This window comes from Boleophthalmus pectinirostris, unplaced genomic scaffold (genome assembly GCF_026225935.1).
Source record: "Boleophthalmus pectinirostris isolate CB_2022bp ecotype Guang Dong unplaced genomic scaffold, ASM2622593v1 HiC_scaffold_12, whole genome shotgun sequence".
Taxonomy (NCBI): domain Eukaryota; kingdom Metazoa; phylum Chordata; class Actinopteri; order Gobiiformes; family Gobiidae; genus Boleophthalmus; species Boleophthalmus pectinirostris.
Genome location: NW_026571018.1, coordinates 2,217 through 290,574, shown reverse-complemented (window position 1 = coordinate 290,574; position 288,358 = coordinate 2,217). Strand labels below are relative to the sequence as shown.

The 288,358-nt window shown below is 40.4% G+C and overlaps 4 protein-coding genes across 12 annotated transcripts; 1 reads left to right on the top strand and 3 right to left on the bottom strand.

Annotated features, from left to right (window-relative positions):
• Nucleotides 1–102,771: 102,771 nt before the first annotated feature.
• Nucleotides 102,772–134,820, bottom strand: LOC110163960 (core histone macro-H2A.1). 5 transcript variants are annotated; one of them, XM_055148311.1, is made up of 9 exons: nucleotides 134,701–134,820; nucleotides 123,625–123,823; nucleotides 123,092–123,198; nucleotides 121,689–121,871; nucleotides 118,874–118,984; nucleotides 114,960–115,059; nucleotides 109,862–109,951; nucleotides 106,991–107,165; nucleotides 102,772–104,713 (listed from the first exon to the last, which is right to left on the bottom strand). In XM_055148311.1, the coding sequence occupies exons 2-9, from the start codon at nucleotides 123,794–123,796 to the stop codon at nucleotides 104,548–104,550; spliced, it is 1,104 nt and encodes a 367-aa protein (XP_055004286.1). In that variant the 5' UTR covers nucleotides 123,797–123,823; nucleotides 134,701–134,820; the 3' UTR covers nucleotides 102,772–104,547. The 5 variants fall into 5 exon arrangements, with proteins under 5 accessions (XP_055004286.1, XP_055004285.1, XP_055004288.1 ...); XM_055148310.1 differs by lacking the exon at nucleotides 134,701–134,820 and adding an exon at nucleotides 128,878–129,794; XM_055148313.1 differs by lacking the exons at nucleotides 114,960–115,059; nucleotides 134,701–134,820 and adding exons at nucleotides 111,607–111,697; nucleotides 128,878–129,786.
• Nucleotides 134,821–134,853: 33 nt separating this feature from the next.
• faxdc2 (fatty acid hydroxylase domain containing 2) lies at nucleotides 134,854–156,597 on the top strand. The gene is made up of 10 exons (XM_055148315.1): nucleotides 134,854–134,939; nucleotides 142,436–142,461; nucleotides 143,137–143,237; nucleotides 143,488–143,590; nucleotide 144,572; nucleotides 145,441–145,562; nucleotides 153,700–153,905; nucleotides 154,119–154,224; nucleotides 154,879–155,045; nucleotides 155,534–156,597. The coding sequence occupies exons 1-10, from the start codon at nucleotides 134,915–134,917 to the stop codon at nucleotides 155,688–155,690; spliced, it is 1,014 nt and encodes a 337-aa protein (XP_055004290.1). The 5' UTR covers nucleotides 134,854–134,914; the 3' UTR covers nucleotides 155,691–156,597.
• Nucleotides 156,598–165,223: 8,626 nt separating this feature from the next.
• larp1 (La ribonucleoprotein 1, translational regulator) lies at nucleotides 165,224–256,506 on the bottom strand. Of its 5 annotated transcripts, none has more exons than XM_055148850.1 (20): nucleotides 255,901–256,506; nucleotides 217,844–217,908; nucleotides 207,472–207,537; nucleotides 200,624–200,683; nucleotides 195,206–195,356; nucleotides 194,002–194,160; nucleotides 191,596–191,748; nucleotides 191,069–191,231; nucleotides 186,367–186,511; nucleotides 185,083–185,257; nucleotides 179,146–179,309; nucleotides 176,008–176,100; nucleotides 174,551–174,877; nucleotides 170,422–170,545; nucleotides 169,518–169,723; nucleotides 168,169–168,433; nucleotides 167,919–168,063; nucleotides 167,534–167,643; nucleotides 166,056–166,186; nucleotides 165,224–165,690 (listed from the first exon to the last, which is right to left on the bottom strand). In XM_055148850.1, the coding sequence occupies exons 1-20, from the start codon at nucleotides 256,244–256,246 to the stop codon at nucleotides 165,460–165,462; spliced, it is 3,279 nt and encodes a 1,092-aa protein (XP_055004825.1). In that variant the 5' UTR covers nucleotides 256,247–256,506; the 3' UTR covers nucleotides 165,224–165,459. The 5 variants fall into 5 exon arrangements, with proteins under 5 accessions (XP_055004825.1, XP_055004826.1, XP_020784639.1 ...); XM_055148851.1 differs by having other exon boundaries at nucleotides 176,008–176,085; XM_020928980.2 differs by having other exon boundaries at nucleotides 194,026–194,160.
• Nucleotides 256,507–271,095: 14,589 nt separating this feature from the next.
• LOC129407423 (uncharacterized) lies at nucleotides 271,096–285,625 on the bottom strand. Its single transcript, XM_055148372.1, has 5 exons — nucleotides 285,479–285,625; nucleotides 285,239–285,305; nucleotides 284,551–284,583; nucleotides 284,385–284,472; nucleotides 271,096–272,195 (listed from the first exon to the last, which is right to left on the bottom strand). The coding sequence occupies exons 1-5, from the start codon at nucleotides 285,623–285,625 to the stop codon at nucleotides 272,057–272,059; spliced, it is 474 nt and encodes a 157-aa protein (XP_055004347.1). The 3' UTR covers nucleotides 271,096–272,056.
• Between the last annotated feature and the right edge of the window lie 2,733 nt (nucleotides 285,626–288,358).

Here is a 288,358-nt window from a genome sequence, read left to right as displayed (position 1 = left end):
CTGACCCTGCACGTGGCCTGGAGGTTTTTCCTGATGATTTTGATGATTTATGCCATACTGTGGAATATTCAAGACTAAAAACTAACATCTCCATGGAAACAAGTAGGTGTTGGACCCTCCATCTGAAAAGCTACATAATGCACTATTGTTGTCATGATACTAACATTTTGATTTCAATACGAAGGACTCAGTATTCAATATAAATTCCTATACCATGATGAGAACTAAAAACACTCTTTCTTTAGACAATAAAAAGTGATTTTCATTACTAAATAATAGTACTTTTTTCTATTCCCATGTGTCTTATATGTGTGTAATTCCTCAGTGGTCCAGGTAGGTTCCATAGTGGTCATTGGTTTCAGGGGTATTCAAGCTTTAGATCTCAAGGCCCAACTTTTCCCGTAGAAAGTAACCCAGCTCCCAATCTCATTTTAATTGCATTATACTGTTCTAATCTTGGGGCCCTCACAAAGATGGTTGCAGCCCTATTTTGAGCCCCAACCTTATGATTAAGGATCACTGGTTTTATACTCGTCCTGATACAGTTCTGATATGTTTTAGTTAGTTCAATACTAGTTTTAATACTGATTTTTGCCATCTTGATAAGTGCTTAAATGCCAAAGGTAAATATGGCGACATTCTACAGTCTATCGGTCTCTGTCTGACACCTGTAACGGCTGAATGCATTTGGCCTCTCCTCTGTCTCCACAAATGGTTTTCTCTGACACAAACTTTTCACGTACTCCTCTGTGGTACGAGGAACCACAACCGTCTACATCTCAAGTGTCAAAAAGGTTAGAGACAAACTTGTTGATCTAATCTTCCAAACAGACGAAGCGTACAGCCAGAAGTCATCCCCGAGGAGGCAGTGACAATGATTGGCAGGAGCCTTAACAAAGCACCTGTCTGTAGAGATGGATCCGCGCAAACATGCAAATAAACACAAAACAGCCCATTGTTTCTTAGAGCACGAAGGAGGATGGCCAAATTGGTGCAAACCGCATAACAAACCCTGGAATTATGCGTCTGAAAAGGTTCGGTGACACACAATCTAAATCCAGGAGCGATCGCAGCTTGTTAGCACGAAGCACCTCTCTATTGTCCTCTCCTTCACCCCAGCTCCTAAATTGGTAGCTCCACCTGCAGGCTCAGCTCATACATATGCAATCTCAAATCCCCCACAGACCCAAGCGGATGGGCAGCCTCGCGTACGCTATACACCTCACAAAAGCAATTTCATATAGGTCGAGACTAGACCCAGCGTGTTCCTGTTCAATTGTTTTAATCAGGTTTGGAGCTATGCCGGGCTCCGAGGTTCCTGAAGGCGGTGAGGTCTCTAGCCATTATCCTCAAGAGGGTGGGGTTGTTAGAGGAAAGAAATGGTGCGGCAGACAGAAGGAAGGGTGGATGGGTCAATTAGTCGAAGCAAAGTTGAGTAAAAGCTACGTGAATACAGAGGCGAGGAGGGCATGTCCACAGGCGAAAACACTTGTTAAAAGGAGAGGCTTGTCAAAAAGTCTGTCAAAATGTCCGACCGCCGTCTGGAAAATGACAAGTTGGATTCATTTAGTGCGTCTCCTGTGGAAATGGTTGAACTATTTGGTGTGGAACTTAACACTGGGGTCTTATTTTAGTGTCAGTGTTTACAGATGTGGAGAAAGTTATCAAAATTGGCGTCCGAGTAAAAGTTTTGGGCAAAATTGTTACTTAAAGGGCCCATATTATGCTGTTTTCTGTTCTGTTCTAATGTTGTTTCCTCGTCAAAAACATATGCAAATCCTTCATATTTAGGCCAAGTTCTTCCAAACTGAAGATGCTCAGTCAGTTCCACACTAATGTCATGTGGTGAAACAAGAAGTGCTCCACTATGTTTTTAAACTCCACACACTTTCACTAGAATCATTAGGAAAATTTCAGCTCAGGAATTTCCCATCTCTCTCTTCCCAGCCCATCTTTACTGAGCAAAAGGTAAAAGGAGCTGTTTGTTTCTACTTCATGACATCACAAGGTGGAGCAGAGCATTTTGGACTTTGGAGATGTAGAGAGGCTAAAAGTAAAGGATTACTCATGTGTGAATGTGTGAATGAAAACAAACAAACAAACAAAAAACCTCCAAGTCTGTTTTTGAGGAGGTAACAACATTCCAGTAGGGCTTAAATCTCACAAGAGTAAATTTTGTGTAACATCAGACCTTCAAATTTAACAAATTGAATAAGCACTAAAAAAAGGCCATGTATCTGAGCAAAGCGTGTTTTGCCACAGTACAGATATATTGTATAAGCAGCTCTTGAGGCAAATATATGTCCAGTGTGTACTGTCTGCATGTAATTATTAAGTCTGATAATCAGGAAGTGTGTGTTAGCATGCACGCTGTTATTAGCTTTATCGTCATGGCAAAGCTGGCCTCTGAAAGTTGTGAAAAGTGCTTATAAACTCGTTGCGGTGAATTATTAGGATGCTCTGAATGTATAAAGTAAGTGAGGAACTTTGGACCACCGCAAACTGACAACAACTAGCATGCTTACAGCACACTTCCTGGTTCTTAGAGGATAAAATGCAGACAGTACAGAGTGTTCGTGAACTAAGGCAAAGCAGTTATGCAAACCTACAATTAATAACAACTAACAAATAGTTAGCATGCTAGTTGAAAGCAACACCGTGATGGCAAAACTCACAAAAAAAAACTGACAAAAAAATGTTTTAAAGTTTTAAAAAGCACCAGAAACTCATCTCCGTGAATAATTAGGATGCTCGAAATGCATAAGGTAACTGAGGAATAATTTGGCCCTTATGAGCTGTAATCAGAAACATGTCTGGAGTTTCATTCACACATGCATTATCAGTCAGTCTACATCTCCAAAACACACAATGTTCTGTTGCAACTTGTGATGTCATGAGACGGTAGTTTTCAAGTTAACAGAGACTTTTGACCTTTAGTTCAGTAGAGATTGACAGTTCCAGAGCTGAAAGTGTTTTCTGTGTGGAGAAGAACTGGCTAGTGAATGTGGCGTGTGTAAGTATCAGGAGTTGTTTCTCTCCTTGTTTTTTAGAATTTACCTTAATGCGATGTTTCTGGTTACTACGTTTTAAAGGTGTTGTCTGGAGCGGCGGTGGTGACTGCAGCTGCTCTTAATGTGCTTTAGGGTGCTTTTAGGGTACTCTCCATCTAGAATCCAGGTAGAGGCTCTTGGTGATGTATATTTGGGGTGGTGGCATTTGTTAGCGTTTTTGTGGTAATCAGTGTATTTTATGTGGCACATTATGCTGCTGTGTTTTTCTGCTCTCAAATTCTCTCGATTCCCTTAAATCCTCATGAATTCTCTCGCAAAGTCTGATCTCAGAGTTTGCCCATAAATTCCTTGATCTGTAGAGTTAGTGTAGTTGCTATAGTGTGTACATGTATCAGCTGGGGGGGTATGTGCAATAGAGAATAGTGCAGCGCGGTAGCACCTTGCACTTTAAAACATCTAAATTCTCAGAGCACTTTAAGAGCACACACCTAGCACTTCATATCTAAAAAGAAAAAAAATACTACAGCACCTTTTTGTATTTGCACCGCACTAGCACTTTGGGTACTGAAATCTGGGATTCAACTGGTTGTTTTGGTTTGATTAATCTTTGGTTTTTGCATTAATATTACATACTACTACTACTACTATTACAAATTGTTGCTTTAAATGTGTACTTTTTAAATGTGTAAAATGAACTATTTTTAATATTATTGTTAACCAAATAAAGAATTGTATTTTTTCTACTATTTACTGCATTTGTCTTATGTTTTGGCCAGACTTTCCTGTTATAAATCAATAAATTAATTATTAAATATATATTAGTGGGGATCCCGTACTAACCTCCCCTCTCTGCTACAAATGAAACAAAGCACAACTCAGGTATGTTTGTGATGAGAAAACAACATTCCAACAAAGATTAGAAAACAAAGTAAAATGGGCTCTTTCAAGATATTTATTAAAGTCTTGAATTCATGTGTATAATTGTTCTTATCCTGATTACAAGCCAAAACACATCACACGTTGTTACGCAGGCTAATCACTACATGGAGACGATAAATCAAGTCATTCATATTCAGTGTCTTGAGTGTCATGTTCCTGTCGCTGCCCTAGTTTCACGATTCCAGTGCTGTATGAAAAGATATCATTTAGCTGAGCGTTCCTCAGTAGCAGGTTCACCCGCCCTAATTCCACAGTGGAACATTGTGCCTCGTTAAAATGTGTAGTCTAATTTACAACCTATTTTGACAGTGACTCAGAAACAACAAGACTCTTTTAAATTAAACCACTTCACTAACCTGTCGGAGCACCTGTCATCTCACCTGTCATCTCACCCTTTTATATGTACACCAAAGCCTGTGTGTGATAATATCGGAACAGATACTAAGCCTAATTAATATCTTGGATTATTTCTTCCCACTTTTAAAATAATTAGTTTATAAAGGTTAGACTTTAATTGCTGTGGGTTTAGCAAACATGTCATCTATCTGGCATACACTCTGCAGGTTTTATAGCCAAATAAAAACCTTTAAAAACATCAGGTTTGTGTGGACTAAAAACATGTGCTGCCGATCGATTGGCCATCTAAAAAAGGGGCATTGCAAAAGTTCTCTAAATTATCATTTATTAGTGGTTCCCACTGCGCAAGGCACTAATGATAACATAAAAATTATGACACTATTAATTGAAAAAAGAAACTTTTAGTCAAATCGGGTCATTACTGTTGTCATTTCACTTTTGCAGTGGGGTCCAGAGTCAATTACATGATCATTTGGCATCCTGGTTTGAAAACGTAGTACCTTTGTATATACGTATGACCCAAACTGCACCTGCAGCAAACTATTATTTATGTAAAAAAAAAAAAAAAAGTACTAGGAAACTTTGTATTTATATAAAGACAGGCTCAACTTGTAAATCCTGAGGCTAATTAGACTTTACATAAATATCCAAAAGTTTTCCTTTCTGAATATATAAAAAATCTAAATAATGTCAGTTAACTGCACTGACCACAACAGGAGAGCCCCGCAGCCCCGCCGAGTGAACACATATACACCACCCGCCTCACCCGCATATACACCACCCGCCTCACCCGCATATACACCACCCGCCTCACCCGCATATACACCACCCGCCTCACCCGCATATACACCACCCGCCTCACCCGCATATACACCACCCGCCTCACCTGCATATACATATACACCACCCGCCTCACCCACATATACACCACCCGCCTCACCCACAAAACCATCACAACTGTGATGCAAGTCATCCCGCACACAATCTGTTCAGCTTGGCGCCCTCTGGGAGAAGGTACAGGAGCCTCCTTTCCTGCACCACCAGACTCACTAACAGCTTCATCCACCAGGCTGTTAGGATGCTGCCTTAAAGACATGCAAATAGATGTATAGATATGTAGATTTAATTGGAGTATCTTGCCCAAAAGCACACTGGCAGTATACAAAGATAGATGATAGATTTGCTGACAGGCCTATAGACAGGTGGAGGTGAAGAGGAGGAGGTGGAGAGGCTGAGGAGGCTAACGCACTCAGACTGCTCTGGTCCAGATGTGCCTGCTCTGGTCCAGATGTGCCTGCTCTGGTCCAGATGTGTGGGAGCAGTGTTGTTGTGGTAAGAGTCACACAACGACCTGAGCTCTGCTGCTGCTGTGTCAGTGCCTTTGAAGCTGTGGCATCAGACCATGTGTTCATGTCACAGGTTTGAGTGCCATTTAAAAGGAGAAATGCAAACGCCTGGTCCAAGTCCACCAGCATCTCCTCGCTCTCCTCCAATGCCCTGGATGCAAACAAAACGGGTCCAGTGCACAACACACACAATTCTCTTCACTTTGAGGCATTCACATGAATGAGCACCACTCCATACTCATACACTCCAAACACTCCATACATACAGGTAAGGCAGGGTGTTCCCATGCTCTTGGTGTTGTGGGGGTTGTGGTTCTGTGGTGCTTGTGGAGGTGCTGTTCTCTCAGCCGCACATACTGTGTCTTCAGATACTCACAGCCCTGTCTCCAGGGCTAGAACCATCCACGACCCAACCTGCAGCCCTCATCACTGCTTCTTCAACTGTGAGCGCGCCTCCTCTTAGGTGACTAGTTCGCCCAGGGCCTGTTCATCTCCTTCACTCCATCCTCTGCATCATCGAGCTGTTCAAAACCTCAGATGTACACATAGTTCTTCAGCAGGGTTTGGACTGAGGTCACAAGGTTTGACAGCAGGAGAGGAAGGTGCACAGCACAGCAAAACCATGAAACATTTGATGAATAAAGCCAAAATGCAAACAAGAAAATGTACAAAATACAAAAACACCATCCCATCCAGGTGCCACCAGACATTCACACCAGAACTATACATTTATTATAGGAAAGTGTTCACACTAGAACTATACATTCACTGAGGAAAAATGTTGTGGTGGCTCAGAAGACTCCCAACAGAATGAATCCAGAGCTCCTCCTCTGCCGGTCCCTCCTCACTGCCCTTGTGCTCTGAGCTCCTCTGACACTTGTGTCGCACAGAACACACAGAGCTGCTCCATGTGCAGTCTGAGAGGGTCAGGGTTCTGCTGCTGCGGTGAGAGAGCAGAAGAGAGGCAGGAGAAACAGTGTGTTTATATGAATGTGTCAGACATGTCTCATGAAGGATTCAGGCTTGGTAACTTCACTGAGAGGTCAGGGTTAGGAGATTATACGATTTAGATTTTAAATTTGTAAACTTGAACTGTGTCCCCAGATATGCAGAAAACATCTTCAGATTAAATACAGATAACAATTGTAGCGCTGATTTATTCTTAAATACAAAAACATTGGACTTGATGGTCCATTTATTTATGTTATTATTTGATGTTTTGTTTCAAGACGATTATCTAGTGAAAACGCAGAATGTGCCTCATGTTTCAGCACTAGATTTCAGAGAAATCGAGTGTGTTTAAACCTAAAATGTCTCTCTCTGATCTGAATGGTCACTAAATCCCAGCACCTGCACCAGTCATGAGTCAGTGCTAGTGCAACCTCTGCAGCTCAGGGAAGTTCTGAGCTTTTACATGAGCCATGGTCTGTCCATATACTGAGAATGAGACAAAGGCAAGATGTGTTACAAAGGCCATATTATTCTTAATAAACAGTTTGTTCACTGTGAATGAACTCTTTCTTCTTGCTTTATGAATGTGTGACATGACTCTTCTTACAATCGTTCCATATACTGCAGAAAGCACACAGGTGGTCTAATCAAGGACACATCTTTGACTTTTGACGATTAAAAACATTGGCTCATCCACAATAGCAACAGCGGACCACATTTACAATTACAATTATTCCTTTAGAGCACAATTCAAGCATCATTTGTGATTGTAGTGATTCTCGGCTGTGTTTACTGTCTCTTAGCAACAATATACCTGCAGTCCGCACTCCAGTGCTATGCTAACATGTTGTTTTTGCATCATTCATTTTCAGTGCAGTGTGCAGACCTCCCACTGGGCTCATTTCAAACATGACACTGAGTTTAAACAGGAGAAACTACCTGACACTCAAAGTAGGTGGGTATAGCTAGAGTAGTAGTGTGAGAAATTATGTAAGTGAGAGTAACTTAAAGGGACGTAAAATCTGATTCATAATTTGAAGATAATGTATTTGAAAGAACAAACCTTTAAAGAATGGAAAGGACATAAAACACTGTGACGGAGCAGGCTCGTCCCTAAGAACGCCGTCCTGGGGGAGAGCACGTGAAGATGCGCGCGCCCGTTTCCGTAGTTATTGCGCACCGCTCGCCGTACCAGTTCCTACCAAAATCACTGTTTTACAATAAAATTCTCCCAACATCTCCTGCGTGTCTTTCCGCGACTAAGGGTGCACACTTGGAAGCGCTTATTCAATTAATCTAAAGCACGCCAATCCAGACATTCACTTACCCTCGCGCCGCCGCCTTCGCCCTCCTTCCGTGGTGTGTACTGGCAAACCCGGACTCATCCGCGCTGGGAGTTTAAATCCGGTCGTTGCGTGGGTTCCGGGAATCAGGTGGGCAACAACTAATTTGCATGGGCAATTAAATGTATTGTCTGTCTCTCAGACGTTGTATTTAAGACCTGTTCATTCTGGGCGCAAGCTATTACGGGTATATAACCATCGTGCTATAGAACATAGGCCGTTTGATTGTAGAAACGGCGAAATCATGATTATTGGGGGGAATTATATAATGTGGGAGGGGCAAACCGGGAATATAAAGGTGCGCTCTCCAGCTCTGTGGGCAGTTGCGACCAGGTTGCAGTGGAGGTAACTTGGGTGGAGTGAGCCAGAGCGAACGAGCGACCGAGAGCGTGAGTGAGAGAGCGAGAGGAAAACTTTGCCGGACTTAAAGGGGAAGTCCACCAAAAAACTTTTGTCATTTTTGTTTTTCACACCACCACTGTAAATATTTATCCACTCACGTTTGGCACCTTTTGCACTGTTGGAGAGCACAATAAATCACCGAAAAGCATTTCCTGCCTAAGCCTGAGTTTTTTTTTGGAAGAACCCCACCACAAACACAAATATTTAAATCATTTCATACTGTGAAACATAAAACTTTTGTCACTTGTAGACTTACAGTGGGAAGATGAGCCACAACTCAAGTAAGAATAATTTTACATGAATAAAAATATTACTCAAATAGGAGTAAAAGTATGCCTCTCGAAAAGTACACTGACCTGAGCTAACCCCATTTGTCATATACATAGTGACAGGGCATGTTTTTGTGTGGAGACGTCTTTGGGAACTGCTCCAGAGATGTTAACAGAGCAGAAATAGCAGCAGTGTTGTTTATTTAGTGTTTTTAGTGTGACGCTCAGGCTGAACGGACCGGTTTGATCCAATCTCACACACACATGAGAGAAGAACCAAGAATGACTGACGGCGTTTTATCTGATCATCGAAAGTGACACAGACATTTGTTTTGAATATAATTACCACTTTTACCTCCTCAAAAACATAGCTGTAGTTGTGTCTTGTTTCAGTCACTCATATTTCGTGGTTTATGAGTCTGTCTACATCTTTCCACCTTATGATGTCATGTAGTGGTAGTTTTTAAGTGAACAGCTCCTTTTACCTTTAGTTTAATAGAGATTGGTAATTCAAGGGCTGAAATTATCCAAATTATTCTAATGAAAGTTCATGGAGTTTAAAAACACAGTGGAGCATTTCCTGAACTAACACATGACATCACAAGGTGGAAGAGTGTTTTACATTTCAGAGAAGAACTCAGTCTAAATATGCTGGATCTGTGTGTTAAACATGTGTGATTGAAACAAAACACAACTCCAGGTAAGTTTATGATGAGGAAACAGATTAGAAAATAGAGTAATATAGGACCATTTAAAGGAGTAAAAGAAAAAAAAAAAAAAACATATATTGTCATCTAGGTAAATGTTTTGTGGTAGTTAAACAGGCTAGCACACTTCACTAGCTGACAGTTATAGCAGCAAATTTGGAGCAATTCCATTTTTGGAATTCCGACAGCAGGAGTTATAGCAACCAAAGAACCATGTTTGTATCTTGATTCATGGACAAAGTGAAATAAAAACTGCAGAATCATGTAGAGTGGATTAATCTGAACATTTTAAGATCAAAATAAGAAGCCTGCAGCAGCAGTTACAGAAACAGTTTACACAGATTACACAGAATGTTTTTTCAATAGAAAGTCACTTGGAGCCATAATTAATGGAGCCGGAAGCTCTCCTATTCTCACTTCCTGTTTGAAACACGACGGCTAGCAGCTTTACTAAGTCCATTTATACATCCAGTCTATGAAAGGACACAGTTGAGAAAGTAGTAGTTTAAACTTTCATGTGCTCTTAAAAGTTGATTTTGTATAATGTTTTCTTTAATACAGAAATGAATTGGTCAGATAGGCCTATTATTCAAACCAAATCAAACTTTTGCTGTCTTTTTGTACTTGTAATTACCAAAACAAACCCATTTTTTAACAGCTCTAAGCAGCTTTGTCCATATTCTACTGTATTAAAACTGTTTTGGAAATCCCCAAAGTTTAAACCCAAAGTAAACAGCCCTCTCTTCTCTGTCTCACCTTCGTCACCTGGTTTCCGTGACAACCAGGTAATTGCCTCAGTCACTCACCTACGTTTCCATGGCGACCAGGTAATGAGTGTTTTGGCTGCGCAGGTGAACAATAAGGATGATTTTGAATATAATGACGGGGTGTTAGTGCTAACCACTTTGAAATGTGTGTGTTTTTGTGAAGTAAATCCTGAAAACAGCCAAAAAATGCACCGCAAATGACGACAAAAACTGAACTGAATCATGCGAAAATCAGCCAAACCATAGCCCGGTTTAAAACTGCTCCGTGAGGGAATCTGAAATAACTGTTCTCTTTTTACTAGTACACAAGTGATATCTCTTTAGGCCTATTTCTTTTTCTATATAACAGCTTGTGATCTGCATTTATTACAGTACTGTATTGTATTGATTAATGTTTTTTTTGTTAAGTAAAGGTAACAGAGTGGAGGGAAAAGGTTGGTTTTGTTGGTTTGAATGGCCTGTGTTCAAACATGTGTTCTTCTGCATGACTCCCTGAACACCCAACGCCGTCCACTGTGTGACGTCAGAAACCTGCAGCAGGTGATGAAGGTGAGAAGTGAACTGAAGGAGTGTGACGTCAAACACAGCGTTCGCCTCCAGCTGAAAGAAGTTTATTGAGTTTAGCAGTTATAATGGCTTATTTGCAATCAGGGATCATATTTGGAAGTACGAAAAAAAAAGAGATAATCTGGAGTGAGACTGTTGAAGGTACACGCCCCCTCTGCACTAAGCGACACTGTCAGTCAGACCTACTGTTATCACTAGCGGGGGACTATTATGTTTATGTGTTTATTTATGGACAAAAAAGTGAGAGTAGAGTAGAGTGTGTTAATATGAACGTTTTAAGGTCAGGGAAGGGGTAAAGATTTTTCTATAGACGTCATTTGCAACCAGAGCTCAAAGGAACCACTTTGTGCCCATGCACCTTAGTGAAAACTGTGTATGCCCTTTCAGAACACGGACACTTTGAATTCACAATTGTGTTCTATTTGGGGTCAGAGGAGGCATTTCCTACAGTCCTACAACAAACTGAGTTTATAAAAAGTGGAAAATAGGCACGTGATTGGTCTGTTGTTAATGTTCATATCTTAATTTGGAGACAGAATAGTGGAATAATCACATAGAGTGGGTTAATACAAACATTTTAATACCAAAATGTGGAGGCTCACAGCAGCAGTTACAGAGAGAGGGGCAAAGATTTTTCTGTTCAAGTCAGTTGCAACCAGAGCTTGAAGGAACCACTTTGTACCCATGTCCATGTATGTACTCAGTCTATGGCTTCTACACAGTGTCCAGATCACCACTGTGGAAACTTTCCTTACTTTAATTCTCAATACATTTTTGTGAAAAACAACTAATCACTAACTAAAAATAAAACCTCAGTTGGGAACATTATTTCACAAAGACATTACAATTTACCTGTGTAGTCCTCAGCCTCTTTCTTCCAGTGAGCCCCATTTTACCAGAGGATACAGTTATAGCCTTGACTCCTTGAGCTTCTGCAGTGACACAAAATGGCCACCCCATCTTTCATATGTTGAAATGTTTCTTTAGAATATGGGATAAAAAATAGAGTTAATTGAACCAAGGTCCATTGAAATGAGTTTGTTTATCCCACACAGCTGCAGTTGTAGTCTGAGTTCAAGATGGTGGTTGAGTTGCAGGTCTGTGCCGTGTCTTGGGCCTGGGCTGTTACTGCGTATGACATGTTTAACTCTGAGTCTGTGCGATGTGTTTACTGTCCTCATCCCCGCGGGAAAACTCAGCGCTCTTGTTTTTAAAACTTCAATCCACTTTGATCCACGTTATGTGATTATGAACCAACACAAGATTAGGGCAATTCAAAACATGTGACCTGCGATTCCAATGACCACTTCCACGTTAAGCTTTTTAGGTCAACCACAATTCTATTAAAAATAAACCACGATATGATTTTAAGTCAAATATTTAGATTAAAGGTCCTGCATGTGATTTCCTTCTGCATGTATTTGAGTAAAATGTGTCTTGGCCCAGTACAGATATAGTGTATAAACAGCTCTTGAGGTCAAAATAAGTCTGCTGTAGTGTCTGCATTGAATTATAAAGTGTTATATTGTCAGATGATGTCAGGAGGTGCATGTTAGCATCAAAGTTGCTGTTAGCTCTTTGCTCTGGCCTCTTAAAGTTGTGAAAAGTGCTCATAATCTCACTACTGTGGCTGTAATTGGATGCTCGAAATGCATAAAGTACAGTCCCTGACAAAAGTCTTGTCGCTTATCCATTTTGTAGAAACAAAAGCTTATAACCTGACTTTAAATTAATCGATTGGTTTTAGAAATGTCTCATATGAAGCTAAAACCCTCCCAAATTATGCTCAATATACTAAAATAAATTTGCTTCACTGAAGAAAGATTGATCATTTAATGAACACAGAAAGGTCAGATTTTGGCAAGACAAAAGTTTTGTCGCCTACAGAAAATTGAACAAATAATTTACTTCAAATACAAAAATATGTTGCATAACGTCAGTGAATGAAGTAGTGGTGCTGTGTGATCCATATTTAATATCTTGTATGACTTCCATGAGCTTGAAGGACTGCATCCATGCGGTTCGACAATGATTCATACAATTTGTTGATGAAGTCATGAGGAATAGCAAAGAAAGCGTCTTACATGCCTCCCAGAGTTCATCAAGATTCTTTGGTTTTGCCTTCCATGCTTCCTCTTTCATTCTACCCCAGACCTGCTCAATGATGTTCATGTCTGGTGACTGGGCTGGCCAGTCCTGGAGCACCTTGATCTTCTTCGCCTTGAGAAACTTTGATGTAGAGATAGAAGTTTGCGATGGAGCACCATCCTGCTGCAAAATTTGACCCCTTTTATGGTTGGGAATGTAAGAGGAGCTAATACTTCTTGATATTTTAAGTTATTGATATTGCCTTCCACCCTGCAAATGTCTCACACACCCCCAGACTGGATGTAACCCCAGACCGTGATTTTTGCGCCACCAAACTTAACTGTTTTCTGGGTGAATCTTGGATCCATGCGGGCTCCAGTAGGTCTCCTGCAATATTTGCGGCGGCTGTGATGTAATTCAACCGAGGATTCATCTGAGAAATCCACCTTCTGCCACTTTTCCAGTGTCCATCCTTTTAGCAGGCTGTGGGCCTTGGCAAATGCCACATGATTTTTTAATTGCCTTTTGTTTAGTGCTGGTTTCTGTGCACTGATTCGACCATGGAGGCCATTTCGAGACAGAATTCTACAAACTGTTGTGGTTGACACAGGGACTTGAGGTGACCAGGCCTGGTGGAGTCTGCTGCAGTGGAAAAGGGGCTGGCCTTGGATTTTCGAATCAACAAATGGTCCTCCTGAGCAGTTGTCTTGCGGGGTCTGCCGGACCTGGGCTTGTCAAAAACATCTCCAGTCATTTCAGATCTTTTTCTTATTCTTTGTACTTGACGCTGAGACACATTGAAGGTGTCACCACCTCAGCAGTGGATCTGGTCTTCAGCCTCTTGATAATTAACGCTTTGGTCTCAGGGTGGATCTTAGGCATGTTGTCAGAGGTCAAGTTGCAGTTGATGTGAAGGTCTGGTGTGCTGGGGTTCTTTTTATATACACCCACTAATTGATTGATCAGTAACTGATCACAGGTGAGGCTGTAATCTAGGATTGGGTGCATCATGTGACAAGGCGACAAGACTTTTGTCTTGCCAAAATCTGACCTTTCTGTGTTCATTAAATGATCAATCTTTCTTCAGTGAAGCAAATTTATTTTAGTATATTGAACATAATTTGGGAGGGTTTTAGCTTTCATATGAGACATTTCTAAAACCAGTCGATTAATTTAAAGTCAGGTTATAAGCTTTTGTTTCTACAAAATGGATAAGCGACAAGACTTTTGTGAGGGACTGTATGTGAGGAATAAGGACATCTAACTTCTGGTAAAGGACCCACCTTTACCAAAGGAGTCACTGCATTGCCTGAAATATTCCACAGTATGGCATTCATTTGTACTATTTCAATGGGGGCAAGCAGGTGACCCCACATGCCAAGTTAGAGGTCAGCTCTGTGGAGAGGAGAGCCTGCTTTCTTGCCTGGGATTCACACTTCACCAGTATTTAAGAAATAGGTCAAATATGTCTTTCTTTGTTAAATTTGTGGTGTCACCTGCCGAGGGACAACAGATGGAAATGAGCATTCTTACTATAAACTGTCATATTTACACTGCAGTGTTGTAGATGTTCATTAATATGTACTGTCCCTATGAAATAAATAATTAAATAAATATGTGAGTCGGGTCACTGGTGAAAGCCCTTGAGTTGATTGACAGGTGGATTAGCCAATCAGGGGCACACATTGTTCGTCCATATCAAAACTAATATGGCTGCTTACAGGGAAAAAGAAAGAAAAAATATATCACAGAAGACAGAAAAAACTTGGAGGATTTTTGCAAAATCAAAGTGAAGCACTAAACTCTGTTTGAGTTGATGAATGACCAATGAGCTCTTTTATTTCACATGTGTCACTGAAATAAGCTAATCTGATTGGACGATTGCATGGAGGCTGGAGACTTGACACACTCATCTCCCTCTGTCAGTGTAGATTTGCCAGGAAACATGTTCACAATAGAAATGATGAATCATGAATGATTATGGTCCCACAGCAATGAAAGAGTAGAACCTCCTCTTGTAGCTAACTTGGTGCAATGCAACATTTTTCTCTGCTTTCTACAAAAAATGTAGGGGGTAGGTGAAATCTAAAATTTTCTGGGCACTCATACCTCAAATGAGAAAAAACATTACAGCACGCTTAAGTCTCACCGAGGTTGTATATGTATCTTCACATAGTGGTACAAAGCTGCTTTGGGTGGTCTTAGTCCCACTTTGATACTCCCTGGATTACATTATCAGATGAGAGTAAATGGCTTGTGAAGGCCTGTTAAGCCTGACGTGTTGAGTTTGAGCCTGACTCTGCTCTGTTGTGCTGCAGTTCACTTGATCCCGTCTGTCAAAGCTTCATGCACCATAACCTCTCACTCAGCAGCACTCCCAAACTCCAACTGTCTGACACCAGCCACTTACTACACCCACACAGAACCACACAGAACCACAAAGAACCACGCAGAACCACACAGAACCACACACAACCACAAAGAACCACACAGAACCACAAAGAACCACACACAACCACAAGGAACCACACACAACCACAAAGAACTACACACAACCACAAAGAACCACACAGAATCACAAAGAACCACACAGAATCACACACAACCACTCATTACACCCACACACAACCACACAGAACCACAAAGAACCACGCAGAACCAGAAAGAACCACGCAGAACCACACACAACCACTTACTACACCCACACAGAACTAGAGCCCGACCGATATATTGGTTGGCCAATATAATCGGCTGATATGGGCACCTGGAGACATATCGGCTATCGACCAATATGTTTGTTGATATGGGCCGATATTTCACGTGGGCATGTGGTACGTCATTATAAATCTTAGACTCTCTACATTATGTTTAATCCAATTTACAGACAGATAATTGTCCTAATATGTGGCTTCACATCAGTATTTATCTGCTGAGTCATTTGTGTGTGTGTGTGTCCGTACTGTCCCTGAACACACGTCACTCACATGTGTTTGTTTACACTCGCAGACATAGATCCAAACACTTAGATTATATTCTTTTTACGGACAATCGGTTTGAGTCTGGATTAAAAGGACATTTATTAGTGCAGATTTGTGATATGAGTAGGAGCCTATGTGAATGTGAGTGTTGAAAATATGTCGACTTTGAAGCTAGTTTTGGTTGTTAGCGATTAGCTGCTGTAGCTCCCGCACATAAACAGACTGTTTTCTATTGGCCTATGGTAAAGTGACGTATATTTGTTACTGGACCTGCACTGATATGTAAATGAGCTGTGAATAGACGTGTGAATGATCTACATTTATGCATATAATGAATTATCACGGCACGCAGCATTTACGGGTAAAGACTAATAGCAGTAGTTTCTTTACTAGCTAGTAGTTATGGGTCGGTCGCAAATGAAGCGGCTCTTAGAGCCGGCTCTTTGAAGCGGGAGCCGTGTTTTCTCGTTCTCTCACTTTTTTTCTCTTCATGTTGCGTGCAAACTTGTGGTAGTTTAACAGCGGCAGCGGCTCAAAACTAAACTTTCAGAAATATGCGTGTGCATAGGATAGAAAAATTTGCATGTTTGGCTGTAGTTCAGCATAAAATAAATAAACCAGGACTAATCTTGAGCTCGAGAGACGGAGAGAGATAGAAACTGAGTCCTGACACTCAGTTCTGGTTCAGTTCTGGTTTAGTGTTGCTTTAGACCTGCTTTAGTCCTGCTTGCAACAAAACAATCTGAAGAGCCGCTTGGAGCCGAAAGAGCCAGCTGCTTTTAGTGACTCAAGCCAAAAGAGCTGAGTCTCTAAAAAGAACTGGAATACCCATCACTAGTAGCTAGAATGTGATGCAAGAATGCCATTAGGCTGACCTACTGTCTGTAAATATGATGTAAAGAGGCAGAATAACAATAAATGTTGCCTAAATAAACCCAATTCAAAATCCACCAGAGCCAAAAAGTTTTTTCAAGATTTATAGTGAATTTTTACATCACTAAATATATCGGTGATTATATCGGCTATTGGCAGCTCCATTTTATCAGTTTCATATCGGCCACAACTACAACCACGCCGACCCACTAAGAACCACACAGAACCACACAATCACTCACTACACTCACACAGAACCACGCAGAACCACGCCAACCCACACAGAACCACACACAACCACACCGAAGCCCAATAGGAGCAATGTAAACATCCCTCACAGTGTTCATGTCAGGTTTTACATGATGTTACTGTGAGCCAAAAACAACACTTTGATCAATCAATAGGATTTTTACTTTTCCCAAAAAAGTGTTTGCAATCCAACTACACAGATCTTAAAGGAGGTATATTTAACAGCAAGGTTTGACCACCTGAGTCATCTCTCAGTGTCCTGCTTGTGGAGGAGTAATTACTGCTCAGAACAAGTTTTGTCATTGTGTCCTTAGGCAAGACACTTCACACACATTGCCTATGTGGCAGAGGAGCAGATGGTGCAGATTGGAGTCTTGCTCCGATCAGTGTGTCCCAGGGCAGCTGTGGCTACAACAGTATCATACCTCCACTGAGTGGAGTGTATGGACAGTGACCACATGGAGCCTTGAGAGGCTTTGTTGAGCCTATAAATCACATTGCTATTATTAGCTATGCTAATGCTAACGCTGTGGGGAATAATAAATACACATCCTGAAGTGTGTGTCTTTTCTGCTGATCTGTGTCCAGATTTAATCACACCAGAAAAGCAGACAGGAGCACAGTGCCAAAGCCTCACGTGGCTCACAGAGGAGTCACTGGTGCTTTATCTCCACACTTTGCATACACTTTGAAGCATAAATAGCCATATAGATGTGAAGTTCACAGACTGTTGCTTTTGCACAAATCCACATCATTAATCACAGTTTGTTTGTCGAGACGTTTGAGGCGTGTGTCGTCTGGTTGTGTTTCCGCTCCATTGTATCCTCGTTCTCCAGGTCTATGGGAACAAACTCCTGTCTGAAGCTAGCGGCTAAAGCTAGCTCTCGTCCAGTAGGTTTGTATGGGGCTAGTCGCTGCCTGCGCCTCCTCCAGGTCACGTACTGCTCTATTATGGGTTTAGAAATGGCAAAAGAAAAAAATCAAACATGGACCTTTGAGATGTGGCAAGAGCACTCCAACATGTCGCTGTAACTATGAGAATATAGTTTAACTCTGGACTCCCTCTGGGCTCAGCACCTTTGGGTTTTTGAAGTTCATAATTAGTACTGATGATAATAATGATAAACAACCTCTTTTGGTGGATGAGAGAAGTTACATTTTACATAGATGCATACAGAATCTGCTGTATATGTGTCTGTCAAATAGTCTTTTATGTGAGACACTGGTTTGGCATACAGGCTGCTCTGGAGTTTGGTCAGTGTGGCTCCTGACTCTTGTGCTGTCCACTGTGTCCGACTCTTGTGCTGTCCACTGTGTCCGACTCTTGTGCTGTCCACTGTGTCCGACTCTTGTGCTGTCCACTGTGTCCGACTCTTGTGCTGTCCACTGTGTCTGAGCAGGAGCCATTAGCACAGCATAATTAGCGGCTGCTGTTTTGAGATAATCCTCCATTACCTTATGAGAGGAGATCAGCCTGGAGTCATTGTGAGTTTGGAAAGGTTTGAAGACACACACACACACACACACGTGTGTAATGAAAAATGCACATTAAAGACTTTGTGAGGCCCCTCCCTGCACTGCACCGGGCCTGAGGAAATACCACCCCGCTCTCTATCTCTCCCCCCTCACTTTCTCTTCAAAATGATTCCATCTCTCACTTATTGAGAGATAAGTTGTAATTACTGTGTACAGGCCTCTCCTTCCTCTTTCCTTCCTCTATCTCCTCCCTCTCCTCCACTCCCTTTCCCTCTCTTTCTTTCCCCCTCAGGGTTAATCCAGAGCCACCTTCTCTTCCTCATCTTTCCTCTTCACCTGTGTCCCCTCTGTCTTTTTCAGCCTTGTGGAGCTGCTCCCTGTGTCCCTCAGGCTGTTTGTGCTACTCCCACCAGCACAGTATGTTCTTGGTGCAGTTTTGTGTCGATTGAAGGAGCTCAGATTCAGAAACACTGTCAATATGAGCTTTGAAATGTATTCATTATTGGGTGAACATGTTTACTGTCTGTCCAGGGACTATTAGGATCAGGGATCATTGCGCTGAAAAATGAGGATGCTCGGAATGCATAAGGTAAGTGAGGAATAACTATAGACTGAATAAAGAAGTGCACTGAGGGAATGCGACATCACTCACAGTGTTCAGCTCCAGTGAAATGAAGCTCATTAACGCTACAGTTACAGTGCCGAATTTGAAGTCGAGTTCCATATTTGGATTTCCGACTGCAAGTATCATAGCAACTAAAGAGGCAATCAGGAGCGAGGCCATCAATTAAATCTGTTGCTATTGCTAACACTATTATGAGTGTCCATGGCGAAAGCCGGTGCCTGATTTGTAATTAATGTTTCTATCTTTATTTACGGACAAAATAGTGAAATGAAAACATCAGGTTACCATACCCATCACAGAGAGAGAGGGTTGACTGTTTTTCAGTACAAAATGAATTGGAGCCAGAGTTGATGGAGCCAGAAGCGCACCCGCGTTCACTTCCTATATGGCAGATAGCAGATTAGCTATGCACCTTTACATATACAGTCTATGGGAATAACTTTTACCATTGCAAACTCTTTAAAATGAACCAGTTCTATTTTTCATGTTTTTAAGACAACGGGTGCCTTCAGAAGTTGTGTCAAATATCTTCATATGTCCATCTCCCAGTGTCCACTCTGCTGACCCCCTGTATCTCACCCCAAATCTCTGTTCTATGGATAATGAGCCCCTGCAGGCGGAGAGGGAGACCCCGAGGGAGGGATTCAAGATGGCCAGTCCTTTAGAGAATGTGGGGATTAAAGGGGACCCTCTTCACACATGGACAAGCCTCTGATTTCACTGCAGGAGGAGGGACACTGAAGAACTGACACGAGCAGCGCGTGAGGAGCATATGTGATCATAATGGAGTCAGACCAAAGATAAGACTTAAGAGAGCCCTGAGAGGAGACTGTTGCTGGGAGCAAGAAATGAACTCCACTTTACCTTACACTAGAACATTTTTTTATACATTAATTCAGAGCAACATCTCATCTACTTTTTCAGTTGCCAGTATTCAGAATACAGTTACTTAAACTGAGGGGTATACATTACATCATCATGTAATTTTGGCTTTGTACTTCAAGATAGTAGTGGGGGAAATGTGTACATTTTCTCCATCTCTAATTAAATGTAAGTTAAGGCATTACAAAATACAGAGGAAACAGAAATAAAGCCATTTGTAATACTATGTAGTATATTTTAGTAATCAGAACACTGAAATATAATGCAACTGTGTGTACAAATATCCTAAGTTTTATAATGCAGGAGTGCGGACACTATCCTTGCTTGCTCCTGCTGTTTTTGCTTTTTAATCAGTTTACCTCCTCCAAAAATGGATAATGTGTCTATTTTTGATTTCCTTTTAAGTAAATTAATACTTTTAAACATTTTTACTTTTTTTTTTTTTTTTTTTTTTAACAAATTATCTGATGAGCCAGCAACATGTCAGGGAGAAGAAACCAAGGGAAATCTATCTGTGAGCGCTGTCGGAACTATCAACAAGAAATTTATGAGCTACAACCTCGGATATTTGCTTTAGAAACTGAAAAAGGACTTCATCAGACGCTACCAGTGACTTCCAGTGGTGAGCAACCTACAGTTACTTCCAGAAAAGAGGGTGAAAATTCTTTCAACTTAAACCTGAGTGATACTGTGTCTTTTCCAAAACTTGGTACAGACCAAAATGCTAAGCCAGCGCAGCGAGTGATAAAAGACAATGCTAATATCGTTATATCACCCACAATAAAGCTAACAAACAGATTTTCACCACTGTCACAGACTGATGTTAACGTACAAATGGATAATGTACTGTCATCACAAAACAAGAACAATAAAGTTGGCAAAAGAGTGCAGGCATACCGGGAATCTGTGCCAAACATCAAGGTCAGAGATACGTTGCTGCTAGGAGATGGGGCTATCAGTGGTGTGAGTCACAGAGAAATCCTAACATGCTGCTACCTGACCTACACTGTTTCTGAGATAACAAAACTCCTGCCAAAAGTTTTGTCAACACACCAAGGGGTTAAACAGCTGATTGCGCATGTGGGTGCAGTGGACATCAGAATGGAACAGAGTGAAGTCTTGAAAAGGGATTTCACAAAATTATTCGAGGAGCTTAATAAAGTGGAGGTTAAGACATTTATCAGTGGACCTCTTCCCAACATAGACCTAAGGAACAGGAACAAATTTACCCGACTGTTTCAGCTGAACACGTGGCTGCTGAACGTGTGTGCGGCCAGAGGATTGCACTACATTGAGAACTTTGATCTTTTTTGGAAAAGGGAGGACCTGTTTGAGGGAAATGGCCCACACCTAAGCAGAGGTGGAGTGAGAGTGTTGACGGAAAACCTCCTCCACGCTCTGAGGCACCGGCCTGGACAGAGTCCTGTGCATCCAGTGAGAGAAAAGAGAAATGGGAGAAGCATCCCTACTGCACCAAACAGAGAACCAGCCAACACGTCAGCACTATTGACAGCACCACCACTGCCACAACCACTTCCCCCTCCCCCAGACAACAACTCAGCAGCATCACCACCTCCCCCTCCCCCAGAGAACAAGTCAGCAGAACCACCTCCCCCAGAGAACAAGTCAGCAGAACCACCCCCCCGAGAACAAGTCAGCAGAACCACCTCCCCCAGAGAACAAGTCAGCAGAACCACCTCCCCCTCCCCAGAGAGAACAAGTCAGCAGAACCACCTTCCCCTCCCCCAGAGAACAAGTTAGCAGAACCACCTCCCCCTCCCCCCAGAGAACAAGTCAGCATCACCACCTTCCCCTCCCCCAGAGAACAAGTCAGCACCACCTCCCCCAGAGAATGAGACAGCAACACCACCACCACCTCCCCCAGTGCCACCAGCACACCCATCACCTCCGCTGCCCACAGACCAGCCTGGAGTCAACTTTGCTACATCTACTCCATCAATGGACTCTTCACTCTCCTTCTCCTCCCCACCTTCACCCATGGCACTGCCCAACCATTTAGAAAGCCTCATCAGATCGGGAACCAAGATGGTTCCTCTCACACCTAACATAGCACGGTCAAGGGTTCTGACATCAACTATGTTGAACTCTCCCCCATACAAAACTGTGCCTGTTTCACCACCAGAGACTCTCTCAGCTCTCCCCTCTAATTTTTCATCCAAACCTCCCCCCTAGTCCACCTCCTCGGGCCTTACCTGGTCCCTCACCCAAACCTCCCCGTATTCCACCTCCTCGGCCACCTCCTCGGCCCTCCTCACCTGGTCACTCACCCAAACTCTCCCCTGCTCGCCCTCCCCCGCCTTTCCCCAGAGCTGTTATCACCAAGAGCTAGGACGCACAGGGCCTCTGCTGTCCCAGCAGTCATGATAAAGGTAATATCAGGCTGGGGCCCTGCGATGGAGCTATATCTCCAGTTACAACACATAGACGGATTAAAAGAAGGACAGTTAGACTGTGTAATCAGAGAAATTTAGTTCACATTCCCTGTAAGAAGATAACATCCAGTCCTACTGAAACTAATCAGAAACTTGCTGTGCTCAATGTCAGATCTTTATGTAACAAATCATTTCTAATTCATGATTTTATTTCTTCTTTTAATCTTGACTTTATGTTTTTAACTGAAACATGGCTTGACAAAAACACAGGTCATGCAGTACTAGCGGAATCAACCCCTCCCAACTTCAAATTTTAATCTGAAACACGAGCAAATAAAAATGGTGGAGGAGTGTGTGCATTTTTTAGAGATCATTTGGTTACACACAGGTTGTCATTTGGGGTGTTTTCATCATTTGAGTATGTTTCCTTCAAAATGGAGCTAAAACAATCACCGTCCAGACTCTACATCGTCATATACAAACCTCCTCAGCACTGTCAAAGTTTTATTGATGATTTTACTGAGATGCTTTCAGTTTGCACAGACTTGTTTAGTCATTACAGGTGATTTTAATGTACATGTGGATAATGTGTGTGACAAAAATGGCAAAGAGCTTAGTGTTGTCCTTGAAACTTTTGGTCTGACTCAGTATGTCAGTGAGCCCACTCACAACAGAGGGCACACTCTGGACCTGCTCATTACAAAGGGTGTAAATATTTCAAATGTCAATGTGGTTGATGTTGCTCTGTCTGATCATTTCTGTGTCTTCTTTGACCGTCTGTTATTCCCAAACCACCGGCTGCTCCTACAGTTGTTCGAAGAAGACACATAAATGATAACACAGGTGCACTGTTCATGGAAATGATAAATTTTGAAATTGCCTCATGTTCTAATGTTGATGATGTGTTGAACTCTGTGACTTTGAGTGTTTTGAATGTTCTGGATGCCATCGCCCCGATAAAGGTTAAAATGGTTAAAGATAGGCAAAAAGCTCCGTGGAGGAATGATGACTCAGTCAGATCACAGAAAAGGGAGTGATGGAAGGCTGAGCGGAAATGGCGCAAGTCAAACCTCCAGGTTCATTATGAGATTTACAGAGGAACAATGCATATGTACAACTACACTCTGAGTAAAACAAGAGAGTAGTATTTTTCGGACATTATTGGTAACAACTCTCGTGTCCTGTTTGCAACAGTGAACAGATTAACAAACCCTCCAGCTCCACTGCCACTAGAACTAATTTCCACATCTAAATGTAATGAGTTTGCAGTTTTCTTTAATGACAAAGTTCAAGGCATCAAAAATGCCATCAATTCCACAACACAAATAACAAGCATGCAGCCACAGAGACACTTAGAGCTGAATCACTTTGCACCTGTAACTGACAAAACTGTTTTAGAGATCGTTACCAGTCTGAGTTCATCTACTTGCTGCCTGGACATGTTACCCACTAGATTTCTAAAGTCCGTCCTCAACAGTTTACTTTCACCACTCACTCACATAGTGAACATGTCACTTCAATCTGGAACATTCCCAAATGCGTTGAAAACTGCGGTCATTAAGCCTCTTCTAAAGAAGAGCAGTCTTGATGCCACAGTACTGAACAATTTCCGACCCATCTCAAATCTGCCGTTTTTTGGCAAAGTCCTTGAAAAAGCAGTTTACCAACAGCTTACGAACTTTCTCCAAATGAACAACTCCTTTGATGTTTTCCAGTCAGGTTTTAGAGCCCACCACAGCACTGCGACTGCTCTTATCAAGGTGACAAATGACATCCGCCTGAACACTGATGCAGGCAAAGTCTCAGTCTTGATCCTGTTAGATCTGAGTGCTGCTTTTGACACTGTCGATCATGGGTTCCTCTTACAGAGACTAGAGGACTGGGTGGGCATCTCTGGTACTGTACTAAACTGGTTCAAGTCCTATCTAGAAGACAGGAAATATTTTGTTGAAATTGGAAACTGTATCTCAGATCACATCCCCCTGACCTGTGGGGTGCCTCAGGGGTCAATCCTGGGCCCCCTGTTGTTCAATCTCTACATGCCGCCATTAGGCCAGTTAATAAGCAGCAATAACGTGTCCTACCACAATCATGCAGATGACACTCAGATCTACGTCTCTCTGGCAGCAGGAGACTATGGACCAGTGGACTCACTTGGTCACTGCATCCAACAGATCAGTGTGTGGATGCAAAACAACTTTCTCCAGCTAAACTCTGACAAGACTGAAGTCATAGTGTTTGATCCACAGAAACAAAGGGACAGTGTCAGCATCACCTCCAGTCTCTCTCTCTAAAACCTTCAAATCAGGCAAGAAATCTCAGGGTAATAATGGACTCAGACTTGAACTTTAACAGCCACATCAAATCAATAACATCTGCAGCCTTTTACCATCTAAAAAACATAGCAAAAATCAAAGGTTTACTGTCTAAATCAGACTTGGAGAAACTTATCCATGCGTTTGTCTCCAGTAGGTTAGATACTGTAATGGTCTGCTCACTGGTCTCTCCAAACGAGCTGTGAGACGCTGCAGAACATCCAGAACGCTGCAGCTCGGGTCCTTACTCGAACTAGGAAGTACGAGCACATAAGTCCTGTGCTCAGGTCTCTGCACTGGCTTCCTGTGTCTCAGAGAATAGACTTTAAAGCAGCTCTGCTTGTGTACAAGTCTCTCCATGGCCGAGCACCAAAGTACATCTGTGACATGTTAGTGTCATATGAACCATCTCGCACTCTGAGGACCTCAGGGACCGGCCTCCTGCTGGTGCCCAGAGTCACGACTAAACAAGGGGAGTCAGCGTTTCAGGTTCATGCAGCTAAAACCTGGAACAGTCTTCCTGAACATGTGAGACAGACTCTTCTGTGACGCTATTTAAATCCAGGCTCAAAATATTTCTGTTTAACTGTGCATATAACTGAAAGGTTTTCATTCCGCTCTCTTCTCTCCAATTTATGTCTCTCTTTTTTAATTTTAATCTTCATGATTATTTATGTTTTGATTTGTTTTTATTATGATTTTAATGTATTTCTTATTCTGTAAAGCACTTTGAATTACTTTGTGTACGAATTGTGCTGTACAAATAAACTTGCCTTGCCTTGCCTTGCTTTGCCTACTCTGATTGGCCATGTAATGTACTGTAATATGTAATGTAATATTACAAAGTATTTCTAAGTATTCTCCCCTTCACTGATTAAAACACTATACCTATAATTCCTGGTGCCAGAGACCAAACCATACAGTTTGATTTTGATAGACCTGTAGACAAGAAGCCAATGGAGCCGGTCCATAGCAACATGTGATTCAGGTTTTAGATAAATATTGTGCATTTACTGTGTATACGTGGGTTTCAATGTTGGGCCTATGCCCCACATTAAAGCACATATCTGAGCCTCACTGTGGAGCTCCCAGTCTCTTATTGTTGGCACGTCTCACAGGGCTCACAGCTCACAGTAGAATTGCACACGGGTTGTTAGTCTTTGGCTGAATTGGGCGAGAGGGGGAGGGAGGGTCGGGAGGCGGGGTGCCTGATCTCCCGGGTGGCACCTAAATTACCCTGGTATGCCCCATCGACCAATCAGAACACGGCGCGCTGATCCGGAGGGGGCGGGGCCAGTGTTTAGCCATGATGATGTTAATGCGGCCAATTAGAGGCAGTCTGCGCTCCATGTTCAGCATTTATCCTCCAATAAAAGGCCTGATCCGGAGCCAGCCGCTCCACAGATCTAACCTGATTGTGTCTGTTGTGCAGAAGTGATTACTCAGATAGTGTTTCATTTGAAAGCAGGAAGAGACAGAAGAGAAGAACTTTCTGGAGATGGCACATTACAGGCATGATTCTGTAGAAATAGAAAGTTAAAACCATACTTCAGAACATTCTCCATGGGGATAGATCATTTTTATGCCATACTGTATAGGACAAAGTAACCTGGAATTTACACCAGGAGGGTCAGCAACATGTCATGTAGGCACAGCTGCTTACATGCATACTTTTAAATACTTCAATTTACAGCAGAGACAACAGAGCTGCTCCTGTGATGCCAGCCTCTGTGTATTTCTCACATTTAAACACAAAACCTTTTACATCGCTTATGTATTCATTGCTGATTGGATGAATTATGTTTTAAATCACAAAAAAAGTTCACACCAAAAAAAAATGTTTTGCAACGATAATGAGCCATATCTGTGGTGCTCACGTTAATTAAGCTACTCATCATTTCATGTTGGTTGTCTGCTCCAGCTGTCTTTTCCTCCACAGAAGTTGTTCTTGTAAAGTTGCTGTCTGATGTGTTTAATATTTATCCTCCACAGTTGTAAATTTTCCATCACGAGTCATTCCCTGAGCTCCTCTATGTGAAGTGACTGTAGTGGTTTTAAAGAGCATATTTTGAAAGGGCATCAGAAGTTTATTTGATACAGTGTGCTTATTTCCTTCTTGTCTCTGCTAAAAAGCCTGGAGACATTCTATTGACACTGAAAATTTAGAACTCCAACCTAATCTGAGCGGTGCATAGCATAATGACTGTTACTGTCTTGGTGTAAATTGGGGGTAAGAGTCAGTAAGTTTGTGGAGATGCAAGCCTGCTCACAGTAAGGTTGCATGTAGATCACAAAGTTATGCTTTGTTCATTGTAAATCTCAATATGGATCTAAAACAAGTTTAAAACCATACTGTGTTTCTGAAGAGCATCAAGAGCAAGTTGTAACTGTCAGCACTGTTAATGTAAAGAATGAACAAAAGTGGGCTCTAAATAGAACCGTAGGGCACACCTTTGGACTCTTCAACAGATTCAATGACAGTCCCTCAACCTGCACACTAGGGCTGCACAGGTTATCTTTTTTTCTGACACACCCCACGGGACCCGAGTTAAAAACCAATCCAACCTACCCAACTCGAACAAATGAGTTCAAATGCTGGGACCCCATCCACCCAACTCGGCGTACATTAAAATGAATGTATGACTGCAGCTGGCCATGCGAACATATGGTTTTGTGTGTGTAATGTGTTAAAATCAAATGACCCTTTGTTTTGTTATTTACACTCAAGAGCACTGTATAGGACCTGTTTGAAATGGCATACACACTCACACAGGATATAGTGCACATAAAGGCTTTTAGTGGAGTTTGGGACTAAAGCACCTGGATCAGGGATGTAGGTGCTTTAGGTGAGGAGCCTTATTTTTGTTCAGTATAAGTGTGTATGATTCATTCATGCTGGTGCATAGTTTGTGTGTTCCAGTGTGTAGCTATAAAACTAAAAGTCCTGTGCCCTCATTTGTTCATCCGAGCTACAGAACATGCTTTAGGCGAGGCTATGATGGGACTCAACCCACCTGGACCCGCTTTATATATTTTCATTTAGCTATCCGACCCACCCAAACCTGTGGGTTATGGGTTGACCCATGCATCACTCCTGCACACACTGCTACAGGGACTGACACTGGGAGAACATGCAAACTCTAACATAAAGGTTGAATGATCAAGTCAGATTGTATGCATCCCCCACAAAATACACAAATCCTACACATTTAGGCTGAGTTCTTCCCTCAAACAGAAAACACTGGAAGTGTTCCACTGTGTTTTTAAACTCCATACACTTACACTAGATTCATATGGATCATCCAGCCCTGGAATTACTTATTTCTACTAAACAGAAGGTAAAAAATTAACTGTTAATACAAAAACTAGCGCTTCATGACATCATAAGGTGGAACAGAGCATTTTTAGCTTTAGAGATGTTGACAAAAAATAAAGAGTTACTCAAATATGTATGAATGAAACAAAACACCGCTCCAGGTATGTTTTTGATGAGATAACAACAAAAGAGTCAATTTTGCTAATGCAATTCCTAGTTTTTGCCGTGGACACTGTGGTCCTTGCAGTTGGAACAGCGCTGGGTAATGGAGGGACAAAGCAAATATTAAACCTGATTTGAATCTTACTTCTATTCTCTTTCTGCTGATCACATTCAGATCCTTAATCCACTTTTAACTTGTTTATTTTATCTAGCTCTGCACTGGCTTAAACCCTGACACAACAGTTTAGACTAAACTAAGCCTGGTTTTATCACTTCTTCAATCTCCATAAGGCAACAATTACACACGGCCAACTTCCTAATGCAAGCTAATTGTGCTAATAGCAGCTAGCACATTCTTATCTGTTACGCTAATGGGCTGTTTGCAATTTTTGTTTGCACAGAGGAATAGTTTTAGATTATCTCAATGCTGAATCTGAAATGCACAGTACAAGAGACTAATAGACAACAGACAATAGTGAGTCAAGAGTTAAAGTAGAGCAGGATTTATGTGTTTGTAATGAAGGTTAATGAGGTGATTAGTAGATACCAACATTATTTAGACACATTTACATGAAAATAAGCGTGGACTGAAAATGCCTACTCCTTATCCCCACTCGTGACAGATGATCCATTTTGTTTCTATCTGATATCAAGAAATACTATGGCAAGTATAGGTGTATTGATCCAATACCGATACTGAGTTTTTATTACAATCCATCAAAACTCCTCGTATAGAGTTTGACCTTGTTGTATAATCCACTCCATATTTAAAAATATATATGTAAAAACTATCTAAATTGTAACTGTCTCAAAAAGGCCCTTTTTCAAACATTTTTAAATATATTGTTTGTATTTTTGCATAACTACATTTTAACTGTAATATCAGGTACAATTTACTTGTTTTACTTTGCTTTACTTTTTTTAAGTTAGAAGTCATATTCACGCAAATAAACTAAGTAAAATATAGAAAATATTGTCATAATTAATGACATTGTTGTGATGAAATAATATAAAAATATTATATGTATAATATTTACTGATGTATAATAAATGGTAATTTTTTATAAAGTGCTTTTCCACCTTCAAGGCTCAAAGTGCTTTACAACAAAGAAGCACTCACCCATTCATACTCACATTCATTCATTCATCTGTGGGAGCTAGAATCACACCACCAACCTGTGGGTCAATGGATCTGACCGTTCAACTAATGATGTTTATGCCGAGAGCGGGATCCAAACCCCAAACCTTCATATCAGTGGACAGACGCTCAAGTCCTTTCACCAGCGAGGGAAAGGACTTATCTAGGACTTTGATATTCCTTAGTATTTGTGAAAACCTTTAAACATGTTGGTGATTCTATAGTAGAACTGACTCATTAAACACAATACTCCGACAACATGAGTAAAAGAAGTACATTTTGTCCATTGCTATTAAATACGTTGTAGTTCTCACAGAATTATAGTATTTCAGTGTAAAATTTACCCCAGTTGATTTAATATATTTTACTACCCCAGAAGTTTCTTTTTTTCAGTGTACCACTACATGATATAACAAGGTGGAACAGAGCAGCCGAGCTTTGGAGATGTAGACATACTCATAAACCAAAGTTACTCAAATGAGTTTGAATGAAACAATGTGTTTTTGAGGAGGTAACAACATTATAACATGACTTAAAGCTCACAAGAGTCACTTTTGTGTAATAATTGTTAACAATGTACTGATTGGATGAAAGAGGTGACCCTGTCAGGAGCTTGTGTGTTAGTTATTACCTGAGAAAATGTTGTAAATGAATAGATAATATTTTACAGTTTATTATTATTATTATTATTATTAGTAGTAGTAGTAGTAGTAGTAGTAGTAGTAGTAGTAGTATTATTAAACACCTTTTGTGTCTATCCTGTCAAGAACACATTCAAATCAGGTACAGGCCCCTTAAGCTTCTGTCTTGCTTTGGCTAAACTCTAACAACACGTCCCCGTTAGCCGCGCACTAGCCCAGATGTCCACGCGGCGCTCCTGTTCCTGTGGGCAGGTTTAGGGGCAAAGGCCTGTGTACAGCCATGGCTAACACATGCTAAACTACAACAAGGTGCTAATAAAGGCAGCGGCTAGCAGCTCACGGTGCGGCTAACGCTAAAGCCGGCCTGCATTAGCGCCGGGCTGCAGGTCTGGAGCTGGCCTTGTTGTGGTCAGTGCAGCGCTACGCAGACTATAGCAAACCAGTCAAACCTAAGCACGGGACTTTAGCGCTGTCAAGATAAAAACATGTTTGAGTTATAACAGAGATTTGAAAAGTTTAGGCTCCAAAATGTTCCATCTGAACAGTGAGCCACACTGTTTCACTGTTTTTATTTAGATATAAGTAGGACTGTTGTTAAAGCCATACGTTGTGAGCTTTAAGTCATGTTATAATGTGATTACCTCCTCAAAAACACACCTGGAGTTGTGTTTTGTTTCATTCACATATTTGAGTAATACTTTATTATTAGTCTGTCTACATCTCCAAAGCTCAAAATGCTCTGTTCCACCTTGTGATGTCATGAATCCAGTCCAACTTTATTTGTGTAGCACATTTTATAAACAAGACAGTTTCCAAAGTGCTTCACATAGCAGTGTAAAACATGTAACTCTAAAAAGTTAGTAGAATTATGTTCTAGACAAAAAGTAATAGAAACATTAGATAAAAGAATACTAATAAAATCAGTGAAGTGGTAGTTTTCAAGTTAACAGCTACATTTCACCTTTTATCCCTGGCAATTCCAGGGCCGAAATGATCCAAATGATTCTAGTGAATGTGTATGGAGTTTAAAACCACAGTGGAGCACTTCCTGTATCACCACATGACATCATAAGGTGAGAGAGGAACTCCTATATATGTGCCTAAATATGCAGGGTTTGTGTGTTAAACATGTTTGTGATGAGGAAACATTATAACAGATCATAAATAGTGTACTACGGGCTTATGACGCTTCATTTCACCAAAATATAATCAAGAGAACATTTTTCTTTTCCTTTTTTTTTTTTCCTTTTACACAGACAACAGATATGACATAACTGTTACCTGGCAACCATAATGTTAACAAGAACCAAATATTGTCTCAATTACGCAATAGTTATGATTAGGCTAATACAAATACATGACACCATCGTTATATATATTGTTAAAATAAAGGTTTAATCTATGAGAAAAATACCTTGCTTGTGCGTAAATTGTTTCTGATTGATTTCTGTACTTATGAACTCAGCTTTTTTCCCACAAACTGCCACTTAACGGATGTAGAACTATCCCACAAAACCAAGACAGAATTAGAAGAAAAACATGAAAACCTGTCACATGTACTTCTGTCACATGCAATCCACTTTGACGAACTTCACAAAGGAAGAGACTTGGACATAGTAGTTCACTCTTTACAATAGAATAACAGCAATACAATCCAAAAAGGGGACAATAATACAAAGTGTTTATGTACTAGAAGGATTTGACTAAATATAAAACATATTTTCATAAAGGGCCCATATTACACTATTTTCTGATCTATGTTCTAAGAGGGAAAGACAGATACTTTATTGATCCTGAGGGAAATTTAAATATTGCTGCAGCAAACTGTTGCAGTTGCTGTTGCTGCAACATTTCCACTGCGCGTCTCAGTGGCCTTGTTGTTTAGTAATGCTGTTTCCTCATAACAAACCTGGAGCTGAGCACACAAACCCTGTATATTTAGGCCGAGCACTTCTCTCAAACAGAAAACACACTGTTCCACCTTGTGATGTCATGAGCTAATACAGGAAGTTAGTCTTCACTAGAATTGCTTGGACAATTTCAGCCCTGAAATTGCCTATCTCTACTGAACAAAAGGTAAAATGTGTTTTAACTACCACTTCATGACATCACAAGGTGGAACAGAGCATTTTGAGCTTTGGAGAAGTTGAAGAGTTACTCAAACGTGTAAATGAAACAAAACACAACTCCAGGTCTGTTTTTGAGGAGGTGACAACATTTTAACATGGCTTAAAGTTCACAAGAATCACTTTTTTTGTAATATTGGACCTTTAACTCATAACAAACAAAAAGTCAACAATTCCAGTTTAGTAACTACTTAATTAAGGAGTCAGGGTTAGGAGTTAAGGTGAGGGGATTAATTAGAGTTTAGTTACCAGATATGTTATCCCACACAAGACTAGGAAAAAAAGAGGAAGATAACTTTACAAAAATAAAACCATAAAAACACACATAAGGTACCAAGACATATTTTAAATCTTAAACAGCGGTATGTTTTTAAAAAAAATAAATAAATAAAAAATATTGAGATTTACAGTAAAATCCTGTGTTAATTACCATGATATGCTTAAAAAAATCTATGGAAAGCAAAGATAATATTACAAAAATAAAATGATAAAAACACCTGATGGAAAAAGGCATATAGAAAGAAAGACATGTCTAAAATCATAAACAGGAGTGTGGTTTTTGTTTTGTTTTTTCACCGTAAAAGAGACAGATTTACAGTAGAATCCAGCGTTTTTTTACTGCAGTGATTTATCCACTAGCCCTTAACCATGTCCGTGCCTCTGCTCCTCTGCTTTCGTGATAACACTAAGACCCCTAAAGCCCTCCCCTCCCTGACCTTTGACCCTGGGGTATTTCTGCTCCTGCGCCGGGTAGGGGGCAGTCTCCAGAGGGTTGGGGGGCTCCGGGGGGAACACAAGCCCAGGATTAGGGCCTCTGTTTGGGCAGCGGTGACTTCTGTGGGCCCCTGTTTGGCTTGGCCTGCAGCGTGGAGCCGGAGCCGTGTGGTTCTGATTGAAGAGTGTGAGAGAGAGGAGAGCAAAAAGACCTGGTTTAAAAATGTTTGAGCAAGATTTGAAAGGATTCGACCTCTCACACGACTCATGAGAATTGTACAATAGATACAGGCTAAATTCAGAATGCTGCTCTTACTGATCCTGATTCTTAAAGGGCCCATATTACTGTGCACTATTTTTAAAATCTGTTTGTTGTTTCCTCATCACAAACACACCTGCAGTTGGGTTTTGTTTCGGTCACACACAAACCCTGCATATTTAGGCTCTCAACTCTTCTTCTCTTAACCTGAAAACACTCTGTTCCACCTTGTGATGTCATGTGGTGATACAGGAAGTGGTTCACTGTGTTTTTAAAGGTGCAATTTCTGATGGGAGGGTCCGTCAAATGCTTTTCTCCATGGGATGCTTTATCTGGAATGTTCCACAGTATGGTATTAAATAATTTTATTATCATGGAGATCAAACCACACCAAGTTAAGGTCTGATCTGTGGAGAGGTGACCCCACTCACAGTCAGAATGCCTGTTTTCTAGCTATAAGCTTAAAAAAAACATAAAAATTTAAATTAAAAAAAAAGTTTAATCTATGTGGATTTTATGGCCATTTAAAAATGAGGACCTTCGAGGGCTCCCATAGTGACAAACGTGAGGTTTTTACATAATCCACAGTAATGCACCACATTTTTTTCCACCGTGAATTACTGACATATATTGGGCTCTAATAAATGCAGATAAAGTTTTCAACTTCACTCTGACAATATGTTTTGTTTTGTTTGTTTTTTTACTTTTTATTGTTTACTCTGTGTACTTTTTAAGGAAAAAATTATTTAAAATGTAAAAAATATACAATGTATATAGAAAGTTTGCAAATGTATGAGTAGATTAGAGGTAGATGAAGAGATCGTAGTTTTGAAAGTAGAAAAAAATATTTAGTTATGTGGATTTTATGGCCATTTAAAAATGGAGACCTCAAGGTGAAGAACGTAACCTTTTGTTCTAGCCTTTGAACTGAACATGTCACATCAAAAATCATGGTGGAATTTTAAAATTTTATTTGGTCCATGACATTCTGAAAAGTTTCACGTGACCTTTCGCGAGTTCTTAACACAGACAGAAAGAATTATGTTTTAAAAAGGTTACTCAAAAGGACCCTCGATGGTCCCCAAGTGACCAGAGGGTTAATGTCCTGTGATACTGATGAGAATTTGCTAATTGCAGGCACTGCCAAAAATTGGACAAACTCAAATATTTGAATCCAAGGTTTGAAAAGACATAAGAATTACAAAATGAAAAATGACTTAAAATATTATATTACACAGTCTTCAATTTGATGTCATTTCTGAGCTAGTGGAACCAGTCTTCTGACATTAACTTCAAAAATTCAGTCTCTCCAAAACTCTTTTAGAAACACAGATGACCTCCCCAGTGAAAAGCCCCAAACAGATTTGATTTGATTGAAGTTTGATCTCAGTTCAAATATTCAATTAAAGGCCCTATATACTGTTTTTCCTCATGTATTTGAGCCCAAGCTCTTACCCCACTAAGGTATAAACAGTTCTTGAGGTCAAAATAAATCCACTTTCTACTGTCTGCATCTGATTATAAAGCGTTTTACTGTCCACCAACCAGAAAGTACTAGCTGTCACGTCAAAACTTCTCTCTGGTCTTTCAAGTTGTGAAAAGTGCTTATAAACTCATCCTGATGAATAGGATGCTCTGAACGCATGAGAAGTGGGGAATAACATTGGACCACTGCAAACATTTTAAAACAAACTACTGTTTTTGATGTTTTTAAGGTGGTAAAAATCCAGTAGAGCGTCTTTAATTGCCTACAGTATTTACATTATTACAAATTTACAACATGAATATAACAAATGATTGCTCCTTTTGTTTGTGGTTTCTGATCCGGTCTGATTTCATGGGCGAGTCGTGCCATTCCCAGACGGTGGTTGTGTCATAGTAATAATACCTCATAACGAACAATGATTAATAATGATAAATGAGCCCTATTCAATGTATTGTGCTGTTTCCTGTCACTGTTCCACCTCAGCGGAGTGCTCAACCAGGCGCCACTACTGCCCCCTACTGACCGCAAACACACACCACATTCACGACATTATGCAGCACAGGTTTTCAGTGGAGAGCTTTATGTTTTATTATTATATATCATGATTTTATACTGGATAAAAGGCACTTGGGTATAAGAGAATAAGAATTTAATATGTAATATGAAAAAGGAAAGTTTATTCATTTGTTTATTTACTTTAAAAAACAACAACATTCATTTATGGGAACAGTGCTTATTAATTAACATTTAGGTATATGCCATAATTAGCTAGAAGACTATTTTTATCTGTTAGTCCCGTGACTGATTTTAATGTCGGCATAGCAACCGGCCCTGTACTTACTTCATAACAATAATTATGGGTTATTACACTCATGGGCTGGACCCACTTCATTGTACAGTGTGCCACAAACTCATTTGTGAAACTGTATATGTTATTTCAGACTGTATTTATTTAAACGTATAAGCAAACACAATGGAGTCGTTTCTGTAAAAATCCTGGCCTGTAATCAGCACCGTTCAAGCATTTATTTATTTATTCATGTATTTACTTGTTATATTTTGAGTTATGTGACACTTAAAGGTGCACTGTGTAACTTGTTTCTATGGAAATGTCATTGCTCTGTCTGAAATGTTCCACAGTATGACATTAAACAGCTCTACTTTACATGTATTCAATTACAGGTGGTTTTAGCTCAAAAATACCTAGAAAAACACATTCTGACTGTGAGCGGGGTTGCCTCTCCGCAGATCTGACTTGTAATTTGGTCTGGCCTCCATGAAGATAGAAAGGTTTAATACCATACTATGAGGCATTCCAGACAAAGCAATAACATCTACATGGAGAAAAGCATCTGACGGACCCTCCCCAATAAGAGTGTGTTTTGGTTCAGCGACTAGAAGCTTTGTGAGAAATGATTGTGCATGTGATTTAAAGTTGGGGTCAGAGGTCAAAGAGGAATGTTTGAGAGCTCCACTCACAGACAACTTCTGATCGCAAGGACTTTTGGGTATACCCTTAAAAACCTCACACAGTAACATGGATTCTCAGGATATTTGTTTCTATATAGTTCACAAACTCACGAGAATCCATCCTGGTCCCCGCTGGTGCGACAGGGCCCGACAGGTGCAGGGTGGCCAATCACAGAGCAGCACTGAGGTTAATGAGGAAAGATGAAGTACTCACTCCATCCTCAACTCAATTCAGAGTGACTCACACATCACTCTGCTGTGCTGGTTATACACTTAACGGTGCATTATGTAACTCAAGGGTCTCCAACCTGTAGCTCTTGACCTCCTTCCAAGTAGCTCACCAAGAGATTTCTGAATTCTATGTATTGTGGATAATAAGTCAAATTTGGTTAATTACCATTGTAAATCTATCATTTTGAAGGCCAACTTGGTGCACTGATAAATGGACAGTGGTTTATGTTTTATAAGCATCTAACTGTGTGTCCAATCCCTCAGTCGTTCAGGTAGAATCCATGACAAAAGGAGAAATTCAGTTTGTCAACTGGACAAATGTTAATTTGGTCGAATGTGTTTCACAGCTCTACTTTACATTTATTCAGTCACTGGTGGTTTTATAGTTCAAAAATACCTAGAAAAAAAATATATATAATTATGAGCAGGGTCGCCTCTCCACAGATCTGACCTGTAACTCGGTCTGGTTTGGTCTCCATTAAGATAAAAAAGATAAAAAAGGTTTCCGGACAAAGCAATAACACCTAATATAATATAATATAATTAATATAATTTTACATATATATATATATATATATATATATATATATATATATATATATATATATATATATATATATATATATATATATATATATATATATATATATATATATATATATATATATATATATATATATATATATATATATATATATATATATATATGTATATATATATATATATATATATATATATATATATATATATATATATATATATATATATATATATATATATATATATATATCCATCCATCCATTTTCGTCCGCTTATCCGGGGCCGGGTCGCGGGGGCAGCAGTCTAAGCAGGGACTCCCAGACTTCCTTTACCCCAGACACGTCCTCCAGCTCCTCCGGGGGGACCCTGAGGCCTTCCCAGGCCAGCCGAGAGACATAGTCCCTCCAGCGTGTCCTGGGTCTTCCCCGGGGCCTCCTCCCGGTGGGACATGCCCGGAACACCTCCCGAGGGAGGCGCCCAGGAGGCATCCGAAACAGATGCCCGAGCCACCTCAGCTGGCTCCTCTCGACGTGGAGGAGCAGCGGCTCTACTCTGAGCTCCTCCCGTGTGACTGAGCTCCTCACCCTATCTCTAAGGGAGCGCCCAGCTACCCTGCGAAGGAAACTCATTTCAAGCGCTTGTATCCGCGATCTCGTCCTTTCAGTCACTATCCAGAGCTCATGACCATAGGTGAGAGTAGGAACGAAGACTGACCGGTAAATCGAGAGCTTCGCCTTTCGACTCAGCTCCCTCTTCACCACAACGGTCCGATACAGCGACCACATCACTGCCGAAGCTGCACCGATCCGCCTGTCAATCTCATGTTCCGTCCTTCCCTCACTCGTGAACAAGACCCCGAGATACTTGAACTCCTCCACTTGAGGCAAAGACTCCCCACCCACCCGGAGAGGACAAGCCACCTTTTTCCGGTCGAGAACCATGGCCTCAGACTTAGAAGAGCTGATCTTCATCCCAGCCGCTTCACACTCGGCTGCAAACCGCCCCAGTGCACATTGCAGGTCCTGGTTCGATGAAGCCAACAGGACAACATCATTTGCAAACAGCAGGGATGAAATCCTGTGGTCCCCAAACCGGACCCCCTCCAGCCCCTGGCTGCGCCTAGAAATTCTGTCCATAAACACAATGAACAGAACCGGTGACAAGGGGCAGCCCTGGGGAGTCCAACATGCACCGGGAACAGGTCTGACTTACTGCCGGCAATGCGAACACAGCTCCTGCTCCGGTCATACAGGGACCGGACAGCCCTTAGCAAAGGGCCCTGGACCCCATACTCCCAGAGCACCCCCCACAGGACACCACGAGGGACACGGTCGAATGCCAAGTCCACAAAGCACATGTGGACTGGTTGGGCAAACTCCCATGAACCCTCGAGCACCCGATGGAGAGTGTAGAGCTGGTCCAGCGTTCCACGGCCAGGACGAAAACCACACTGCTCCTCCTTGATCCGAGGTTCGACTATCGGCCGGATTCTCCTCTCCAGTACCCTGGCATAGACCTTACCGGGAAGGCTGAGGAGTGTGATCCCCCTATAGTTGGAACACGCCCTCCGGTCCCCCTTCTTATACAGAGGGACCACCACCCCGGTCTGCCAGTCCAGAGGTACTGTTCCCGACCGCCACGCGATGTTGAAGAGGCGTGTCAGCCAAGACAGCCCCACAACATCCAGAGACTTAAGGTACTCAGGACAGATCTCCTCCAACCCCGGAGCCTTGCCACCAAGGAGCTTTCCAACCACCTCAGTGACTTCAGCCAGGGTGATGGATGAGTCCGTCTCCAAGTCCCCAGCCTCGGCTTCCTCCTCGGAAGACGTGACGGTGGGATTGAGGAGATCCTCAAAGTATTCCTTCCACCGCCGGACAACGTCCCCAGTCGAGGTCAACAGCTCTCCCCCCGCACTGTAAACAGTGTTGGCGAAGAACTGCTTCCCCCTCCTGAGGCGCTGGACGGTTTGCCAGAATCTCTTTGAGGCCGTCCGATAGTCCTCCTCCATGGCCTCCCCGAACTCCTCCCAGCTCCGAGTTTTTGCCTCCGCGACCACACGGGCTGCAGCACGCTTGGCCCGCCGGTACCCGTCAGCTGCTTCAGGAGTCCCCCGAGCCAGCAAGGCCCGATAGGACTCCTTCTTCAGCTTGACAGCATCCCTTACTTCCGGTGTCCACCACCGGGTTCGGGGATTGCCGCCGCGACAGGCACCACAGACCTTACGCCCACAGCTCCGAGCAGCTGCATTGACAATAGAGGCCGAGAATGAAGCCCACTCGGACTCCATATCTCCAGCCTCCCCCGAAATCCGGGAGAAGTCCTCCCAGAGGTGCGAGTTGAAAGTCCCTCTGACAGAGGGCTCCGCCAGACGTTCCCAACAGACCCTCACTACACGCTTGGGCCTGCCAGGTCTTTCCGGCTTCCTCCTCCGCCAGCGAACCCAACTCACAACCAGGTGGTGATCAGTTGACAGCTCAGCCCCTCTCTTCACCCGAGTGTCCAAGACACGCGGCCGGAGGTCAGATGACACGACTACAAAGTCGATCATCGACCTCCGGCCTAGGGTGTCCTGGTGCCACGTGCACTTATGGACACCCTTGTGCTCGAACACGGTGTTCGTTATGGACAAACCTTGACTAGCACAGAAGTCCAATAACAAAACACCGCTCGGGTTCAGATCGGGGAGGCCGTTCCTCCCAATCACCCCTCTCCAAGTGTCACTGTCATTGCCCACGTGGGCGTTGAAGTCCCCCAGGAGAACAACGGAGTCCCCGGTCGGTGCACTGTCTAGTACCCCTCCCAAGGACTTCAAGAAGGCCGGGTACTCAACACTGCTGTTCGGCCCATAGGCCGACACCACAGTGAGAGACCTGTCCCCGACCCGAAGGCACAGGGACACGACCCTCTCGTTCACCGGGGTGAACTCCAACACACAGCGGCTGAGCTGTGGGGCAATGAGCAGGCCCACACCAGCCCGCCGCCGCTCCCCGCGGCCAATGCCAGAGAAATGGAGAGTCCAGCCCCTCTCAAGGAGTTGGGTTCCAGAGCCCAAACTGTGCATGGAGGTGAGGCCGACTATATCTAGTCATTAACGCTCAACCTCCCGCACAAGCTCAGGCTCCTTCCCCCCCAGCGAGGTGACATTCCATGTCCCCAGAGCTAGTCTCCATGTCCGGAGATCCGGCCCCCGCCGTCGACTGCCGCCCAGATCTCTCTGCACCGGCCCCATATGGCTCCTCCCGCGGGTGGTAGGCCCACGTGAGGACGGCCCCACGTCGCTCCTTCGGGCTAAGCCCGGCCGGGCCCCGTGGGAGAAGGCCTGGCCACCAGGCGCTCGCTGACGAGTACCCACCCCAGGCCTGGCTCCAGGGTGAGGCCCCGGTGACGCCAATCCGGGCGACGTAACTGGCCTCTGCGTGTTGCTCATCATAAGGGGCTTCTGAACCGTTCTTCGTCTGACCCATCCCCCCGGACCTGTTTACCTTGGGTGACCCTACCAGGGGCATGAAGCCCCCGACAACATAGCTCCTGGGATCATTGGGGCACTCAAACCCCTCCACCACGATAAGGTGACGGTTCAAGGAGGGGTATATATATATATATATATATATATATATATATATATATATATATATATATATATATATATATATATATATATTAGGGGTGTCAAATTATCGCATTAATTGCGATTAATTAATTACAGTCATATTTAGCGCGTTATGTTTTTTAATCGCGTTAATCTCATTTTTAATCTCTAACTTTACTGTTTCTGTATGCGAGTTGCTTTATTATAAAACCTGTTTTTATGTGTTGTTGGGACAACAACACACACACACACACACACACACAAAAAAAAAACACATTTATAATTTTTTTTATTTCGGTAATTCCACTCATTGCCGGAAACCCCCACAAAACGCGCGCAGTAAGAGCGATGTAAACGTCTGTCGCACAATGGATGAGGTCGTAGAGCCAGTAGATCAGAACCAGCAGTGCACAGGTAAAAACACATTCGTGTCTTGGAAATTATTCTCCTGACGTGAAATATAAAAGAAAATAACAAATATAAAATCGCCTACAACTTAAATGTCACTGGTGAAAACAACCTGCATAGGCTCATGATGTCTGCACTACTGTCCTATAGTGACCTGCCACATGAGGGGACACGCACACAAACACACACAAACACAAACACACACAAACACACACAAACAAACACACACCTTCATCATCGTCATTAACCTGAGAACGCGCGGACCACGTTTCCTTCCGTAGTTACTGCGTGGACACCGACGTGCTCCCGTGAGCCGCGTGTGGATCGTGTTTTCTCGCGTACGCGGCGTAAACCGCGCTTCCTCCTGTGAGCCTCTAAACTAAAACAACAGAACTAACACCAAGACTAAAACCAGGACTTATCCAACCAGGACTAAACCAGTCCAGGACTAAACCAGAACTAAAACCAGGTCTAAACCAGGACTAAACCAGGACTAAACCAGAACTAAAACCAGAACTAAAACCAGGTCTAAACCAGGTCTAAACCAGGACTAAACCAGAACTAACACCAAGACTAAAACCAGGACTAATCCAGTCCAGGACTAAACCAGGACTAAACCAGTCCAGGACTAAACCAGAACTAAAACCAGGTCTAAACCAGGACTAAACCAGGACTAAACCAGGACTAAACCAGAACTAAAACCAGAACTAAAACCAGGTCTAAACCAGGTCTAAACCAGGACTAAACCAGAACTAACACCAGGACTAAAACAGGATTAATCCATTCCAGGACTAAACTAGGACTAAAGCAGGTCTAAACCAGGACTAAAACAAGGACTAAAACCAGTGATCTCATATATAAAGCATTTCTCTATCAATAATATTTTTAATATGGTTAAGGAAAGACTGGACTTTTTATTGTCTTTAAGTAGACAAAAGTTATTATGTTCAGATTTCCTCGTCTTTGCTGCTTTACAGCAAACAGTTTCTTATTCATGGAGACTTGGGCTCAACAGACAATTTGGAGAGATTTGTTAAACAATAAATGACTTTATAAAGTCACTTTTTAAAATCTATATCAGTCTTTTGATCTGCCACAATAATGTAATAATGAATTTAAATGAAAATACCTCAAATTGAAGGCTTTTCTCAGCAATTTTTAGGTGAGATTAAAATGAGATTAATTAGATTAATTAATTACAGATCATAATTAATTAATCTCTCAATTTTTTTAATCGCATGACAGCACTAATATCTATATCTATATATATATATAGATATAGATAGCTAGATAGATAGATAGATAGATAGATACATATATAGATATAGATATATATATAGATATATATATAGATATATATAGATATATATTTATATACACAAGTTTGAATCTGATGCTGGTGAATATTTAGGATTAGGATGCTCTGACTGCATGAGATACAGTACGTGAGGAAGAACTTTGGATCACTGCAAACTGTTTCAAATGATCTAGTTCTGGTACAGCACCTTTAAGTGATTTCCTGTGCCTGGTGCATGTGTCTGGGGTCAGGATAGTGTCAGGGTGGGGTCAGGATAGTGTCAGGGCGGGGTCAGGGTGGGGTCACGACGAGTGTGTCTGCTCTCTTGACTGTTCTGAAGCGGCTCTTTACAGATCCTCTGTATAACTCTGTCTAATGCATCGGTTTGACCCCAGAGCCGTGAATCATACGGGGCCCCTGATGTCACACAGCCTGCTTCCTCCACCTCTCCTCCAACCACCTCTACTATACACCCTCTCTCCTCCAACCACCTCCACTATACTCTCTCTCTCCTCCAACCACCTCGCGTCCCAGGGCAGCTCTAATAACAATAACAATAGTCATTTACCTCCACTGAGTGTGGAGGTAAATGACATAATAATGATGCTTTGTAAAACGTCTTTGAGTGTCCACAAAAACACTATACACAAAATCGACTCTTGTAAGCTTTAAGTCATGTTCTAATGAAGTGGCCATAAATCTCAGAAGCTCAGCAGGGCCAGGCCTGGATGGCAGACTGGTGGGAGAATCAGGTGCCACAGGGGGTCACAAAAACTATTTTTATGTCCTTGGGCAAGGCATTTCATTCACATTGCCTAGTATGAAAGTGGTGTGTGTGTGAGTGATGGTCTGCCCCAGGGCAGCTGTGGCTACAATAGTAGTAAATCTCAAAATGCTCTGTTTCATCTTTTGATGTCATGTAGTAGTAATTTTCAAGTAAACATCTACATTTTACATTTAGTTCAGTAAAGAATCACACTCTTCAGCCTACTCGGTAAGGTCTATGTCAGGGTACGGGAGAGGAGAATTGGGTCGATAGTCGAATCTCGGATCCAGGAGGAGCAGTGTGGTTTTCGTCCCGGTCGTGGATCACTGGACCAGCTCTACACTCTCCATTGGGCACAAGGGATCATGGGAGTTTGCCCAACCAGTCCACATGTGCTTTGTGGATCAGGAGAAGGCATTCAACTCGTGGTGTCCAGTAAGTCAGACCTGTTCCCAGTGCATGTTGGACTCCTTTGTCACCGATGCTGGTCATTGTATTTATGAACAAAATTTCTAGGCGCAGTCAGGGGCCGAAGGGGGCTGGTTTGGGGATCTCATCTCTGCGGTTTGCAGATGATGTCCTGTTGCCTTCATCAAGTCAGAACCTGCAACATGCACAGCTGCGTTTTTTGCAGCTGGGATGAAGATCAGCTCCTCCAAATCTGAGGTCATGGTTCTCAACCAGAAAAAGGTGTCTTGTCCTCTCTGGATGGGTGGAGAGGCCCTGCCTCAAGTGGAGGAGTTCAAGTATCTCGAGGTCACAAGTGAGGGGAGGATGGAGTGTGAGATTGATAGGTGGATAGGTGGATAGGTGGTAGAAAGGCAAGGCTCTCGATCTACCGGTCAAGCTTCATTCCTTCCCTCACCTATGGTCATGAGCTCTGGGTAATGACCGAGAGGACAAGAGCGCAAATACAAGCAGAGGAAGTGAGTTTCCTCTGCAGGGTGGCTGGGCACTCCCTTAGAGATAGGGTGAGGAGCTCAGTCAAACAGGAGAAGCTCAGATTAGAGCCGCTGCCCCTCCACGTTAAGAGGAGAAGCTGCATTGGCTCTGGAAGGAGGCCCTGGGGAAGACCCAGGACACGCTGGAGGGACTATGTCTCTCGGGTTGCCTGGAAACGCCTCGGGGTCCCCCCGGAGGAGCTGGAGGACGTGTCTGGGGTGAAGGAAGTGTGGGAGTCCCTGCCTAGACTGCTGCCCCCGCGATCCGGCCCCAGATATGCGGAAGAAAATGAATGGATGGATAGATTGGCAGTTCAAGATTTGAAATGATCCAAATGATTCTTGTGAAGGTGTATGGAGTTTGCAAACACAGTGGAGCACTTCCTGTATTGCCACATTACATCACAAAGTGGAACAGAGTGTTTTCTGTTTGAGAGAAGAGCATGTGTGAATGAAACAAAACACAACTCCAGGTCTGTTTGTAATAAGGAAATTATAACATAGATCAGAAAACAGCGTGGGCCCTTTCAAAGTTATGTCAAAAGTCTCTAGGATTTCCATGTGTTAGTTTGGATCATGATGTATTTAAAGTCTTGAAATTCCTCAGTGCCAGCTCTGATTGGCTGAGAGCAGAGGGGACAGAGACAGATTTGATTGGCTGAGAGCAGAGGGGTGCTTATCTGAAGGACTGTTGGTCGTAATATGTTTATCTGTGTTTGAGCAGATTACACAGTGAAAGGCCCAGTCCTTATCAGTCTATATATTAACTATGACAAACAATATACAAACACATGGCACCTTAGTCCTGGTTTAAACCAGGTTAAAGGAAACATATCGTGCATGTCTGCTCTATAGTTGTAATATATAACACCCGTGGATTATAATCTGCACATTTTATTTTATACATTTGATTTACGTGTTAGAAAACAAAGGTGGCCAGTGGGATCTGATGTCACCATAAATGTCATCACAACAAAGAGACAGCTCCTCCTGTGGACAGCAACAGATTACACTAGAGAACAGAGGATTTTTAATAATTAGTACCAACATGACTACATGACACTGCAGAATCCTACGTGTGTCACTGATTAAGAAAATAAAATTGGAGAACGAAGTAAGGAGCAGTAAGCATGTACCGGTGGAGGTGAAAATGGGCTGATCGGCAAAATAGCGTCTTGAAAATAAGCAATTAAATACAAATACAACTTCAGGTGAGTAAATGGTGAAAGGAAACAACTATAACATGGTTAAAAGCCCTGAAAATTCATGATGTAGACAAGGTTTAGTCTGATTAGTATGTGTGTCATTCTGAGAGGTCAGATGAAAAATCAAACTTGAGTTAAATCCAGATAAGAGAAAAGCACAGACATCTTCCTTGTCCATAAATGCACAAAGCTCTGACTTTCTGTAAATTTTTCACAAAGTAAATAGTCCGTATTGATGCTAAAATAGACTGGAGTACTTCTGTTGGCATTGCCATGTTTGTTTAGGTTTGTTTGGGCACTTCACCTTTTGGCTTGGCCTCAGTGCCACGACGTGATTTGTCCATCGACCCAATTGACAGTACAGCGGGATGGATTCTCGTGAGCTTGTATACTCACAAATATCATAAGAACCCTGCTGTGCTAGGTTAGGTTTATTCCTGAACAGTGACAATGTGACAGTGCTCATAGAGTCATGGGTTGGAGGTGAGTTCAGTCTGATTCATGATGAACTTAAAAACAACTGCACATCTGAGTTTACTGATCTGTAAGGAGAAGGAAAAATGGAGTGATACCTGAGCGCTTAGAAAAAAACAACTTTACAAAATAACTTTGCTACATACCAAAGATAACATCGCAACATGGGGCTTCTAAAAAGAATCTCGTTCAAATACAGATTTGTGTTGTAATGCAGTGAGTTCTTGGGTCTAGTTAATAATAGAAATGATCAGGTTCAACATTTGTGAATGTACTTTTTAGATATTCCAGAATAGAATTTTATAGGGCAAAGGACAATGTAATCAATTGATAATTTGCAGTGACATCACTCTGGGGGTGTTCTACATGTATCTCTATGGTGGAATGTTCAGCAGTTACCATGGAGACACAATGCACAGATTAGCAAACACTGACAAAAAAGTTTGAAGATTTGAAAATTCACGGAAAAAAAAAAAGGTTTAAACAGCACATTTGCAGGAGCCTGTGATCAAGACGAGCGTTCATGGTCCTGTTTAGAAGTTTGATTTTCCACAGAGAGTGACTAACTGAAAAAACTTGGCTAACATTAACTTGCTTGTGACTGTAATGTTATCTGTGAGAGACTTGTTTATCAGCTCACCTGTTGTACTAAATCAACTTTTTATGCTCAGATTGTGATCACATAAAACTCTAAATCTAATTTAATAACAGAGCTTCAGATAGCACAGAGCCTACAGTTAGCTTCACAGTCCTAGGGAATGTTGACAACATCAGTTGCAAAGTATCAATAGAAAAAACTGTCATACATACAAAAACTGTCTACGTGGAATTATAACATCATCACATTGTAGAATCTGAAAAACAACAATATTGTTGTCCATTCCAAGTATTACTGTATATTGTCCATGAACAACAAAAGCCCCTGTGTACCTGACCTATCTGCTTCCCATGCCAACTGTGTCAAAGAGCCCTGTACTTGAGCACTTTTTAGCCCGTCCTGCAGCTAATCTCCGCTGAAAAGCTCTTCAAAGCCTCGCGCTCAACCTATCTTAGCCGCCGTTAGCTTTGGCCGCTGTTAGCTTAGCGAGCTTCACGGCTCACTTGTCTCCAGTTGCATGCACAGTCATCTCGAAACAGCAAGCGCATGTGTCACTGAAAAAGCCATACGTCAAAGAGCTGTGCCACTGTAGCCATGGGAGTGCCACAATAAATAATACCAGGCCGGTCCTTTTTACAAAGAGGGTTGACAAAACGCGCCAATCCGTCTTTTTGACATGAGCGAAGTCGTTTGATTTACTGCAGTAGGTTTAGTGCTCGGAGGCCCTGCTGGAGCTCTTTGTTAAGTATTTAGCTGAAGATACAATAGTGCAAAGTATACATGGTTTAAAGGACTCAACTTTGAGGTCATTGGAAAACGATTAATAGGCTCCCGTTGACATGAAATGGGCCTAAGTGGTTAAAGCTGTCTGGTTTTAGTAATTTATTTAATGTGCAGTTATTTTAAAAGAACTGTTAAAACACATTCCAAATTACGAGTCCCAAAACTTAAACTTGTAAATTGGAAAACAGAATTTAAAAAATGAAAATAATAGAGAATATGAACTGGAAAAAGAGGAGACAAGCACATATACAGTAGACCAAGTCTAAAACATGTTTAATCCAGGTCTAAACAAGATTTAAGACATTTAAATTACGTCTATAACAGCTTTAAGACAGGTCTAAATGAGGTCTAAACCAGAACTAAATCAAGACTAAAACAGGTCTAAACAAGGTCTAAACAAGGTCTAAACCAGGTCTAAATTAGGTCTGAACCACGACTTAACCAGGATTTAACCTAATCCAGAATTAAACCAGGATTACACTGAACAAACAGGCTGTATATGTGATAAGGTCTAACCCTAAGGACTCCAATAGATGATAGATGCTTTCATTGACAATGCATTTTAGTCCAACCGCTCCTCATACCACTACAGTCTGTGCCCCAGTGCAAATATATTGTATAAGCAGCTGTTGAGGTCAAAGTAAATCTGCTGTTTACTGTCTGCACCTAATTATAAACCATTTCATTGTCCGCTAATCAGACAGTGTGTTAGCATGCTAGTTGTTGTTAGTCTTACCGTCACAGCAAAACTCAGCACTTCTTGTCTCTGAAAGTTCTAAACTCATCGTGGTGAATAATTAGGATGCTCTGAATGCATAAGGTAAATGAGAAATAACTAGGAACCACTGCAAACTGTTTCAAATCATCTCATTCTGTTTTCAGGGGTTTTAAGATGAGACTCTGCTTGTGACCAGGAAAAAAATCTTAAATTTTGAGATATCAATTTAAAATTTAGCAATTTCTGCTATAATTTAATAAATGTAAGAACAAAATGCATTACAAAATTTTCATCCTGTCATGTTTTTAAACTTAGAAAAATGAGACATCTTATGTCTAAACGCCCAAAATAAATAAAAAACAACATGTTTCTCAACAGAGAAACATGAAAAGAGCCAGATTTACATTTCTTTTTTCTTTTTGTTGACATTAGGTACTAAAAATATAGATATTTTATTTAGTACTAGAACAGACTGAGAATTTGTCTCAGTTTGCCTCATTTTTGGAGTTATAACTAAATCAGACTTGAAATCAGACATCAAAAAATCCTTCTGTACGTTTTTGCTTTTGTAACTTTTGATAGTAGCTACATGTGTTCAAGTATGTTTCTGCCATTTCTTTGTACAGCTACAGATATACACAGATGATTCAAGAATCCTTGGTAGCTCCTCTGACACTGGCTCTGGCCCTGACCTCCTAATCCTGTCCGTGTGTTTAAACGTTAATTGTCTGAATGATGAATCACGTTGTATGGTTTAGATGTGACTAAGGAGCCTCTCATTCACCTGTCAGGAAGCAAACGGCGCTGACAAAATGCAAATGCATATTTGTCTGCGCAGCTCACTCACCACTCCTCCTGTGCTCTCTGCCACCACTCCTCCTCTCCTCTTCTCATTCTTCACTCACACGATCGCCTTTTGTTTTTCCAATGGACCGTGTTTTGAAGTACACTCCCTCTGCCTCTGTGCGACTGTCCCAATGCAAAAAGGTCAAAATGTGTTTGTTTGTATCATATTATTGTAACTTTTGTCCAACGCCATAAAATATATTATATATAAACACTGAGATTTCATTTGGGGTATTACACAAAATAGACTCTTTAAGCTTTAATGGAGCTTTAAGCCATGTTACAATGTTATTAGGTCATCAACAGACCTGGAGTGTTTTGTTTCATTCACACATGTTTGAGTAAGACTGCATTATTAGTCTGTCTACATGTCCAAAGCTCAAACTGCTCTGTTCCACCTTGTGATGTCATGAAGCGATAGTTTTCAAGTTAACAGCTGTAATTTACTTTTAGTGCAGTAGAGATTGGCAATTCCAAGATTGAAATGATCCAAATGATTCTAGTGAAGGGGTATGAAGAAAACATAGTGGAGCACTTCCTGTATTACCACATGACCTCACAAGTGTTTTCTGTTTAAAAGAAGAACTAAATAAATACCATAAATATGGGTCCTTTAACTTTTAGACTATATGTGATGAATGGCTCAGAAAGTTCAAACTGGATCTCATTTTTAAAAAGTGGACACATCATGATTATTCTGGCTTCATGTGATTGTTTCATACACGGAAAATTCAGAAAATTCAATTAGTGTTAGTAAGTAGAATGAAGATGGTTTGCTACTCATTCAAGCTATTTTATTTTATTTGCACTGTGTAATATTTATTCATTTGGATTTTTGAGTCCCTATTTCTATTCTCTTACTTTTCTTGAACTGTCTGTTGCAACATTGGAATTATCTCTTATCTTAATACCACATGGCCCTAACCTGTGGGGTACTCCAGGGGTTGATCCTAGGACCCTTTTGTTCAGTTTCTACATGCTGCTACATTAGACCAGTCAATAGATAGATCTCTGTCTCACTGCAGTAGGAGACTATGGACCAGCGGTCTCTCTCTGCCCCTGCATCCAACAGATGTGTGTGTGAAAGCAAAAAAATTTTCTCCAGCTAAATTCAGACAAGACACAACTCATAGAAACAAAGAGACAGTGTCAGCAGTCTCCTCCAGTCTCTCTCTCTCTAAAATCTTTACTTAGGGTTCAAATCTCGGGGTAATAATGGACTCAGACTTGAACTTAAACAGCCGCATCAAATCAATAAAATCTGCAGCCTTTTACCATCTAAAACATAGCAATAATCAAATGTATAGTGTCTAAAGCAGACTTGGAGAGACTTATCTCCAGTAGGTCAGACTGCTGTAACAGCCTGCTCACTGTAAAGCATCAGGGCGTCCTGAGCTTTTATCTCTTCAGATGTCAGCACAGCATGAATCTGATGTTGACAGAGTGCTGACATCTTGAGCATTCAGGTCAGAAACTGAAAAAGCTGAACTTTTGGTATTGAATGTGCTGTGTCAACCAATCAGGGACAACTCTCCAGTGACCTCATGACATCATTATCTGGAGGAAGGAGAAGACAGAGAAAGACCAAGAAACACCAAACAAGAACATGTTCGATGTATAAATATATATACACCCCCAGAGCAGAGCTGATTGCCTGATGGTTTTATGTCATAACTACCACTCTCTCTCGATTGGGAACGAACAAGGCACTCACTGACCACAAAAGACCCCCTGGACGCACTAAACATTTTTCTTGAACAGCGTCCAAGACATGGACAAAGGACGCGTCAGAATTCAAATGCAAAACCCTCCAAAGGTGTCCAGAGCGTTTTTCGATGCCGTGGTCTGAGCACAGCTGCGTGTGGATAATATTATTATGTAATTGGAAGATTATTACATTGTTCACAAGAGCTTCTTCCTTCTGTAATATGTCATTTCATTATTAGCCTGTTATTACATTATCATCCTGCAATTCCATTCCATTCCATTATGAACCTGTTATTTCATTACTGGCTGTTGTCAGATAATCAGCTGCTACCTGGGCTTTAGTGTTTCATGTTTTCTAACTTATAATAATGTCTACAGTACGTTTGTAAAACACAATTTGAACAATGAAAAAAATAAAGTTTAAGTAACCCTTCTTACCTTGTAAGAAGAAGCAAAATACAACACCAGGTATGTTTCTGAAAAGGGAACAACATATATGTCCTTATTGTTTGTTTGTTTTTTCTGAATGTTGGTTACAAGGCACCAAGCTGGAGAATTCAAGATTCTTTTATGAATAAAATGAGGACACTGCATTTCATGTATTTTGATTACAGAGCTTGGTGCGCTTGACTGAGAAGGTGATGGTCTGTAACTTCCCATCTCTCCAGGACAAACACTAACAGATCCTTTTACCTTTAGTTCAGTAGAGTTTTTTTTTTTAGGAATGAAATGATCTAAATGATCCTAGTGAAGGCTCTGTGTGTGTCCAGGACTCAGGGAGAGCAGGTCAGATCACAGATGACCATTCTCACACTGGACAAAGACTGTTTGAGCCACTTTCCTTAGAGACAGGAGACTACCACAAGAACTTTTATAAATTTTTGTCACTTTGTAACACCTGTCAATTTTAACATTTGTAACTTTATGATATATGTCACTTTGTAACACCAGTCACTCTGTAACATCTCACTTTACAACACTTGGCACATGATAACACCTGTCACCAAAACGCCAAAGCAAGTATCTGTTTGTGAAATTTGTACACTGACAATGACAATAAAATTGATTCTGACTTAAAACAGTATATATGTTTATATCAGTTCAAACAACGCAAAAAAGTAAATACTGCACATAACATAACACCTGTCACCTTATAACACTAATCACTTAAAAACACCTGTCACATTATAACACGCCAGAGCAAGTTTCTGTTTGTGAAATTTGTTTTTGAATTTTGTACACTGACAGAAAAGCTGGTTCTGTCTGAAAATAGTGTATATCTTTATATGAGTTCAAGTAACACAAAAAAGTAGTCTAATAAATATTGCTAAATCAGAGTTTTTTGCCACTAAAAATTCTTACAGGCATCTTTCTGTGTAAAACAGTTGACTGCGTTAGGCCCAGATTATCTCACTTGTTTGGCTAACTGTTTCAATATACAGTATTCTTATAATAAGCCAGAAGATTTATTTAGGATCATTGTAATTATCATTTGAAGAGTAGGTTGGGTTCACATTAGGGATGGGCCAATATGGATTTTTTTTGTTTGTTTGTTTGTTTGTTTGTTTTGAGCCGATACCATTACCTGGTATTTGGCCTGCTGCTCTGGTTGAGCTTTTAAAATATATCTAAGACCCACAAATGTATCTTAAATTGAAGTAAAGATCACAGATCAACTTAATAAAATAAAAAAACAAAATAATGTAATACATGTTTGTGTAACACAGCCACGCAACTGTTTCCATATGAATCATTCGTTCAAAAGGCCACAGAGAGAATGGGGGCAGCACCAAAAATGTTGATATTGAATATTGGTATATAATATTATTATCAGACATTGATATATCAGCCCATCCTTAGTGCACAGGACGTACCTTAAACTGACCATAAAATGTGTAGCTCGTCTCACAGCAAGAAGGTCTTGGGTTCAATTTTGGGGTCAGCACAGAGCCTTTCTGTGTGGAGTTTGCATGTCAGTTGTCACTTTACAACACCTGTCACTTTATACCACCTGTCACTCTATAACACTTGTCACTGTATAACTCCTGGCACTATATCCACCTTATTCCACCCCACCCACTTCTGTCTTTAAATGCTCGTAAGCAACACTTTTTTGTGGTGGCACTTCCAGATAAACAGGGCAATGGAGAAATTGGGAATGTTTTTCATCTTAAATCTGACATAAAGTTGGGTCATTGGTGTAAAATGTTTAATGTTCATGTGACCAACAAGTTACAGTACACTGGCTCTCTGGAGGCTTTAAAATAGCTTCATAGTCCCTATACTAAATAATACAACCTGACTGATGATGGCGGCACCCACAGCAATTTCTGGAATACGGTGGATAATACCTGTCAATCTATAAAACCTGTCACCTGTCACTTGTCACCTGTCACCGAAATGCAGAAAAATGTTCCTGTTTGTGAATTTTGTACACTGACAATGAGTTAAACTACACAACAAACTAGTCCAATAAATATTGCTGAATCAGGGTTTTCTGCCACTAAAACATCATACAGGTTCAAAATGTCTCACACCATTTTGAATCTATTTTGCATCATTTCAGAAATAAAATATTAATAAAAATGTATGTATTTTATCTTATATAAATTAGAGTATTTCTTTAAAAATACATTTAATTAACAGTAAAATAAGTTGTAAATGGACAAAATTCATAATAAAGTTGAGGTAGTAGAAGTTAGTTGGGCTATTCTAGAAGATGTTTGGTAAATGGTCACATTTTTATATAGCTCTTTTCCACCTTTAAGATGCTCAAAGCGTTTTACATCAAGAAACCACTCACCCATTCACACACCAATGGGGGCAAGTTTAGTTAAGTTTCTTGCGGGATTCAAACCTACTGCTACAGCTACTGTCGCCTCTTGTGGTGGTATGGCTGGGTCTCAGGTGACATTACAACATTCTATATGGCAATAAATAATACAGAGGGTGCAGCCCAGATGAACACTGTTAAAATGTTGTACTTAATTATGTTTTAATATGGTGAGTTCTTGGGTTTAGTCAATAATAATAATAATATTTAGATATTTCATGGCAAAATACAAGTTATCAATAGTTAAAACTGGTCCTTGCCCCCCATCTGGGAATATGACACCATTATGTTCTAGAACAGAGGTGTCAAACTTATTTTGATCCGGGGGCCATATCCAACCTACTTTGATCCCAAAGGGGCCGGATCAGAAAACCCATGGCATATACACCCCAAAAATAACAATAAATTCAAATTTTATATATTTATATTTGTGCAGAGAAATCTTTTTTAATTGATGAACTCTTTCTTAGTCCATTTTTTCTTGGAAAATCCTGCATTTGTCGTCCATTTTTGTCATTTTTGACATTTTGCTGATGAGGGTGTCACGGTCAACAGTCAAAACGATCGTCCTTTAAGAGCATTTGGAAAGAGACAAGTCTTCATTTGTGCTGCTCTGGTGGGAGGGGCCATGTACAGAGATGCTGTTATGACTCAATCTGTTTTTTAAAGGGCAGATCTATCCATAATAATATAAGACAGGTTATGGACCTAATTGTGTGATTTAATTGAAGACCACGGGTTTATTTTCTTTTTGGACTTTCACAAAGCCTTTGATGCAGTAGAACACCCATTTATTATATCTGCACTTGAGCATTTTGGGTTTGTTATCAAATTTAGAAATTCATTTGGTGGATTATACAAAAACATAAACAGCTGTGTTCTTCTATCAAAGGGCTCTACTCAGAGCTTCAACATAGAGGTTGGTATTTATCAGGGCTGCCCAATCTCTCCATATCTCTTCATCTTGGTCACTGATTTATTAGCCATTTATATTAAAAACTGTACTGATATCCAAAAATTAAATGTCCTGGGCAATGAAATTGTTATTAGCCAGATGATACAACTTTATTAAAAAAAAATTAGCATCAAATTAAAAAATCTATTGAGAAAATTGTTAAATTCTCCAAAGCCTCAGGATTATTTTTAAATTTGAAAAAATGTGAACTTTTCTCTCTCCATTTAATTTCAAACAATTTAATCAAATCTATAAATCTAAATTTCATTATATGAAGAAAGACACCTAACCCTAAAATATCAAGAAGTATTAGCTCCTCTTACATTTCCAACCATAAAAGGGGTCAAATTTTGCAGCAGGATGGTTCTCCATCGCATACTTCTATCTCTACATCAAAGTTTCTCAAGGCGAAGAAGATCAAGGTGCTCCAGCCCAGTCACTAGACATGAACATCATTGAGCATGTCTGGGGTAGAATGAAAGAGGAAGCATGGAAGGCAAAACCAAAGAATCTTGATTAACTCTGTGAGGCATGTAAGACGCTTTCTTTGCTATTCCTGATGACTTCATCAACAAATTGTATGAATCATTGTCGAACTGCATGGATGCAGTCCTTCAAGCTCATGGAGTCATACAAGATATTAAATATGGATCACACAGCACCACTACTTAATTCACTGACGTTATGCAACATATTTTTGTATTTGAAGTAAATTATGTGTTCAATTTTCTGTAGGCGACAAAACTTTTGTCTTGCCAAAATCTGACCTTTCTGTGTTCATTAAATGATCAATCTTTCTTCAGTGAAGCAAATTTATTTTAGTATCTTGAGCATAATTTGGGAGGGTTTTAGCTTCATATGAGACATTTCTAAAACCAATCGATTAATTTAAAGTCAGGTTATAAGCTTTTGTTTCTACAAAATGGATAAGCGACAAGACTTTTGTCAGGACTGTATGGTACTGTATCCCTCACTTTATTTTTAACAAATTGGGTGGACTAAATCTTCTACTTGTTTGTGACTTTGACATCAATAAGCTTCCTGTGTCTTTATCAGAGTTCCATAAGCAAATTTTACTCTACTGGAAAATGTTGTATGTTCATAACTATTCTCCACACTCCACAATAATATGGAATAACCGATATATTGTACACTGTAACAAATCACTGTTTTATAAAGACTGGTTCGAAAGAAATATTTGGTCAATAGCACACTTAATGGATGAAAGTGGCAGTTTACTAAATTACAACCAATTCTGTGCAAAACATGATTTTAATCCTTCATATTTGGACTTCATAGGTTTATGTAATGCTCTCCCTAAAGAATTTCTTTATCTCTCAAGGAACATTTTGGCAAACCAAAATATACACCCACATATACCTGCCTTATCAGTAAAAGGAGTGTCAATAACAGACAGAAAATGCAATAATTACTTCAGTAGAAAAGTTCTAACAGAAAAAATGTTCCCTGGTTTGCAAAATAAAAATGATATTCATTATAAATTTGATAAAGAAGCAATAACAATACTGAGAACAATGTACTTTGCCTTTCCTGTTGGTCCTAAAGTAAAGGAAACACATTACAAAATCATGAATAGCATATACCCATCCAAAGAATTACTTCAATTGCGCTTTAAAATTCAGGAAAACATTAGTAATTTTGTGGAAAGGAGATTGAAAGCACCGATCATCTTTTTTTCTTTTGTGCTACAATCCAACCCTTTTGGTCTGAAATGCAGCACTGGATCAATTCCATATTTCATTCTTTAACAGTCTTGTTAAACAGAGATGTTATCATTTTTGGTGTACTACTACAAAATAAAAAACAAGAACTCTGTGTAAACTTAATATTATGTCTTGCTAAATTTCACATCCACAAATGTAAAATTCAGAATGTCCCCCTACCTTTGCTTATTTTAAAAATGAACTGAAATTACATTTAAAAGCTCTGAAATATATAAATGGACCTAAACCTCAAAAAGTGTATTCGTACATGTGTGAAATACCCCTGGACTTTATGAACTCAGGCTGAATGAACTCTTCCCCTGCTACAGTGTTATAGAAGTTAGTTGTGGTGTTATAGAAGTTAGTTGTGGTGTTATAGAAGTTAGTTGTTGTGTTATAGAAGTTAGCTGTGGTGTTATAGAAGTTAGTTGTGGTGTTATAGAAGTTAGTTGTTGGTGTTATAGAAGTTAGCTGTGGTGTTATAGAAGTTAGCTGTGGTGTTATAGAAGTTAGTTGTTGTGTTATAGAAGTTAGCTGTGGTGTTATAGAAGTTAGCTGTGGTGTTATAGAAGTTAGTTGCGGTGTTATAGACGTTAGCTGTGGTGTTATAGAAGTTAGCTGTGGTGTTATAGAAGTTAGTTGTTGTGTTATAGAAGTTAGCTGTGGTGTTATAGAAGTTAGCTGTGGTGTTATAGAAGTTAGCTGTGGTGTTATAGAAGTTAGCTGTGGTGTTATAGAAGTTAGTTGCGGTGTTATAGACGTTAGTTGTGGTGTTATAGAAGTTAGTTGTTGTGTTATAGAAGTTAGCTGTGGTGTTATAGAAGTTAGCTGTGGTGTTATAGAAGTTAGTTGTGGTGTTATAGAAGTTAGCTGTGGTGTTATAGAAGTTAGCTGTGGTGTTATAGAAGTTAGTTATAGAAGTTAGTTGTGGTGTTATATAGAAGTTAGCTGTGGTGTTATAGAAGTTAGTTGTTGTGTTATAGAAGTTAGCTGTGGTGTTATAGAAGTTAGCTGTGGTGTTATAGAAGTTAGTTGTGTGTTATAGAAGTTATAGAAGTTAGCTGTGGTGTTATAGAAGTTAGCTGTGGTGTTATAGAAGTTAGTTGCGGTGTTATAGAAGTTAGCTGTGGTGTTATAGAAGTTAGTTGTTGTGTTATAGAAGTTAGTTATAGAAGTTAGTTATAGAAGTTAGCTGTGGTGTTATAGAAGTTAGCTGTGGTGTTATAGAAGTTAGCTGTGGTGTTATAGAAGTTAGCTGTGGTGTTATAGAAGTTAGTTGCGGTGTTATAGAAGTTAGCATTAGTTGTGGTGTTATATAGAAGTTAGTTGTTGGTGTTATAGAAGTTAGCTGTGGTGTTATAGAAGTTAGTTGTGGTTAGTTGTTATAGAAGTTATAGAAGTTAGCTGTGGTGTTATAGAAGTTAGCTGTGGTGTTATAGAAGTTAGTTGCGGTGTTATAGAAGTTAGCTGTGGTGTTATAGAAGTTAGTTGTTGTGTTATAGAAGTTAGCTGTGGTGTTATAGAAGTTAGCTGTGGTGTTATAGAAGTTAGCTGTGGTGTTATAGAAGTTAGCTGTGGTGTTATAGAAGTTAGCTGTGGTGTTATAGAAGTTAGCTGTGGTGTTATAGAAGTTAGTTGTGGTGTTATAGAAGTTAGCTGTGGTGTTATAGAAGTTAGCTGTGGTGTTATAGAAGTTAGTTGCGGTGTTATAGAAGTTAGCTGTGGTGTTATAGAAGTTAGTTGTGGTGTTATAGAAGTTAGTTGCGGTGTTATAGAAGTTAGCTGTGGTGTTATAGAAGTTAGCTGTGGTGTTATAGAAGTTAGTTGCGGTGTTATAGAAGTTAGTTGCGGTGTTATAGAAGTTAGTTGCGGTGTTATAGAAGTTAGTTGCGGTGTTATAGAAGTTAGTTGCGGTGTTATAGAAGTTAGCTGTGGTGTTATAGAAGTTAGTCGGGGTGTTATAGAAGTTAGTTGCGGTGTTATAGAAGTTAGTCGGGGTGTTATAGAAGTTAGTTGCGGTGTTATAGAAGTTAGTTGCGGTGTTATAGAAGTTAGTTGCGGTGTTATAGAAGTTAGTTGGTGTTATAGAAGTTAGCTGTGGTGTTATAGAAGTTAGCTGTGGTGTTATAGAAGTTAGTTGTGGTGTTATAGAAGTTAGCTGTGGTGTTATAGAAGTTAGTTGTGGTGTTATAGAAGTTAGCTGTGGTGTTATAGAAGTTAGCTGTGGTGTTATAGAAGTTAGCTGTGGTGTTATAGATGTAAATATAAATGTCATCTTGTGTCAGTGGGAGGTTGTTAAAATAACCACAGAGCACAGTCTTATTTTCCTCTGTGCAAAGACAACACACAGACCAGTTTGACGAAGGGTTTGTTCTCCTGTGAAAACGCCTTCACTGACTCACACTGCAAATCGTAATAAAAAACAACATTTAAGAAGTGTCAAAGTGTGCCTCTAATGCCTAAAGTACTGCACTCTGTGGAAAACCTTTGACTGCGTTAGGCCCAGATTATCTCACTTGTTTGGCTAACTGTTTTCAATATACAGTATTCTTATAATAAGCCAGAAGATTTATTTAGGATCATTGTAATTATCATTTGAAGAGTAGGTTGGGTTCACATTAGGGATGGGCCAATATGGATTTTTTTGAGCCGATACCAATTGGACTGCTACTGTGGCTGAGCTTTTAAAATCCACAGTAAGGCCCACAAATGTGTTTTAAATTGAAGTAAAGATTAAAAAATTTACTTCTGTAAAAATAAAACATGTATTTGTGTGGGGTTTAAAATAATGTGTTACATGTTTGTGTAACATACAGTCTGTTCAAAAAGGCCACACAGAGAACGGGGCAGTGCCAACATAAATGCTGGTATTGAATATTAGTATTAAATGTCATATTGAACTTTGATATATCGGCCCATATCATTACTGGAACCAGCCATCGCCCCGCGTGGTGGCACAGAGGTTAGCACTCTCACTTAACCACTATCCTGGGTTGGATTCTGGGGCAGCACAGGGCCTGTCTTGTGTGGGGTTTTCATGTTCTCCCTGTGGTTGTGTAGGCATCCTCCAGGTGCTCTGGCTTTCCCTATCATTAAAAACATGGACAACGTGGAGGCCTGTGGGGCCAGGGCTCCACTGAAAAAGAGATTCTTAATCAGGGCACGTCACGATAATGATTATATTGACTTATCATATATGAAATGAATATTTTTATGAATATTTTTGGTTCTAAATATTTATCATGTGTACATTTTCTTTGCAACAGTGGCAAGATTTTGAATCATTTTTGTTGTAATACTGTAACACTGTAAAGCTGTAGACTGAGCTGTATAAGGTTGAATAAGTCACTTGTGTCTCTAATTGTTGGTTCATTCTGTTATTTATTTGTTGCTGCGTAGGCGTTTTAATGATACTGACTTTTTAAGTGCCTCATTAAAATGGGATTATCCTCCTTTACCCTGCTTTATTCTTATTGTGTCAGTGACATAAAGAAGTTTCAATATTACCGTTTATCGCAGTATTTCTAAGCAGCGATATATCTTGCTTTGATTTGTCATCATGACAGACTTAATCTCAGAATCTCAAAATAGAGCTGAAGCCAAACAAATCAGCCAATCTAGGATTACTCAGACGTGTGAATGAAACAAAACAAAACTCCAGGTATGTTTTCGATGAGGTAACAACATTCAAACATGGCTTAAAGCTCACGCAAAGCTCTGACCCTTGTTACATTGTGGATGTAACGATCCAAATCTTACACTACAATATTATCACAGCAATTTTTATTGGGTCAATCCGTATGAAATCAGCCATTTTCAAGGAATCTCCCCTATGAGCCATCTCAGATTTGGCTGAAAAAAATTCTAAAGATTTCTAAAATCACCAAATAAAAGAATCTCAAATTTTAGCTCAATCCCTTGAGTCGTTCCTAAGTTATGGCCTGTTCAAATTTTGGGGCCATGCTCACTTTTTCGGAAGCCTTAATTTATAAGCATGTTTGAGAGACCATAACTTCATAAAAAATAGAGCTAGGAAGCTGAAAATTTGTATTACTGTGGATTCTTGATCATAGATTCTGATTCTGTTGTCAAATATTGTGTATCTTTATTAAGGCTGTGGGCCCACAAAATCTCACATTTGGTTGCCGCTCAATTTTTGTTTCAATTTTTGAGGTCCAAGCTCCATTTACTCCAAGCAGATATTTACAAACTAACTGTTGAACCTGAATATTTGAGAGAATGACCATTTCTGACAACAATCTCACACTTTTCTGAGCTTTCATGTGGATGGTGTAGAGTCCCAAATATGGTGATAGACCAAATGTGATCTTTTTGGACCCTTTTTTGGACCCTTATTTCCCCATGTGGCAGGCACAGTTAGATGTTGATCAAATTTTTACCAGAGAAACTTTGGCATATTCTGATTAGTTTAAAGTAATAAAAACATCTACTATTAACTTCCTTCATTTCAAATGGAATTTTTGAAAATGAGCTCTCACGGGTCATTTTTGGTGGAGCTTAGGGACTTTTCCACCTGCAGAAAGGTTCAATTACCTATAATAGACTTAGACACTATCTACTTGTTGTAAGTGAAGACAATTGGAGATTATTTGTGGTACATTGCTTAGAAAAGTGTCATTGATCCTTTGAGAAAATTCAACTATTAACGCTGTACAAAATTATGAAAAGGCTGTTTGCATTACTTATTCTGTTTTTATTTGAGGAAGATAATTTGTTATCTCACAAAGAAACAGATTTTCATGGTGTATAATTACTTATACAACAAAAGCAACAAAAGTTAAGATAATCTTCATGGAAACTGATCAAAGGCAAATTACAATTGAAATACTCATTGCCTGTTAAATCACAAAGTCTCTGGTTCTATAACCATGACTTTCAGTATCACCATATGTATAATATTTTTGCACAAAAATATTACAAGAAGTCAGTAACAATAACTAGGAAAAATTTGATACTGACACAAAAGTTACCAAAATACAGTAATCTGGTCTGTTATTTGTTCAACTGCTAGAAATTGCATTTTTAAAAATTCTGTGTGAAAAACAACTTCAGTGGAAAATACCAACATACTGGAAAAATCTGCCCATTCTGGTCCCTTTGCCGCCTCCATGTAGATCATCTGTGTTTGTATCTTGCACACTAAGTGTTCTTAACTACTAATGAACTTCAGAAGTAATATTTGGATCCTGTCATAATCTGCAGTGTCAAGGTGATAATTTTATGCTCTTCTTCGCTGAACTTCCTTAATACAACAGATTATGTGGTGAAATGGGACCCAACATGGTTCTTCTACAGTTAGTTTGTAAATATCTGCTTGGAGTAAATGGAGCTTGGACCTCAAAAATTGAAACAAAAATTGAGCGCCAACCACATGTGAGATTTTGGGGGCTCACTGCGCCCCCCTTAATAAAGATATTCAATATTTGATAACAGATTCAGAATCTATCACCAGGAATCTACAATAATACACATTTTCAGCTTCCTAGCTCTTTTTTTTTAATGAAGTTCTGGTCTCTCAAACATGCTTATAATTTAAGGCTTCAGAAAAAGTGAGTATGGCCCCAAAATTTTAATGAACCATAACTCAGGAACGACTCAAGGGATTGAGCTAAAATTTGACAATCTTTCATTTGGTCATTTTTTTTTTTTTTTTTTTTTTTTTTTAAATCCAAATCTGAGATGGGGAGGGTGGCTGATTTCATATGGACTGACCCTATTGTGATATTTTGGAGACATTTTGCAGAAATGTAAATTTTTCCTTTTTAAAATTCTAAAGACTTTGGTGTGAATCATTATTGCCATGATCCACAGAATTAAGTACTTTAGAACAGTTAGTTCTTCATGCTGTTTGCACAGAAACCAAGCAAAGGATCATGATCTATGCAGTTCCCTCTGTTTTTTTAGCCACTGAGACAAAACAAAGCATTTAGTCAAAGAAGCTTGTGATTTGATATATTGTGATGTTATTATTGTGAGACCTTTCATGTTACGACATCACAATATTTCTAACATTATGGTTGCTAGGTAACATACCTCTATGTATGTCAGAACCTATGCCCATGTCCAACCAGGGTCTAAAATTATAACCTTCGCCAAATTCCAAAACTAGGTAAATTTGGCTTGTAAAATCTTAAATTTAATTATGTTGACTGTGTTGTAGAGAAACCTGTCAATGCTCTTTGAAGGTCCAATATTACACAAAACTGACTGTTGAACTTTAAGCCATGTTAAAATGTTGTTACCTCCTCAAAAACAGACCTAGAGTCATGTTTTGTTTCATTCACACTTGTTTGAGTAACTCTTTATTACTAGTCTGTCTATATCTTCAAAGCTCAAAATGCTCTGTTCCACCTCGTGATGTGATGAAGTGGTAGTTTTCAAGTGAACAGCTCCTTTTACCTTTAGTTCAGTAGAAATTGGCAATTCCAGGGCTGAAATTATCCAGTGAAGGTGTGTATCACAGTATCACAGACACTTTCTAACACTAATCACGTTCTAACACCTGTCACGTTATAACAATTGTCACTCTATAACACCTGTCACGTTGTAACACTTGTCACTCTATAACAGCTGTCACTTGTCACCTGTCACCAAATAGCCAAAGCAAGTTTATGAATTTTGTACATTGACAATGGCAATAAAACTGATTCTGACTGAAAACAGCCAATGTATGAGTTCAACAATACAATACAAAAAAACTACATCAATAAATATTGTTGAACCAGAGTTCTTTGCCACTAAAAATTCTTACAGGCATCACTTTTGGTATTTACTGGGTAATTCCAAAAGGATCAGTTTTGGCTCCTACCATTTTGAAAATATACTGCTCATAAAAATCAAAGGAACACTTTGAAAATACCTCACATCTCAGTATAACAAAACGAAGTTTGATATCTATACAAATATGGTCAGGGCAATGAATTAGGAACCAAAGGATACCACCTCTTTTAATGGAAATGACATGTTGAACCCACATAGGGCTTAATTTTATAGAAACCCTGAAAATCAAAGTGAAATAATGATGAGGCAGGTCAATCCATTTGGCCAAAATTTAATTTCTGCAACTCAAAATGCTTCTCAGTCTCTTCTGTGGCCTCCAAATGTTTGTGTGCATGTTTGACAATGTTGTGACATGCTCCTAATGAGACGACGGATGGAGTCTTTTGGGATGCCCTAGGCGTGGTCATCCTGATGGACCTGGCAGGTCGCTCAGACTGACCATGCCTACAGGAAGTAACAACAGCTGATATACGACACGTCACCACCAACACCGGTGACACTTCTGAGGATGGCTTGCAGCTAGCAGCCGAAACATGTCAACAAGGTAAACACACTTTACTGCATTGTCTTAAAAAAGAACCCAAGAAGTTAAAGTATATAAGAAGACAAAATGAACATCTTTTGCCTAATGTCCCAGAGGTGTTCTATCAGATTTAAGTCAGGTGATCATGAGGGTCATTCAGTTGTAACAATCCTTCATCATCCAGGTTCTGCCTGCAGAGTCTTGCCACATGAGTTCGGGAGAGTCACATCCGCATGTGCCATCCTGGAGAAGTTGGACAATCTGTACAGTTTCTGTTGGGTTAAGGGATGGCCGCACATGCCCAGTAGTGATAATCAGCACTAGCGGAAAAAAGACCAAAAGGGAGAAACTTTAAACGACCGAGTGTAAATGGGCATAATTCAGATTAAAGGTGAGGCAGTAGAAGTTAGCTATGGAGTTGTTGATGTAAAATGTCAGCTTGTGTCAGTGGGAGGTTGCTAAAATACTGACACAGCCTAATTTTTCTCTGTGCAAATACAACACAGAGACCAGTTTGATCAGCCACTTCTATTTCCATTTGAATCATGAGTCTATTCAAAAAGACCCCACAGAGAATGGGGCAGCAGAAAAAAAAAATTGTATTGAATATTGGTTTAAATATAGATGTATCAGCCCATAAAATGTACATGAATAAGTCATTTGTATTCCTAATTATTGGTTCGTTCTGTAATTTATTTGTTGCTGCGTAGGCGTTTTAATGATACTGACTATTTAAGAGCTTCATTAAAATGGGATTATCCTCCTTTACCCTGCTTTATTCTTGTTGTGAACTTGAATTGAAAACTTGAATTTCCCTCAGGAGCAATAATATCTCTCTCTCTCTCTCTGTCTGAAACAGAGCAAAGGATCATGGTTTGTGTAGTTGGTTGTATGCAGGTGTTTAAATGTGAGAATGCACAGAGGCAGGAGCAGATCTGATGCCTCTGGTATATGCAGCTTTGCCTACATGACATGCTGCTGCGGCTCTAGGTGTACATGATCATTTTACCACACATGTTTGAGTAACCCTTCATTACAAAGCTGGTAGTTGGCTGATGGTAGTTTTCAAGTGAACAGCTACTTTTTACAGGGTTGAAATGATCTAATGTCCCTTCTCCTCTGTACATTGATGGAGATGCAATGGAGATTGTTTCCTGTTTTAAATACCTGGGAGTCCAGATCATGAACAGTCTCAGCTGCTCTAACAACACCACTTGCATTGTGAAAAAGGGACACCAACGCCTATACTTCCTTAGGCGCCTCAAAAAAGCAGGTCTCGGCCTCTCTGTCCTGAAGGCCTTTTACAGGTGTGGAGTGGAGAACAGCCTCACCTCCAACATGACTGTGTGGTTCAGCAGCAGCACCGCGGCAGAGAGGAAAGATCTGCAGAGGATAGTTAGAGCTGCGGAGCACATCTGCGGCTGTAGTCTGCCCTGCATTGAAGACATTTACATCACCAGGTGCAGGACAAAAGCCACAGCATTATGAAAGACCATCCAGCACATGGACTTTTTACAGCCCTCCCATCAGGCAGAAGATTGCGCCATCTACAGGCCAGGACCACCAGACGACGGAACAGTTTTTATTCTGATGCCACAGATCAATTCTGTCAGAAAGCCCAGACACTAATGCTCCTTACAAAACAGCACTGACTTGGAACGCACTTTAGAAAACGGGGGCGGGTGGGGGCTGTGTTTTTCAAAGATTGTCTTTGACATAAAATATTTTTAACTTTTTATTCTTATTATTATCTATGCTGCTGTTGACCTGGACCTGAGTGCAGTATTTAATTTCTGTGTATTTTTTCATACTGAAATGACAAATAAATTCTGATTCTGATTCTAAATGATTTTTGTGAAAGTATGTGGGGCTTTCAAAACACAGTGGAGCACCATATGACATCACAAAAAAGAATAGTGTTTTCAGTTGAAGAGAAAAACTGCAGGGTTTGTGTGTTAAACATGTGTGAATAAAACAAAACATAACTTATACACATGTAGCATTATAACATAAATCAGAAAATTCTAAATAGTACACTGAAAAAAAAAAGGTTGCTGGATTTGCGTAAAAAAGTTATGGAAAGCGGTTGCACGCAATAAAATTATGTTTAGGCTTTGAAACTTTTTTCGAACCCCTCTACACATATTTTTCTCGGAACATGAACATCACTTTTTCATGTTGATGAAATTTGAACAAATCATGCTGAATATGCATATTTATCTTATGGTACCTTATCATGAAATGTATAAGTATGTATAATTTAATTTAATTGATCTAATTCTGTAAAAGAATACAAAAACAGTCTTTAGTTTTCCACAGTTCTGTATTGTCTTAAACAGAATCAAACACAAACAGAGCACAGGGACAGAGATACACAGTTTGGAGCTGGACAGTGTGAAGATTTATTCCAGTGAAGAAGCTCTGGTCTCTGCCTGTGGACACACGAATAACACATGATGATCACATTCTGATGATCTACTCTGTTCTACATGTTTAAATACATTTAAAGCACTTATTACTACAATAACGGACCAGAACAGAATCACATGAACATTAGAACTGTATCTGCAGAAACAAAACTCACCATGTGCTGTTCTTCTTCCTCTAAACACAGTAACAGGGAGGGCATCTGGTATAAAGTCCTCCTAATGCCACATCACCTTGTACAAGTACGATAACTGTTTCAATAGGAAGTTCATTTTGAAAAATTTTAAAATAATTTGAGTTGGTTTACTTACTTTGTTCATCTGTGGTCTGTGTTTTGTTGGTTCTCAAACATCTTCCTTTTTTCTGAAACATCAACTATAACATTCATGAACTTCCCCACAGCTCCAGCAGAGCTCTGGATGTCACTCTTTGTAGACGACTCTGGAAGCAACACATTTAAATCTTAGTACAACTGTCACACTCTTGTAGATGGACAGTCAAAAACAATTTGTTTCAAGCTGTTCTTACATTAACTCTAATTTCAAATAAAACAACACAAACATTTTTTAACAATGATGACATTCTAGGCCGGAGAAGCACATAATAAAATCTTTGAAAAGTCTTACCTCCAGATCAGCTCTCATAATCCTCCTGCTCCACACTGTGTGTCCTCTGCTCCTGGAACTGTCCTGTGTCCTGTTACATTTGAATTTTCCCGCCAAAAGTTTTGGGGAGGAGAATTCCAGAGGGAGGAGCCTCACCAGAAATTATAATAAAGTCCTCAACCTGATTAAAACATGCAGGTCTCACATCGGCCACAATCAAGCGATGTTTGTAAGATTTAAACATGCTTGACAGAGAAACGTAAAAAAGTGATGTTATTGTTGTCAAATTTGTTTTTGCAATTTGAGCAACCCCTCTCGGACCGTTTTTTCAGTGTAGTAGTCAGTAATTTGGACCCTTTAAATAACTGATTTGCTTTGTCTGGAATATTTCACAATATGGTACTAAACCTTTCTATATGAAGACCAAACCAGACCAAGTTACAGGTTAGATCTAGGGAGAGGTGACCCCTCTCACAGTCAGAATGCCTGTTTTTCTATGGATTTTTGAGCTTTAGAACCACCTGTAATTAAATAAATGTAAAGTGTGGAACCTTTTAAGCAGAGCAATGACATATCCATGAAAACAAGGTGTCAGACCCCCAAAAGGTTACACAGTGCACCTTTAATAAAAAGTCTATTCATGTTCTCTTTAAGAACACAACTTAATTCATTCTACACAGACTTCAGCACAAACCGAGATTGTTTTCCAGAATCCAGCCCCTTTTCCGATGTTGTATTTTTCCGTGGTGGGAAGACTCCGCGCGTTGCTCCTCCTGCTCATAACTTTGATGGTTCCCAGGCTGCTCTGGATAAGTCCTGTTATTTCTAATGAAGCCCACAGTCACAGAGCCCCATAAAGTCCTCATTAAGTCCACACGTTTTCTTAACACAAGTAAGTCTGCTATGACACCTCCAGATTAAAGCCGCTGAAAGCAGGACTGGGCCAGAAGAGCTCACCTAAAAAAGCATTGCATCGATATAGCCTAACAATGCCAGCAGTTTTCTTTAACAGACTGAAAAAACCTTTAAACAATTTGCTTTTCAACCTGGGATCAGGACTGCAGGTTGCCAGATTTTCAGGGATAAATAAGCATCTAATCTTGTGAAAGTGAATAGCCCAAAACCTTTTAAAGGATCACTATGCAGCTTTTCTAATGGAGGGTCTATCTGTTTGCTTCCATGGAGATGTGAAAGTTCCACAGTATGGCATTAAACATCTCTTTCCGTTGAGAGAAGCATGCCACCAGGGGTCTCAGTTATAAAATTCAGCATGAAATTCTTACTAAAAATGTGTATGTAAAAACAACGTTAGACTTAGACAGACTTTATTGATCCAGAAGGGAAATGACTTGGACACAGTAGCTCACACATCACAGTATATCACAATAACAAAAAGTAAAAAAAAAAAATATTATAAACTGGTAATACATTTCTAAATAAGTAGCAATAAAAAAAAGTACTAAAAACAGTAATAAAAAAAATACTTAATTACATAAATGTGTGTACAGTAAGTAAAAAACAATTATTGTAATATAAACACAGTATATCACAGTTCTATACAAGAGGTCATAAAGAAAACAATGCAAAGATGATTACTGACAAACACAGGCTTATCTGATCAGTAAGGGTTAGTTGAGAGTATTATCTGTTTCATAAGGGTGAGTTGTACAGTTGTAGGGAGTATTATCTGTTACATAAGGGTGAGTTGTACAGTTGTAGGGAGTATTATCTGTTACGTAAGGGTGAGTTGTACAGTTGTAGGGAGTATTATCTGTTCCATAAGGGTGAGTTGTTGTATAGTTGTAGGGAGTATTATCTCTTCCATAAAGGTGAGTTGTACAGTTGTAGGGAGTATTATCTGTTACATAAGGGTGAGTTGTTGTACAGTTGTAGGGAGTATTATCTGTTCCATAATGGTGAGTTGTACAGTTTTAGGGAGTATTATCTGTTACATAAAGGTGAGTTGTTGTGCAGTTGTAGGGAGTATTATCTGTTACGTAAGGCTGAGTTGTTGTACAGATGTAGGGAGTATTATCTGTTACATAAGGGTGAGTTGTTGTACAGTTGTAGGGAGTATTATCTGTTCCATAAGGGTGAGTTGTTGTACAGTTGTAGGGAGTATTATCTGTTCCATAGACGTGAGTTGTTGTACAGTTGTAGGGAGTATTATCTGTTCCATAAGGGTGAGTTGTTGTACAGTTGTAGGGAGTATTATCTGTTCCATAATGGTGAGTTGTACAGTTTTAGGGAGTATTATCTGTTCCATAAGGGTGAGCTGTGTTACAGTTGTAGGGAGTATTATCTGTTCCATAAGGGTGAGTTGTACAGTTGTAGGGAGTATTATCTGTTACGTAAGGGTGAGTTGTACAGTTGTAGGGAGTATTATCTGTTCCATAAGGGTGAGTTGTTGTTTAGTTGTAGGGAGTATTATCTGTTCCATAAGGGTGAGTTGTTGTACAGTTGTAGGGAGTATTATCTGTTCCATAAGGGTGAGTTGTTGTATAGTTGTAGAGAGTATTATCTGTTCCATAAGGGTGAGTTGTTGTATAGTTGTAGGGAGTATTATCTGTTCCACAAGGGTGAGTTGTACAGTTGTAGGGAGTATTATCTGTTCCATAATGGTGAATTGTACAGTTTTAGGGAGTATTATCTGTTACATAAAGGTGAGTTGTTGTGCAGTTGTAGGGAGTATTATCTGTTCCATAGAGGTGAGTTGTTGTACAGTTGTAGGTAGTATTATCTGTTACATAATGGTGAGTTGTACAGTTGTAGGGAGTATTATCTGTTACGTAAGGGTGAGTTGTACAGTTGTAGGGAGTATTATCTGTTCCATAAGGGTGAGTTGTTGTATAGTTGTAGGGAGTATTATCTGTTCCATAAGGGTGAGTTGTTGTATAGTTGTAGGGAGTATTATCGGTTCCATAAGGGTGAGTTGTTGTACAGTTGTAGGGAGTATTATCTGTTACATAAGGGTGAGTTGTTGTACAGTTGTAGGGAGTATTATCTGTTACATAAGGGTTAGTTGTACAGTTGTAGGGAGTATTATCTGTTACATAAGGGTGAGTTGTACAGTTGTAGGGAGTATTATCTGTTACATAAGGCTGAGTTGTTGTACAGTTGTAGGGAGTATTATCTGTTCCATAATGGTGAGTTGTTGTACAGTTGTAGGGAGTATTATCTGTTCCATAAGGGTGAGTTGTTGTACAGTTGTAGGGAGTATTATCTGATCAGTAAGGGTGAGTTGTACAGTTGTAGGGAGTATTATCTGTTCCATAAGGGTGAGTTGTTGTACAGTTGTAGGGAGTATTATCTGTTCCATAAGGGTAAGTTGTTGTACAGTTGTAGGGAGTATTATCTGTTCCATAAGGGTGAGTTGTTGTACAGTTGTAGGGAGTATTATCTGTTCCAAAAGGGTGAGTTGTAGAGTTGTAGGGAGTATTATCTGTTCTATAAGGGTAAGTTGTTGTACAGTTGTAGGGAGTATTATCTGTTCCATAAGGGTGAGTTGTACAGTTGTAGGGAGTATCATCTGTTCCATAAGGGTGAGTTGTTGTACAGTTGTAGGGAGTATTATCTGTTCCATAAGGGTGAGTTGTTGTACAGTTGTAGGGAGTATTATCTGTTCCATAATGGTGAGTTCTTGTGCAGTTGTAGGGAGTATTATCGGTTACATAAGGGTGAGTCTCTCTTTAGTCTCTCCTTTCTTTCTCTCTACTCTCTCTAGTTCTCTCTCTTCGTCTCACACACATCTTTCTACCTTTTGTCTCCCTCTACCCTTCTCTCCCACCTCTCTCTCCTCTCTTCTCCTGTCTCTCCTCTCCCACCTCTTTCTCCTCTCCCTCCCATCTCTCTCTCTTCTTCTCTCTACCCCTCCGTCTTCTACATCTTCTCCCTTGTTTTTCTCTATCCTCTTTCTCTCTGACCCAGCTCTCTCTCTCCCTCTTTCCCTCTCTGTCTCTTCCTCTGTCTCTGTCTTTGGCTCAGATCTGGTTTAAGCTCCAGGATTAAAGTCGACACTTGGCTCAAACATGGCTGCTGTTTACAGTGACACTGATGGACTGAAGCATTTTAGACACTTTCAACAGTAAAACACACATGGATTCATCACTGATTCATTCTGCAAAATGGACTGGAGTTTTTCACCACATTGTTTCCTTCTCATTCACCCTCTGAAGCTGTATTTAGAGTGATCCGTGCATGTTTGAATCATCTTTTTACTCCTGTATTTAAGACATCATATCTCCGATCTACCCCCACCACGCCACAGGTAAAAGTGACCAAAAGGACAAGATGATGGATACAAGCAAAATGAGTTTCTTCGTCAGGGTGCACTCCCTTAGAGAGAGTGAAAGCTCAGTCACACAGGAAAAGCTTGGAGTAGAGCCTTTACTCCTCCATGTGGAGAAGAACAGCTGAGGTGGCTCAAACATCTGTTCTGGATTCCTCCTGGATGCCTTCGTGGGGAGGGGCTATGTCTCTCAACTGGTCTCAGAACACCTTAAGGGTCCCACTGGAGGAGATGGAGAAAGTGTCCGGGGTGAAGGAAGTCTGAGAGGCGGTCCCGGATAAGGAGCAAAAGATGGATGGATATTTGGTTAGAAAGTATACCTTGAATAAATTAATGTAGGTTTGTTATTTTAAATTATTGGGAAATTGCTAAACATTTTTATACAGTGTACTCAATGCAAAAGTGTTAAAACTACCTTCTGTAAGTTTGATTATTAGGTTTTTTTCACCAGTAGATGACAGATGACAGATAAACACATTAGCTTTTGGCCTGCAGCAGACAGCAGCAGTGTAGAAAGCATCTAGTGGTGAAATGTGAAAATAAGAAGAACAGAAGCCAGTCTAATTACAAGTGGTAGCTTTAAGTCCCAGGTGAAATCAAACAGTGTCAGAACATCCAAATGTGGGCTTTCACAAAATGATATATCTGCAGACACTTTATTGGGCCTAAATGCTACGTGACCAAACCATCAATTAAAAGATACATGCAAAAACCACTAATCAGGCACTGCCGAGTTTGGACCTGTGCCTCTGTCTTCTCTGGCTCCATAAGAACTGTCAATCAATCATCTAAATGAAGAGAACTGTGTGAGAAAGTGGCCTTAAAGCTCCACTAATGGTTTCACTTTGTTTGTGAATGCTCAGCTAGTCACATCATAAACAGTCATTTATTTGGGGCTTTCCAGATCTGCTCATGTCAGTTCAAACAAAACCTGAGCAGGATTTAAACAAGAGGACAATTCAGGAAGACGACAATTATTCAAACGCTCTACCTGATTTTTACTGTCTGAAAAACAAGAAAAAGAGAACTTGTTCATTTGAAACAGTTTGCAGTGGTCCAAAGTCACTTACCTTATGCATTCAGAGCATCATAATTATTCACCATGAACAATTACCTGACAAGGAGCCTAAACACCTCCAGCATTACAAAGTGTGCCCTGTTTTTTGTGCTCTACTGCAATGGGCTCTCAGAAGCTGCTAATCAACTTCTACCATCGAACCATCGAAAGCATTTTGACCTACTGCTGCACATCACAGTATAGAGCCTGCAGCTGAGAGGGTGGTGGGCTCCTCTCTTCCAAACCTGTAACATTCTGCAGGACCCCACACACCCTGGGAACTGGCTCTTCTGCACTCTACCCCTGAATGCTTCAGACTCCCCTCACACGCACAAACAGGCTGCACAACAGCTTCTACCCTCAAGCAGTAGACGTGCTCCAGGAGCAAAGGTTCAGATAAAAGGCCTGAAGGGACTCAGTACAATTATCAGTTTATTTACTGCATGTTTTTATTGGTATGGATGTGAGAAAGTGTCTATAGATATTCCTTTTTACTGCTGCAGTTTTGCTCTGTCGAAGTTTCATTGTATTTTGTACAGTGACAATAAATCGAATCGAATCAAAACTAATGATGAGCACTTTTCACAACTTTCAGAGACCAGAGCGGAGTTTTGCTGTGACTACTGGCATACTAACACACACTTTCTGATTATCAGACAGTGCTTTATAATTAGATGCAGTCAGTACACAGTGGAATAATTTTGACCTCAAGAGCTGCTTAGACAATATTTGCACTGGGGCAAGACACATTTTGATCAAATACATGAGGAAAATCAGTCACAGGACTTTTAAATTCCACACACAATCAAGGTATTTCCATGAACTACGAGAATGTTGTACATCATGGCATATGTAAAAGGTATATGTAAATGGTATATGTAAATGGTGTATGTAAATGGCGCTCTTCCAGTTCCATCAACTCTGGCTCCAATTCACTTTCTGTTGGAAAGATGTCACCCCTTTCTTTTTTCTCCATAAATCAAGTTGCTAAGCCCCCACTCCCTGCTGTACCAGTGATATTGGAATTCCTAATATGAACTTGGCTCCAATTTTGCTCCTATAATTCCCAGCCTCAATGTGCTTCATTTGACTGCAGCCAAACGCTGTGGGTAATGTCACACTCCCGTAGTCCACTTCATTATACAGTCTGTGTATCATGTCATCTACAGGAAAAATCCAAGTGTTGGTGTTGAAATGTGGACTCGTCACTGGCAGTTGGGGCGGTCGGGTTTTCTCTCTGTAGGTTCTGTTCTCCTTTCAGCTCACAGTACGCCTTTGTAATTGAATAAAGCACACTTTGGTAGTAAAATGTACAAAATCACTTCTTTTTATTTATACTCACAGATAAGTCATTGAACTTTGAGCCAGTTTTCATTTCATGTGAATAGGCTCAGTAATTCAGAGATATGAACCATAAACCAGGTCAACAAATGTGCAATCTGACAGATACACAAAACTTCACCTGAGGATTCTGACCTGACTTGAGCTCAGTTGAAACTCTGGACAGATGAAATGGTGTGAGTGCTCTTATTGTTGTGTGAGTGCAGGTGTGGACATGTTCTGTCTGAGCTCCTGTGTCCTGTGTCTGTGGAGCTCATACTGACAGAAGGCACTTTCCTCTTTACTCATGTCACGCACCATCCACACCACCCCTCAAATATTACTAGAGATAGAAAGAGAGAGAAAGAGAGAGATATAGAGAGATAGACAGATAGATAGTTAGTTAACATATTGTGAGAAACATAACATGGCCAATCCCACACAATACATCACAAACTATAATGGACTGGTCAAACAATCATTGTACTTTTTCACAGTTTAGCTTTTGATAAGACTGGAAAAAAAACTGACAAATGATTGAAATGTGAGTTGTGCCCCACACGTTCATGTTTCTGTTCTGTGTGAGCAGTAGCAGCTCAGGTCACTGTTCCCACGCTTCTTCTACAAACACTCACACTTCCTCTGCTCCACTGACTGACACAGAAATCTATTACACTGTCTGACACTGAGGGCCACATTACAACACAGTGTGTCAGATGCCCCGCAGCGCTGGTCTCTCTGACGCCTGTCCTGTCTGTGTCACTGCTCCTGTCACTGCTCCTGTCACTCTGTGTGTATACTGAGTAATGGTGTAAGGAGACAGCCTGTGGACAGACAGCCGCTCCGCCCTCACACTCAGACCTCTGCTCAGAGATTGTGAGATGAAGAACATGTGAAATTTAGAATATTGCAGCTGATTTTCTCTGACAAACATCATCAAAGGTGTGCAAAAATATTGAAATATACAGTATCAATATCGTGGGCTGCTGTATCGATACATCACCAAGAGTATTTTTTGCTATATTTTACTGAATTATTTTGTTATAGCTACAGTTTTGTTGCTTCTTTAGTGGAAAGAAACTCGTTTACGCAACACATTTGACATTTTCACTGTTTTGAGGATTCAAATATGTGTTTCTCTTTGCACAAGAGTCGGCAACTTCTGAATAATACCCAGCCAACATCATGGCTAATGCTACTTAAAGTGTGACTGTGGAGTTTCTACACAGGCTTAACACTGAATGACAGTGACAAAGCATGAGGAGAGGAAGCACTCAAATAAATGCAGGAAACAACCGTTAAAGGTCCTATGTCACACACAACTGAAGTGAGTGTTCCCTCCCCAAAATAGACCTGGAGTTGTGTTTTGTTTCATTCACACATGTTTGAGTAATCCTCTATTATCAGTCTGTTTGCATCTCTAGAGCTCAAAATGCTCTGTTCCACCTTGTGATGTCATGAAGAGGTAGTTTTAAAGTGAACAGCTATTTGTAGCCTAAACTGAACTGACTGACTCTCAAGTACACTAGAATAACATAATAACATGCTAAGTTGTTGCCTTTTTAAAGAGGCACTTTACAATGAGAACAGCCCTCGTGGATACATCTTTTCAAGTTAAAATTCACTCTCTGCATTGGACCAGTCCTTCAGTGTCTCTGGTTGCCCCGTGTTCTGGGGCAACACACGTTCAAGTTCATGAGAAAAACTCAGGTAATTTGCAATACTGGCACTGACGCGCAAATTCCCAAAAGGGAGGGGCTCGTGAAATTTGCCAAAGTTGAAATTTTTGAACTTTCTGTGAATATTCGCATCACATCAACCAATCAGGGGCCGTGTTCTGATAGTGACATATAATGCTGAGACAGACGTGAACTTTCATTCATCATGGAAGAGACACTCATTGTTCCCGTGGGAAATGAGCCGATATTAAACAAAACAGAGACCGGAATAAAGTCCACAGAGCAGGACCTACACCACACTCTGTCCCCCTCTCCTTTATTCTGGTCCTGGTCTCAGTCCTGGTCTTGGTCTCTGTCTGGTCCTGGGCTTCGTCCTGGTCTGTGATGCCAGACTTTTGCGCAGCATATGGACGGAACCAGGACTAAACCAGGACTGAACCAGGACTGAACCAGGACTGAACCAGGACTAAACCAGGTCTAAACTGGCCTGGTCCCAGTCTCAGTCCTGGTCTGGTCCCAGTCTGGTCCAGTCTGGTCCCGGTCTCGGTCAGGCCATGGCTTCTGAGCTCTGGCTCTGAGCTCGCGGAGGCTTTTAACATACAACTTACCTGTTACTCCACGTGGTCTGGAGACAAAAGAGGGGGCGTGAAGTTGGTCAGCCATATTTGTAGTCTCTGGGGGAGGTTTTGGGCCGGTCCATGTGGAGGGACGACTCAGTTTCAGTTCTTTTGTTTCATGGCTTTTGTTATTTCAGTGTTTCTAGTTTATTTTGAGCACTGTTATTTAAAGGGGACTTAGGCCTTTATGTGAAAGAAGGAAGCACACTGTAGAAACAAGGAAAGCTGCAAGAAGAACTAACCTGTATTTGGTGGCACTGACCCAGGAGGAGCTACTTCCTGTCAGGGAACTATAAAGTGGGAGCAGTTCAGCCAGTCGGGGGATCACCATCAGTACAGTCGTGTGCACCGCCGGGTTTTTCCTTTGTTTCGCTAATTTCTGTTGAAATACATTTGTTGGTGAAAACTGACTCTTTTTTTTTCTCTGCCTCCTATTTTAACCACTTTGGCCAGCTTCCTCACAAGATGATTGATGCTATTTACTTGGAACAGTCCCAGTTTTGAGCCCTGTGTCCTCTGTCCTGGCACATTTATCCAAAACCAGTGATTTGTTCCAGTTTTATACCAAAAAATGTCCCAGGTGTCCCTATTTTACTAATTTGATATTGTCATTTGTTCAGCCAAAATTCAGAAAACTGTTTGAACAAGATCAGAACACAAAAGAATCGAGAGCTGCACAGACATACGTCTCTCAGATTGTATAACGTACCAACTCACAAGTGAGGAATGAATAGGCAGAATAATTAGGGTTTCTTTTCACAGTTTTATTACTACCAACCACCCCATAGGCGTGTCCCAGTCAGTTAGTCACTCTCACCTTTTTACTGAAAATCACACACCTAAACAGGATCAGGAAGCTCCTGTACATGTAGAACACCCCCAGCATGATGTCACTGCCAGTGGTGGAAGTACAAAAGTACAATACTTGAGTACAATTTTGAGATATGTGTACTTTACTTTAAGTTCATTTCATAGTGATATGATACTTTTTTGCTTTTACTCCATTAGATTTGTGAGCAGAGTACTTTCTACTCCACTACATTTTGATCTGGACTGAAAAGTTAAAGTATGTTTCTTTATGGTTTGAGGCTTGCTGAAAAAGCTAAGACTTATTTTTAGCATTTAATTTAAGTTAACGTCCAAACTTTGAGCAAACCAAATACAGAAATACACAAAAACAGCTACATTTTAAAAAATCAACTGAATCAAATAAAATCAGCTGAATTCTTTATCAAAATCATTACATTGGATGCATTAAGAGATCAAAAAAATCTCTACAAAAATACTTTTAAACAGGAACTTTAAAACTTTTACTTAAATAGATTTTTCATGTCATACTTCTGTGTGAGTAATCTTTTGCCCCTCTTTCTGTACTTTTACTTAAGTAACAAAATTGGTCATACTGGTCACTGCCAAGTATGATTAAGTAAATGTAATTATGTATACACACTCATATGAAGATGATTATAGCTGCAGTTATTTCACTCGATGTTGATACGTGGTGCTGCTGTTGAAACCTTGCGTCAGCTCTCTGTCTCTGTGACTGTTTCTCTGTTGCTTCAGCGAAAGCCCAGTTTGTTGTTTAGTTCTTGACAGATGAACATGGCGACCATCAACACTGCTCAAACAAAACCTGCAGAGAGAAAACCCCCGACCGCCCCCACTGCCAATGACGAGTCCACATTTCAACACCAAAGTTTGGATTTCCTCAAACCTCCAAACTAATCTGCAACGGAAACTACACCAACACCCCCAACACCCCCCAAACCGCCGTGACCCCAGCTTGACCCCAGCCCAAACCTCAAACTGATTGTGAGCTTGTTTAGAATCATTGACAATTCTCAAACTTCCTTATTAAGTCCACAAACATCCTCAAACAGCAGTTCTAACCACTTAAAGCAGACCTATTCAACAAAATGGACTTTTCAGAGCTTTAAATCCTGTTATAGTTGTTTTCTCCAACAGTTTACTCACCCATTGTATTTGGAGTAATTCGTGCACGTTTTAACAATCTGTAATGTGTGTACACTGAAAAAATAACTTTTGGGCAATGCACAAAATGTACTTATTTGATTCATGTGTATTGTGTTTAATGAGTCAGTTCTACTATAGAATCACCAACACGTTTAAAGGTTTTACAGTTGCTCCTCACAAACCCAGAAATCCTGAGTAATACCAAGGTCCTTCAAGCAGCAGTGGGAGAGCGTTTGTCCACTGATCCGAAGATTGGCAGTTTGATTCCCGCTTTCAACATAAAAAAACAAACAACAAAAAAAACACCAAAAAACATAATTGGGAGAGCGGTCAGATCCATTGCCCCACAGGTTGGCGGTGTGATTCCAGCTCCCACAGATGAATGCTGTCGTTGTGTTCTTGGGAAAGACACTTAACCCACCTCGCCCCCAGTGTCTGCGTACACTGGTGAATGAATGTGTGTATGGTTCCATGTTGTAAAGCGCTTTGAGCCTTGAAGGTGAAAAACACTATATAAAAAAATAGCATTTAGTATATTCGTAGTAGACATATAATATTTATTTAAATATTTCATCATAGCAGTGCAATATTTTGTATATTTTACCTTATTTATTTACAGAAATATGACTTCTAACTTTAAAAAAATTATAAAAATTAAGTAAGAATTGCTCAGTAAATTCTTGACTGGTAATTGTGGTGGTAAGTATATTTTACTTAATTCTGACAAGTAAATTGCACCTGATATTACAGCAGTAAAATTTTAAAAGTGCTAGTACAAATTCTTACGAGGATTTTATTTATTTATTTTTTTTAAGTTATTTTTTTCAGTGTAAGACAGATCTTCATGATTCTCTAATTTTGATTTAATTGGTGGGATTACTGCAATTGTAAATATAAATGATAGTTTCACACAAGTCAAGAAGCAATTTGTGAAGAAATTTTGAAAAATGTGTTGAAAATGGCAGGAAGTAGAGTGTTCTGAACACACTGTTGACGTCACACAAGAAACACATTTTTTCTGATACTTTAACACAACTTCAACAAAATAAAGGTGTTTCCATAGAGACAGATAATAGTTAATAATCATTTCTGATAATAATTTCTGTGTACGTAAGTAAAATTTTAAACTTAAAAAATTGTCAAATTCGGAAAACATGTCTGAAAGTTTTTGTGTTTTTTGTGCGTTTTTTGTGTTTTGGATATTTTCAAGATTCCTGATTTCCTGAACTACTCACGGCATACACCCACTGCTCCATTCTCACGTCATTCTCCAGTTTTAATTTTACGTGTAGGAATCAATGTGAAGTCATTTTGGTACAAACAAAACAAAATCCACAGATCTCTAGTGTGACATGCAGCTATCCATACAGACTTGTTTCTTTTATTACGTCGTTTTAGATGAATATTACTACAATTTAAAATGTTCAAATTAAAACACAATGATCCACGGGTGTCATAGATTATAACTATCGAGCAGACACAAGCAGAATATGTTTTCTTAAAGCTCAAATAGTCAGGATTACAAATTGATGTTAATGTGTTTAACAGGTCCATAAGTATGTCGACACAGAGCAGGCTGGTATTGATTCCCATGAGTTTTATTGAAGTCATATCTTTTAGTGTTTTAGTTAGTGACATTTTTGGAGCTAAAGATTCACTATGAGTCAACAGTATTCAACAGGTTAGGACAAACAAACCACAGACCGTAAAATGTGTTATCTGCAGGTCAGCTATCGAAGGAGGAATGGGAGTTTGCACAGAAATGAAAACCAAACCTGGCTGTTCCAGGCTTGTTCAAACAGATGACACAATATCAAGTGTTTTGTTTTTTGGTTTTTTTATTGTCAAAAGGTTTTGATGATTATTCACGATTACTGACAGTGACAACAAACCACAAGATCCTTTATTCACTCTCATTCAAACAGATGACAAATGTCTGTTTTTTTTAATAAAAATGTTCTTAAAAACATGAAAAACAAAAAGGTCTGCAGCTGTCCATAAGCGTTTACCTTATGCATTATCAGAACAGAGTTTTGCCATAAAGCTAACAACATGAAGCATGCATTTTACTGCTATCAAGCAGTAAAATGTTTTCATTTCTGCTTAAAAACACTGGTACAACTCAGTTAGTCTAATTTTTAAAGATATTTTCTAGTATGTTTCCACAGATATAGAAAGTTAAATCATATGTTGGAACATTCTACATGGGGATAGATCAGCAATATGCCATACGTGGAATATTACAGGGAAATGAACAACCATTGTTTCCACGGTAACAAGCAGGAGGAGGCCCTCCCCCAGGTCAAATAAGAGTCAGGTTTATGGAGATGCAAGCCCACACACACTAAAGTTGGTGTTTTTCCATGTTTTTAATGCAATAATAAAAAAGAAAAAAAGATCAAAACAAAACAAAAAACATGCTTTTATATTAATCTGGGTGGACAGTGTGTGGACAGTGTGGACAGTGCGTGGACAATGTGTGGACAGTGTGGACAGTGTGTGGACAGTGTGTGGACAGTGTGGACAGTGTGGACAGTGTGTGGACAATGTGTGGACAGTGTGGACAGTGTGTGGATGATGTGTGGACAGTGTGTGGACAGTGTGTGGACAGTGTGTGGACAATGTGTGGACAGTGTGGACAGTGTGTGGACAGTGTGGACAGTGTGTGGACAGTGTGTGGACAGTGTGTGTGTGAATGTGTGGCAGTGACAGTGTGTGACAGTGTGTGGTGTGTGTGGACAGTGTGTGGACAGTGTGTGGACAGTGTGTGGACAGTGTGTGGACAGTGTGTGTGGTGTGACAGTGTGTGACAGTGTGGACAGTGTGGACAGTGTGTGGACATGTGTGGACAGTGTGTGACAGTGTGTGGACAGTGTGTGTGTGACAGTGTGGACAGTGTGTGGACAGTGTGGGACAGTGTGGTGGACAGTGTGGACAGTGTGTGGACAGTGTGTGGACATGTGTGACAGTGTGTGGACAGTGTGTGGACAGTGTGTGGACAGTGTGGACAGTGTGTGTGTGACAGTGTGTGGACAGTGTGTGGACAGTGTGTGGACAGTGTGTGACAGTGTGTGGACAGTGTGTGTGTGTGACAGTGTGTGGACAGTGTGTGGACAGTGTGTGGACAGTGTGGACAGTGTGTGGACAGTGTGTGTGTGACAGTGTGGACAGTGTGTGTGTGTGGACAGTGTGTGGACAGTGTGTGGACAGTGTGTGGACAGTGTGTGGACAGTGTGTGGACAGTGTGTGGACAGTGTGGACAGTGTGTGGACAGTGTGTGGACGATGTGTGAACAGTGTGTGGACAGTGTGTGGACAGTGTGGACAGTGTGGACAGTGTGTGGACAGTGTGTGGAAAGTGTGGGTGTGTGGACAGTGTGTGGATGTGTGGACAGTGTGTGGACAGTGGTGGACAGTGTGTGTGGACAGTGTGGTGTGTGACAGTGTGTGGACAGTGTGTGACAGTGTGTGGACAGTGTGGGACAGTGTGTGGACAGTGTGGACAGTGTGGGACAGTGTGTGGACAGTGTGTGGAACAGTGTGTGGACAGTGTGGACAGTGTGTGGACAGTGTGTGGACAGTGTGGACAGTGTGTGGACAGTGTGTGGACAGTGTGGACAGTGTGTGGACAGTGTGGACAGTGTGTGGACAGTGTGTGGACAGTGTGTGGACAGTGTGTGGACAGTGTGTGGACAGTGTGTGGACAGTGTGGACAGTGTGTGAACAGTGTGGACAGTGTGTGGACAGTGTGGACAGTGTGTGAAAAGTGTGGATAGTGTGTGGACAGTGTGTGGACAGTGTGTGGACAGTGTGGGTGTGACAGTGTGGACAGTGTGTGTGTGGACAGTGTGTGGACAGTGTGTGACAGTGTGTGGACAGTGTGGACAGTGTGTGGACAGTGTGTGTGTGGACAGTGTGGGACAGTGTGTGGACAGTGTGTGGACAGTGTGTGGACAGTGTGTGGACAGTGTGTGTGACAGTGTGTGGACAGTGTGGACAGTGTGTGGACAGTGTGGACAGTGTGACAGTGTGGACAGTGTGTGGACAGTGTGTGGACAGTGTGTGGACAGTGTGGACAGTGTGTGGACAGTGTGTGGACAGTGTGGACAGTGTGTGGACAGTGTGGACAGTGTGTGGACAGTGTGTGGACAGTGTGGACAGTGTGTGGACAGCTGTACAACAACTCACCAACTGCACCAGACTATAGAGGGACAGATAATACTCCCTACAACTATACAACAACTCACCAACTGCACCAGACTATAGAGGGACAGATAATACTCCCTACAACTATACAACAACTCACCAACTGCACCAGACTATAGAGGGACAGATAATACTCCCTACAACTGTACAACAACTCACCCTTATGGAACAGATAATACTCCCTACAACTGTACAACAACTCACCCTTATGGAACAGATAATACTCCCTACAACTGTACAACAACTCCCGTTTATGGAACAGATAATACTCCCTACAACTGTACAACAACTCCCCCTTATGGAACAGATAATACTCCCTACAACTGTACAACAACTCCCCCTTATGGAACAGATAATACTCCCTACAACTGTACAACTCCCCCTTGAAAATCATCATATCATCTTTGCATTGTTTTTCCTTATGGCCCTCTTCTATAATTATGCTTTATTTGACACCTATCTCTTACTATTTTTGCTACTTATTTAGAATTTTTATTACCATTTATACCTTTTCTCTTTGTTATTATATTTTATTGAGATGTGTGAGCTTCTGTGTCCAAACAATTTCCCTTGTAGATCAATAAAGTTTGTCTAAGTCTAATAACAGACAAGTCAGGTGCCTTCTTTCCTTGAGGTTGCTTCCACTAGCGTTAGCAGCAGGTTTTATTGACAGTGTTGCTAAGCATTGATTGGCTCTATGGTTGTTATGATACTCACACTCTGGATTTCAAATATGTAACTCAGAACCAAATTCGCCCCTAAAACTGTTGGCCTTGATTGGCCGAGTGCTATGAGTGATGTTACACTGACTTAGTCCATGCACTTCTTTTTATAGTCTGTGCTGGAGCCGTGACAGAGGGAGTGGGGACCAGACTGATATTCATCTGTATAAAAAGTCCCAGAAGAGTGCTACAGTCACTGTCAACACAACACAGACCTGAGCCTGCAGAACACATGTGTTCTTAATACAAGTCAATGGGCATCTGTACGAGGATTATATCTGTCAGCCATTATCCCATTCTAATCAAACTGTGTGCGTCCCGAGTAGGCCAAAACGCATGGAGCAAATCTCATAAATGCGATCATTGAGGAAGGCAGAGCAGCTCCGACCGGTAACTCTAGAACAGAACCGAGCCGGGCCAATGTGGACCAGCTGTGCTCTAATCCAGGACCTTAGAGGGGATTTGGGGCGGCCATGTCAACTTTAATTGAGCATTAATTACAAACAGTGCAATTTCCCATTCAGATTGGCCTGTTTGGTGATTATGGGGCTCCGGCATCTGAGAGGAGCTGAGCGTGGTATGTCTCTGCTCCACTCAGGGTTAGACATGTTTAGACCACGTCCTGTCTCAAAACTACAAATGTGAAGATTCTTTTACAAATGTCTGATAAAGTCCAAATCGCCCTCACAGTAATCGTTTTGTATAGAATGTGCATTTTGTCTTCTGTGCCTTCTGTGGAAACTAGCTCCATGTCTAATACTTATTATTTTTTACAGAATATATATTTACATAAATGTTTATTAATATGCATAAATACAATAATAAAATAATAGAGTTAAAGAAAGAAAGGAAAGGCTCAAAGTGCCTAATCTATTTTTTGTCATCTAACCGCCTTCTTTAACTTTAATTAATATATATACTACTATTTCTATAAAAAGAGAGAATTTACATTTCAACAACATTTTCTTTTCTATGTTTAAAGCAGCAGCGTGTAACTTTCTGGAGGTGGGACACCACCTGCAAATTCCATGGAAATAGAAAATTAAAATCACCCTTTGGGACATTCTCCATGCAGATGGATATGTTGTATGGAATAGTGTGGAATATTATAGGAGGAGGCCCCTCCCCAGATATATAAGAGTCTGGTTTGTGGAGATGCAGCCCGCTCACAGTAAGGATGCATGTTTCTCTGTTTTTCAGTGCAACAGAAAAATGCTAAATGAAGAGAAAGTGCTTTCCTATTTGTTGTCTAAAAAGTTACCCAGTGGAGCTTTAACTGACCACTGAATGTTCCTGTCTTGTGCCCTCTCTATCTGTGGGTGTAGCGCCTTAAGTGTCTCATAGATTGTGTGATGTTTGGTGCAGTGGACAGTGTGAGAAAGCAGGAAATGGCTTTGAATGGATGAACTCCTGATAGTTTATGTGAGTCTAAGTGCTCCTCTCTCTGATCCACCCACATGTCTCTCTCACAGAACAGAACAAGAACAATCACACAGTTTTTCAATGAGTATTTCTCACCATTTTGGTTGAAAATCAAACTCCTAAACTGGACTATGAATGTTCCTATACATGACAGACTCCTGAAAATGTGCTGCTTACATCCAGTTTGTATTTTTTCTTGAGTTTTGGTCTTAAAACTTTTAACAGTGTTTGCTAATGTGTACATTGTGTCTAGTGTGACCAGACGTCCCTTTTTACCCGGGGCAGTCCCAGTTTTGAGCCCTCTGTCCCCTGTCCCAACAGATTTATCCAAAACCAGTGATTTGTCCCAGTTTTATACAAGAAATGTCCCAGGTGACCCTATTTTTGACAAATCTGATCTCTGCCAACAGTGAACAGAGGCATAAAATGTCATTTGTTTTGGTAAGATATATATTTTAAAAAAAGAAGAAAGAAAAGCTTCTTAAAAATGACTAAAACACAAAGAAAATGTGACTATGACTCACATTAGTGCCAAGTGCAGAACAATTTTCTTTAATTACACACTTGTTTTACAATTTTATTATTACCAACCAACCCAACCAGGTATGACCCAGTTTTTATTTTGATTATCTGGCCACCCTAATTGCATCACTATTGTAACTGCTGAACAATACTCATTCATGAGTATTTTGACCAAAAGCTTCAATCAAATCTAGAGAATTTCCCTTCACCAGAGACCAGAAATGGTCTCTCTGCCATTTCCGGAGATTTGGGCTTGTACGTGATCAAAGAGCTGAAAGGAGAGGGCACGTATGGCAGAGTGGCGCAGCAGGTTCACTACATCGCCAAACAGTTGCCAGTCGCATTTGATAAACTAGCCAAGTGCAAAATTGCAATCTCAAGCCCGATAATGTTATGCTGGTTAACCAAAACGGAGTGAAGCTGGTCAAATTTGTGCTAGCTCATACAGTTTGTGTCTGGACTCCCGGTGCTGTGGTCCAGGCAACTGGGTACCGGGCCCCTGAAATGTTTGAGCGTTGAAAGTGAGTGAAGTGATCAGTATGTGGGTGCTAGTTTGTGTGCTAGCGTTTCTGTACCGCAGAAACTATATTTTCCTCATTGTGAATATGCAGTGATGAGGAAAATTACACAGTTACAAGGCATGCCCAGTTCGCAACAGCTCAGAGAAGGTCGGAACACGGCTAACTAGTTCTGGAGAAAAAATTAGATGTGTCGACAAAGCATCACCAAAACCGGCAATCAGGATTTGTGGGAACTGGTACAAAAACTTAATGTCTGGAGAATCTAATGGCATACCACTCCAACCCGGAAATCGAGGAAGAAACCAGGCGATTTTTTGACTTTTAAAATCAACTTCTGCAGGTTTATCCAGAGCCAAGTTGACTTCTTGTATGGGACAGCAGCATTCCTTCATTTAGCAAATAATGTTGGTCAGTAGATACCAAAGTAGAGTCCAGTGCTCTAGTACCCCTCTGAATTCAACAAGTTCTGAAAAGGAGGGTAATGCAAAAGAAAACAAATAACAAAGATACCCACTTGACCAATCAGGCTCTCTGCATACTTACATGATCTGGATTCTTCGAGCTCCAAAGATGAGAGCTTTCTGTCTTCCATCAGTTGTACCGACATACAGGCAGTGTTGTGCAAGTTCACACTTTTCATGAACTAGTTCAAAGTTCAGTTCATTTTATTTTTAGGTGAGATATGTAAATGAAAGGCTGAACTTATTTTTCAAACTGACTTCCAGTTTACAACAACTTTACAATATATAAACCATAAGCACTGTAGAGCCACATCAGCCCGTTTGAGATTAGAATGTGTATAAATATGTAGCTTTGACACATTTGTCTTACAGAAGCGAAAATTTAAAACCGCATGGCTCATTTGCATAAACTGCGCTGATACATCAGCTTCTGTCGGACTAAACGACACGACTATATGTGTTCTTTCTGTGACAGATGGACGTCACTGCAACTTTTGGACACGCAACTAGAACGTGCTAAAGTGATGAGGGCGGCTCCACTCCATGTGCTCACTGTGTGTGGAGCACACAAGCGCACGTAGATTTCAGAAAATAGGATCCATCCTATTTTTTGACGCTCTACAGGAGCTTAGGAAGAGCATCTATTGTTGTGTTTGTGTGTTTACCATCAGCACATCATGCTCTCGGGGCAGTTCTGTATCGTGTGAAAGAACCCAGGTTCAAAACGACTGTTAATTAGTGCTTTGAAATTAACTTTTGAAATCCTCGTGTTTGCCGTGGTCAACCTGTACAGAAGGTAAATACAAGTGTGTTCAGCTGTTAGTTTCACCGTGGACCTGATACAAACGGCTAAACGCGCCCAGTCAAGTCTGATCGTCTTTCCCATTGACAAACACAGAGCCAGTGCCGCCCGTGTATGTCCTGCTGCAGCTTCCTGTGCAGCCGCCTTCCGCGTTGACGCGCGGCTGTGGTTTCGCGACGTTAAGGGCCGTTCACACCAAGGCGTCAAAGCGTCCACTTTCAATGTAAAGTCTATGTGGACGCGCGACTAGAACGTCCTGCGTTTTTGTGGCGCGTCTTCAGCGTCAGCGCGGCGCGAATCTGGCGTCGACGCGGCGCGTCTTGAGCGTTTTGGCGTCAGCGGCCAAGACGCGCGTCCAAGGCGTCAGCGTCAAGAAGTTGAAAATGCTGAACTTTTCGCGTCAGACGCGCCGCGTCAACCAATCATTGACGAGTATCCAATGACGCAGCGACGTTATTATCAGGAAGCAAGACCCGAGAACCAGAACGAGAACCACAAACATGAGCGGAGATTAAATATATACGTCACAATCACCGAGCCGAGGACTACACCAGGACCGGACCAGGACTAAACAAGGACTAGACCAAGACTAGGCCGAGACTAAACAAGGACTAGACCCTGAATAGACCGAGATTAAACCACGACTAGACCGGGACTAGACCGGTATTAGACGAGGACTAGACCGGGACTGATCCAGTGTCATTAGCGGAGTATAAATATATATAGCCCCAGTCGTCGGCCCGATCTCCTCCGCTGATGTTTTATGTCATAAAAACACTCTATCAGTCTGGTCTGACATTGTTTCGGGAAAAGACCGGGACCTGGCTCTTGTTTCCAGGGCAACGGACGCGCGTCAAGTATTTTTGTCCCGTTCGTCCACAGCGTCAAAGACGCGCGTTGGGGGCGTCCAAACTCAAATGCAAAGGCTCCAAATAGAGGCGTCAAGGCGTTTTTTGACGCTTTGGTGTGAACGGCCCTTTACGCGCGACACCGCTGACGTGTGACGCTGACTCGTCACCCGACTCATCAGGTGAAAACAAATTCCGACGTTTAACTGAACTCCAACAGTGACGTACATCGTTCATCTCACATGATCTGAACAAATTCACGTTCAAGTTCTTGATTTACAAATGTGTTGCGTTCGGTTCAAAGTTCACTGAAAAATGAACGTGTTCAATGAACGCGTTCTTTTGAACTCTGTCAGTTTGCACTTGGGACAAATTGAAGATGATCTGAGAAAAAAACACAGGTACCATCACCAAACCAAGTCAGAATTAGAACAACATGAAAACTTCATATGCACTTCAACATTAGGTTAATTACAGAGTAGTAGTAGTAGTAGTAGTAGTATCTGTAGCAGTAGTAATAGCAGTAGCAGCCATAGCACTAGTAGTAGTAGTTCTCCAGTTACAAATTGATTAGCTGCATGTTTGTAAGGATTAGAGTCCAGACCCAGAGTCTAGACCGGGTCTAGACTGGGTCAGGTTTCACCAGGACCAAGACAAAGAGCGAAGCGTCGGACTCAGGACAATGCAGTTATTAGGACAGGCAGATTACACAGGAGACAGTGACGAGACGCAGGAGACAGAAGAGACACAGGAGACAGAGTACAAGGCTGATGTCAGAGAAGGACAGCTCTGAAATGAAATATAAAGTTATACATTTGTTCATACTTGGGGTTTCTGTTTTTGTCTCCATGGAGATGTCACTGCAGTGCCTATATTCCATAGTATGGCATTAAAGAGTTTTTTTTATATTTCCTTCTATGAGCTCTGCTAACACATCACATATTTAGATCACCATGATACAAATTTGAAAAAGCTGTATTCACTGAAAATAACATATTAGCGTTTGTTTTTGATGTTCTGAGTCTCCCCTTCTTATTCTTCTTATTTATTTATTTGTAAAGGGACAGCACATATTAATGAACATTTAAATGTAAATATAAAGCCAGTGTGGCTCATTTCCATCTTCAGTCTCTCGGCAGGTTGATGTGAAATCATCTACAGGACAGAGAAAAGTACAGCAACAATCACACAAAAGTACATAAAACCAGCGCACTCACTATACACACGACACACTCACTATACACACGACACACTCACTATACACACGACACACTCACTATACACATGACACACTCACTATACACACAACACACTCACTATACACACGACACACTCACTATACACACGACACACTCACTATACACACGACACACTCACTATACACACACTCACTGTACACACGACACACTCACTGTACACACGACACACTCACTGTACACACGACACACTCACTATACACACGACACACTCACTATACACACAATACACTCACTGTACACACGACACACTCACTGTACACACAATACACTCACTATACACACGACACACTCACTATACACACGACACACTCACTATACACACAACACACTCACTATACACACAACACACTCACTGTACACACGACACACTCACTGTACATACAAATGAATTTCAAACAGTTCATTTGAAGTTCAAAGTCAAGAGTTTAAGAGTTAAACCAACAACTTAATGTTTTGTTAAAGATGGTGATATATTTAGCCGTTGAACAACCACTGTTTTAAAGAAAATGCTCGCTAAGAGTTTGTCCAAAAGCACTTTTTCTGAATGACACAGAGCTGTCACTTCTAGAGCCTGTTCTTGTTGTGCGATTTGAATTTCTTTTCACAAACTCCTTCAGAAGAGATGGAGCAGCAAGATTATTTAAATCTTTATATATCAAAATTAAATCGGCATATTTGATTGTGTTGTCCCAATTTTTTTTTTAAATTGTCAAGTATTCTGCAATAGTGATAATTTGTGGGCTTTTTGTCTAATACCTAAAGTGCTGTTTTTTTTTTTATAGATTTTTTTACTTTACTTCACTTTTGCTTGTCAGACTCCAGCCAGTCCAACCCTCCCGTTGTTCTCTGAGTCACTCCCCCTTCAGAGCGCTATCACGATTCACAACACAACTGGCGTGCATCCCCCTACTGAAACTACAACACATCACATCAGGTTTATCAAGCTGCTGTGTACAGTTTTGTGTCATGTTTTTGTACATTTAAATAGAACTATTGTGTGGAAGCATTAGTGATGTAGGTTTAGGGGCGGAGCCTTGCACATACTCATATTGCTAATCGCAAGAAGGGTTTGAAAACGGTCCAGGCGAGGTTGTAACATTCCCCCTGTGTGTTGCTGTGTGAGGACACAGCAACACATGTCACTGCCTACGCATGTGTCGATGGAAAGAAAAAGTATTTGTAGGCATTTACAGTAAGTTAAGTCTATGAGACTATACAGTTTATTTGTATTAATAATTATGAATGCTACAAAAGTTACCCAAAGGAAAACATCATTTTAATCTCCATTTTAAACAAAGCTTTTAGTTTCACCCCTTCTTGAACCGTCACCTTATCGTGGTGGAGGGGTTTGAGTGCCCAAATGAACCCGGGAGCTATGTTGTCAGGGGCATCATGCCCCTGATAGGGTCACCCAAGGCAAACAGCTCCTGGGGGACGGGTCAGACGAAGAACGTTTTAGAAGCCCTTTATGACCATGACCACACAGAGGCCAGTTACGTCGCCCATAATGGCATCACTGGGGCCCCACCCTGGAGCCAGGCCTCGGTTGAGCGTTACCAACTAGGTATAGTTGGCCTCACCTCCATGCACAGCTTGGGCTCTGGATCCCAACTCCTTGAGAGGGGCTGGACTCTCTATTTCTCTGGCGTTGGCCGTGGGGAGCGGCGGCGGGCTGGTGTGGGCCTGTTCATTGCCCCACAGCTCAACCGCCGTGTGTTGGAATTCACTCCAATGAACAAGAGGGTCGCATCCTTGTGCCTTTGGGTCGGGGACAGGTCTCTCACTGGTGTCGGCCTACGGGTCGAACAGCAGTGCAGTGTACCTGACCTTCTTGGAGTCTGTGGGAGAGGTACTAGACAGTGCACCAACTGGGGACTCCATTGTTCTTCTGGGGGACTTCAACGTCCATTTGGGCAACGACAGTGACACTTGGAGAGGGATGATTGGGAGAAACGGCCTCCCCGATCTGAACCCGAGTGGTGTTCTGTTATTGGACTTCTGTGCTAGTCACAGTTTGTCCATAACGAAAACCATGTTTGAGCACAAGGGTGTCCATCAGTGCACATGGCACCAGGACACCTTCGGCTGGAACTTTGTTGTTGTGTCATTTGACCTCCGGCCGCGTGTCTTGGACACTTGGGTGAAGAGAGGAACAGAGCTGTCAACTGATCACCACCTGGTTATGAGCTGTTCTGCTGTCAGAGGGACTTTGAACTTGCACCACAGGGAGGGCTTCTCACAGATTCCGGGGGAGACTGGGAACATGGGGTCCGAGTGGGCTTCGTTCTCGGCCTCTATTGTCGATGCGGCCGCTCGTAGCTGTGGGCATAAAGTCTGTGGTGAATGTCACGGCGGCAATACCTGATCCCGGTGGTGGAAACCGGAAGTAAGGGATGCCGTCAGGCTGAAGAAGGAGTCCCATTGGGCCTTGCTGGCTCATGAGACTCCTGAGGCAGCTCACGGGTACCGACGGGCCAAGCGTGGTGCAGCTCGTGTGGTCGCGGAGGCAAAAACTCAGAGCTGGGAGGAGTTCGGGGAGGCCATGGAGGATGGCCTCAAAGAGATTCTGGCAAACTGTCCAGCGCCTCAGGAGGGTGAAGCAGTGCTTCACCAGCACTATTTACAGTGCGGGGGAGAGCTGTCTACCTTGACTGGGGACATTGTCCAGCGGTGGAAGGAAACTTTGAGGATCTCCTCAATCCCACCATCACATCTTCCAAAGAGGAAGCCAAGACTGGGGAATCGAAGGCGGACTCCATCACCCTGTGGTTGAAGTCACTGAGGTGGTTGGCAACCTCCTTGGTGGCAAAGCTCCGGGGTTGGATGAGATCCGTCCTGAATATCTCAAGTCTCTGGATGTTGTGGGGCTGTCTTGGCTGACACGCCTCTTCAACATCGCGTGGCGGTTGGAGACAGTGCCTCTGAACTGGCAAACTGGGGTGGTGGTCCCTCTGTATAAGAAGGAGGACCAGAGGGTGTGTTCCAACTACAGGGGAATCACACTCCTCAGCCTTTCCGGTAAGGTCTATTCCATGGTACTGGAGAGGAGAATCCGGCCGATAGGCAAACCTCGGGTCCAGGAGGAGCAGTCTGGTTTTTGTCCTGGCCGTGGAACACTGGACCAGCTCTACATTTTGCCCAAGCAGTCCACATGTGCTTTGTGGATCTGGAGAAGGCATTTGACCGTGTCCCTCGTGGTGTTTTTTGGGGGGTGCTCTGGGAGTATGTTGTCCGGGGTCCTTTGCTAAGGGCTGTCCAGTCCCGGTATGACCGGAGCAGGAGCTGTGTTCACATTGCCGGCAGTAAGTCAGAACTGTTCCCGGTGCATGTTGGATTCCGCCCCTGTCACCAGTTGAGTTCATTGTATTTATGGACAGAATTTCTAGTGCAGTCAGGGGCTGGAGGGGGTCCAGTTTGGGGACCACAGGATCATCTCTGCTGTTTGCAGATGATGTTGTCCTGTTGGCTTCATCAAGCCAGGACCTGCAGCACTGGGGTTCTGGGTAATGACTGAAAGGACAAGATTGTGGATACAAGCGCTCAGAGTTTCCTTCGCAGGGTGTCTGGGCGCTCCCTTAGAGATAGGGTGAGGAGCTCAGTCACACGGGAGGAGCTTGGAGTAAAGCTGCTGCTCCTCCATGTTGAGAGGAGCCAGTTGGGGTGGCTCGGGCATCTGTTCCACATGCCTCCTGGGCGTCTCCCTCGGGAGGTGTTCCGGGCATGTCCCACCGGGAGGAGGCCATGGGGAAGACCCAGCACACGCTGAAGGGACTATGTCTCTCGGCTGGCCTGGGAACGCCCCCTGGAGGAGCTGGAGGACGTGTCTGGGGTGAAGGAAGTCTGGGAGTCCCTGCTCAGACTGCTGTCCCCGCGACCCGGCCCCGGGTAAACAGAAGAAAATGGATGGATGGATGGCTTTTAGTTTCAATTCATCAATCTCATTTTTGGATGTTTTTATTGCTCAAAAAAGTACATGGACATCTCCACAAATCTGACCTGTAACTTGGTTTGATGTTGTCCTTTGTCTGTCTCCATGGAGATGGTATAATGCCACGCCATGTGATACTTAAACAACAATAACATTTCCATGGAGACGAGCTAATGGCAGACCCTTCACCCCAAAAGTTACACAGTGCACCTTTAAAGGCTTTTGCTGTGTCTTTATATACCATTGGGCATCTGGCAGAGCAGTGACCTGAGCTGACCAATTTAGACCTACAAATAGACTTGTTCCAGTCTGCTCCTCTGGCTCTGCTCCTGTCGGCTCCTCTGACCCTGTCACAGATCTTCCTGTAAGCTGCTAATTGTGCCCTATTGTTCTGGAGGACTTTGAAGTGAGAGGGGGCTAGATGACACCCATGACACCCAGTCTGCTGTCTCATGTCCCAGGACAGACCTCCTCCACAGGACAAAGGATGGGCTTAAGACCTCAGCACCCAGTGACACCCAGTGACTACCAGTGACACCCAGTGACACTCCAAACACCTGGGACAAAGGCAAACATGTGTGGCCTGAGCAAGGGTCCCAGACGGGGAGGGTCCTGACATGAGACCACCGGGTAGACTCAGGAAGAACTCACCTGTGCGGGCAGCTCAGGGTTAATCTGCCTCTGGGGTGGATCTCTCACCTCTGTAGCCTTCCACACACACACACACACACACACACACACACACACACATGCACACAAACAGGCAAACACATGCACATGCTCTGACACACACGTACACACACACACATTCACAAGAGGGGGTATTATGATTTTATGTTGTTTTTTGTTTTTTTTATCTTTTTAATCTGCTATAATGTTGTTCCCTCATCAAAAACATGCCTGAAGAGGTTTAAAATGTCATCCATGCATATTTCTCTTCCTGTATTACCACATGACATCACAAGGTGGTGAAAGTGTATTCTTTTTGAGAGAAGAACTCACCCTAAATATGCATTGTTATGTGTTGTGTGTTAAACATGTGTGAATGAAATAATCAGAAATGTATCAGAAAATAGTGTAGTAATATGTCATTGGCTAAACATGTATTAACATCAGCTGTCATTACATTTTTTACTATCTCCTTATTGTTCATGGTAATTTCTCTGTAGGCCTTGCTGTGACCTTTGACCCCTGAGTCCAATCTTTTGTCAGTCCAGTCATTTTGTCCATCTGTTTCCTCTTTTCATGATGTCGTCTGGAGGCTGGGCTTAAGTCCCGCCCAACGTTTGAAATTCACACGGAAAATCTTAAAAGAAAAAACAATCTATAAATGACCTTTGTTTTTGTTTAGTTTTTTCCATCTGGATTCAGCATGTGCAGGAGAGAAATACACTGAACAGTTCACAGTCCCCTGGGCTTGACTCTGGTGCAGGGGTAGACCTTACTGACAAGATGCATTTTGTTCATTGGTACAGTTATTGACACTTGGTTTAGTTTGATCATTTGTTTCAAATGTGTAAAAAAACTGACATTTGCAAAACAGCTCACACCGAATCCTAAACACAATTTGAGTTTTCCTAAACAAAATTTTGTCTCAGCAAAATGTAGTTTCATATTAAAAACTGAAGGTTCTGTGCTGTTTCAGTCATTAGACAGCGGGGATAGGACGAAACAAGATGAGATTTTAATATAATTCCAACATATACACTAGCATTTCATGCTTCAGTTTCCAATTTTGGCCTCACAATTTTGTTATTTATTTAATTTCATAATTTTGTTTCCATTCTAGTGCCTCTTTTTGGAATTGTAAGACATGGAACTCACCAACACGTAACCCTTTTTTGTTTCATCTAAATGTAAAGATGAAAAAAAAAAAAAAGAAATAATTTTTCCCTTGTGTGGTATCTTTGTCTTGAACCATCCCTCACAGACAGAGCAGCTGCCATTGGGAGTCACACTTTACACACATACATTTTGGACTAGAAAAGTTTAGCTTTTTGTCTGAAACCAGTCTGTGTTGTATTATGTCAAATACAAAAGTACACATTATCAATTGCAAAGTAGATTTTGCAGTGAAACAGCACAGAACCTTCAGTTTTTAATATGAAACTACATTTTGCTGAGACAAAATTTTGTTTAGGAAAACTCAAATTATGTTTAGGATTCGGTGTGAGCTGTTTTGCAAATGTCAATTTTAATAGAGAAATGTGCCAAAGCGACTGAATCCCATTTCAGAACATGTTTGTGCAGATCGAAACTACAGTGTCACACGTATTTCTGCACAATAACACAGGAGAGTTTGTTTGAGGAGGAAATGATGGTACTTCAGAAATTACACTCTTTGTGATTTGCTGATTGCGTCCATTCATGTTTGGATGTGATTGTGATGAATCTTGCAGCTTCTGAGTGCTCCGTCCTGTTCTTCTTGAGCTCCGTGCCAGGCCTTCACGCTTTGATGCACTTCACTTGGCGTGTTAGCACTGATGACACGCTAACATGCTAACGCTAAGCTAACTCCAATGCTAACTCCACAGCCACACATGCTCAGACAGGCTCGCCGTGTGCAGAGGGGGGAGTACTCAGTTACATTTAGTTAGTTTAGTTTACATTTTTAAAGACTTTTGAGAGTACTTTTCTTGCAGCATACCACCTACTCTTAATGTTTTGATTCCTTTTGATTGAGAAGAAGGACAAGGTGTTTGGCCATGGCGTTTTGTGGGGCAACATCTGTAGAAAGGAACATGTGGGTGTGGCGTCGCAGCCAAGACTGGTGGGATTGATATGTACACTTGTGTACGTTTGTGAGCACCTACTCTTGTGGGAGGAAACACTCCAGATGAATGCGACTTGGTCATTCAGACTGAAGTAGTAGTAGTATGTCAAAAGATCAGATATGTATCAGTTTTAGGAGCACATATCCAAGTGGCCTGGGTCGCATTTGAAAAAATCTGTGTCATTAAAAGATCAGATACAGGTCACATAGTAGGGGCGAAAAAATCAGATTTGGTTCACTTCAGGCTGCAGTCTGAACATAGCCTAAGGCTACAGTGACAAAAGATTTATGTTTGACAATATAAAATGATTTGAACATTAGTGTTTCTTGCAGCTCTTCTTCAGATATGATTTTGTTTGTCTCATTTTTGTGTGTGAATGTCAACTTACATCAACTTCAAATTATAAATCAGAAGTTACATCCTGACCGTTACTCTTTCTTACTTGAGTAGTACTTTTCCCAAATACTTTTTTTTTTCTCTTACTTGATAAGTATTTCTCTTAGTTGAGTAATTTCTTGGACCACTTCCTTGCACTTATTCTACTTGAGTAATATTAGGTAATGTTACTGTTACTTGCGTAGAATTTTTGGCTACTCTATCTACCTCTGGTCATGTGCAGAAGAAAGCAAGAAAGCAACTACAGGCTGTAATCTTGAGTTTTATTTGAACAAAGCTGCACTATGAAACTTTTCTGATGGAGGATCTACTACCTGGTTGTCATTATGGAGATGTTGGGTTTGGAATGGTCCACAGTATAGCATTACCCATATCTGTTTCCATAGAGACCTAGAAAGTCTGTCCATAAAAACAATGAACAGAACCGGTGACAGGGGCGGTCCTGCCAGAGTCCAACATGCACCGGGACTGACTTACTGACGGCAATGCGAACACAGCTCCTGCTCCGGGCATACAGGGACTGGACAGCCCTTAGCAAAGGGCCCTGGACCCCATACTCCCAGAGCACCCCCCACAGGACACCACGAGGGACACGGTCGAATGCCTTCTCCAAGTCCACAAAGCACATGTGGGCTGGTTGGGCAAACTCCCGGGAACCCTCAAGCACCCGATGGAGAGTGTAGAGCTGGTCCAGTGTTCCACGGCCGGAACAAAAACCACACCGCTCCTCCTGGATCCGAGGTTCCACTATCGGCCGGATTCTCCTCTCCAGTACCCTGGCATAGACCTTAACTGAGAGGCTAAGGAGTGTGATTCCCCTGCAATTGGAACACACCCTCCGGTCCCCCTTCTTAAGATACTCGAATCTCATCCACCCCTGAAGCCTTGCCACCAAGGAGCCTCATTGACTCCAGCAAGGGTGATGGACGAGTCCGCCTCCGAGTCCCCAGCCTCGGCTTCCTCCTCGGAAGACGTGATGTGGGATTGAGAAGATCCTCAATGTATTCCTTCTACTGCCCAATAACATCCCCAGTTGAGGTCAACAGCTCTCCCCCCGCACTGTAAACAGTGTTGGTGAAGCACTGCTTTACCCTCCTGAGGCGCCGAACAGTTTGCCAGAATCTCTTTGAGGCATAAGCCTCCTCCATAGCCTCCCCAAACTCCTGCCAGCACCAAGTTTTTGCCTCTGTGACCACACTGGCTGCAAAACGCTTGGCCTGTCGGTACCCATCAGCTGCCTCAGGAGTCCCACAAGCCAACAAGGCCCAATAGGACTCCTCCAGCCTGACAGCATCCCGTATTTCCAGTTTCCACCACCGGGTTCAGGGATTGCAGCCGCAGCAGGCACCACAGACCTTATGACCACAGCCACAACTGGCCGCATCGACAATAGAGGCCGAGAACAAAGCTCACTCGGATTCCATGTTCCCAGCCTCCCCCCGGTCTCTGAGAAGTCCTCCCGGAGGTGCGAGTTGAAAGTCCCTCTGACAGAGGGCTCTGCCAGACATTCCCAACAGACCCTCACTACATGCTTGGGCCTGCCAGGTCTTCCTCCTCCGCGAGCGGACCCAACTCACAACCAGGAGGTGATCAGTTGACAGCTCAGCCCCTCTCTTCACCCGAGTGTCCAAGAAAGACACGCAGCCGGACGTCAGATGACACGACAACAAAGTCAATCATCAACCTCTGGCCGAGGGTGTCCTGGTGCCATGTGCACTTATGGACACCCTTGTGCTTGAACATGGTGTTTGCTATGGACACACTGTGACAAGCACAGAAGTCCAGTAACAGAACACCAACTCAGATTCAGATCAGGGAGGCTGTTTATCCCAATCACCCCTCTCCATCCAGGTGTCACTGTCATTGGCCACATGGACGTTGAAGTCCCCCAGTAGAACAATGGAGTCCTCAGTCTGTCCACTGTCCTGTACCCCTCCCAGTGACTCCAAGAAGGCCGGGTACTCTACACTGCTGTTCGGCCTGTAGGTCGACACCACAGTGAGAGACCTGTCTGAGCTGTGGGGCAATGAGCCGACACCAGCCCGTCGCCGGTCCTCGCATCTAACACCAGAGAAATAGAGAGTTCAGCCCCTCTCAAGGAGTTGGGTTCCAGAGCCCAAGCTGTGCATGGAGGAGAGGCTGACTATATCTAGTCCGTAATGCTCAACCTTCCGCACAAGCTCAGGCTTCTTCTCCCCCAGCGAGGTGACATTCCATGTCCACAGAGCTAGTCTCCATGTCCAGAGATTTAGTCGCCAAGGCACCTGCCTTCCACTGCCACCCAAATCTCTCTGCATCATGCCCCTATGGATCCTCTTGCAGGTGGTGGGCCCACTGGAATACGATCTCACATCGCTGTTTTGGGCTGTGTCCAGCCGGACCCCATGGGGAACGGCCCAGCCACCAGACGCTTACCATCAAGCACCCACCCCAGGTCTGGCTCCAGGGTGGAGCCCCAGTGACGCCAATCCAGGCGACGTAACTGGCCTTGTTTTTTCTCTTATAATAAGGGCTTCTGACCCACTCTTAGTCTGACCCGTCCCCCAGGAGCTGTTTGCCTTGGGTGACCTTACCAAAGGAATGAAGCCCCCGACAACAAAGCTCCCAGGATCATTTGGGCACTCAAACATCTCCACCACAATAAGGTGATGGTTTAGGGAGGGGATGTCATTCTGTGTTACACAAAATTGTCTCTTGTGCTTTTAGCCATGTTATAATGTTGTTACCTCCTCAAAAACATACTTGGAGTTGTGTTTTGTTTTGTTCACATATGTCAAATGCTCTGGCCAAAAATGCTCTGTTCCACCTTGTGATGTCTGAAACAGTAGTTTTCAAGTTAACAGCCACCTACTTTTACCTTTTTTTAGTAGAGATTGGAAATTCCATGGCTGAAAGTGTCCAAATGATTCTAGTGAAGGTGTATGGAGTTTAAAAACACAGTGGAACAGTTCCTGTATTACCAAATGACATCACAAGGTGGAACAGAAGAACTCAGCCTAAATATACAGGGTTTGTGTGTTAAATGAATGAAACAAAACACAAGTCTAGGTGTGTTTGTGATGAGGACCACTGTAATAATAGTGTGTATGAAATCTAGTGTCCTTTAATAGATTAGCCTAAACATAACAGTGCCCCAAGTTAGAACTGAAGATGTGTCAGAGTTAAATGATTCACTGGTGTATTTTTTTTCTCGCCCGGCTCTGAGTTTATCTGGAGCTGACCCTGAAATGACCCCAGAATGACCCCGGGGTGAAGATTGGGACAGGAGGTGAGAGGGGAGAGAGAGAGACAGAGAGAAAGGAGAGAGGGAGAGAAAAAAGAGAGAGGAAAGAGCGGGAGACGGGGAGAAGGAGAGGGAGGAGAGAGGGGGACATAGAGAGGGGGACAGAGAAAGGAGAGCAAGGGGGAGGGTGGGGAGAGAGAAGGGAAGGAAAGAGGGAGAAAGAAAAGAAAAAAAAATAGAGAAAGGGGCGAAGTGAGGGAGATAGGAGAAAGAAAGAAGAGAGGAGGTGAGAGAGAGGAAGACAGGAGTAAGGTAGGAAGAAAAGAGAAAAGAAACATGTGCACTAAACCTTTCAGGATCCCATGGTGACAGATATGTTTAATGTCATACTGTGGAACATTCCTCTAGAAAAATCCAAATTTCACTTTGTTCTTGCTGTAGAAACCGTGACACCATGAGGAATGTGGAATTACAAAATGATGAATACTGTAGGCCTATAACATTACTCCCTCATGCTAAGTTAAAGTTACAGTGTGCAACTTTCTGGAGGTGTTATGTCACCCGCGTGACTGTGTAGAAACACAAAGTTAAAACCATACTTCAGAACATTCTTCATAGAAATAGACCATTCGTGTCATAGTGTGGAAGATTACTAGCCTGATTCATCAGTTGGTTTTACCTCGTTTTACTTCGTTTCACTTCATAGAAGTGACGGTTTGTCTGACCTTAGATTTCGTTCTCTCGATGGTAGACGGGTACTTTTTATCATTTAACCAGTCGCTGCTGTTTGGTTGTGATGTATGTAATGTGCCGCTAACGGAGCTAACTGGTATATTAAGCTTTTCCCAAATCCTGTAGGAAGAAGAACAATAACATCTTTCCCCTTGATGAAATTCACCAAACATTTTCTTTGTTCCGGCTTTAAATCCTCGATCTGGGTTAATGTTAGGGTTAACAACACAGAATATATGGCTCTTCGTTGATTGGCTGGTGCCTGAACTTGTACTTCGGGGTTTTTGCGAACCGTGTATTCTGATTCCTGACCTAGTCACTGGAGAGAAATGAAATGAGTGGAGGCACTAGATGGTGCCAGCCTGGCTAGAAGATTATAGCCAATGGAACATTTCAATGGAAACAAAGAGTTGAGGCCCTCCTCCAGGCCAAGTAAGAGTCAGGTCTGTGGAGATGCAAGCCTGTTCACAGTAAGGACACAGGTGTTTCTATGTTTTTCAGGACAATAAAACATTAACAAAAAACTTCTATACTACGACCAAAGGTTCAGCTTCTGCTCACCTGTGTGGTCCTCTACCGCCACCCTCAGGACACATGCAGAATTGAGAAAAAAACGTTTAGAAAAACTTGATGAACAGCACAAAATATACATGCAAAAATAAATAATAATAATGGAATGGAATGTAAATGTGCTTATCATTATCTTGAATTTTGTGAAGATGAGACTGATAAATTAAGTCAAATGATTAAAGGGTATCATGTGAAATGGACCTGTTAGCTCACTCTAAACTCTGTTTCAGATCCTGTGTGCATAATGGACTCTTGTGAGCTGTAAGACATGTAACATGACAGGAGGTAACAATATAATGTTGTTACCTCATCAGAATGCTCTTTTCCACCTTGTGATGTCATGTGGTAATACAGGAAGTGCTCCACCGTGTTTTTAATCTACATACACCTTCACAAGAATCATTAGGACGATTTCAGATTTTTCAGAAGTTACTAAAGGTAACTTGAAAATTACTGCTTCATGACATCACAAGGTGGAACAAAGCATTTTGAGCTTTGGAGATGTAAACTGGCTAATAATCCAGAATTACTCAAACATGTGTGAATGAAACAAAATACAACTCCAGGTCTGTTTTTGAGGAGGTGACAACATTCTATCATGTCTTAAAGCTCACAAGAGTCATTTTTGTGTAATATAGGACCTGTAAAGATTAAACTTAACCCTTGTATTGTGTTAGAAAGCTACACGCGTCTTTAGTGTTACCGGGTCAAATTTGACCTGTGATTTAACTCAGCCTGAAAATACTTAAAAACACTAGATATCATCCAATATTGTTTTTCACCTCATAACTAACTTAGTATGTGTTCATGTCCATGGAAACATTTTTTTTTTTTTTTGACTCCACAGACCTTTTATCTTAAAATATACCACTCGTTTTTTATTACAAAAACTGCTTAAATTCACTAATTATATTTCCTATAGTGATAAAATTAGTAATTATATTATATAATTATACTATAATCATAATAATTTTATATATAATACATATAATATAAATCTAATTTATATAAGTATAATTATATTGGGTGTCAAGAGGCTTGATGACCATGAACTGTCACTTTTTCTTGACTTGAAGACGTCTCTTTCAGTCTTTGTGACATCTGGGTTCTCCTATACGTATTAACCTGCGACACATGATCCTGATTTTTTTTTTTTTTTTTGTCCATCCAAAAAGTCCTATTCATAACATATAACCTGGCTCTAGATTCACTCCTGTAACCGTGAGCTTCATTTGAGCAGCGCCAAACGCTGTGGGTGACGTCACACTCACTTAGTCCACTTCTATTATTCAGTCTGTGCCCTCATCATCATCCTCAGACACATCTTCCTCAGCTTCACTTTCCTGTCTGTCTTCAGAGTCACTGTCATGACCAAAAATCTGATCCAGTGCCTCATAAACAGTGAACCTGCTCATGTTGACTGATGCTGCAACAGAATACAGCTGATAATATCTCACTGTTTATATATGACAATGTTTATTTTTGATTCAAAATGTATCAATGTGCTGCGAGAAAGAGAAGAGTTCACGTGGGTGAAGACGACCTTTTTATGTGTGTGTGTGTGTGTGTGTGTGTGAGTATAGATTCTACGAGAAAGTTTGAGTTCACGTGGGGGAGGGGTGGTGAAGGGGGCAGGTGTGTGTGGTGTTTACGCGCGCGCACGTGTGTGTGTGCGTGTGTGTGTGTGCATGTGTGTTTGTGTGTCTGTGCGTGTGTTCTAGTTTCTACGAGAAAGTTTGAGTTCATGTTGTGGAGATGTGGTGAAGGGGGCCTGTGTGTGTGTGGGGGGTTGCATGTGTAGGGGTGCGTGTGTATGTGTGTGTGTGTGTGTGTGTGTGTTGTGGGGCACACTGAGCCATATTTGATCCACAGAGCAGCCTACAGCTTGTAAGTGATGCTTAAAACAGCCACTATTCTCTGCCGGGTCATTTTTGACCCGTAACACCACAGATGTTACTTTTTTTTTCAGACCTTTACAGTTTACTAAAATGGTGAAAATTAATTTTTTTGTGTTAAAATAGTTGTGTCTGAGGATTAGATGAAGCCTCGTTCCAGTACAAAAAAACAAATGGCAGTTTTTACATACCTAAACTTGAAAACGGGTCAATTTTGACCCTAACACAATATAAGGGTTAAGTGAAATGTTTGAAATGTAGTGGTTTAAAAAGTTTCATAAACAGATCTTACATATACTTATAGCTTTTGCGGTCATTAGTTATCATGTATAGCGTAGCCTAGATCTTTCAAACTTTTTGAAAATGAATCTGACCCGTAGTCTGACCTCCTTTGCACATGAACGTTCTCTGAGTTTGCTCTGTTCTATCACTGTTTTGTTTTTCTTCTTATTCTTTCTGCCAACACAAAGACTCTAGAGCGAAGAATCAAAACTTCATCTGAGAACAGCACACACTTCAAGTTTAGGGGATTAGGGAAGAGATGAGGGATGCAAGGAGGAGGAGAGAGAAGAGGGCAGCGTATATAGGAAGAGAGGGATGGAGGGAGAGAGAAGGGGAGGATAGAGAGGAAACAGAGAGGGGAATGAGTGAATGAGGAAGAGGAGAGAGAAATGAATAAAGAGAAGGGGGGAGATGGAGAGTCATCACTATTTCCTGGGATTATAGACAGAGGCCATAAGAAACAATAGTATAGATGTAGAATAATGATTTGACATAAACTTGGGGTGTTCTACATGTATGTCTATAGTAGAATGTTGCTGTTGCTGTTCACATGGTGACACAATGTACACATAGCAATCACTGTCAAAAAAGTTTTATGATGGTTTGAAAATGGATTTAAACCACACATTTCAGGACCCTGGTTCTGTTTCAGGTGTTTGAGTTTGTAGTTCTTTCTAAACCAGTTCTTTCTGGTCAGATTGTGTTAAAACAAAGATCAGATTAAAGTCTAACTTGAATAACAGCTTCAGACTGACTAGAACCTCCAGTTAGCATCACACCCCCAGAGAATGTTGATGAGATTAGTTGAGAGATTAACTTGTCAACATAGTAGCTAAATTACTCAAAATGGACTCTGGTGAGCTTTAAGCCATCTTAGAATGTTGTTACCTTGTCAAAAACAAACCTGGAGTTGTTTTGTTTCATTCACACATTAAGTAAACCTTTATTATTAGTCTATCTGCATCCCCAAAGCTCAAAATGCTCTGATCCACCTTGTGATGTCATTAAGTGTGAGAGAACTCAGCCTAAATCTGCAGGGTTTGTGTGTTAACAAATCAGAAAGAGCATAATATGGGCCCTTTAAATAATCACTCACATCAGATAATGTGGTTTACATTGTCACTTAAAAGTCCCATATTATGCAAAATGAACTCTGGTGAGGTTTAAGCCACATTAAACATGTGTGAATGAAACAAAACACAACTCTGTTTTGGCGAGGAAACTACGTTATAACATGGATCAGAAAAGTATAAGATCCTAAAAAAAAGTCTCATTTTGGTGTGCATATGAACAAAGCACTGTAGTTGTTATTATAGTTTCATTGTTGACATGATATGTTTGACAAAAATATAATTTAGCTTGCAAAAGTGAACGTGCCAAAATGAAAATCCTGATGCCAAATTTAGTCTAAATGAATTCTAAATCCGGAGCCAAAATCATGAAAATACAGTGAGTTTTTAATATGTTTTTATTACTGGAGTGTACAGAGCTTTTGTTACAGTCTTCAATTGTGATTCATTAGAAAGCATTTTACATTTCTGTTTTTGTTTTTTTTTTTACATAAGAAAAGGTCATTCGGAAAAGTCCAAAATGCAGCGGAAATAGCGCAGTCCATGTTCAGATTGTTTAGAGTCCCGATTCAATCCCAACTCAAATCTGCTGCAGGAAAAAACATGGAGGAGCCAGTCCAATTGTCAACTATATAGCGCCATCTAGAGGTGAATAGTGGAAAAAAAAAAATGAAAATCTAAAGCAGCTACAAGTGCAATGAGGTCGAACAAAGACAGAAACACAGAATCTTCTGAATCAGGTTTTTTCTTTCTGCTTTTTAAAAGATCGTCATGAAAATCAAAGTAAAAATCTACAGTCCAATATTTTTTTTTACCATAATATTTCACAAGTACTCCATCAATATAACACATACAAACACACAATAGAACTGATGAGCACTGCAGAGGCCTCAAATCTCTAAGTATCACATGATTATGGATTTGTAATTCATCTTATGATAATTAAAGGGATTGTATGAATAACTAACACAACGGTTAAAGTTGACACGCTGTTAGGGTTAGGGAACAAGATGGAGCAGAGGAGAGGGTCAGAGGATGAAGTGGAGAGGGGGAGATGGAATAAAGGAGAGGGTCAGATGGAGCAGAGGAGGAGAAGACGGTCAGATGGAGCAGAGAAGAAGGGTCAGATGGAGCAGTGGAGCAGAGTAGAGGGTCAGATGGAGCAGAGGAGAGGGTCAGATGGAGCAGAGGAGAGGGTCAGATGGAGCAGAGGAGAGGGTCAGATGGAGCAGAGGAGCAGAGTAGAGGGTCAGGTGGAGCAGAGAAGAAGGGCAGATGGAGAGTTGAGAGTTGATAGAAGTTTCTGAAATACTTCAAAGACCACTATATGTTTTACAGCTTGCCTTTCAATGTTTGTATTTAGCCTGGCAACGGTGATGGAGTGGGCTAAGCATTCACCCTCAAATGAGACGGTTGCTGGTTCAAACCTCACTGTCCCCATGACAATTCCTGCTTTATGCCTACTTCACAATATGGAGCTGGCTGGGAAAGGGAGGGCATCTGGCGTAAAAACCTACCAAATCACAGTGTGACTATTTTTTTGCAGCAACTTAATATCCAAAGGTATACTGTATGTATAAAACATCATTTGATCATTCTATTGTTCTATTATTCTATTTAATTAAGTGAAATTTGAAATCTCTGCAGTGCTGGTTTTGCCTGTTTAAATAAAAGGCAAAAATAACATGAAATTTTCAGAACACGACACAAAAACTGAAAATTATTTATGAATTTTGTTAATTTAAACTTAATTTTGTTACATCATTACCATCTGAGTTTACAGTACCAGCGACAGAGATGCTCCCAAAAGAACATGAACCATACCGAACATGTCTGTTAGTGACAAACTGAAAAGAAACCGTCTTCATGCACAAACCCGTATCAGGGACTTCACATGAAGCCCAGGAAATGGAGGAGTAACCATCTCTTGATCCTAAAATTATCTTTGAAATTATGTCTTTTTTTTAGGTTTAATGTATGCACTGTTTGTCATAAAATACCGCCGATTGAACAGCACATTTTAAACTAGAAATAAGAAATTAAAAACTAGAAAATACAAACAATAATGCAAAACAATTCCCGGCCTTAGAAAGATTCTTCATGTACAGAGGACCTCATTAGCTTTAGCCGTTAGCTGTTAGCCACTAGCGTTAGCCTTAGCTGGTCTCCAGCTTGGCCATCTCCTGAACGTAGATGCCGATGCTCTCGCTGTCGAACAGGACGAAGTAAACCGTTTTGATGGTGGAAGACATCGTCGCCACAAAGTAACTGGAGATGGCCTTCAGGATGAGCTGCGCTGCTGTCTGCTTTGGGAAACCGTTCCTGGGGAAAAAAGAAAAAAATATCTTTATTATAGAAGGGTATTCTCTCTCAAAATCAACTTTTTGGACTTTCCACAGTCATCAAAAACACACCTGAAGGTTTTAGACAGAATCAGATCAGGTGGTACAGAATCTATGACCAAGAATCTACAATAATACAAATTTTCTGCTTCCTAGCTCTATTTTTTATGAAGTAATGGTCTCTCAAACATGCTTATAAATTAAGGCTTCCGAAAAAGAGCATGCCCCCCCCCCCCCCCCCCGCGTGACTATAGATAGTATCATTTGTCTATAAAATTGTTATAAGTACACCTGTGCGTAACACTGCCACCTTATATGACGCCAACAACGCTCGCTGGTTTACTGAAGTAGCAGTCACAAAGCGGGATGATTGTCGGCAATATTCGGCACGTTTTCGCTGAAAAATCTCAAGCGGCTTATCAGAGTGATTGGGGTGTAATGTATTTAAGTGACGCCTTAATTTATTGGGCTTCATGCTGTCGGCTGCCAACATTTTTAGACACAGTAAGCACACCGGTCTTTCCTCGTCTCCCACCGTAGTCACAGTGAAGCCAAGCGCTACATACACTTCGTCATATTTCCTCATCTTAACTTTCGGGAGATTTTCGTTTGTCTCTTTATCTCCGTCTCTCTCCGTCTGTCTTCTCATCCCTGTTAAATATTTTTTCATGGTGTCACTTGAGGGTCTGCTACACTTCGTGTCTACACTTCATACTCAAACTCTGTGCTGTGTGCAAAGCGCGCATACTCAGTGCAAACAAAACTCCTGCACCACCGAGCGAATGCTCCCTGCGCACACTCTGCCAATGAGAGCGCCACTGCCCCCTAATGTAGTGGAAGTGCAATTGCACTTTATTCTAAAGGCCCGTTCAGACCAAAGCGTCAAAGCGTCCACTTTCTATGTAAAGTCTATGTGGACGCGCGACTAGAGCGTCCTGCGTTTTTGCGGCGCGTTTTCGGCGTCAGCGCGGCGCGGCGCGAATCTGGCGTCAGCGCAGCGCGTCTTCAGCGTTTTGGCGTCAGCGGCCAAGACGCGCGTCCAAGGCGTCAGCGTCAAGAAGTTGAAAATGCTGAACTTTTCGCGTCAGACGCGCCGCGTCAACCAATCAGGGACGAGTATCCAGAGACGCAGCGACGTTATTATCAGGAAGCAAGACCCGAGAACCAGAACGAGAACCACAAACATGAGCGGAGAATAAATATATACGCCACAATCACCGAGCCGATCGCGAGGAATACACCAGGACCGGACCAGGACCAAACCAGGACTAGACCGAGACTAGACCGAGACTAAACAAGGACTAGACCGGGACTAGACCGTGATTAGACCAGGACTAGACCGGGACTAGACCGGGACCTGACCGGGACTAGACCGGGACTAGACCAGGACTAGACCGGGACTAGACCGTGATTAGACCAGGACCAGACCGGTATTAGACCAGGACTAGACCGGGACTGATCCAGTGTCATTAGCGGAGTATAAATATATATACGCCCCAGTCGTCGACCCGATCTCCTCCTTTGATGTTTTATGTCATAAAAACACTCTCTCAGTCTGGTCTGACATTGTTTCGGGAAAAGAGCGGGACCGGGCTCTTGTTTCCAGGGCAACGGACGCGCGTCAAGTATTTTTGTCCCGTTCGTCCACGGCGTCAAAGATGCGCGTCGGGGGCGTCTAAACTCAAATGCAAAGGCTCCAAATAGAGGCGTCAATGCGTTTTTTTGACGCTTTGGTGTGAACGGCCCTTAAGACCCCAGGGGGGCGCGCCCCACTATTTGAGAAGCACTGCCTTAGTGTGACATCACAACATAGTCAGCGTGCATCCCACTAATGAAACATCGCATCAGGTTTGTCCATTTCTGAAGTATTGTTTTGTATCATGTGTATAGATATTTATGGAGAAAAGCCGTGCGGAGGGCTTAAGTGCATCTGTTTAATCACACTTCATTTTTCTGCATTAGAGATGGGACAAGACAGAACACACCAGCGAGACAAAATGACATTTTGACAGAATTTATCATAAATGTAGTGGTTTTTCTGTTCACAATTTTGATCCTTACATAAAGATATATCCAAACGCAACCTCATGTGTGCACAATCTAGTGGAAAATTGCTCTTGTGACACGAGATCTCGCCCTCTGGGTTGTAGTTGATTAACTGGTCAGGACATGTCTTTAGTTCACCAAGAATTTTAGTCGACTTACATCCCGACTTGTCCCATCCCTCTTCTGTGTGATGTAAAAACGTGTATCTCACCGCCCGCTGCCGATGGAGGGGAAGGCCACAGACTTGAGTTTCTTCTCGTCGGCTAAAGCCAAACAGTTCCTGACGGTTTTGTCCAGAAGCTCCTCACACTTGTCTGAGCCCCAGCCTGGACTGTGGCAGTGGATCACGTATTTTGCAGGGAGCCCGAAGCCCGACGTCAGCACCGCTACAGTGGGAGAGAGAGGCAGAGAGAGAGATAACATATTTAGATCATAAATGTTACCTTTCATTGTTTTGAAAATGCTACTGTATAGTCGCCGAAAAAGAACACATTAACATGTTTAAAAATGTTCACTTGCATTTTTGAGTAAAGTCACTCCACCTTCAGAGCACCACCACAACACGTGCGTCCCGCTAATGAAGCTGCTGCACATCACTTCAGGTTTGTAGAGTTGCAGAGTATTGTTTTGTATCCTGCTTTTAAATTCTAGATTTTATCCTAATCTGGGTTTGACTTAACTCCAGCCCCCAACGAAGAAGTTTTAGAGTGAAACTGACCTGCCTCTGTTCACTCCCCAACATCATTATGGGTTGTTATGCTCCAACTGCATATTAGTGGTCTCACCTGTCGCGTTGTTATCATGTTTTTTACACTTATGCAGAACTGTCATGTGGGAGCATGGGTAACATAGACTTGTGGGCGGAGCCTTGTATAAGATTGTTCTACTAACTGTAAGGAGGGTTTGAATAGGATCCAGGAGAGATCGCCAGATTACTCAAACATGCAGGGATGACACAACCTCTCCAGGTGTGTTTTTGATGAGGGAACAGTAGTGTTATATCATGTTAGAAAGTCCAATAGGTCAATTTTGCAAAATACCTCCTCTTTAAAAAAAACATACACAAAACTAAAGACCAAAGCATGTGGAGGTTTTGGACTCTTCATAATCCCAAATCAAAAACATGCCACAAATGTCTGGATGTTTTTAGCTCATAATAATGTAAGCGTCACATTATCCCCTTTGTGGATTCCACTTCAGATTGACTTAAAGATTACAGCATCGTCGGCTCAAAAATCACTTCTCCAAATCTACAAAATGTCTGGAGAATTAAACATCAGATTTTGCAGTTCAAATGCAAACGCTTTAGCCTCCATCAAACTCAAATCGGCACCATCAGAAATCCTGCCAGAGAAGAGAGGAGAGTGCTGTGAAGAGAAGAGATGTGCCGCTCCACTTCATTATCCGACACAAAAGTGAGAGAAGTCTTAAGGCAAGTAGGTTTCCAGATGTTTGAGGAGGAAGCTGATGATGGAGCAGAGGAGGTGTGAAGTGCTCATTAGGAGTGATACACACGCTGCTCTGGAACAGTTTAAAGTCCCCAGACAGGCTGGACTACGCATATCACGAAAACGCACTTTACATCATCAGAATTTAAAAACTGACTAAACATTTGACTTTTTTCTCCCAATTTAGGAACTTTTTAGGTTTCAAAATTTTACTTCCTGGTTTATGAGTTCACACTAGGGAATTCCATAACTGTTTGCAACCAAGTGGTACCATGTGGGTCAAAACTACTAAATGAACCCCATCAAAAAACGACTGCGCACCCCGCAATCCAGAGCCCCCATACACAGATCCACTCGGGCGTCCCAGCACGACTTCAGTAAACTACAAAGCCGCACCACCCGGAGCGCACACAAACACACATGGAGCAGACAGCGACTGCACAGCGAAACACACCCACAGGCACACTCATCACTCCACACCGACGAGGAACAGAATGGAGGAACGAACCGAAAAAGCAAGCACAATGTGCCACTTCTAGACACAACTGAACAACTGAGTCACTGCGAACACGGCGACAATCCGTTGGTCCCAGACAGCACCCTCCCACGCCACAACTGAACAAAGCCCCGAGTCACCGTGAACACCACAAACAAACAAAACCACTCACCCATCACACTGTTGGGTTTCATTTAAAATCCCACGCGGTTTATTTGTGAAAAAAGTTTGAAAATAGACCATTCAGTGACAGCGCCCTATAATCCAGAGCACCTAATAGTGTGGAAAATACCGTACACAGAAATTATGACAAATATTTGACAAATTAAAATATAAGAAAACATGTTTATTTTGTGGAAATATTCGACAGAATTCTCCAGTGTGATGTTATCAGATGTTGCCATCGACAGAAATTTAGGGGCCCAGGGCAAGAAGCCTCATATAGGCCCCCCTATAATCCAATCCAATTTTGGGGCCCGGGACGACAGACCCCATTGCCCCCCCCTTCCATCTTCACTCCTGGTTATCAATATGGAACCCTCTAAAATCAAACTCTCTACTTCCTGTAATTTTCAACATATTTTTTGACCTTTCTTCACAAATTGCTTCTCAATTTGTGTAAAACTATAATTTATATTTACAACAGGTATTAAACAGTAAAATTAGTGAATCATAAAAACCTCTCAGATGCACATTAAAGCCTCTTATGAGGAGCTTACTATGATTCTGAACAGCTGAATTTGTAAAAAAAAATTTAAAAAATAAAAAATAAATGGGTTAGGGTTAAAAAAGGATCCATATTACACAATTTTCTGATCTATGTTCTAATGTTGTTTCCTCATCACAAACAGACCTGGAATTGTGGTTTGCTTCATTCCCACGTGTTTAAAAGCCCTGTATATTTGAGTTGTTCTTTTAATGAACTATCTCATGCTCCTGAAAATGTGCTTTTTGTGTTTTTTCTTGAGTTTTCAGACTATTTAAAAACTTTTTTTTTGGAGTACTTGCTAATGTTTGCATTGTGTCACTATGGTAACTGCTGAACATTCCACCATAGACAAACATCCCCTGCATGTCACTGCAAAGTATCGGTTTACTCCTATCTAGGCCCTTTAAAATGCATGAAACCTGCAATTACCCCCAGCCACCTCTAGGGGGCCGTGCTTCTTCTTGAGCTCCAGCACAGCTTCAGCGAACTCTTTCCCTCCTTTCTTCTCCAGTGCAGTTCCTACAAAAACAGAAGGACCAGTTTTTATACTCTTAAATTTATTTGAAACATTTAAGAAAGAAAACACAGAGCAACAGGACAGAAGAGGTGAGAGACATGCATCAGATCAGAAACAACACACAAGTGATCAAAAACACTATTAATGTACATTTGACAAGGTATATGATTTTTAGTTTACTCTCTGGGTTAGTTACGGGTTTAGTCCCTGGTTTAGTCCTGGTTTAGTTTAGCCTTGGTTTAGTCCTGGTCTAGTAAATAAAACACAAATTACATTAAAGTAAATAAATACAACTAATACAGAATTATAAGCAAAGTAGTTCAGGTGTTTTAAGTTGAGTAACTAATAAGATACGACGACTAATTCAGTACACTAATTCAGATCTCTTCATTTAAACACACACTATAAATTGAGATATGTTAAAACTTTTCAGTAACTTAACATAAAACTTCTTATGTAATCAGTTTCCATTAAGTTAATAAGTTTACTGAATTTATCTGAGTTTACAAAGTGGTCTAGTTTAGTCCAAGTCTGTGTCCGTGGTCCAGTCCCTTGGGTTTTTCCTGGTTTAGCCCTGACTGTCGTCCTAGTTTAGCCTTAGCTATTGCTAAGACCAGTTCTTCTGTCAAAGTTCAGTTTTGGTCTACTCCCTGGTCTAGTCCTGGTATAGTTTAGTCCCTGGATTAGTCCCTGAGCCCCAAAACTGTAACAAAATACAAACTTACCCACTTTGGGAATAGATCAAATTTAAAAATCATATTTATTAAGTCACTTCCAGATTGTTCATGTCTCAGTCCAAAAATCTTGCAATTTTTTGTGTGTACCAGAATCATATCACATTTCAATATCCTTAAAGACGACATACTGTGCTCGTGTCTGCTTTAGTTATAATCTATGACACCCGTGGATCATTATGTTAGAATCTGGATAGTTTAAATCGCAGTATCCATATAAAAAGAAACAATAGGAGCTGATGTCACTGTAAAAGTCAACACAGCTGTAAATCACGTTATCAAGCAGCAGGGTTTTTTTGTAAGAAAAGAATGTGTGACGCTGCTATATGTGCATCACCAATTAAGTAAATAATCAAATAAAATAATATGTCACAGTGGGCATGTACTGATGGTGGTGAAAAAAGGGATAGATCGGAGCAATGACGTTTTGAATACACGAGAATAAAGACGACTCAAACATGAACTCTAAATACAACAGGTTACAAGATCAATTTTGCACAGTATGTCTCCTTTAAATTATTTGATTTAAAGGGCCCATATTATGCCGTTTTCTGATCTACATGAATGTTATACTGTAATGTTTCCTCATCACAAACAGACCTGGAGTTGTGTTTTGTTTCATTCACAGATGTTTGACACACAAACACTGCACATTTAGGCTGAGTTCTTCTCTCAGACAGAAAACGCTGCTCCTCCTTGTGATGTCATTTGGTAATACACGAAGAGCTCCACTGTGTTTTTAAATTCAATACACCTTCACTAGAATCATTTGGATGATTTCAGTCTGAGTAAATTTTGCATAATATAGGACCTTTAACATGGCTGGAAGTGGTTTTGTTCAAAGTTGGACTGCACATGAACAATCAGACCCATAGATTTGATTTGTGTATATGTTTATTGTTCTTCTATTTCCAGTCGTTTACCTACTTCCCCTCCCGTGTACAGGGAGGAGTTTGTGGGGTGGATCACCGCGTCACTGTCCACGCAGGAAATGTCCGCTTTCACAACTTGTAACTATGGCAACAACATGAAGGACACACGAAGGTCAATGAGAGGTCAAAATGAGACAGTGGGATCAGGGGTCAGTGTGGGGTCAAAGCACAGAGGAGAGGGAGAAGTGCTTCTTATGATGATGAGAACTGCAAAAACATGAGGAAAACTGACCTGAATTCAGAATGTGTGCTGTAACGATCAGCTCTGACATACACACAGACATGTTTTGTTTTTGTTTTGATTTCACCATTTGGTTTTAGTTACAAGCAAAAAAGCAAGGCACAATTCCAATCCTTGTGTCTTTAGACAAGACACTTCACTAGTATGAATGTTTTGTATGAGTGTCAGTGTTTATGGTGGTCGCGGGGGTCAATAGTGCAAATTGTAAACTCACTTTCCTCAGCCATTAAAGCCATAGTATGTAACATTTTAGCTAAAAAAAAAAAAGGCATGTCTTTTTCATTTTGGTAGTGTTTGTTCCGCTGAAAAACGTTGTGTGAGTGGGCTTGCATCTCCACAAATGGAGAAAGCTCCGAAGTATGGTTTTCACTTTGTTTCCATGAAATCATGCAGGCGATGTGCCACCTCCAGAAAGTTACACACTGTACCTTTAAGCTTTGTGTGAAGCCACATGATTTGGTCGATGACATTTTGATCATTTCTTACTACTGAAAAACTTGCCAAGAATCGCTATATAAACTTACAGAGTGAGTGAAAACTCATCTAAATGAGCCACATGTTTGACATTCAAGTCGATTTAACTCTGTATTAGTTTTTGCAGTGAAGCTGAAAGCAGAGAAGAGACAAAAAGGGGTTACAAAGGACATAGCACAATTATACAGGAGCCCGATTAACATAAAAATAACTTTGCAGTGAACCAAATATAAGCATAATGTGAAAATATGTAGTTTTAATTGAAAAAATTTTTAGGCTAATTTTGAGAAATTGTTTCATCAAATTGTGCTGTCCTGATTTTTAAACCCCTTTTATGTACAAATTACAACACAAATTTGAAACTCAAATCCAAAGCAACAATCTTTCAGTGGAGGTTTGGCCAAATTCTAGATATTTTTGTAGCAATTGGGTGATGTTTAGTTTCACATATTTTAATTTAACACAACAAAACATCTGGTTCTAAAACTAGGTAAAAATGATGAATCTTCTAACAAACTATATAAAAAATATTACTTTCAGATTTTTACTTGATTTACTCAGATGGAGGACAGGGGCCTAAATAAATCTATGGGAGATTCACGGTTTTAGAAAGAAACCTCTAAATTTCTGATCCACAAATCCACCTGAGAATTCTGACTTGTCCTTCAGCTCAATTTAAACTATAGAGATTCTTTCTACAGTGGGATTGAGATATGAACCATTAACCAAGTCAAAAAGTGGTTATAATAATCAGACTTTTCACACATAAAATGGGTGATTTGTATGTATATTTTTTTAAGTGCGAGTTTAACTTTAGTTTCTCATGTGTCAGATGTAAATTGGGATTGTGACTGAAAGGGGGCGCTGCCTTGGACTGAACGCAGATCTGAGGCTCGGAGAGAATCCTTCAGTGCCATGAGTTTCTATTTAAATGAAAATAATTTCTTTGTTCTCTTGTTATATGGCTGAACAAGTGAAGGCCATAATTTAAAACCTCATTTGCAGTTTGATATACTCACTATAAAAATTATTATATATATATTATAATCTTGTTTCAGTCATTCAGTGGTTTATATAAACTAACTGACTAACTGAAAAAATATTGCTTCCTTTGCGACTTGGCGCAATCCTGTGTGATGTCACATAGCACTTGAGAGCACAGTGGCATTTAGGGACAGTGCACACATAGCACAGGTTTTGAACACAGAACTCCAAATGTACCTAGTTTGCAGTAGGCAAAGCATTTAAAACACAAAGTTGATTTAGTGTGTAGTGTCGTGAAAATAAATGTAACTTCTAGCTCTACCTAAGACTACAATTTGTAATAAATGCATTTGCTCTCTCTAACTCTATGATATTATTTACAGATCCTATGCATGAAACAAAATAGATTTTTGTGAGATTTAAACCGTGTTATAATGTTGTTACCTCATCAAAAACCATAGGTACGTTTTTTCTGATCAGAGACACCTCACAGTTGTCAGCTGACACATTTGACAAAAGCATAGTGTAAATAAACTAGTTCGCTTTTTACAAAGCTGTCTTATTAGAAAAAAAACACAAAGTTTCTTTACTTGGAGTTGTGTTTTGTTTCATTCACAAATATTTGAGTAACCATTTATTATTAATCTGTCTACATCTCCAATGGTCAAAATGCTGTTCCACTTTGTGATGTCATGTAGTGGTACTTTTCAAGTTAATAGTTAAGCATTTTATCTTTAATTCAGCAGAGAAATAATCCAAATTATTCTAGTGAAGGTATGGCTGTATGGAGTTTAAAAACACAGTGGAGCACTTCCTATATTACCACATGATATCACAAGTTGGAGTGTTTTCAGTTCAAGAAGAAATCAGTCTATATATGCAGGACTTGTGTGTTAAACACAACTCCAGATATGTGTTTGAAGAGGAAAGATACATAGATATATTATTATAAATATTGTAATATGGGCCCTTTAAATGTTCCATCTATGAGCACTTAGCCAGTCTGGTGCCCCCTAGTGCCTTCACTCAATTTCATTTCTCTCCAATGACTAGGTCAGGAATCAGAATACACCGTTTGCAAAAAATCCCAGAAGTGTGTGTTCAGGCACCAGCCAATCAGCAAAGAGCCATATATTCTGTGTTGTTAACGATTCCCGGGATCGAGGATTTAAAGCCGGAACAAATTGAATGTTTGGTGAATTTCATCAAGGGGAAAAACGTTATTGCCCTTCTTCCAACAGGATTTTGGAAAAGCTTAATATACCAGTTAGCCCATTACATACATCAAAACAAAATAACAGCGATTGGTTAAATGAAAAAAAAGTACCCGCCTACTGTTGAGCGAATTAAATCTAAGGTCAGACGGTTTCTACAAAGTGAAACCAGCTGATGAATCAGGCTAATAAGTACTATGATTCCTGCTTTGGGCTACCATGCTACAGTTAAATCAATATCTTTGTATTTATTGTATTCTATTTGTTGTATTCTATTCAAATAAATAAGTATATGACCAGTAATGGTCAGCACTCCCTTGTTCAGCCATGATTATAATGTCATTTTTAACCACTAGCAGGCGTGTGGCAGCTCTCATATCAGCACTGTAAGATTCCCTCTCCTCAGCTCTGTGTGTGGATTCTGGTCTCACCCAAATCGTCCTTGAGTTCGAGTTCGGCGTTGGTGGGGTTAATGACGCCCTCCACGTCGAAACCGGCCAGGTTACTGACCTCACTGTGGATAAGGTTCAGCTGCAGCGCAAAAGCAGCACCAGCAGGGAGCACAGTGCGAGAGGAGACATGCGCGAGGACATAGAGAGCAAGCCGGGGTTAAAACACAATCACACACAGGACACAAGGATACCGGGACTTCAGGACACTTTTGGTAAGAGTTACTGTCAATGAATTTTTGTGAACAATTCACTACATCCATTTCAAAAGCTGAGTTATAATTCCTAATGACTTGGCAAGAGTTTCAGGGTAGATGCTATTCCAGTTTGGGCTGAAAGAATTAGGGAAAATATCTCATTGTGATTTTTCTGACGAGTATTGACATTAGACTTGACATTTCTGTTTGAACTAGAGTATTCTGTTCAAAGTTCAGATTTTAAACATGTCCAGAAGAATTGACAAAGACTTTGAAATATGAACAGACAAACTAATACAAGAGTCACATTTCAGAACATGTTTGTGCAGCTCTAAACTACAGTAGAGTTTGTTGTTTATGGAGGAAAACAATGGCACTTCACAAATTACAGCCAGTTGTGATTTGCTCGTTGCTCTTTCAATTAGTGATTTCAGCTTGATAGAAATTTAGGTTGTAGCCTTAGATTCAATCCACACACTTTTTTGACAATATATCTACTTTTAATGTGATTAAATTAATCATTTACGTTTTACAAGTAGAATTCTGTTCAAAGAGCATTCAGATCTGAGAGAAGACTGAAATCTGAACTGCTAAACAAATCCAAAAATCCCCATGCATTTCAGAACGTGTTTGTAGAGGTCTAAACTACAGGGTCAACAGCTTTTACACAGAATAGAAACACAGGAAGGACATCTGACACACAGGGAGGGCATCTGTGACACACAGGGAGGGCATTTGACATACATTTCAATTTGAAACCACATAGAAGTCCAGGTATCCTTTTGGTCTAATCAAATTCAGCAGGAGGAGTTAGTACATTTGATTATCAATCATTTAATCATATTTACACAGAGGTGGGTAGAGTAGCAAGAAAATGTACTCAGTTCAAAGTACAAAGTAGTGGTCCAAGAAATTACTTAAGCAAGAGTAACTTAAAGAGTTACTGCAACATCTGATTTATAATTTAAAGTTAGTGTAATTGAAGGAAATAATACACAAATTTCTGGTATTTTCAAAGGATAGGATTACATTGCATTGTCCACATTAAGCTTTTGTCACTTTAGACTTACTCACAGTGGGAAAAGGAACCACAACTTTTACTCATGTAAGAGTAAGTGAGAGTAAGTGAGTACTGTTACTTCAATAAAAATATGATATAAGTAGGAGTAAAAATATGCTAAAAGTAAAGTACAATTTCTTTAAAAAGTTACTCAAGTAAATGTATCTGAGTATTACCCACCTCTGCATCTACATTTTACTACAGAGAAAATAGAAAGTAAAATAGTAGTAGTGGAGAAAATACATTGTGTTTTCCAATTAAAAAGCACACCAGCTGTTATATGCTCAGAGAATAGGAACCAAAAAAATATATCACTAAACTGTCTTTGTGTGTGAAATCTATCTCAGTCCAATAGTGATTTTTCTGCATTGTGATTGTGATCAAATTTGTGATTTATGTTTTAATAGTAGGATTCTGTTCAGATTTTTAAAGAGTACAGAGTTAAATCTGAACAAACTAAAACAAGAATCACATTTCAGATGTTTGTACGGTTCTAAACTACAGGCTTAGCAGTTTTTATGCAGAAAAAGACTGAAGATGTTGCTGTTTGTGGAGGAAATGATTGTACTTCAGGTAAAATTGGAACTTCAATCTGATTGTGGTTAATTTTGCAGGTCTTGTAAAGCAGGATTGTAATTGTTCCTAGTTGTGTGTTTCTACAGTTGAAATAAAACCCAATAGTTTCTCTCAGTTGGGTTATTTAAAAGGCGCACTACTTAACTTTTCCCGTGGGGGTCTGACTCCTGCTACGCTCAATGCAGATGTTATTGTTGTTGAGCTGAGTGCAGTGGTGTAGTGGGTTAAGCATTAGTCTATCAACGGGAGGGTTGCATATTTAATTCTAACTCAAGCAAATACTATTGTGGTGTGCATGAACCAAGGTCAGTTTAAAGGTCCTATATTACACAACATGGACTCTTGTGAGCTTTTAGCCATTTTATAATGTTCCCTCCTCAAAAACAGACCTGGAGTTGTGTTTTGTTTCATTCACACATTTAAGTAACCCTTTATTATTAGGTTATTACTTGAATGCTCTATTCCACCTTGTGATGTCATGAAGCTGCATTTTTCTAGTTAACAGCTATTTTTTTATATTAAGTTCAGTAGAGATTGGCAATTTCAGGGCTGAAATGAGTGAAGGTGTATGGAGTGAACACAGTGGAGCACTTCCTGTGTTACCACAAGACCTCACAAGGTGGAACAGAGTATTTTGTGTTTGAAATAAGAACTCTAAATATGCAGGGTTTGAATGTTAAACATGTGTGAATGACACAAAACACAACTTCAAGTATGTTTGTGATGAAGAAACAATATTACAACATAGATCAGAAAATATCGTAATATGGGTCCTGTAAACTATAGAGATTCTAGAATATGCTGACAGGTGGTAGCTACCCTAACCCAGCAAAAAAGTTCCACATTGAAGCTTTAAAGTTAACTGTATTGAATGAGAGGTTTTCCACTGCGATCCTTATCACTTATTGCATCAGTCTTGAGTCATTCACAGCACGCCTCAGAACATCTTCTTTCAGACTTTTTTCCAATAAAGTATTAAACTCCACATGAGATGAAGATGCAGTATTTGATTACAGTTGGGTTGAAATAATATTGAATGTACTTCCACTTTTCAGCCATGTTTAAAAGCTGGGTCAATAGATCTGTAACTAACCATTGAAGACGACTGCGTTACAGAGTGACTACGGCTTGTTTCAAAATATCTGCAGACTGGGATGCAACAATACTGGAATTTTTTTCTGTAGTATTGCGTTTAGATTATTTGCAATTTAAGTTAGAATAATGGGATTCTGTTCAAAGTTCACATTTAAGAGTGAAATATGAGGTTAGAGGTTTTTATGTAGAATAAGACAGGACTGTACTTGAAAAATTGTAGCTTTTTGAGCTTTGATAAATGCGTAAATTCAAACTGGGGAATTTTAATTTAATTACCATTACGGCCCCATTGGAATGTCCCACAGTTAAACATTAAACTTAAGCGTTCAATTAGTTTTGTTTTTTTATTGCTCAGAAATACATTCTTGCTGTGATCGGGCTCAATGTATGTTTTGTACATACACTGAGTATGTTCCACTGTATGCCATACAATGGACCATTTTAGGTAAAGCATCTCCATGGGGACAAGCAGGTGGCGGACATTCCCTTCAGAAAAGTTACATAGTGCATGCAAATTATATCAAATTATTGATACTGTGAGGTATTTTTTGAGGTATATTGTGACAGTGGTACAACAGTGCGGCAGACGTCCTGTCCAAATTTTATTTCTTCATATCCTGTGTAAATCCCGCCCACTGAGAAGGTCACTTCCTATTGGCTCTCTCCTCTCAACGGAGGTGATTGACAACTGAGGAGTCGAAGAAAGAAAACTGGGACATGGTCGTAGTGCTTAGGGAGTGTAGTGGTGTGCGGTTGTCAAGGGGCATGGTGTAGTTGGTGTGCGTTTTTTTGTTAGGGGGCTGTAGTGGGGGTGTGTGGTGGTTGTTGGGGGGCTGTAGTGGGGTGTGTGGTGGTTGTTGGGGGGCTGTAGTGGGGGTGTGTGGTGGTTGTTGGGGGCTGTAGTGGGGGTGTGTGGTGGTTGTTGGGGGGCTGTAGTGGTGTGTGGTTATTAGGGGGTGTGGTCTGACCTTTTGACCCAGGAAGAGGCTCTTGGTGGACAGGACAGTGAAGCTATCCCCGATAGCCCCCTCTGTGGTGCTGTCCGCTGAGGCCGCCTTGCTCACCTCTCCAGTCTGCTTCTGCAAAACAAAAACAACACAGATCATGTTATGAAAGTCTGTAAATAAGTAAGTACATTTTAATTGTATGACACTTTTCACAGATAAAAATCACAAAATGAAATGCTCTGACCTGTACCTTGGCCTGGTGTGTTGCCATGGCGACAGACTCTCCAACAGAAAAGTTACACACTGCCATTTTTATTCATATTCTGACCAGAAAACTTATCTTCATAGATATAGATAAGTATGTGACACCACCGGGTCAAGATACAGGGTAGATCTGTGGAGAGGCAGCCCTTCTAATTAATAATGCACAATTTTTTTTGGCAACACAAAAACAAAACAAAAAAACACCTGTTATTGAATAAATGCAAATTAGATGATTATAATGTCATGGTGTGGAACATTCCAGTCATAAAAGAACCTCACCAGAAATGTTCCATAGTGCAGTTTTATTTATCCTCTATGACACCTGTGGATCATTATGTTATAATTTGGACTTTCATTTTAAATCACAATGTTCAACCATCCAGTTTTTTTATTCTTATCCCGGGCCGGGTCACGGGGGCATCAGTCTAAGCAGGGACTCCCAGACTTCCTTCACCCCAAACACGTCCTCCAGCTCCTCCATGGGGACCCCGAGGCGTTCCGTACATAGACATAGACATAGTCCCTCCAACGTGTCCTGGGTCTTCCCTGGGGCCTCCTCCCGGTAGGACATGCCCGAAACACCTCCCGAGGGAAGCGCCCAGGAGGCATGTGGAACAGATGCCCAGGCCACTTCAGCTGACTCCTCTCGACGTAGAGGAGCAGCAGCTCTAATCCGAGCTCCTCCCGTGTGACTGAGCTCCACACGTTGGGTGGCTGGGTGCTCCCTGTGAAGGAAACTCATTTCAACCACTTGTATCCACGATGTCATCCTTTCAGTCATTACCCAAAGATGAACTAAGAAAATGAAAACCATGCAATGAGCAGGCCCACACCAGCCCACCGCCGTTCCCCGTGGCCATCACTAGAGAAATAGAAATCGCCGAAACCTCTGCCTTCGACTGCCGCCCAGATCTCTCAGCACCGGCATCATCTGGATCCTCCCGCAGGTGGTGGGCCCACGGAAGGGCAGCCCCACGTTGGTCCTTCGGGCTGTGCCCAGCCGGGCCCCGCTGGGGAAGGCCCAGCCACCAGAAACTCAGCGTCGAGCACCCACCCCAGGCCTGGCTCCAGGGTGGGGCCCCGCTAATGCCGTTCCGGGCGACGTAACTGGCCTCGCTGGTATGCTCATCATAGGGTTTGTCCTGCATAAAAATCATGGTCCTCTTGAAAGACTTTTTCCTGTACCACTGCTTGAAGAAAGTGTCTTCTAAAAACTGGTAGTAGGTTTTGAAGTTCATTTTGAGTCCATCTTCAACTGAAAAATGATCAACAAGTTCATCCAGCTCATACCAATACCCCATCTCCACTTTGCGTGGAGCTCTGTGCCATTACTGATCCTGCCATGAGATCCTACATCTTGTCTGTCAAGAGTCACTCTCATTTCATCAGTCCATAAAACGTTTGAACAATCTGTTGTAAGATATTTCTTGGCCCAGTCTTGACCTTTCAGCTAGTTTCTTGTTCAGTGGTGGTCGGGATTCAGCCTTCCTTACCTTGGCCATGTCTCTGAGCACTGAGCACCCTGTACTTCTGGGCACTCCAGGTAGTTTGTAGTTCTGGAATATGACAGTGCTGGAATGTCAAAAATCAAAATGATCTCCCTCTGCCTCTGTGTGCGCGGTGCCGTCTGTCCGCTGCCCTGCTCTCCCACCCTCTCTCAGCTCCTCGCTTTTTTCTCTTTACTTTCCATAACTTGGATTGTAAACGACTATTTTCTCACTGTTTATGAATGACACGTAAGACCTTATTTAGCGCACGGATAACCCACACGTTTTTGTTGATAGCTGTAATGCGTGTATGCATTTAGGTTTAATATATTGTACAAACTGAATTTCTCTGGAATTACCTGTCCTATCAACAGAAAATAAAAAACGAACAATCCTGACACCCTGCTCTTTTTACCTGAAGTATGTTTTAGTAAGATGGAAGGAGATTGAATCGAAAACTGAGATCGATCAGTATGGGGGGGAAATCATGATTCCTTTTATTCCCATATCGCCCAGCCCTAACACTGGAGGATAATGGCTTCCCAGTAGCTTCAAGTTTGATTCTTCTAAAATCTCTTGCAGTTAATTTGTGTCTTTTTTTCTCAACATGTCTCATGCGACACTGACTATTTGCAACAAAACGTCTGATGGTTCTGTGATCATGCTCCAATATCTTTGCAATTTTAAGAGCTCTGCATCTCAGACTTCTTAAAATTTTTGACTTTTAAACGTCATCACAACATATTACCACATGCTGTTGGCACTCCTGTGGATAGCTGCACATCACTCTAACGAGAAACAGATTTATTTTTTAAATTTGTACCAAAATGGCTATGTGATGCTTCTACATGTATCACAGATCAAGAAAATAAGACTGGAGAAGTAAGTACGTACGGCCACCGGTACACACTACGGGTGTGTACCGGTGGCCGTGAAAACACATGTGCAAATGGGAGCAATGACATCTTGAATATAGGAGAATAAACATACATGAATCACTCTAAATACATCTTTAGAGGTTCAATGAGAAGGAAAAGTGGATTTTGCAGAATATGACTCCTTTAAATACACCCTTTTGTCCGTACCTTGGGGCGGCCGAGCTTCTTGCCACTCAGTTTCCTGGTGGCTGGTTTCTTCTTGGGCTTCTTCTCTGGAGCGGGAGAGACCGGTGCCTCCAGTTTGCCCTTGGCTCCTCTCTTTTTGGCCAGCAGCTCGGGGTGGATGTTGGGCAGGACTCCTCCAGCTGCGATTGTCACGCCTTTAAGCAGCTGCACACACAAGATGAGCACAAGCAAACAATTGTGGACATTTACTTATTTCTTCTTTTATTTATCTGTAAAGGGACAGCACATATTAATGAACATTTAACATTTAAATATGTAAAGATTATAGAAAACTTGGCTAATTTCCATCTCAGGTTGATGTCAGTCACAGGACAGGGAAAGGTACATCAACAATAACACAAAAAGTATATGTATCACCAGCACACCCAATTATCACACTATACATACAATTTATTTCACACAGTTCATTTGAAGTTCAAAGTCAAAGGTTAAAACAAATTATTGCTCTTTTAACAGCTCGCGCTAAGGTAAGCAGGCAACATTAGCATTGGTTCATTTAAAAGTTTTTATTCATAATCAAGGATCAACTATGTGAGTTAAAACATCGCTTTTGTCAGTTTTCATTCAGCAGTATTGTGGACAGTTAAAGACCTGATGCTGTTGTTTTCATGACTCTCACAATGCATTACTTTTCAAGGTGCATTGTGCGGAAATTTTGAGTGCACTATATTTATCAACTGGACATTCAGACACCCCTAAAAATGGCGTGAGTCCTAGAAAGAGCCCAAAGAAGGGAATAGTGTGGACATTTGGACACAGCCTTAGACTCTACTTTTGGCCAATTCTGTGCATGAAGCTGTAGTGCAATGTTAGTGTGTCTCCAACAGCAGGGATCTAATCGGCAGGGTTCAGGACCAGAAGATACGGTACTCAGCCGTATAGAGGGAAATATCTTTGAAATATATTTTGAAATATATTTCTCACTTTCTATAGTTCTCCACAATGATCTAAAGAGATTAGACTGTAGTAATCACACTGCTCCGTGAAGAGAATCTGTTGTTTAGTACTGGGACAAAAGATTGGATCCATGAGTGAGTATATTTTTTGGAAAGTTTGGCCTCACCGTTTTATATTTACTTTATTTATATTTTTGTGGTTATTGTAATACTTTTTAATAGTATGTATTTTTGGACCAATGGCCTCTCAATGCTAACTCACCAGCACTTTTGTCCAGTCCAAATGTAAACATGGGAAATAAATCTCACAATATAATTTGTGTCAAGTGTGCAATTTTGTCTCACAAAATCTAGAATCCCAAGAAATAAGGTTGGAGTCCACTGTCCTCCATGATATGTGTCCTTTAATTGAACTGTTCCCCAGTGAATAAAACCTATAGACACACAGAGCACTGTGATTGGTCAGACCTGGTTGAGCTCTTCATCGTTAGCGATGGCAAGGAGGATGTGGCGAGGCGTGACACGGCCCTTCTTATTGTCTCGGGCGGCATTTCCCGCCAACTCCAGGATCTCAGCTGAAACACAGTAACAAGGCTTTTCACGATATTAACATACTAACATTTCAAACTTAATTTTGATATTAAGGAAAGACTCAATATTCACTTCTGCTTCTGATAATAAATATATAGACAATAGATGATAAATAAATAGACTAGAGAATGTGATTTTCAACATAAAATCATAGTACTTTCTTTCGTAGGCGTCCTTATATGTGTGTAATCCTCAGTGGTGCAGTAGGTTCATAGTGGTCCGTGTGTATACTAATGTATGTGCTCTTCTATTTGCTCTGATACAGCTCAAGATCATTCTGAAGCTATTCAGGAAAGGTTTGCTTCTGTCCTGTCAATGGGACATTTTTAGCATTGATGCTCAAATGAGTTGTGATACTAGTTTGAGTATTGAAACAATGTAGATAAAAATGGTATGATGTGCTGTCTCACCGGTAAGGTACTCGAGCACAGCGGCCAGGTACACCGGTGCCCCCACCCCGATGCGGTACTTGGGGAGGCCTCTCTTGATGTAGCGCAGCATTCGTCCCACAGGGAATATGACGCCCGCTTTGGTGGAGCGAGACGTTTTTGTCGTCTTCTTCTTTCCTCCTCGACTCGACATGGCAACACTCTGCTACAGACTCAGGACCTGACAGGAAACAGCACAGATGTATACACAATTATATTACTGCAAATAAATGACAAAATGACCAAAAAAAGTTCTTAAAGTGGAACTAAACACTAAATACTTTTTTTTAAAGCTGTAAATTTTAATATTTTTGTGTAATCTTTCAATTAGATCTTTTAGCATTTTATCAAATGCAAATGTTACTGATTGTAAAGTTGATTGTAGTTACACATAGTTAAGCAATTTTTGAATCATGTAAAAAAAAAAAACACATTTGTGTTTTGGGTTCTTAAAGCAGAATGAGCATTTTGGGTTGCCAGATCTAAAACCAGTTTATCCAAAATCCAAAAGAGCACAATTGACACAGTTTCTAAAGTACCATAATTTTGTCCACAAACTACAAAATCTCCCATCTTATTCTCTAACCCTCTAGTTTAGATCTGTACAAACATGTTCTAAAATGTTCAGTTATGTTAGTTCAGATTTCAGTCTTTTTGCCAATTCTTCTTTAAAATCTGAACTTTGAACAGAATCCTAATATTAAAACATAAATCGAAAATCTATTACATTACATATTTTTGGTGATTTTATATGATGGAAATCTGATCTTTGGATTTTGTATTGTCCTCTTCATAGAGCGCCTTCAGGATTAGGCTGTTTACATGTTGTATCTGTGGGACGTCTGAGTGTCCCTTTTGAGCTTATCACGCACTGTACAGAAAAGCTGATATCAACTGACACAAGCCTCAGCCTGATAATCCACAACTAATGCTACTCTTTCAGCACAGTGGCTACGTTTACATGGATGTTCAAATTAGATAACTGATTAATCAGATAACAGGATAATTAAATCTGATTTTGGTGTGTGTTTACAGCACAACAAAAATCTAATAGTGAAAAACATCTGCTCACATGTACGGCTGTTGGGTTATACTTGTTTAAAGGCCCATATTACATGATTTTCTAATCCATGTTATAATGTTTTCTCATCACAGACATCTAGAGTTGATTCGTTTCATTCACACGTTTAACACAAAAATCCTGCAGATTTTGGCTGAGCTCTTCTCTCAAACTGAAAACACTGTTCCACCTTGTGATGTCATGTGGTAATACAGGGAGTAGTCTAGTGTGTTTTTAAACTCCCTACATCTTTAATAGAATCATTTGCATAATTTCAGACCTGGAACTGCCAAATCTACTGAAGAAAAAGTTGCTGTTAACTACCACTTCGCCACTTTACCACTTCACTTCACTGAACTTTGCAGATGTAGACAGACCAATAACAAAGAGTTACTCAAACATGTGTGTATGAAACAAAACACAACTCCAGATCTGTTTTTGAGGAGGTATCAACATTCTAACATGGCTTAAAATTCAAAAGAGTCAATTTTATGTAATATAAGACCTTTAATTAATCAATCGATGGAGTCTTAATCAAACAGAGAGACATGGAGACACACATCAGCGAATTAGTGGACTTTTAGAGTAACTGTTGTATGTTGAAGATGAAATGCAATAAATTTTAAAATTACTCTTTCAATCTTTCATTTATTTTATTCAACTTTAGCTTTCAATTGTGTCTTTGCCACATTAGTTTGTCCTTTTTTCACAACTTCCAAAACAATACTAAAACTAATATCAAAACTAGATAGTCATTGAAGCAGGTATCAATACTAAAAAAGTCACTATAATGAGACAGAAATTAATCATTCCTTTAGAATCAGTAAACTGTATCAGATAAGAGCACCCATGGACCACTATGGATATAAAACTGTACAAAGATACAAGACCACATGGTAATAAAAAAAAATTTTAAAAATCAAAGAAAGTACTATGATTTAATGTTGAAAATGACATTCCATTGTCTAAATAAGAGACATATTTTATTTGTGGTATCAGATTCACTACTGAGTATCAAGTCTATACCTTAGTCTAAAAATTGAGTATCATCACAACACCAGTTCACTCACATCAGATGCAACTGTTTTGTTTTCAATAATCCGATAACCCCAGAAATCAGATCATGATCACATTTTTGGTCTGCATGAAAAAATAATGGGTGTTATATAAGAGGCAAGACGAAAAATGGACAAAACCTGTTGAAACTAACATTGTATTCAACATGTTGCAAATGGATTTCCAGTGTTTAAAATACAGGTCAATAACAGATTCAATAGAAAAGTAAAAACCAGGGCCACATGATCTGGAAAAAAATAAAAAAAATCTGACAAGTATTGTGACTGCAATCAAATGCAATCTGAACTGACAAACTAATCACATTTCAGGACAGGTTTATACAGGGTTAGCAGTCTTTAAGCAGAATGTTTATGAAGGAAATTAAGGTACTTCATTAGCAAATCACAAAGGCTGCAGTTTCTGGAGCTCACCGGTGACTGCTCGCTCTGGTTGTGGAAGTACATTTTACATTCATTTTTCTCATAGACTTTTTGAAAATTTCAAATATTAAGAGTTCAAAGATATGGCAGAGGCTGAGCAGCTACACACTAATTTATATCTATAACATGTTTTTTCATAAAGCACATTTAAATGGTTTGATAACTTAGAGGTTTTTAAAGTTTCAGAAATAGAGTTTAAATATAATTATAGGCCTTGTGGTCATTAGTTACCACAGAGTTGATAAGCACGGAGCTTTCAAACTTTTACGATTCTTATACTAAATAAAAACATTAAAATTAAGGAGATATTTCGGAACCGGGGTGGATGGTCCCTAATGAAAATTACAAAAGTATAATTTGAGTCTACAGTTGCCTGAAGTGGACAAACTGAGCAATAATTCAGCATTGTCTTTGCCTGGAAGGTTCCACAGTCTCTCCATAGAAACATCCGGGTGGCATCAAGGAGCAGTTACAAGTCAGATCTGTGGAGAGGCAAACCCACTCAGACAAGAATGCATTTTTGAGCAATATGATACATGAAACAAAGAAGATATGTTTAAAGTCATAATGTGGACCATTCTTTGCAAAGCATTAACTAACATCCATACAAGCAGGTGGTGGACTCCCCATCAGAAATGTTAGATTGTGCCCCTTTAAAATAAAATGTATTAAAACGTGGTACTAGTGACTCTTTTCACAGCAGGTGTATTATTTGCCTAATGTTGAATTTGAATGTTTAAAATATGACAAGTAGGTCTGTAGTTGGCTAAAGAAATTCTTGGACTCAAGACGTGCTGCTGTTCGATTGGTCAACTAAAAAGGGGGGCAAGTCAAAAGCTCTCAAAACTATTGTGCAACTCTGACTGACTGTACTCACCAGACTACACCTGCAGGGGGTGCTCATTCAAACACTACACTACCGTTTATCATGGCCAAAATAATTGTGATTAACGATTAGATCATGATAATTATTAAAGTTGCTGACAGTTTAACTATGGAATCTAGTCATAATATTATATAGAATTCTAATTATTCATACCCGTTTTAAACTGTGTGTATTGTACTTTTATATGTGAAAACAACAATGATCAAGAAAATAATCTTGGAGAAGTCTCTTTATTCTTCTCATTCTGCTGATATAATGGTTTATTATCTTTGTTGGCAATTCTCACAATTGTTCTGTACTTTTTAATCACAATAAACCAGTTTATTGTCTCATCCATATTTACGCCAAAAAAACAACAACAAAAAAGTACTAGGAAACTATGCATTTATACAAAAGCAGATTGAACTTGTGACTCATGAGTTTAAATGCTGCATTGTATAACTTTTCTATTGGAGGGTCCGTCACCTGCTTTTCTCCATGGAGATTATTGCTTTGTCTGAAACATCTCACAGTGAAACCTTTCTATCTTCATGGAGACCAAACCAGACCAAGTTACAGGTCAGATCTGTGGAGAGGCGACCCCGCTCACAGTCTCAATGTCTGTTTTTCTAGGTGTTTTTGAGCTGTAAAACCACCATGTAAAGTAGAGCTGTGTAATGTTATACTGTGGAACATTCCAGGCAGAGCAATGACATCTCCATAGAAACAAGCAGGTGATGAACCCCAACCAAAAAATTACATAATGCACATTTAATCTAACTTTTTAGGTAAATACGAAAAAGTACCAAATCTTCAGCTAACTCACCCATCGACCGATTAATCAAATAAAAACTAAACGACTACAGCCCTAACAACTCGAATTAGGCTATGTATAGGCCGGATGATGTATAGGTCTGTATCAAAACTGAAGCAACCACAACAATATGTAAATGAGCCAAGTTCCATATGCAAAACTAAACATTCACAAATAAGCAATAAAAACACAATGTGTAAATCTAGTTTTTTTGTAGAATTTCACATAGGCCAGTAGTCTGCAGCAAGCCAATAGCCTATAGAATTATTTTATTAATTTAAACCCATGACATGCTGCTATGGCCTGCCAAAAGACTTCTCAAAATACCATCGCGTAAGGAACGTGAAAATGACGCAAAAAGGAGAAATAATTACAACTGAACAACAATCCAATTAGCGGAGTATTACTGAGAATCAATTAGCGCCACAATGGACCTGGCTCTTCCACCTTCTCCATAGCAACAGCACATTTAACGGTATCTACAGCTGACCTTATCCGTAACTCGAGAATTACGCACAATAACACAATCACCGCAAAAACTATGCGCATATTTGGGTTCGAACGCGCCACATCTGGTGTATATCGCCAGAACTCTCAGGTGTGGAGGTTTTAATCGGTTTAAATTCTTGCAGCTGTGACAGTGACAACCATTTCCGCATGTCCACGGCACGACCACCGCGCGGTACGCATTGGCAACGGCGGAAAATAAAGCGCCGTTTTCTAATCATGTTTGTCACTCGACGCAGATCCGTTTCCAGTGTTGAGGTCAGCGGGTTTTTCCATAGAAATGATCCGGGCTAGGTTGCGAGGCGGCTGGCTGTTCCCGCTCCTCCCCTCCCTCTCTGCCGCCTGCTCTCCGCCTGTCTGTCGCGCTCCACAGTAGGCCTTCGCGTTGGGGAAAAAGGGAAAACGCACCAAATGGCAACGCGCGGAAAACAAGCCACGAGCATAACCGACCAAATACTTCCACGTTCGGTCCGAAAACAGCGGGTTTACTCACAAACGAGGCGAGCACAGCGGAGGGAATGCGTCTTCGCGTCTCCGGTAACAGCCTGGGCAGTGTCCTCGACTCGACTCCCACAATCCACAGCGAGCCCGAGCCAGCGCTGCCCGCGGAGTGAGCGGCGGAGAGCGGAACCTGCCGCGCGGAATCTCAATCCGCGGCGGGGAGAGGTGATCCTTAACCCTTTACGCGTTCGCTCTTTTGGGCATAGACGCGTGAGATGAGCACACAGCGATGCTGGACATAAACAGGGATGATTGTAGACAGGTTTGCTTTAAGTTGATTTTTGTGGTGGAATTTCCATTAAAGGGGCGGTGCAACTGTTTGTGCAGAAAAAAGTCAGGCAAAACTGCTCCACCGGGCTGGCCCTGCTCACAGAACTACCGGAATCATAATAAACCCATGGAATGGATTTTATAGTCTCGTGTTTAATGTCAAAACTGGACTTATGTTGTCATTGTGCAGTGACATGTTGTAAATGTTAACTTTACAACGGAAATCTTATTGTTTTACACCGCAATTTGGCATTGCACACTCAGCTCAGAATAATTTGTCAGAAAAGTGGCCCACATGATGCTTTTAAAGGAATGAATAGTGAAGGATTAGACCATTATGTTAAAGCCACAGTATGTCGCTTTTATCCCAAAAATAGAACAAAACAAAATATTTTTGTTTCTTTGTTGCACCAAAAACTGTGTCTTAACTGTGAGCAGGCTTGCAACTCCACAAACCTGACTTTTGCTTGGTCTGTATGAGAGCCTCCTCCTGTTTGAAATCCTATCTCCATGGAGAATGTTCCGAAGTATGGTTTTAACTTTGTATTTCCATTGAATCATGTAGGCATCGTGCCACTTCCAGAAAGTTACATACTGTAGTTTTAATTTTAGCATCCACCTTGTTTAGTCAAATGAAATAAAATGCTCATTACGTGAAGCAATGACCAAAAGTAAATGTAATAGTAAGTCATATTTATTAATAATATACAACTATAAATATAACATATATTTATTAATATTAATATAATAATAATATAATTCAGTTAAATGTATTTAATAAGAAATCCTCTAATTGAAAATGGCTTATAGTTGTATTAATACTTTGCAGTGACATCACGCTGGGCTTGTTCTGCATGTATGCGTATGGTGGAATGTAGAAGAGTTACCATGGCAACAAAAGATACACATTAGCAAACTCTGACAAAAAAGTCTGAAAACTCAAGAAAAAATACAAATGGATTTAAACTGCACATTTTCAAAAGCCTGTGATCAATGATTGTTCATGGTCCTGTTTAGAAGTTTGATTTTCAACAAAAAGGTGAGAGAAAATCTGTTGGCTAACGCTAGCTAACTATAATCTACTAACTCTAAACTATAGTCTCCTCACATCTGTGTTGTATGCAGGGCCCACCTGGTTAGCACTTGGATGGGAGACCGCTGGGAACATCAGGGGCCACTATATGGGGTGCCAGTGGCAAAAGCTGACATTGTGTCCTTAGGCAAGGGACTTCACTCACATTGTCTTGTGTAAATGTGATGTGTGTTGGTGGTGGTCAGAGGGGATGAAGGTGCTGATTGGCAACCTCAATTCAGTCAGTCTGTCCCAGGACAGTTGTGGTTACAATTAGGGGTGTCAAATTATCGCGTTAATTGCGATTAATTAATTACAGTAATATTTAGCGCGTTATGTTTTTTAATCGCGTTAATCTCATTTTTAATCTCTAACTTTACAGTTTCTGTATGCGATTTGCTTTATTATAAAATCTGTTTTTATGTGTTGTTGGGACAACACACACACACAAAAAACACATTCATTATTTTTTTATTTCGGTAATTCCACTCATTGCCGGAAACCCACACAAAACGCGCGCAGTAAGAGCGATGCAAACGTCATGTTCACGTTTGCCGCGTTACTCGCACAATGGATGAGGTCGAAGAGCCAGTAGAACAGAGTCAGCAGTGCACAGGTAAAAACACATTCGTGTCTTGGAAATTATTCTCCCGACGTGAAATATAAAGAAAATAACAAATATAAAATCGCTTACAACTTAAATGTCACTGGTGAAAACAACCTGCATAGACTCATGATGTCTGCACTACTGTCCTATAGTGACCTGCCACATGAGGGGACACGCACACAAACACACACAAATACACACAAACACAAATACACACAAACACAAACACACACCTTCATCATCGTCATTAACCTGAGAACGCGCGGACCACGTTTCTTTCCGTAGTTACTGCGCGGACACCGACGTGCTCCCGTGCGCCGCGTACGTTTTCTCGCGTACGCTGCTTAAACCGCGCTTCCTCCTGTGCGCCTCTAAACCAGAACTAACACCAAGACTAAAACCGGGACTAACCCAGTCCAGGACTAAACCAGGACTAAACCAGGACTAAAACCAGGACTAAATCCAGTGATCTCATATATAAAGCATTTCTCTATCAATAATATTTTAATATGGTTAAGGAAAGACTGGACTTTTTATTGTCTTTAAGTAGACAAAAGTTATTATGTTCAGATTTCCTCATCTTTGCTACTTTACAGCAAACAGTTTCTTCTTCATGGAGACTTGGGCTCAACAGTCAATTTGGAGAGATTTGTTAAACAATAAATGACTTTATAAAGTCACTTTTTTTTGTTCTATTTCAGTCTTTTGATCTGCCACAATAATGTAATAATGAATTTAAATGAAAATACCTCAACTTGAAGGCTTTTCTCAGCATTTTTTAGGTGAGATTAAAAAGAGATTAATTAGATTAATTAATTACAGATCATAATTAATTAATCTCTCAATTTTTTTAATCGCATGACAGCACTAGTTACAATAGCAATTTACCACCACAGAGTGTGGAGTGAATCCACTTTGAGCGTGTGGAAAAGTATTATTATTATTATTATTATTATTATTATTATTATTAAACTTTATGTGTTACAATAAATGGCCTATAATAGGCCTATAATGAGCCTATGATTTATACCCCATTAGTCCAAACCACACTACCGCACCACTCGTCCAACTGTACTCGTCATGTGATGGTCTCACTCTAAAATTGTGATCTGTCACATTTTGAAGTGTGATCTGTCACATTTTGAGCGTTTGTGAAACCACCGCAGACCTGTGCCCGGGTGCAGTGCCGCCTTATGTCCAGCAGAGGCCAGGGTAGAGCTGAGGAGAAAAGCCAAACTTGTCAGAGGCAGCGCCTGTTACCTTGTTGCGTTCACGTGAATAAAACCAAGTTTCTGTTTGTATGATAAAAGTTCGGATGAACAGTCTGTTGGACCCGAGTATCTGTGGAGGTCACTCTCCACAGCGTCCACAGGCTTTTGTTTAATGTGCTGCACGCTATTTATTTATCACATCACGGTGATGTATACATAAAAAACTCCGTGTGTAGTCCTCAGTTGCAGTCGCTTGCTTTTTAAAAGTACACCACAGAATGTAGACCTCATGTAGCATTAAACTGCTGACTGGAGATGCTCTTCAGAATGTCATCTGTTGGTGGTTTTCAGATTCTAGATTGTGATGATGTCAAGCGCTAAGATGGGGGCAAGAGACAGTTTTCCATATTGATTGCATTTTTGCATGAAATATCCAAAATATAAATTCACAAATGTTGAACCTGATCATTTCTATTAGTGACTGGCCCCAAGAACTCATTGTATTTCAACACAAATCTGTATTCAGTATTTAGCTGCCCCCTCTGTATTAAATAATATTATAGATGAAACCCATCTGAAACCAGCAGAGAGTCATGTTTGGTTTATAAGTATAAAAAGTCATGAACATTTTATTTCATGTCTTAAAGCAGCGCTAAACTCACCAATAAAAGCTAAGTTTTTGTTTTCAAGTGAATGCAGTACGATTCTGTATATTACGATTACATGTGGGCAGTTTTGTTGCTGTGTGGGCTTTTAAAATAGATCTGTTTTATAATGTTTCAAGTTTCTTACATATATCACTTCTACTGCAAGGTTTCTTTCTTTTTTCTTTTTTTTTTTTTACCAGTACTTTTTGAACTGTTTTTTTTTTTTTTCATCAACCTTCTCTCAGATCTTTGAGCTATTGTCTGTCCACTAATCTGAAGGTTTGTGGTTCAAATCCTGCTCTCAGTGTAAACATCATTGGCTGAACGGTCAGATCCCCTGACCCACAGGTTGGCGTGATTCCAGTGTCTGCACTGGTGCATAATCCGTGTATCATTCGTTCATTCGTTTTTCAATATAAAACCAAAAATAAGAAAACGAAAAACAACAGTTTTCTTCGTTATTTGTCTCCAAAACCAAAATGAAAAAACGGATAACGATTCGTTTTTTCAGTTTTCGATTTTGTGTTTAAATGAAGAATGGAAAAAACGGATAACGGCCGTTTCCCGTTTACGTGACTTCCGTGACTGCGATGCCGAACTTTTGCACCGCATACGGACTGAACCGGGACTGATCCAGGTCCGAGACCAGACCGAGACCAGAGCGGGACTGAGACCGGGACCAGACCGGGACCAGAGCGGGACCAGACCGGACTCCGAGCTTTGACTCCGAGCCTCCATGGGGTCCGAGCCTCAGCTTGGAGCTCCGGCCCTGTCGTGGGCTCTGAGCCTCCGGTCTGGTCCCGGTCTGGTCCTGGTCTTGTCTCGATCTCGGTCTCAGGCCCGCTCTGGTCCCGGTCTGGTCCCAGTCTCACCGTATACGGACTGAATCAGGACGGATCCAGGTCCGAGACCAGACCGAGCTGCTCTGGTCCTCCGCGCTCAAGAACCGCGGCTGATTCCGAGGTGGTGCAAAGTCTCCGACTGACGCTTTCACCCCAACGAAAACGAACCGAACTAAGAGCTTTTGGTTCAGATGGACCAGGTCCGGGACCAGACCGGGACCAGAGCGCTACTGAGACTCAGTCCCGCTCTGGTCCCGGTCTCAGTCCCGCTCTGGTCTCGGACCTGGATCAGTCCTAGTTCAGTCCGTACGCGGTGCAAAAGTTCGGCATCGCAGTCACGGAAGTCACGTAAACGGGAAACGGCCGTTATCCGTTTTTTCCATTCTTCATTTAAACACAAAATCGAAAACTGAAAAAACGAATCGTTATCCGTTTTTTCATTTTGGTTTTGGAGACAAATAACGAAGAAAACTGTTGTTTTTTCGTTTTCTTATTTTTGGTTTTATATTGAAAAACGAATGAACGAATGATACACGGATTGTGCATGAATGTGTGTATGAACGGGTGAGTGTTTCCTTTTTGTAAAGCACTTTGAGTGCCTTCAAGGTGGAAAAGCGCTGAATAAAACGTGACCATTTACTCTGCATAATAGAGTTGAAATGGATAAATGGAAGTTTGTATCCTTTATGATGAAACTCTACTGCTAGTTTATTTATCATTTAATTCTGATGTCAGCCTTTGTTCTGAATGTAAAACAACATTCTTGGGGAAAAAAATAGTAAACAATTTCCTAAATATTCAAATGTCACAACTTCACAACAACAATCTGAACATGTATTGAGTATTTTCTGTGTGTGAGCAGTGAGCCCTGACCTCCACACTGCACGAACCACAGTCATACTGTGACCATGAGGCAACATGTGGCTCTGAACTGTATTAGCACACAGATAATATGATAATATGAGTTTATGGTTTCACGGGGGGCTGCGGGTTATCAGGGACATGTTACGTAATGAGGCGTTATTCACAGAAATATACAGGTGAACTAGCAAGAAGTCACTCCTCTGTCTATCTGACCTTCTCGTCCATATACTCACCTTCCATCCTCTGTACTATATATTCACTGTCCCTCCTCTGTACCATATATCTTCTCTTCATTCACTTACTGGTCTTGTTTATACCACCGGTAACGCAATTCCCATCGCATGGAGCGCTTCACCTTTCACCTGCACACGGAGGGGCAAGAAAACAATAAAAACACGAGGCAACAGGATCTGCTGCTTCTGGTCAGCTGACTGAGCCTCAGCCAATCAGGACTGCTCCCCGGGTGTAAATAAACGCTGGCCAGCGCAGTGTTACCAGCGGTCAACGACGAGAAAGATGACGGTGGACACGGAGACGCGAGGTGAGACGGGAAAACACGGGGTTATAATTGTTTTGGACTTGTTTGTGTGTGAATCTTATATTTAATAGTGACGAAATGCTAATATGGAGCATTTTATCCCGAGTTTTGGCTCTCGGCTCGTGCGTAACCATGCGTCAAAGTCTTATCAGACGCTGTGATGTTCTGAAAACTACCCACCTGTTCTCACATTGATTTAACACGTTATTACTCAGTATTATTTGCCTATACAATAGTGATGGGACTTTCTGCTCTTTCGTGGTATCCGAATCCCCTTCATGTCAAGGAGCCGTTCAGAAGAATTTAATTACCTGAGAAAAGTCAATGTAAGAACTGTTTTAACTCCACATTAATCACAGAGAAAGATGACCAAGGCTGGGATTTGTGGAAGAAGAGTGGACACGTGTTTATCCTTTAAAATAGGAAAAGTGTCGCATTAGCTTAATTATTATTATTAATTATTATTATTTTTTGTACATAAAAGCATTAATTTGAGTAAAAATGCATCTAAAAATCTTTTAATTTTAATTTTTTTAAAAACTGGATCATACCGTTCTCGTTAAGGAATACTAATAGCTTTAGAATATTATCTGTAAAATATGTTCCAAATATTGTTGTTTGTTTTCGTCACAACAAAGAAAATTATCCAGTCAACTTAAAGAGGGATTTGAAACTGGCTGTATCCATGGAGGTGTTATTGCTTTGCCAGGAATGTTCCACAGTATGGTATTAAATGTATGTATTATTTAAATAAAGAGAGGCAGGTGACACAGTCAAACCAGTTTACTTGTCAGGTCTGTGAAGAGGTCACTTCACTCACGATAAGAATGCATGTGTTTTTTGAACAATATAATACCCGTACTCGAATAAATGCAAGATGTTCATTTAAAGCCATACTGTGGAGCATTCCAGGTAATTCGCCATAGAAACTCACCAGAAAAGTTACATAATGCACCTTTTAATATTTTTTATTTTTAAACATTTGTCTCCACCTATTTGTTACTTAGACCTAATGTTAAAATATGCCAAATGTCACATTGACAGAACAGAGCAGAATCTTTTCTGAATGTCTTTAGAATGATGTTGAGCTGGATCAGAACAAGTAGAAGAGCACAGGTGTACAGCAGCATTAATATACAATAGTTTTATATAATAGTTTGTAAAGCCGAGATTTTACTTTGAGAGAGTAGCAGTACTTTGCAGATTTTCCGGTTTGTCTGTATTACATAAGAGCTACTCCAGGCAATAACAAGGAAATGCATCTGTTAGAGTAGTTATAATGTTGTTTTCTCATCACAAACAGACCTGGAGTTGTGTTGCGTTTCATTCATACATGTTTAGCACACAAACCCTATATATTTATGATGAGTACTTCTCTCAAACACTCTGTTCCACCTGGTGATCTCATGTGGTGATACAGGAAGTGCTCCCGTTGTTTATAAATTCTATAGACCATCACTAGAATCATTTGGATAAATTCAGCCTTGGAATGGCCAATCTCTAACTGAAGGTAAAAGGCGATCTTAACTTGAAACTACCTTGTTATGACATGAAACAGAGCATTTTGAGCTTTGGAGATGAACACAGACTAATAATAAAGGATTACTCAAACATGTGTGACTGAAACAAAACACAACTCCAGGAGGAGGTAACAACATTATAACATGACTAAAAGCTCACAAGAATTCACAAGATTCCTTTAAAGTTGGATTATTACATATAAAATGTCATAACAGAAATGGGTTAATTATCTGTACTTCAGTAACATTTGAAGAAATGACATAGTTCACAACAAATCCACTCTGCAGCGTTGTACTGATTTGACCATGGTTTAGTCCTTGTTAAGTACTGGTTCAGTTCTGGTTTAGTCCCCGGTTTAGTCCTAGTTTAGTCTTGGTTTAGTCTTGATTTAGTCCTGTTTTTAGTCCTGGTCACAAAAATCAGACAAACTAAATCATATTTGAAGCTTTTGTGACTTGTAACCTTACTCACAGTGGGAAGAGTCACCACACCTTTTACTCAAGTAAGAATACTGTTACTTCAATACACATATTACACAAGTAGGAGTAAATGCATGTTGCTAGAAAAGTACTCTGCTTAATACTACAGCCATCCATTTTCTTCTGCTTATCCAGAGTCAGGTCGCGGGGGCAACAGTCCACAGGGAGTCCCAGGGACCAATCTTGCACCGAATCTTAGCACTAGTGGGGGTGGAGTTCTAAAGAGGAGGTGTGCCGTGCCTAAATATCAGGTGGAGTGGAGCAGACTGAGGGTGTGGTGTGGTGCGTTCAGTGAATTGCCAGAATCATAAAAAAAATTAAAGCCACGAGCGGCGATGGTGGCCCTCGCCCCGGCGCGCAGTGGCCCCCCTACGCGACCTCTGGGGACTCGCGTCCGCCCCGGCACGCCACCCTCTCTTCCCGACAACGCCCAGGCCGACAGCTCACCCATTACACACATGATATAATGCACCTTTAAATATTTTTTAGGAGTCATTGCGCCCCTGCTGGCCAACAGTGGAAAATGCACCATGTCCGTTATGTATTTTTTTGCTCATAGTCATGCATAGAACTTATTCCCTGAATTTGGTACAAATCCAATAATGTTGACATGTCATGTCTATTCTAGGGGGCGCTATAGAGTTCACTTTCCATTTGTTTTATAGTGTATTATGTTTAGGCCGTGATCAGACATTAGTGATTCAAATTTCAGCACAATCGGACTAAACCTGTGTCTGTAATCATTTCTTAACTATTTTTTGGGGGAGTCTGTGCGCCCCTGCTGGCCAGTGGTGGAAAATGCATCATGTCCGTAATGGACTTTTTGGCTTGTATTCATGCACAGAATGTAATCCCCAAATTTGGTACACATTCGATAATGTTGACGTTTCATGTCTATGGTAGGGGGCGCTATAGAGTTCACTTTTCATATAGTGTATTATATTGAGGCTGGGATCAGGCATTAGTGATTCAAATTTCAGCACAATCGGACTAAGCCTGTGGGTGTAATAAATTTTGAACTATTTTTTGGTGGAGTCTTTGCGCCCCTGCTGGCCAACTGTGAAAATACCCCATGTCCGTAATAAACTTTTTAGCTTGAAATCATGCATACATTTTTATTTCCAAATTTGGTGCTAATCCGATAATGTTGACGTTTCATGTCTATGGTAGGGGGCGCTATAGAGTTCACTTTTCATATATTTTATAGTGTATTATATTCAGGCCGTGATCATGCCTTAGTGATTGAAATTTCAGCACGATCGGACAAAACCTGTTTCTGTAATAAATTTTTTACTATTTTTTTGGGGAGTCGTTGCGCCCCTACTGGCCAACCGTGAAAAATGCATCATATCCGTAATAGACTTTGTTGCTTGTAATCATGCATAGAATTTAATCCCTGAATTTGGTACAAATCCAATATTGTTTACATTTCATGTCTATGCTAGGGGACGCTATAGAGTTCACTTTTCATATGTTTTATAGTGTATTATATTCAGGTCATGCATTAGTGAATCAAATTTCAGCACAATTGGACAAAGCCTGTGTGTGTTATCATTTCTTAACTATTTTTTGGGGGGGGTCTTTGCGCCCCTGCTGGCCAATGGTGGAAAATGCATCATGTCCGTAATAGACTTTTTTGCTTGTAATCATGCATAGAAGTTATTCCCTGAATTTGGTACAAATCCAATAATGTTGACATGTCATGTCTATGGTAGGGGGCGCTATAGATTTCACTTTTCATATGTTTTATAGTTTATTATATTCAGGCCGTGATCAGACATTAATGATTCAAATTTCAGCACGATCGGACTAAGCCTGTGGGTGTAATAATTTTTTAACTATTTTTTGGTGGAGTCTTTGCGCCCCTGCTGGCCAATGGTGGAAAATGCATCATGTCCATAATAAACTTTTTTGCTTGTCATCATGCATAGAATTTAATCCCCGAATTTGGTACTAATCCGATAATGTTGACATTTCACATCTATGCTAGGGGGCCCTATAGAGTTCACTTTTATTAGATTTCATATTTCATTACATTCAGGCCTAGATCACACAATTGTGATTTGAATTTGAGTTCTCTAGGTCAATGCCTGTGGCCGTGACAGGTTACCGAAAAAACAGGAAATGAAGGCGTTTTTCGCCGGCGTGCTACGGGCGAACCGTAAGGAGTATCCCAAAAAAATGTGGCAACTTCTGTGAGTTCATGTCTTTAGTTGTGACATGTCAAATCTGAGCTAATTTGGACCAAACCCCGGGGACTTGAATCTTTTTGTAGACACCCAAGTCAAAACTGCGCCGAATTTTTGATCCAATATGGCTGACTTCCTGTTCGTCATAGGGGTGCACAATGATTGGCTTTTTCGCTTGTCCCCTTGACTTATATGACTGTTCCGAATTTCGTGACCGTACGACAAAATATGCCTCTCAGCCTCCCATTCACTTCAAAATTTTCAAATTACAAGGGGGCACTGTTGAGTGGGGGGGCTTTGGGCATTGTCGCAATGCCTGTTTTATCAAATTTTTCGCCGGGCCAATCGATCTGAACCCGGTTTGGGGACTTTTCGTCCATGTTCAGGGGGTCAAAAATGCGATTCAATGTGGGGAAAAAAAAAAAAAAAAAAAAAGAAACCGACGAAGAACAATACCCCTCGCCAGTTACTTCGTTACTGGCTCGGACCAATTAAAGCCGCGCGCGGCGATGGTGGCCCTCACCCCGCCGCGCACCGCCCCCCCACGCGACCTCCGGGGACTCGCGACCGCCCCGGCATGCCACTCTCTCTTCCCGACATCCGCCCAGGCCGACAGCTCGTCCATTAGACACGTTACATAATGCACCTTTAAATATTTTCAGGAGTCATTGCGCCCCTGCTGGCCAACAGTGGAAAATGCACCATGTCCAAAATAGACTTTCTGACTTGTAATCATGCATAGAATTTAATTCCCGAATTTGGTACAAATCCAATAATGTTGACATGTCATGTCTGTGGTAGAGGGCACTATAGTGTTCACTTTTCATATGTTTTATAGTGTATTATATTCAGGCTGGGATCAGGCATTAGTGATTCAAATTTCAGCACGATCGGACAAAACCTGTTTCTGTAATAAATTTTGTACTATTTATTTGGGGAGTCGTTGCACCCCTACTGGCCACTGTGAAAAATGCATCATGTCCATAATAGAATTTTTTGCTTGTCATCATGCATAGAATTTAATCCCCGAATTTGGTACTAATCCGATAATGTTGACGTTTCATGTCTATGCTAGGGGGCGCTATAGAGTTCACTTTTCATATGTTTTATAGTGTATTATATTCAAGATGTGATGACGCATTAGTGATTCAAATTTCAGCACGATCAGACTAAGCCTGTCTGTGTAATAATTTTTTAACTATTTGTTGGGGGAGTCTTTGCGCCCCTGCTGGCCAATGGTGGAAAATGCATCATGTCCGTAATAAACTTTTTTGCTTGTAATCATACATAGAATTTATACCCCAAATTTGGTACTAATCCGATAATGTTGACGTTTCATGTCAATGGTAGGGGGCGCTATAGAGTTCACTTTTATTAGATTTCATATTTCATTACATTCAGGCCTAGATCACACAATTGTGATTTGAATTTGAGCTCTCTAGGACAATGCCTGTGGCCGTGACAGGTCACCGAAAAAACAGGAAATGAAGGTGTTTTTCGCCGGCGTGCTACGGGCGAACCGTAAGGAGTATCCCAAAAAAAGTTGGCAACTTCTGTGAGTCTGTAGATGTGACATGTCAAATCTGAGCTCATTTGGACCAAACCCCGGGAACTTGAATCTTTTTGTAGACACTCAAGTCGAAACGGCGCCGAATGTTCATTCATCTTTTGGCTTGTCTCATTGTTCTCTATCACTGTTCCGAATTTCATTTACCTGCGACAAACTTTGCCTGTCCACACTCCCATAGGGGTCCAATTCTAGGAGTCGGGTCACTCGGGTCATTGATGCGATGCCCATTTTATCAAATTTTTCGCCGGGCCGATCGATCTGAACCCCGGTTTGGGGACTTTTCGTCCATGTTCAGGGGGTCAAAAATGCGATTCAATGTGGGGAAAAAGAAAAAAAAAAAAAAAAAAACCAGCGAAGAACAATACCCCTCGCCAGTTACTTCGTTACTGGCTCAGGCCAATAATAAGAAACCGGCGAAGAACAATAGACCTCGCCCCTAACTTTGTTAGTGGCGCCTCGCCCCTATCAAACAAGTCCACTGAAAAACAACATGTAACATGTTCAAGGCTTCTTTTATTTGGAAATATATTAGGATGATAAATGCATAACATGTTGGTGTGCTGTGCAGGAGTCGTCCGGATGCCCTCCTGCAGCAGAGCACAGCCCCTCACCCACTCCCTGCATCGGCTCAGCTCTGCTCTATAGTTTGGTTTGATCTGGATCTGTACAAAAGCTGCTCATTCACATGAAGCTGTTTACACTGATGTCCTAAAGTGTGTTTTCTTACTCTGTCTGTGTCCTAATGCTGCAATGTCGATTTCCTCACATTCTTGCGGACAGGGATCATTGCGCGGGTTCACTGAGAGCTCAGGCTTACAGCGGTGCGTGTGCATGAGAGGGGCGCACATGCTCGTGGAGTGTTCGGAACATAAACCCAGTCAGTTCTGTCATGGCCCATACAAAAGTCTACATTCCTTGCGCCTCTGCTGGAGTGTACTTGCATCGTGGGACTTCAGAGCTGTTTTATTGTACACGTACATAACTCTTCCCTACTCCCCTCTTTGCTGCCTCATAATGAGGTAAAGTTTACAGACATTACCCACATGGGCAGTGATTTTAAATGCCACAGTGGTCACAGATTGGTTCAGGTGCTGTCACCATATATGTACTTGTACCATCCCACTCCAGCCTCCAGCAGCAAAGCACAGCCCCACCTGGACACGCCCCCTCCGCACTTGCCCATAGTGCTAAGATTGGGGGCAAGATCAGGCCCCCAGACTTTCTTCACCCCAGCCTCTTCCTCCAGCTCCTCCTGGGGGGGACCCTGAGGCATAGTCTTTCCAGCATTTCCTGGGTTTTCCAAGGGGCCTCCTCCTGGTGGGACATGCCCGGAACACCTCTCGAGGGAGGTGTCCAGGAAGCATCCGGAACAGATGTCCCAGCCACCTCAGCTGCTCCTTGACGTGGAGGACTTGATACCAGTACTGTTATGAAAATGGAAAAAAAAACTCTTATATTCCCATGTGTCTTATCTGTGTGTAATGGTCGGTGGTGCAGTAGGTTCATGTTGGTCCATGTGCTCTGAGACTTGTTCTGATCCAGCTCAACATCATTCTAAAGACATTCAGGAAAGGTTCAATTCTGTCTTGTGAATGGGACTGTTTTTAGTATTGACTCAAATGAATATCTAGTTTCAATATTGGTTTGCTATTGATTAGTGTCTGATTCCTGATACTTTTGAGGACCTTACATGTAGTATAGGTCTAGGAAATTTAAACTTGTTTTGTTTTGTGGTTTCAGAAATGAGGGACACATTTGAGAAACAGGTAAGATACACCTGAACACACCTCTTTAAACAAATATTGTTATGTAATAGACTGGTGCTGTAAATTACTATTAAATAATTACTATTTAAAGGTCCTATATTGAGCAAAGTAGGTTCTTGTGAGCTTTAAACCTTGTGATAATGCTGCTACCTCCTTAAAACCACGCCTGGAGCTCACACATGTTTGAGTAATTCTTTATTATGAGTAGTCCTTTATCATCATGACGTGGTATCGATACCTGCTCGAATGAGAATCTATATTGGATAGTAGTTTTAAAATGGATTAGTCTACATCTATAGTTTATATATCTGACTTGAGTCTAAAAGTTCAAACTAAAACATGTTTCTGAGACATGGTTGGAAATCGATTAAAGGCTCTTTAATTAAATTTTCAGGTTTGACCAGAATCGGCTGCATCATTCTTGGTTGGTTGAGGATTTGATCTGTTTTGGTTTCTGTAGTATTTCTTCATGTGGAGCTCAGGCCTCTCCCCAAAGACAACAGCCTCTTATTGTTCTTGTGAACCTGTTTTTCAGATGCTCTGCCCTCCTGCAACAGATGCTTTTACATGTTTCACTGTTTCTCACAAAAGAGACAAAAAGTTCACTCACTTTTGTTTTCTGACCCTCTGCTCTTTTTACTGCCCTCCCTTCCCCCCCCACCCCCCACCCCCCAGCAGGACGCTCATGGAGGATTGTGGGACTCGGTAAAGAAAGCAGGGTTTGTGATTGGCTCTGGGATCTTGTTTCTCGCTGCCTTTGGGAACTCCCTCACATGGTACAAAACACACAGTGTTTCTCAAGCAATGTTTATTACACACACACACAGACTAGTATGTTATTGTTTCTATCAATACAACTCTGCTAAATCAGAGGTACACACCATTTTGACCTAATCTTGGATTTGCTGAACCAGGACTAAACCAGTTCCAGAGTTGGAGCTCAAACCAAACCATTATGCATTTACTGTATGTTTTTGCTCTGGTCAGTCTCACATAGATGTGATGTTTTTCCTCTGTTGGCTCTAGGCACCTGCAGAAGTTCTGGGGAGCATCTGGAGACTTCTGGCAGACTCAGTGGAGCAAACTTCACTCGAGGTTTGAGGGACATGACCAGACTCTTTTTACTTTGGTGAGATGCACTTTCATATTTTCATTACTATTGTGTCTTGCGCCTGCTTTATAATACAATACACAATATTCATCTAAAATGACTTAAAAGAAATTCCTTCTGTGTTAGGAAACAGCAGTATCAAATGGGCCGGCATAAACATCATCACAACAAAGTGGAACATGCTGTCTGCCCCTCCTGTATATTTCTCTCACTATCCAATCCAACTTTATTTGTATAGCACATTTTATAAGTAAGACAGTTTCAAGTGCTTTACAAAGCAGTGTAAAACATTTATGAACAGTCTCAAGCACATATCCCTGTACTGTGGGGTGATCTTAGAGCATTCACACATGTAACCATACACTGTATGGACATAGCTAACCCTCTAGCCACTGCATTCCAAATAGGAAGGGGCTTTGGCTCCACTGACTCTGGCTCTAATTCACTTTGTATTGAAAAACTGTCACCCCTCTCTCTGTAACTGCTGCTGTCAGGCTCCTCAATTTGGTCTTAAAATATTAATATGCTCTACATGATCCTGGTGTTTTTATTTGGCTGTTTTGTACATCTGTACATATAAACACAATCATGAGACACAGACCACACAGGAGTGGCTCTGTAAAGAATTGCTCCTGTCTCTGTAGTCTCAGTTTAAGCACTTAAGTTCAGACAGACATTTCACACATTTTGGACAACAGACTAGACTTTGTCTCAGCATTTCTCTTAGGAGTTCCTTGTCAGGCAGACAATTCAAAAAAGACATATTCATTTTGTGTATTCATTCCTGTTCAAATACTGTAAAACTCAGGATTGGAAATGAGCTCTCCTGTGGTCTGTGTCTGGATACGAGGTCTACACATGTAGGGCCATGTGTACACATGTACACATGTATTTTGCCTGTGTTTGTGCAGGATTTGTTTAACACTAAAACATGTACAGGGCCCCATTGTCCAGGACTACAGGAGCACAGTCATCTCAATGGGACTGTGAAGTTTAAAGGGTCCATATTAAGCTACTTTCTTATCAGTTAATTCCTCATAAACATACCATATATAAACATATACTGTATTTTTCAATATTTTTCATAATTCGCTCCGAAGTATAAGTCAAAAATGTGTAATGAAGAAGAAAAAAACATATACATCATACCGGACTATAAGTCGCACTTTTTGGGGGAAATTTATTTTATAAAATCAGGGACCAGGAACCGACATTTTATCTAGAAATGTAAGTTATAATAATAACAATAGAATAAAGAACAACAGGCTGAACAGGTGTTAATATGTTAACGTCAGATAACTAGAGCATAAATAACAGAACATAAGTTTACCAAAGTCACGATCTCACTCTAAATGACTAAATCCATTGAATCCATTGCATTCTTCAGCCTCGGTGTCACTTCTTAGCAACTCCGCGCAATTTCAGTTGTCACTGAAGTCCATGCTTTGTCATCCAATGACTTCCAGGAAAGTTGCATGGCGCATCCTACCAGTTGCCATGAAGCTGTGTTCTCCATCCCCGCTTTTCACCAATCCCTCACAAAATTCTCGCTCACTCCAAACTTACTTTCTGCTGCTCAATTACCATTTTCGTCTGCATATTTCACTACTTGCACCAGGACAGTGGCTTTTTCTGCAGAAGACACGCGCAGAAACCTGATGCACAAGCCTAGATCGCCCTCTTGCAGTTGTCAGTCTGAAAATTTTAATATGTAAGTCGCACCGGAATTTAAGTCACAGGACCACTCAAACCATGAAAAAAAGTGCGACTTATAGTCAGAAAAATACGGTATGTAAATGCTCCAAGAGTCCAAATGTTCCCTTCTCTCTCCCTCTCTCCCTCTCTCCCTCCCCCCTTCTTCGTCTCAGGGACCATGCTGGTGCCCACTGTGGTGTTCTGGTTGACTAATGCTCTGCTGCTGTTCGTGGACATCACTGCCAAACCCTCGTTCATCACAAAGTACCGGATCCAACAGGACAAGAACAACCCGGTAACTGTCATTAGATCTGTCTCCAAGTGTTTGTTTGTATATATGTAATAATAGCAGTCAGTGACACAACAGAACAGAAGAGCCCAGTAACTCTCACTAGATATCTAGAGATACTTGAAGCTGATGTCATCAGCATACTGTGATGCTAACTGCAAGTACTGCTCTCTCTGAGCACAATTTCAGAACTTAACTGAAAATACAACAGATGAGCTGATTTGAGTTAAACGAGTCTCTCACACATAAAAGTACTGTCACACGTTAGCTAGCATTAGCCAACAGTTTTTCAGTTGGTCACTTTCACCTTTTTGTTGAGAATCAAACTCCTAAACAGGACCTTGAACGCTTGTATTCTTCCTGAAAATGTACTGTTTAAATACATTTTATAATTTTTCTTGAGTTTTCAGACTTAATCTTAATTTTTTGACAATGTCTGCTAATGTGTGCATTGTGTCACCATGGTAAAAGATGAACAGATTCTACAATGTGATGATGTCATATTCTTAGATGGGAGCAAGGGACAGTTTTCGCCTATGTTTACATTGTATTTTACCATGAAATCTCCAAAAGCTGAATTCACAAATGTTGAACGTGATTAGTGACTAGAGCCAAGAACTAATAATAATAATTTTAGCTGATACCCAATAACCGATAAGAACCGATACCAGAGAATGAAAACAGCATTTATTTCCTTTAAGCAAAAATAAAACAAGACAAAATTAATACAAATATCTGAAGCAGCTGTTATTTATCCTTCAAGTGACAACAGAACAGCTTTGTGAAATACAAAATCAAACATTCTGAGAGTTTCTGGGCCGTCTCCGACTGACCAGTAAATGTCTTTTTACCATACATCTAGTGCATATGCCATATTTATCACGGCACATCACCTTAAAGCATCATTTTATCAGTCAATAAAAGTGCAATGGACCAGGGACCGTTGAACTAGCCTACTTGTGTTTTGTTTGCCTTCCCTTGTCTGTTTTGTTTAGTCGTTAGGGCCCATATTACACCATTTTCTGATCTATGTTACAATGTTGTTTCCTCATCACAAACAGACCTGGAGTTGTGTTTTGTTTCATTCACACATGTTTTTTTATTATTATTATAATAAATATATTTATTTCATTTAATTCCTAAAATATAAAAAACATAATCGGTGTGATAACATGAAACATGCAAGAACTGAATGAAAACAACAGAAGTGCAATCTGATGTGAGCTGTGTTTTTCCACATTATACTTTAACACTGACATAAACATAAACATGAATCCACTGCAAACCGATATCTGCACTTTGTCATGATGCCATGGAGACAGAAAACCATACTTTGGAACAATTTCCATTGACATATAGAGAAGAAATGAGTCAGGTTTGTGGCGATGCAAGCCCACTCACAGTAACGCTGCATGCTTTTCAGCACAATAAACACATCATCTGCAGTTTTCTGACATATTTGATGTAGATTGTATTCAGTGTTGGGGAGTAACGGATTACATGTACCGCCGTTACGTAATCAGAGTACAAATTATGAGTAACTGTATTCCGTTACAGTTACTGTTTCAATGAGTGGTAATTGGATTACAGTTACTTTGCTGAAATAAGTGGATTACAAGGCGGTATTTTCCTGTTTTCACATTTTGTGCTACATCCCATTTATTTATTTTTTTATTTCGGTAATTTCACTCATTGCCTGAAGCCCAAACAGAACGCGCGCAATAAGAGCGATGGAAACGTCATGTTAAAGTTGGCGGTGTCAGTCACACAGTGGAAGCAGCAGTGCATTGGTAAAAACGCATTTGTGTCTTGGAAATTCTCCCGATGTGAGATATATATATATATAAAAAAAACCAAATATAAAATCACCTACAACTTAAATGTGAAACCGGAGCTACTGGCACTGGTGAAAACAACCTGCATAGACTCATAATATCTGCACTACTGTCCTATAGTGACCTGCCACATGAGGGGACGTGCACACAAACACACACAAACACAAACACACACCTTCATCATCGTCATTAACCTGAGAACCCGCGGACCACGTCTCCTTCCATAGTTACAGCGCGGACACCGCCGTCTCGTGCGCCGCGTGTGGACTGTGTTTTCTCGCGTAAACCGCGCTTCCTCCTGTGCGCCTCTAAACCAGAACTAACACCAGGACTGAACCAGGTTTAAACTAGGACTAAACCACGACTAAACCAGAACTAACACCAGGACTAAACCAGGACTAAACCAGGACTAAATCAGGTCTAAACAACATGACACCTAACAGTAGGTTGACATAATTTAAGGTGATCTCATATAATTTCTCTATCAATAATATTTTTTAATATGGTGAAGGAAAGGCTTATCTTGTTACTGTCTTTTAACAGACAAAACCTCTTACATTAAGATATCGTGGTCTTTGTTTCTTGAGACTTGGGCTCAGACAATTTGAAGACAACAAACAAGAATTTTGAGGATGTGTTTGCTACATTCATGTCATTTAAAAAAACATGACAATATCAAGTAATCCAAAGTAATCAGATTACGTTACTCACTTAAAGTAATTTAACGGATTACATTACAAATTACATTTTGGGGTGTGTAATCTGTAATCTGTAGGGGATTACATTTTAAAAGTAACCTTCCCAACACTGATTGTATTACATTTCAGGGCTAGCTGGGTAGCATAGCTTTTGCCAAAAAATAGACTTATTTAAAAGCGTGTTCTTCCCATTTGGATGTTTTTATTGAAAAACAAATAAAAACCTACATTCTTACTGTGGTGGGCTTGCATCTCCATAAACTCTTCTATGTCCTGGAAGACATAGAAGATGTCCATGGAAATGTTGTTCCTTTGGCTACATTATGATATATTATGTGTCTCCAATGTTCCAAAGTGTGATTTTAATTTGGATTTCCATGGAATCTTGCGGGTGATGTGCCACCTCCAGTAAGTCATGAGGTTGTACAGTGGAAGGAGCAGGAGAAGATGAGAGTGTGCAGTGTTTACTTGTTTATTATGAGCTTGTCTTTCAAGGGCCATTGAAATCATGATTACATTTGATTCCAGTTGAATTCCAGTTCATCTGCAGTGCTCATTTCCAGTATGTTTAGTCTTAATAGTCCAGGCTGATGCCTGGACTATTAACCAGACCCAACACTGTAGTTTTGATGACTTGTGTGCTCTCACCAGCACAGGTTCATCTGAACTGCGATCCTCATCCTAACAAGTATTAGGCCCGAGCCCCGACAGGGCGTAGGGCCTATTGCTTCCGCTAAGCGGAGCGAATGGGGAGCGACGTGCGCATGTCCGAATGCGACAAGACGACATGCAACATTGTCCTTGGTCGCCCCCGGCACGAACAGCAGTATCCCAGTAACCCAAGCCCAAGGCCTGGCTCATATTTACTACTGCTAAAATGAATATAAGTCAATGGGAGGTTGGGGGGCGACCCCAGCAAGATGGTGCAGACGCAACTGCAACTTGACCTCTGACAACACTGACTGATCCACCCTGAGACCAAAGCGTTAATTATCAAGAGCATAATTTGGGAGGGTTTTAGCTTTCATATGAGACATTTCTAAAACCAATCGATTAATTTAAAGTCAGGTTATAAGCTTTTGTTTCTACAAAATGGATAAGCGACAAGACTTTTTTCAGGGACTGTATATAAAAAAAATATATTACATGCACAGTCTTAGACCGATCATGCTGAAATTTTAATCACTAATGCATGATCTCAGTCTGAATATAATCCACTATAAAACATATGAAAACTGAACACCATAGCGCCCCCTACCATACACATAAAACGTCAACATTATCGGAATTGTACCAAACTTGGGAATTACATTCTATTATTGACTAGATGCAAAAACCTATCTTACTGACATGGGCATTTTTCATGGTTGGCCAGCAGGGGGTGCAAATAATATTTAAAGGCACACTATGTCATTGCTCCGTTTGTGGGTGCAGCGTTTGCGGGCACGGCGTTTAGGGCATGGTGTTGGCGGGGCACACCATTTGTGGACGCGGCGTTTGCGGGTGCGACAGGTGAGGGCCGTTTGACGCCGCTTGCGGCTTTAATTAAACTTTCCTTTTGTTAAAGACCTTTTACAGTGCAGCAAATTAGTAAAAAAAAGTTCACTTTGGCCTAGGTACTCTCTAAGGGCTACTATTTTGGAAAAAGCTATTGGCCTGTCAAAAATTCAATATTACCATATTGAATTTTTGACAGGCCAATGGCTTTTTGACCAAACGTCCGTTTTTTCCCGGACATTTATTGCGTCCTCTCCTGGCCGTCCGGGGGTTTTTTTTTTTATAAAATGATGCAAATGCCTGGGTTTTCATATTCTGTCTTTGGGCCATTAAATTGAGCGGCTCTCGTGCAGTCAGAAGGAGCGAGCCGACACAAACAGTCAGTCGGGACAAGTGGTGGGCCATGTGCACAGTGTACAAAGCAGGCACACCGAAAAACATTAAAAAGCTTTGCCAGGTGAGAGTAGCTCAATGTCAAGGACAAGGCCCCACCTCCCACCCCCCATATTGTGTCCTGGTTTTGACAAACTGAAATATGGTCACCCTACAATATGGTGGCCATTTTTCAAGATGGCCACCATTGCTATTAAATGGTTATTATATAAATCATTCAAAAGTGATCCAAGCATAACATTATATATAAATATTCTTGTTACCCTTGGCTCAGCTCTCCCTCGCTGGCACAACCTGTCAATTCAGTTGCAGCTGTCTATCTCAGAGTCCTGCACTGTGCACCCAAATAATTGCTGAAATGGGCAGATTTTAACGTTCTGGAATTTTGTGGGTGGGTAGTGATCACACACGGGCGGGTCAGGTGAATCAAATGAACAACGAATGGGTAGAAAAATACTTAACGTGCGTCCAGGACGTCCGTTGCCCTGGAAACAAGTGCCGTTTCCTGGTCTTTTCTCAGGACAATGGACCAAACAGAGAGATTTTAGTGTTTTTGTTACATAAAACCATCAGTGGAGGAGAATGGCTCAGCGGCTGCGCTCCTGGTTTAGTCCTGGTGTAGCCTTGGCAGTTGGCTCGGCGGTTGCAGTGTGTAAATATTTATGCTAATTGCATAAATGTATATTTATGCTAAATGCTGGTGTAGTCCTGGTGTAGTCCTGGTGTAGTTCTGGTGTAGTCCTGGTTTAATCCTGGTTTAATCCTGGTTTAATCCTGGTTTAGTCCTGGTGTAGTCCTAGCCATCAGCTCAGCGGTTGTGGTGTGTATATATTTATAATCCACTAATGACACGGCGTAGGTTCACTCCTGGTTTAGTCCTGGACTATTGGGCTGTTGGACTAATGGGCTGACCCTGATTTATCACGGGTGGGTAAGGGGTGGATTTTAATGGCTCTGGGCGGGTGTGGTGCTGTACTGTGCGAGTGCAGGTTTCCAAAAATGGACCCGTGCAGGACTCTGATCTAAGTCCATATATTTCTTGCTAATTGATGAGGGGCTGTTAGACGCATTTGGGACACTAAACTATTACTACGTGTCAAGAACTACAGTGTAAGTCTAACTAGATGAGCTGACACTGAAGCCCAGGCTGAGTTTCACAGCAGTGAAGTCACCAGTGCCCTGGTTGTGTCATGATATTCACTCGATTAAACTAAACGTTCCTTAACACATTCAACTGAGCTCTGACAGAAACGGTGGCCATCTTGAATTTTTGAGTGGCACACACCTTTTTCCATGAGAATGTTCCTTGAAGAATGTTTGTACCAATCTTGATGAGAGCATCACCATTTGATAAATTGAGGTAAAGATTTAAGAGAAATGGCAACCACCTTGAAAAATGGTGGTGATCATCCTGAACAATGGTTGTCGTTTTGATTTGAACAGAGTATTTTCACAAAATGCTACACTATGTTTGAATACTGGACATAATGAGCATTAGACAAAATAGCAGCCATCTTGAAAAAATTGCCGCCATTTTGAATTTTTGGGTGGCCAACACCTTTTTCCCAAAAAGTGGCCCTTCGAGAGTATCTGTGCCAAATGTCATGCTTTTATACCAAAGTGAACGATTCTCTGGAAATATACAACTAACCTGCTGCTTTATTATACTAAAAGAACTTTTCAGAGTTTTAATCAGAGTGTTTTCCCTTCTCATTTACACTCTGAAGTTTGTATTTGGACTGATTTGTGCATGTTTGGGCAATCTTTAATTACTTATTTTCAAGGCCTCATTTTACTGATCAAACTCTGTTTTCACATGTCCAATCCTCTGTACTTACTTTGTTCTCCAGTTTTATTTTCTTTATTGGCAATACGATGTCAGATCCCAATGGGCACTGCAGTTTTCTAACTCAGTGAACTTCTTTCTTTATTAAGAATTTTAGATGAATATAGTGATTTAGAATGTAGAAATTCTAACACAATGCTCCACAGGTGTCAGAGATTATAACTATATAACAGACACAGGCACACTAGGTCCGCTTTAATATTCAGCACTCGTTGATTTTGATGCTTGAATCTGCAGAGTCCTCTACATACAGTATGTAATTGGTGTATTTCTCGGTGAGTGTGGAGAGGAACATGAGTGTGATTAGATTATGCTTTGCAGTGCAGTTACATCTATACTTTTTCCATGGGCCTGTCCATGTGTCCACTCCAAAGTCCAGCTCTGATATGCCTCCGGGACACTGCGCTGATACACTCTGACCTCAGATTACCTCAGATTACAACAGTTCAATCATCAAGGAGAGATTAAATCCAGACACACAGGAAAACACTGTCAAAGGGAAAGTAAACCAGGACTTGATCAGGACTAGACCAGGGTTAAACCAGGACTAGACCAGGACTACATCAGGACTAGATCAGGACTAGTCCTGACTCCACCAGGATTAGAACAGGCCTAAACAAGGACTAGACCAGGACTAGACCATAACTAGACCATAACTAGACCATGACTAGATCAGGACTAGACCAGGACTAAACCAGGACTAGACCATAACTAGACCATGACTAGATCAGGACTAGACCATGACTAGAACAGGACTAAACCAGGACTAAACCTAGGCCTAGAACAGGACTAAATCAGGACTAGATCAGGATTTAACAGGCTTAAACCAGGATTAAAACAGAACTAAACCAGAACTATGCTAGCTCAGGACTAAACCTGGACTAAACCAGTTTTTTGAATGCCATCCACTTGTATTGTTGTGTTTAGCAGCTGTATTTGAAGCAGTAAAACATGAAATTCTGATACTACAGCCAGACTACTCATAAAACTGTAGCCTCAGACCTGGACAGACTTGTTAATTTATTTATTATCTTTTTGGTCTACAATGTGTCATACTCTCAGATGAGGTCAGAGACAGATTTGAACCTGATAATTTTTATTTATTTTTTATTCAGGCTGACTAAGGTATACTTATTCCAGAGTGGTAGTCTGTTTTTCTTTATTTTTGTGTTAAGTTGAAGGTAACGTTTCTGGTGGAAGGTCTGCCGCCTGCTTGTTTCCATGGAGATGTTATTCCTTGGTCAGGGTGTTTCACAGTATAGCATTAAACTTATCTATTTGAACTGAGACGAGCTTGTGACATTACTGGGCCAAGTGATTGGTCAGGTCAGTGGAGAGGCGACCCAGCAAGAATTTTATGAATAAACACACCAGGAACTGAATAAACACAAGCTAGTGCCATACTGTAGGACACAGTCTCCATGGAGACAAGGCTTATATACTTCACCTTTTAAAAGACTCATCTGTGCTTGTCTCAGCCTCAGAAATTGATTTTCACTGTCTTTAAAAAAAAGTTCATTTGAAACAGTTTGCAGTGCTCCAAAGTTACTCCTCACTTACCTTATGCATTCAGAGCGTCCTAATTATTCACCATGATGAATTTATAAGCACTTTTCACAACTTTCAGAGGCCAGAGCTGAGTTTTGACATTACAATAATGCACAACTAGCATGCTAATGTGCATTTCCTGATTGTTAGGCAATAAAACGTGTGATAATTAGATGCAGACAGTACATAGCAGATTATTTTGACCTCAAGAGCTGCTTATACAATATCTGTACCAAGGCAAGACACATTTAGCTCAGATACATGGGGGGTTAAATCAGGTACAAGCGCTAATTCTCATCTCAGACTCTTTTGTTTTTGCTCTTTAGGTGGACCCTGCCAAGCTGCGTCACGCCCTGAAGATTGTGCTATTTAACCAGGTGTGCATCTCAGGGGCCATGGTGGTGGCGGCATACCACCTCATGTCCTACAGGGGACAGCCCTGTGGCCCCGAGCTGCCCACGTTCCACTGGGCTCTGCTGGAGCTGACTGCCTTCGCCATAATCGAGGAAGTGCTGTTCTACTACTCCCACAGGTACAGGAAAGTGCTGTTACAGGTACAGGAAGCGTAAATTGTTTAATGACTTAGAGCGTCTGGAAAAGCACTGTATAAAACTAATGCATTATTATAATTATTAAATCGGCCTAAAGAATGTTGTGGTGTCATCTGAAACCCATAAATGTGTAAACACTGACATGCACCCTCGAGTGTTGCACACATGTATACACAGGTGTCTCTGTCTCTCAGACTCTTCCACCAGCCCAGTCTGTACAAGACCTTCCACAAACAGCACCACGAGTGGACAGCTCCCATCGGCATAGTCTGCATCTACGCCCACCCTCTGGAACATGTGGTCAGTACAACTGCCCCACCACAACTGCAGTTTCCCCTGAAATCACAAAACAAAGGCCAAAACCTCATCAGAGTTGCACAATATTTATGATGAGACTAATAAAAATAAATCACAACAATCATACCTTTATTTTTTTATTGTTTATTCTGTCACAAAAATGCCTTGTTTCTGCATAAATTGTTTCTGCATTTTGAAATGAGTTTTCCATGTTGATGACATGGATAGAAGGATTATGTGTTAGAACCCCAGACTGTGTATATAAATGGACATAGCTAACCTGCAAGCCAGTGCGTACCAAATAAGAAGTGAGCCTGGTTGCTGTATTTTCTATAAATAAATTCCCATTCCTATTATGGAACAAGTTCCAAATTCGGCCCTACAATTTGCCAGCCTTGATGAGCCTCATTCGACTGGAGCTGACCCCATATGGGGACGTCCACTTCTTTATACAGTCTATGGTTAGAACTTGAGCTCCTTCCTCTAATTTTTTACCTTTCTTCTGAAGTTTTTCCCACAAATTGCCACTTAACTGATGTAAAACTATGATAAATATTTAGCACAGGTACTATCAACCAAAGCAAGTCAGAATCAGAAAAACATGAAAAGCTGTCACATGCCCTTTAACCCTTTAACCCTCTGTGTGTGTTGGGTCAGATCTCAAACATGTTGCCCGTAGCGATCGGGCCAGTATTGTTGGGCTCTCACCTCAGCACTACGTGTCTGTGGTACTGCCTGGCCCTCATCAGCACCACTGTGTCTCATTGTGGGTACCATCTGCCCTTCCTCCCATCACCAGAGTTCCACGACTTCCACCACCTCAGGTACGTGCCCACTCAAACGCCACGGGACTGTGGGGACTGTAGTGCATGCATACTGCAGGGGGCGCTCACCACATTTTAGAATTCACCTAGAAAATAAACTAACTTGCGTTATTCAGTGAGAGAGTGTTTATTTTATGTATACTGACAGAGACTGAGCCAGGTTCAAGAATTACAAATATATGAACCATAAAACAGGTCAACAAATGTGCATTACAGCTACTTTTTACCTTTAGTTCAGCAGAGACTGATATTTCCTGGGCTAAAATTATCTGAATGATTCCAAAGAAGAAATATGGAGTTTAAAAATACAGTGGAGCACTTTCTGTATTACCACATGGCATCCCAATCTGCAGGGTTTGTGTGTATAAATATGTGTGAGTGAAACAAAACACAACTCCAGGTCTGTTTGTGATGAGGACACATTATATAGCATACATCAGAAAGTGTAATATGGGCCCTTTAACCATGAGCCCTGTTCTGTGTCTCAGGTTTAATCAGTGCTATGGTGTTCTCGGGATCTTAGACAGACTCCACGGCACCGACTCAAAGTTCCGTCAAACCAAACAGTACGAACGCCACACACTTCTCACCAGCCTGACCCCCCTGACCGAGAGCATCCCTGACGTGCCCAAGAAAGGCCTCTGAACCTGGGGTAACTCTGTGAGCAGGTCCCCATCTATTGCAGCTGGAGCCTGGAACCCACTGTACCTGATTTTTACTGTCTTAAAAACATGAAAACAGAGCAAGTTCATTTTAAAGGGTTTGCTGTGGTCCAGTTATTCCTCACTTACCTTATGCATTCAGAGCATCCTAATTTAATGAGTTATATATTTAAGGAAACCAGTTAATTCAACTATTTAAATGTATTATTAATGTGTATAGTTTGATGTTCAAGTACTTATTATCAAAACATTTAACATTATGATTTGAGAGATTTTTTACGTCAGATGCCCTTCCTAGTTTTGTCAATGAGCAATATTATGCACTCATGGGAGATCTGAATCGGCTACCTTCTGGATAGTGGGCAAATATTTAACACAAAACAGTTAAAAAATACTTGAAATTCATTTTTAAGGTAACTGCTTCTGAAAGACATTGTAAGCTTAACAAAAAGTGCACTTAATGAATCTCTAACCAACTATGACACTAAAGAATTTCATTTTTTCACAGTGGTAAAATAATTATAATTTAGATTTCACATATTTTCCTCATTTCATGTATGTTTAGACAAGAGTTAACAAAATGTGTTTGCTTTCATTTCCTTGTTGCACTAGCCAAGCCATACGCACAATAATGGTGAATATCTAAGCTAACCTGAGACAAACAGGTAGTATACTTTATGGATTGTATTCAACTACTCTTAAATTCTCATGTTTAACACTTTTATCACAATGTTTAAACTTTGCACTTGGAAACAGAGCAATGCAAACGATGCTCCGAAAGCCTCCATTTAAAGATTGTATTTTGAATTATTCTGTAATTGTTTAAGTAATTTTTGTGTTTTTTAAAGTGTATGTTTAAATTGAATGTTGAGTAAAATAAGTGTTTAAAGCTTCTTGTTGCGGGTGTACTTATTATAAATGTCGAGAGAGCAGCGACATCTGGTGGTCAAATTAACTGACTCGACAGTTATGTGAATAGTTTTGTAATTGGTCACTTTTAGGGCAAAACAACTCACTGGAAAATCAGCATTACAATCCTTAGTAATAAAAACACTGGACATGTCTTTTATATTTTAATTGGATTGGTCTTGAGAACCAATACACCAATCACCAATTTATTTATAATTTGTCAAATTTATGGGATTGGATACCCAGCACATCCACAATAATACAGACTTAACTAAACACACATACAAAAAAAATAAAATAAATAATAATAATAATAATAAATAATGATAATAATACCAAAAAAAAAAAAAAAAGGGGGGGGGGGGGGGTGTAGTACAGAGTTTCTCAATGCAGTGACACAAACATTTACATACACATATATTTTGACATTATCCAAGAGTATGTTATTCTTATTTTACTGTGCTTTGCCCAAATAGGGTTTTGCCACAGTCCATAGGTCAACAGTCCGTTTGTTTTTTGTGTTCAACGATTGAGCCGCCTGCTCCATAGAAATTAAATCAAAAAAATCTTTGTACCAATTGTCTGTCTCGAAGCACTTATGTTTGCGTTCCTTCCAGTTCATCATAATAATACGTTTTGCTGATAAAAAACCCAGTGATAATATGTGGTCCAATTTTTGGGATGACAAATCTTGAGTTCTTATTCCAAACAGGCACAACAACGGGCATAGAGAAATCTGCACATCAAACATACAAGACAGATAATCCATTACAATGCTCCAATATTGTTTCACTTCAGGGCAATGCCACAACATGTGTATGAGTGTGCCCTCTGCCCCACAACCATGCCAACACAGTTTAGATAATTTGTTATCCATTTTGTTTAATATATATGGTGTTGTATAAGCTCGATGTAATAATTTGAGCTGCAGAATTTTATATCTCGCACATTTAGAAATTTTTGTGGAGTTTTGCAGTGCTGTTTCCCATTGTGAGGCAGTAATAGGCATTCTCAAATCACGTACCCATAGATTTTTTGTTGAATTATTGACATCCCCTTTAGTGTGACGTAAAAGTTTATAAATTCTTGAGACTGTACCTTGTCATGCAACAGCACGTTTTAATTTTTCCTCCAACTCCTTCTTGTCCCCCATGCTCTTATCCTGTGACAATGAAGATTTTAAGACAGATTTAATTTGCATGTAAGTTAAGAATTCAGATTCTTTCAAACCACTCCTAGTTTTTAATTCATTGAATGATATAAAATTATTTCCATTCTTAATCGCCTGTGATACATTATTAATATTACTTAATTGCCAGGTTTTGTTATTTAGAGTTCTTTTACCTGCCATAAACAGGGGATTGGACCAAAGGGGACAAGAAGGTAAGGATTTCCCAGTAAAGTTTAAATATTTCAGCAATAATTTGATAATATCACCAGAAAATTTAAGCAATGGATTATTAATATTTGAGATAGTCTTAGGACTGTACCAAAGGGTCGCTAATGATAAATCTGGATTGTACTCTTGTACTATTTTTTCCTCAAGCCATTTCCAGCTTCCAGTTTCTCGAGGACTACAATAGGCCCAGTTTAGGGGATACCTAGAATTATATGCTATATAATATAAATAAATATCTGGCAGTCCCACTCCACCCTTGTCAGGGGGTTGAATCAATTTTTTATGGCCAATTTGTTTTCTTTAAACCATTTTGAGGGGAATTTTAGAGGAATAGATGAGATAATGAAAGCTAGTCTAGGAAGAAAATTCATTTTAATTGTTTCAGCTCTGCCCCACAGTGAGAGGGGCAGAACTGTCCATCTTTGTACATCTTCCTTAAGAGTCTTCATGAGGTCGACCATATTCAATTCGACCATAGTCTCAACAGGAGATCTGATTTGGACACCAAGATATTTCATACTTTTAGGTTTCCACTGGAAGGGGGCAGTATTGAGATGAGACTGGAAGGTATAATGGTTAAGAGGGATAGCCTCACTTTTTGCATAGTTAACTTTGTATCCAGAAATTTTTCCAAAATCATCAACTAATTTAAGCAACTGTGGACTATATCTTTGTGGATTTGTTATAGTTAATAAAATATCATCCGCAAATAAATTTAATTTGAATTCATAATCTGCAATATTAATACCCGAAATAGTTTTGTGTGCCCGTATTGCACACGCCAGTGGCTCTAAAGCAAGAATAAAAATAAGGGGAGAGGCTGGACATCCTTGACGTGTAGAGCGGTATAATTGAAAAGATTCAGATAGCATACCATTCGTTTTTACTTTTGCTAATGGCAGGTGGTAGAGAGCTTTCACCCAATTGATATACTTAGGACCAAACCCATATTTAGAGAGTACATAAAATAAATATTCCCATTCAATCCTATCAAAGGCTTTTTCAGCATCCAGAGACAATGCTATCGCTGGATGCTGAAAGTCCTCTGCCCTCTTCATCACATGCAGAAGCCTCCTTAAGTTATTAGAGGCCAAACGACCTTGAATAAAGCCTGTTTGCTCTACATGAATCAACATAGGAATGACTTTTTACATTCGCTTTGCCAATAATTTAGCAAACAATTTATAATCATTATTTAGAATGCTCAAAGGTCTATAATTATTCATTTGCTGGTGATCTTTTCCTATTTTAGGAATAAGCGATATGGAGGCCTGCCGCATTGTTGGTGGCATTGAGTATTTGTCTATTATATCATTAAATAATAATGTCAGGTAAGGAGCAAGAATCTCCTGAAAACATTTATAAAATTCTATTGTATATCTGTCATTTCCTGGTGTTTTCCCATTTGACAGAGATGTAATTGCAGTTTTAATTTCATTTGTTTGAATCGGTCTTTGTTAGAGAAGGTAAGTTTAAGTTTTGAAGAAAATCCTCTATGTCATTCCCATTACAATAACACTCTGATTTATAAAGATTACTATAAAAATTGGCAAATGCTTGATTAATCTCCTTAGGGTCATTTATCAGTAGACCATTATTATTATAGATTGATGAGATTGATTGGCGGCTCTCTTGTTGTTTTAGTTTTAGAGCAAGCACTTTGCCTGCTTCATCTCCAGACTCATAGAATTGCTTTCGTAGCTTAAAAAGTGCATAAGCGTTCTCTTCATGGAGAAATGATTGATATTCATTTCTACATAACAGCATGGCATGTTTAACCAGAGTGTTATTAGGGTCAGACATGTGTTCTATTTCTAGCTGCTTGAGTTTTTTCGCAAGTTCGTTCTTATGTTTTAATTTTTCAATTTTTGTAGCAGTTGAGTAACTAATAATCCACCCTCTACAAGTTACCTTGTATGCCTCCCATACGGTCTGGACAGAGTCTACAGAGTTTAAATTATTTTCAAAATATTCCTGTGTATTATTTTGTATCAGTGTCACAAAAGACTGCTCTTTTAATAAGGAATTATTAAATCTCCATTGTCTGTTTTTGCTTTGATACATCTTTGTTGTTGAAATTAAGACAGATAACGGTGCATGGTCAGATATAATAAGATTATGGATCTTACATTCTATAACATTTTTGATTATCATATGTGATAAAAGAAAATAATCTATCCTGGAATATGAATTATGAACATGAAAATAATAAGTATATTCACGATTATCAGGATGTACCACACCCCATATGTCAGATAAGTTCAGAGAATCTTGTAATTCTCTTAAAGCATTAGACAATACTCTATCAGATGGGAGGGGGCCCTTCGACCTGTCCACTAGAGCATCACTGACCAGATTTAAATCGCTCCCTAACAGAATAGGGTGGCCTACAAATTCTGCTAATATTAAGTTAAGTTTAGGTAGGAAAATATTTTGTCCAGTGTTTGGGGCATAAACATTAACAAATGTACATCTTTCATGTTGTAAAAGTCCTGATAAAATAATATATCTCCCATCTTTGTCAATAATCTGTTTTAATAATGTGAATTTCATTTTTTTTTAGAATAATATACTAACTCCTCTTGATGCTCCATTACCTGGGGCAGAAAAGACCTGTCCCACCCATCTTTGCTTTAACTTGGCTGACTCTTTCTCTTTTAAATGAGTTTCCTGGAGTAGTGCTGTGTCACAAGCAAGGGATTTCAAATGAGAAATAATTGTATATCTTTTAGTTTTATTGGAAATCCCTTTAACATTCCAGGAAATCATATTAATGTTTATGCCCATAATCTACATATATATTGCTTAGTGAACTCTGTACTACAACACTGGGAGGGGGGTGGGGGAGGGGAAATAAAAATAACTAAAGTAAAATAAAAAAACAAACAAAAAATAATAATAAACAAACAAATAAACAAAAAAAGAACAAAGATAAAGAATCTACAAAATGTATATAAAAAAAAAGCCATGAGGCAGTAGAAAAACAAAAATAGTGGGTAAAGGCCCACTTATCATTAGTCCGTGACGAAAAAAGAAAAAAAAAAGTGCAGGCGTCCCCAAATCCACTCTGTCCCTTATGTCTGATAAATTTTCTAGGGTGGCAAATTCAACATAAATTTTATTTATTATTATTATCACCATTATTATTATTCGTATCCCCTTTGCAATCACCCATTAACCAGCATCTAAGCTGAAAAGGAAAAAAAATAAATAGTCTTACTGCTGGTAAGATTCAAAGCTTCACATAGTCCACTTGCTCACTCGAACATCTTCGGAAGCCTCTTCTGTAGGTCCATTGTGGCCTGGGCTGCAGTATTGTAGATATGTTTGACCCCGTCAAACATATCTACAATACAATATGATTCAATAGTTTAAACCTAAAATGGCTCCAGCGCTTATAATCACCACGGTCTTTCCAAATACTGAGAATGAGACAAACTTGGAGGTGTCTATGTGCAGGGGAAGGCTCTGGAGACACAGGTTCAATTGTGATTGTAGTAATATTTTAAAACCATAACAATACCAGTAAAGAAATAACACACATCTGTCTAACCCCAATGATGATTAAAAGTCCACACATGGGGATTTAAGGTTTTTTTGTCCGTTTTGTGTTTTTTTTTTCTTTATTAAGGAAAAAGCAGAATTACTACAAATTACAAAGAACACTAATAGCGAATCACATCAGCCTACAAAGCAGAGATTATGAATCGTAAATGTTATGATACACGTCTCATTCAAGTATTTTACATTTTTCACTTTTAGAGATTTTTTTGTTCCTTTTAACACCGCAGTTTTCCTCCTGACGAGCCAGGCGTTTTATTCACACGTTTCTATGGTTACAAACATTTTGCAGATCATTTTATGGCTTCGTGAATTCATCCTTTAAATTTCAGTCCAAAGACAACTTTTTTCCAACATCAAGCACCATTTGAAATAGTATAGGCTGCGGCGCCCCCTATGGTTTGCATAGAGAGCTGTTTTGGTGCTTTGATCACACAGGAGAAATACATGTCAAAGATTATATTTGGAGTTCCTGTAATTTATCCAGAAGTTCAAGATTCAAACATTTGCTTTTTGTAATTGGCAAAAACAAATAATTAACAAAACAACCTTTGCTAAACAGGCTAGCTGCTAACATATAATTTTTAGCATTTACAATTTTTTTTTTAACAATTTGTTTACAACTTTTTTTTTCTTGAGTTTAAAGGCCCTGTATTACACAAAATTGACTCTTGTGAGCTTTAAGCCATATTATAATATTGTTACCTCATCAAAACAGTGTGTTAAACATGTGTGAATGAAACTAAACTCCAGGTCTGTCTTTGATGAGGAAACAATATAACAGATCAAAAAACACAGGAATATGGGCCTTTTAAAACTTCATGTATATTCAGACAAATTCAGTACAGATTTGATTTGTCCATGCTAACCAATACCATAACTCTTTAATATTTCAAACAGATTTAGAAATTAGAATTTACTCATTTAAACGTTTGTGTGAAAAAGCCTCCAAACCACAAACATTCGGTCCATTTTTGCCACCACTCATTTGATTTATTTTATTTGATAGCTCCAAAATGCTTCATTCAGGAATTTGACCAAATCTCCCAGAAATGAGGTCTGAATTTTCTCAAAAATTTTGATTTGGAGAAAGAAAATGCAACACTGACACAACAAAGATGGGCCCTGGAATCGACCAATAAAACAGGTAGGATTCTCACTACAATTCTGGCCTTTAAAGGTGCACTTCGGAACTTTTCTGGTGGAGTGTACTACTTGTCTCCATGGTGATGTTATTGCTTTGCCTATAACAGTGGCTCTCAAATCTTTCTCACCAAGTACCACCAAAGAAAAGATCTGGCTTCATCTGAGTACCATAAGATGTAAATCAGGTCTATGACAGGACTATTCCAGGTCTAATCCAGGACTAAACCAAGTCTAAGAAAATATCCACTTTTTTTTGTCCTCTTACAGCATGACTTTAAGTTGACTGTCTCCATGAACTAGGGATGGGCATGATTAGTCGATTAGTCGATAATTGATCATTAAGAATTTCATCGATTACGTAAATTTTTATCGACAAACCGAATGTAGGTTGCTGTGCGTAGCGTGACCAAACAGGGGTCCGTACATGTATCTCTCTGCACTCAGAAGGAGCGAGCAAACACAGTCGGTCAGCCTGCAACGTATCCAAAGTGCACATGCGTATTTAACGATGACTTGTACAAGAAATTCCACACTTTCCGTTGCGTTCGAGACAAGTGTGAGTCCATGTGCACAGTGTACAAAGCAGCACATATGTTTCGGTGGCCAGTGGGAAAAAGTTTTGCCAGGTGAGTGTAGCGCAATGTCGATGACGAGTCCCCACCTCCCACCGCCCGTACGGTGTCCTGGTTTTGACAAACGCAAATCTGGTCACACTAACCTGTATTCCTTTGAGTCATGTCTTTTAATCCGACAGAAGTTGAACCGCATCAGTGCACAAGAGCTGTATGTTTTATCTTCGCTTAGTTTATGCAAATTAGCGATGCGGTTTAAGTTTAGTTTCTGTGAGAGTTGAACAAAACTGAATTAAACACATTATAATAAAGGGGCTGATGTGGCTCTAGAGTGGTTACGGTTTATATGTCGTAAAGTTGAATTTATTTATGCAGATTACGAGTGCAGATAGTAATAATAATGATGATCATTTTAATATAAAAACGTTAATGATTAATCGATAATCGATCGTTAATTCTCTCGGCGATCAATCAAGAAAATTTCATCGAATGCCCATCCCTACCATGAACGCAAGCACGTTGCACCAGCAGGTCAAGTTATAGGTCTAATCCGTGGAGAGACGAGCCCACTTACAGTAAGAACGCATGCATGTTTGAGCAATAAAACCATCTGTAATCAAATAAATACTAAACAGATGAGTGTAATGTTATTTTGCGGAACATTCCTGACAAAGCAGTATGTTTCCATGGTGACAAGCAGGTGACTTTGCCTGCCACTGTAAAGGTTACACAGTGCACTTTTAAATTTCAATTGTAAATGATGTGATTTCAGATTATTCTTTGTGATAACGGTAAGAAAGCAAATGGAGTTTTTTTTTTTTATTATTGGCGATCATGATGTGACCAACTTTTGTCTTTTCAAATTCTTGGCAACTTTTTCTTTTTTTAGCAACTGACTTCAACGTTCCCTTTTGCCAACACAAAGTTCAACAGTCTGACGCAAACCCATGGCCAAAACATACAACAGAACAATGCGAGAAAAAAACACTGCAAAGATTTGTAAATTAAAAAGCATTAAAATAGAATCAGAAGACCATTTTTCCTTAAAAAACAAAACAAAAACAAAAGTAGTACATGTGTCTAAGGCAATTACATATAATCCGATCTTAATAAAACATGTCAATATTATTGGGGAAAGGGCTGGGTCTCTTCTGTCAAATTCACATTAGAGGAGAAACATCGTAAACTGCGCTATCTTGGTTCAAGTTACTCCAGATTTTTTATTTCCAGTCATGAAAAATGGACAAAATGATGGACTTTCGGAGGGTTGCAGCTAGCGTGGTATCAAGTTTGGATTTTATTATTTATTTTTCATCCCAAAGCTAGGAAGCACTTATCGGAAGCTCATCCTAACTTTTTCCATTTCGGACTTTCTGGTGAGGGGCTGTAACTTGTAACAGGCTGTTTTGGAAGACGGTTTAATGGCAACAGAGGAGGGACCAATGTATGTGAGGAGTTGGCAGACTTGCGGATGATTTTGTCAATGATTTACAGTCAAACCAAGAAGGTAGCGGCACGTTTTGAAGCGGTAAAACCATTCAAATAAGGCAACTTTCAACAATAGTGTCCGTAGTGAGGTTTTAATGTCACTCATTTGGTTCATAGTTTGTTTTTTCCCCGCGAAATGTCCAGCGTTTTGAGTATTTTCGCCATTATTTGGGGGCAATACATCTGCACATGCCATTGCATCAGTCGCTAAATCGGTTTCAACCCACTTTGGTCCAAGTTGGATGTACAGGAGCATCATGGCCACCAGAGGGCGCCAGTGAGTGAGGGGTGCAGTTCATTACTCAAGTTTAACGTCAAATCCCCAAAAGTTTCTCCAAATCAAAAATAAACGTTTATTTGGACGTCGACAAGACACTGGAGGAGCTCAGAACTGGAACAAAAATTAAATATTTAAAAGAAAAATCCAAATGATCACGTGTGATTGGTTCAAAAAAATTTAATTTAAATTAAAATAAAAAAAAGTGGGGGAAAAAAAAATACACCAAAATTTTATATTTGCCTCATCAAGACAAGAAAAAATGTAATAAAATAAATTGGGCCACTGATGAATCCAGTTTTCATGGGGCTGAGTAACTCCTCTCTGCTCCGTGTGGTGAAACAACGACTTGCAGATATTTTATTTAAAGATATTTTTGAGTCAGTCTGAGTCGTGGGAGTTATTTAGGGGAGTGGTCAGCAGAGGAAGGGGCGGGCTTTGCGTTGTCCTTGGCTGCAGTGGAGGTATAGGGGGCAGACGTGGCTCCGTGGCTGGGCCCAGAGACGGGAGCGGTGTTAGGGGTATAGCTGGCCTGGCTCTGGGGTCTGCTGCTGGAGCTCTGAGAGGGGTGTCTGCGCCGGCCCTCCCCACTTGAGGAGTGCCGTCTGCGGCCGCCGTCCTCCATGGGGGGCTGGGGGGAAATGTGGAGGTTACACATACAGCTCATTACCACTTTTATTTTTATACTCTTGACTGATTCTTTGATTTTCAAACTTTCCATTTTGTAAAGCCCTACAGTGATTCTGAACAGTACAAAATTATTAAGATGAATGAGTATCTTTTTAAATATATTTATCATTCAAAGGTCTTTGAATTGTATTTATTCAGCTTATTATTTTTAGACACTTTACTTTTATTTACACTACATTTAATTCATAAGAATTCATCAGAAGTGTCACTCTCCCTGTAAAAATATTTGAGCATGAGCATATTTGAAATTATGAGACTGTTCTTCTCAGCTTTGTGGAGCAAAGGTTTGGTTTGTGTGGCACTCACGTCGATCCTGAAGTCCTCCAGGCGTTTGAACTTGCTCAGATATTGCTGCAGCTTGGTGTCGATCTCCAGAGTTTTGGCTTGTTTCGAGTATTTCAAAAAGGCCCAGAACTTCTCCAGCCCATAGAGCTGACCTGCATACAAACAGCAACACCACGGTTCAAGAGAGGAAAGCTCAGCATTTTCACTTTAAAGGCTTTTGACTGAAACAGAACTAGGTCATTTTAAAAGGTTTGCTGGGAGCCACAGTTATTTCTCCCTTACCTTATGTATTGCAAGCATTCAGAATAATTCACTGTGAGGAGTTCTGATGTGGTGATGGGTCCATTTCAGGAGGAGTCAGCCTTCAATAAACCCAATTGATATACTTTGATCCAGAACATTCTGGATTGATACCCATTTCCAAATGCTGCTTCAAAACTGATCCATCCATCCATCCATTTTCTTCCGCTTATCCAGGGCTGGGTCGCAGGGGCAGCAGTCTGAGCAGGGACTCCCAGACTTCCCTCACCCCAGACACGTCCTCCAGCTCCTGTGGGGGGATCCCAAGGCATTCCCAGGCCAGCCCAACGTGTCCTGGGTCTTCCCCGGGGCCTCCTCCCAGTGGGACGTGCCCAGAACACCTACCCGAGCCACCTCAACTGGCTCCTCTCAACGTGGAGGAGCAGCGGCTCTACTCCGAGCTCCTCCTGTGTGCCTGAGCTCCTCACCCTATCTCTAAGGAAGCGCCCAGCCACCCTGCGGATCTCTTGTATCCGAGATCTTGTCTTTTTGGTCATTACCCAGAGCTCATGACCATAGGTGAGAGTAGGATTGAAGATTGACCTGTAAATCGAGAGCTTCATCTTTCGACTCAGCTCCCTCTTCACCACAACGGTTCGATACAGCGACCGCATCACTGCAGACGCTGCACCGATCCGCCTGTCAATCTCACGCTCCATCCTCCTCTCACTCGTGAATAAGACCCTGAGATACCTAAATTCCTCCACTTGAGGCAAGGACTCTCCACCCACCTGGAGAGGGCAAGCCACCTTTTTCCAGTCAAGAACCATGGCCTTGGACTTGGAAGAGCTGATTCTCATTCCAGCCGCTTCACACTCGGGTCAAACCGCCCCAGTGCTGGAGGTCCTGGCTTGATGAAGCCAACAGGACAACATCATCTGCAAACAGCAGAGATGAGATCCTGTGGTCTCCAAACTGAACCCCCTCCGGCCCCTGACTGCAGCTAGAAATTCTGTCCATAAATACAATGAACAGAACCGGTGACAAAAGGCAGCCTTGGCGGAGTCCAACATGCACTAGGAACAGGTCTAACTTACTGCCAGCAATGCGAACACAGCTCCCGCCCCGGCCGCCCCGGCCCCCCCCCGCCCCCCCCAGGACACCACGAGGGACATGGTCGAATGCCTTCTCCAGATCCACAAAGCATTGGAACAGTTTGAAAATCAGGTAGCTCAGTTTGAGCAGTAAACGGTTCTCACCGGCTTCATAGTCCTTCATGGTCTCCTCCTGGAAGTCCTTGAAGATGTCCGGTCTGAATTTTTTCTCCAGACCATAGCTGTAGTACCTGAAGAGGCATTCAAGTCCATATCTGGAACAGGAAAAAAACAAATGGCATTATTTTGACATTACTGACTTTAGTTCAAATCTTAAATAAATTTGAGTTGCCAGTGTACATCTTAAACAAAATCTCTTATGGAAATGTCTACACCCTTTGCTGGCAATACTTTTCAAATTCATGTTTTTATTTTTCAGTCAATATATAGATCAATATAATTCAACCTTGTTTCATGAATTCATAGAAAACTGGAAAATTCCACCCTATTCTAACCCGTGTCCTTTTAAACATGCTGATGTGGGCTGTACCTGTATCCCTCCTTGCCGTCCTCCACCACCAGCTGCCTGAATTCCTCGTACATCTTTCGGTTGAAGTGATCTCTCAAAAAAAACGACCAGAATCGGAACAGCGTGTTCATCTCCTGCGATTGGCCGATCCCCAGCCTCTTCCGCTCTGTAATTGGTTAAAATAATATCATTATTAAATACAGTAAATTCAATAAGAGTAGGAATGGTCCAGTCCCCTTTTACTGTGGTGTCCAGTTCCTGGTTCAATTACCATTGAGGCAGCGTCGGCGGTACTTGTGGTAGACGTGTTGTGTGAATCCGTTCTCCTTGAGCAGTTCGTGGGAGGGGTGCTGAAACTTGGGCAGGGACTGAGGCGTGGCTCCAATGGTGCCCAGGACGGGAGTGGCCTCGGAGGGGCTGGTGTTGGAACTGACGGAGGCGGTCCTGGAGCGGTGCTCTCGGGAGTCCATGACCCAACCTACGTGGCACTCCAAAGGGGGGTTGGAGCTGTGCCTGGTTTTCCTCTTCCTGGGCGTCTGAGGCAAGAATACAAAGGCGAGTGGACTAAATATAAAAATAACTTTATGAAACAGTATTGACTCGCACTGCATAAACTAAATATGGGGTTCTTAAGTGATGATATCATGACACTACTCTTAGTTTATTACAAGGAACTGCCTGTAAAATTGTGATTTTAAATTCCATAAACATGACTATCTGTATGTCCAAATCAGAGTCCTACACAGGTCCATTTTTAGAGACCTACATCTGCCTGCACCCATGCAGTACAGCACCACACCTGCCTGTTAACCCGTGATTATATCAAAGTTAAATCCGCACCCGCATGGACCCATTAACATTCCACCTGTTATCCCTCTGTGCCCGTGATAAATCAGGGTCAGCCCATTAGTCCAACAGTCCACCCAATAATCCAGGACTAAACCAGGACTGGACCAGGACTGGACCAGTGTCATTAGCATAAATATAAACAAGCCACAACCAGCGAGCCAATTGCCAGGACTATGCCAGGTCCAAACCAGGTCCAAACCAGGTCCTAACCAGGAGCGCAGCTGACGAGCCGATCACCTCGGCTGATGGGTTTTATGTAAAAAAAATACTCTAAAGTCACACTCTCAGCCTGGTCCATCGTTCCAGGGAAAGACTGGGAAATGGCACTTGTTTCCAGGGCAAAAGATGCCCTGGATGCGCATCAGGTATTTTTCTTCCATTCGCCGTTCATTTGATTCACCTGACCCACCTGTGTGTGATCACTACCCACCCACATACCTGCCCATAAAATTCCAGAATGTTAAAACCCGTTGGGTATCCGCAGGTACCCTACCCAGTGCAGGACTTAGCCTCAGATATAAGGTAAACATGTTCATCAAATACAGCTTACTAACAACTTTGCAGTGTTGATTTATTCTTAATTCAAAAACATTGGACATGGTGACAATGCTGACATCCAGTTGGTTTAAACCTCAAAGGACTCTCCGATCTGAATCATCATTCACTAAACCTCTTAAAAATGTTCATTAATTTGCCAAATGCATTTTAAACTATAGGGGATTTCTACAGTGTTAATAACACAATGTCACAAACACTCCTAAAATGGTGTACCTTGGCGTCCACAGGCCGGCTCTCCTTGACCACAGGGTAAAAACGCGGCGTCATGGTGGGGTCTTTACGGTGCGGTGTGCGGGGCGTGCGTGGTGTCCTGTTACTACGGTAACCAGGCGACTCTGGGACAGTGGTAGGGAGAGAGCGGGCGATTGAGGAGGGTTCAGGAGCACCAAAGAGCTTGTTCGCCAGAGCGTCTGTGGGGACTGTGGAGAAGAGGAAAGATTGAGAATGTTTCATCTCTTTGGACATTTTTAGTTCACAACGCTGTTGTCTTTAGGTAAATATATTTTGGAGTCTTTAAAGTCCAGATGACGACTTAAAATGATCAAGATTCACATTTACATATAGTGCATTTCTACTTTCCTAGGCAAGGTTGAGGGGGCAGGTTTTACATTTGACATCTATTGGTTAATTTATTTATTTTTTCTTTTTAAATCAAAGAAACTTACAAATGGTACTGTTAACATTTAATAAAACAGATTATTATTCCTGTTAATTAGGGCAACATTAATTAATTAATAATAATTCATTACTCCTATTAAATAGAGCGACAGTAGCTCAGTTGGTAGAGCGTTTGTCCACTGATTTAAAGGCTGGCGGTTCAAATCCACTGACCCACAGGTTGGCTGGTGTGATTCCAGCTCCCATAGATAAATCCTATCGTTGTGCCCTTGGGCAAGACATTTAACCTACCTCACTCCCAGTGTCTGTGTGTATGAATGTGTGTGTGAATAGCGGAGTGGTTCCTTGTTGGTGGAAAAAGCCGTATATAAAAAGCCGTATATAAAAATTTGACCATTTACCATTTAATTGCTTGAGCCCTAAATGCAGCTTCTGCAAGCAAAAAAAACCTCTCTGGATTAGGTGTGATCTGTATTCTAATGAGTGTACGTGCTCTTACTCTGCTGGGGTTTGGGGGGTCCGGGGGGTACTTCCTGGTTGGGGTCAACGGGGGGCTCTGGGGTCAAACAGTCAAACTGCTCTCGGCTGATTAGGTGCACCTTCTTGAAGTTCTCCACTTCTTGCTGCAAAAAAACAAATGTATGTTTATTTTTATTTCAGATGAAACAAAGTGTATGTATAATATATTTGTCACTTTCTAACTACAGTCATCCCTCATTTATCGTGGGGGTTATGTTCTAAAAATAACCTACAATAGGCGAAATCCGCAAAGTAGTCAGCAAAGCTCACAAAGCTGTAAAACTCCTCACCACACACTTTATACACTTTTCTCAGACAGGACAGTTACAACTCTTTCTGCATCTTTCTTATAACTTATTGCTGCTGTCATCCTTATGTTATTTTCCTCCTTCTTTATGTAACGGACCGAAGATTAATTTATTCTGTAATGGCCATGTAACTGCCAACAAACTACCTTTGTTCAGCATGTCCAGAAATCCAACATTTTGTGTGATGTTACCAAGTTCCTCTGCCTTTTAGGTGCAACTGCAGGAGTCTTTGTTGGTGCAGAACATTTCATCGACATTGTGGGTTTTGTCGGGGAGAAAACTTGCAAACAGCACTTCAGAATGACACTGCTAGAGATCCAACATTTATGTAAATTTGGCAGCTGAATGCATTCTGTACTGCACAGGAGACACGGCACAGAGGAGATTGATTGATGGTCTACAGTTCCAGCCAATCAGAATGCAGGAGGAGGAACACAATGTGCATTCATATGTTGTAAAATAATGAATGCAAAATTGCAAAAAAAAAAAAAAAAAAAAAAAGCGAAACAGCGAGGCCGCGAAAGCTGAACCTTGTTATAGTGAGGGACGACTGTATAAGTCATGTAGACTATCACCCAAATAACTTGTTCTTTTTGCTCCTCAAGTCTACACATGAAAAGTGCAGCATTTGTGATCTGCTAATTGCATCCATTCATAGTACAATTTCAAGTACCATAATTTCCTCCACAAACAGCATCTCCTGCCTTCCTCTGCATAAACACTGCTGACCCTGTAGTTTAGATCTGTACAAGCATGTTTTGAAATGTGATTCTCATATCAGTTTGTCAGTTCAAATTTTGAAGAATTGTCATTTTGACACTTTTTTGGACATACTGAAAATTAATTTTGAACAGAATCATATTATTTAAACAAATTGCAAATCTAATCGCAAATAGATATTCCCCTAATTGTGCAGCTCTACAATACACAATAAAAATGACAGTCACTCAATAAAGTACACACTAGTACTGATCCGATACTGATATTACACATTGGCATGATACTGAAAAAAATTGCTGGATCGAATATCTAGGCTTTTAGTCAATCCTGGTTGGACCAATAACTTGATGTAACTTGAAGACTATTTACTGATCATAGTTGGCCCTGAAAGTCTCGTAATGATTTAATTTTTATTTATACAAAGCTGTTCTGCAGTTACTTAAGAGAAACATCACAATTACATGACACATTTGGATCAGTTTTCTTATTTGGTTTTAGTTTGAAAGAAATGAATCAGCAGATACTTAAAGCTATAGCATCGGTATCATAAATTAAAAAGCTTGACCAGTGCATCGCTGCACACTAGGGTTGTCAAAAGAATCAAAAATCTGACACAAATAGATCCTAAAACGAATCTAAAAATTAGATAATTATTTGAACAAGTATCGATCATTTTAAAAAGTCACATTGACAAGATAGAAAAGAACCTTTCCTAAATAGCTTTAGAATGATCTTGAGAAGTATAAGTGCACATAAACTAGTATACGGCCATGGGCCACTATGGAACCTATCTAGATCACTGAGGGATTACACAGATGTATTAAATGTTTATTATCAGAATCGGTACTGGGTATCAATACAACACCAGTACACACACAGCCAGTCTAAAAAAAAATAAATACATTTCAAATCAATATGTGGTGCAAGTTGTTCTGAGAAAAAAAAATAATAATTCAAATACTAACACATATAATTTAAAATAAAGTAAAAAATATTTTCAATTCACTCCTAACAAACCTTCTCTTGAGAAGTCTTGAAATCGAAATACAGCAGCAAAACATGGCAGCTAGAAATGTCTTTTTAAATCTCATCTTCCTCGCTGCTCAACTCCTCTGCCTCGGCCAAAATCCAAAACGAAACTAACAATTTTCAAAGCAAAACCTGAAATTTCTAGTTCTGAATGCCCTCTGGCACCTGACCTAGAAAATGTACTTGTAAAATATGTAAAAATAGCCCAATTGTGTTCAAATTTCACTCACGGATTTGCAATAAGAGCTGTGAGAGTCCATCTTGAAAGCCCAGAGGAGGAGAGAAACTGTTAAAATGAGTTGTTTGCATAAATACTGGTGTTTTTCTTTTTGTTTATTGAAAGGGTAGTTTGTCCGTTTGCTGGTGAATGCATGAAGAGTCCACAAAAAGCAAAACAATGAAACAATGAACCAAATATAACAGACAAAAGACAGCTCTCTCTCCTCCACATGACAGTTCTGTGCCATTCTGAGCCACACTGGGCTTTGACAGAAGAAAACCTCCAGAAACACAATGAGAATGTTATGTCACGAAATGGTATTGGTTAGGTGTGGGCGATATATCGATATTTTAAATATATCTAGATAGTTTTTAAACTCTATATGAATTCTGACATATCGTATATATCGATATGTTTATATTCAATTCTGATTTCGCCGCTTCGCTTGTTTGTCTTCTCTCTCGTCACCCCCGCCTCCCTGATTTTCGCTCGTGTCTCCTTCACTCCTCACTATCACCGTGAACGCCGAAAGTTGGTGCCAGTGAAAAACTTCAAGCACCACGAACCTTTTCCACCATTTACAGACAAGAACATCAGCAGCACATCCTCATATTCCACCGAGTCGCGTCCTTTAGCCCGAAAGAAGCTAAACGAGCTGAGCTGCGTGAGAAGTGCCCTGTTTATGCAAATGAGCCATGCACTTAAGTTTCGTTTCTGTAAAATGTAAACACACGTGCGCAAAACTGCATTAAACACAATATTATCGCAAACAGGCTGATGTGGCTCTAGAGTCGTTATGCTTTATATATTGTAAAGTTTAGCAATGTAAAGTTTATTTATGCAGAATATTTTTAATTAATAATCTGCTGCAGTGTCACTTGTACAATAGTGTTTGGAAACGTTGGGTTTGATCTGCAGTGGATTGTGGGATTAAACCTCAGAACTCCTTACTGTTGGATAATAACATGGATCTATTGAAATAAGGAACATCCTGAGTTTCTTCTGCTAAAGGAGCTCATGGTTATGATTATGGTCTGGACAACAGAGTTAATGCAAAGATGAACTTGTGTTGAGTTGTTTTATTTATGAATGAAAAGAAGAAAATATGTATTATTTCTTTTATTTTACAGTTAAATTATTATTTATGTAATTAGGGTTTTTTGTCATCTTAAATGTTCCTATATGAACTGTCAACCTCTTACACTTCAATTTAAAAAAAGGACCTTGTGGAATTTGGGAGATTTGTTTTTGCAGTTTTCAGTTTTAGGGGGTTATTTTTTCTTGAACATATATCGAGATATATATCGTATATCGAGATATAGCAAAATATATCGAGATATATTTTTTGATCTATATCGCCCAGCCCTAGTATTGGTCAGGGGTTTGCTCAAAACAATGAGATAAATGAGGGCCAAAACCTGGCTAAAATCCTACTAAAATACTATGCAACTGACGTCATCAACATTCCCGGGGGCTGTGATCCAACCAAAAGGTTGTCAGATTTAAAAGTGAACCTGCTTTTCACTTACTGCACTTTCTTTTACCATGTGGCCTTATATGTGTGTAATCCTCAGTGGTGCAGTAGGTACATGGTGTCCATGGGAATATACTTGTCTATGTGCTCTTATGCTTATTCTGATAAAGCTCAAGATCATTCTAAAAGATATAAAGGAAAGCTTAAGTTCTGTGCTGTGAATGGGACTTTTTTAGTATCAGTACTTGTTCAAATAGTATTGATAGTTTCGATACGAGTTTTGGTATTGATGAGATTTCTGAAAAGCATTCTGTGAAGTAAACTAAACAACAACATTACAGTGAGTAACTGGTTTTACCTTGATTGTTGCGTACTCTGGCTCGTATGTGTCCTCCCAAAGATCCTGTTCATAGTAGAACAGCCCGTCATTGATGACTTTGGCGAGCTCGCTGGTCAGTTTGGCTCGGGAGGTGTGGTTGCCGGTTCGATCCCCACCCGGATGCTTGCGTAGATAGGGCGGAGTCTGTGTGACGATGAGGATCTTGTTCAAGTCTTGGTCGTCGATCTCTCCATCAGTCTCTTCGTCTGACCAGTCGGTGAAGGTGTTTCGGCGTCCGTCCATCTGAGCCATCTCCTCATCAAACATGAAGTCCAACTCCTCTGGTTCATCCTGCTCTCCTCCATCCTGACACAGAACCACAGAGAGAACAGTTAGGTCTGGCCGTTAATAATAATAATAATAATAACAGTAATCATAAATAGTCTTATACAGCGCTTTTCCATACACTCACAGTTGCTTTACAATTTCATGCATTGTTCATTCACGTTACACTGTGTGGTGGTAAGACACTATGTGCAGCCACAGCTGTCCTTTGCGTGAGTCTGCCCACCTGCACCATTGGCCCTTCCCGTCACCAACACTCACACACCACATTCACAGTCACCAGTGTGGGTGATGTGCCTTTGTCTTCAAACAACCGAGACACTATTGAATATCCACTTGGATCTATGGAAACGTTACAACCGTGCCTGAAAAATTCCACAGGCAAGCTTCTCCATCTCCACGTACACAGGTGGAGATACCAGGTTTGTGGAGATGTGAGCCAACACAGTAAAAATACATGGCATATTTTTTGCTGAGATCAGAGTGTTAAAATCATCCTCACTGTGTTTCAGAGAAGAGACATGAAAAGCTCATCACTTCTACAGCAAAAACTAATACAAAACTAATATAATCTTTAATGTATTAAAATGCAAAAAATAAACAAATAACATTCTTGGGTTGACAGTCACTAAAACAGCCTTGGTTTTCAATTGTGTTTCCAGCTCCTCAAATGAAAATGCATTAGATAAAAGCTATCATATTGCGCTTGTGCCAAATTATGTTTTAATTTGCACATTTTAAAAGATTTTAGATCAATATGATCAATATGATCTAAAATGATTTAATAAAAGAACCAAGTCTGCTAACTTCTCTGTTAGAAAACTGGGCCGCACGCTGTCAGCCCCTACTGTGGATGGCTTTACATCAGAGATTTTTTCTCATCTGTACCAAAATGGCTTTGCAACTCTGCTTAATCCTGCATGTATCACTGATTAAGAAAATTTTATTGGAGAACAACGTACAGAGCAGCGGGCATGTAGAGTGGACAATGAAAATAGGGGTAGATTGGAGCAAGGGTGTCTTGAATACTGAAGAATAGATTGCTCAAATATGCACAAATCACTCCACATCAGAGGGTCAATGAGAAGGAAACAACTATAACATTAAAAGCTCTGGGGAGGAAAAAAAAAAAAGAGGGCGCAGTGTCTTACCTTTGTGGGGGGTACAGTGGGGGAGGGCAAGGATCCTGTAGGGGGCACTGGAGAACGCACTTCCTCTTTGTCCTTGTGCTGAAATGAATGGGTCTGAATCAGCCACCGAAGGAAACAAGGAAAATGAAAACACAAAGGAAAAATCAAATAAAATAGAATTGTAACATAAGTAACACTGTAACTTTTGATGGAGACATAATAATTTGCCCAGAATATTCCTTAGTATGGCATTAAACTTGTCTTTCCATGAAGACAAGTGGGTGACGCAACTAGGCAAAGTTAATGGTCAGATCTGAGGAGTGGTGACCCTGCTCAGAGCAAGAACGCATGTGTTAGTTGCAAGAAAATAAATCTAAAGATCTATTTTCTTGTAACTAACACATCTGTAATTAAATAAAAGGAAAAGCAAGAAAAGCTGCAGAATGAAATAAAAGGAAAAGCTGCATAGTGCAGGTTTGATATATTAAAGGTATTGCTGTGATAAGAGATGTTTAGTCTTCCTCAAAGTTTAATCAGACAAGAGACATGAAGAACTCATCACTTCTACAGCAGGAATTAAGTTAAATGGTGAAAAAAGAAAATAAAAAGAAAAGTGCTTGATGGCAGGTTAGACTGTTCATTTTATATTTAAGATTTTGCTAAAAATGATTTTACTTCCTGGTTGGAAATCATATCCTCACACTAGGGAATATCATAATTGTTGCCATGTTGTACACTGGGCCAAAACTCCTCTAATGTACAAAAATAAATATTAGACAAATAAAAATGTAAGAAAACACCCTTATTTTGTTTGTGGGTAAATTGCAGAACTTCAATTATATTTTCAACAGGTATCCCACCAAATTAAGTCAAATTTTGAGAATCATAAAAACCTGTCATATGTACTTTAATGACAAAACTGTCGTAGCAGTGAACTCACAAATCATAAACTAGATATTAAAATGCATATTATGCGAACACTGTCAGTACAGTGTAACCAGGAGAAAGCAGTACTGACAGTGTCTGTACCGACACTGTACCGACACTGTACCGACACTGTACCGACACTGTACCGACACTGTACCGACACTAGGGATGGGCATTCGATAAAATTTTCTTAATCGATCGTCGGGAGAATTAACGATAGGTTATCAATTAATCATTAACGTTTTTATATTAAAATTATCTTCATTATTATTACTATCTGCACTACTAATCTGCATAAATAAATTCAACTATAAACCAGGGTGCTCACACTTTTTCAGCATGCGAGCTACTTACAAAATGACCAAGTCAAAATGATCTACCTAATACAAAAGCCAAGCAAACTGCACTGAAACACTCTGTGCCCCTTTTTTGGACCCTCACCCACAGTTTGAGAACCCCTTCTTTAAGAGAACTTTCTCTGGCACTTTACACAAAACTGTGAAAAAAGTGAAGGAAGATTTTTAAACCTGTTTTTTAAAGTTAGAAAAACTGGAGTTACATTCTTTTCTGGTTTTGCAGTGATATTTACCAGCCTCTGTACATTTACCAAACCAAACGCACATCGTGACACAGATGCATTTGTGCACTTTTGTTAGGCAAACTTCAGCCAAATGTGGCAGTAGGTCTGTTCTGTAGATCTGCTCTATGCTGTAGACCTGCTTTGTGCCAACACTGTAACACAAATTTAGACTCGTTTTTGCTTCACGTTTGGTCTTGCTCTTCTAATCAGCGCGCACTGTGGGAGGGGCTTGTGTTCGCTGTACGCAGGAAGGAGCAAGAGCGTGAAAAGGCGAGGGGCGGCGTGCTGACGTGAGGCAGATGGACAGGTAGGATGTTTAGGAAGTTTAACCTGCCCTGTGATGCACGCTGGTACACGAGGGCACACGCTGTCGCAGACGAGCCGTGCATAGGGAGTGTGTGTGTTTGTGATGTGCCGTAGAGTCTCCGCGGGTTTCAAATGAGCGCACAGGCTGCACTGAGACGCCCCACACGCTCCTGCACCCCGCCACAATTTTATTGCCAACAGCAGCGGCCGTAATGAAATATGATCGCACTTGTTGAGTGTCAGACCTTGAGTGAGAGACAAGACCGAATCCAAACGCGATCGAGTCCGAGACGAGACACGGCAATCTACCCACACGACCTTGGAGATCGACTGGTAGATCGCGATCGACGTATTGAGCACCCCTGATATAAACCATAACCACTCTAGAGCCACATCAGCCCGTTTAAGATTATAATGTGTTTAATGCAGCTTTGCGCAAGTCTCACAGAAACGAAACTTAAAACCGCATTGCTAACTTACATAAACTAAGCGGGGAAAAAAAAAAACAGCTCTTGTGCGCTGATGTAGCACGACTCAGTGGAATATAGGTTAGGGTGACCATATTTGCGTTTGTCAAAACCAGGACACCGTACAGAGGGTGGGAGGTGGGGCCTCGACATTGAGCTACTCTCACCTGGCAAAGTGTTTCCATGTTTTCAGTGTCTTGGTGAGCTTTTTCCCACTGGACACCGAAACATATGTGCTGCTTTGTACACTGTGCACATGCCCTCCCACTTGTCCCAACCGGAACGGAAAGCGTGGAATTTCTTGCACAACTCATAGTTAAATACGCATTTACGCTTCAGCATGTTCCAGATTGACCGACTGTTTGTGTCTGCTCGCTCCTTCTGAGTGCAGAGAGCTACATGTACGGACTCCTGTTTGTTCTCGGACACGGACGTTTGGTTACGCTATGTACAGCAACCTACATTCGGTTTGTCAATTAAAATTAACGTATCGATGAAATTCTTAATGATCAATTATCAATTAATTGACTAATCATGTCCATCCCTAACGGACACTGTACGGACACTGTACGGACACTGTCCCGACACTGTCAGTACTGCTTTCTTCTCTTCTCCGTCATAGAGTAATATTGTATACCAATGTAACAAGTACAACATTTGGGGACTTTATCAACCACTCTTGAGAAGGAGGAAGTACTAAGTACTTTGGAAGATTATGGTAAAAGTAATACTACCAGTATGTTATACAACTTGAAATTATAAATCAGTTTGGTAATTAGTAGTCAAGTATAAGTAGCCAAAGCTGACAGTAATAGTATAGACACTAATAGTATTAATAGTAGCAATAGTATCAGTAGCAGTAGTAGCAACAGTACTGACCTTGGGCCTTGCTGGAGAAGGTCGGGGTCTCTTTTTGACCTCGATCCAGGACTCAGAGTCCAGATCTGGGAGACTGGCCGACAGCCCTTTGGGCATGGTCTTCAGGTTGGACAGGTCCTGGTCTGGTTTGGTCTGCTGTACCGGTGTTGAAGCTCGTGGAGAACCTGAAAGAGAATGGAAACAGCAATAATGAGTTAGAAATATACTTCAAGCATACTTAGGCGTTTTCCTTCTTTTTTATTAAAAGGAGGACCATGTACATTTTCTAGTGGGGGTCTGCCACCAGCTTGTCTCAATAGAAATGTTACTGCTTTTCCCGGAATGTTTCACAATATGGCATTATGTCGATCTCATCTATGAGAAAAGAAATGCTTTGCTGTGATCAGAGGTGTTTAGTCTTTCTCAAATTTGAAATCAGAGAAGAGACATGAACTCATCACTTCTACAGCAGGTTTTAACGGTTAAACTTAAGAACATTTAATAACTACGCTGTTAAAAAGCTGTAGTCTAAAGTGGAACCAGAAAAAGGAAGTATTTAAACTAAATCGCGCTTCACTCTGAAGCGAAGCAGGTGGATCACCCTCACAGCAATCAGCACTCAGCGCAAACCATAACAGCGACTCAGGATTTCTATTCTGAGTTTGTGATAGATTCAATGTTTTGTGATTAAACACGGATAGAGCACAGATGTCTGATTTTGTCACTAAGTGCTGTTTTTAAAATAGAAAAGAAATTTTTTTATTTAAAATGGAAAAAAGAAAAAAACTTTTTGGAAAAATAAAGTCTGGTACCACAGCTATGAGACTATGAGGGGTGATGGGTCCACCACTTTGCCTGAAAACACACTCAGTATGGCATACTTGTAGATGACAAATTTTATGAAGTTTAATTTATCAAACCTAGCCATGCTGGCGCAACCTAGTGCCTTCACTCTACTAGGTCAGGATTCAGAATACACGGTTAGCAAAAACCCCGGAAGTGCAAGTTCAGTGCAGCCATTACACACAATCTCATTTTGACACTTTTAATGAAAAATGTTACTATGCAAACATTTACTGGCAACTCAGAAATTTCATCAAAACAATTTGAGGAGAAAAAAACTCAAATACATGCACCTATTGTTTGGCAATAGGTGCTGTGACATTTAAGGGAAAAAAAATCAAACAATCAAAGAACAGTGTGCAAAGAACAGAAAGAGAGATATGAGAGAGAGATATGTGAGAGAAAGAGATATGAGAGAGAGATATGAGAGAGAGAAATATGAGAGAGAGAGAAAGATATGAGAGAAAGAGATATGAGAGAGAGAGATATGAGAGAGAGAAAGAGAGAGAAAGATATGAGAGAGAGAAAGAGATATGAGAGATATGAGAGAGAGAAAGAGATATGAGAGAGAGAAAGAGAGAGAGAGAGATATGAGAGAGATATGAGAGAGAGAAAGATATGAGAGACAGAAAAGAGATATGAGAGATATGATAGAGAGAGAGAAAGAGATAAGAGAGAAAAAGAGAGGGAGAGAGAGAGAGAGAGAGAGATTATTATTGCCCTTCTTCCTACGGGATTTAGGAAAAGCTTAATATACCAGTTAGAGCTGTTAAGCAGCACATTACATACATCATTACCAAATAGCTGTTGAGGAAATCACTGGTCTGACCCAAATATGCAGTAACAAAAGTATTTATTAACAAAAATAGTCATGGACAGGGGAATAGGTTTCAGGGGAGGTAGGACGGGTCCAGGTTGGCTGAAGTGCAATGGTGAAGAGGCTGACCAGAGGCTTGCGGAACAGATGGTAACGGGATGAGGCTGGCTCCAAAACGGTAGAACACTTGGTTGACGGAACGATCTGGCACTGGAGAGCAGGTCAGCAGGTCTTTTATTGCAGGAGATGATTACTTGACGAGGATCAGGAGTGGAGCTCAGCAGGTGAGATGAATTGGGGACCCGCCCAGGAAATGCCAAATAAGGAGAAGGGAAGAGGGAGCAGGGGTAGGAGGGGCAGAAATAAACCCTCACAGTACCCCGCCCCTCAATGGACACCTCCTGGCGCACCACCAGGCCGGTCAGCGTGAGCGCGGTGAAACTCCTTCAGCATGTTGGAGTCCAGGATCAGCGCATGACTAACTCACGACCGCTCCACGGGGCTGTACCCTTCCCAGTCGACGAAGTATTGGAGCCCACGGCCACGACGACGGACATCCAAGATCCGCCTCACTGTATAAGCTGGGTGGCCATCAACCAACCGGGGGGGCGGAGGGGGCTTGGCAGGAGGGCACAGATTACTAGACTGCACAGGTTTAATTTGGGATACGTGAAAGGTAGGATGAACACAGAGCTTGTGGGAGTCTAAGGCGAACAGAAACAGGATTAATCACCCGTTCGATTTCAAACGGTCCAATGAAGCGGGGCGACAGTTTCTTGGATTCAGTTTTTAAAGGGATATGTTTCGAAGATAACCAGACTTTCTGACCTGGGGTGTACTTTGGTGCTGGGCGGTGATGGTCAGCCAAGGACTTAGTTTGCAATGATGTCTGCAACAAGGACTTCCTGGTCTCCTTCCAGATCTTAAGACACCTTCGCATGTGGGCTTGGATGGAGGGTACAGCAACTTCAACCTCGTCCATAGACAAGAGAGGAGGCTGATAGCCCAAGGAACACTGAAAAGGGGAGAGACCAGTAGCAGAGGAGGTTAATGAATTATGTGCATATTCAACCCAAGGTAAGTGTGAGCTCCAAGATGCAGGGTTGTGACTGGCCACGCAGCGAAGAGCAGATTCCAGGTCTTGATTGGCCCTTTCAGTCTGACCGTTAGTCTGTGGATGGAAACCAGACGAGAGGCTGACGGTGGTACCCAGAGATTGACAAAATGCTTTCCAAACCTGGGAGATGAATTGGGGGCCTCGGTCAGAAACAATGTCAGTAGGGATGCCATGTAGACGGAAAACATGTACCATGATGTCGGCTGTCTCGAGCAGAGGGCAATTTTGGGAGGGCCACAAAATGAGCTACTTTAGAAAATCTGTCTACAATGGTCAAGATGACAGATTGACCATTAGAGAGGGGTAGACCAGTTACAAAATCCACTGCGATATGTGACCACGGACGATTGGCAATAGGTAGAGGCCTGAGGTGACCAGAAGGCGGTGTGTGAGACGATTTATTCTGGGAACATACAGTGCAGGCAGACACAAAACTTCGAGTATCAGTGTCCATAGATGGCCACCAAAAATGACGCCTGAGACTTGACAAGGTGCGCTTCACCCCAGGATGACAGGCAAAGAAGGAGTTATGGGACCACTACAAGACCTCACTGCGTACAGCAGACGGAACAAAGAGTCTGTTGGGTGGTCCACCTCCCGGATCGGGCTCGACCTCCTGCGCCTTTCTCACATTGGCTTCAACCTGCCAACAGAGAGCTCCAAGAACGCAATTAACAGGAAGAATGGTTTCAGGCTCAGAGTGCTCAGACGAGTCAAACTGGCGAGACAGTGCCTCAGGCTTCACATTTTTGGAACCAGGGCGGTATGTAATAGTGAATTTGAATCTTCCGAAGAACAAAGCCCACCTGGCCTGGCGTGAGTTTAGCCTCTTAGCGGACTGGATGTAGGCTAGGTTCTTGTGGTCTGTCCATACAACGAAGGGTTGCTCTGCTCCTTCCAGCCAGTGCCTCCATTCCTCAAGTGCGAGTTTAACAGCCAGGAGTTCTCTGTTGCCCACATCATAGTTACGCTCAGCGGGGGCAAGCCGCCTGGAAAAGCAAGCACAGGGACAGTGCTTTCTCCTTACTGAAGACTTCCCCTAAGTCATGGTATTCTGGTGGAACTGAGGTTAAATCCGGAGTAGACATAGGTAGTTTGGATTTAGTCTCCTCTGACGGAGGGAGAGCTGACTGCAAACAAGACTGGTGACAAAATGAGCTCCAGCTAACAATCTTATTGAGAGACCAGTCTATTAGAGGATTATGAAGCTTTAGCCAAGAGTAGCCCAAAACTAACGGAGTCAGAAGAGCAGACAAAACAAAGAAACGTGTCTCTTCGTGATGGTTGCCAGACAGAATTAAGTGGAGATGAACAGTGTGGTGAGTAATTTTAGCTAGAACGGTACCATTCAAAGCACTGACCTGGATAGGATCTGGAAGGGGCTCAGTGGAGATCCCCGCCTGCAATATCAAATTTGAGTCCATGAACTTTTGCTCTGCCCCGGAGTCCAGTAGTGCTTGAAGGGGAAGTGACTGGGTATTGTGACACAGGGTAGCAGGTAACAGGAGTCTGGGTTGGTCAGTGGGGATTTTAGAAACCTCGCCCATCAGTACCAACATTACTGATGAGCGGGCTCTTTTGGACGGACAGGACACTGAATGAGAAAATGACCACCTTGACCGCAATACAAGCACTCGCCAGCTCGAATTCTCCGTGACCGCTCCTGAACAGTCAACAGCCCGGCCAATTTGTATAGGAACCTCTGGGGATAGAGGAGTGGGGGGCAGAGCAGGAACATTACCGACAGTCTGAATTCGGGCTGGAGGTGAGGAGCGAGGCACAGAGGATGTAGTGCGAGGAATTCTCTCACGTCTTCGCTCGCCCAGCCTGTTGTCAATACGAATAGAGAGAGAGAGAGGGATAAGTTCCTCCAGAGAGACAGGGTCATCACGGACTGATAGTTCATCTTTTAGAGTGTCTGTTAATCCCCGCCAGAAAACTCCCTTTAAAGCTGTGTCATTCCACCCAGATTCCTCAGCCAAGATTCAGAACTGAATGGAGTAGTCTGCCACACTCTTTTTTCCCTGGTGGAGATCTAGAAGCCCCATGGCAGCATTCGCCCCACAATCTGGGTGAGCAAAAACTCTTTTAAAATCCGCTAAAAATTCTGAATAACTGATACTTTCAATGCCCCTGCCACCCAACATAGCTTCAGCCCAATCAAGGGCTCTTCCACGTAACAACCCTGTAATAAAGGCTACCTTGGAATGGTCAGTTGAAAATGTCAAAGGCTGGCAAGTGAAAACAGTCATACACTGCAAGAGAAAACCTTTACTTTTACCCAGGTCCCCATTGTATGGCTCAGGATGAGGAACTGGAGTTTCACGGGGAGGGTGTACAGCGGAGGCACCGGCAGCGGCAGCAGCAGAGGCAGCAATGGAAGTGGGGTTACTGGGTTGAGAGAGATTCTGGGCTGAGAGTTGATTTGAAAGGTGCTCCACCAACCTGGCTAAGTTTGAGACTTGGAGTCCAATATTTAGATTTGATTCCCTGAGATCCTGTAGTGACTTGTGGTGCTGGCCAAGTAGATTTCCTTGGGTGGCAACAATCTTTTCCAACTCGTTGGGGTCTGCTGGGTCCATTGTTTGGCCAGATTGTTCTGTTGAGGAAATCACTGGTCGGACCCAAATATGCAGTAACAAAAGTATTTATTAACAAAAATAGTCGTGGACAGGGGGATAGGTTCCAGGGGAGGTAGGACGGGTCCAGTTTGGCTGAAATGCAATGGTGAAGAGACTGACCAGAGGCTTGCAGAACAGGTGGTAACGGGATGAGGCTGGCTATAAAACAGTAGAACACTTGGTTGACGGAACGATCTGGCACTGGAGAGCAGGTCAGCAGTTCTTTTATTGCAGGAGATGATTACTTGACGAGGATCAGGAGTGGAGCTCAGCAGGTGAGATGAATTGGGGATCCGCCCAGGAAACGCCAAATAAGGTGAGAGAAGGGAAGAGGGAGCAGGGAAAGGAGGGGTAGGAGGGGCAGAAAGAAACCCTCACAGTAGCAGTGATTGGATAAATTAAAAAAAAGTACCTGCCTACCGTCTAGGGAACGAATTCTAATGCTGAGCGGTCAGACGAAGTGAAACCAGCTGATGAATCAGGCTGGATCATACCTGAATGACTGAGGGATTAAAGAGACTGTAGAGCTGTAGAGTACTTGTTCTAGTGTTAGTCGTTACCTTGTTGATCGGGTACGGTGCGGGGGATGAACTCAGGGCAGTTGATGAGTTGGGAGAAATCTGTGGTGTGGGCGTGGTTAGGCAGGTTCAGACCCGGTAAAGGCCACTTCTCCGGGTCCTCTTTCCTCCGAATCTTCATGTCAATTATCTCCACCTCCTGACTGTCTCTCAACGCCTGGAGCAAAACAACTAAAAGTTATTACACAGAAAATACACCATGAGTGAGTCTGCTCCAACTATGAAACTGAATGGAAGACGTGTTTGAAAATTTGAAAATTGCCTGGACAGATAGTTGGCTAATTGTTATTGACTGTGACTTTCTTGGTTAAAGGACATGTTTAATAAGATCAGGTCTACATGCTCCTCTTGCAACATGGCTGCACACAGTAATGTTGTTGAAACTTCTGGCAACATGGCTACATGCAAGAATGAAAATAACTGATCTTACAGTGGCCATAGTGTGCATTTGTATGGCTTTTAAACAAGCTTTTGGTCATCTTGGCATTTCACATTTTCTAACCTGAATGTATGTCTACAGTTGAAAAACATGCATCGAGATTCAAGATCTACTCATTTCTAATGGTATAAGATCAGTTTGGTTGTCTTTACAGGAAAGAGGATTGGCTGCAGAGCTCTTCATTAAAATCATGTGGTTTGGACTACACCAAAGACTTATTTTTTTGTGTTAATATCCACTGACAAAAATACACCAAACCTATCATTCATTAAATTAATTTTGAATGCCAGTTTAATCTTTAATAGAATAAAAACTTTCAATTTCGATTTGAATGCAACACACATGAATCAATTACACAATCAAATACAATTTTGAATGTGTAAATGAGAAGAGAAAACCTTTATAACATTTTGAATAGGTTAGTTTTGTGCTGTGTGACAGTTGTAAAGTCATCTTCAGGTTGATTCAGAGAGGAGACTTGAAGAACTGATCACCTCTACAGAGTCACCATCTGGCCACACAATAATATCCAAAACTGTCTTGTACTTTTCAGACCAAATACTTGTCCTCCTACTTGAGAAATATTTTTAATGAAGTAACAGTACTCTGATACAGTACTCGAGTTAAAGTTTTGGTTACTCTTCCCACTGTAAGTCTACGCATATCTGGGTAAATCAGATGTAATGTCCAGACAGTTACTCTAAGTTACTCTTATTTAGCAATTTTCCCAGTAATTCCTTAGGCCATTACTTCTCGTAACTTATACAACTGAAATTTTTTAATAACTGTGCTATAACTTCAGTAATTTTTTGCTAAACCGTGAATACCTCCAGTATGAGGCTGACATCAGTGGTCAGTGCCTGCACTCGGTGGAAGCTCGCAATGAGGCCAATGGGCAGAAAACCTTCCTGGTCCATCTTCCGTCGCAGAAAAAAGTCCCTCTCCAGGTTATCCAGGCTGAAGTAGTACTCACTGCAGCAAAAGACAAAAACACATTTAATACAACCTACAAGAGATTCTTCAAAAATGGGTATCCAACATTTGTATATAAACCTCAGTCTATATAAAAAATAAAAAGTTCAGAGCCGTGTGTGGAAATACGAGATAATTGGAAACACTTTTCAGAGCACTCATGTGGAGGACAATACATGATTTAGGGATGAATAGGGTAATGGCCGATACCAGGTGCTAGTGCTCGTCAATGTGCTGCAGATACAACTGTAACTGCACTGTCGACGAGCTCACAGCTCATCTCAGCTGAGCAGTGACTCTCTGCTCTGAGCAGAGAAGTGACCATAAAGAGAACTACACATTAATTGTTGTGCACACAATTTAGCTTTAATCACATGTGACTGTCACATGAACTATGGAATTATTTGGGACTCAAGTTTTTTATTTTTTAAAGTTCACAAAGGATATCAGGACAGGAAAGAATATACTTGTGTTAGAATTGTAGCTTTTAAAAGAGATATGACATGTCCATATTGGCCACTGTAATGTTAGAGAACACTCACTGTTACACTATAGCAAGCACAGTATCAGCAACAAGTACACAAAATTAAGTACTGGTGCTCATACTACCTTTGGAAATAGTGATATCTGTGCATCCATTACAGGATTACTCAAACATGTATAAATAACTAAATACAGTGGAGGAAATAAGTATATGATCTCTTGCTGATTTTGTAGGTTTGCCCATTGACAACAAAATGAACAGTCTATAATTTTAATGGTACGTTTATTTTATTTTAACATTGAGAGATAGAATATCAAAAACAAAATAACTTGCATTTCAATGAATGAAATAAGTATTTGGACCCTCAAGCTAAAAAAGATTTAGTACTTGGTGGCAAAACCCTTGTTTGCAGCACAGAGGTCAGATCTTTCTTGCAGTTGATGACCAGGTTAGAGCACATATCAGAAGGAATCTTTGTCCACTCTTCTTTGCAGATAATCTCTAAATCACTGAGGTTTCGTGGTTGTCACTTGGCAACTCAGAGCTTCAGCTCCCTCCATAGGTTTTCTGTAGGGTTAAGGTCTGGACACTGGCTGGGCCACTCCATGATCTCCATGTGCTTCTTCTTGAGGCACTCCTTCGTTGCCTTGGCTCTATGGTTTGGTCATTGTCGTGTTGGAAGACCCATCCACGACCCATTTTCAGTTTCCTGAGGGAAGGAGTTTGTCACTCAGGATTTTAACAGTACATGGCTCTGTGAATCCTCCCGTTGATGCTGTGAAGTTGTCCTGTGCCCTTGGCAGAAAAACACCCCCAAAGCAGAATGTGTTACCTCCATGCTTGACGGTGGGGATGGTGTTCTTGGGGTCATAGGCAGCATTTCTCTTCAAACATGGCAAGTTGAGATAATGCCAAAAGAGCTTGATTTTGGTCTCATCTGACCACAGCACCTTCTCCAAATTACTCTCTAAATCCTTCAGGTGTCCATTGATAAACTTCAGGCAGGCTGCACATGTGCCTTCTTAAGCAGGGGGACCTTAAGCACTGCAGGATTTTAATTTATTGCGGCGTTAAGTGTTACCAATGGTTTTCTTAGTGACTGTGGTCCCAGCTGCTGTAGTAGCCAGCTGTAGTTCTAGGCTGATTTCTCACTGTTCACATGATCACTGAAACCCCACGAGGTGAGATCTTATGTGGAGCCCCAGACCGAGGTCAGCTGATGGTCATTTTGTAGTTCTTAAATTTTTTAAACAATTGCACCAACAGTTGCTGCATATGGTTTGGCAGCCCACCGCAGCCTCGTGCAGGTCGACAGTCTTGTCCCTAACGTCCTTTGACAGCTCTTTGGTCTTTCTCATGTTGGACAGTTTGAAGTACGGATGTCCCGATCACCTTTGATTTTGAGTATCTGCCAATACAAAGTCCCGATCCGATACTTCTATAAAACATTATAAAATGAACTAAGAATGTGTGCGGAATCAGATTGTATTGATTTCAATGTGTAGTATTTGGGCTGAACTTGTGAAAAATCAAATGTCCTATTTTTTTTATTAACTTTTCTAACCATAAACCATCATTGTTGAAAATCTTGACTTTTCACAGTCTGGTCTTAGAAAGTGTAACTTAGTATATTTAATGAATTGGACAAAACAGGAACCAGACCAGAATCAGATCAGACCTGAGACTCGACTCTGCACTAGAGTTTGTATATTTGATAGTATATGGAAGCCTCTGAAACATTTACGCTTGTCTATGAAATCTAAATAATACAAAATCTTACCAAATAAAAACGAGATGACAGAAGCCCCACAGCCTCTCTCCCCCAGCCGCCCCCAACCCCCGCACCACCCCCACATCAGAACACACACCGCAACATCGGTGCCAGCGCTCAATAGACACTCCATGATCACTGTTGGGCAAGTTACTTTGAAACTGTAATGCGTTATTTATTACCTATTACTGTCTTTTCAAAGTAATTCGTTACATTACAATATTACTGCATTTAAAATGTAAGGCATTACATTACTATTGCATTACTTTAAGTTACTCTCACCAAAATAACTTTTGCGCTGTATATGGACTGAACCAGGACTAAACCAGGTCTAAACCAGGACTAAACCAGAGCTGAACCAGGACTAAACCAGAAGTGAACTAGGACTAAACCAGAACTGAACTAGGACTAAAACAGGACTCACTGTAGGGAAGGGCTCGAAGGTGACCGCAGGAGAAAGGAGCGGCTCTGCTCCGCACCTCACGGAGGGAAGAGCGGCTGTCACCCGATCGCTCTTTATAGACACCCTGCTGCTCGGGCTCGCGGCCCTGATTTCAGCAACTATTTGCAGGTACCCGAGCCGGTGCAAGAGTCTGCTACAGCGCGTAACTTCTACCTTCCTTCATCGTGTCCAGAAGTCCAACTTTTTGTGTGATGTTTAGCATCTTCTTCTGCCTTTTGGGTGCGAGCGCAGGAGCCTTTGTCGGTGCAGAACGTTTCGTCGACGTTGTGGGTTTCGTCAGGGAGAAAACTTGCAACCGTACAGCACTTCAGAATCACACTGCTAGAGATTGAACATGTATTTAAATTTGGCAGCTGAACACATTCTGTACTGTACTGTACAGGAGACAGGAGTCCCTTGGCCAGTCAGGACGCAGCGGGAGGAACGCAATACGCATTCATACAATGTAAAAAAAACAGGGCATGCAAAATTGCACAAAAAAACCCCCAAAAAACTGCGAAACAGCGAGACCGCGAAAAGTGAACTGCGATAGAGGGCAGGACGAGTGTAAACCAGGTCTAAACCAGAACTGACCCAGGTCTAAACCAGGTCTAAACAGCGTGGAGTTCTTTGTCAGTCCTTCCTTTTTACCTGAAGGTCTATGAGGGCGCATCTCCGGCGTTTCACCGCTGCTGATATCGAGGTGATTTTAGCGAATTTGTATGAAGAAAAACCCACCACTTCAATCCAGGTTAAAAAAACATTGTAACGCGCGTTACTCACATTTGTACCGAGTAAAATATTACTATTTTTTCCCCTGTAATGCCTTACATTACTGCGTTACAGCAAAAAGTAATGCATTACTGTAATTCGTTACTTTTATAACGCGTTACTCCCAACACTGTCCATGATGCTGGACGGACCTTCACCACCAACAGCACCAGCTCCGCTGCGCAGCAGCACTGTTTGTTTTGTTTGCAACAAACACCACTGTGCAACACCATCGGCCGTGCAGGTGTGAACACGGGCCACAGAACCACAGGTAAGAGTGCCCGAGCACGGCACAGCCCAAAAGTTCCAGCGTAAGTGCGTCTCTAGTACAGCAGGCGCTGGGACAGACAGTCGCGCTGACTGGACGTCCCTGAGTGAATCCTGCACCTCAGAAAAACTGTTGTGTCCCGTGTGTCCTGTGTGTTATATACGTATGTATATGTATGTACGTAAGTACCTGATCTAACCATAACGGCCGAGTCCAGATCGAGTCCGCAGTTTTTTTTTGTTTTTTTTTACTTTGCTGAGATTAGTGGTAAATTCTCCTTCAATGTTTAAATCAGAGCAAAGACATGAAGACCTCATCACTTCTGCAGCAGGTTACCAAATATTTGAACACTATTCTGATTTTATACTGAGGACACACATCAGACAGCACTTTTGTGTACGGTATATTACAAACTGGTTTTAGTTGTAGAATCTAGCAACCCAGAGGAAGGAGCTCATTCTGCTTTCTGATTGGATAATCGTCTTAAGAATGAAAACACAAATTGTATAACTTTACCTCAATTGCGAATAAAATTAACATTACAGCTGTTCAGTAAAAGTAATATTTGATTTGAACAATTTCAAAGGAACTGAACCTTATTTTTACTGTCTGTCAGAACTGGTTTAGTTCTTTGCAGTGCTTTAAACTTAGAATAAGTTGTAGTGTTGAATAATTAGGATGCTCCGAATGCCTAACTTAAGTGACTGAGTAACTAGCATGCTAACCACACAATTCTGGCTTCTCTGACAATTTAACTTGTTATACTTCTCATATAAAGATTTCTCAAAGATATAGAGTATATATTGTAAGTGTTGGCTCACATCTGCCTCTTGATGTAGTCTTTGAGCAGGTCCTGGTCCACAGAGTACAGATCGTTGCTGCTCATGTTGTCGTAGTAATAAGTCACAGAGTTTCCAAACTTCTGTCCATACGCTGCGTCTTTCACATCATATGATTTGTACCCATAGTGGTACTCATAATGACCTGAAAACAAGGGACAAGGCATATTAGAAGATATGTTACTGTAAAACTGATAGCTAATGCTAGCTAGCTTGTGACTAATATATGAGTGACATGTTTAGCAGCACAAATCAGCTCACTTCCATCAAAGTCAGTTCTTTATGACCAGATTGGGTTAAAACAAAGCTCATATTGAGCAGTCTGATTACAGCTTAAGACAGAGCAGTTCCTCTAGTTAGCTTCACTAACTATGTTATTGTTGTATACGTGTTTCACAGGCTGCTTTCATGAAAGCTCCTTTTTGGAAAGTCAGATGATTCTGTACATGAATGCTGCGTCAAAAGCACCACACTTCAAACCCGTGTGACCTTAAAATGTGTGTCCTCACCTCTGCCAGCCCCTCTGCCTCTGCCCCGCCCCCTGCCACGCCCCCGGCCTCGCCCCCTGAAGCCGCCTCTGAACGGCGCCCCCTCGCTCTTCACACTGGACACTTCATCATGGTCGTCTCTCCACTCACGCTCGTACTTCTGAGAGTGCCAGTCTAAAAGAAAACATTTACAAGGTTAAAAAAACAAGGCTGCAAGTTGGTTGACTCACCAGATATTATTTCAATTTTTTTTTTAAACTAAAAAGATAGTCGATAATACTTTTAAAAGAAGCAATATGTAACTTTTCTGGAAAGGGTAGAATTTGCACTAGCAACATCTGAAATAGAGAGACTGGATTTTGCAATGTCAGATCAAAACATTCACAGCTATTCTAACATACAATAAATTGTAAACTAGATTAATCTCCATAAGTAACCAATACCTTTAACAGAAAACAGACTTGAGTGATGCTTCTCCCCTCGACAAATCATTATATTCTAAAGTCTGTAGTGTTTGTGAATTTTCTAAACCAAACTTATTTCCTCTAAAAATCTGTGTCTGTGTAAAGGCAGAAGTATGCAGACAGTTTGACACGCCCACTTCCTGCTGGTGCAATACTGATCAATTATATTAGTCCTAAATAAACCTTTTACCCTTTTAGTGACATCATGCTGTTGTTCTGCATGTTTGTTTGTGAGTTGTTCTGCATGTATGTTTGCGGTGATTTTATGTGTGAGACTTGCTTAACAGCACAAATCACCTCTTCTGTTGTAGTTTCCAGTTCATTATGGTCAGATTGTGTTAAAACAAAGCTCAATTTATCTGTTCATAACATTAAGAGTTTGGCGTAATATTAAGGGTCATCTTTTCAAGTGCGATGCAGCCTCTTATTAAAAGCACAGCATTTACTCAGGTCTTACAGGTCTTAGCATATTCCAAAACTGGTATTTAAGAGGTTTGAAACTTGTTTGCGACTTGTTTAAGGAGGGTGATCTTATGTCATTTAAACAAATTCAGAATAGGTATGCAGTTTCACAGAAGGACTTTTTTGGTTTTCTCCAGGTGAGACACTTAGTTCAATCATCCCTTTCTTTCCCGGGTGATCAACCATCTTAAACCCAATAGAAACATTTCTATTAAAATTTAATAAGGATGCAGTACCAAAAAAGACATTTATTTCTCTTTGCTATGCACAATTAATGGAATCAAAACCTTCCACCACTGGGAATTCCAGGACTCATTGGGCAGCAGTTATGGGGATTGAGCTTAGTGCTGAGACTTGGTTAAGAGCTTTTAGGGTGGCCAAAAAAAGTTTTACTTGTAATAAACTCAGGGAGAACAATATAGAATTTTACACAGACTTCAACGTACTCCTCAATTCTTGCATAAGATTCACCCTCAATATTCACCTTTTTGTGTAAAATGTAAAAACATTGTGGGCACTTATTATCATTGTATCTGGCAGTGTCCATTTATACTCGCTCCATTTTTCATCGAGCTGTCCCCGTGGAGCCTGTTTTATTTCTTTTTGGCCTGTCTGAGAGGCTGCCTATGTTACCAGGGCAGATGACGTTACTACGTAAACTTTTACACCTGGCAAGAAGATGCATCCTGCTTCAGTGGATACAGGCAAAACCTCCATCTGTTACATAATGGTACAGAGAGACTTTTAAAGTTTTCCCAATGGAATGCCTCAGTGCGCTCTTAAAAGACAATTCAAACATTTTCTATAAAATATGGCAACCCTTTCTGGACCACCTACCTCAGGACTTGGCTGATGTGCTTTATAAAGGAGGCTCCCAATTTGTTTTGAATTTTAATCAATAATTGTGCAATGTTTATATCCATTTAGTTCTATGCAGACTAAGCTGTGCTGGATTGTATTGTATTGTATTGTTCTATTTTGTTTAAAAAGACAATAAATTATTATTTAAAAAAAAAAAAAAAAAAAAAAAAAGCTCAATTTAAAGGTGCATGTAAGTTTTTGGTTGGGGTCCATTACCTTCCTGTTTCTATGGATATGTCATTGCTTTGCCTGGAATGTTCCACAGTATCAAATTAAACAGCTTTAACTTTTTTTTTTTTTTTTTTTAATTATTATTATTACAGGTGATTTTATAGCTCAAAATAGCTAACAGGCATTCTGACAGTGAGTGGGGTCCCCTCTCCACAGACCTGACCTGTAACTTGGCCTGATATGGTCTCCCTGATGATAGAAAGGTTTAATACCATACTGTGAAAGATTCCAGACAAAGCAGTAATATTTCTATGGAGAAAAGCATTTGACAGACCTTCCATCAGAAAAGTTACACAATGCACCTTTAGAGTCTAAGTTGAGTAACAGAGCTTCAGACAGAGCAGTGCCTACAGCTAGTGTTACACTCCCAGGGAATGTGGATGACATCACATGCAAAATATCAATATACTTATGTGCAGTGTGCCTCCCTCACCGCGCAGGTCATTTCTGGCAGTAGAGGGCACTCTTGGGCTCTCATTGGGGCGGCTGTTGTTCCGTGATGCAGATCGTTCTCTGGGACCCTCAGACTTCACCTCAATCATCAGAGGGACCCATTTCTGCTTGTTACCTAGCAACAAACACAAAAACCATAACACATTTTAAAGTGTATGCAACAGGTTTTCTTGTTTTTCTAAGGATGACTTGGTTTGACCTGCGCTAAATATTGAACATCCGTTTTACATCAGTTAAGTGTCAGTTTGTGGAAATATAAAAGTACAAATACACAGGAAGTAGCGCTGAGTTCTAAATAGTATTGTCATGACACTCAAATTTAAGACTCAATTTCAATATGAACATTTGACACAAAAAGGTACAAAGTTTCTTTTCTGTCAGTATAAATAAACAAAACTGAAAAGTTTTATTTATTTATTTATTTATTTTTTACAATAGCTTCAGAAAATGGTGCCATTATTCAACCCCAAAGACATAAGATTAATATGACAAGTCTGTGGAGCCAATCCTGAAAAAATAAGGTTCAAAATTTGTGAGTTACAAGCTCGATGGAAATTCTCCCATCTAGTTCCATTCATATCTGCTTACTGTGGGCTGATAGGACTGCTGCAGTATCATTATCCTCCAGTAGGGGGCACCACTGTCCATAGTTTTACAGTTGTGGTCAGCAAGTGTAAAACAGGAAATGAGTGGGGGTTTTTTTATTTCTTTTTAATGAAAACTGCTTTCAGTATGTGCCGACAGACCAAAGAAAAAGGAATAAACAGGAACAGTACAAAAATACAACTGATGACATTTTAAAATTGTAATCTTATTTAATGGGCCTATATTACCCTATTTTCTGATCTATGCTGTTTCATCATCAAAACAACCAGGAGTTATGTTTCATTCACACACGTTTATCAGACAAACCCTGCATATTTAGAGAGTTCTTCTCTCAAACGGAAAGCACTGTGTTCCACATTGTGATGTCATGCAGTACAGGAATTGCGTTTTTAAACTCCATACACCTTCACTGGAATCATTTGCATTATTTCTGCCCTGAAATTGCCCGTACCTACTGAGCTAAAGACAAAAGGTAGCTATTAAATTGAAAACTATCACTACATGATGTCACAAGGTGGAACAAAGCCTTTTGAGCCTTGGAGATGTAGACAGACCTTTCTTCTTGGGCCCATTCCTCTGGCCATCCTCATCAGGGTTCTTGTCTTCTCCAGAGTCGTCAGATTTGGACTTGAGGTTTTCTTTGCTCTCCTCAATGCTCTCACGCTTCTCCTTCAACTCCTTCTTCTGTGATGATCGTTTTGGAGGCTGCACAAAAAAATAAATATATGAAAATCATCATATTTTAAATAAATCCAGAAGCATTAACATTTGAGAGAAGGCTTATGTCTGAACTGCAGAACTGATCCAAGAAACCCATGCATTTCGGAACATGTTTGTGGAGGTCTAAACTACAGGGTTAGCAGCTTTTACACAGAATAAGACCCCATTGCTAATACAGGGAGGGCATCTGGCACACAGGGACAGGGACAATTCATTGTTTACAATTTACAATGTCACTTTTGTACAGTTGGGAGTATTCGGTTTTCTTTCACGTCTGCCTGTTTACATCTGAAATTAAAGCTTTTTTTTTTTTTTGGTTGTGTTTACTGCACTGAAAAACTGGTGTTACTGTGTACAAGCTTGCATCTCCACAAACCTGACACTTACTTTGCCTCAAGGAGGGTTATTCTTTTGGCTATACAGTATGGCATAAAACTTATCTATATCCATGGAGAATGTTCCACAGTATGGTTTAAACTTATTTCTCCAAGGAATTATGTAGGTGACATTCTACCTTGAGGAAGTTACATACTGTAGCATTAACATAATCATATTTAAAAAGTGATTTGATGAAGCTAAATAAGTGTAAGCTATTCTAATGACAGTATGGTTTTAATAGTGAGTGTAGAGCATAGTGGGCTTGTCCCTGTGTTATCAGCTCTCACACACTGATAAAAGTCCTGCCCAACACAACTCAGCCAAAACCTTCACCAACTTTCACTCAAAACAAACCATAAAAAACACACAACCAGTCAAAGCGTCAGACACACTTTTTCATTAATGTCTCTTTTTATTTCCATGATTATTTGCATTGTAGATTCTCACTTAAGACATCAAAACTATGAATGACAAATAACAAACTTAAATTTAGCCTTTCAAATAGCCTTTGCTTTGTTGACTGCTTTGCACTAGGGCCCAACCGATATGATACTGATAAAATAGGAGTTGGAGCTGCCAATAGCCGATATAATCGCCGATATATTTAGTGATGTAAAAATTCACTGTAAATCTTGAACTGTTAAAAAAAACTTAGGTTTGGCTCTAGTGTATTTTAAATTGGGTTTATTTAGGCAACATTTATTATTATTCTGCCTCTTTACATCATATTTACAGACAGTAGGTCAGCCTAATGGCATTTTTGCATCACATTCTAGCTACTAGAGATGGGTATTCCAGTTCTTTTTAGAGAACAGGCTCTTTTTGGCTCGGCTCACTAAAAGCAGCTGGCTCTTTCGGCTCCCAAGCGGCTCTTGAGATTGTTTTGTTGCAAGCAGGACTAAAGCAGGTTTAAAGCAACACTAAACCAAAACTGAACCAGGACTGAGTGTCGGGACTCGGTCTCTATCTCTCTCCGTCTCTCGAGCTCAAGATTAGTTCTGGTTTATTTATTTTATGCTGAACTACAGCCAAACATGCACATTTTTCTATCCTATGCACACGCACGTTTCTGAAAGTTTCACTTTGAGCCGCTGCTGCTGTTAAACTACCACGAGTTTACACGCGACATGAACAGAAAAAAGTGAGATAGAGAAAACACGGCTCCCAATAAGGAGCAGGCTCAAGTCGTTCACTTCAAAGAGCCGGCTCTACGAGTCACTTCGTTCGCGACCGACCCATCACTACTAGCTAGTAAAGAAATTACCGCTATTTAGCCTCTATTCACAGCTCATTTACATATCAATGCAGGTCCAGTAACTATAGTAAATATATGGCCAATATAGTCACTTTACAATAGACCAATAGAAAACAGTCTGTTTATGTGTGGGAGCTACAGCAGCTAATTGCTAACCAAAACTAGCTTCAAAGTCGACATATTTCCAACACTCCGTGCTCACACAGGCTCCTCCCACATCACAAGTCTGAATTAATAAATGTCCTTTTAATCCAGACTCAAACCGATTGTCTGTAAAAAGAATATAATCTCAGTGTTGGATCTATGTCTGTGGGTGTAAACAAACACACGTGAGGTAAGTGACGTGACTGGGGGTGTGTTCAGGGACAGTACGGACACACACTCAGACAAATGACTCCGCAGATAAATACTGATGCAGAGCCACATATTAGGACATTTATCTGCCTGTAAATTGGATTAAATGAACATAAGAGAGTCTAAGATTTATAACGAGGTATAACATGCCCACGTGAAATATCGGCCCATATCAGCAAACATATCGGCCGATCACTGATATGTTTCCAGTTGCCCATATCGATAACTGATATATCGGTTGGCTGATATATCGGTCGGGCTCTACTTTGCACCCACAGTAATTCTTGACCATGACAAGGCACAGCTGTAAAGTGAAAACCATTTCACGAGAATTCATGAAGCAAAAACTTTGAATGAAAGCATGTGTCCTTACTTTTGACTGGTTGTGTAGACAAACTGCAATTTCATTGACATTTATAGCAGATTAGACTTAAGTTTAAATAGGATTCAGTTCATGGTTCTTGTGTGATTAAAGCGCCTATGACAGGTTGGACGAATCATCACAATTAAGTGAACAATCCCTCAGTCGTCGAGGTAGAATCCGTGGTAAGGACAAACTGAATTTCTCCTTTGCCTGCCACAATTAAGATCATTATATTTAAGATTGTAAATATAGGGTCACATTTGTCTCATTAATATTCACAAATACACAGATGATGATCAACAAATAGTCATTGGTTTGTACTAGGGATGGGCATTCAATAAAATTTTCTTAATCGATCGTCGGGAGAATTAATGATTGATTATCAATTAATCATTAACGTTTTTATATTAAAATGATCATCATTATTATTACAATCTGCACTACTACTCTGCATAAATAAATTCAACTTTACGACATATAAACCGTAACCACTCTAGAGCCACATCAGCCCGTTTGACATTATAATGTGTTTAATTAAGTTTTGTTCAACTCTCACAGAAACGAAACTTAAAACCACATCGTTAATTTGCATAAACTAAGCGAAGAAAAAAAACAGCTCTTGTGTTGCTGATAAAAGACATGACTCAGTGGAATACAGGTTAGTGTGACCATATTTGTGCTTGTCAAATCCAGGACACCATACGGTGGGAGGTGGGGACTCGTCATCGACTTTGCACTACTCTCACCTGGCAACGCTTTTTCCCACTGGACACCAAAACACATGCGCTGCTTTGTACACTCTGCACATGGTCTCCCACTTGTCCCGACCGGAACGGAAAGCGTGGAATTTCTGGTACAAGTCATAGTTAAATACGCATTTGCGCTTCAGCATGTTGCAGACTGTCTGACTGTGTCTGCTCGCTCCTTCTGAGTGCTCAGAACTACATGTCCGGACCCGTTTGTCCCCGGACACGTACGTTTGGTCACACTACGCACAGCAACCTACATTCGGTTTGTCGATTAAAATGAACGTAATCGATGAAATTCTTAATGATCAATTATCAATTAAGCGACTAATCATGCCCTAGTTTGTACATGTGTTTTGATATCCACAAATGCATATTTAATATTTGTAACTTGTATTTTGTTGTTTACAAATGTGTATTTGTAAATATATCTCTTTTCACTTGCAAAAAATTATTTCATTTGTAAAACTAAAAATTCTATTTGTAAAATGTGATTCACATTTGTGGGTCACCAGTTCCAAGAATCCACCGATTACCGGTATGACGTCATTTTGAGACACTAAAACAGGACTAAACCAGAACCAACTGTCTGAACGACCCGGAGTTGTGCCCACGCAGACCGTCTGGTGACCGTGGGTGACGTCATAGCGGAAATTGGTGGATTCATGTAACTGGTGATCCACAAATGCGAATCACATTTGACAAATAGAATTTTTAGTTTAGAAATGAAGTTATTTTTTTGCAAATGAAAAGAGATATTTACAAATAAACATCTATTTGTAAATACCAAAATACAAGTTACAAAAATATTAAATTCGCATTTGTGGATATCAAAACACATATACAAACCAATGACTATTTGTAGATCACCATATGTGTATTTGTGAATATTAATGAGACAAATGTAACCCCAACAGTTTATAACAGTTTTCAGTCTTTATGTTAATTATTCTGGATGTTTAAAATGTGAACTCTGAAAATAATCAAATTTTCAAAACACAAAAATCACAAATATAATTATGATTGCAATGCTTTAGACAGAATATAACAGGGCATTTCGCAGCAGAAATTTAATTGAAAGCCATGGCTGTCAGTCTGATTTGCTAACTCTGATAATTCCCATTTAAATTTTGATTAAATTGTTTTTAATCTTGTAGTCCTACCATACATCGAGGCAAATGAAAAAAATCATGGTCAATTTAGCATGCAGCAAACATGTGACAAAGATTTGACATGAGTGAGACGTGATGCAGGGCTTAGGAATGTTAACAGGAGATGTAAATGGAGCGACACTGCTGGATATTTTTGCCAATGACCAATTTAGAGTTTGAACTGAAATTCTCTCAATTTTATCCTCAAAATATAATGTTTGTGAAATTTAAATGCATCTCATGTGTAAGCTAATGCCAGCTGTTACCATTACCTGAAATGTCAAACAATACAAAATGTGAATATTGTGTATATCGCCTATAATAGAAAAACATTTTAAAATCCTGAAGTAGTAGTAGGTAGTGGTAGTAGTAGGTAGTAATAGTAATAGTAATCAGTAAGTAGTAGTAATAATTAGTAGGTTGTAGTAGCAGTAGTTGTAGTATTAGCAGTAGGTGTAATAGAAGTAGTAGTAGTGTTGGCAAGTAGTAGTAGCGGCAGCAAGTAGTAGTAGTAGTAGCAAGTAGTAGTAGTAGTAGTAGTAGCAAGTAGTATTAGTAGTAGTAAGTAGTAGGTTGCAGTAGTAATTAGTAGTTTGTAGTAGTATTTAGTAGGTGGTGATAGTAGTAATAGTAGTAGTAGTAGCAAGTAGAGGTGGTAGTAGTAGTAGTAGGTAGTTGTAGTTGTAGTAGGAGTAGTAGTAGTAGTAGAAGGTAGTAGTTAGTAGTAGATGACTGCACTGCATGTTAAAGTCCATTCATTTTTTGTGTATCTAATTTGGATACTAGTTTTAGTACATATCTACTGACATATGTATACCAGTATAACAGAGGGCAGTTTACATGTAGGATATAGAGCTCTCGCTGTTTGTGAGATACTTGTGCTTTTGCAGATCATGTGTTCTGCCATTCGTCGTGTCCGCGTGTTTACCATTAGAATTTCACTATCATTTCACTATAGTAACAGTCTGGAACATTTTTGCTGCAGATTTGAAATTTGAACTTACAGCTGCTCTCCACGAGTCTCTGACCTGCCTGACAGAGGACGGGCTCGACACTGCCACCATCTGAACAAAGGAGGAACAGCAGTTTAGACAACACCACAATGAGATGGACAGACTAGAGTGGACACAACAACATGAAGAGAGGAGAGAGAGACTGAAGGTGAGGACAGAAAATATATTACAATTTATGGTTTAATAGTACAATTAAGCTCAGGTTTAAAAGCCCTCTTGAAGCCCTTAATCTAAGAATCTTAAGAATGCATTTCCCCACGCATTTCAGAACATGTTTGTAGAGGTCTAAACCACAGGAATAGCAGCTTTTACACAGAATTAGTAGTAGAATTTTGAACCTATTACCCCCAGTTCATGGGTGAAGGCTCAACCCACTGCTGCTGTTCTTCACATTTAACATTTTATAGTAACTTAAGATCATATGGATTTGAACAAAATGTATTATTACAAATTATATAAGCAGCTCTTGAGATTAAAATATGTCTGCTGTGCAATTCTCTGCATCCAAGTGTTTTATTGTTTGATATTCAGGAAGTGTGGGTTAGCATGCTAGTTGCTGTTAGTGTTACTGTCATGATTAAAAACTCCTCTCTGGGACTTGTGTAAAGTGCTTATAAACACATCTTGGTGAATAATTAGGATGGTCTGAATGCATAAGGTAAGTGAGGAACTTTGGACCACACTGTTTAAAACAAACTAGTGCAGTTTTTCCTCCTTTTAAGACTGTAAAAATCAGGTAGAGCACTTTTACATTTGGGCCCATACTCTTCTTTCCCTTAATTTGCTATTAATAGTTTTAAGTGTTACATAATGGCTCCTCTATTTATAGGTGCAGACACGTCAACATAAAAAATGCAATTATTCACATATAACTCATATAATTCATACATATAACACTCTCACTCCGATTTCTAACAACAACTAGCATGCTAAGGTACACATCCTGATTAATGGACAATATAGCACTTTATAACTAGATGCAGATGGCACACAGTACTTACTCTGACCTTAAGAGCTTAAGAACTACTTATTATGAATGAGCAAGAGATAAAAATTGTGAAAACCAAAAAAATGCAGTGCTCTATAGTTCACACATACCCCCATCTCCCTCATTGCTACGTGACAGTGGCCCTGGTCTATAAATACCTCCAGCTCTGCTCTAGGATCCAGGGGAGCATTTATCTACGGGGATCCCTAAAAGGACATCCCTCCCCAGGCTTGGCCCACTTCTTGTGCCCCCCCTCCACCTGGAGCCCGGATCTATTCCTGTGCCCATGACGTGACACACATTTCAGGCTAAACTCAGGAGGTGACAGGGGTCAGGTTCAGAGGTGGCTGTGGGTTAACCTTTAAGATAAATGCTATGTGCAAGCAGAGGTGGTAGTATATTAGTATGGTGGGTAGTATATTATATTATATTATATATATGAATCGAAAATGACTTTAAAGAGGGGGTATTATGCAAAAGTGACTTCCTGGAGCTTTCTACCATGTTATAATGTTCCCTCACCAAAAATAAACCTTAAGTGTATGGGGTGTGTATCAGTACGATTCTGTCCAATGCTCAGCCCGCAAACCTGAATTACCCATGCTCCCACATGATAATATGCAATAAATACACAAAAGCATGATACAGAACCATACATTACACATTCACTGTACATCATATCAGGTTTGTGGTTTCATAGCAGGATGCACACTGACAGGTGAGTGACTTAGAGAGAGTACCGTTACACTGTGCAACATATTACTCAAATGGCAGTAAAAGTATGGAGTCTGAAAACTATCTTGAAGTTTAACTGTATTAAAAAGGTATTCTCAAGTGAAAGTACTTAAGGAAATAGTGAAATAGACTTTTGTGCCAACCCTACTACTTGGTAATTGAAAACATTGACACAGCAGCACACTTTTTGAAATAGCAGAGTTGAGGGGGGCAGGGCACGGAGATGAAGGGGGTGGGGCTGTAATGTGACACAAATGAAATGTAAACGCAGCAGACTAACAACTGTGTAGATGAAGGTTGCCAGATTCAGAGAAACAAGTAACTAAGACTTTGAAAAAACTTTCCCGACAAGCATCACCAAAATAAGCCCAAAAAAGAAGCCACTAGTTAAACGCTGACCATTAACGCTGACCACAATTTACAAGCACAGTGTACACACAGGAGTTGCTTTTATTATTAACAGTGCGGACAATCTACACCAGCCACGTCATGTGCGTCCAAGAGGCATCATTACGCAACATGACACTCTAATTAGGCTGGGGTTCTAATTTTTCAGCATCACCAGAGAGAAGACAGGAAATAAGTACGTGGTATGAAAATAAAATGTCCGATACCCTTTCAAAATATGGTCTCCAAAAGTACTATTACTCCTACTCCAGGAGCTCGGGGAATGACTCATGATGGACTACGGAAAGTTTACACCCGCGAATATAAAACACATTGTGAGTTTCACACTCACGATGTGAAACAGCAACTCTACAAGAACAACAACTTCTGAAGGGAACGGAGCGTGGGGTGATGAAAGCAAAACTTGGACTAATCCCGCGAAATGCGGAAGTACAGTCCCTGACAAAAGTCTTGTCGCTTATCCATTTTGTAGAAACAAAAGCTTATAACCTGACTTTAAATTAATCAACTGGCTTTAGAAATGTCTCATATGAAAGCTAAAACCCTCCCAAATTATGCTCAATAAACTAAAATAAATTTGCTTCATTGAAGAAAGATTGATCATTCAATGAACACAGAAAGGTCAGATTTTGGCAAGACAAAAGTCTTGTCGCCTTGTCATATGATGCACCCAATCCTAGATTACAGCCTCACCTGTGATCAGTTACTGATCAATCAATTAGTGGGTGTGTATAAAAAGAACCCCAGCACACCAGACCTTCACATCAACTGCAACTTGCCGGGTTCCCCAGAGGAACAGAGGTACCACGTATATCGCGCTGACCCTGTCTGGGTCTACAGGATGTCTTCTGGGTCCGGACTCGGACAGCGGTCCACCAGTTAGTGACTCTGATGCAGTGCCACGGCCCTTGCGGCCCACTGGTGCAAAACTGAAAGTTTTTTGCGGCCCTCTAGGTGGCCCAAACTTGGGCCGTGGCCAATGGTTAAGAATCACTGCCCTAGGTGATCACGCAATGTAGAGACCACTGGGACTTCCAGGTGCCACAGGGGGGGCGCCAGTGGCAAAAACTGCCATTGTGTCCTTAGGCAAAACACTTCACCCACATTGCATAGTATGAAAGTGGTGTGTGCATGAATGATGGTGGTGGTCAGAGGGGCTGATGACTTGCAGCCTTGTTTCCTTCAGTCTGCCCCAGGGCAGCTGTAGCTACAATGGTATCTTAGGCACCACTGTCTCGTGGTAAGTGGAGTGTTGAGTGAATGAATAATGAACTTTAAAGTGCTTTGGGTATCTTGAAAGGTGCTATATAAATGCAATGATTAATTAAATTAATTAATTAATTAATAATTTATCACGTAGGATAATGCCAGAAATATGCTCAGAAAGCCACAACTCTCAGCTTTTCAATGAAAAAAATTTAATTTCAATCTTTTGGTTACGTGAGGTTAAATTAAAAATATTCCTAGGTATCCTATACTGTACTGGCACTCTGGGAGGGTTTGATAAGCCATGTTATAATGTTGTTACCTCCTCAAAAACATACCTGGAGATGTGTTTCGTTTCTTTCATTATTAGTCTGCATTATTAGTCTGTTTATATGTCAAAGCTCACAATTCTCTGCTTCACCTTGTGATGTCATAACAGTTCTTTTTATTTTTAGTTCAGAGATTGGCAATTCTGGAACTAAAATTAACCAGATATTCTTGTGAAGGTGTAAAGTTTAAAAACACAGTGGAGCACGTCCTATATTACCACATGACATCACAAGGTGGAACAGAGTGTTTTCTGTTTGAGAAAAGAAGTCAGCCTAAATATACAGGATCTGTGTGACAAAACAACTCCAGGTCTGTTTGTGATGAGGAAACTACATTATAACGGGGACCGACCGCTCAGATTTGGATTTTGTTGTGGCCGATATGATACCGATAAAATGGGAGTTGGAGCTGCTGATAGCCGATATAATCGCCGATATATCTTGTGATGTAAAAATTCACTGTAGGTTTGGCTCGAGTGGATTTTAAATTGGGTTTATTTCGGCAACATTTATTGTTCTTCTGTCTCTTTACCTCATATTTACAGACAGTAGGTCGGTCTAATGGCATTTTTGCATCACATTCTAGCTACTAGTGATGGGTATTCCAGCTCCCAAGCGACAGGTTGTTGCGTTGCAAGCAGGGCTAAACCAGAACTGAACCAGGTCTAAACCAGGACTGAAAAAGGACTAAACTAGAATTGAACCAGGACTGAGTTTCGGGACTCTGGAGCTACAGCAGCTAATCGCTAACCAATGAGAAAGAAGCAAAACTAGCTTAAGAGTCGACATATTTCCAACACTCAGCGCTCACACAGGCTCCTCCTCACGTCACAAGTTTGCACTAATAAATGTCCTTTTAATCCAGACTCAAACCGATGGTCTGTAAAAAGAATATAATCTAAGTGTTGCACACATGGATCTGTGTCTGCGGGTGTAAACAAAAGCACGTGAGAGATGTGACTCTGGGGGTGTGTTCAGGGACAGTATGGACACACACAGACAAATATTAGGACATTTATCTGTCTGTAAATTGGATTAAATGAACATAATGTATAGTCTAAACTTTATAACGAGGTATAACATGCCCACATGAATTATCTGCAAGATTTTCGGCAATATCGGCTGATCGCCGATATGGGTCCAGTTGCACATATCGGCCAATAATACCGGCCAACCGATATATCAGTTGGGCCATAACAGGGATCGTAATCAGCATAATATGGGACCTTTAATCCATGGAACATTATGTAAAAATGCTTGAAAATTAAAAAAGGTTGTCCCCATTTTCTTCCAAATCGTACTATAGAGGATTTGCACCGTCACGTGACCCCGTAGCAATGGTAACTACGCCGCCATGACACCGGGCACGCTATGCCATTCACTTAAGTAACATCGGAGCAGGTTTTATTGTGTGTTTGGCTGTTCTAGTTGCTCTGAAAGGGATGAAATGATTCGTTTTTTCAATGTTCCTCTGGAAATTACTCATCAGGGATCACAAACAAGGGAATTATCGAAAAAAAGACGGGAATTATGGCTAGCAAACATAAACCGCGAAGAGATTTCTAATGGTACTATCAAGTCACCCGAAGTTTGCTTGCGTCACTTTCATCAAGGTATTTGCTATTTAAATTGTTTCATAGCTTATTTAATGAAAGAACCACATTTATTGAACTAAAATTTCATTCATTTATCCAGGAAAACCCGCACCAGTCTATGATCCAGCGACCCCAGATTGGGCTCCTACTATCAATATGGGGCACGAGTCGAAGAGTCTGTGACCCGAACTGCGAAACAATCGGCCGTGAAAAGATACTCGCGAACGTTAGAGAGATCTGCTCGTAAAAAGCGATTAATTGTAGAAGACTTAGTTGTGGATAAGCAAGGCAACAAAGAAAACATCGGTCCTACGGCGAGTGACATGTTTATATGCGAGTTGGAAGATACGGTTTCTACTGCTACTCAGACTCCAAATGTGACGATGATTTTGACAGAAACACAAACAGAACTCTCTCTCAGTTCTCAGTTTTGTCAGAGTTCACGATAAGGAACTTCTGCCACAGATGTCGGCATCAACCACTTATAAGGGACTGAAGTGCACGATTTAGATTGTTTTATTCGTACTCCTGCTTCAACAGCAAACAGAATCACTTCTACATGAGAACATGTTCCTCCTAAGCCTGCCATACAATTGCAGTGGGCTGTTATTATCGTCCCTTCATTAGTTGCTGCGATCCAGGGCTTCAGAGGTGTCTCATTCAGTCGCTGAGAGTGGTTAACCTGCGCGAAAATAACATTAGATATTTTTTTTCGCGTGACATTACTGGTAGCTTTTCCTACATAAACATATCTGACCCACCCAGCAACAAAATACTGGTACACCTCTAGGCTTTTATAAGCCTTGATTTGCTCTTTGGTGTACCTACTAGTCGCAAATATCAAGTAGTTTGATATATCCGGAAATTCTTCTTCTGGCCATAATTCTGTCGAATCGGAGTAGAAACTAGTGGTCACATTATAAGGATCGATATTAGAGATTAATTTGAGCTTTTCCAAGTAGTTTTTCCGTTCATCTGAGGCTAGCGAGTCGAGATATTTCGGGAGAGATGGAACACGCTCGCTCTGTTTAGCAGCCATGCTTGATCTTGCGTGCCTGGTGTCATGGCGGCGTAGTTACCGTTGCTATGGGGTCACGTGACGATGCAAAGCCTCTATAGATGCCATTTTTCCTTTGGTTCCTGGTTGTGGAATAGAAAACCAATCGTCTCTGGTACACAGAATGAATGTTTCTGAATGTGTGCTTTAGCTCCTATGTAATTATAGCCACTAAAACATCCATTAACTTCTGTGCTATTCTGAAGACCATAGAGCTGTCAGTCAAACTCAATGCCCAATCAAATCAGAGATGATGTGAGATGCCTCCTGATTGGTCCGTTTAGCTTTAATCCAGGTAGTAAAAACACACGTTTTATATTATAATAATTATGCTGTTTAATTGAAGCCTTATGAACTTCCCACTGGATAAGTTTACATTTAAACCTCAAAAGTTGGTAATATTTGTGATTTATTTTAGCATAATATGATGGAAGTAAGAGGGTTTTACTCAACTTGATAAAAACAAAGGTTAACCAATAGAATTCTAGTTATTTCAATTAATAAAAGGAAAAAGCATTTACCTGAGTGTCTTTAGTTGCGATTTCTCCAGGGGTCGGCCAGCTGTTTGTGTCACCAAAATCTCCAACCTGGCAACAAATTATGGGGGAAAAAAATGACATAAATTTGTCAAAAGCCCAAAAATCAAACTACTTTCTACATTGTACAAAAAGACTATAGACTGGTGTACCAGATTTTTTCTTGTAAGACATTCTTTTTTTTTGTCTTTTTTTTTTTTTAAATGACACATGCAGGGGTAGTCCTGGGGGGAGGGGGTTGATTCTTGGACAGTGCGGGGCCTTTCTGTGTGGAGTTTGCATGTTCTCCCTATGCCTGTGCAGGTTTCCTCCAGGTGCTCTGGTTTCCCCTCCTACTAAAAACATGGCCAATAGTGTTCCATGTCAGGCCAGGACTCCGCGGAAAAAGAGATTCTTAATCTCAGTGGGATAGCAGTAGGGATGTAACTAGATACGATATATTTTCACGATATACCTCTCACGATACGATATTTATTGTGATATTTTCTGGAGGCTAACAAAACTGTTAATATGCCACTTCTTCCTCTTAAAATGCCTTGACAAGACTTAATCCAAATAACTAAGATTTAAAAGTGCTTATAAACAGTTATTTCTTCATCTAGTCTGCACTGAAATGGAACAAAGGATCACTGTCTACGTAGTTCCCTCTTCTTTTTTTTTTAGCTATTGCTGCACCATAACTATTAATTTAAGAGAAGACACTTGTAATTTGATATATCATGATGGTCCACAATATTATTGTGAGACTTTTGATGAAACAATATCACAATATTTCAATTACTGCTGAAGTTCTTTAGTTAAAGGTTGTATGGAGGATTTTTTGTTTTGTTTTTTTTGTTTCAAGTTGTCAATGATAGCATTATAGAGGTGCAGTAGCCTTGTAATTATGATGACCAAAAAAAAGAGAATAAAAATTCATCAACTCTGGACGTGGTGGGGCCAGCTAAACATTTGCCAATAGATAACGACATTGCCTCGTTATCTGTTAGCTGACAGGCTGTCAATCAATCTCCCTACGTTTCTAGCGTAACTGACTTGCCTGCGCGCCGCCGGTACGTGGTTTACGTACGCCTGTCACGCAGTCCACAGACGCAAGCCGCACAGACGCTGTTTACTCCACCAACGCAACAGTTCTTAGCGGCTTTTTTTAACCTATATCTTCCTCGCAGTTAGCACAAAGTTTGTTGCAATGGCAAACAAGAATCCAGGAGCAGTTAGCCGCAAAAGAAAGTCCGTTTTTGAGGTCGCTGAAAGAAGAAGACAAGGGGAAAAGCAGCGAAGCCAAACTAAGGTGATTCTTGAAGATTCATTCCAGCGATGGCGCAACTGAAGCAGACGCAGGGTCTAAAGACTGATGCACTGGTCGCCAAATTACTCCTGGACAGGTAACTTCTGCTTATTATGAAAACGTACTTTATTTCCAAGAGCTAGTCAAACGTTTTTCAGGACACGAAAGCGATATCCTATGTCTGAAAACGTAATTTTCAAGGCAAAGAAAGAGTCCGCTTGCTGCTGCGTGTTGTAGCTAGTTCATTCGCACTGAATCTCCGCGCACTCTTCTCTGCTCCCCTTTCCTGCTCCTGTCCCCGCTGCCCGTTCCGCTCTTCCCCCTGCTCCTCACTTCTCCGGGCACGGAATCTCCGCGCACCGCTCCCCTCTCCTCTCTCCTCTCTCCCTGCTCCGCTCTTCTCCCTGCTCCTCACTTCTCGTCCGCGAACGAAATGTCCGCACACCCGCTCCCCCCGCTCCTCACTTCTCCGCCTTGCCTAACCAACACTGTAGTTAGTTGTTTACAAGTCATGTGCAGCTCACCGGCTGTAAACAAACCTGTTTCTGGCGTAAAGAGGAGGCGGGAGAAGGCATTTCTACGTAGGGAGCTGTAGGGGAGGGGGGGTGGTTTCACGCATGCGCAACATTTGAAAAAGGACAAACAGTCGCTGGATTTCTCGTTCCTTGGAAAATCCTCTATACAACCTTTAATCCACCCGGAATGATGGCAAGCACTGAATTAGTTTGCTTCACTTGTTTGACGGCATCTGCGAGATGGGCGAGCATGTAGGGTTACACGTTGCCATTCTGACATACCATCACTCCAACATTGACGTGTTATTGTCAGAGTAGCGGCATTTTCCATTTTTTTATCAAATCAATCTTTCTGTCCCAGTACGGCTCTAGTGCTGAATGCAGGTCGGTAGGCGCTGTTTGTTGGTAGGAGGAGCTCCTCCTATGCGGCCGCCTCTCGTGCTGTTAGAGCTTTACGCATGCTGCTCTGTTGGCACGAGAGGGGGCCGCATATGCCTGACCTCCCTGCAGGTGAGAGTGCGGTGCCAGGTTAACGAGTGCGTAAAGGTCTGCATCTTTTAAGTGCACACACCGCCTCTTTATAAACTTTTATGTGTTTGTAAGGGAACCACACATTTCTGTGTCCCTGTGTAAGCCGCTCTGTCCTCCATGATCAGGTAAAATTCCAATCCTTTAGTCCTTATTCATGAACATATCCAAATTCCTAAATCATTGATCCTTTTAATGGCGCTGTCTGACTGCGAGCCCGGCACCACTTCACTCTCACAACACGCTGAGCTTCACAGCGCATTCTCGTGCACCCTAGTCTTTAGCGACACATAATGAATGTCTACTGCTCCTGTCCATTCACAAAAATGTCCAAATTGTCTCACAATCCAGTTTTTCATAGTTTCTCTACTTGGCCGTATCATTGCACCTTGAGCCGAGTGTGTCACCGCGCGCCTCCATCTGCAGTGACAGGTAACGCCCCGTAACCTCATCATGAAAGTTCCAAATTTGTAGCCACACTGCTCGGCTGCATTCGCAGTCCCAGGGCCTTTACACACAGTGGTGCGCCTTCAACAACTGGATAAGATAAGAGCATTCTAAATATAACTCTGGCGCACGATCCCAGGGTTGACGGCTGGGAATCTACTTTACACAACTCAGTTTCTGGAGTTTGGGATGACGAGCGCAGAATGACTTGTCCGTCCTTGGCATATTGCCAACTATACAACCAGATTCATTGTTAGAGAAAGCATGTTTAAATTATATTTAGAATGCTTTTATCTAGGGGTGTCAAATTATCACGTTAATTGCGATTAATTAATTACAGTCATATTTAGCACATTATGTTTTTTAATCACATTAATCTCATTTTTAATCTCTAACTTTACTGTTTCTGTATGCGAGTTGCCTTATTATAAAATCTGTTTATGTGTTGTTGGGACAACAAGACAAAAAAACACAAAAAACACATTTATTTTTTTATTTCGGTAATTCCACTCATTGCCGGAAACCCACACAGAACGCGCGCAGTAAGAGCGATGTAAACCTCATGTTAATGTTGGCGATGTCAGGCACAATGGACGAGGTGGAAGAGCCAGTAGAACAGAGGCAGCAGTGCACAGGTAAATTTGTGTCTTGGAAATTCTTCTCCCGACGTGAGATAAAAGAAAATAACAAATATAAAATCGCCTACAAGTTAAATGTCAAACCGGAGCTACTGGTGAAAACAAACTGCATAAGCTCATGAAATCTGCACTACTGTCCTATAGTGACCTGCGATATGAGGGGACACGCATACAAACACACACAAACACATCTCCTTCCGTAGCTACTGCGCGTACACTAGAGCCCGACCGATATGGATTTTGTTGTAGCCGATATGAAACCGATATAATGTTAGTTGGAGCTGCCGATAGCCGATATAATCACCGATATATTTAGTGATGTAAAAATTCACTGTAAATCTTGAATTGATTAAAAAACTTAGGTTTGGCTCTAGTGGATTCTAAATTGGGTTTATTTAGGCAACATTTATTGTTCTTTTGACTCTTTACATCATATTTACATACAGTAGATTGGCCTAATGGCATTTTTGCATCACATTCTAGCTACTAGTGATGGGTATTCCAGTTTTTTTTTTTTTTTGGAGAACCGGCTCTTTTGGCTCGGCTCACTAAAGCAGCTGGCTCTTTCGGCTCCCAAGCGACTCTTGAGATTGTTTTGTTGCAAGCAGGACTAAACCAGAACTGAACCAGGACTGAGTGTCGGGACTCGGTTTCTATCTCTCTCCTGCACTCAAGCCCAAGATTAGTCCTGGTTTATTAATTTTATGCTGAACTGCAGCCAAATATGCAATTTTTTTTTATCCTATGCACACGCAGATTTCTGAAAGTTTCGTTTTCAGCCGCTGCTGCTGTCAAACTACGGGTCTACATGCGGCATGAAGAGAAAAAGCGAGAAAAAGAGAAAACACGGCTCCCAATAAGAAGCAGGCTCCTGTTGTTCGCTTCAAAGACCCGGCTCTAAGAGCCGCTTCGATCGTGACCGACCCATAACTCCTACCTAGTAAACTATCACTATTAGCCTTTAGCCGTAAATGCTGCGCACCGCGGTAGTTAATTATATGCATAAATGTGGATCATTCACACATCTATTCACAGCTCATTTACTCACACAGGCTCCTCCTCACATCACAAGTCTGCACTAATAAATGTCCTTTTAATCCAGACTCAAACCGATTGTCCGAAAAAGAATATAATCTCAATGTTGCGCACGGTTGCGGGTGTAAACAAACACACGCAAGTGAAATGACGTCACTCTGGTGGTGTGTTTAGGGACAGTACGGACACAGACAAATTACGCCGCAGATAAATACTCACGCGGAGCCACATATTAGGACATTTATCTGTCTGTAAATTGGATTAAATGAACATAATGTAGAGAGTCTAAGCTTTATAACGAGGTATAACATGCCCACGTGAAATATCGGCACATATCAGCAAGCATATCGGCCGATAGCCGATATGTCTCCAGGTGCCCATTTTGGCCGATAATATCGGCCAGCCGATATATCGGTCGGGCTCTAGCGTACACCGCCGTCCTCCCATGCCCCGCGTGTGGACCGTGTTTTCTCGCGTACACTGCGTAGACCGCGCTTCCTCCTGTGCGCCTCTAAACCAGAACTAACACCAAGACTAAAACCAGGACTAACCCAGTCCAGGGCTAAACCTGGACTAAAGTAGGATTAAAGAAGGTCCAAGCCAGGACTAAAATCAGGACTAAAACCAATTATCTCATATATAAAGCATTTCTCTATCAATAATATTTTTAATATGGTTAAGGAAAGACTGATCTTTTCATTGTCTTTAAGCAGATAAAACATCTTATTGTCTTGTTGTTCCTAGTCTTTGCTACTTTACAGCAAACAGTTGTTTATTCATGGTGACTTGGGCTCAACAGACAATTTGAAGAGAACAAACAAGAATTTTCAGGATGTGGTTGGTACATCCATGTAGTTTTAAAAAGCATGACAATATCAAGTAATCCAAAGTATTCAGATTATGTTAATCACTTTAAGTAATTTAATGGATTACGTTACAAACTACATTTTGGGATATGTAATCTGTAGGGGAATAAATTTCACCTTCCCAACACTGCAGATTAGTAATAGTAATAATAATGATGATACTGTGGAATGTAAGTGACTGCAACTGTTGAAGTTTGTTAAACAATAAACTACTTTATAAAGTCACTTTTTGTTGTTCTATATCAGTCTTTTGATCCATCACAATAATGTAATAATGAATTTAAATGAAAATTCCTCAAATTGAAGCTTTTCTCAGCAATTTTTATAAGAGATTAAAAAGATTAATTAGATTAATTAATTACAGATCATAATTAATTAATCTCTAAATTTTTTTAATCGCTTGACAGCACTACTTTTATCTTATGCAGTTGTTGAAGGCGCACCACTGTAGGTCCTGGTACTGCGAGTGCAGCCGAGCAGCGTGGCTAGAAGGGACAGATGCGTAAGAATTTGCAACTTTCATGAATGAAGAGGTTACGGGCGTTACCTGTCACTGCAGATGGAGGCGCGTGGTGACGCACACTTGGCTCAAAGCGCAATGATACGGCCAAGGAGACAAACTACGAAAAACTGGATTATGTGACAATTTGGACATTTTTGTGAATGGACAGGAGCAGTAGACATTCATTACCTGTCACCAAAGACTAGGGCGCATGAGAATGCGCTGTGAAGCTCAGCATGTTGCGAGAATGAAGCAGTGCCGAGCTCGCAGTCAGATAGGGGCACTAAAAGGATCAATGATTTAGGAATTTGGATATTTTCATGAATATGGGCTAAAGGATTGGAATTTTACCTGATCATGGAAGAGCCTTACATAGGGACACAGAAATGCCTGGGTCCCTTATAAACTCATAAAAGTTTATAAAGAGGCGGCTGCAGAGCTGCTTTTTCTTGTGCGCGCACTTAAAGATGCGGACTTTTACGCACTCATTAACCTGGCATCTCCACCGCTCTCACCTGCAGGGAGGTCAGAGCAGCGTGCGTAAAGCTCTGCTCTAAATACCCTGCTATATGGGATCACGGTTCTCTCTCTCCTCTCTCTCGTCCAAGATCCAAGATAGTCCTGGAGTGGTCCTGGTTCATCTTGTCAGAATGGGGGCATCAAAAAGTGTCAGAATAGGGGTTGCCGCTCTGCATGGAGTAAGTTGTACTATAACACTCAAATAAATTCATATATAAGGTGCTCTGGATTAAGGTGCGCAGTCATTTTTGGATGAAATTAAAGGCTTTAAGCGCGCCCTATAGTACGGAAAATACGGTAGTAAAAATTATCTTGTGAGATTTTTTCCTCATGATTTTACGTTCGGATCGAAAAAATACTGGCGAGTTACATTTTTTGAGAATGTGTAGTGTAGGGAAATTTTAAAACAAGATCTTATGATTGTCTGTGCCCTAAAAACTGCCTGAACTGAACCAATACTGGAATGGGGAAAAAGCTTTTGGTTGTTTTGCTTTCCAAAAATAGAAGACTTTTCAAGGACGTGCAAAACTGGATACACTGGTGCCATTGGTGCATTTGAGTAGTCTGATGATAAACGTTTATAATCTCACCTGCTCCTGTTTTTAATGTTTTATATGGATTAATATACTCATTTGTTTGGTTTGGTGTGCTTGCATTGCCTAAACAGGGAGCTCAAGAAAAAATCCGGGACTCTCACTGGGCTATCCCTATATAAATAGAGAAATGTAAACTATAGCACACAAAAATGAGAAAAACTTAAACCCACGCAAGTGTGGGGGTGGAGTTCTAAACAGGAGGTGTGTATGCCTAAATATCAGGTGGAGTGGAGCAGACTGAGGGCGTGGTGTGGCGCATTCAGTGAATTGCCAGAATCGTAAAAATAAGTATCAAACAAGTCCACTGAAAAACAACATGTAACATGCTCAAGGCTTCTTTTATTTGGAAATATATTAGGATGATAAATGCTTAACATCCATAACATGTTGGTGTGCTGTGCGGGAGTCGTCCAGTTGCCCTCCCGCAGCAGAGCACAGCCCCTCACCCGCTCCCTGTATCGGCTCAGCTCTGCTCTATAGTTTGGTTTGATCTGTACAGCAATGTCCTAAAGTGTGTTTTCTTACTCTATCTGTGGTCCTATTGCTGTGATGACTCTGCGTGCGCATTCACTGACAGCTCAAGTCTGTGAGAGCGGAGCAGACGCACGTATCATATGTGTGCACAAAACGGTAACAGCAGAAACATTTATATTAGGGCCCGACCGATACATCGGTTGGCCATGTCCTGGGCATATTATACCTTGTTATAAATCTTAGACTCTCTACATTATGTTCATTTAATCCAATTTACAGACAGATAAATGTCCTAATATGTGGCTCCACATCAGTTTTTATCTGTGGAGTCATTTGTCTGTGTGTGTCCGTACTGTCCCTGAACACACCACAGAGTCACGTCACTCATGTGCACTTGTTTACACCCGCAGACATAGATCCACGTGCAACACTTAGATTATATTCTTATTACAGACAATCTGTTTGAGTCTGGATTAAAAGGACATTTATTAGTGCAGACTTGTGATGTGAGAAGGAGCCCGTGTGAGCGCCGAGTGTTGGAAATGTGTCAATTTTGAAGCTAGTTTTGGTTAGCGATTAGCTGCTGTAGCTCCCGCACATAAACAGACTGTTTTCTATTGGTCTATTGTAAAGTGACAATATTGGCCGTAAATACACCATTCACAATAAGTTAGGGATATTATTTACAAGGGTGCATTTCATATTTGGTCTGAATTTTAATGAAATAAGTAAAAGTTCCCTTTGCTATTACTAATAATGAATGAGAAGAAACACCATTTTCATTAGTTTAATATTTATTACCCCAAAGATTTAGACAATAACAAGGATAGCCCCCAGTAACAAAAATTAACAATGGCAGTAGCAGGTGTTTCCACCATTTGCCGCAATGACAGCTTGACAGCGACGTCTCATGCTGAGCCTCATGATGTTGTTCTGAGGCAATGCGTTCCACTCTTCCACAAGTGCTACACGCAGTTTTGCCAGGTCATGTGGGGGTGGGGTACGATCATCCAGTCTGTTTCAGCTGCTCCCAGATGTGCTCTATGGGGTTCAGGTCAGGGTCAGTACTGGCCATACCATATGAGGCACTCCGACTTCCTGAAGTTGAGCTGTGACAATTCTGGCACGATGTGGTAGAGCATTATCATCCATGAACAGAAAGCTGGAGGTGTGCTGGTGGAATGGGGGAATGATGATGGGTTCTGTGATGTCTCTGAGGTAAGAACGTGCAGTGACTGAGCCATCGACAATAACCAAATCTGTTTTGCGCTGACTGGTGATGCCTGCCCAGACTGTTGCACCTCCTCCACCACAGTGAACCCTGGGGACCATTTTGACCTCAGCATATCGCTCACCTCGCCTTCTTCAGCAACGCTGACTGCTGCAGGTCCAGGTCACATGGTCTTGTGCCCACTGCAAACGTTCATGGCGGTGTCTTGGTGTCAGTGGAGTCACCTGCAACGGTTGTCTAACATTCAAGCCAAAGCGGTGGAGTCAATTGCAAATGGTTTGTCTGGAAACCCTAGTAGCCCTCACATCTCATAAACGGGCCTGCAGCTGTGTCAGATGCATAACGATGTCTGAGCGCATAGGTCCTTAGGTACTGGTCATCATTGCGGTCTGTCACTCATGGGGCTCCACTCCTGGGTCTGTCACCAACTCTGCCAGTAGTTCTAAGTCTTGATGCAAGTCTGCCGATAACACTTTGAAACACACCAAGTTCACAAGCAACATCTGACTGCCTGCCACGGACCTGAAGGCGTGCTATGGCTAACTGGCGCTGCTTGGTAGTTTGACAGCAGGCAGCGGCTGAAAACGAAACTTTCAGAAATATGCGTGTGCATGTTTGGCTGTAGTTCAGTTCTCTAAAAAGAACTGGAATACCCATCACTAGTAGCTAGAATGTGATGCAAAAATGCCATTAGGCTGACCTACTCTCTGTAAATATGATGAAAAGAGGCAGAATAACAATAAATGTTGCCTAAATAAACCCAATTTAAAATCCACTAGAGATAAACCTAAGTTTTTTAAACAATTCAAGATTTACAGTGAATTTTTACATCACTAAATATATCGGCGATTATATTGGCTATCGGCAGCTTCAACTCCTATTTTATCAGTATCATATCAGCCGCAGCAAAATCCATATCGGTCGGGGCCTAATTTATATGACTATAAACGCATTCCATAATCTGCGTGACATCTATCTGTGTGGGACCAAATGCAGTGGACACCTGAGAGACGAGAATGTGAGGGGTCAGCAGCAGCAGAGGTGGACACCTGTACCTGAGGTGAGTCTGTGGGAGTGGACTGCGAGACAGATGGGAGAGGGAGTGAGAAAGCAGCGGGTCTGCTGTGGGATGAGAGTTCATGAGCTAGACACTGGTCTTAAACGAACGCAGAGGAAACTAGAAGAGGTTGATGTGTGCCCGCGTGCACGGGCTTACAGCGATGCGTGTGCATAAGAGGGCCACACACACGCGCGGAGCATTCGGAACACAAACACAGTCAGTTCTGTCATGGCCCAGACTGGGGGCAAGATACAGTCCCTGGTCTTATAGTCAACTAAAGACATCGAGTATATGACAAAAGGAGGCGTAGCAAAAGCTCTCAAAACTATCACATATTTGTATGCATTTGACCCAAACTGCACTCACAAGACTATGCCTTGGAGGGGGAGTTCGTGCAAAAATCTTAAAAGAAGAACTAGGAAAAAATGAATTTGTATAAAAAGATTAAATGTGTGAATCATGAGTTTAATCTGCATTTTTACAAAGAAATACCAAAAAGTACCAAATCTTCAGCTACCTCCCTAACTTTCTGCTGTTGTCCCATTGAAATCCTTATAACCTAGAGTATCTTTTTCAATAGTAGGTTTAATGTGGATTACTAGTAACTGATTATGGATACTACTCGACAAACTCAGGTGTTAAAAGTGCGCACGCTCACCTTTCCTCCCCGCCTGGTTTTGGGTGGGTTTCCGGCTCTCACCACTTTGGCTGGGCCAGTTGATTCTGTGAAAACAAAGAGAAAAGATGACATTAAATCAAAAGAACTGGGTTTGAACAAAAAACACCCCTGGAAATATTTACTTCAAAGACTTTTGTTGTGAAAAAACAGAAGCAAAGGAGAACTTAAACAATGACTCTTAAGCGCTTCTCTGATGGTTCTTATCCTCTGCCTTTCAAACTGGATTCAAGTCTGTTAAAATTTACAAATTTCATGATAATTGTCAAGAGGAGACTATAACTTGAACTTTGAGCAAATCCAAGAATTCCATGCATTTCAGAATATGCATGCTTTTGCATAGAATAAGACCTTAAAGAGACACAGGGAGGGTGACTGCATCTGACATACAAGGACATTTCAGAACATGGTTATAGAGGTCTAAACACAACTGCAACCATTCAAATTGCAGCCCTAATTTTGTATGTCTCAGCCTTGAAATTATATCTTTAAAAAAATATTCTTAAAATATCTGTAAAGGTGTACACCACTGAAAACCAAAATAGCCCAGGCACAAGTACATACTGTGTTTGAGACAGACACAAAACCAATTAACCTTAGCCTGACCTTTGAAGCTGCAGGATCCAATCAGAATGTTCGCCAGGGCGAGCCAGCCTCAAAACCAGAAGGGAGGTCACACAAACCAAAACACAGATGGTGCAAGCAGTTTGACTGTCATGCAGAAGATCTTAGTCCATATTTTTGATGACAGGTTCATAAATGTTTCAGGTTGGGACAAATTCAAATAGTGAATTAGTGTTAGGAATGATACAACACAAAATACAATAATGGTAATTTCCCGATATGGGAACACCGTATGTCACCATGTCTCACAATATTTTCACGATATGCATCTCACGGTATGATATTTATTGCAGTATTCTGTGAAGGGTAACAAAACTGTGAATATGCTACTTTTTTGTCATATGCCAAACAATTAAGATTTAAAAGGTGTTATTTCAGTTATTTCATCATGTAGACTGGACTGAAACAAAGGATCATGATATATGGAGTTCTATCAGATTTTTTGCTGTTGCTGAACCATAACAAATAATTTAAGCAAATAAACTTTTAATTCAATATATTGTGATGACCCTTGGTGTTATTGTGAGGCTTTTGATGATACAATATCATGATATTTTGTTTATTGTTACATCTTCTACTTACACACCTTCACATTCATTGGGGGGGGGAGGCTATTTTTAAAAATCTAGTTTTGAGTTAATTTGAGTATTGTTTTGTTTACTACACTCTGTCATAGTTTTGATGAATTCAGTGAGTATCTACTGTGTAAATAATCATGGAAATAAAGATAAGACATCAGTGAAAGTTCAAATATCAAAAATCATTGAGTTAATTATTTGATCCTGAACAGTAAAAGACTAAGTTAACAAAGTACAGATAACTGGTATGAATTATAAATGTTGATTTAAAAAAATGCAGTTCTCATATACTGAATAATGTGTTGATATAGTAAGAATCAGGGCAGATCGTTCCTGTAAACTCATTTAAGCAGTGGGAGAATTTTGAGGCCATACTTCTTTGCCTTCCCTAATGTGAGTTTACAAAGGTGGTTTTCATGGCTCCTGCTATGTCACCGTTATCCAGCCTCCACCGCACATTCAGAGCAGAGACTGGCTTTGACTTTGTCAAACACTTTCTGTAAAAATAAAAATGGAGGATTTGCGTCTTCCACCCCCGCCCCCTGCCCCTCCCCGACTCTGCTACTGCTGACGGAGCATGAGCGAGCAGGTTTGTACAGTCAAAAATCAATGAGTTTAATGAAAAGGAGCACCGCAGCTTCAAAATGGTGAGGAGAGGTTTGAGGAGCCAAATGTTTCAAACGCATTACCTCATTTGATTTATAGACTCACTAGCTCACCGTCTCTAAACTAATGCTACCTGTTTTCATATGGAAATTAGTTTGGCATAATAAATAATAAAAACAATTAGGTAAATTGACATCTCCCTTTGTAAACATAGTACCTGTTGTCAGGGTCGCTCGTGATTCAATTCGATACACGGCCCACGATACTCATACACACTGTTTTAAGAACCAAATACATTTTAGCAACAATATTTCTTTGTTAAACCACTAATTGTGCAAAGTTTATATGAAATGCATCCATTTTAATCATGACAATAGTGTATACAGATATGTTCAAAATTGTTGTTACCCCTCTTGTAATGAAAGAAAAATCAACAATGGTCCCTGAAATAACTTGAAACTAAGAAAAGCAATAATAAATAAAAAATTACTGAAAATGGTCCTATGTAAATTAAACATTGCTCAAAGAGAATCATTAGAAAAAGCAAATAATGAAACTGACCTGGACAAAAATGATGGTACCTTTAACTTAATATTTTGTTGCACAACCTTTTGAGGCAAACTCTGACAGTTACAGAAATCATTTGTTTGCAATGAGACTGCACTGGTCAAAAGGTATTTTGACATGTGAGCAGTTGTCTAGTTCAGTGATTCTCAACCACTGTGCCGCGGCACACTAAGTGTGCCGTGAGAAATTATCCAATATCACTTTTTTTTTTTTTTAAATGTATTAATTATTACCTGCAAACATTATGTCATTGTCGAGTGTCCGTGCTGTACTTACTACAGCACGGACACTATACTACAGTGTAGAGCCCAACCGATATGGATTTTGTTGTGGCCGATATGAAACTGATATAATGGGAGTTGGCGCTGCCAATAGCCGATATAATCGCCGATATATTTAGTGATGTAAAAATTCACTGTAAATCTTGAATTGTTTAAAAAAACTTAGGTTTGGCTCTAGTGGATTCTAAATTGGGTTTATTTAGGCAACATTTATTGTTATTCTGACTCTTTACATCATATTTACATACAGTAGATTGACCTAATGGCATTTTTGCATCACATTCTAGCTACTAGTGATGGGTATTCCAGTTTTTTTTGGGGGGAGAACCGGCTCTTTTGGCTCGGCTCACTAAAGCAGCTGGCTCTTTCGGCTCTCAAGCGACTCTTGAGATTGTTTTGTTGCAAGCAGGACTAAACCAGAACTGAACCAGGACTGAAAAAGGACTAAACCAGGACTAAAACAGATTTAAACCATGTGTGAAACAGGACTAAACCAGAACTTAACCAGGTCTGAGTGTCGGGACTCGGTTTCTATCTCTCTCCCTCACTCGAGCCCAAGATTAGTCCTGGTTTATTCATTTTATGTTGAACTACAGACAAATATGCACTTTTTTTTTAAAATCCTATGCACACGCAGATTTCTGAACGTTTCGTTTTCAGCCGCTGCTGCTGTCAAACTACGGGTCTACAAGCGGCTTGAAGAGAAAAAGTGAGAAAAAGAGAAAACACGGCTCCCAATAAGAAACATGCTCCCGTCGTTCACTTCAAAGAGCCGGCTCTAAGAGCCGCTTCGATCGCGACCGACCCATAACTAGTAAAGAAACAATCGCTATTAGCCTTTAGCCGTAAATACGGGCGCGCCACGGTAATTTATTACATAGGATAAAAAAAGGAGCATATTTGGCTGTAGTTTAGCATAAAATAAATAAGTCCCGGTTTAGTCCTTTTTCAGTCCTGGTTTAGACCTGGTTCAGTCCTGATTCAGACCTGCTTGCAACAAAACAATCTGAAGAGCCACTTGGGAGCCAAAAGAACCAGCAGCTTTTAGTGAGCCGAGCCAAAAGTGCCGGTTCTCTAAAAAGAACTGGAATACCCATCACTAGTGTCTAGAATGTGATGCAAAAATGCCATTAAACCAACCTACTGTCTGTAAATATTATGTAAAGAGGCAGAATAACAATAAATGTTGCCTAAATAAACCCAATTTAAAATCCACCAGAGCCAAACCTAAGTTTTTTAAACAATTCAACATTTACAGTGAATTTTTACATCACTAAATATATCGGTGATTATATCGGCTATCGGCAGCTCCAACTCCCATTATATCAGTTTCATATCGGCCACAGCTAAATCCATATCGGTCGGGCTCTAATTAATATGACAACTTTAAAGAGATAGTTTGGGTTTTTTGACATGAATCTGTATGGCATTCCCGTCAGCAGTGTCGTGCATCCACACTGAGTTACCCCCGACAGCGTCTGGTGAGCAGAGATACTGACCGGTTTTGGTGCTGACGAAAGTAGTCCGGCAAGTTGGCTGGGGACATTAAAATAAAGCGTTTTTCTTCTCAAAACAATGTGTTCAAAAGAGTGATATATTTGCATCACAAAACCTTTGTCCTCAAAAAAGTCAGATCTCATAATTGCTTGGCATTATTTTTAGAGCCCGACCGATATGGATTTTGTTGTGGCCGATATGAAACTGATATAATGGGAGTGGGGGCTGCCGATAGCAGATATAATCGCCGATATATTTAGTGATGTAAAAATTCACTGTAAATCTTGAATTGATTAAAAAACTTAGGTTTGGCTCTAGTGAATTCTAAATTGGGTTTATTTAGGCAACATTTATTGTTATTTTGACTCTTCACATCAAATTTACATACAGTAGATTGGCCTAATGGCATATTCATTTTATGCTGAACTGCAGCCAAATATGCACTTTTTTTATCCTATGCACACGCAGATTTCTGAAAGTTTCGTTTTCAGCCGCTGCTGCTGTCAAACTACGGGTCTACATGCGGCATGAAGAGAAAAAGTGAGAAAAAGAGAAAACACGGCTCCCAATAAGAAGCAGGCTCCCATTGTTCGCTTCAAAGAGCCAGATCTAAGAGCCGCTTCGATCGCGACCGACCCATAACTCCTAGCTAGTAAACTATCGCTATTAGCCTTTAGCCGTAAAAACGTGCGCACCGCGGTAATTAATTATATGCATAAATGTGGATCATTCACACGTCTATTCACAGCTCATTTACATATCAATACTGGTCCAGTAACAAATATACGGCCAATGTAGTCACTTTACAATAGACCAATAGAAAACAGACTGTTTATGTGCGGGAGCTACAGCAGCTAACCGCTAACAAAAAGCTAAACTAGCTTCAAAGTCAATGTATTTCCAACACTCACCGCTCACACAGGCTCCTCCTCACATCACAAGTCTGCACTAATAAATGTCCTTTTAATCCAGACTCAAACCGATTGTTCGAAAAAGAATATAATCTCAGTGTTGCACACGGCTGCGGGTGTAAACAAACACACGCGAGTGAAGTGACGTCACTCTGGTGGTGTGTTCAGGGACAGTACGGACACAGACACAGACAAATTACACCGTAGATAAATACTGATGCGGAGCCACATATTAGGACATTTATCTGTCTGTAAATTGGATTAAATGAACATAATGTAGAGAGTCTAAGCTTTATAATGAGATATAACATGCCCACATGAAATATCGGCCCATATCAGCAAGCATATCGGCCGATAGCCGATATGTCTCCAGGTGCCCATATTGGCCGATAATATCGGCCAGCCGATATATCGGTCGGGCTCTAATTATTTTCTCTCCGTTCGCATCACTGTGCGCTGCCGCCAGGTGACAGCCGCGCCTGGTTCACTTTGTTTACTGCTCGGAATGTTAGCAACAACATGTCTGATTACAGCACCAACAATAAAGACTTTGCCTTTAGCACAAAGCCAAGGGGAGATCTTTATGAACCTGAATATACTGATGCCAAAATTCGCCAGATGGAGTTAGAACGGGCAGAGAGAGAGAGAAGAGAGACACAGAAGTGGTACAAGTTGAAGCTGGAGCCACAGCTGGAGCCGTGAGAAACCGAGTGAACGACAATCACCATCACGTCATTTAGAAACTCGTACACAGCAAACATAGAGCCACTGATACACTGTGACTGAAGCATGGACGACTAATAGAAACATGAATCATCCACACGTCCACGTAGCTGCTGCCAATAGTGTACGCAACACTTACATTAGTAATAACGACTTATAACGTTAAAAACCCCGAACTATCCCTTTAAGGCAGGGGTGTCCAAACTTTTTTCATCAAGGGCCACATATCTAAACACAGACGCAGCAGATCGAGGGCAGTAGACTGGTGCTCAGTACAGGGAATAATTGAAATGTGTGCATGTTTAACATGTTAGAATGAGCCATCAGTCTTTAATCATGCTAAGATCCTTAAAATATCAAATAAAAGATCCTAAATATTAAATATTAGCTTTATCAACATAGATTTTCAAAAAACTTGCAGTAAAAAATTATATTTTAATTGATGAAAGGTAATTTGGGCCAATTCACCTGGAAGCCTGAGGGCCAAGAAAAATGTGTCTGAGGGCCGCATTTGGCCCCTGGGCCATAGTTTGGACATCCCTGCTTTAAGGAGTCTGACTCAAACAAATAATGATAGGCGTTCAATATTTGTGAATTTTGTTTGGATCTTTCCTTCAGACCAGTGAATTCCCCATACAGTTGTGTGAAAAGGTAACACTGGAAAAGCCATGGTGAAAGCAGAGTCAGTTTTAGTCTGATGAGAGGCAAATCCTGCTTGACGTCAAGGACAAATGTGTGTTATAGAAAAACACATGAGCTCCCTATGATAAGCTAGAGACAGGTTTACAATGGATTTTTTTTTATGTAGCGAAACAGCAACACATACATTTATGAAATGCCCTGTACCCAATATGGGAAAATGTGTTTTGTAGTCGGGGAGCCAAAGTCTCAAAAATGGGTTGAACCTGACATCGTCTGCTATACTTTGAGTTTGTTTTTTGTTTTTTTTGTTAACTGTGACCCTAAGGACCAATAATTGCAGGGTCTGCTCTTCCGGAAATATTGCACACAAAAAATGTGGCCATTTGAGTGTATGTAACTTTCATTTTCTGACAAAAAACTTTGAAAAATGAAACATTTCCTGAAATCCTCAGTGGGTTGGGTAAGCTGTCACTAAATGCATTCCACATGCAAAAAACATGTGTGGTGACAACATTCAGTGAAAAAAGTATTCTTAAAACAATATGATAAGATGATAAATAAATAATGATAATTAATCAAAAAAATAAGGTGTTTTTTTTCACTTTTTTCCAATATTTTCATATATACCTCATTGGCAATCAACTATTCCCCCAAGTTTTGACATCAGCCAATATGCCATTCTTTTCACCAAACTGTATACTCATTCCGCAGAAAAAAATATAAAAATCCAACCAAAATCAATGGATCTGTGATGATTTCTTTACCATCAACAGGCCGAGAACCTCAATAGAATGTTAGGCTACTCTCAACATTCCATAAGGCACACTGGATATTTAGCATGGTTGTATTGTCCACACTATTAAACATCATGGCCTAGGCATCTTTTAAATAATAATAATAATAATAATAATAATAATAATAATAATGGACTTATATAGGACTATGATATTATAATATTGGACTTATATAGGGCTTTTTTGGACACTCAAACCTTTATCTTTTATTTGGCTCCACGACTAGCCCCCATACAAATGTATTGTAAGGAGCTCTTGAGGTCAAAAGATATGTGTCTCAGTCAAAGGTCTCGGAGCAGTTTAACTGGAGGACTGGTCAGATCTGTGTCAGGGCAGGCCACTGGGAAGAACCAGGTGACAGAAAAGCCCCTCAAAGTATATCCTCTGTCTGTATACTGTCTGCATCCAGTTAGAAAGCGCTTTACTGTCTAATATTCAGGAAGGACTTATTAGCTTGCTAGTTGTTATTAACATTATGGAGTGCGTATACATGCACATCAGTATCCTGGTTATTAGCCATATCCCGGTTATTGCAGTAATAGGGTTACTGCGTTTACATGCGCACTGAGAAACCAGGACACTCATATCCCTGTGTACATGAACAAATGGAGTATCCCAGTTTCTTGACATAATCTTACAAATGCAAAATTAAACTTAATTTAAATTAATAAACCAGGAAATATACAAACCATGAGGTCCGTTAGCAGAGGAAGCTCAGGAGGTTTAACCAGTGGTAAGGAGCTATGAAATATCCCACAATCCACTGCACAGCTCAAACCCAACAGATTCTTCATTAAAATATTCTGCATAAATAAACTCAACTTTACAACATATGAACAATAACCACTATAGAGCCACATCAGCAGGTTTGATAATATAATTCAGCTCTGATCACATTTGTTTACATTTTACAGAAACAAAACTTAAGACCGTATGGCTAATTAGCATAAACTGTTAGCGGTGATAAAAACGGCTCGCTCCACGTGCCGCTGATGTGATCAGCTTCTTTCGGACTAAACGACACGACTCAGTGGATTATGTGTGTTCTTTTTGTGACAGAAGAGGTGCTAATGATGGTGAGTGTGTTCTGTGTGTATATATCGTAGGAGATAGTTCATGTTTTAGCTTTTCAGTGATCACACGAATGCAGGTCATAAGTGTGCATATTGTACGTGTGCAGATTTAGCGCAGCTCTTTATTCTACAGTCATTTCACTCATGTATGGTCACTTTATGTTGGTCACTTTTTTTATGTTGGTCACTTTATTTATGTTGCTACTGTTGCGGTGAAAAGACTAGAGTGTGTTTGTCTTTTGGACGCATGCACATTCAACTTTATGTTGTAGTACCTGGGACACTGCGTATACATACCACAGTATGCCGGTTACTATCGGAATATACCAGTACAATCAGTTACAGTCGAGTCAGTGTCGTTACTGTTCCCTGGCAGTTCAGTGATGATTCCAGGCTTGGTGAAAGTTTGGACCACAGTTGATACTGATCCTTAGCCCAGGCCTTAGGTCTTATAAACTCATAAAAGTTTATAAAGAGGCGGCTGCAGAGCCGCTTCTTCTCGTGCGCGCACTTAAAGATGCAGACTTTTATGCACTCATTAACCTAGCATCTCCACCGCTCTCACCTGCAGGGAGGTCAGAGCAGCGTGCGTAAAGCTCTGCTCTAAATACCCTGCTATATGGGATCACGGTTCTCTCTCTCTCGTCCATGATCCAAGATAGTTCTGGAGTGGTCCTGGTTCATCGGTGTCGGAATGGGGGCATCAAAAAGTGTCAGAATGGAGGCATATCGGGGTGGAGGGTTGTGATGGTATGTCAGAATAGGGGTTGCCGCTCTGCATGGAGTAAGTTGTACTATAACACTCAAATAAATTCATATATAAGGAGCTCTGGATTATAAGGCGCGCAGTCGTTTTTAGATGAAATTAAAGGCTTTTAAGCGCGCCCTATAGTACGTAAAATACGGTAGATACCAAATATGCATACCCAATCGAATTCCATGCACATTTCTGTCACCGTATGCATGCAGATTTCCTCCCGAAAACACTCGTCTAAACGCTGAATAAAAAGTGAAGACACGACACCGCTTTTGCATCTTCTATTCAGACCGTCATCATATAAACGTAGCCTCAAATTTTAAATAAAAGATGCAGTAAAACTAAAATAATTCATTCATAATTCTTCAACCACAAAAATGTATAAAAACAATTGTGAGATGTTATGTGATTAGCCAAGCACTACATTACCAGCACTGAGCAAACAAAACACAAGCGTAGTTACTTTGGCGTTAAAATATATTAAAAATTGCAAAATCAAAACTTACAGCTCTAAGGGCATTGTAAAAATGCCACAGAATCCTGTCTTTAATCTTCACTTTACAACCTACTTCCTTCCTGTCAGGGCCCATTCACTGCCTGTTATTCATACACTGCCTGGAGCTAACATTAGCATTAGCTTATGACAACATGTTTTGTATTGATCTGACCAGACACAACATGGCTCCAAGGGAAATCCTGTTTGGGTGTAACCAATATGGGACTATGTACTTGGCGTAAATCGGGTTTGGGAATTGATACACAGCCTGATAAAGTTGTGCACAAAAATACAAAATGGATTTAAACACATTCTCGGGAGCCTATGATCAATACAAGGGTCCACTGTCACGTTTAGGCTTTTTATTTTCAACAAAAAAGTGAGAGTGACTAAGTGAAAAACTTGTGACTGAAATATCTGAGAGGAACTACTTTAACAGCAGAACTCACCTGTTGTAGTTACAGATAAGTCAGTTCTTTCTTTTTGGTCAGATTGTGTTAAAACTCAGATTAAAGCCCAACTCAAGAGCTTCAGGGAGAGCAGTGCCTCTAGTTAGAGTTTTCAGATGCGTGCACAGCTTCAAAGCAGCTTTTTCAGACAGAAGCCTTTTAATTATAACTATTACTAGGTCTGTATTCGACTAAAGTTATTCTTGAAGGTGTGGAAAAACATATCTTGATGTATCCGACTCAAACTGCACCCACAAGACTACACCTGCAGGGGGAGTTCATGCAAAAAACACTATTTATGGAGTACTAGGAAAAAATTTATTTATATAAAGATAGTTTAAACTGCCAGTTTAAAAACAGTGTCAAACCTGTGGGTGAAGCATATAGTATATTGGCATTAGTTAATAGAGCGTTCAACAAAATATAATACAATAAATTACATAACAAAATAATGGATCATCCCTTACAGTCATCTAATTTAGCTTACTCTAATGCTGTAATAGTACACGATTAAAACTGAGTCATCTTGAGAGTAACAGCTGTCCAAAATACCAAATAAACTGTTCATGAAATACAGTGACATGGCATCAGGTTTATTTTGGGTCACGTTGTGTGTAATGTTTAGGCCTTAAGGGAGACATATCACCAGGAGAGAGGACCAATGGGAGGTTGAGTTTTTTGTAAACAACTCCCTTGAGATTTATTCAGTATTTTTTCAAACAAAGTACATGTTCCCTGTATTATGGTCCCATTTGGACTTTTTCAGTTGCTTCTGATAGAGAGCAATATATAAATAATAATCAATATTGTAAGTGTGTGTGTGCACGCGTGTATGCAAAGTGTGGCTGAATAATTTCCCATGAGGATCATTAAAAATCCTAAATCTGATTCTGAATGTCTTTAAATAAAAGTAATGCTGCAAAAATCTGCTTTAAAATGTGTTGCAACTTGAGTTTATTCCAAATTTACTAAGCGTGAACAGCTGCTTATTGATGTTTGGCTTGTAATATCCACATTACTCATTGCACTTAACAGGAAAAATTGTAGGAGACCAAGTATTGGAAATGGAAATAGAAGAGATGTTTGTGTAACAAAGTCATACAAAATAATTTTATACCACAGACCAATATATTTTGTTATTTTAACAAAAGTGAAATGTTAATTTATGATCTTTACTTCCACTTAAGATATATTTTTGGGCCCTACTATGCATTTAAAAAGCCAAATATTGGTTATAAGCCACAGCAGCAGGCCTAATATCAGATATCAGTATATTGGCTAAAAAAAATTTTTTAAATCCATATTGACCCATCACTCGAAAAAAAAGCTTGTTTGAATGTGTGGCGGGGCTCTATTTAAAAGTCAGGCAAGATTGAATTTCCAAGTACAGGTGATTTTATTGTGCCAATGTCCAAAGTGCAAAAAACCCCAAAACAGTGCAAAAATATTTACAGTGAGCAAAAATGTCCAAAAGTATTTACAACAAAGAAACTGGGTCTAGTTCAACATTAACTGTCCCCTTTAAGATCCTGGCACAGCAAACCGACATTACCTGCTCTGTAACCAGTGGCAGACTGACAGATTGACAGCCAGAAACGGCTCCCCTTTATACCCCCCCCAGCTCCTCCCACTGAGTGACATAAAAATAAATCACTACAGAGACTTTTTTCTAACGTGCTCAAGTGTGCAACCTTGGCGAATTAGTAACAGAGGAAAGAGGAAAAGGCATTAATGGTGAATACGGCGTGGATGAATAAAACAGCGGGGAAATGGGGAGTGAACTCATGTGTGCGGGATGAATCAGCGTGTGTGTGCGCGGGCACGTCACTGCAGGCCGTGGTTATGTGTAGGGGGGAAAACGCCACCTAAAATCATAGACGGACTGGCTCCGTCACAGAATTCTAAATACTGTTTGTATTTATTGCACAAAAAGTTCTGCATATTTCATTCCCTCCGTTACCGTCATGAGTTTTTACATTTTTGTCAACAACTTGAAAGAATATCACAGGTTTAACTTTACCCTGTTGGAGTGTTAACTCTTTCCTACATTTTGATACCTTACTTATTTCAATAGTCCCTCTAGTTTCTGAATAAAAGCTATTTGAATGTCAAAAATCTGTCCCTGTTTCCCTCCGTTACCGCTTGACCGGACCCAATTGCAAGTGAAATACAGACGATTACACTATAATAAAAATTATAGAGCTATTTCAACAATACACTACATAAACTACATACATTTCATAAAACTAATAACATTTCTCGAAATCTAGATGAGCATTATGAATGTTTGAATGAGATGGTATGTCCAAACCTTTGACTGGCAGTGTCTTAATTATTCCCCTTTACTTTTAGGGAAAGTAAATGTAAATGGCACTAGTAAACATTGTAGCAATTTTATTTTTTATTTTTTCCCTCAAATATTTTGACACAAACAAAGGGTGGCTACTTTGAAGATCTGCATATTAAATATATTTTTTTAAAAAGAAAAAAAAATATTAGTCATTAAACTTTTTTTTTTTACTTTACTACATAATTCCATATGTGATGCTTCATTTGTCCTCTGTGTGAAAATGTAAAAGTAGTTTAAAAAAAAAAAAGCTTTAAAAAGGGCCGGGCACTTTAACACGTTAATTTTGCATTTACCTAATTAATTAATTATCGCTGACAATTATTTTAAAGCGGTTAATGTAGTTTTGTTTTTTGTTTTTTTATTGTAAACATCTGTTGCTCACTGGCTTTTATTTTGAAAAAGTCCACCACGAGCATTTCTTTAAGTTTGACGCGGCCCGCAGAGCCCTGGTTCTGGTTCACGGCTCTTTCTCTTTGTTCTCCTTCCAGACACTCCTGAGGCGTCCGAATAGAGGTGTCCAGTACGGTTTTCGTTGCTCGCTTACATAATGCTATCACAGGGTTTTCGTGAAGATTTCGTGATATGATGGCACCAATAACTCAATGAAATATGATTGGCTAAGACAACTGTCAATCTCAAACTTCATTCCAGCCACCGAAGGCCCTGCAGGTGCTTCTTTAGTTTACTTTAATGCCTACAGGGGGAGTCACAGATTTACCCAGATACCACTGGAATGTGATTGGTCCATTTCTATTCCATTATATTAATCCTTTGTTTCCCAAGAAATATTAGTCCAAGTTTATGACAATGATCTAGAAATTATTACTAGTAGTAGTGTTACTCACTTAGTAGTACTCACTGAATAAAAAATATTGAAAAAATATATTAGTAGTACAAAAATGTCAATATTTTTTCTTTTCCTTTAAGGCTCTGAGGGTTCCCTTTTGAAAGAAATGCTGTTTGCACAACAAAAGTATGGGTCTTTGATTTACATTTCCAATACAAGTGCACTATACGCTACTTTTTAATTCATTAATTGGTTTTGCGTATAACATGCGATTAATTGCTATTAATCGCACTCGAACTCATGAGATTAATGCGATTAATATTTTTTATTTTTGCCCAGCCCTAATAAAAACACATTGAAAGAGGTCCAAAATTTTGACTGGTCGTGTATTAATTTTTGCTTCATAACTGTCTGACCAGAGTAGAGTCTGAATTTAGCTGTAAAAGGAAATCCCCATTCTGTGAAGAGCAGAGCACGTGTCAGTGTCGTCAGAGCAGCCTTAGGAACCAAATATGGAGAATACTACAGAAGCCCTCTCCTCACAGAGCCACCCACTCGTTTAATTTCAACACATGATGAAGGGACATCACATGGGCAAGATAACAGGGATATTAATAGTGCTGCATGGTTAATCACAATCAAATAGAAATTGCAATTTGACCAGAAGCAATTAGCAAAGCGCAAAGGCAACAATTATTTTTGTACCATAATTTCCTCCACAAACCACAATATCTTCGGTCTGACCGCATGCAAAAAACTACTAATCATGTAGTTTAGATCTGTACAAGCATCTTCTGGAATGGGGTGTGTAAAAATATCGAAATATCTATATCGTACCATTTCATTTGACAATACAATACTGATATCATGGGCTGCTGTATCGATATAATGCCAAGAGTATTTTTTTATACATCTTACTAAATTACTTTGTGAACAGATACAATTCTGTTGCCTGAGAAAGGAAACTTGTTTATGCTATACATTTTTACCCATATACAATTACTTTGATGAGTAAAATAGGTGCTTTTGATATTAACTTTATTAAACCATTAAGTTTGTTCAAAGACTTGGTATCAGAGCCATGATTTAGAATTTTTTTACTGAACCATATTGAATTGATTTGAAATATACTGTATCAAATCTTAGCCTAAGTGTACTTTATCAAACAATGTATCGTATTGTACGTATTGAGTATCGTATTGTATATCCTATCTGCAACTTCTTAATGATACTCAGGTAGGGATGGGACGAGACACAATTTCTATAAGACGAGATGAGACAGGAGATTGACACCCTTGTTGTAGATCCAAACTCATTTTGGTCTGGGGACCATATTCAACCTACTTTAATCCCAAAGGGGCCAGGAAAAAAAAAAAAAGGCATATAAGTTTAAATATTTGTGCAGAGAAAAGCAAATCTATTACAGCAATCTTTTTTAACTGATGAACTCTTTACTAAATATTGGGTCATTCCATGCCATTTCACCAAATTCCCAGAAAATCTCACGCATCATGTTTTTTTAAAAATGTTGAAAAAATTACCAGCTGGTCCTTTACTATCATGTACCAACCCTGTGAAGTTTTAGTGATTTTCGATCATTACTTTTCAAGTTACAGCTCATTTAGTGAGGGGAGTAGGTGTCCATTTACAGGCCCAAAATCGCATAATTTTTTCTCGGTGGTTTTCACAGGTCGATATCTCCATAAGTATCACACATAGAGGACTGAAATTTTGTAGGCTTGAACTCCTCTACTCTGTGTTCAAATAACGTCTATCAAAAGTTTGGTATCTCAACTCCTTGTCATTTAATATGAACTTAAAAATGAAAAAAATAATAATAATTCATTTCCATGGCGTACCATTTTTAGTCCCTTTTTAAACCTACTTGTAGGAGTAGTAGACCCTAATTTATTTTTTTTTGAGAATCAAGATATGTACTAGGACTGTTAAAAGAAATCACCAAATGTTGAAAATTTGAAATAGGTTATGCGTGAGGATTCTGTTAAAAACAAGAAAACGCAACATGGTCCGATTTTCACATGCAATTTATGGCATGTGGGTAGTGATAAAAAATTTTTGAATAATTTTGTTTGAAAGACCAGAAAAAGAACATTCATATGGTACCAAACATATGTATTTTATGAAGCATTTGACACAATGACACAAGTATACAGTGACCATGTACTATGTTTTATTCCAGCAGCTAAAGCTCACGCATTACCCATTTCAACTTTTCAACATTTGGTGCTTTCTTTTAACAGTCCTAGTACATATCTTAATTCTCAAAAAAATTGAAGGGTCTCCGACACCTACAAGTAGATTTAAAAAGGGGCATATAAAATGACATTGAGTTGAGATACCAAGTTTTTGAAAGACGTTATTTGAGTAGAGTAAGGAGTACAAGCCTACAAAATTTCAGTCCTCTATGTGTGATACTTATGGAGATATCGACCTGTGAAAAAGGACGAGAAAAAATGACGCAATTTTGGGCCCGTAAATTCACACATACTCCACTCACTAAATGAGCTGTAACTTGAAAAGTATTGATCGAAAACCACTAAAACCTCACAGGGTTGGTACATGATAGTAAGGGACTATTTGTTTTTTTTTTGTTTTGTTTTTTAGATCGAAGTGCGTGGGCCATTTGGTGAAATGGCATGGAATGACCCTATTATAATATCATGAAAAACCTGAAACTTTAAGAAAAATGCAATTTCAACAGAATGTTTTAACATGAACTTGTATGCAAATAGGAATAAGTAAATTTTTCTTGGAAAATCCTAGATCGTCCTTCAAGAGCATTTGGAAAGAGGCAAGTCTTCATTTGTGCTCCTCTGGTGGGAGGGGCCACGTACAGAGATGCTAGAGACGCCGCTATGCTAAGCTCCGCAGAAAATTACCAATATTTTAATAGAAAATATAATTAAAATATTTTAGTAGAGTAGTAGTAAATCAGGCGAGGGCCAGATTAAAGGTCTTGGAGGGCTGGATCCGGCTCCCCAGGCCATATGTTTGACACCCCTGGTCTACAAGAACGAGACAAGACAAGACTTTAACATTTCCTAACATACATTTTACGATTCAGTTTCCAAATTTGGCCTCACATGTTTTCATTTATTTGTTGTCACAGTTTTGTCTCCATTCTAGTACTGCTGTTTGGAACTGTTAAACAGATGTAACTCATTAACACAATACTCTATTTTGTCCAAATCCAACTGTCTCATGAGATCACATACCTCTTGTGTGCACAATTCTGTGGCAATTTTGTCTCCCTATACCCTGCCCCAAATGGAAATGAAATTACTATATTTTTCGGACTATAAGTCACACTTTTCTTTCATGGTTTGGGTGGTCCTGCGACTTATACTCCTGTGCAAATTATATATTAAAATTTTCACACAGTCAGTCACGAGGGCACACTAGGCTTATGTGCCAGTATCTGCTGCTCCTATTACTATACCACTGTCACTTCACTCTACTGAGCATGTCTCCTGCAGAAAGAGCTGCTGTCCTGTCTATTATGTCAGTTGATTGAATTGGTACTTCTGTACCACTGAAAACTGAGAACCATTGACAACTGATAAGACTGACAACAAATGCCCCTAAAAAGAAAATCATATTTGCAAATTACAAGCTGCAAATAGTGAAAAATTTAGCCGAAAATTGTAATTGGGATTCAGAAAGGCCAGAATAATTCTAACTGGAACTGATGCTGAGTCTGATGACAGCTACACAGAAGAGGAAGCGACCCTCCGTTTACCTCTAGAAGTTGACGAGTTGGTCAGAAGTGACACCAAGGTTGAAGAAATCAATGGATTTAGTGATTTGGAGTGAGATGCAGAGTTTGATAAGCTTGTTCTGATCTGTTGTTTATTCTATAGTTATCTAAATAAATGTTCATATGTGACGTTAACAGCTTGCTGTTCTAATTGTTATTACTATAACTTGCCTTATAGTAATATATATATATATCATATCTATATAATACAGAGCAAATTATAGTCCGAAAAATACGGTAAATGAGATTCTTGTATTAGTTTGTCAGTTCAGATTTCAGTCTTTTTGTCAATTCTTCTGGACTTTGAACAGAATCTCATAGCAATGCTTGTCAGAAAATCACTTTTTTTCCCCCCAAAATCGAGCACTCCTAGACATTATAGGAAGGGCGTAATGATGCATCCTGATAATATTGAGTACATTCTCCAAATAAAAAAACTGCAGAAAGACAAAAAACAGGAACTTGAACTGAACTTGAAAAATAACATTTCTGCACTCTCAAATGTGCTTTTTGACAACACTATAGAGCTGTAGTCGACAAAAGAAATTTATGACTAAAGACATGTCTGGCCCATTTGATTAATCTACTAAAAAGTGGGTAGGGCAAAAACTATTTCGTATCTCTATATCTAACCCAAACAGCGCCCACAAGCAGGGAAGGGAACAGTAAAAAAAATACAGTGAAAATCGTATCGTGTAAAGTTTTACAATAAAATCAAATTACAAATCTCTTTGCTTGAATTTAAATTTTAAGGCAACATAAGCTAAAAAAAAAAGAAAAAAAGTTTAATCTCACTTTTTACATTTAAATACCAAACTCACTCGCTCCTTTCTGCTACTGTCCCATAGAAATCCTTATAATGAAATAAAATATGTAGGCAACATTTTGTTTGATTAAGACACATTGACTGAATTACGTCATTCACTACAAACTTACAATATTTAGCTCCCTATTAACCTAATAAGTGCTCTTAAAAGCTCTCCTCCCCTAGCCCGCGTGCGTCACATGACCACATCCTGAGGGGCAGTGGTGTTATCAGAGGAGTCATGTGAGAGTTTGATGACATCACACAGACAGGGCCCAAGGGTGTTCTCACAAACTGGGACCTTCAGGATTACATTCATCTGACCCAAAAGATGCTGCTTCCAGAAGTCACATGAACCATTGTCAAAATATTTCTGCACATTTTGTAAATCTGCTCAATCATATTTTCTGACATTTAAAGACATAAGCAGTTTTCTTTTTAGGTCAATCATTGTGTTATCCCAAGAGACCCAATGCAGAGCCGCCACAGTGGGGCAGGCAAACCAAGCAACTACCTCGGGCCATAGGCTGGAGAAAAAATAAATAAATCACAATTTTTTTTTATTATTTCCTTAAAGAATGTTGTATATGAGGGCCCTCATGGCATCTAGAGACAGCTTTGACCCTAAACGTGTATTAGCAATTTTGAACCAGGAGTAAAAAAACATGGTTTAGTCTGAACTGACTCTGGACCATGAGTCTGCAATAAAAATATCTATGTTTCTCTATCAAAGTGCAACATTAGAGTCAGAGAATTTCTGTCTGAGATAGTCCCACACAGTTGCTTCCATATGGTTCTCAAACAATCTTAATTATTCATCATGACAAATTTATAAGTGCTTTTCACAGCTTTTAGGGATGAGTTCAATTAGCATGCTTGGTAATAATTAGCACGACAGCAGTTCCTGATTCTTGAACAATTATAATCAAATATAGATGGGACACAGTGGACTTATTTGACCTCAAGAGCTGCTTATAAAATTTATGTGCACTGGTCTTGTTAAGACTCTGTGGGCGTTAAGGCAGTCCACACCCAGAAGCAGAGGAGTCTATCACACAGTCCAGACCAGATACACCCAGGGACTAGATCAGGACTAAAGCAGGGACTAGACAAGGGACCAAACCAGGGACAAAATCAAGACTAAACTGTCTGTTTTCAACTTAGTTCGCTTGGGGCCTTGGAGCTGGTCTATGGAGTGGGTCTGTGGATCTGCTTCCTCCAGCCCAGCTCTGACACTGACACCACCCATGGAGAACTGTACTGACCTACTCCAAAGCAGACCAATAGAAACAAGGTTCACGAGTATCTGAATCAGGAATTAATCCCATTTGAAAACAATACTTGATTCTTTGATACAAATGATACAGTTTCAATACTGTTTTAATAATGATTATAATCCAGGTTCTGATTTTTTTTTTACCAACCTGGTGCTGTATACAGCCACTTTACACCAGAGTTTATGCATTCTGTGTTCTTTCCCTTCTGCCCAGAGAGGCAGACAGCCTCCTTAACCCATTTCCTTCACAACAGAGAGTGAAACTTGACACACCTCAAACAGAGACGAAGAATTCGTGCCTTTAATCTTGGTGCAGTTTTTAGATGGGAGGAGCCATGTTTCAGGTGCTAATGAAGTTAGCTGCATGTTACAGAGGAATGCTAATGTTAATTCTGCAGATTCACACGCCTGTGTCTGACCAGTCCTTCTGCATTCTCCACTGACCAACACACAACTGGGGGAGGGGTTTTATTGTGGTAGAAATTAAGTCTTTCAAAAGTATTGAAAATCACATACTAATCAATAGTAAAACTAATATCAAAACTAGATAATCATTTGAGTAGGTGTCAATACTAAAAAAAAAAAAGTCACATTCCTTTCCTGAATCTCTTTAGAATGATCTGGAGCTGTATGAGAACAAGTATAAAAAGCACATAAACTAGTATACGCCCATGGACCACTATGGAACCTACTGAACCACTGAAGGATTACACACAAAAGACCACATGGTATAGTAAATGATATAATGATAACAAAATCACATTCTATTTTCTAAATAAAGAGTGCTTATTGCCATTGTGGTATCAGAATGAGAATTGAGTATCAAGTCTATTCCTTAGCACTGAAATGTTTGACATGTTGGTATAGTGACAACACCACTGCAAAGCTTTAAAAATGAACTTGTTCTGTTTTACAGGATTTTAAGACCATATAAGTACAGCACCTTTAATGTCACAAATTCCTCTGCACACACCAAAAGATCCTGGCTTGTGTCTAAAATCAGGGGAGAATTACCTTTAAGAGGGAGCTGACACATGTAGCCATGATAAACAATAGAATCATGTGATGGGCACCACGAGTCAAAAATGTCTCAGATTTCTATTTTTTTTTTAAATAAACAAAAAAACTCTCCTCCTGTGAGGTCATTGGCATCCTGGTATGTCAGAGCAAACGCCTAAGTCTACTGTAGTTTTGGGCACTTAAACAAGGCGTAAGTAAAAACCCAACTAATAGTGACACCAGCTTGTAAAAAAAAATAAAATAAAATAAAATTTAAAAAAAAAGTTTTTAAGAAGTATACTGAAACTGGCGTTTTGGCAGCACCTTCTTGACTGCAAGAAGGTTCCGGGTTCGATCCCCAGGTCATCCCGGCCTTTCTGTGTGGAGTTTGCATGTCTGGATGGGTTTCCTCCAGGCACTATGGTTTCCCCCATCAACCCAATACATGCTACATAGGTCTCCAGGAAGTTGTCCAAAAGGTCATCCATCCATTTTCTTTTTTCAGCTCATCCGGGGCCAGGTCGCAGGGGCAGCAGTCTAAGCAGGGAGAGCAGGTAGGGCAAAGCTCTCAATTTACTGGTCAATCTACATTCCTACCCTCACCTATGGTCATGAGCTTTCGAGATCGAAAAGGCAAGATCACGGATACAAGAGGTCGAAATGAGTTTCCTCCGCAGGGTGGCTGGACGCTCCCTTAGAGACAGAGTGAGGAGCTCGGAGTAGAACCACTGCTCCTCCACGTCAAGAGGAGCCAGTTGAGGTGGCTCAGTGTGTGTGTGTGTGTGTGTGTGTGTGTGTGTGTGTGTGTGTGTGTGTGTGTGTGTGTGTGTGTGTGTGTGTGTGTGTGTGTGTGTGTGTGTGTGTGTGTGTGTGTGTGTGTGTGTGTGTGTGTGTGTATATATATCTATCCATGTGTGTGTGTGTGTGTGTATGTGTGTGTGTATATATATCTATCCATGTGTGTGTGTATATATATCTATCCATGTGTGTGTGTGTGTGTGTGTATATATCTATCTATGTGTGTGTGTGTATATATATCTATCTATGTGTGTGTGTGTGTGTGTGTATATATCTATCTATGTGTGTGTGTGTGTGTGTATATATCTATCTATGTGTGTGTGTGTGTGTATATATCTATCTATGTGTGTGTGTGTGTGTATATATCTATCTATGTGTGTGTGTGTGTGTATATATCTATCTATGTGTGTGTGTGTGTATATATCTATCTATGTGTGTGTGTGTGTGTATATATCTATCTATGTGTGTGTGTGTGTATATATCTATCTGTGTGTGTGTGTGTGTATATATATCTATGTGTGTGTGTGTGTGTATATCTATCTGTGTGTGTGTGTGTGTGTGTGTGTGTGTGTGTGTGTGTGTGTGTGTGTGTGTGTATATATCTATCTATCTGTGTGTGTGTGTATGTGTGTGTGTGTGTATATCTATCTATCTGTGTGTGTGTGTATATCTATCTGTGTGTGTGTGTGTATATCTATCTGTGTGTGTGTGTGTGTATATCTATCTGTGTGTGTGTGTGTGTGTGTGTGTGTGTGTGTGTATATCTATCTGTGTGTGTGTGTGTGTGTATCTGTGTGTGTGTGTGTGTATATATCTATCTATCTCTCTCTCTCTCTATATATATCTATATCTATATCTATATCTATATCTCTATATCTCTATATATCTATATCTCTATATCTCTATATCTCTATATCTCTATATCTCTATATCTCTATATATGCGGCCAAATACCTGCAAAGAGTGAGGCAAGTCCTTAGAAGCCAGCTCAATGGCAAGAACAAGGTGCAGGCAATCAACAGCTACGCCCTGCCAGTGATCAGATACCCTGCAGGGATTGTAAGCTGGCCAAAGGAGGAGATACAGACCACAGATGTTAAGACACGAAAGCTCCTGACCATGCATGGAGGGTTCCATCCCAAATCCAGCACCCTGAGACTGTACACAGGCTGGAAGGAAGGGGGCCGAGGACTAGTGAGTGTGGGAACCACTGTCCAGGATGAAACATCCAAGCTCCTTGAGTACATCAAGGACAAGGCCCCGGCAGATGAGGTGCTCAGAGAATGTCTCAGACAGTGGGGTCCAGAGGAAGAGGTGCTGGAGGGACCATCATGGCAGGACAAACCCCTACATGGGGCGTACCACCGGAACATAACTGAAGTGGCTGATATCAAGAAATCCTACCAATGGCTTGAGAGGGCTGGTCTGAAGGACGGCACAGAGGCACTGATCCTGGCTGCTCAGGAGCAGGCCCTGGGCACTCGAGCAATAGAGGCCCAGATCTACCACACCAGACAAGACCCACGGTGTAGACTGTGCAAAGAGGCTCCTGAGACAGTCCAGCACATAACTGCAGGGTGTAAGATGCTGGCAGGGAAAGCATACATGGAGCGACATAACCAAGTGGCGGGCATAGTGTACAGAAACATCTGTGCAGAGTACGGGCTGGAAACCCCAGGATCAAGGTGGGAAACACCTCCAAAGGTTGTGGAGAATGACCGAGCCAAGATCCTGTGGGACTTCCAGATACAGACTGACAGAATGGTGATGGCAAACCAACCAGACATAGTGGTGGTGGATAAGAAACAGAGCAGAGCCGTGGTGGTGGACATCGCAATACCAAGCGATGGTAATATCAGGAAAAAGGAACACGAGAAGCTAGAGAAATACCAAGGGCTCAAGGAAGAGCTGGAGAGAGCCTGGAAAGTAAAGGCATCAGTGGTGCCTGTGGTGATCGGAGCACTCGGGGCTGTAACCCCCAAACTGGAAGAGTGGCTTCAACAGATACCGGGAAAAACAATGGACATCTCAGTCCAGAAAAGTGCAGTACTGGGAACAGCAAAGATACTGCGCAGAACTCTCAAGCTCCCAGGCCTCTGGTAGAGGACCCGAGCTGAATGAGGGTGAGAGAGACCTACCACCGTGGAAGGTGAGAAACACATTTTATTCTATACATATATATTTATTTTATACATACATACATACATGTATGTATGTGTATGTGTATGTATGTATATGTATGTATGTATATGTATGTATGTATGTATGTATGTATGTATGTATGTATGTATGTATGTATGTATGTATGTATATGTATGTATGTATGTATGTATGTATGTATGTATGTATGTATGTATATGTATGTATGTATGTATGTATATGTATGTATGTATGTATGTATGTATGTATGTATGTATGTATGTATGTATGTATGTATATGTATGTATGTATGTATGTATGTATGTATGTATGTATGTATGTATGTATGTATGTATGTATGTATGTATGTATGTATGTATATATATGTATGTATGTATGTATGTATGTATGTATATGTATGTATGTATATGTATGTATGTATATGTATATGTATATGTATGTATGTATGTATATGTGTATGTATGTATATGTGTATGTATATATATGTGTATGTATGTATATGTGTATATATGTATATATACATATATATTTATACACACACACACATACATATACATATATACACATATACATACATACAATGTGTATATACACACACACAAGCCCAAAATTATTCATACCCCTAACAAATTTGGACTTTTATTCAACCAGCATTTTTCTTGATTGGAAATGACACAGGCATCTCTCAAAAGAAAAAAAATTCTCAGCTTTTATTTACATTTAAACGAAAAGTGCCATGTCCAGAATTATTCATACCTTTCTCGATAATCAATAGAAAAGCCTTTATTGGCTATTACAGTAATCCAGTGCTTCCTATAAGGGTCATTCCACACCATTTCATCAAATTTGCAGAAAATCTCACGCATCATGTTTTAAAAATTTAGAAAAAATTACCAACTGGTCCCTTACTATCATGTACCAACCCCGAGAAGTTTTAGTGATTTTCGATCATTACTTTTCAAGTCACAGCTCATTTTATCAGGGGGGTATGTGTCAATTTACAGGCCCAAAATCACATAATTTTTTCTCAGCCGTTTTCACAGATCGATATCTCCGTAAGTATCACAAATAGAGGACTGAAATTTTGTAGGCTTGTACTCCTCTACTCTGTGTTCAAATAACATCTATTAAAAGTTTGGTATCTCAACTCATTCTCATTTTATATGAACTTAAAAATGAAAAAAAAAACTCATTTCCGTGGCGTACCATTTTTAGCCCCTTTTTAAACCTACTTGTGGGAGTAGTAGACCCTTATTTTTTTTTTTTGAGGAATAAAATATGTACTAGGACTTAGGGATGGGGATTCGATGAAATCGTCGGAAGAATTAACGATCGATTATCGATTAATCATCAATGTTTTAATATTAAAATGATCATCATCATTATTATTACTATCTGCACTACTAATCTGCATAAATAAATTCAACTTTATGACATAAACCGTAACGACTCTAGAGCCACATCAATCCGTTTGACATTATAATGTGTTTAATTCAGTTTTGCGCAATTCTCACAGAAACTAAACTTAAAACCGCATCGCTAATTTGCATAAACTAAGCGAAGATAAAAAATACAGCTCTTGTGCACTGATGCGGTCAATTTCTGTCGGATTAAAGGACAAGACTCAGTGGAATACAGGTTAGTGTGACCATATTTGCGTTTGTCAAAACCAGGACACCGTACAGGGGGTGGGAGGTGAGGACTCGTCATCGACATTGAACTACTCTCACTTGGCAACGCTTTTTCCCTCTGGACACTGAAACGTAAGTGCTGTTTTGTACACTGTGCACATGGCCTCCCACTTGTCCCGACCGGAATTTCTTGTACAAGTCATCGATAAATACGCATTTGTGCTTCAGTACCTTGTAGGCTGACCGACTGTTAGTCTGCTTGCTCCTTCTGTGTGCACAGAGCTACATGTACGGACCTGTTTGGTCGTGATACGCAAAGCAACCCACATTCGGTTTGTCGATTAAAATTAACGTAATCGATGAAATTCTTAATGATCAATTATCAATTATCGATTAATCGACTAATCATGCCCATCCCTACTAGGACTTTTAAAAGAAATCACCAAATGTTGAAAATTTGAAATAGGTTATGTGTGAGGGTCCTGTTAACAGTGTTGGGAAGGTGACTTTTAAAATGTAATCCCCTACAGATTACAGATTACACACCCCAAAAAGTACTTTGTAACGTAATCCATTAAATTACTTTAAGTGAGTAACGTAATCTGATTACTTTGGATTACTTGATATTGTCATGTTTTTTAAACGACATGAATGTAGCAAGCACATCCTGAAAATTCTCGTTTGTTGTCTTCAAATTGTCTGAGCCCAAGTCTCCATGAATAAGCAACTGTTTGCTGTAGAGAAACAAAGACCACGATATCTTAATGTAAGAGGTTTTGTCTGTTAAAAGACAGTAACAAGATAAGCCTTTCCTTAACCAGATTAAAATATATTATTGATAGAGAAATTGTTTTTTATATGAGATCACCTTAAATTCTGTCAACCTACTGTTAGGTGTCATGTTGTTTAGTCCTGGTTTAGTCCTGGTTTAGTCCTGGTTTAGTCCTGGTTTAGTCCTGGTTTAGTCCTGGTTTAGTCCTGGTTTAGTCCTGGTTTTTAGTCCTGGTTTTTAGTCCTGGTTTTTAGTCCTGGTTTTTAGACCTGGTTTACTCCTGATTTCAGACCTGGTTTAGACCAGGTCTAGACCAGGTCTTTAGTTCTGGTTTAGTCGTGGTTTAGTCCTAGTTTAAACCTGGTTCAGTCCTGCTTTAGTCCTGGTTCAGTCCTGCTTTAGTCCTGGTTCAGTCCTGCTTTAGTCCTGGTTCAGTCCTGCTTTAGTCCTGGTGTTAGTTCTGGTTTAGAGGCGCACAGGAGGAAGCGCGGTTTACGCGAGAAAACACAGTCCACAAGCGGCGCACGAGACGGCGGTGTCCACGCAGTAACTACGGAAGGAGACGTGGTCCGCGGGTTCTCAGGTTAATGACGATGATGAAGGTGTGTGTTTGTGTGTGTTTGTGTGCACGTCCCCTCATGTCGCAGGTCATTATAGGACAGTTGTGCAGATATTATGAGTCTATGCAGGTTGTTTTCACCAGTGCCAGTAGCTCCTGTTTCACATTTAAGTTGTAGGCAATTTTATATTTGTTTTTGTTTTTTTTATATATATATATATCTCACATCGGGAGAAGAATTCCCAAGACACAAATGCGTTTTTACCAATGCACTGCTGCATCCATTGTGTGACTGACACCGCTAACTTTAACATGACGTTTACATCACTCTTATTGCGCGCGTTCTGTTTGGGTTTCCGGCAATGAGTGGAAATACCGAAATAAATAAATGGGATGTAGCACAAAATGTGAAAACAGGAAAATACCGCCTTGTAATCCACTTATTTCAGCAAAGTAACTGTAATCCAATTACCACTCATTGAAGCAGTAACTGTAACGGAATACAGTTACTCATAATGTGTACTCTGATTACGTAAGGGCGGTACATGTAATCCGTTACTCCCCAACACTGCCTGTTAAAAACAAGAAAACGCAACATGGTCCGATTTTCACATGTAATTTATGGCATGTGGGTAGTGATAAAAATGTTTTGAATAATTTTTGTTTGAAAGACCATAAAAGGACTTTCATATGGTACCAAACTTCAATTTTTAATTGTATCTTGAACATTCACATTTGACACAATGACACAAGTATACAGTGACCACGTACCATGTTTTATTCCAGCAACTAAAGCTCCCCAACATAAAGAATGAACAAGAATGAATCAACAGGATGTGTTACAAGTAGAGCCCGACCGATATATCGGTTGGCCGATATTATCCTTGTTGATAGGGGCCGATATTTCACGTGGGCATGTGATAGTTGTTAAAAAGCTTACACTCTCTACATTATGTTCATTTAATCCAATTTACAGACAGATAAATGTCCTAATATGTGGCTCTGCATCAGTATGTATCTGCGGAGTCATTTGTCTGTGTGTGCCCGTACTGTGCCTGAACACGTGTGTTTGTTTACACGCACAGACATAGATCCAAACATTGAGATTATATTCTTTTTACGGACAATCGGTTTGAGTCTGGATTAAAAGGACATTTATTATTGCAGACTTGTGATGTGAGGAGGAGCCTGTGTGAGCGGTGAGTGTTGGAAATATGTCGACTTTGAAGTTAGTTTTGGTCATTTGTTATGGGTTAGCTGCTGTAGCTCCCGCACATAAACAGGCTGTTTTCTATTGGCCTATTGTAAAGTGACTATATTGGCCGTATATTTGCTACTGGACCTGCATTGATATGTAAATGAGCTGTGAATAGATGTGTGAATTATGACATTTGCGCATATAATTAATTACCGCGGCGCACAGGTATTTACGGCTAAAGGCTAATAGCGCTAGTTTCTTTACTAGTGATGGGTCAGTCGCGAACGAAATGGCTCTTAGAGCCGGCTCTTTGAAGCGAACGACGGGAGCCTGATCCTTATTGGGAGCTGAGTTTTCTCTTTCTCTCACTTTTTTTCTCTTCACGCAGACTCAGACTCGTAGTAGTTTGACAGCGGCAGCGGCTGAAAACGAAACTTTGAGAAATGTACGTGTACATAGGATAAAAAAACATGCATATTTGGCTGTAGTTTAACATAATATAAATAAACCAGGACCAATCTTGGGCACGAGATCGAGACCGAGTCTCGACACTAAGTCCTGGTTCAGTTTTGGTTTAGTCCTGTTTTACATGTGGTCTAGATCTGTTTTAGTCCTGGTTTAGTCCTTTTTCAGCCCTGGTTTAGACCTGGTTCAGTCCTGATTCAGTCCTGCTTTAGAAGTGCTTTAGACCTGCTTGCAACAAAACAATCTGAAGAGCCGCTTGGGAGCCAAAAGAACCAGCAGCTTTTAGTGAGCCAAGCCAAAAGAGCCGGTTCTCTAAAACGAACTGGAATACCCATTACTAGTGTCTAGAATGTGATGCAAAAATGCCATTAAGCCAACCTACTGTCTGTAAATATGATGTAAAGAGGCAGAATAACAATAAATGTTGCCTAAATAAAGCCAATTTAAAATCCACTAGAGCCAAACCTAAGTTTTTTAAACAATTCAACATTTACAGTGAATTTTTACATCACTAAATATATCGGCGATTATATCGGCGATTATATCGGCTATCGGCAGCTCCAACTCCCATTATATGGGTTTCATATCGGCCACAGCAAAATCCATTTCGGTCGGGCTCTAGTTACAAGATATCTAAAAACCCAGAACACAGAACATGTATGTCTTATTTGTCATCAGTATCGGTAGGCACATCTTCATAAACCCGCAGTCGGTCCCGAAGCTTTCGGATTTTCTGGCCAAAGTCACGGCAGCATGGACAGTCCCCAGAAGCTTGACCACCAGAATTCTCCTCAGGGATGAAAAAGCCATCCCTGGTGGACTGGTTTTAGATGGTTCAGTTGACCATGTTGACTGCAGTCTGGCCTTGTAACTTTAATCAGGCGTGTCCTCATCTGTGCACTTCATTAATTTGTTGGGAGTCGGCTCTTGATCCCATGGTGATCCAAACATGTACTGGCTCTCTTAAAATTTTTATTTATATATATATATATATATATATATATATATATATATAATATATATATATATATATACACACACACACACATACATACATACATACACACATACAGTCCCTGACAAAAGTCTTGTCGCTTATCCATTTTGTAGAAACAAAAGCTTATAACCTGACTTTAAATTAATCGACTGGTTTTAGAAATGTCTCATATGAAAGCTAAAACCCTCCCAAATTATGCTCAATATACTAAAATAAATTTGCTTCACTGAAGAAAGATTGATCATTTAATGAACACAGAAAGGTCAGATTTTGGCAAGACAAAAGTCTTGTCGCCTTGTCATATGATGCGCCCAATCCTAGATTACAGCCTCACCTGTGATCAGTTACTGATCAGTCAATTAATGTTTGTGTATAAAAAGAACGCCAGCACACCAGACCTTCACATCAACTGCAACTTGACCTCTGACAACATGCCTAAGATCCACCCTGAGACCAAAGCGTTAATTATCAAGAGGCTGAAGACCAGATCCACTGCTGAGGTGGTGACACCTTCAATGTGTCTCAGTGTCAAGTACAAAGAATAAGAAAAAGATCTGAAATGACTGGAGATGTTTTTGACAAGCCCAGGTCCGGCAGACCCCGCAAGACAACGGCTCAGGAGGACCGTTTGTTGATTAGAAAATCCAAGGCCAGCCCCTTTTCCACTGCAGCAGAGCTCCACCAGGCCTGGTCACCTCAAGTCCCTGTGTCAACCAAAACAGTTTGTAGAATTCTGTCTCAAAATGGCCTCCATGGTCGAATCAGTGCACAGAAACCAGCACTAAACAAAAGGCAATTAAAAAATCGTGTGGCACTTGCCAAGTCCCACAGCCTGCTAAAAGGATGGACACTGGAAAAGTGGCAGAAGGTGGATTTCTCAGATGAATCCTCAGTTGAATTACATCACAACCGCCGCAAATATTGCAGGAGACCTACTGGAACCCACATGGATCCAAGATTCACCCAGAAAACAGTTAAGTTTGGTGGCGGAAAAATCCTGGTCTGGGGTTACATCCAGTCTGGGGGTGTGCGAGACATTTGCAGGGTGGAAGACAATATCAATAGCCTAAAATATCAAGAAGTATTAGCTACCTCTTACATTCCCAACCATAAAAGGGGTCAAATTTTGCAGCAGGATGGTGCTCCATCGCATACTTCTATCTCTACATCAAAGTTTCTCAAGGCGAAGAAGATCAAGGTGCTCCAGGACTGGCCAGCCCAGTCACCAGACATGAACATCATTGAGCATGTCTGGGGTAGAATGAAAGAGGAAGCATGGAAGGCAAAACCAAAGAATCTTGATGAACTCTGGGAGGCATGTAAGACTTTCTTTCTACACACTAGTGATGGGTATTCCAGTTCTTTTTAGAGAACTGGCTTTTGGCTCGGCTCACTAAAAGCTGCTGGTTCTTTTGGCTCCCAAGTGGCTCTTCAGATTGTTTTGTTGCAAGCAGGACTAAAGCAGGACTGAATAAGGACTGAACCAGGTCTAAACCAGGACTGAAAAAGGACTAAACCGGGACTTATTTATTTTATGCTAAACTACAGTCAAATATGCTCGTTTTTTTTATTTTTATTTTTTTTTATCCTACGTACACGCAAATTTCTCAAAGTTTCGTTTTGAGCCGCTGCCGCTGTCAAACCACGAATCACGCGGCGTGAAGAGAAAAAAAGTGAGAAAAAAGAGAAAACACGGCTCCCAATAAGGATCAGGCTCCCGTCGTTCCCTTCAAAGAGCCGGTTCTAAGAGTCATTTCGTTCGCGACGGACCCATAACTAGTAAAGAAAGTAGCGCTATTAGCCTTTAGCCGTAAATACATGCGCCGCAGTAATTAATTATATGCGCAAATGTCATAATTCACACGTCTGTTCACAGCTCATTTACATATCAGTGCAGGTCCAGTACCAAATATACGGTCAATACAGTCACTTTAGAACAGACCAATAGAAAACAGTCTGTTTATGTGCGGGAGCTACAGCAGCTAACCCATAACAAATGACAAAAACTAGCTTCAGAGTCGACATATTTCCAACACTCACCGCTCATACAGGCTCCTCCTCACATCACAAATCTGCACTAATAAATGTCCTTTTAATCCAGACTCAAACCGATTGTCCGTAAAAAGAATATAATCTCAGTGTTTGGATCTGTGTCTGCAGGTGTAAACAAACACACGTGAGTGACGCGACTCTGTGGTGTGTTCAGGGACAGTACGGACACACACAGACAAATGACTCCGTAGATAAATACTGATGTGGAGCCACATATTAGGACATTTATCTGTCTGTAAATTGGATTAAATGAACAGAATGTAGACAGTCTAAGCTTTATAACGAGGTATAACATGCCCACGTGAAATATCGGCCCCTATCAGCAAGCCGATAGCCGATATGCCTAAAGTTGCCCATATCAGCCGATAATATCGGCCAACCGATATATCGGCCGGGCTCTAGTTATAAGCTTTTGTTTCTACAAAATGGATAAGCGACAAGACTTTTGTCAGGGACTGTATATGGATGAAACAATGGGATGGGGGGTTGCTCTTGATTTTAATTATTGTATTGTAATTTTTCTGTTGCATGTGAAGCACTTTGTGCTACATTTCAAATGTATGAAAAGTGCTATACAAATAAAGTTTGATTGATTGATTGATTTCTTTTAACAGTCCTAGTACATATCTTAATTCTCCAAAAAAATTAGGGGTCTACTACTCCTACAAGTAGGTATAAAAAGGGGCTAAAATGGTACGCCACGGAAATGAGTTTTTAACACGTTCTAAAATTTGAAAACCACTAATGCAGTCTAGTAAAAGCTGGAAGTTTAATCATGATCAAATTGAAATCACAATTTGAATAGACAATTTGCAAATTGCAAAGGGTGCCATTTTTATACCAGAATTTGCTGCATAAACAAAATCCCCTGTGCCCCCCTTGTGCATAAAACTGGTAACCCTGTAGTTTAGCAAGCATATTCTTAAATGTGATTCTTGTATCAGTTTGTCAAAAAGATTGAAATCTTAACAGTCAGTTCTTCTGGACGCATTTAAAAACACTAATCAAAATCACAATCAGATATTTTTGAGCTCTAGTTTTTACACTTTCTAGGTTTAAATGTCCTTAGTTGACCCGTAGCTATTGAAATCCCGGTGGGGTTTTCAGCCGGTCTAGTCCAGTCCTGGATTGAGGCCCGACTTTAAACAGCTGAAATAAACGGATCCGAAAACAAACCAGTGCCAACCAGTCCAAAGTTCTGACTCTGCTCCCACTGACTCAACAAGAGGCAGAATGTTCCCGACTTTACCCAAAATGCTGCAATCCTCAAACAAGCAATTTCAACAATGTTTTAGAGCATGTGTCTGAGTAAAACGTGTCTGACACCAGTACAGACAGATTGTATTTAAGCAGCTCTTAAGGTCAAAATATAAAATCTAAAGCATTTTATTGTCTGGTTATCAGGAAATGAGTGTTAGCATGCTAGTTGTTGTTAGCTTTACTGGCAGGGCAAAGTTCTGCTCTAGTCTCTGAAAGTTGTGGAAAGTGCTCAAACTCATGATGGTGAATAATTAGGATGCGCTGAATGGATTGGGTAAGTAGTGACACACCAATCCAGCTTTTTCGGTTCAAGTACTATAGCTCTAAGTATTTACCAATACCCAATATCAATACTAGTATCTGATCGGTGCATCCCTAAGGTAAGTGAGTAATAATTAGTTAATTTTTAACAGTTTGGAATGGTCCAGTCCAGGCTTTTGCAAGGTTGGAGCTACACTAAGCTGAACAATTCGGGAAAATAGCTATTTTATGTTCTAATAAAAGGAATCTGTTCAAAGTTTACATTTTAAAACTGAAGAATTGCCAAAAAGACTGAAATATGAACAGGCAAACTAATACAAGAATCCCATTTCAGAACATGTTTGTACAGCTCTAAACTACAGGGTTAGCAGCTTTTATGCACAAGATTTTGTTGTGTGTGGAGGAAGTTATGGTACTTTAAATCTGCAGCTTTTGCGCTTTTCTAATTGCATCCAGTAAAATTTTGACTCGACTGTAGCTCATCTTTTAGCCTTACAGTAAAACCCTAGAGCAGGGGTGTCCAAACCTTTTTCATCAAGGGCCACATATTTAAACACAGACGAAGCAGAGGGCCGATTGAGGGCCGTAGACTGGAGTGCAATACAGTGAATAACTGAAATATGTGCATGTTTAAACACATTACAATGAACCATCAGTCTTTATTCCTGCTAAGATTCTTAAAACCAAACACTAAATATTAAATACGAGCTTTATCAAGGTAGATTTTCAAAAAACTTGCAGTAAAAAGTTCATTTTTCATTGATGCAAGGCAATTTGGGCCAATTCACCTGGAAGCCTGAGGGCCAAGAAAAATTTGTCTGAGGGCCGCATTTGGCCCTCGGGCCATAGTTTGGACATACCTGCCCTAGAGTATAGAGAGGGCACGGGGTCAAAGTGCTGCCTTGTAGATTCAAGCATCAGTCGGCTGAAAAAATAAAATTAAAAAATACCTCTCATTCATACTACTACCACCACTGGAGCACTGTCAGATACTGGGGGAAGGCAACTCTACAGAGGAGATAAGTCTGAGCACACTCCTAGTTTGCAGACACAGAGATCACAGAGCAAAGGACGCAAAGGTTAGTTCACAATAGGGTAGTGAAAAGTATCAAAAATCAGACATTAACCAATACTGAAACTAGATACACCTCTGAACAAGTACTGATACAAAATATATATATATATATATTTACAGGACAGAAATTAACCTTTCCTGAATAGCTTCAGAATGATCTTGAGCTGTATAAAACAAGTATAAGAGCACATAGACTAGTATACATACATAGACCACAATGGAACCTACCTAGACCACTGAGGATTACACACATATAAGGACACATGGGGAGAGAAAAGACAGGACTGCGATTTAATGTTGAAAATCACATTCTATTGTCATTTTTTATTACTGTGGTACTGACACCAGTATCAAGTCTATTCTTTCAAAATAGAGTCTGAAATTTTTATATTTGTGACAACACTAGTTCATAGATTACGGTAATCACAAACATTATATAGAGTTGGGTAGGGCTAAAAGATGAATTAGAATTGAACTGAAATTGAAATTTGAAGGGATGCAATTAACAAATCGCAATGGCTGCAATTTTTGAAAAACTGCTAACCCTGTAGTGTAGTGTTTCACAAATGCAAACAATGAATCACAAATACAAAACTACCTTTGTTTTGCCACTTTTGGTTTACCCAATAAACAGCTTGTATATTGGAAGTATGGGAAAAACTTAAGGCTCTGTTCAGTCCAATAAACCAGCGAGGTTAGCTAAATGACACCTCAGTCAGGTAATGTTAGTTTTAAGTAAAACAGTGTTTACAATAGTTGCCATGACAACAACAATATGAGTCAGGAAGCATCTGTGTCATGGTTGGGTAACAAACAGTTCCTCGACAGCTGAGGACGCCGCCTTTGGTTAGGTGTGGTAGATTGACAGCCAGGATTGTCAAATCTCGTGAGAGAAATAATTAACAAGCACAGTGTAATAGTACTGCTACTAGTTCTGCCAAAAGTATTGAAAGCAAGTGTTGAAAGTGGATACTCATCTGAGCAGGTATCGATACTAAAAAGTCCCATTCACAGGACACAACATAATCTTTCTTGAATACTAGAATGATCTTGAGCTGTATCAGAACAAGAATAAGACAACGTGGACCTCTATGGAACCTATAATAGATGTGCATACATACGACTGAAGGATTACACATATAAGGCCACATGGTACTATAAAAGAAAGTACTATGATTTCATGTTGAAAAGGACTTCTGTTGTATTCTGTCTGTATATAAAGACTGTTTTTTATTATCGCCTGTTCCTTAGTATCAAAATAGTGTTGCCGTCATATTAAAATTTCTAACTCTTAAAAGTTGTGGTTACTCTTCCTACTGTGAGAAACATTTGGGTCATTCCCCGCCATTTCAACAAATTGCCCACGCACTTCGTTCTCAAAAATTTTTTATAGTAGTTCATAGTCCCTTACTATCTTGTATTAACCCATGTACCAACCCTTACTTTTCAAGTTACTCGCCTCAGTAAATGAGCTGCATGTGTGCATTTACAGGCCCAAAATCACATCATTTTTTCTCGGCCGTTTTCACAGGTTGATATCTCCGTAAGTATCACACATAGAGAACTGAAATTATGTAGGCTTGTAGTCCTCTACTCTGTGTTCAAATAACATCTATCAAATGTTTGGTATCTCAATTCATTGTCATTTTATATGAACTTAAAAATGAAAAAAAAACCTCATTCATTTCCATGGCATACCATTTTTAGTCCCTTTTTAAACCTACTTGTAGGTGTCGGAGACCCTTAAATTTTTTTGAGAATCAAGATATGTACTAGGACTGTTAAAAGAAATCACCAAATGTTGAAAATTTGAAATAGGTTATGCGTGAGGGTCCTGTTAAAAACAAGAAAACGCAACATGGTTCGATTTTCACATGTAATTTATGGCATGTGGGTAGTGATTTTAAAAAATTTGAATAATTTTTATTTGAAAGACCAGAAAAAGACCTTTCATATGGTACCAAACATATATTTTATGAAGCTGCTTAATTTTTTTATTGTATCTTGAACATTTGCATTTGACACAATGACACAAGTATACAGTGACCATGTATCATGTTTTATTCCAGGAGCTAAAGCTCCCCAACATGAATCAACAGGATGTGTTACAAGATATCTAAAAACCCAGAACACAGAACATGTATGTCTTATTCATCATCAGTATCAGTAGGCACATCTTCATTTTCAACATTTGGTGATTTTTTTTAACAGTACTAGTACATATCTTGATTCTCCAAAAAAAATGTATGGTCTACAACACCTACAAGTAGATTTAAAAAGGGGCTAAAAATGGTACGCCACGAAAATGAACGAGTTTTTTTTTTTTTTTTTAAGTTCATATAAAATGCCAATGAGTTGAGATAACAAACTTTCAATATATGTTATTCGAACACAGAGTAGAGGAGTACAAGCCTATACAATTTCAGTTCTCTATGTGTGATACTTACAGAGATATCGACCTGTGAAAACCACCGAGAAAAAATGACTTGATTTTGGGCCTGTAAAGTAACACATACTCCCCTCACTAAATGAGCTGTAACTTGAAAAGTATTGATCGAAAATGACAAAAATTTCACAGGGTTGGTACATGATAGTAAGGGACCAGCTGGTAAGTTTTTCAAAATTTAAAAAACATGATGCGTGACATTTTCTGGAAATTTGATGAAATGGTGTGGAATGACCCATTTGTGTTTCTTGCAGTGCTCCTTCAGATATGATTTAGTTGGTCTCATTTTTGTGTCTCCTTTGAAAACACCAGATTCTGTGTTCTGATCTTATATGAACTTCAAATTATTAATCACATATGTTACGTTCAGACAGTTCATGACGTTACTCTTACTTATTACCCAAAATAGTTTTTCTATTACTTTGTACCTCAACTTTAATGTTTTGAAGTAGTTTTATTTCAGAACAGGAGTATTAAACTCAAATTCACAGAGGGCCAAAATTAAAAACTGGGACCAAGTCGTGGGCCAAACTAAATATTTTTTGAAAAATTTCAACAAAATCTGCATGTTTTTCAATTGTTTCTAGATAATAATGTTAAACCTTTTCTTATTAAAATAAATGTTTAATAATAGTTTTGCTTAAACATTGACTCCAGACCAAGCATAATATAAAATAATAACAAAATTTTAAATAATGTCTCTATAGCCCATCTGTAGCCGGTGGGCAAGCTCTAATACATATTTGATATGATCTCACAGGCCAAACATAATTACACTGCAGGTCAAATTTGGCCCCCGGGGCCTGAGTTTGACATGTCTGCTTTAGAACAACTTTCAGCAACTCTACACACTTTCAGAATTCAGTCAGTTTAATTGGGTGTGGATTTAAGTAAAATATAGACCAATTTGCCAAACAAAACTGATGCATTGTTGGCCACAACAAGTCTCTCCTGTTTAAATATGCAGTAGTTTAATGTTAGCAGGCCTAAATGATTAAATACCTGTTTTAAATAAAACAATTCCTTACTGTATTATATTCAAACTAGCAAAATTCTTAAAACTATTGCTTTGTCATTAAAAAATTAAAAAAAACAGTCTCAAATAAAGACTTTAACCACCAACAACTCCCAAAGTGTGTAGTCTCCTCATCATTTGCCCATAGCCTGTTAGCCTGTTAGCATGCTAGCTCCAGTCGTCCATGCTGCTTTTCTCTATCGGGGAACACGTGGAGTAGACACGTGACGCCCATAACAAACTTTTAAGTGGATTTAGAGACCAAATTACGTACTCAAGAGCCCGTTTAACAGCTACCGAAGAGGGTGGAGATTGCATAAGCACACACGCTGTCTGAAAAGTCGTAAACGGTGAAAGGAAACGCGACAAGAGCTAAGCTAAAGGGGCCTGGTGATGCTAGGCCAGACAGAGTGCTATTGTTAGCCAACATACAGCGACTCGTGGTGGCTTTGCTGCTAATGCAAGTCATCAGGGCGGCTAACCTGCAAAATGTCTGCAGTAGTTTAATGTCGAAACTGCCTCAGACCAGGAGATAAACAGGGAGCTTAAATATTTGACATCTCCTAGAGTCTGCAGGATTAAAATTGACACAACAAACAGGATACACATGATAGTAACATTAGCCTACTGCTATCTAGAAGGTGTATTTTGGAGGAAGACTTGAAATATAAAAACACTTCGCAAACAAAAGTTTACAAAAATAGAACAAAAGAACACCCTGGATACCACTTGTGAATGGAGCTACTGTATGTGATGTCACAACTTGAGCAGACTTTAGAGGACTTGCACAACAGGATTTAAAATAAGTCATAAAGTGCTTATATATACACAGGAATGTGGCTCAAAATACACCCAAAGGAAACTAAAACCGTAAATCAAAGCTATAATTATAGTCTAAAACCAGTGGACTATTTTAACTCTATATTTGAACCAACATGAGTGCCAAGATTCATTTATCCACAGTGGCTTACCGTATGTCAACACCCCAGCATAGTAACAAGCATTGACAACGAAATCCAGCGTTATAACATGGGGTTTACACTTCAAACTGTCCCCACAAGTTAAAATACGAGTTTGAAGTTGGTTTGAGACGTTTGTGTGGATATTTTGGAGCTTGACACTAAAAGACATTTACAAATTTTGAGAAACGAGCTCCAAGAAAGCTTCTAGTGGTAGCAGGAGGGGTCTGCACGCCAAATAGAAACCAGCCACTTTGCGTATTTGTGGACAAAGTTGAAGCTTTGACTATCTGACATCTGCTTGGAACGTGTTGTTAGAGCCACACACGCCCAAAAGAGTGCAAACCGAGGCTGGCATGCACAATTCTGAGCGTGTATAGAGGTGAAAATGTACCAACCGTGGAGCGCCTGTCCGTTCACGCTGACCACCGTGACCGCGTTCATCTTCTTAGTCCACGGATTCACCTTGGGCGGAGGGGCTTCGGTAAACTCCCTTTTGCCTCTGCCGCCCTCCTCGCTCGGCTTGTTGTCGTTGTCAGAGTCGCCTTTAGACTCTTTATGGGAGGCTGGGTACTGCTCCGAGTCGTGGGTGCCTCCCTGCCCGGTGCAAGGGCTGTCTAGCTTGGCCTCGTCCCCTAGCTCGTCCCGCTCCCCCCGCTCCAGCTCACCGCGGATCATGGCGCCGTGGTCGTCGGGTTTGGAGAGCGGGTTGCCGGGCAGGAGAGTCTCCACCTGAGTGGCCATTTCCCACCTCCGCCGTGCCTGTCTCCTCCGGTAGGATTACCAGTCCTGGCCCGATCGGCAGGGTTCTCTTTCGGGGGAAAAGTAGAGGTTCGTCCGCTGCCGCGCCCCTGTTTAGACCAAAGCTTTAGTCCACAGCGCACCAGGGCCGGTGTGCCGCAGCCACACGCACCGAAACGAGGACAAACGTGTGCGAGGGCCTCCGGATTAAGCCTTATCTCCAGCGCTAGCACCAATATGGATGATCCTCACCACGCGAGACGTGTGCACGCGCACGTACACGCAGGGGGAGTAGGCACGTACCATGGGCACGTAGAGACGGGAGCGCGCTTCGGGTCAGGCCGTGTCAGCTGCGTTCAGGGCCGCGGGAGTTTAGACGACTCAGACACGAAAATACAGAGGAAGACAGAGGAAGTCGTAAAAAGAGAAACACATCATGTAGACCGTAAATACTAGACGTTAAGATTAGTTTATATGTAAAGAAAATAGTACATTACCGTAAATGTAGACTTTTTACGTCAAGAAGAAAAGAGTTAATCCAACAAAATACTGGCTGACATAAAATGTATTATATTCATTATTATATGTATTGAGTTTACAGACATATTAAATATATAATTCCAAGCCCACTGGTTTGAAATTAAAGAAGCCTAGACCTTCATAGTTTATTAATATGTTTATATATTGCACTGTGTCTGACACTATGTTTGTACAAACTCTGGGGCTAATTCTTGCTTCACAAACTGATCTTCCTGTATTCCAAAGCAACTAAAAAATTTATCACCGCACTAATGAATAGGACCTAGGTTCACTGTTGTGATTTTTACATTCATTTAAATAAAATAACCTCACTACAATGCATTAGTATGTACAAATAAACCTACATATTATTTATTATGCTATTTTAGGCCTGTATGGAATTCAGTGTCTTAAATGTATTGGTCCTTTTCAGATTGTATGATGTCAGATGGGGGCAAGAGACAGTTTTTTCCAATTTTACTACATGGAACTTTGCAATGAAAGTTAAACCTGATCATTTCTATTAGTGACTAAATCCGTAGTGGTGTGACGTTCTGTATAGAGGCTTCGAAGCGTGTGTCGAGTAGGGAGGGGGCGTTTCCGCGATGCGCGTATCGAGGCTTGCTTCGTTTAGGGGAGGAGCTGAAAATGATAACGTCCGAAGCCTTGCTGCCCGGCTGTACCACGTGACTGATTCAGGAAATGGTTTTGCTGCGATTTCCATTTTCATCATTTTCAAATAATAATTTTCCATACTGCCAGTATATAGATACACAATACACTGCCATCACTACAATATACATGTTTTGCATACTTCTTTATTTTGCTGACAGTTTTATTCACAGGCTTTCTGCAAAATGTCACACACTTCAAATTCATGTCAGCTGATATTTGTGTCCAGTAGATGTCCTGTTAGAGCAAATGAAGCTTCAAGAAGCTTCGCGCTAGAGTGAACCAATTGGATGAAAGGCTTCAATGCGTCTTGAAGCTTCATTTGCCCATCACTATAAATCCAAGGCTTCATTGTATTACAACAAAACCAACTTTTTTAATACGGACTTATAAAACGTAACAGAAGGTAACCCTCAGGGCCTTCAAGGTATTCAGTGAAGGCCCAAGAAAAAAATATTGAAAGAATTTTTGTACTACTATTATATTGTTTTCAATATTTTTTACTGAGTGAGTAATAAACACTACACTAGTAATAATTTCTAGATCACTGTTAAAAACCTGGACTAATATTTCTTGGGAAACACAGGGTTAATATAATGGAATGGAAATGGACCAATCACAATTTTTCTTCCAGTGGTATCTGGGTAAAACAGCGACTCCTCCTGCAGGCATTAAAGTAAACTAAAGAAACACCTGCAGGGCTTTCGCCTTCCTGTAGCGAAGAAGTCCCCCGATCCGAAAAATGTTATGATAGCAAGCAATTGGTCCTAGTGAAGGCCCAGGGTCCAGGTCCACGGTTCGCCACTGGAACGTAATGATGTTATCTGAAATACAGTAGAAGGCAGGTATTTTGTCTCGTAGATTACAGTTGCACTTTTTCACATAACCCTGAACGCACCGTGTATCCGCTGACGTTTTTCTCTCCTCTCACCCACAAATCAGCGCGACCGCATTAAACTAAATCACATCGTCTTGTCCCGCTCCGCATCGTGTTTTGTTTACGTTGTTCATTTAGCCTATATTCATCGAGATATTTTGGCGTTTAATTTCAAACCTTTCTCCGTGCGCCTCCTCCTCCCATCTCCCCCTTCGCCGGCCTCTTTACGCACTGCACGTGTCCTCACCGGAGCTGCACGTGGATCCTCACGCTCCGTTTCCCAGTTTCTCTTCATTTTTTACGATCTTATGAAACCCCGTTCCCCCTGGGTACTCTTCCCCTGCCTGCCTGCCGAGAAACGCATCCTCCTCAACCGAGTACTTCAACTGGCGAATATTAAAGGTCCTAAGTACACAAAATTGAATCTTGTGAGCTTGAAGCCTTGTTAGAATGTTGTTATCTCATCAAAAACATACCCAGAGCTGTGTTTTGTTTCATTCACAGATGTTTGAGTAATCCTTTATCATTTGTCTACATCTCCCAAGCTCAAAATGCTCTGTTCAACCTTGTGATGTCATGTAGTGGTTTTAACAGCCACCTTTTTTATCCAAATTATTCTAGTGAAGGTGTATGAAGTTTAAAAACACAATAGAGTACTTATGTAGTACCACATGACATCACAAAGTGGAACAGAGTGTCTTCCGTTTGAGAGAACTCTGCCTCTCTGCAGGATTTGTGTGTTAAACGTGGAAACAACTTTAAAACAATGACCAAACCATTTTCAACAGAGCTTTATTTTGTCCCATTCAGTGCTTTGTAAACACACCTCCCTCCAATGACTGTCCTGTCCCCTGATTAAGAAGGACTTGCTCTTTGAGTCTATTACATAATCCTCCTCCTCCCTCTTCTTTTCCTCCTCCTCCTCCTCACACAGCCTTAAAGCTGTGCTGTGTTATGCCCGGGTCTGCCAGCATGACATGAAATACAGGTAAAAAGTACTTGGTAACTTGAAAACTACCACTTCATGACAGCAGAAGGTGGAACAGAGCATTTTGAGCTTTAGAGATGTAGAGATTTAGTAAGTAGCAACACTCTAACATGGTTTAAAGCTGTAAAGAGTCCTTTTTTTTCTTCAAATATACAATGTAATACAAAAAAAATGATGAATGTATGAACAAAAACATTGCTGGAGGCTTAAGAGTTCATAGGGTGTAGTATTCACAGGGCTCAATATGCGCAACATCTTCATTAATAACACATTTATGCATCACAGTGAAAATGTATTGATGTACAAATGTAGAAAAGTAAATAAATACATTAATATTTCATATTTCAAATTCTGTACAAAGTGCTTTGGGATTTGTGCAATCATTTAGAGAATTTATGTAAGAGGACAAGGATGGAAGGATGGTAGTGGATATGAAACTTTGATAGGGTTAGGATTAAGTTCAACACACACACACACACACACACACACACACATACATATATTTTTTGTCAGGAATATCTTTCTTAAAGACACCAAAAAGAACATGTTTTATATTAAATTTTAGGTTTGTATCAAGCTTTCTATTCACTAACAAAAATATGTCATTCCAAAAGACTTGAGTGTATGAACATTCCCAAAACATATGGATGACGGCAGGGTGTCATTGGGGCGGCAGTAGCTCAGTTGGTAGAGCATTCGCCCACTGATCTGAAGGTTGGCGGTTCGAATCCAGCTCTTGACATAAACATCACAGGTTGAGTGGTCAGATCCACTGACCCACAGGTTGGCTGGTGTGATTCCAGCTCCCACAGATGAATGCTGCCGTTGTGTCCTTGGGCAAGACACTTAACCCACCTTGCCCACAGTGTCTGCGTACACTGGTGTATGAATGTGTGTGTGAATGGGTGAGTGGTTCCTTGTTGTAAAGCGCTTTGAGTGCCTTGAAGGTGGAAAAGCGCTATAGAAAAATGTGACCATTTACCATGACCGTTTCTTCACCACTGTGACAGAATGAGCAAAGATGATCTATGTTTAAGTGAAATTTTGAGATAACAGGGTAACATCTATGCAGGATTTTCAGGCAGACCTCACAAGTCTTATTAGTTACAAAATATTTTCTAGGCAAAAGCTAAACATCATTCCAGTTAATGTCCATAAATGTATTGTTCCAGACAAAAACGGAAGCTGGTTTACTGATAGATTTCTCTGGGACAGAGTTATCAATAAAGAGCTCGGTCTTAGTTGAGTCATTAGAAATATGTACATAAGTGGACATCAGCATTTTCACTCCAGAAGGAATGGTATCAAAAACAATTGCATATTCTCTTGACATTACTGGAAAATTTTAAACATTGAGAAATTCACTGTAGGAATAGGCCTTTGTTGTTAAACAGTTGGTGTACATAGATGATACCCTGGTCAACCCATTTTTTTAGGAAAAGAGATTTCTGTTTAAATCATATATCTTTGTTATTCCATATGTAATATTTTTGTGGTGAGAAGTTGTGCTTATATACTAAAGACCAACATAACAGTAGCTGTTTGTGAAAGTTCAAAAGTTTAATTGGAAGCTTATCGATGCTATAATTACATCTCAGAATAAAATTTTAATCTTCTAATGCATCAAATAGATGTGTTGAAATGAAATTCCATAATGAATTTGGGTTCAATAAATATCTTATAAATATCTTTTAATCCATTTAATTCTGAAAGAGTCTGAAAATCTAGAACGTTAAATCCACCATTACATAAATTATTAATCAATTACATTTTTCCTAATGAGGTGTGTTTTTTCTTCTAGATAAAGTCAAATAAGATTTTGTCTACTTGTGCATTAATGTTTTTGGGTACATCAAGGGCAGAGCTGGCATAGATTATACTAGAGAGCCCTTCAGCTTTGGAGAGTAGGATTCTACCCAAGACTGAGAAGTCCCTTTGAAGCCACATTCATTTTATTAGGCCCGAGCCCCGACAGGGCGTAGGGCCTATTGCTTCCGCTAAGCGGAGCGAATGGGGAGCGACGTGCGTATGTCCGAATGCGACAAGACGACATGCAACTATGTCCACGGTCGCCCCCGGCAGGAACAGCAGTATCCCAGTAACCCACGCCCAAGGCCTGAGCCATATTTACTACTGCTAAAATGAATGGAATGGCGATGGGTGACCTCGACGAGATGGCGAATGACGAGCGCGTCAGTGCCCGTCACTCACCAATGACCACACGGGGACGTGGGGAAGGTCGAGAGCTTTCAAAAAACGTATAATATGTTGTTCTAAACTTTTCGGATATATTGTTTTTGCTCGAATTATTAGGCCCGAGCGCCAGAGGCTGGCGAAGGGCCTATTAGTATCGCAAAGCGATGCTCCAAGTGGCCGAAAAATGGAATTGCGCGACGTGACTCGCCTGTAGTGACCAGGGACCCTCGCCATCACGTAGCAATGCACCTGAGGTTTCCGAAAATGTCAGAATATTTAGGCCCGAGCCCCGACAGGGCGTTGGGCCTATTGCTTCCGCTAAGCGGAGCGAATGGGGAGCGACATGCGCATGTCCGAATGCGACAAGACGACATGCAACATTGTCCTCGGTCGCCCCCGGCACGAACAGCAGTATCCCAGTAACCCACGCCCAAGGCCTGAGCCATATTTACTACTGCTAAAATGAATGGAAGTCAATGGAAGGTCAGGGGGCGACCCCGACGAGATGGTGCAGATGCGCCCGTCAATCACCAATGACCCCACGGTGACGTGGGGAAGGTCGAGAGCTTTCAAAAAACGTATAATATGCTGTTCTAATGTTTTCGGATATATTGTTTTTGCTCAAATTATTATTATTATTTTATTAGGCCTGAGCGCCAGAGGCTGGCGAACGGCCTATTAGTATCGCAAAGCGATGCTCCAAGTGGCCGAAAAATGGAATGGCGCCCGTAGTGACCAGGGACCCTCGCCATCACGTAGCAATGCGCCTGAGGTTTCCGAAAATGTATAGTTTGTCGGCCAAAAAAAAGCGGAACATTGTTCTCGCATCAGAATATTATTCTTATTAGGCCCGAGCCCCGACAGGGCGTAGGGCCTATTGCTTCCGCTCAGCGGAGCGAATGGGGAGGGACGTGCGCATGTCCGAATGCGACAAGACGACATGCAACTATGTCCACGGTCGCCCCCGGCACGAACAGCAGTATCCCAGTAACCCACGCCCAAGGCCTGGCTCATATTTACTACTGCTAAAATGAATGGAAGTCAATGGAAGGCGATGGGTGACCTCGACGAGATGGCGAATGACGAGCGCGTCAGTGCCCGTCACTCACCAATGACCCCACGGTGACGTGGGGAAGGTCGAGAGCTTTCAAAAAACGTATAATATGTTGTTCTAATGTTTTCGGATATATTGTTTTTGCTCAAATTATTATTATTATTTTTTTTTTTTATTAGGCCCGAGCCCCGACAGGGCGTAGGGCCTATTGCTTCCGCTCAGCGGAGCAAATGGGAAGGGACGTGCGCATGTCCGAATGCGACAAGACGACATGCAACTATGTCCACGGTCGCCCCCGGCACGAACAGCAGTATCCCAGTAACCCACGCCCAAGGCCTGGCTCATATTTACTACTGCTAAAATGAATGGAAGTCAATGGGAGGTCAGGGGGTGACCCCGACGAGATGGTGCAGATGTGCCCGTCACTCACCAATGACCCCACAGTGACGTGGGGAAGGTTGAGAGCTTTCAAAAAATGTATAATATGTTGTTCTAATGTTTTTGGATATATTGTTTTTGCTAAAAATATTATATCTCTCTGTAACTGCTATTGTGAGCCTCGTCATTTTCGTCTTAAAATGTTCATATTAACTCGCTCTACATGATCCTGAATTTGTTTTTTCACTATTTTGTCAAAAAAATCCAGAGTCCAGATTTGCTCCTGTAAGCACGTCAGCGTCAGACGCTCGTTGGACGTGCGCATGTCACTGCTGGTGTACATTGTCAGACCGGTTAAAATGGAAAGCTAAAGCAACACATCTGCTGCTTGTGTGCTGTGCTGCTGCGCTTACGCGCCATTGTGCTTTGGTGTGAATTGGGGGTTAAGATTGCGAGCCTCATTTGAGCGGTGCTGAATGCTATGGGTGAAGTCACAATTGCTTAGTCCACTTCTTTTATACAGCCTATGCTCTGTCTCTTCCCTTCCTCTTCCTCTCTTCCTTCCTCTCTCTCTCTTCTCCCTCTCTCTTGTCCACCTTTCCCCAATCTTTCTCTCCCTCAGTTTCTGACACCTACATCCTTTATAAACTCACCTCCTCTCTCGATCCCTCTATTAAGTTTAAATCTAAGCTGAAGCTGAACACTGTGGCTGACGTCACACTCCCTTAGTCCTCTTCTTTCTACAGTCTGTGGTCTGGACGTATAGGCCTCCTCAGTCACCTATACTCTTTACAGTATATACAGTTTCTGCTCCTGCAAGTTAAAACAGGATCCACTCACTGTCAGTGAAAGCCCCAGTCCTAATGTATAAACTCCTCTGTCAGTGTTATATAACAGGGCTTTAAGGCAAGTTAAACAGCCCTAAATGTTTGCTCATAGGGAAATGTGACACAGTGAAAAAAGATGCTCCAGTCGGCTGCGCTCACAATCACTGTAGTTTAATCTGATTGTCAGATTGCGGATTTGTTGATCTGGTTTAATTTTCATTCATTTCATTTAATCTATGTAAAATCCCTCAGTCGTCCAGGTAGAATCCATGGCAAAAGGAGAAATTCAATTTGTCAAATGGACAACATATTCAACCAAAATAAACTTTTGCCCAGTTGACAAATAGAATTTCTCCTTTTGCCATTTAATTTAATGCTTTATTTTGAACAATGCAGACAAAAGAAAAAATATATACATGAAATTTATAATGCTACGTAATCATGTATGTTAAAAATCCCACACCCTTACTTTACATTTATTTACAGGGTTTTACATTTGATGCTTCCTGCGGTGTATAAATAACAGACTTCTGCAGACAATAACTGTACTCTTAGTGTTTCTTTCCCATTTCATCCATGGAGATTTTGAAAATTGGCATTTACTTATTCTTGAACTGCCTTAGGTTTATAGATGGCTTATATTGTTCCACAATCTCACACCAGTTGAGGAAAAACAAAATCTTTTCCTCCTTGTACGAACCATATTATATACAGTATAAAGTTATGATGTCCTAATATGTCCTAAATAATTCACAATATCTGCACATTTCAGTAGTTTGAGCAAACAAAGGATGTATATGTTCCTGGTTTTTGGTTCATATCTATGTAATTACTGGGCCTATTCACATGAAACATAGAGAAAAATCCCACTCACTGTCTTACTTGCAAATTGTGAGATTTATTAGGACAAACCGTGCAACATTTCGGCACTAAGCCTTCATCACGCAAACTATTCACATCAAAACAAAAACTGACACAAAGTCAAAGTTCAGCTTCTCTGTCTCTGTCAGTTTCAATGTATTATAAAGTGAAATGACTTCTCACAAAAGCATTAAAAAGTGTATTAAATTGGCATTTGAAATAACTTTATGCTATAAAGTTATGCTTTTCTGGAATGTTTCACAGTATGACATTAAACCTTTCTATTTTTATGGAGACCAAACCAGACCAAGTTCCAGGTCAGATCTGTGAAGAGGTGACCTTGCTCACAGTCATAATGCCTGTTTTTCTAGGTGTTAATAAGTTATAGAACCACCGAAATTGAATAAATGTAAGCTAGAGCTGCTTAATGTCATACTGTGGAACATTCTAAGCAGAGCAATGATATAGCCATAGAAACAGGTCACCCTCAACCACAGTGTATCTTTAAGAAGTTAATAAGTCTATGGGGTGTTAACTGCTAACGCATGTAATATTCGTCACAAACAAGTTTCACTTACATTTTTGAGGCTCCATCTGCTCTTGTCACTCTCCCTTCAGAGCGCTATTGCAACACAATCCCTGTGCATCCTGCTAATGAAACTCCTGCACATCACATCATGTTTGTCCAGTTGCTGTGCACAGTTTTGTATCATTCTTTAGTATATTTATGGAGAATTGTCATGTAGGAGCATGGGTGATGTAGGATTGCAGGCAGAGCATTGTACAGAATCTTACAGTTAGAGCCTGGAAGAGATCGCTAAATTGTTCAAACATGCATAAATGACTTCAGACATGTTTCTGATGAGGGAACAATGTTATAGCATGGTAGAAAACTAAAAAAAAAAAAAAAAAAAAATCACAAATAATGATTAGTTCCAACATTTGTGGATCAGAAGTCAAAAGATAAGTGGAGATTTCTTTCAAAAACAGTGATAGGCCCCTGCTCTCTGCTACACAGCTAACAGTATGTCTCCGGAATATTTTGAGATATAGGAACATTTATTATTATTTCATAGTCTCATTTTCAAACGCCACCCACCTCTGCTTGAAAGAAGACTTCAACTCGGCTGAATTTTCTAAGTGATTCTAGTGCAGGTGGATGCAGTTTAAAAATGCAGTGGAGCACTTTTTTTTATTTTATTTATTGTCTGATTTTAGTTTGAGAGAAGAACTCACCCTATATATGCAGGGTTTGTGTGTCATGTGAGTGAAACAAAACACCACTCCAGGTCTGTTTCTGATGAGGAAACAACATTATAACATAGATCAGAAAATTGAGCCCCTTAAAAAAACCTCTGTGATGTTGGCCCCCCAACAAATGCAAACCTACACAAAAACTATGTCTATCATTTGTGCATTGTTTGTACCATTTTGTGCTGCAAAAAGTTTCATTTGTGCTGTTTTAGTTTTTGAGGTATTAAGGGTTCTTTTATAGGTCAAATTGGGGTCAGCCAGCCCCCCAGGAAACTTCTGATTGCTCTAAAATGGCACAAAATGGTGTCAGAGTTGTGTTATTTTGTGCTGCGAAAAGTTTTGTTTGTGCGATTATGGTTCTTAAAATATTAACAGTTATATAGCGCTCAAAACAGACAGAAAATTATACAAAACGTTTGTACTTCATTCGTGCTGTTTTGCGTTGTGACAATTTTAATTTGTGCAAGTATATTTCTAAAATTATTCATTATTATTTTTGCAGAAATTATATGACATCATTTCTGCTCAGTTGACGGTGGAAAACACCATAAAACTAGTGAAGATAAACAATCTCAGATTGAGAATCAAAAAGAATCATTAATGTCTCAAAAACTAAAGCAGCACAAACGAAACTTTTTATGGCACAAACGGAGCACAAACGAAGCACAAACTAAATAATTTTTGTGTAGGTTTGCGTTTGACTACTACTGCATGACAACTTCATGCAGGTCCTTTTCTGGGAGGTAATTTTCCTGTTTTGGGTCCCTCTTGTGTTGTGATAGGTGGAGGCTCGTGCTGTCATCTGATTGGCCATTGCTGGTGTGTTTATTTATGAATGGGAAGTGGAGCAGATGTGAGTGAGAAAGTGCTGATCTGCGTTCAGTTTATCAGAGGCTCAGCTGCACCCGTCTCACTGCAGGATCTCTACCTTTGTTCTATCTTTCTGTCACTCTTCTCTTCTCTCACTCTCTATCTCCACTTTCTCTCTCCTTCTCTGTATTTCTGTTCCCCCTCTCCACTGTCTCCTTTGACCCCTTTCGCCCTGTCTCTCCCACCCTCCCTCTCATTCCCCTCCTCTCTGTCATCATTTCCCTCTCTCCCTCTCTCTCTTCTCCCTTTCTCCCTCTCCTTGTCACACGTCTGTCTCTCACATCCCCACCTGAAAACTTATGCAGTGCCCCTTTAAAAAAGCACTATGTAACTTTTTGGTTGGGGTTCATCACCTGCTTGTTTCTATGGAGATGTCATTGATCTGCCTGGAATGTTCCACAGGATGACTTTAAAAAGCTTTACATTCATTCAATTTCGAAGTTCAGAAATACCTAGAAAAATTGACATTCTGACTGTGAGCGGGGTCGCCTTTCCATAAATCTGACCTGCAACTTGGTCTGATTTGGTCTCCATGAAGATAAAAAGATTTAATGCCATCATCTCCATGGAGAAAAGCATTTGGCGGAAATTCCACCAAAAAAGTTACACAATGCAATAAAACAAATGTGAAGTTACACCTCTATGCCTATGAGCGCACACACAGCTCTCTCTCATGTGGTGGGTGTGTCTGAGTGAGTGACTAACACACAGAGAATCCAGCAGCTTTGGGGCTGAGCTAAAGCAAACTACAACTTTAAACATATCATTCAACTTAAAGGGCTGTCTATGCTAGTGTGTGTCTGTACTATCACACTACTGCAAGCCAGAGTTTTACCTAAAGGTACACTGTGTCCTATGCTGGAGGCTCCTTCAAACGCTTTTCTCCATGGGGATGTTATTACTTTGTCTGAAATGTCTCACAGTATGGGATTAAACCTTTCTATCTTTATGGAGACCAAACCAGACCAAGTTACAGGTCAGATCTGTGGAGAGACAACCCATCTTACAGTCAGAATGTCTGTTTTTCTAAGTATTTTTGAGCTATAAAGCCACCTGTAACTGAACACATGTAAGTCAGGTGACATCAGGTTTGTGAAGCTGCTGTCTAACAAAACAAAAACACATGCGATTGAAGATATACAAAATAGAGTGTAATGCCATCATGTGTGTGGAACATTCCAGGTAAAGTAATAACATCTCCATGGAGACAAGAAAGTGACGATCCCCTACCCAAAAAGTTACACAGTGCACCTTTAATTAATGTGCATGTATTACAAACGGGCAGAAGAGGCATAGTTCAACTTCCAACCAGCCAGTGGTTTGATAGTTGCTCAGACTAAAGCTCCTCATTCATCTGGGATCCAGAACACACACTTCTCCAATACTTTACGAAGATGTGAGTCTGCTCAATGTGGTGAATGTCCCAGAGTTCAGATGGGTGTGACTGACAGGTGGATTAACCAATCAAGGGCATGAATAGCCTGTCCATATAAAACAAAGATGACTGCTTACAAGGAAAAAAGAAAGGGAAAAATATGACAGGGGACTAAAACGTGGCACGTTTCTGCAGAATCAATGAGTAAAGCACCATGATTCAACATGGATTTTGCTTTTGCACACTGTGGGATTAAAAAGTAACATGTTCATAAATATAGGTCTGTTATAAATCTAATCTCATTCATAAGTAACACATATGAGTCCCTTTTCTACAGTGTACCGGTGTGTACTGGAGTACAGTATGTTTCTATGAAGGACTGAGTTGCCTAATGTTACTCCAATAACACACTCCAGTTTAGACTTGTCTAAGACTAAATCCTCCTGTGTCTGCTCCAGGGTTACTCCAGTAAAACCTCATCAAGGCTTTATTTTATTGTTTATTAAAGCCACAGTATGTCACTTTTTAAAAATAGTTAAAAGTTTTCATTATCAATGTTTTTATTGCCCTAAAAACATTCTGAAACATGTGTATTGACTGTAAGTGGATTTGCCTGTTATTTACTATGGAGAAATGTTGTTCCTTTGGCTATAATATTCCATAGTACAGCATAAAACATTTATCTCCATGGAGAGTGACTGACATGTGGGTTAAATGTTTTATTTCCATGGACAATTTAAAGGCGCACTCTGCAACTTTCCTGCTTGTCCCCATGGAGATTCATTCTTTATCTGGAATGTTCTACAGAATGGCATTAGACCTATGGGTCTCCATAGAGACAAGGAGGTAACTGCACCAATGACAAGTTATAGGGCAGATCTGTGGAGAGGTGAACCTATATCCTATTATATATACTATATACATATATACTGTATATGCACAATAGTTATGATCAGAGTAATAAACACCTTTATGAAAATGCATAAATTGTGTCTGCATTTTGAATGGAATTTTCCATGTAGATGAAATAGAGAGATTCTGTTTAAGAACTCAGAGCTATTTCCTGTATTTTTGAAAAGTATTCCCCCAAACTGTCACTTAACTGATGTAAAGCTATGATAAATATTTATGACAGGTACTATCCACCAAAGCACTTCCTGTATGTACGACTTCAAAAGTTACGACAGAGTGCTTTCAGACTGTGAGACGAACTCAGCCTAAATCTGTAGGGTTTGTGTGTTAAACATGTGTGAGTGAAACAAAACCCAACTCCAGCTCTGTTTGTGATGAGGAAATTACATTATAAGCACAGACTGTATAAAGACGTGGACTTAGTGAATGTAACATCAGTCATAGCATTCAGCTGCAGTCAAATGAAGCTCATTGAGGCAGGTTGTCAGAGGAATGAATTTGGAGCTAAGTTCCATATTAGGAATAGGAATTTATTTACAGACAAAATTGCCCCAGGATCATGTAGAGCAGGTCAATACGGACTTTTTAAAACCAAAATGGCGAGGCTCACAGCAGCAGTTCTAGAGAGAGAGGTGACAATTTTTCATTGTTAAGTCAACTGGAGTCGAATGGAGTTGCGCCCATGCTCACTTATAATGATTATGACACAGATTATAAAATAGCGCAATACAGGCCCGTGAAAGTGCTATTCTGAGTATGTGTGGGGGCCCTGTGTGTTCTGTGCTCCCATCTCCCTTATGGCAGCTCCTTTAAACCTGCTCCATTGTCCAGTGCGGGCGCGTTGCTTTAGCCTCTCCCTGACTGGCCCAAACACAGTGTCCAGCACTCAGAAACACGCCGTCAGCAGCAGGTCAGCAAATCAGGCACGCCTCAGGAAGTGCCCAGTCAGCAGAGAGCTCGGCATTGTGGGGGATCACTCTGAATACAGGGGCAAGGGGGGGAGAGAGAGCCATATTCAACATAATATTAGTACAAGTAAATATAAGGCCCAGTGGATTAAGGTTGTCAAAAGTATTGGAAATTGGATACTAGACGGTACATAAATTTGCACTGAAACTAGATACTCATTTGAGCAGGTATCGATACCAAAACATTCACATTGACAGGACAGAAATGAACCTTTCCTGAATGTCTTTAGAATGATGTTAAGCTGGATCAGAACAAGTACAACAGTATACATACATATTATATAATATACTATACAGGTCCCTAAGTTCTACTCGCACAGCAAAAATGGCACTGATATCTTTTGTAGTTTTTCCACAATGTCACTTTTGAAGTTTAGGCACAATACACTGAAATGCATCAAAACCTATAGGGCTAACCTGGCCACATCATTGTGGACTATTGCAAACTTATGCCTTTATTCACATCATTTTGACATAAGAAGCCCCCACACAGTGAAGTTTCAACATTATTTTAATCTTAAGGCAAAATTCAGTAGTTGGTGTTGGTGTGCTCCACAGGTGCTGATAAGCATTTTCCGGGCATAAAACATTGAAACCACTTATTACTCCGGCATAGAAGCTGATAGAACCAAGTTTCCAAATGTATAATACATATAATACATATAATACAGGTCCTTAAGTTCTACTTGCACAGCAAATATGGTATTGATATCTCTTGTAGTTTTTCCACAATGTCACTTTTGAAGTTTAGGCATAATACACTGAAATGCGTTTAAAACAGCGCTGCTAGTTACACTTACCACCCAAATCCATGTAAGTGACTGTGGATCTTCTCAAACTAATTTTAATGTGTAACGTTATGTTCCAACCACTACCAAGAATGAACACCATGGTTTTTAGGATCCTGCCCTGTTATCGCAGGCGGAAAACATCTGATGCATTTTCAATTGAGGAGCTGGTAATGAGTAGCTACACAAACATGTAAATATTGCCAAGAGAGAGAGTGTCTTTGCAAATAATAACCAAGCGACCACATGTGAGTTGTAAGAAGACACCAGCTGCTGTGCCAAATGTTTAGTTCAAATACTTTATTCAGCTCGGAGTTGCGTTTAGCGTGCAGTCATAATAGCATAGAGAGACGGCGCTCGGTTTATTCCACCGTTTTGATGTCACAATGAAGAAGTGAATAATATTCAATGTAGAGGATAACAAACATGTCTTACTTTAAAACAGAATACCTAATGGCTACTAAGTGAATGTTGCTTATTGATTATATATTGTACAATTTACATGTCATTGTTTAGGGGACTTCACTGCACCAGCCATGGTTTGATACAACAGGCTGCCAGACAGAAATAACAACATGCACAACTGGGACACAGTTCTATATCCAAACCCTCCAGTCTCATTTCAGGAGTAGTTATGTAAACATGTATATTATATGCAGATATTATAAAGAGGTTCATGTTAGCCTTTGTGTTTTTATGTGAATTATAGACCCCAGAGTGCAGACCCCAGGCTAAAAGAACTGTAAGGTAAAGCTAATATCAATGTTTGTTTTTCTTTTTTTTTTTACATAGGCACCCAGATAACCCCGCAGTGCACTGATGTTGGTGTTAGTACATCCACTGTTGGCTTTGTGCTACAAAATCAACTGGAGCGCTCGTGTACATGGTGTTTTACTCCAAAGTCTAACAAAAAAGAAAACATCACAAGGCCCATTAAAACAGGCTACCGTCACACACTGTACAGTACTCTGCCATATCTACAGTATTTTAATGACAGCTGTGCAAAACAATGAATATCACACGTTACAAATAATTATAAAGTAGTAATAAAAAACCTCTGTACCATAAATAAAATGTACAAACAAGAAAAAGTAACAGATAGTATTGCGGATTATGTTGACGACATCCGGGAGCTGATGTTCGAATAGGAGTTTCCAGACCCAGACCCAGGAGGTGCTACAGATCCGCAGTTCACCACCACTGTCCACTCAGCACAAATGTCCAGACAGGCAACTGTCGTCTCTGCTTTTACATTCCGCTTTAATCCAGCGCCATTATGAAGCCCACAAACTGCCCCTCATCATCTGGGAACTCTTGACGTGTTCACAATACGGCAGAACCACGCGAACTCTCCGACACAGCCATCCCCAGCGCCATGACACAAGACATCTGTAGGCACAGTACCTATAACGACTGAAGCACATACAGAACTGATTAGACAGCATGCAATAATTATTTGTTTATTTGTTTATTGTTTTATTATGGTATTGTAATTGCAGACCATGCTTTGGTAAGACTCTCACTGATGCCACATCACAAAATAATATGAACCAGTAACTGGCGATTAAATTCATCATTACTTAAAAACTTAACTTTTAAAGAGGAACTCAGAACACATATAAAATTTTATTTAGAAACTAATGTATCCACAGCACCCTCGGCTATGGTGGCTTGGGAGGCCATGAAAGCCTTCTTACGAGGCATTATAATCCAACACGCCTCATACAAAAAGAAAACAAACCTCGCCAAATTAAAAGAACTAGAGAAGAGAATATATAATGTGGAAAAAAAAAAAGAAAAGAAATATGTGTAACAAAACACTGAATGAATTGACTCAGTTAAAATATGAATATAACATTATACTATCAAAGAAAACTGAATATTTCCTTTTCAAATCTAAACAAAGAGTTTTTGAATCAGGTGACAAAGCAGGCAAACTACTGGCCAGATATATTCAACAAAAAGCATCAAAGTCACTAATAGCAGCTATAAGGGATGTTGAAGTTACGTTGGTAAACAAAGCTCATGATATTAATAATGTATTTAAAAATTACTATATTAATCTGTATACATGAGAAAGTTCTGCCACAGATATGGAAATTGATAGTTTTATTAGCAACCTGAATCTCCCCAAGATCAGTACAGAACAAAAGCACAATCTAGACTCTCCTATAACTACAGAAGAAATATTAGAGACAATCAAGGCACTACCATCAGGAAAATCACCAGGCCCAGATGGGTTTACGTTTGAATTTTATAAATGCTACGCAAAAGATCTAATACCCCTGTATCATAAGATGCTCATGGAGGCATATGCAACTTGATCACTACCCCATCATTAAATCAAGGTATCATTACATTATTATTAAAAAAAGACAAAGATCCAACTGACTGTAAAAACTATCGGCCCATTATCTTAATTTCAGCAGATTGCCAAATAATTTCAAAAATACTTGCTAAACGGCTTGATAAAATACTAGGCTCTGTAGTTCACCCAGATCAAGTGGGCTTTGTAAAGCAAAGAAACGCATCAGATAATATCCGCAGACTAACCCTAACCCTAGATATTATGGGGCAAGTAAAAGACTCAGATGATCCAACTGCTGTTATATCTTTAGACGCTGAAAAAGCATTCAATCGTCTTGAGTGGAAGTACATGTTCCATACGCTAAGAGCTTTTGGTTTTGGTGAAACATTCCTTAAATGGATAAAGCTATTGTATTCAGATCCATCAACTGCAGTACAGATTAACGGTTTTATATCTCCCTTTTTTAGGCTGAACAGAGGCACACGCCGGGGTTCAGCTCTCTCCCCTGGCCTGTTCTGCCTCGTGCTTGAACCTCTCGCTACAGCAATTAGAAACAATCCAAGTATTAGGGGTATTAAAGTTGACAAGTATACATGTTGGTACATTTCTCAAGTGATAGCTTCAGCCCGTATTGTCGTAGCCGGTCCAGGACTCTCAGTTGTCGGCGTTCGTGCTCCTCCAAAGTGTCTGAATAAATGATGAGGTCATCCAAAAACACAAGCACCTCCTTCAGATGGAGATCTCCCATGCACCGCTCCATTAGGCGCTGGAATGTGCTTGGTGCGTTCGTGACACCTTGAGGCATCCGGTTAAACTCTCAAAACCCAAGGGGAGTAACGAAGGCAGTCTTGGGCTTATCTTCCTCCGACATTTCAATTTGGTAATAACCGGATTTCAGATCTAGCACTGAGAACCACTTGGATCCAGAAAGGGCTGAAACATGTCAACAAGGTAAACACACTTTACTGCATTGTCTTTAAAAAGAACCCAAGAAGTTAAAGTATATAAGAAGACAAAATGAACATCTTTTGCTTAGTGGAATGTGGTGTTTAACAGCAGTTGTGCATCCAAAATCCAGATCGTGCTGCGAAAATACCTCTGTGACAGCTTCCAGTTTCTCAGTAACCCTCTTCTTCCACTCCGGTGACAGTGGAGAATCACTGAAGTTGATATTAAGGCTGAATGATGGTTTCTCAGCTGGAAGATGGGTCACTTGCTGTTCGGAGAGGATGCAGTGGTATGCCTCTAAATCAGCAATGATACTATATGGTGGAATGAATGTGTCTTGCTGTGATTCATTGGTGATGACCACAGGGACCTTGCATGGTGGAAGAGCCGGAAGAGATATGAGACAGCTGCTGACACACAGGCCACCGGGCAGGGCGGAGGCAGGATGTTGAAGGAGGACACTCTGGCTGGATGGTGGAGAGGAGACTTTGGCTGAGCCCTCGATGACAATAGTGCGACCGGCCGGAACACGCACTGGGGTCTTGCTGAGAAGCCTCACAACTCCGATGTTGCCTTGATCCTTCTGCTGGTGTGACAGCTGTAGTGTCTTCAAGACAGCTCTGTAACCATGAGCACTGGGTAGGAATGTGGAATGTTCAGAAATGTACTGCTCATACAGCGGTTTGAGAGTGTTCATGCCGACGAGTACAGTAGATGGGACATCAGGTCGTGCATCTGGGACAACTAGAGCGAGTGTGGCTATATTGTATTCTTCACTAATGAATTCTTTAGGAAACTGTATGGTTATTTCAACATAGCCAAGGTATGGGACATTGTGACCAGCGGCACCTTCTACTTGGAGCAAATTGTGTAATGGATTGATGGGCTGTTCATGAAGATAGCGATTGTAAAATGAAACCGGTATTGTGGTCACCTGAGATCCGGTGTCGAGCAGGCACTGGTGAGTGTGACCAACAATGTTCACTTCTGCTGTGCATCGTGATCCAATAAGTCCTTTGGGCAGCCTTGTTGTTGGTCCTGGACTGGGCTGTTGTAGTTCTGCACAGCAAGCATGTTTCTTCGGTTTGTTGGCGGGACAGTGTGGGTCCTGCACAGTTCCTGTATGTCCCACGACAGGAACTGAAGTTAGTTTAAATGTTCATTTGAATATTGGTTTCGTGGTTACCACCTTTGCTTCTTATCATTGAACTGTTTACGTTTGGAGCTAACGAGTGCTGGGTTGGGACGGTTCTCACATTGTGGCTTAATGTGTCCATCTTCTCCACAACGGAAACAGAAACCAGGCTTTGGACTTGATGATCGGGCTTTTGGAGCTATTCTTTGTCTCGTTTGCAGCTTTGGGACTGGAGGCCCTCTTGGAGGATACGATGGACAGGACTGAGCAGACTGGGAGGCTGTTAGAGCGGCAAGTTGTTTCTGTATGTCAGCTATTTGTTTTGTGAGGATAGAGCAGCAGAAACTCCATCTTCTTCTACCACAAACTGAGCTTGAGCAGCAGCTTTCTGTTTAGTTGTTCCGAGGTGTTGTCTCATCCGCTGGGCTTTACATGCTTCACGATCTTCTTCAGTTCTTAATAACAATAACAGTTCAGCAAAAGAAGGTGGGTTTGCTTTTCTCTGCTTCAGCTGGAGCTCGGAGATGAGGCTATTATCCCAGCATCCTCTGCAAAACTGACTGAGCAGGTGTCTGTTTACGTCACTCTGCTTCACTCCTCCCCGCTTTACGGCTAGGCTCAGGGCTACTTGTAATCGCTGTAGGTATGCAGATGGTTTTTCCCCTGAGTCTTGTAAAGTGTCCATAAATTTGACATAGAGCTCTTCCCCGTCTTGTACTGTCCCATAAGCTGAATCAAGATGTTGGATGTAGATCTCTGCTGGTAGATCTGGGCTGCGGTGTTTCACAATGTCTGCAGCAGGTGGCAAAAGGCTGTCGAGGATGAATCTGGACCGTTGGAGCTCTGAGATAGCAGTGTCTTTCAAGATGAGGTCCACAGCAGAGCGCCAGGTATCATAGTCCACTTCATGCTGTGGGCGGGGTACTTTTCCAGAAAACAGCCTCAGTCTGTGGGATGAACGTATGGCAATATCATCACTCTTAACTATGTGCTCCACAACATACCTCTGGACTTCTGGTGGATTGAGTTCAGCAGTAGACATGTTATGGGCGGATGGTACAGGAGTGGCAGCCATTTTGAGTCGTGGTGGAACAGAATCGGTGGCCATTTTGTGCTGTGGTGGAGTAGACTGTTCCTTAGTGCAGCTCTGAGATGAGGAAGGGCACAGTTCAGTGACAGCTTCATTTATCTGGGTCATCAGCTCCTGTAAGACTTCAGTAAAATCTTGACCAGACATCTTAGCCACTTGTTTTAAGTCAGCCAGGTAAGTCTTTGTTTTGGAGCAACCTAAACTAGCTGCGTAAACTTTTGACAGATTTTTAACGCAGTATTCGTTTTTTGTGAAGGTTTAAATTTATATGGCAGTATTGGACCCAATAAATCAAAAGCTGAAGTAGTTTTAAATTCAACAACTAGCATTTCATGGTATTCACTTTCAGTTGAGTTTATCATAACAGAGCGCTCTATTGCACCGTATTGGAGCAGAAAATCCTCAACCTCATCTAATTCACATTTTGGTGTACCACGCACTATAACTGCATTTGGTATTTTAATATCAAGGGACTCAAAAATGTCCATATTGAAACAGAATTGGTGAGACTGTAAAAAAAAAAAAATATTATTATTATTATTATTATTTATTTTTTTTACCGTTTTTTACCGTTTTACTACCTCCTGACTAGCTACGCCACGTTTTGTGTAGCATATCAAAAAGGGGTATGCAAGGGACAAAGGGGTGGAGTTGGTGTAGGTACGGGCTAGAAAACAGAAGGCTAGGCTGTGGCTCTCTGGGAGTTAGGGAAACAGTAAAAAGCACAACAAACTACAGAGATATGGTTGGTATTTTATATCGAAAAGTGAAATATATATATATATATATACAATATTTACAATGCTCTTCAGATTTCCTCACGTTTGGTTAATACAAGTGCACAATAGGAAACAGGAGTGGTGGACAAGTCACTTTGTTAATGTCCTTTATCATTGTCAAAAACCAAAGGGTGAAATTTAATGTCTGCACTTCGTGTAGAAGTGTACATATAGTCCTTCAGGGTGTGTGCGTGTAATTGTCCAAACACGGGTTGAGTAGGTATGATGCGGGAGTGGACTGGCTGCAACAGCCCCTACCCGACCGTAGAAGCTGTTGAAGTGTCTTTCGTTGAATTCAAAGTTCCTGGGTTCAGCTCGCCATCGGGATGGTTTTCTCAACCTCAATCACCTGGCCTGTGATAAATAACAGTACCAGTCTTAATAAAATACAGTTCGGCTGATTAGCTATTAGCCATAGCTATCGGTAACTCTGATTAATAATGTATCTGCTAGCTAGCTTAATTCATAATGTACACAATTGTTCAGTGCACACAATAAGTAAAATGACATTCCAATACATGAACAGTAAATTATATTAGCATAACAATAGCCTGCAATCCATAAACAAGTTAGCGGTGGGGGCTATTGGCATGCTAGCGGCAACAACCAAAACAGACAGACAGACTCACCAATTCCTTTGCGCTATCATTTAATTTGGTCTTTTCGGCATCGATATTAGCGGTAAGGGCTCCTGAAACGTTGCATAATAAGCATAAGTTTGCGAACAACTGATGTTAAAAAATCAGAAAATTTGTGATGGTAGCTCCATACCTGTGCAGCCGTCCTGTCTCGCCTCACTCCCGGGTGTGTATGGAGGGAGGGGAGCAGGTGACTTAATGAAAGTGCGAGCGTGCGCGTGACGCGTTTAGTGACTCGTCGCCGTTGGAATATTCGCTATTGACCAAATTTGTCCATATTAACCTGGGTTACATACACATAAGATTATGCTATATGCTGATGACATTCTATGGATTACAACAGATCCCCATATATCCGTACCAGCACTACTGGAGACCATAGAATGTTTTTCAATATTATCAGGTTATAAAGTTAACTGGTCAAAATCTGAAGACCTACCATTAACTTCATACTGTCCGAAGAACCTATTTCAAGCAGGCTCATTCCAATGGGCAGCAGAAGGCATAAAATATTTGGGAATTCTAATCCCCCAAAATACGAATTAAATAATTGAAAAAAAAATTGAACAAATATTTTAAAAAAAATTGTTTAGACACACAAAGATGGTCATCACAAACCCTATCATTGTGGGGTAAAGTAAATGTTTTAAAGATGAACTGTGTACCAAAATTAAAATATCTATTACAGGGGAGTCACGTGGGGCAGCCGAAGGGAATGGCCGCACATTAGACGAGCTCCTGAAACCCATCCTTAATATCATAAATTTTGAACCATGCACTTCTAATAAAGTTGGTATTTTAGTCGTTTTGTTGAGTCGACACTACATTTGGCCGGATGAAGATGTCAGGTACCAGCAAAACGCCTTTTTTCAAAGGAGCAACTACCACGAGGCTAACTACTAAGAAACAAGCTAGCGCAGCAGCACCGACACCACCTGTAGACGAGCCCAGTGCTGATACCAATGCCACTCTGCCTGGGGCGGAAGAAGACGACAATATATCAGACGAGAATGAAAAATCTGGAAGCTTTGCATTATCCGAAGAGATGAAGAAGATGACTGCCATTCTGATGAATGTGGCGGCGGATGTAGCCAAAATTAAAAAGACAACCGAAGACCTTAAGGGCTCGGTGGAGAGCATTCAAATACGGATAGGTGAAGCGGAGCAGAGTATATCGGACCTGGAGGACGTTAACAAACAAGTTAAGATCAAGTTGGATAAATGTGACCAGAAAGTTGAGGCACTGTGGTCGCGAGTGGAGGATCTGGAGAGCCAAAGCCGGAGGAATAATATCCGTATTGTTGGTCTTAAAGAGGGACTGGAGGAGCCAGGGAAAATGGCCCAATATGTGAAGATTCTGGCGGACGCACTCGGGTACAATGATGGCGAATTTGAAATTGAACGAGCCCATCGAGTCCTTGGCACACCTGTTCCAGATCCTACCAAGCCTCCGAGGACGGTACTTGTGTGTTTCCTACATTCTTCTGCGAGAGAGAAGGTATTGCAGATAGCCAAAGAGAAGCGGGGATTTGACTGGGAGAGCACCAGGCTTTCAGTCTTTGAGGATGTTTCGAAGGAGTTGGTAGAAAATCCTTGTGAAAGAGAGTATACTTTTTATTCCCATTGTCACAAAACATACTCAAAGATAGATTTCTTTTTGATATCTCGAACCTTGGTAGATTCTGTATTAGGTTGTGAAATTGGGACAAGACCATGCTTCAGTGGAGCTGCAGGTGAATCTGAATGTGGAGAAAGTAAAGAGGGGTCGTTGGAGGTTTAATACTACGTTACTGCAAAACAAATCATTTAGTGATGAGATCTCAGAAGATCTCAAAATATTCTTTAAAATTAATATGGGCTCAACAGACAAAGTTGCCTCAGTATGGGAAGCATCCAAAGCATATTTAAGGGGCAAGATGATTGCACAAGCCACAAAAATTAAAAAGGAAAACTTAGAAAAAGAAAAGAAATTGGAAAAGGAAATACACAAATTGGAGAAAGATCTGGCAAAGCGATTTTTGAATGATAAATATCAGATACTCTGTAAAATGAAATTCCAACTTCAGGATATTTATAATAGGAGAGCTGAATATGCATTATTTCGATTAAGGACCACATTTTATGAGGGAGGGGAAAAAAGTGGGAAATTATTGGCAAGACAATTAAAGCAGCAGGAGAGTCTTACTAATATATCAATGATAAAAAAGGATATCCAAGTGATAACGTCATCTAAAGGAATAAATGAGGTTTTCAAATCGTCTTATCAAGATCATCTGGCATGATGAATGAAACTGACATTGATACATTTTTCTCAGGTCTCAAGTTACCAATACTTACTACAGATCAGAAAGAGAGGTTGGATCCTCCTATAACAGAAGGGGAAATTAGGGCAGCAATATCATCAATGAAAAATGGAAAGTCACCAGGCATGGATGGCTTTCCCATTGAGTATTATAAAAAGTATGTTGATATTTTGAGCCCAATTTTACACAAGGTTTATCTGGAGGCATATAATATAGGGTCATTACCGAGTTTATTTAATGAAGCACTAATATCTTTAATTCCTAAAAAAGAGAGAGACATCTCTGACCCAACAAATTACCGACCTGTCAGTCTTTTGGGAGTAGATTGTAAAATTTTGACTAAAATATTGGCTTCACGACTAGAAAAAATACTACCCTCGATCATTCATGGAGACCAGGTTGGTTTCATTAAGAACATATGTTCTGGAGATAACATGAGACACAAAATGATGCAAAAAAAGACCAAGGATAAACAAAAAAAAATGTGGGCCTCAAGAGAAATTAGTGGATTGGCTCTTCCAAATATGAGACTTTATAATTTGGCATTTGAAATGTCGAGGTTGGTGAAACACTGGGTAAAGGTGGATACGAACCTAGGTTGGATCAAGATTGAGCGGGAGTTAGTGAAGCCTTTCGCACCGATTGATGTTTTATCCCAGGGAACTAATACTAAAGGTTTGGACCTACATGACAACCCGGTACTCATCTACTCAAAGCATGTCTGGAGGGAGGTGCATAAATGGTGTGGGGTGTCTCATTTGAGACAACCGTATGCCTCCTTGTGGCACAATTCCATAATACGGATAGGTAAAAGAACTGTGTATTGGAGGGAATGGATTGAGAAAGGAATTCATACATTTGACAATCTTTATGAGGACGGGGAGATTATGTCCTTTGAAGAAATCATTCAGACATACGGTTTGGAAAGGAGAGGGAACTTTTGGAAGTATTTGCAATTAAGAGACTGCATCACCAAAGTAAAATTGATTCAGGAAACAAATACAGTAAGGGAATATTGTGAAGTACCTGGTGGAACACATAGAGCATCTTTGTTTTATAAAACGTTCAATAATTTAAAAAAGGGTATATGTGACAGTTTGAGAGTTATTTGACAAAGGGACCTGGGTTGTGACATAGATGAGGAAATATGGGGCAAGATACTTTTAAACTCTGGGAAAGGTATAAAGGAGGCTAGAGGGAAATTTACCCAGTATAAACTTATACATCGATGGTATTATACCCCCTCTAAACTCAAAAGAATGGGGCTCACGATGAATGACAATTGCTGGAAATGCCATTTGGCCTCTGGAACCTTTATGCATGCTATTTGGGAATGTGGGGAAGTTTATCCCTTTTGGGAGAGAGTACTAGAATGTATAGAAAGGTGGATTGGTAAAACTATACCCAGGTCACCAAGATTATGTTTACTTGGGTATAAGTCAGTAATGCCAGGGGTAACAAAATGTGAGTATGTGGTTTTAAAAGGTGGTAATAACTGCAGGGTCATTCTTGGTGTATGGAAAAAATCCTTTAAACTTTATGGATGGACAATTTGATGAAAACATATGTCTCAAAAATGAAAATTATTGGCTAAGTTGAATGATAACATATTATTGGACATATTTGTAAAATAAAATCTTGTACCTGTACCTTGTTTTGATTGAAATGCCTGTGACAGGTTTGTGATTGCTCCATTGACTAAACTCATTTGAAACCCAGCAGTACATTAGGAAAAAAAAATTTTTTTTTTGGCCTTTATGGATGTGTATATGATTTGGCCTTTTAAATTTAGAATTGAAACTAATTGTACTTGTAAACAGGTTAAACTGAGTGAAAATTAGAGATGTTCAGTTTTGTCACATTGCAATGCACTTTGGAATTTTGTTTGTTTTGTTTTTTGCTCTGGAGTGCACTGCATGTGCATGTGCATATGTACAGATGGATTTGTGGTTTTGCTTTGCCTCGGCCCAAGGTGGTGTGCTGCTGTCTGTTCTGTTATATATTGTGTTGTAAAATGTAATAAGAATTGTAAAATAAAAAAAAAATCTAATTAAAACAACAAATCAAATAAAAAATCTACTTACAATTTCCCAATCATTTATGATAAATTTTGACCGTAATATTTTGTTTGTAAGCAATTTTTTTTTGGAATTGGAAACATCTCTCAGAATAAAACTGACTAAAATGCAAATGCCAGCAGAGAAAAGGAGGTTGGGCCTCCCTAAACTAATTCTAATTCTTTGCTTCTGTCTGATGCACTTTGCTCCAATGGAACACATTGCTCCAATGGGGAATGCCACTGAACTCAAATTGCAATCCAAAACTGGATCTCTTCTCAATAATAGAAGCTTCTATTGCAATTAAGAAAACTTCTCAGATCTAGTCTTAAATAAAGTCCAAATTATTAGGCAAATCTCCATTTTAGCAAAATTATTGAATAAAAATTCTTAAAAAATTTAAATGTACATCTTAATTTGAATCTTGTGTTTGGAACAATTCAAAGCTTTTAAATAGATAAACAGTGTGTTGTGTGTGTGAAGGACTGGCTTACCAGGGAATTGTTAAACTTGCAGACTTGTATGAGGGAGATGCATTGAAATCATTTGAAAAACTGACACTTGAATATAATCTGCTAAAAAAATATTTATGGAAGTATCTGTAACTTCTAAGTCTACTTAATGCAGTTGTTGGAAGGCACTCTTCCCCTCAACAGTCAACTCTTCTATCACAAATAAAAAAAAAAAATGGGATTGGGACATGAGGCATCTTTTTTATTACAGTCATATTTTTATTCAAATAATAAATTTTCAACAATAATGTTCTACACTTTTAAAAAAACAATCTGGTCATCAGATCTTAAAATATTAATCTGACAATGATTGGATTAATGTAATGTGAAAAATATGATTGAAGCTGTAAAAACGTGAAAAATCACAAGATAATTAATTTTTAAAATCCTGAATTTAATTTTAAAGTTTAATCTGAATTTTAAAATCCTGGAATTTCTCCATCACGGTTATTTAGACTCAAGCTTTAAAAGACTCAGAAAACTGCTGGAAATGCCAAGCCAAAGGAACTCTGAAGCACCTCCTCTGGGAATGTCCTTTGATACAAAACTATTGGCGGAAGATTCTTGGGTGTATAAAAAATATCACTCAAAACACTTTTGAATTCACCCCTCAGCTTTACATTTTGAGTGATCCAAAAATGACCACTAGATGTCCATCATCAGAGTTTATTCAAACTAGTATTATGATTGGAAAACAAATAATAATGAGACATTGGAAGGACTCTGGTTCATACTAAACTGGCTAAAGTAGCCTCTTACGAACAGATGTCATTTAATATGTCAGATCGAATTTTAGCCCACAAAAACAAATGGAAAGCCTACTTGAATTATGTTAGAGAAAATTTAACTGTATGAAGTGAGGATTAACTGTAATGCAAAATGTAAAGGATTTCAGTAGTTTTCTGTCTAGGGAAAAAAAAAAAAAAAAACCTAGTGTGTATGTATGTGTATGTATTTGTATATATATGTGTATATTGGTGTATGTGTACATATGTATATATGTGTATATGTATATATACATATATAAAATGTGGTGTATGAATGTATGGTGTATATATTGTATGTATGCGTATTTTGTGTGTGTGTGTGTATATATATAGATGTTGTATGTATTATATACATATTTATTTATTTTATTATTATTTAGTTATTTAGTAAATTTTTTTGCTAATTTTTTTAGTTTTTTTTAATTTACTTTCTACATTTATATTGAGTTTATGTGTGGGGGAAAAAAATAATAGGGCATGTATATTGTGATTTATTTGGACAAAAAAGCACTGAATAAATTGCAAATAAATAAAAAAAAATAATTGTTTATTCTATCTATTTAAGTTTGTGATTTTGCAGTTGTTTCTTAGGTGTGCAGAAGTGAAAAAAGTTATACAATAACTTATTAATTCTATTTATTTGTTTGTGTATTTAGTTATTTCTTCATAAGGTTGTGTTTGCAGACTAAAGTAAATATATACTGTATATAGATTTATACAGTGTACAATACTTACAGTTACTCTGTTTGTGTTTTTTTTACATTTTTTATTGTGTATGTTCTTGCAGTGAGCCTAAAGTAAAAAATAAGTTATATGGTGTTCAAAACTTATTGTGAAATATTTTTGTATTTGTCTGTGTTTGCAATGTCAGTAAAGTACTTATGTATTTATTGATGCAATGTGCATTACCATATGTTTTATTTGATTGTACTTTCATGATAACGTTTAGCGTTTGTTTGACAATAAATTGGCACCATATTGAAAAAGTCAACCTACTGTATCGTTGCTGATGTTATGGTCCAGACTGTGCTTTGTTAATGGCATTTTGAAAGGAGTATATATTACATTTTGAAAGGAGACACACAGGCTGTAGTCCTGGATGGTCCACCGTGAATGTGGATTGGCTGGGGACTTCTTCCATTCTTGCAATCACCTACCAAATATATTACCAGTAACATGAGTGTGCATAATATACAGCAACTGAAAACAAGTTTTTGTAACGCAAACGCACCTTGGGGACTTCTTAACAGTATCTGTTTTCCGCCTGATGACACAAAATAAATAAAATGAACTACAGCAATTGCACACTTTATCATGTGTAAACATTCAGTGAGGTGTGAACTTGTAAACAAACGACGTATACAAACGTGGTTTATGGCGGAGTTTTACAGTTTTATGTTTCACTTTTAGACATATTTGATTAAACAGTATAATATAACCAAGCAAACTATATTATTGCAATTTATTTTTCACAGAAGACAATGGCTTGAAAACGTAAGAACAAACTTCGCTGATGATTTCATTTGTAATAACACGCATTATCCATACATCGTTTATTGATGCTCTAGCCTATATAATAACACTGAGCGATATTTTAAAACTAAACCATTTAGTTCGAGCTGGTTAGAAATGCACCTTTGTTAGTATAGAAGTAGTATATTGTGACGGAGCCAGTCCGTCTATGAATTTAGGTGGTGTCCCTCCCCTACACGTAACCGCAGCCTGCACTGACGTGCCCGCGCACACACACGCTGATTCATCCCGCACACACGAGTTCACTCCCCGTTTCCTCGCTGTTTCATTCATCCGCACCGTATTCACCATTTATGCCTTTTCCTCTCTTTCCTCTGTTACTAATTCGCCAACGGTGCACACTTGAGCACGTTAGAAAACTTTATTTCATACATTCCAGCTCCTACCTGTCCGATGACGCCGTCTCTCTCTCCTCTGACACGGCGCGCTTCTGCCAAACCGAGCCTCTATTTCCTGTTAGTTGAAATAGGCGCTGTTCGCGCCGTGGTGCTGACCATGTGACGCGCGTTATGTAATATCATTTTCTACACGTTATTAATGTATTATTTTTGACATTAAATGTACATTATTACTGTGTGCTCAATGTAGAATAGACAAGGTAGATGTACTGTTGACACATTTAATACCTTGTTTGCGATAAAGTTGATTGCCGCCGTCCAGTGGACGCCTTTGGTTTTAAGTTTGGTTTTTCTACCGCATGTGCTCACTTTCAAGCGTGATCGGTTCGCGGTGCAGTCTGACAGAATACGTCTCTGTTTTCGGCCTAGGGGCATCTTTGTCCGTAAGTTCAGCTTGTTTTGTGTTGTAATATTGTTTTCTTGTATTGCTATACATATCTCAAAGTCGGAACATTAGTTTGACACATTCTCGGTGTTGCCTATTGCTAGTTTCTGTTGCTAGCTCCGTCCTGTGTTTGGGCTGGGTAGTGAGGCTTTTATTTTGTTATAACATGTACAATTTGTTAATACACATTTTTTATGTGTTTTGTTGCAGTTTTACAATGAAAAAAGAAAAAAGATAAAGAGACAAATGTGGGAATAAACGTCAGTAAAGACAAGTCTTCTCCATATGGTTGTGTGGACTCTCTTTTTTTGTATTTTCGCTATCTGTCTAGCCTTGGTAGCGACGCCATCGCGAGGACAGAATAGTAGATTTAGGCCCCGTTTACACGTACACGGGTATTTTTAAAAACGGAGACATTTCCCTTCGTTTGTACACATCGTTTACACGCAAACGGCGAATTCGCCTCTGAAAATGAATCTTTCTAAAAACTCCGGCTAGAATGGAGATTTTCGAAAACTCCGGTTTTCCGGTGTAAACTGAGATAAACGGAGTTTTAGGGACCGACGTTTACCTGTTGCTATGACGATGATGATAATAATAACATTGGGAAAGAGGCTAAAACCTGCCTAAAACCACGAAATAACTGTAGAAATTTAATTAAAGTGAAGGATTTGTTGAAATTCAAAAATAAAAACAAAAGTACAGTATGTGTTTTTGTTTTGATGTCAGTTCAAACTGGGGGGGGGGGGGGGGGGTCTACAGGTCTGTGTATAGAGTATACAGCAAGGTCAAAAGTTCAAGTTAATGCATCTGATATAAAAATGTATTCAACAGGTAGCATACGTACTCCAGTTTATGAAACTGTTGACCTTTTTTCTGTACCATTTTTGGTTCTAAAGTTACATATGTTTTAAACATACCGTGTATGCAACATGGAACAAAAAATATTTACCAAATTTTAAAGACCTGCAAATCATGTAAATAAATGGATGTATTTCATCATATCTTGTGTTATTTGATCTTTGAACTGTTGATGAAGGTACATGATTTAAAAAAAAAAAAAAAAAAAAAATGTATTTAAAATGATACAAATTTGCTTGGAAGGACTGACATATTTTATAGAAATAGTTATCTTTCATTTTGAAGTAATATTAAAGTATTCGGAAGAAAAAAAGCGACAAATTATGCAAAATCATGCACCTTCTACTTCCTTGCACAATTTTCCCTCCGTTACCATGACCTTTCTTAATAAAAAATCTCATTACTCAAAAAGTAAGAGGTTTTTCAACCTAATCTTGTACCATATCGTAGAAAACTATATGAAGCAAATATTCAAACCAGTTTGTTAAGGATATGTAAGTAAGAACCACTAGTTATCACTGTTTGTATTTATTGCCCAAAAAGTGCTGCATATTTCATTCCCTCCATTACCGACATGAGTTTTTACAACTTGAAAGAATATTGCAGGGTTAACTTTACCCTATTGGAGTGTTAACTCTTTCCTACATTCTGATACCTTACTTATTTCAATAGTCCCTCTAGTTTCTAAATAAGAGCTATTTGAATGTTAACAATCTGCCCCTGTTTCCCTCCATTACCGCTTGACCGGACTCCATGGAGACACATTAGCAAGAAATGTTAATCAAAAAATGTTAAGATAGTGTAATAGTGATAGTGTTTTTCTGTCCCTGGCCCTCTCTACCTTATATTTTGGCCACTGATGAAACTTCGCGCACGTATCGTGAGACTAAGTGTGTCAAGCTCTTTAAACATGGCCGCACGCGCTACCATTTAGGAGAGGGATCTGGCTGCAGACCCTCTTGCCATTTAGTGTTGTGTCGGTCCGGGGTGTGACTGAGCTGCTGCATGTAGGCGATGATCGCTGTTAAAACTCACAATTTTCGCTCTAAATGTATGTCAAAGTAACTGTTATGCCATCAACTTCTCTAGATGCCTCTTGCCTTCATAACGAAGTGCTGTCGGGATTCTATGAGATTTAACTAAGAGGAAATGGGGAGTGTTAACGTTTGTTTGTTGTTGTTCGGAGCTAATGCTAATGCTAATGCAAATGCTAGCGGTCCGATTCAATACACTCAATACGGACCTGCGAGCTGGTGCTGGCGCTAGCCTCATTCGTTCGCATTCATTTATATGACCGCTTTAAAAGGCGATATATATATTTTGACTAATGCAATTTATTCAGTTTTTGAGCTAATATTGACAACAAATTATGATTGATATCATCCTGCTAAATTCTTGATCTAAATAATTTAAAATGACTTAATCTTAATTGTTGGAAATATGTTACTATGGAGTACTCTAGATATTGACCAATATTTGTACATGTACATGGATGGATGATTATGATTTAGATTTATTGTAACAAATTGTTATGATATTGTAGAAATGTTTTATAGTGACTTAGTTGTACATCATAATTGTATTACTCACTGCTGGTCCTGTTTTGCACAGGCCAGGTTCCTGAAACTGGACCCTCCAGAAACTGGACTCTCAGACACTGGATGGCGAGCTAAGGCCTAGAGCCTGAACCAAACTCAGAGTGCAAGCATCTGCTGCAGGTAGGAGGCGTAGCAGCTGCTCAACCCCACACACACACTCGCCCACCCGCTGCCTCCTGCTGTGGGCACTGGGTCCTCATTGACTTTGCTCAAAATCACCCACCTTATTATAACAATCTCCAGAACTCTCTTTTGTGCTTTTTT

Bases quoted from the DNA above. Each gene is read 5' to 3' on its own strand.
- larp1 (XM_055148850.1), bottom strand. From the start codon at position 256,246: ATGGCCACTCAGGTGGAGACTCTCCTGCCCGGCAACCCGCTCTCCAAA. The intron at 207,538-217,843 runs GTGAGCGTGCGC...ATTTGTTGCCAG, and splicing joins AAACCAGGCGGGGAGGAAAG to GTTGGAGATTTTGGTGACAC. The intron at 169,724-170,421 runs GTAAGAGCACGT...TCTTCTCCACAG, and splicing joins ACCCCCCAAACCCCAGCAGA to TCCCCACAGACGCTCTGGCG.
- LOC129407423 (XM_055148372.1), bottom strand. From the start codon at position 285,625: ATGCCCCTAGGCCGAAAACAGAGACGTATTCTGTCAGACTGCACCGCG. The intron at 285,306-285,478 runs GTATTAAATGTG...TTCAACTAACAG, and splicing joins TCAACTTTATCGCAAACAAG to GAAATAGAGGCTCGGTTTGG. The intron at 284,473-284,550 runs GTGCGTTTGCGT...TATATTTGGTAG, and splicing joins ACTGTTAAGAAGTCCCCAAG to GTGATTGCAAGAATGGAAGA.
- faxdc2 (XM_055148315.1), top strand. From the start codon at position 134,915: ATGACGGTGGACACGGAGACGCGAG. The intron at 142,462-143,136 runs GTAAGATACACC...CCCACCCCCCAG, and splicing joins GGGACACATTTGAGAAACAG to CAGGACGCTCATGGAGGATT. The intron at 155,046-155,533 runs GTACGTGCCCAC...TCTGTGTCTCAG, and splicing joins CACGACTTCCACCACCTCAG to GTTTAATCAGTGCTATGGTG.
- LOC110163960 (XM_055148311.1), bottom strand. From the start codon at position 123,796: ATGTCGAGTCGAGGAGGAAAGAAGAAGACGACAAAAACGTCTCGCTCC. The intron at 109,952-114,959 runs GTGAGACCAGAA...CTGTTTTTGTAG, and splicing joins CGAACTCAAGGACGATTTGG to GAACTGCACTGGAGAAGAAA. The intron at 107,166-109,861 runs GTAATTGCAGGT...CTCCCACTGTAG, and splicing joins CCCCCTAGAGGTGGCTGGGG to CGGTGCTGACGTCGGGCTTC.